This window comes from Myxocyprinus asiaticus, chromosome 23 (assembly GCF_019703515.2).
Source record: "Myxocyprinus asiaticus isolate MX2 ecotype Aquarium Trade chromosome 23, UBuf_Myxa_2, whole genome shotgun sequence".
NCBI classification, from domain to species: Eukaryota; Metazoa; Chordata; class Actinopteri; order Cypriniformes; family Catostomidae; genus Myxocyprinus; species Myxocyprinus asiaticus.
This window is the reverse complement of record NC_059366.1, coordinates 1,143,487-1,397,054: the sequence shown is the minus strand read 5'-3', so window position 1 is coordinate 1,397,054 and position 253,568 is coordinate 1,143,487. Positions and strand designations below refer to the sequence as shown.

At 40.4% G+C, this 253,568-nt stretch overlaps 3 protein-coding genes and 1 pseudogene across 8 annotated transcripts; 1 reads left to right on the top strand and 3 right to left on the bottom strand.

Annotated features, from left to right (window-relative positions):
• Positions 1-25,108: 25,108 nt before the first annotated feature.
• fbxo28 (F-box protein 28) lies at positions 25,109-49,543 on the bottom strand. Of its 2 annotated transcripts, none has more exons than XM_051651157.1 (5): positions 49,418-49,543; positions 47,971-48,080; positions 46,683-46,821; positions 37,270-37,465; positions 25,109-26,990 (listed from the first exon to the last, which is right to left on the bottom strand). In XM_051651157.1, exons 2-5 carry the CDS (start codon positions 48,066-48,068, stop codon positions 26,524-26,526), a joined length of 900 nt encoding a protein of 299 aa, XP_051507117.1. In that variant the 5' UTR covers positions 48,069-48,080; positions 49,418-49,543; the 3' UTR covers positions 25,109-26,523. The 2 variants fall into 2 exon arrangements, with proteins under 2 accessions (XP_051507117.1, XP_051507115.1); XM_051651155.1 differs by lacking the exon at positions 49,418-49,543 and adding an exon at positions 48,584-48,922.
• Positions 49,544-52,843: 3,300 nt separating this feature from the next.
• Positions 52,844-146,301, top strand: heatr5b (HEAT repeat containing 5B). 3 transcript variants are annotated; one of them, XM_051651114.1, is made up of 37 exons: positions 52,870-52,920; positions 53,122-53,218; positions 53,355-53,482; positions 57,954-58,165; positions 61,627-61,735; positions 61,817-61,966; positions 62,138-62,309; positions 77,507-77,661; positions 78,904-79,153; positions 80,240-80,395; positions 81,650-81,900; positions 85,263-85,374; positions 85,526-85,678; positions 85,775-85,874; positions 87,970-88,083; positions 88,168-88,327; positions 88,612-88,787; positions 90,730-90,835; positions 90,936-91,126; positions 95,047-95,206; positions 95,290-95,479; positions 98,662-98,831; positions 101,014-101,161; positions 101,987-102,166; positions 104,337-104,612; positions 108,293-108,474; positions 109,031-109,099; positions 109,944-110,123; positions 114,896-115,127; positions 115,211-115,438; positions 115,522-115,649; positions 115,780-115,924; positions 117,976-118,233; positions 118,321-118,545; positions 129,914-130,071; positions 131,196-131,409; positions 143,881-146,301. In XM_051651114.1, the coding sequence occupies exons 3-37, from the start codon at positions 53,357-53,359 to the stop codon at positions 144,186-144,188; spliced, it is 6,144 nt and encodes a 2,047-aa protein (XP_051507074.1). In that variant the 5' UTR covers positions 52,870-52,920; positions 53,122-53,218; positions 53,355-53,356; the 3' UTR covers positions 144,189-146,301. The 3 variants fall into 3 exon arrangements, with proteins under 3 accessions (XP_051507075.1, XP_051507074.1, XP_051507076.1); XM_051651116.1 differs by having other exon boundaries at positions 104,352-104,612; positions 143,881-146,300; XM_051651115.1 differs by lacking the exon at positions 53,122-53,218 and having other exon boundaries at positions 52,844-52,920.
• Positions 146,302-193,342: 47,041 nt separating this feature from the next.
• On the bottom strand, positions 193,343-210,154 carry lgi1a (leucine-rich, glioma inactivated 1a). Of its 3 annotated transcripts, none has more exons than XM_051651147.1 (8): positions 209,689-210,154; positions 209,519-209,590; positions 206,881-206,952; positions 206,694-206,765; positions 205,830-205,901; positions 205,554-205,723; positions 205,278-205,442; positions 193,343-198,080 (listed from the first exon to the last, which is right to left on the bottom strand). In XM_051651147.1, exons 1-8 carry the CDS (start codon positions 209,910-209,912, stop codon positions 197,263-197,265), a joined length of 1,665 nt encoding a protein of 554 aa, XP_051507107.1. In that variant the 5' UTR covers positions 209,913-210,154; the 3' UTR covers positions 193,343-197,262. The 3 variants fall into 3 exon arrangements, with proteins under 3 accessions (XP_051507107.1, XP_051507108.1, XP_051507110.1); XM_051651150.1 differs by lacking the exon at positions 193,343-198,080 and adding an exon at positions 203,713-203,778; XM_051651148.1 differs by lacking the exons at positions 209,519-209,590; positions 209,689-210,154 and adding an exon at positions 207,199-209,464.
• Positions 210,155-233,397: 23,243 nt separating this feature from the next.
• Positions 233,398-235,127, bottom strand: LOC127414308 (neurogenic locus notch homolog protein 1-like; annotated as a pseudogene).
• Positions 235,128-253,568: the final 18,441 nt, after the last annotated feature.

The following is a 253,568-nucleotide window of genomic DNA, read 5'->3' as shown; positions in this document are numbered from 1 at the left end:
GCTCAACGTCATATGGGAAGCTTGGGAGGAAAGACCTTCGAATAGCAAAAACCAAATTCAATACGTTCTTGACCTTAGAGCAAAACTCAGGTAACACAGGAGAATTTGCTCCAAGCACAAGAACGTCAAAGCCGACAGGGGTACTCGAATACGGGAATTCGCACAGGGAGATAAAGTGCTTGTATTGCTGCCCACTACGAGCTCCAAATTACTTGCCAAGTGGTAAGGACCCTTTGAGGTCACATGACGAGTCGGAGATCTCGATTATGAGGTTAGGCAAACGGATAGGGGAGGGGCACGTCAAATCTACCACCTCAACCTCCTCAAACCATGGAGGGAGGCGGTGCCTGTGGCCTTGGCGATGGTAGTTCCGGAGAGGGCGGAGCTCGGGACGGAGGTATCTCCAAAACCAAATTCATTCACCCCGGTCCCTTGCAGAGACCACCTCTCACTGTCGCAGCTTACAGACATTGCCCGGTTGCAAGCAGAATTCACAGACGTGTTTTCACCCCTTCCCAGTTGCACGAACCTCATAGAGCACCATATCGAGACCACCCCGGGGGTGGTGGTTCGTAGCTACCCCTATCGTCTTCCTGAACACAAGAAAAAGATTGTTCAAGAAGAATTAGAGGCAATGCTTGAAATGGGCATAATACAAGAGTCACACAGCGATTGGGCCAGCCCGGTAGTTCTGGTACCGAAGAGCGACAGCTTGGTCCGGTTCTGTGTTGACTACCAGAAAGTGAACGCGGTGTCCAAATTTGACGCTTATCCAATGCCGCAAATTGACGAGTTACTCGATCGGTTGGGCACGGCTCAATTTTACTCGACGCTGGACTTAACAAAGGGTTATTGGCAGATCCCTTTAACTCCAACATCCCGAGAAAAAATGCCTTATCCACACCGTTTGGATTACACCAATTTGTGATGCTTCTGTTCGGTTTGTTCGGAGCACCGGCCACGTTTCAGCGCCTCATGGACAAGATCCTCAGACTATTGCATATGCCGCCACATATCTGGATGATATTATCATTTATAGTAACGATTGGTGGCGGCATATGCAACATCTGAGAGCGCTGCGGCAGGCAGGACTCACGGCCAACCCGAAGATGTGTGCAACTGGGCAGGTGGAAGTTAGGTATCTGGGGTTCAACTTGGGTCACGGGCAGGTGTATCTGCAGATTAACAAACCGCAGTGAATGCAGCCTGCCCGGTGCCCAAGACCAAAAAGGAGATAAGGCAGTTTTTAGGGTTGGCTGGCTACTACTGGTGGTTTGTGCCTAGCTATTCTGATGTCACCAGCCCGCTGACTGACCTTACTAAAAAGGGGGTTCCTGATCCGGTCCAGTGGACAGAGTCGTGCTAACAGGCTTTCCTTAAGGTAAAGTCCGCACTTTGTGAGGGGCCGCTTTAACATGCACCTGATTTCTCTCTCCCCTTTATTTTGCAGACTGATGCATCTAACAGGGGGCTGGGCGCGGTGCTCTCACAGAAGGTGTGAGGGGAGGAACGGCCAGTGCTATTTATTTATTATTATTATTTTTTTGTTATTAACAATTTTTATTGATTCTATTCAACAAATTAAATAAACAACACAGAAAATGCGGAATCAAATTATGTACAATTAAACCCTTCAACCGACCTCCCACCCCTTAAAATAACCTGTCTAGCAATCATGACGCTCGTTAGGACCCAACTCTTTATGTGCCGATTCTCAACGTCGATGACCACCCCACTGCCCAAAATACAGAGTCTGGGGCAAAGTGAAAGCCAAGTGCCCAATACATCACATATAAGACTCTGAACTTTCAACCAGAACTCCTGGATCTCAACACACCCCCAAAAGACATGAGTTATGTCTCCAACCTCTGATTGACATCACCAGCAGGTGGGTGTGTCTTTAAGACCAAGCCTATACAATCTGGAGGGGGTCCAATAAAATTGATGTAAAATCTTAAATTGCATAAGGCGAACCCTTGCATCTCTAGATGCAGACTTGACATTTTTTAGGATCCTAGCCCACACCCCCTCCTCCAATGTCAAGTTTAGATCTTTCTCCCATAATTTTTTGAGAGAATTCAAAATTCTGACCCCCAGACTCTGAATTAGCAGGGAGTAATACACTGATACCTCATGACCCTTCCCAAAAGCAGCAATCACCACTCCCAGAGTATCTGCCGCACTGGGGGGGGTGCGTGCTACTCCCAAAAACAGTGCAGAGTAGGTGGTGCAGCTGTAAATACTCATAAAACTGAGATCTGGGAATGCCAAAATATTGAACCAAATTTTCAAAAGCTCTCAATACTCCACTCTCATATAGGTCACTAAGTGTACTAACCCCCCTTACAATCCAATCTGACCAACAGAAAGGGGACTTATTAATACATAGTTTAGGGTTCAGCCAAATGCTCGAGGCTACGTTTAAATAAATATCAGAATTAAACACTCTGGACACTTTTGTCCATATCGAGTGCAAATGCAAAATAACGGGGTGCGACTTAACCTCTCTGGCTAGTTTAATCGAAAGGCTTTGCAGTGGCAAGATAGGGGCAAGAACTTCCTTTTCAATACAAAACCAGCGAGGGGCTCTCTCAGGTGGAAGCGACCAATGAGCCAAATGTCTAAGACCTAATGCATAATAATAAAACAAAATCTTGGGTAGGCCTAACCCACCTTTGTCAATCGGCCTATGTAACTTATTGAAATTTAACCTGGGACGCTTACCATTCCAAATGAAGGATTTCGCTATGCTATCAAATTGCTTGAAATAAGAGAGGGGGACATCTACAGGGAGAGACTGTAGCAGGTAGTTGAATTTTGGAATACAATTCATTTTAATAACATTAACCTTCCCAATCATCGATAAATGTAATGAAGCCCACCTGTCCACATCATTCGAAAACCTTTTTATTAAGGGATCAAAATTAACTCTGACTAAATCAGACAAATTTGCTAGGAATAAAATTCCCAATTACTTAATTCCCTGTTTGGGCCACTGGAAGGCCCGGCTGGAAGGCCGTTACTGGACAGTATGCTGTCAAAGACAAAGCTTCGGATTTAGACCAATTGACTTTGTATCCTGAGAACTTGGAAAAGGAGTTTTTCTGTGGATTCCAATTCTGTGGAGGCAAGGTATAGATCTAGCAGGGTCGGAGACGAATAATAAAATATCATCTGCATAAAGCAGAAGCTTATGCGCCACACCTCCCGCAATCACCCCTAGAAAATTATCCTCCTTTCTTATCACGGCTGCTAATGGTTCCAGGGCAAGTCAGAACAATAATGGAGAAAGAGGGCAACCCTGCCGGGTGCCCCTATCCAGAGTAAAATAATCTGAAATTAATCCGTTTGTTTGCACCGCTGCTACAGGGTGTCTATGAAGTAACTTAATCCAACCAATAAATGTACTCCCGAACCCATAAATTTCCAAAATCTTAAAAAGATAATCCCATTCTACCATATCAAACGCCTTTTCAGCGTCAAGTGAGATGGCAGCGACCGGAGATTGATCATTCGCTACTGACCACATGATATTGACGAGACGCTTAATGTTATCAGAAGAGCTACGGCCTCAAATAAACCACAACTGATCTATATGTATAAGTGATGTCATAAATTTATTTAATCGATTAGCCATAATGTTTGACAAAATGTTTACATCTAACTGGATCAGGGAAATTGGGCGGTAACTTTTACACTTGCTTGGATCTTTGTCCTTTTTAAGAATCAGACTGATCTGGGCTTGTGTCATGGTTGGCGGAAGCTTTCCATTCTTTTGTAATTAACTAACTTTTTGTAATTTTTATTAAATCATACAATAACAATGAAATGTAAACATTATATATATATATATATATATATATATATATATATATATATATATATATATATATATATATATATAAAATCAACATTTAAACCCCACAACCTCCCCTCCCCGACCCCGCCCCACCAAAAAACAACCCTGTGGTCAAACATAAGTAAAAATATAGAAATAAAAATCAAACAGACACACATACATACATATATAAAAAAACATATACACATTTATATACACACATATATATATATATATATATATATATATATATATATATATATATATATATATATATATATATATATATACACATACATATACAAACATAAATACATACACATATATATATACACATACATACATACATACATACATACACACACATAATAATCATACTAACTATATTACACTGCTCTCTCCACACCCCACCCGAGAGCCCTCCAAAAACTCCAAATACCTGCCCCATTTCCGTATAAACGTATCCAAGCCACCCCGTCTTCCCGATGACACCTCCTCATAAGCTGCCACCCTCCCCACCTCCGTGCACCACTCCGGATATGGGGGTGCACCAGCTGACCTCCAACCCCTCAAATAACCTGCCTGGCAATCATCATACAGGTCAGAACCCAGTTCTCTATATGGCCATCCCCCACATCGATGACCGCCCCGTCACCCAGAACACAAAGTCTGGGGCAAAACGAAACCTGAGTGCCCTCCACGTCGCACATAAAATTCTGAACCTTCGACCAGAATTTCTGGATCTCGACACACCACCAAAAAACATGGGCCACGTCTCCGTCCTGCGATTGGCATCTCCAGCAGGTGGATGTGTCTTTAAAACCAAGCCTATACAGTCTAGAGGGGGGTCCAATAAAATCTATGCAAAATTTTGAATTGTATTAGACGCACCCTTGCATCTCTAGATGCAGACTTAACGTTTTTAAGAATCTTAGCCCACACTCCTTCCTCCAATGCCAAGTTGAAATCTTTCTCCCATACTCTCTTGAGAGAAGTTAAGGCTCCGTCCCCCATACTCTGAATTAACAGGGAGTAGTACACTGATGCCTCATGACCTTTTCCAAAAGCCGCAATCACTTCTCCCAAAGCATTTGCCTCCTTAGGGGGGTGTGTGCTACTCCCAAAAATAGTACAAAGCAGGTGGCGCAGTTGTAATTACCTATAAAACTGAGGTCTGGGGATCCCAAAATGTTGGACCAAGTTTTCAAACGATCTCAACACTCCACTTTCATATAGGTCACCGAGTGTAGCAACCCCCCTCACAATCCACTCTGGCCAGCAGAAAGGGGACTTGCCAATACACAATCTTGGGTTCTGCCATATGCTCGAGGCAACATTTAAATAAGTGTCCGATTTAAACAATCTGGACACTTTAGTCCATACCGAGTGTAAATGCGAAATAACGGGGTGTAACTTAACTTTTCCGATTAGTTTGATAGAGATGCTTTGTAATGGCGAAATAGGGGTAAGAACTGCCTGGGAGGGGCTCTCTCAGGTGGAAGTGACCAATGAGGCAAATGTCTGAGACTGAACGCATAGTAATAAAACAAAATCTTGGGTAGGCCTAGCCCACCTTTGTCCATCGGCCTATTTAACTTATTAAAATGCAATCTGGGATGTTTACCATTCCAAATGAAGGACTTCGCTATGCTATCAAATTGCTTGAAATAAGAGAGGGGGACATCTACAGGGAGAGATTGTAGCAGATAGTTAAATTTTGGAATACAATTCATTTTAATAACATTAACCTTCCCAATCATCGATAAATGTAATGAAGCCCACCTGCCCACATCGCTCGAAAACCTTTTTATTAAAGGGTCAAAATTAACACCAACTAAATCAGACAAATTTGCTGGGAATAAAATCCCCAAATACTTAATGCCCTGTTTGGGCCACTGGAAGGCGCCCGGCTGTGTTCCAAGTCTGTTTTGGACACGGGCGGATTAGCGGATAATTCCCTTTCCGAGGATTCCATATAATCCATTAGTTTTTCAACTTCTGTCACTCTTGTGACCAATTCAGAGAATTTTGTTTCCATCACTGTAATTGATCGACGTATTACAATGAGATCCTCCAAGTCAGCAACAACCTTCGTCAGCATCACCGAGATATTGGACAGTTGACACTGGATTTCATCTCCCAACGTGCTGTCCAAATCGAGTCCCCAGCTCGCAGTCCCGTCAGAGGCCTCAGCTTGAACACGTAAATGTCTTTTATTGTCTCCAGAGTCTGAGGATTTTGACTTCTTTGCCATGTTTACCTCAAAGAATAAATATGTAACAGGGTGTATCGAATCTCACCAAAGTGTGCAGAGCTAGTCGCTCACACGTCTGCTCCTCGCATGGCGTCACGTGACCTCCGGGCCTTAACAGCTCTTAAGAGGTTATAGGAGAGATTTGAATTTGGTATTGGACGATGGGAAGTGGGAAAGAATTGTAAAAAAAAATGTAAAACTATGTCTAGGGATGCAAGAGTTTGCCTTATTCGGTATTAGATTTAGCATAAATTCTACTGGACTCCCTCTAGATTGTTTAGGCTTGGTTTAAAAGACAAACCTACCTGCTGGCGATGTCAGTTACATAGGAAAAGGGGAATGCCCCCTCCCAAACCGGCTCCTCGGCTCCAGGGACTGCACTACCCACCGGTTTCCCCTGCCCCTCTCTGCTCTCACTCCCAGGTTGGTGGACCCGCTGCCACGGGCGCAGAGCCTGGGCTGGTCTGTTGGAGCTGAGGGGAGCCCGGGCATTTCCGGGACCAATGCCCGGTGATTGAGGTGGGTACATTGGTTCGGGTCCCCAATGCGCTGCAGGCCACCCCATATTGAGCTGGGATGTACCGCATACCCGTGAATGTTAAGGGGGGTACATACCAGGCCTTGGTGGATTCAGGTTGCAGCCAAACCTCCATCCATCAATGCCTGGTTCAAGACAAGGCTTTGGGTGCTAGTCACAAGATGAAGGTAAGGTGTATGCATGGGGATATCCACGATTATCCTGTAGTGACTGTGATGATTCAACTTTGGGGACAAAAGCATAGTGTCGAGGCTGCGGTTTGTTCACCTATCTACTAATTTTGGACATGAATTGGCCAGTGTTTTCCACATTATTAAGGGAAATTTTTGCGGATGGGTCCTGTAACAGAGCGTCTCGTGTGGGATTTGTGATGCGCTGGCTGGGGAGGCGGAGCCAGGGCCAGGGTTCCATGTTAGGATGACATAAGGGAGGAGGAAGTGTCAGCTTCCCCAGCCCTTAGAGGATTCCCCGCCGGGATTTTTCCTCTGGAGCAAACACGGACGAGACTCTTAGGCACGCCTTCGACCAAGTGAGAGTGATTGATGTTCAACGAATTCAGCCAGACATTGCACTTGCATAGCCGTACTTTTCTATTATAAATGACCGGTTGTATCGAGTGACGCAGGATGCTCAGACAAAAAAAGATACAACACAGTTGTTGATACCGAAGAACAGTCGGGAAATGTTATTCCAGATGGCTCATTATAATTCGATCACTTAGGGCAGGAAAAGACACTGAACCATCTAAAGGCCCATTTCTATTGGCCGGGCATTCAGAATCAGAATCAGCTTTATTGCCAAGTATGCTTATGCATACAAGGATTTTGTCTTGGTGACAGGAGCTTCCAGTGTACAACAATACAAAAACAATACACACAGACACACACACACACAGACACACACACACACATACATACATACACATGTAATCTAATACAAATCTGTTATCTGTTATGTACAGTGCAAATACAAATCTGTTATGTACAGTGCAAATGTTTTTGTTTTGTTTTTCCAGAGGAATGAAATGGCAGAAGAGGTTGGATGTGTTGGATAAATATGAAAAAGACTAAGCTGTGTATTGTACATAGTTATTGCTCAATGGGGCAATTCATGAGATGGATAGCCTGAGGGAAAAAACTGTTCCTGTGCCTGACGGTTCTGGTGCTCAGAGCTCTGAAGCGTCGGCCAGAAGGCAACAGTTCAAAAAAGTAATCGGCAGGGTGAGTGGGGTCCAGAGTGATTTTTCCAGCCTTTTTCCTCACTCTGGAAGTGTATAGTTCCTCTCAGCAGTTCGAACTGTCCTTTGTAGTCTTCTGATTTCATAGCTGAACCAAACCAGACAGTTATTGAAGTGCAGAGGACAGACTCAATGACTGCTGAGTAGAACTGTATCGGCAGCACCAGTGGCATGTTGAACTTCCTCAACTGGCGAAGGAAGTACAACCTTTGCTGGGTCTTTTTCACAATGGAGTCAATGTGTGTCTCCCACTTCAGGTCCTGTGAGATGGTAGTGCCCAGGAACCTGAATGACTCCACTGCTGCCACAGTGCTGTTTAGAATGGTGAGGGGGTCAGTGTTGGGGTGTTCCTCAAAAAATCCACAATCATTTCCACCATTTTGAGCATGTTCAGCTCAAGGTTGTTTTGACTGCACCAGACAGCCAGTTGTTTAACCTCCCTTCTGTATGCAGACTCATCGTCATCTCGGATGAGGCAGATGACAGTGGTGTCAACTGCAAACTAAAGTAGCTTGACAGAGTGGTCCTTGGCAATGCATTGGTGTAGAGGGAGAAGGGTAGTGGGGAGAGCACACATCCCTGGGGGGCACCAGTGCTGATTGTACAGGTGCTGGAAGTGAGTTTCCCCTGTCTCACAAGCTGCTGCCTGTCTGTCAGAAAGCTGGTAATCCACTGACAGATAGACATGGGAACAGAGAGTTGGTGTAATTTATTCTGGAGTATAGCTGGGATGATGGTGTTGAAAGCCGAACTGAAGTCCACAAAAAGGATCCTTGCATATGTCCCTGGTCTGTCCAGATGTTGCAGGATATGATGCAATCCTGTGTTGACTGCATCATCCACAGACCTGTTTGCTCGATAAGCAAATTGAAGGGGATCTAGAAAGGGTCCAGTGATGTTCTTCAGGTGGGCCAACACCAGTCTCTCAAATGATTTCATGACCACAGACGTCAGGGCGACAGGTCTGTAGTCATTAAGTCCTGTGATTTTTGGTTTCTTTGGGACAGGAATAATGATTGAGCGTTTGAAGCAGCATGGGACTTCACACTGCTCCAGTGATCTATTGAAGATCTGTGTGAAGATGGGGGCCAGCTGGTTAGCACAGGATCGAAGACACGCTGATGAGATGCCATCTGGGGATTCGCGGGGATGTTCGCAGATGGTGTGCATCATGTCGTGAATGTCAGCTGGTGAATACCACTAGCCACCCCAGTAGTGCCTTTGCGCCCACTTCCTTTGATCGAGGTCCCCTTCAAAAGAATTGGTATGGACCTCGTCGGGCCATTAGAGCAGACAGCACACGGGCATCGCTTTGTGTTGGTCTTGGTGGACTAAGCAACGCGATATCCGGAAGCAGTGCCTCTACGCAACATTTCAGCACACAGTGTTGCAGATTATTCATTCATAGTGTTGCAGATGCACTCTTTTTTTGTTGTTGTTATTAACAATTTTTTATTGATTCCAATCATAAAAAATACAAACACAAAATAAAAAACAGAATCAATTATTCACATTAAGTAAGAGAGGGGGACAGCTATAGGGAGAGATTGTAACAGGTAGTTCAATTTTGGAATACAATTCATTTTAAAAACATTAACCTTCCCAATTATAGATAAATGTAATGAAGCCCACCTGCCCACATCGCTTGAAAACCTTTTTATTAAGGGGTCAAAATTAGGGTTGCAAAGGGGCAGAACATTTTTGGAAACTTTGCAGAAACTTTCCATGGGAAGTTAAGCTGGGGAATTTTGGAAATATTGGTAAAAACTTTGGGCACTTGGCTATATGCTGCTGCATCTTTGTGGCATTCTTAACATAGGTCTTTGCACAGTATTTGCAAATGAACACAGCCTTTCCTTCTACATTGGCTGAGGTGAAATGTATCCACACATTGGATGGCGCACGTGGCATTGTTCTGTAGAATAAGATTAGAAAAAAGCTTGTAAAAAACACTAATGCAATGCCATGCACAGATATATAAATAGTTAGCTAAACAATTGGAATATTCTGGAATGGTAAAAATATTTTACAATTGATGCTGGAGAAATGAATAGAAATAGGCTAGATTTTCAAGATGAACACTCCTCAATCAACATGCTAAATCAAACTATAACCTACGTTCTTATATGATAACAGAAAACTGGCTAGCAGAAGGCAGAAGAAACAGCATCACAGTTGAGCTAGCTAGCACCATGATAGGTAGCCTCTTAAATTGTCAATGAAATGGTGTTAGCTAGCTTATATTTAGCATATCTGATTTACTGGCTAGCTAGCTACTGGATAAACATATTTTGATTTAGTATTTGCTAGTTAAACTTTAATACCATAGATCAAATAAATTTACCCTAGTAATATCATCAAAACTTACTTGACTGGATGTAGTCCTCTCTAGAAATGGCGGGGGGAGTACTGAGCAGGCCAGATGGCTCCCTGGCCTGAGTCGGGTGGTGGGGGTATGTGGTGGTGGGGGCGTGGTTGAGCGCCGGCTTGTGAATGGAGAGCGAGATCAGGAGATGAGAACAGTAAGGATCATCACCTGGCAATGATTGTCTCTAACAGCTGTTTGTCATTGCAGTGAGAGTTGGAGACAGATTTAAGAGCAAGCCAGACACCAGTGAGGGAGAGAGAGAGAGCTAGCACACACACCCCGAGACTGTGTTAAGCTGTGTGCGCTGAAAAGCGTGATTATTGAGTGAAGTGTTGAAAAGCCAATTTTGTGTTATAAAATAAATACTGTTTGAGCTGGATTCGCCTTCTCCCTCTTCCTCCTTGCAACCCCATAACGAACTTGGTTACAGTGACAAATATACAAAAAACTGGGTCCAAACTAGTGTAATTACTGGCAGACAGATATTTCTTGGAGGATGGAAGTCAATTGCCTCTCCCTCATTTCAAGAATGGTTCACCGAAATGGGTAGGGTTGCGGCATTCGAAAAGATGTAATATAAACAGCTTGGCAGGTTAGATGCATATGGTAAGAAATGGGACAAATACATGACCTTTCTGGAAGGCTCTCGGTGAGGACCTTGTGGAGAGAAACTTCTTTTCTTTCCTTTTCTTCTTTGTGTTTATTTGTGTATACTCAGGCTGTTAATGGGGGTTAAAGGGGGATAATGGTTGATTCTATGCATGTATATTTAGCTTTAGTCTGTATTGTGTTTGAGAATCAGTAAATAAAATTGTTAATCTGAACAAAATGGTTGGTCAAAATTATGATCAAAGGACATATTTCAAATCAGCAGTAAAATCTAACAACATGGTTTCATAAATTGTGCTACAAACTGCTGCTTTTTTTTTCAGGCTAATTCAGCTAATGCACATGCGTTCTCAAGCTGACTGACAAGTGATGTCTGTATCTAAAAGGTGATAGCTATTTGACCTGTAAGGCAGGACTTCCTTTTCTACATCTGCCACACTGAGTGTTCCAATTTCTCCCATTCATTTTAATTTGAGAAGTGCAATTTAATTCTGAGGTCCTTCTCTGGTTATTACACTGTCAGCGTCCTATTACATAGCCGATTCTCTGTGAAGCACCAGTGATATAAACAAAAACAGCATATTCATAAGAATTTGGCAGTGTTATAGGATAGAAATATGAATTAACGTTCTTTTCTGCATTAACTGTGTCTTTTTTGAATGTCTGGCATATTTCTAGTGACACACTCCTTATGCATGGAAAATGTGTTTCTCATCAGGACTTGAATGTAGGTTCCGCTGAATTAAAGAGAATTAAGTATTATTAATGAATTTTGATCTACTGACATTCAAATCATGGCTAGTATTAACAGTGATTGTATCTGCCTTTTTTTCACGCACTTCACTTTTACCAATTGATTTTGCTTTAAAAATTACATTTATTTATTGAAACACGAAACAACTTCAACCAAAATATTTTTAAATTCAAAAACATTTTAAATTAAATGAAAGTATAATTAAAATAACGAAGTGGTACAAATTTTTTTTATAAACACCTCCCCAAATTCTACAACAACAGGTAGAAAAATACAAATACAAATTGGATTATAAATAGAATTGTAAATATTAACAATACAAATAATTTAAAAATAAACCATGACCTCTAGAAAGTTGAACATAAAATGGCTACAACAATGATTGTCAGGGACATAATTTGATGTTCAACTATATTTTCAGAGTTTGGACATTTGAACTTTATTACCACCTGCTGGTGAAATCTCTAAACTGCAAATGCAGGAACTGAGTTTAGACTTTGCGCTGAGATAAGATGTGGTTTTGTAACGTCTTAGCGCAATGACCTATTTCTCAGGAAAATAGCAAATTGCAATTTGCTCCACATCATTAACAAACAATACACCTACATTTTGTGTGCATACACCCACAGATAGCGCAAACACTTCAACCCACAGCCACTTGCCCTTTGCACTAGCACAAAAATTGCCCTTAGAATTGGCACTTTCATGAAAATTAGACAAGGCGTAGCAAAACTTTCATTTTCATTTCACGGGGTCTTTAAAATATGTAATTTGATCATAATCTTGACCAACTGTTTTGGAGATTTCAGTCTTTCCCCATTCAAGTAGATAGAAGCTGTACTTGTATGCTGCTGTTTCCATAGAAAATACCCCAGATAGCTCATGCATATCTCCGAGATGTCTGTTTAAGAGTGTTTCATCTGGAAAAAAAAACACATTCTAATTAACATCTGCTAAACATCTTAAAGAGATCAGATTTACAAACATTTTAAATCATAAACATCTCAAATACATCTGCTGACTGTCTTACTGACATCTGAGAGGAAACGTCTTATAGATGTTGTGACGAGGAGGAAGGCGTGGCTGGGCTGTGAGGGTGCACGGCCTGCGCTGAGTCACCTAATCAGCAGGTGAGAAAGATAAAGGGGAGCCGGAGACACCAGTTTGAGAGAGAGAGAGAGACACATGCAGCCGCTGTGTGTGTGTGTGTGTGTACGTCTATGTGTTTTATGTTGTTTTAAGTTGAGTTTATGTCATTAAAGTTTACGTTGACTGTTCTGCCGGTTCCCGCCTCCTCCTTGCGCATCCTTTACCCTTTACATTGGTGCCGGAACCCGGGAAGGAGGGATGCGCTTTCGTGGAGTCCTCGCAGCTGCCATCCACCAGGAGTCCGCCAGGAGTCAGAGGAACCGCTGCCATCTGCCAGGAAGGGGAGGAGCCATTCTGTCCGCTAGGGGTCGGAGGACTCACTGCCGTCTGCCCGGGGAGGAGCGGCTGTCGTCTGCCAGAGGGCGGAGTGGCTGAGGACCAGGCGACGGCATGTCCGGGGACCGGCGAGCAAGTTTTTCTCTCTCTTTCTCTCTCCTCTCTCTCTCTGTGTCCCTCCCAGAGACGCCAGTTCAAAAGAGAGAGATACACTTGGCCGTATGTGTCTATGTGTTTTATGTTGTTTTAAGTTGAGTTTATGTCATTAAAGTTTACGTTGACTGTTCTGCCTGTTCCCGCCTCCTCCTTGCCCATCCTTTATCTGTTACAGATGTATTGCAAATGAGTAAACAACCTAAAAAAATAAGTCTTCCGGATGTAAACACACACATTAAATAGACATCTGGGTGAAGTACGAGTGCAGAGACTGCAGCTGCCCGGAAGTGCTCCCTCGATGGCCACCGAGTGGACTGACTTGCCTTGAAAGGGTTTTAGGTATGCAGATGTGTAGTATAAATAGATTCCCGGTCATACTATATCTTGTAATGTGGGTTGTCCTATGTATGTATGACATATTAACAACCATAAAAATAATTTTAAACAAGTATAACTGTTGTTTAAAAGTATAATTATGAAACAATATCATTTAACCACAAGGAGCAACTTTCTTATTACCTATAGCACATACACTTGACAAGAGCCGCCGACTCATGGTTGTCCATACATTTTTTGAAATCAGCATTTTCAATGTGACGGCTTCTCAGCTCCCGTAGCATTATGGTATAGTGAAATGTCCAGTTGTTTATAATCTCAGCAGATGTAGAAGTTATCTCTGTATTGTTTGGCTACCATTTCATGAATACTGAGGATTCTGACATCCTACTCATTTGACATACTGCTTTTTGTATGCTATATATTATGAATGATGATGCATCTTACGTAAACATTTTAAGCATTCAAATTTACAGTGAAACTACAGCAAAAACAGTATAAGCTAATACCATTGTTCATGTTTTACACATTAAACATTTTTATTTCATGAGAGTGCTTGATATGGAAACCTGGCATTAAACAACATCTTTTGGCTGCTCCTGTTAGGGGTTGCCACAACAGACCATCTGTGATCTGCATATCTAACTTGGCACAGGTTTTATGTCGGATGCCCTTCCTGATGCAACCCCCAGTGGCTGGGGATCTCTCACTCACACCTATGGGGGAATTTAGTGTTTCCAGTTCACTTAACCTGCATGTTTTTGGACTTGTGGGGAAAACCAGAGCACCTGGAGGAAACCCATGTGAATCCAGTTGAGCTGGGACTCAAACCCAGGACATTCTTGCTGTAAGGCAACAGTGCTAATCACTGATCCACCATGCCACCCCTCTGGCATTGAACACCTAATGAACATTAAATAATTTATTTCAATCATGATGTTTTAAGATGATGCACTTTTTGGGTCACATTCAGTTATTGTAAGTATTTGTGTGTAAACATCTTCATGCAGAAACTGATTCATCAATAAGTTCACACAAATTTCTCAAATTTATGATAAGATTTTTGGCATTCATTTAAAAAAAGAAAGCTCAAGCACACATTTCAAACAAAACATTTCCAGAAAAAAAAGTTTAATATTAAAAAACATTAGACATACTGTAAATTCAATGGTTTTGAACACTTTCTACATGTCCATAGTTGAAATGATGAACTACACCTGTGGTGACTGTGCTAGGAACGTGCTTCTCGGCTGATTAAAAAAAGTGTTCTTATGGTATGCAGGTGAGTAGTATGAATACGTTTCTGGACATACGTCATACGGGAACGGGAACATTGTCCAGTGACCTGAATATATGACATAGTAACAACAAGGAAAAATAAATAAATCTGGATTTAATAAACAAGTACAACTTAACCACAAAGGAAAAACTTTCTTGGTTTACTACTTGTTTTTGATATTTTATTGTGTGTGATGCAATTAAATTCACACATTTTTAAGAGTGAATTAAATTACATTTAAAACTTTAGAGTCTCCAAATCCTTTTTGGAGTCATTATATTGTAAATAGAAATTGAATAAGTGACCCAACAATTAATTCACCACCACACATACAGTAATACAGTCTTTGCATTCGCCATGAAAAAATGAACCTACATTAATGAACTACCACTAGTTCACTATATAAATATTTAGCTACAACTCTTTTCTCACTTAAAAAGTATTTGCAGTTAAGCAGACTTGCAAAAAATGGACCGTGCGTGTAAGTATGTGACAAATATATGACATCACTTGACTGTTTCACTGGTCAGTGTGAAAATAAAGTTACATTAGACAAGTTTCACATCAAACGCAATTTATCGCCACAAAGATTTTAAATTGAAATAATAGGTTCCTATGGAGCACATCACATTGGGGATCAAGCATTCACCCACTGGCAAAGCAAGTTTTTTCTTCTGTGTTGATTTATTTCCTCACTCTGCAATAAAACCCTACGAACCAATAAGACGAACCAATAAGATAAGCTTTGGGTGTCATGCGTGGAGCCATTGCCGAACACATATAAGTACACATGAGGTCGCTTACAAGAGACAGTTTCATCAATTTCCATTAAACACCAACAAATGAACAATCAGAATGAATTAAATGAAAAAGACATTTGACACCTGAACATTTATTGTAAAGCCAGAGAAGGATGGGCTCCCCCAGCTAAGCCTGGTTTCTTTCAAGGTTTTTCCCCTCCACTACTTGCTCAAAGGGGCCTATAAGAGATTAAAGGATTAGTTCACCCAAAAATGAAAATTCATTCAGCATTTACTCACGCTCATGCCATCCCAGATATGTATGACTTTCTTACTTTTCTCACTTTTATACTGCCTTTAGATGCTTTTTGGACCTTCAAAGTTCTGCCACCATTCACTTGGACTAAATGGACTAATAACAGGACTGAGATATTCTTCTAAAAATCTTTGTTTGTGTTCTGCAGAACAAAGAAAGTCATACACATCTGGGATGGCCTGAGGTGTTAAAGTTGACAGATTTTTCTTTTTTTGGTGAACTATCCGTTTAAGGCATGATTTTCTGTAAGCTGCTTTGAAAACTTATGTGATGTTTGTCCATCGTTGTTGACGAAGTCCTCGACATCTCATTCAATGACCGGGCTCTGTGCATCTGAAGATGACTGATTCAGGAATGGAACGTCCTGTCACACGTCGGGCAGACATGTGTTGGCAATGTCAATAATGTGCGGGCAGCTCTAGACTTGCGCAGTTCACGCTTTCTTTCAGCCTCAGCACTACACCTCGCCTCAGAGGTATTACTTACTGCCTGTGTGAATGAGGCTGCACCATGCTGGACAGTTCAGTGCGAGGGTTGTGGAAATGACTGAGCCATCGTGCATTACTCCATTAGACAGTCCACGTCTCACCGGCATACAGCAGGATTGGAAACACCACTGCTCGGTAGACCTTCAACTTCGTTGGTAGGCTGATCCCTCAACAGCTGTAGCTGGCGTGTAGCAAAGATCATGTCTATGGTTCCACGTCCCTTGCGGAAGCCGCACTGTGATGCTAGCAGTAAGTCCTGCTCCAGGTGAATGATCAAATGATTCAGGAGAACCCGTGCAAGAACTTTCCCTGCTATTAAGAGCAGCGAGATTCCACAGTGATTGTTGCATCCCTGGCGATTGCCCTTCCTCTTATAAAGGTGTATGATGGATGCACCTCTAAATTCCTGTGGAATGCATCCTTTCTTCCAGTAGGATTGAAATAGCTCAGTGAGTTTCCATAGCAGCACAGGACCACTGACGTTGTACACCTCTGCTGGTATGGCATCTGACCCTGGAGCTTTGCAACTTGACAGCTGGTTGATGGCCTTCTTCACTTCATCCTCTTCTGGTGGAGCACCCATGTGGTCATTGACTGCAACCTGGGGCATCTTGTCGATGGCCTCATCATTGATGGCTGAGGGGCAGCTGAGAACTGCTTCAAAATGTTCAGCCCATCTCTGGAGAATCTGCATCTTCTCTGTAAGATGGATAGTGCCATCTGAGTTCAGGAGGGGAGAGCTCCCAGAAGACTGTGGACCATAGTGTGTGTTAAGGGCTTCATAGAACTGCTTAGAGTCATTCCTGTCCGCATACACCTGTAATTCATCTGCTTGGATGGGTCGTTCTGATGGGCACAATGCAGGCGGTGCTTCTCAGTAAGTAAGGCCTGGATTTCTGCATCATTTTCATCAACCAGTCTTGCCGCCTGCATGTGGAGGGCCCCAATACCTTCGATGCAGCTGTATGGACAGTGTTAAGGAATCGCTCCCAGTCTTTCTCAGCGTAATTCTCAAGACGAAGATCAGTAAGCTCATTCTCTAGGTCTTCTACTAGATTTTCAGTGATGCAGCTGTTTTTAAGCTTCGACATGTTGATCCTTTCAGGGCCTTACAGCCTTGTGGTCATCTTTTGTCATGATACAGAGCTTTATTTTGGATACTATGAGCCTATGATCCATCCAACAGTCAGCCAGACATCTTTTCTGTCCCCTTCTCCTGATGATGACATAGTCGATCAGGAGCCAGTGCTTGGAGTGGGCTGCTTGAATAGGGCTGCTTAGTTGCTCAGAAAGACGCAGAGCTCCGCAGCTGCTGCGGTCAGTGAGGAACAACCATTATACCTGTGTGCAGGTCCGTGGGTACAGCTCCCAGTGGATCCACACCTGCTGCTTCATCACTCACCCATTGCCACGGGACTTGATATTATGTTGAGACTTGTGCGTGAATTGGGTTAAAGTGAGGGAGAGTTGCGTGTTTTCAGCCTCACTTTCTCTTCCCAGTTCCTATCTGTATCCAGAGATACTCTTAGGAGTACGACTGCTCCCCTATCAGAGGCACTACCCCTCCCTGACCTCCCCATACAAGCCTATTGGTAAAAACACTATACACGATTAAAGCTGACCTCACTTGACACATCCTGAATTTAATTTCAAATAGGACTAGCAGCAACTCTTGACTCACTTTTAGGTGAAAACTCTACGGTGAAAACTGTAACCTCAGTTCCCTGAAAGAAGGGACCGAGATGCTGCATCAGCTCGTTTATGCTATGGGGAGCACCTCGCAGGAGCGGCCATCTCTGAAACCCTTAGATGGCACTCAGCATCCCATCCATGACACACGCGTAATCGCAAGCATAAAAGTGGGAGTGGGTCGCCATCTCGTCAGGATTTCTTCTGAAGGGACGAGAGCACATCTCCAAGTCCCATAACAGCAAAAACTCAGGAGATTGGCAAGCATACGTAGTGTCTCGTTCCTTCCTTTCAGGGATCTGAGGTTACAGTTGTAACCTGAGCGTTCCCTTTCAAGTCAATCGGTCAATCAATGCTGCGTCAGTTTGCTGATGCTATGGGGAACATATACCACAACGCCATGCTACTGATTGCATGCACGCAATGTGCCACTAGCCTCCAAAAGGGTAGAAAGCGCACACAGAACTCCACTTCATATACCAAATAGGAAGGAGGAATAAACAGAGCCCTTTTGCAAAATCAGAGTAGAAATTCACAATGAGACTAGCCAATGGGTAGCACCTCATTATACTGAAAAACAGCACCAGGTGTAGACAACATCCACACTGTCTTGGGGAAAACATAAGGTGGTAAGAATTGAAAAAGCATTACAAATGCCACTGGCCAACTGGGTAGGGAAACATAAGTATTGCAAAGTGCCCAGCAGTACAATTAAATCAACTCTCCTTCACAGTTAGGAAGAGCGAAGGAAGACTGGGAAGAGTGAGGAGACATCCAAGTTGTAGAACCTGGCAAAAGTTTTAGGGGAAGCCTAGCCTGCATCCAGGCTAATGTCCAGGAGGAAGCCATGCACCTAGTAGAATGGGCTCATACCCCAATGGGGCATTGGAGGCCTTGCAAATTTTAAAAGTGCACAATGGAGTAAACAGCCTATTGCGACAGCCTCTGTTTGGAGATGGCACCAAAACAGACAAAAAGCTGTTCCATCAGCTAAAAATGACTAATATGCTTAACATACAAACGCAATGCCTTTACAGTGCAGAGCAGATGAAAGTTCTGTGCCTCATCTGACTTAAAGGGAGGAGGATTGAACGCATTCAAAGTAACTACCTGAGCCCTAAAAGGGGAGGTTTAATGCACAGCTTTTGAAAAGCCAGTTCCAAACTCCAGACAGGAATCGTGGACCAACAAATGCTTTACAGAAGCCAAAGCGAGAAGTAGCACGTTCTTTAATGAGATTTTCAATAATAAAAAAAAATAAAAAAATAAAATGTCTCACTTATTTTTTTATTCAGCCTCTATTTCTCACATAATAACTTTATGCTTGACTTCACCAATACTTTGACTCTAAGCTCTGTGAAATGTATTCAAATCTACAGATTTGCAACACCGTTTTATTTTTACACATCAGTTCTCCTGTCATTCGGAGATGCCGTTACCTTATACGGAGTTGGTGATGTCATAGATTAACCTCAGGATACCTTTATCACCTGACGAGCGTTAGGGTCAAGGTGGCACATCGCAGAGTAACCGGGAGACGCTGGTTTACAGAGCTCTTCCTGAAAACCTCGATGCTAATTTATTATTTTACCAGCGGCGAAAGTTTATTCCGTCGATGGGAAATAACCTTGTTTCTCAAGCCCCACGGATACAGGAAGACGGATAACTTGATCGTTGCTGTTTGAAGAATACGACACGCATCATTATTCCTACTTTCAAATGTAACCTGGAATCACGCAAGTGGATTTATCACTCAACTTTGCGCCTCAACAATCTATTTAGAAGCCTTGGACAATGAAAACTGGACTACTAAACAGTGGCGGTAGCTGTGAGTACTCCATTGCTCATAAACTATGACTGACGTATATATACTTTTTCCTCTTCTTGACTTTTGTTTTTTGGGACTGAATTGTTTGAATGAATTTTTCTTCGTAATTGCCTGTGAAGATATTATTTCTTTGTTGAAACTGAAAAGGAACTGAACTTTTGGTGAAATTGTATATATTTTGGGACATTTAATGAACTGAAGAATATTATTTTGTGAACCTTTTACAGAGAAAATACACAGAGTGAAACTTATTTTCGAGTCTGATGGTTGTTTATGTTTGAAAAGAGAGTGGGTATAAGCGTGACATATCTTTCTAACAAGTCAAAAGGTTCATGTTATTTCTTGGAGGAAATTGTGTATGCATGAAACCATTGTAAGGTTTATGGTAAAGACTTGACTAACCATACGAAACAACTTAAAAACAAAACTTAAATGACAGTAAACCTGTCTGGCACCCCAGCAATGAAAGAAAACAGTGCAAGCTCACCGACTCAAGTGGTTCACACAGGGGTCCTGGTAGCACATTCAACACCAGCACTAAATGCCAAATTGCAACGGTAGCAGGACAAGGTCTCAACTGTCTCGCACCCCGCAAAATTGTATTACCAAAGGATGCCAAAAAACTGACTGACCATCCAAAGGAACACGGTCCGCTGCTATGGCAGCCATGTAGACTTTGAGCGTGGACTGAGTTAAACCTGCGTTCAGCCGCTCCTATAAAACAGCAGCACTGTCTGCACGAGACAATGAACTGGGTCCTCGCCATGAGAGGAGCACCAATCAGTGAAGAGACATCACTTCAAAGCATACAGCCGCCTACAGAGGGGGCTCTTGCATGCAAAATATGTCAAGCACTGGCTGCGGCAAACCGGCTACATCAGACGGGCCCTGTTCAGGTGCCTCACATGATCATCTCACCTCGCATCCAGCGACAAGATTTCCCTGACATAAGACTGACTCCCTGATTCCCTGACTCCTTCGTGCAGTCCCTCGAGAGACGCAAAGGTTCAGAGACCTGAACTTCTCGCTAAATAGGGAGAATGTGAAGTCACCATAAGCTGCTTGTGCAGCCTCGAAAAGAACAGTACCGGAGGCGAAACTTGAATGCTTTCCAACAGAGTGAACACAGTTCATCCTTCTTTTTTTTTTTTTTGAGGCTCAAGCGAGAAACTTCAAGCAACGCAGTCTCAAAGGTCACTTTATCCCGTTTCCTTGCCCGCAGGATGGAAATTACAGTAAGCACCTCACCTGAGGATGTACATGTCTCACTAATGAAGCCCAGCGACAAGATTTTCCTGACATGATCACCACCGCCAACGTGAAAGATCGCAGTGCGCCAGAACCGGTCGCATATCGCCACATTTCTGAAGAGGCAAGCCTGCTGAAGATAGAGAAGAAGAGAGATGCAAGCACAAGCCTGCGATGAATCATCCTCAATTTCCCTGTGCTCTGTATTCCATCCTCGGAAGAAATAGGGAACAGAGGGGTCCGGCCCGAGAAGCAAGCCCAGAGCAAAGTGCTTTGAATGTCAATGTCAAATTTAGTTATATAGCACAATTAAAAACAACTATAGTTGAACAATGTGCTGTAAAACCACATATACGTAATGAATACAAAGAGAATTTGACAATAAGGAATTAAAAACAACAGTAAGAAATTTTAGAACAAAAACACACAATACAACTCTAAGGTTGATTATAAGCCAGGGAAAAGAGATAATTTTGATTTAAATTCAGAAACTAAAATCAGAGTAATATGATCACGTTTACATACACCAGTCAAAAGTCTAGCAGCAGCATTTGGAACCAAGCGATGGCTGATTTACTTCCTATAAAAAGAGAGTTACAGTAGTCAAATCAAGGTGAGATAAAGGCATGAATCACCCTTTCAAACTCCTTAAATGAAAGAAAAGGCTTAACTTTAGCCAAAAGACTTAAATGGAAAAAACTAGACTTTACCACTGCATTTATTTGTTTATCAACCCTAAGTGCAGAGTTGAATAAAACACCCAAGTTTTTCTATAGATGGTTTAATGTAGGAAGCCAGACAGCTGAGATTGAGATTGAGATTAAGAGTGCCAGAAGCGTATGAAGTCCCACAATACAATGATCTCAGTTTTACTCTCATTTATAATAAATAAAAAGCTCTGTATCATGACAAAAGATGACCACAAGGCTGTAAGGCCCTGAAAGGATCAACATGTCGAAGCTTAAAAACAGCTGCATCACTGAAAATCTAGTAGAAGACCTAGAGAATGAGCTTGCTGATCTTTTTCTTGAGGATTACGCTGAGAAAGACTGGGAGCGATTCCTTTAAAACATTTTAAGACATCCAAGATTGTATTTTATATAAACAGACCAATAAAGATTCTAAATTATTTTTGTCATTTTGTTTCAAAGCCAGATAGTGTCATCTGCATAACAGTCAAAAGACACACCATGCTCCTTAAAGATAGATCCTAAAGGAAGCATATACAATGAAAACAAAATTGGAGCAAGAATGGAGCCTTGAGGGACCCCGCAGGTAAGAGGAGCTACAGAAGAAGAAAATCCACCGATGCAGACTGAGAAACTTCTATTACTCAAATCTGGGCCGGTTGCATAAACATAGCCATTAACTTAAGACATTGTCTAACAATTAGTCTGACTAGCTAAAGACGCCATAGAAAGCCTGTTGCAAAAAAACAAACTCACAGTTGTCTTTAGTAAGAAAGTCTCATTCGTATTGCATTGTGGGAAAAGTAAGACACTGAACAGCTTAAACAATTGCAGACAGTGGGCGCTCAAACAGTTTTCCTTTGTTAATATTTGCCTGTTAGAAGACTGCAATGCTTCAAAATTGATTGTACTAAACATATTTTGTGATTTTAACCCAAATAATAATAATAATAATAATAATAATAAAAACTTGTTATTAGTCAGATCTCAACTCAAGCCCCTTCTATCCCTCAACTGAAGCGCCCACTAGCTCAGCTGACAGTTATTTTCCTTGGCAACATTGAATGTAAACAAAAGTTAGCCTAGGGGTCTGCTGTCTTACATTTCAGTCTTAAATTAGAACAATCTAAGTTTATGCAACTGACTGATAAATTTAAGACCAAAATTTTAGACAACTAACTTGTAAGACTAGTGTAAAACCATTCAACCAATTGAGGGCTGTCGTGGAAGTATTTCCTGCTTCCTCTTTCTCTAGAGCGTTTCCCCACTCTAGCCGGTATCAGTCGTTGTCCCAACTGAACGGGCTGTCCAGGCATCCCTGGATCGGTTTTACCTGTACTTAAATTCCCTAGGGTGTTTCCCCACTCTAGACGGTATCAGCCGTTGCCCCGGCTGAACGGGCCCTCCAGATGTCTCTGAATAGGTTTTACCTGTAATAACCCTCTGTCTGTTACTTTGACATGTTTATCATTTTACCTTATCTGAAATAAATGACAGCCAGTCCGTTTCCTCTTTTCTCTTGTAGATTCTTTTATTCCTTAATGCAGGAAATGGAGTAATACAGCAAAGTGAGCTGAAGAGCTCTTCAACACATTTTTATATCTCTCTGTACCCACCCTTCTATCACACCATCCTTTTCAGCCCTATATGGAAGCAAAGCCTTAAACTAGAAAAAATTCAAGAAACAATGAGAGAGTGCGTTTCTGTCTCTCTGCCTGCCCCTCCAGTACTTGTTTGTACTGCATGCGACTTTGGCATTATCAATACCAAAGAAAGGAGAAAACACAGCTTGTGCTTCTTCTGACCCACACGTACATCTCAGTCTTGAGGCAGAGTCAGCTGAAAGAGAACACACTTTTCCATTTATAAGCGTAAGCATAATATAATATTGTTCACACATTTTTCCATTCCTTTAAGCATATTAAAATATAAAATCAAGCTGGTGAATATGATTACTTCTGAAAATCCCCCACAGTTGAATCAAATCATCCTCAAATTCTCCTTGCTCTGCATCTCGACCTCACGTACTTCCTTCATGCTGTCCCTTGAGATCCGCAGAAGTATGGAGGGAGGAGAGGGGAGTGGCTTCGACTTTCAAAATGAAAGCGAGCTGGGAGCTAAGTGTTCGAGTTTCATGCGCCCTCAATGAATGCAATCACTCTCAATGAGCACTGCACCAGCGTGGGCTTCACCCAGGCAATCAAAGTGCTACTACTGATTGGGCGAAGCCACTTGACGTGGAGGAGAAAAGGCAAGCAGGATGGGCCGGCGACAAATTCTCCTCAAATCTCCATGCTCTGTCCCTTCCTCACACGCCTCCCTCTTGCGGTTCCTTGGGAGCCGCAGGAGTCGTCTAGCGGGAGGAGACGGGAACGGCTTCGGCTTTCAGAATGAAAGCAAGCCGAGAGCAAAGCGTCTCAACGAGCGTCGCGTATGTAAACAGCGCTAGTTCCCGTCAGACAGAGGGATATATAGCTATATTTTCATGTGCTAGTGGAAACATTTGCAAAACGCCATCTTTATAAAGACGTTGTTAAGCAAATGGCTCTTTCAGTGCTTGTGCAAACAGTGAAATACACATCACACACACAATAAGCTTTATTAGTATCAACTTAGCTTGTTAAAGAATATGATTGAAGCTTGCCAGAGCACAAGAGAGGAATAAATAATCCGCTTCTGATGAACTGCGATCCAGCGGAGACAGGTTTGTCAGTCTGCTTACACAAAGCAGGGAATCCACTTGCTCAAATATGCAGACACAACAGTGAAGAGCAGAGAGGCTTAATTGTCTGAACACCAAAGGGAATTCGAAAATGAATCCACTTGCTGTGAAGGTATAAATGATAAAGCGAAGACTTTTATTCTTGCAATGCCGTGTGTGTCAAGGGCGGGATGCTGAGTGCCATCTACCAATAAAATTGTCATGATGATAAAGGATTTCAGAGATCACCTCCTGCTAGGAGCTCCCCATTGCATCAGAAAACTGACACAGCTTTCAGTGACTGACTTAAAGGGAACTTACTGACACCATAGTTCCATAATACCATAGTTTGCATATACGCGAGCTGCTCACTGCCTCCTACCCTCTAGGAAAGTTCTGGGCTGTGTAGAAGGTAACCATCTGGCTGCCAGTCTCGCAAGAGTATCATTTGCTGTGACTAAGGTTAAGGGTAGGGATGCGACTCTCGTGACACTTTTAGCAGCCGGATGGGTTACTTTTTAGACAACAATCACCTGAGCCGTAAATGTTGCAAAAGTTGCAATTACGTGAATACAGTTTCACTTTTGCGAGAAATAAAGTCAGGATTGTGAGATATAAAGTCAGAATTACCTTTTTTATTTCATTCTGTGGCAGGATCAAGGCACCTCACTGGAGCCACAGGAAAATGGCATCATGTTGATTGGCAAATAATGGCACCACAAGCATGTGCAGTCCGATGCCCTTCAGTAGTAACAATCGTATACTATCGTCAAAGGTAACAGATAGGAAAAATCTATTTCACATTTTAAGGAGCCAAGCAGAAAATCTTCTATAATGCAATATTTGTGATTTATATATTACTTGCAAAAATATTTAGTTTCTGCCCAACCAGTCATTGGTTAGCATTGCCGTTGCTAACCACCCAACAGTGTTCCTTTCTGATACATCTTAAAGAAAAAAAAAGAGAGCTTAAAATCCACTGATATATATCAGTGATAAAATCCCTCTTTGACATGAAAGGAGTCCCTTTGCTTTTACTTTCTTAAACTGTACGCCCCATATAATTCATGATGCACTGAATTTGCTATAACAATTCTATGACAGAACCAGAAAACTGGTTATATATTATATAAGAAATAAAAGTGAAATGAAGTGCAGCATCAATATTTTTTCCCCCCTAGGAACAAGGCTTTCCACAATTTTTATTGCACTGATACAGATCTATTTGTAAATTATACACCTACAAACCATAACAGGTACAACATGGCATTGACACCTACAAGACACCATCCTCAGTGACGGATGTTCTTTTAGACAAACAATATAATCATGTATGCTACAGCTGCAGACGTCTGCAAACCATTCATTTACTCATACTGTCGAGGCACATCTCCAATGAAATATACCTCTCTTAGAACATATAACAAAGCTGATATTTACCATTTATATAACAATATAACTTAGTAGTCAGGTATCAGACACTTTGTGTTCTCCATTTTAAGAGGGAATATAATTCTTTTAAACATTGTCGTACACAATTACGGTTACAATTTCTGCTGAGCACCAAAGAAGCTACATGTCCGTATTGCAGTCTTCAGAGCCGTTAGTATGGAGGCAGCCCCAAGTTCTTGCAAACGATTTTGTGGTTGATTGACTTGAGATTGTAAATCTGAAAAGTCAAGCTTTTGTACATTCAATGAACTTTGACATGTTTCCTTGGGTAAATTAACAGCTGACTGGCATAACGGTTGGGTAAACATTAAAGGCAAATGCTGCTCAAGGCAGATGCAAAAACTTTAGAAATATAAGTCGAGCAATGGGGCTCAAGCATAGTAGTGTAATAACACGTCAGATGTTAGGGAAATCAACAATTAATAAAACAATAAAAACAGAACATTTACAATTTCCCATGAATTTTTCATCCCCATGTGATACTCGTGTCATCATTGGACAGGTGAAAAAAAAAAAAGGTATATAGCTTGAATAAAGCAAAATAAAAACTTGAAAAAATTATATATAGACACGTTCCTCTATTTTTTGCTACGCAGGCGTTTGGAGTGACGTGGGAGGTCCGAAGACTTGCGTTTGGCAGACGGGCCATTCTCGCCTTCGGGACCGATGACTATGGAGGGTGGCGGGGCCACAGCAGAGATGTTGCTCACAGTTGCCACGGGAACGGAGGAGCTGGAGGTGACGGCAGGAACTCCGGTGCCAACCGAACTGCCCATCAGTTCTCGGAGCTTGTGCTCGAGTTCGGCAAGCCGCGCATTCTGCTCTCCGATCACCTGCGACTGCTCCAGCAGCTTCTGCTCCTGATCCTGCAGCTGCTTCTGCTGCTCCAGCTGCTTCACACGCACCTCCTGCATCTCCCGCCGCAAAGCCGTCATGGACGCACCATTCACCTTCACCTGCTGCTGGACCTTTGTCATCTCGGAGCGTGATGGAGTGTTTTTGGCCAATAGTGACATGGTAGACAGAGAGGTAGAGGGACCAGCCACTGCAAGATGAGATAGAGCAATTCATTTTAAAATGACTACATACATGCAATAAAACTGTTTAAGGAAAACTTGATTTGCATTTCCTGAAAGAAGCTGTGGCCTGGATTTTCAGCCAAGAAAATTTGGTGCCGGACAAATGGGAAAAAACAATTAATCTCATGTCAGTGTTTGTTTTGCGCTGCAACTATGCCTTTAAAAAAGAATACAAATTCATTTAAAGATCAAGAAAGAACCTTGAACTTTTAAGAAACTACATGAACATTTAAATACACAAAAAATAAACAAAATATTTGAAAATACATCTTCAGTCAAATGGTCACTAGGTGGATAAAGCCCCATTCAAACTAGGGCTGCTGTAAAGAAGCTGGGGGGATTTTGGAATCTCCCAATTTAGAATGCCCAATTCCCAATGAGTTTAAGTCCTCGTGGTCACGTAGTGATTTGCCTCAATCCAGGTGGCGGAGGACGAATCCCAGCTGCCTCCACGTCTGAGACCGTCAACCTGTGCATCTTATCACGTGGCTTGTTAAGCACGTTGCCACGGAGACAAAGCACGTGTGGAGGCTTCACGCCACCCACCGTGGCATCCACGCTCAACTCACCACGCACCCCACCGAGAACGAACCACATTATAGCGACCACGAGGAGGTTACCCCATGTGACTCAACCCTCCCTAGCAACCGGCCAATTTGGTTGCTTAGGAGACCTGGCTGGAGTCACTCAGCACGCCCTGGAATTCGAACTAGCGAACTCCAGGGATGGTAGCCAGCGTCTTTACCACTGAGCTACCCAGGCCCCTGAACTGCCACTATTCTTAATGAGACAGTACCGTTTTAGCACTTCTACATATTAATGTAAATACTTCTAAACTGTACAAATTATGTATGCAAACTATAAACACATGCACACACATACAGGGTTGGGAGGGTTACCTTTTTAATGTAACTCATTACAGATTACTGATTACTTTACAATAAATGTAATCAGTAATGTAATCCAATTACAGCAATACAAAAGTAATGTAATCAGATTACCTTTCATTACTTGGATTACCACAAGGGCACATATGTAAATAAAGTCAAGATAAAAATCAATCTGATCTCTAAAACTTTAAATTACGCCTTGAATACAAACAGAACATGTTTGAGTAGTATTGAGTGGTGGCGGACTGATATGGGTTTTTTTAATGGCCGATGCCGACATCCAGAGAGCCGGTTGGCCGATACATCACACAATTTAATATAGTAAATAACAAACATAAAATTGCGAAAAAATAATAAACTCTTATTTAGCACTATATTTACTCAATTTCACACAAAACTAACAAATAATATTGTATTTTAAATGGTAGCAGTTTCCTCAGATTTCTGTTTAGTCGTCAAATTTTAGTAATTTATTTGCACATGAAGAAATTCTTAATATATAAAAAAGGAAATAACAGTACACACTGTAGTCCAGCAACCACGGATGGCATGTCCACATTAGCAATCGTATTTACTCAAAAAATACAGAATCAAACCAATTGTACATACAGTGCACAATGAATAAGACATTTACTTATAGCACATGTGAATCACTTTTAACTTGGGCTGCATCCAAAAATGTAGGCAGCTGACTTGCTACCTTGCTGCCTAATCAGTTAATGGCTTAACTTACAACTGTTTTGAATGAATGGAACTCTTATGGAAACTGGTCTCTGAACAGTTTGAAAAGCATCTTATTTTTATCCTACCTCCATATACAGCCTCCGGAGGCAGCATTTTACAGTTTTCGGATGCAGCCTTGAAGTTGCACTGACGCACTCATGCAGATACAGTACAAGCAGCAATCACCCGACAGTTTAAATGGCTTGGATTGCCTGCTTGGATTGTCACAGGTCAGACCATCATGATTTGTGAAGGAGTGGAACTTTTTATCCTAATCCTGAAGTTTTGATTCTGGCTGACAGAATACATGCTTCAGAGGAAGATATTAGATGAGCGCTCGACGGGAAGAAAACACTGGATTTTCGTGAGGTTTGTGAATTACATGTTTAAACAAGACATCTGCATATCTGCAGATGGTATACAATAGAGGTTTTACTGATATTTGCCTTTTCATCATTAGACAAGACATGTTACAGGGAACTGCTGAGGAGAGAGAGGGACAATGAAACAGGTGTGCACTTTAACATCAAGAGCTCAAATGTGTTTGCTGCGGCTCTTATATGTGGACTGTTCAAATGACACTTGTTCTATTATTGTAGTAACACGATGGCACGTAACCACAAAACGAACTGTGACTGGTCGTTTACGTCTCAGTCACTTCACATGCAAGCAGGATATTTTTGGCGCCCTCAAGTAAAAAAATAAATAAAATATCGCCGATGCGGATAATTCAAAAAGTCTGAATATCGGCCGATTTATCGGACTTGGCAATATATCGGTTGACCACTAATTATGAGTACTGCTGAACTCAAGGATTTGAAGGATACTCCCTAGGATTTTAAACTCTTGCGCTCTGCAGGGTTTTTGGGCTGCCTCCTGAAATGTTTCAAACTCAAATTTTAAAAGCTCTCTGTTCTGTTCATACAGTGGACTAATTTCATAAACATGGTCTCATTTTACAGAAAACTTATTGAAATAATAAATAACATTGTATATGTTTACAATTTTATGATATTTTTTGTGAAGATAAAAAAAAAAAAAATGTATCTCCAAAGTTTAAAAGCATGCCATTTCAGTTCTGTGTCCAGAATTTTTCCTCTATCACCTTCCATCAGGTTACACTGATCTTAAATGTAGGTGGTGCTCTAATTTTAGCACTCACCCATAAACAAAAAGTCTTTTTTTTGAAGTGCTGATAGCTTTTCAAACACACTGTTTTGTTGAATATCTTGGCTTCTGAGTTGTCTAGAAGCTCAATCTAGGTGTCACTGGAAAGCAGAGAAATCCAGCTTTACAATGTGTAACATTTCATCTTTTATAGATGAGAACGTATTTTGCTGATGATTTGTTTCTCATACTTTTTCTACCAGACTTCATATTTTGTTGTAATATTTTTTTGACAACATTGGATTATTCACCCAAGCAAGCTAACAAACAAGTAATTCCTTTAACTCATTTTAAAGTTAACAACCCAAGGTAAGATAGGATATAAAGTTTGAGGCTATTTGGGGCTTACAGATCAGTGGTCAGCAAAGAAAAGAGATGTTTGCACTTTGTGATTTTTTTTTTTTAAATAATTCAAACTGTGGTATTATGGCAAACAAAATAAACTGTACGATCATATTCCTGAGAATGAGAGCTTTCATTTAATGTATGACTTGTCTATTTAAGTGCAACGTGAAGGACTTCACATAGTGAATATGGTGCCGCAGATGGCCACCTTGGTGTGGAGCTCTCCAATTCTTTTGTTGTTTTTGTTTGTCCTGTGTTTATTAATTTTTTTCCAAATCAGTTTTACCAGGGACGAACTGCTGAACATTCGGCAGCACATACCAGACAATCTTTTCCTGGTTTTTGACTATTCGGATGTTTTGCTGGACATTTTAGTTGGAGGCACAGCTGTGTTGTTTAAGCACGTTATGAGACGCAGCCAAGGGAGGCGAGCCGGCGCGCTGGTCAAGCTCCGTCAGCACGGCTTTTGAACAGCGCTGCCAAGTATTCATTTGGCGAATCTCCTCTCTCTTCCTAAAAAAAAAAACGGACAAACTACATCTCTTCACCTGTACAAACAAGGACTTTTCAAACTCTGCTGCCTTGTGCTTCACAGAAACCTGGCTGAGTGAAGCCATTCCGGACAGCGCATTACATCTGCCGGACTTTCAGCTGTTCAGAGCGGATCGCATTGGAGTTAATGGGGAAAACGAGAGGCGGTGGAACAGGTTCTTACATCAATGAAAGCTGGTGTACAGATGTAACAACATTAAAGACGATGTGCTGTCCTAATTTGGAAGCGCTCTTTATCAACTGTAAGCCTTTATAATCGCCGCGGGAGTTTTCCTTGCTTATTCTGGTGTGTTTATATTCCTCCACAAGCGTGCGCGAATGTAGCGCTGCAACAGCTGGCTGATCAGATCACAGACATGGAACAACAATACGTGGAATCAGTTATTATTATTCTCTGTGATTTTAACAAAGCCAATCTCACCCGTGAACTGCCAAAATACAGATAGCACATTACATGCCCCACCAGGGACAGAAATACACTTGACCACTGCTACACAACATTAAAGGATGCATATTGCTGTCCCTAGAGCAGCTTTAGGACTCGCGGATCACTATCCGGTTCATCATCTTCTGACCTACAGGCAGAAACTTAAATCAGCTAAATCTGTAAAGACTGTAAAAAGATGGACCAATGAAACAGAGCTGGAACCACAAGCCTGCTTTGACTGCACTGATTGGAGTGTTTTTGAAGCTGCACACACCAATCTGGATGAGCTCACTGTGACATCATATATCAGTTTCTGTGAGGATATGTGCATTCCTACTAGGACTTATTTAACGTTCAACAATGACAAACCATGGTTTACAGGAAAACTCAGACGGCTTAGTCATGCCAAAGAGGATGCTTACAGAAGCGGGGATAAAATCTTGTATAATCAGGCCAAAAACACACTAAGGAAATTAAAGTGGCTAAAAGAAGCTACTCTGAGAAGCTGAAAAACAAGTTTTCCGCTAACGACCCTGCATCAGTGTGGAGAGGCCTGAAATACATTCCTAACTTCAAGACACCATCCCGTAACACTGTAGGGAACCAACAACTGGCTGATGACTTGAATGTGTTTTACTGTAGATTAAACTCCCCCCTCCCTGCTACTCAACCTCCGGAAACAAAAGACAAGGAAAGCACAGGGCCCAGATGGTGTTTCACCGACTTGTCTAAAATCCTGTGCTGACCAGCTGGCCCCCATCTTCACACAGATCTTCAACAGATCACTGGAGCAGTGTGAAGTTCCCTGCTGCTTCAAACGCTCACTGTCATCCCTGTCCCAAAGAAACCCAAGATCAAAGGACTTAATGACTAAAGACCTGTCGCTCTGACATCTGTGGTCATGAAGTAATATGAGAGACTGATGTTGGCCCACCTGAAGGACATCACTGGACCCTTTCTAGATCCCCTTCAATTTGCTTATAGATCAAACAGGTCTGTGGTTGATGCAGTCAACATGGGATTGCATCATATCCTGCAACATCTGGACAGACCAGGGACATATGCAAGGATCCTTTTTGTGGACTTCAGTTCGGCTTTCAACACCATCATCCCAGCTCTCCTATGGAATTAACCCAGCTCTGTTCCCACGTCTATCTGTCAGTAGATCACCAGCATTCTGACGGACAGGCAGCAGCTAGCGAGACTGGGTAAATTCACCTCCAACACATTAATGATCAGCACTGGTGCCCCCCAGGGATGTGTGCTCTCCCCACTACTCTTCTCCCTGTATACCAACGACTGCATCGCCAAGGACCCCTCTGTCAAGCTCCTGAAGTTTGCAGACGACACTACTGTCATCGGCCTCATCCAAGATGACGATGAGTCTGCATGCAGAAGGGAGGGTGAACGGCTGACTCACTGGTGCAGTCATAACAACCTGGAGCTGTACATGCTCAAAACAGTGGAGATGATAGTGGACTTTAGGAGGAACACCCCAACAGTGACCCCACTCACCATTCTGAACAGCACTGTGGCAGCAGTGGAGTCATTCAGGTTCCTGGGCACTACCATCTCACAGGACCTGAAGTGCAAGACCCACATTGACTCCATTGTGAAAAAGGCCCAGCAGAGGTTGTACTTCCTTCGCCAGTTGAGGAAGTTCAACCTGCCACAGGTGCTGCTATTCCAGTTCTACTCAGCAGTCACCGAGTCTGTCCTCTGCACTTCAATAACTGTCTGGTTTGGTTCAGCTATGAAATCGGACATCAGAAGACTACAAAAAACAGTTCGGACTCCTGAGCTGATTATTGGTTGCCCCTTGCCCTCCCGTCAAGAACTGTACACTTCCAGAGTGAGGAAAAGGGCTGGTAAATTCACTCTGGACCCCACTCACCCAGCCCACTACCTTTTTGAGCTGTTGCCTTCTGGCCGACGCTAGAGCACTGAGCACCAGAACCGTCAGGCACAAGAACAGTTTTCTGCCCTCAGGCTATCCATCATGAACAGTTAAAACTATACTATAATTATGTGCAATACACAGCCTAGTTAATTATATTATTTAGCATATCCTTCCTATTCTGCATTACATTCCCTTGCAGTGTATATAACAGATTTGTATTTGTATATACAGGACATCCTGACTAATATAGTACAGTTCGCATTTGCAACCATGCAAACCAGGAGATTTCTATGACGTACCAAAAATGATGCACAAATCGTGGCAGTATTGGAAGCTATTCCTGCTCCCGCCAAATGATGAGGGCCACGGATTTCTTTGAGCACTAAGGCTAACTCATTTTAATATGAACTAATTTTAGCTAACTTAGCTAATGTGATTTCTGTGTGGCTCTTATTACCTTCAAATTCTCAGGTCCTCGGATAGTGAGAGCATCTTCACATCTGGAAGGCATAAATTCCATTGAACTTTAATGTTGTTTCGCTTTTCTCTTTTAAAGAGCGAATAATGTCGGAATTTCCAAGAAAATAATGCATGTTCTTCCATGGCCATCGCGATAAAGCAGCCGTTTGCCTCAAGAGTAGAGTGCTGATGTGAGACAGGTGTTATTTGTGCATGTGACAGTAGGAGGCGCTTCTGACTCAAGTGAGTCATGAGAGAGAACCCGAAGAGAATGAGCATCTAAACCATCTCTCACTCTAAACAAACAGCTGTCCGTTTCACTTTGTCAGGAAAATTCACTATTTCTTTGGTCAGAAATTAAAATTTTTAATCCTGACAGTAATCCCTTTTTTTTTTATGTAACTAATCTGAACCCTGGAGTCACGAGTTCGAATCCAGGGTGTGCTGAGTGACTCTAGCCAGGTCTCCTAAGCAACCAAATTGGCCCGGTTGCTAGGGAGGGAAGAGTCATATGGGGTAACCTCCTCATGGTCGCGATAAGTGGTTCTCACTCTCAATGGGGTGCGTGGTAAATTGTGTGTGAATCGCGGAGAGTAGCACGAGTCTCCACATGCGGAGTCTCCACAGTGTCATGCACGACAAGCCACGTGATTAGATGCGCGGATTGACAGTCTCAGAAGCGGAGGCAGCTGAGACTTGTCCTCCGCCACCCGGATTGAGGTGAGCAACCGCGTCACCATGAGGACCTACTAAGTAGTGGGAATTGGGCATTCCAAATTGGGAGATTTTTTAACTAATCTGATTACGATGGTTTTAGGGCTGCAACTAACGATTATTTTGATAATCGATTAATCTAATGATTATTTGACTATTCGGCGATTATTGCAATGATTAATCATTAGCTCTTAACTGATTATTCAGCTTGTGCCCAACTACAAAGTTTGTATTAAATGTGCTTACAATAAAAAGGACAAAATCATCTTTTAAAAATAACTCTAAATGACATTCACTGAATTAAAGGGGGAAAAAAACACTTTAATTTTCTTTTTTAAAGAAATTCACTGCAAAAAATCCTATTGTTATCAAGTGTTTGTCTTGTTTTCCATTTAAAATAGTCTAAAAATCATTCAAACAAGATACATTTACTTGAAGCATCATAAGATATTTAGACTTGTTTTAAGAGAATGTATCTTAAATATAAGTGTATTTTGTATACAAGTGTATTTTTTCACTTGTTTATACTTCTGCGAGTGCAGTAAAGACAAAATATACTTATATTCAAGATCTATTCTCTAAAAGCAAGTCTAAATATCTAATATGCTGCTTCTCAGGTGAATGCATCTTTAAGGATTTTTCAGATATTTTAAAATATTTGTATTTTTAATATTATATTCAACATTCTCAGATAAAAAAAAACTTCTTCTGCAGTATAGTTCCTAAAGTAAATGTACGTTGTTTTTAAGGAGTTTTAGATATTTATATTGGAAAACAAGCCAAAACAAAATCAAAAACGTATCTTGTTGCAGCGTATAATGGGGCGAAGACTACCCTCTCTCACCTTTCTGTTCACTTCAATCCATCTTTAACTCACAAAAAACAAACTCTCTCATATTAATAAAGCTGCGTATTGCCAATTTTCTTCATGATAATGTGTGTCACTGTGCATTTCTTATGATTCAATAAGTCGCAAGCCTTCACGTTATAATCTAGCTGCATTAAGCGTGTGCGCTCGAGGGATGAGCGTCCACGCGCCAGAGTGTACATCAGCCGGGTGCAGTTTCAATCTCTCCCCCTTAGATCAGGACATTCGCACAACTCATAGAAGAGGTGCTGACCACACAAAGACATGCCCGTTTTGAAGTTCATAGTTATTTACTTGATCTGCTTCTGTATTATCTGAACTTCAATTAAAGCTATAAAGCATTAAATATAACTGCATTTAAGATGTAACGCCGGGGTGTTTCCTTTCATGACGCTCGACATGCAAGTTTTGCTCCAGCTCCACTCATTTCACAACAAGAGTGCTTCTGTATTTACTTATTTTTTATTATTCCCTCATACTTTGCGATCTACATCACTTGAAGCTGTTTGGAAAGTTTAGAGCATGTCTGGACTGTGAGCCGTGTAATTCTTCCTCTCCTCAGTAAGGCACGAAGTGTAGTGCTGCTCTCATGCATCATCATTAGTTTAATGTCATCTCATGTTACATTAAATGAGATCAAACAACTATTCGACTACGAAAATGTTTGTCGACAAAGTGTAATGGATTACAGTTACCAAATTTTTATATCCTGATTACCTAACGCCGTTACAAGTAATCCGTTTCTCCCCACCTTACAGTCTAGCTGATCCCTCAAAAGCTCAATGGAGTTAAGATCCAGAACACTCTCTTCCAATTATCTGTTGTCCAATGTCTGTTTCTTTGCCCACTCTAACCTTTTCTTTTTGTTTTTCTGTTTCAATAGTGGCTTTTTCTTTGCAATTCTTCCCATAAGGCCTGCACCCCTGAGTCTTCTCTTTACTGTTGTACATGAAACTGGTGTTGAGTGGGTAGAATTCAATGAAGCTGTCAGCTGAGGACATGTGAGGCGTCTATTTCTCAAACTAGAGACTCTGATGTACTTATCCTCTTGTTTAGTTGTACATCTGGCCTTCCACATCTCTTTCTGTCCTTGTTAGAGCCAGTTGTACTTTGTCTTTGAAGACTGTAGTGTACACCTTTGTATGAAATCTTCAGTTTTTTTTGGCAATTTCAAGCATTGTATAGCCATCATTCCTCAAAACAATGATTCACTGATGAGTTTCTAGAGAAAGCGGTTTCTTTTTTGCCATTTCTGACATAATATTGACCTTAAGACAAACCAGTCTATTGCATACTGTGGCAACTCAACAACAAACACAAAGACAATGTTAAGCTTTAACGAACCAAATAGCTATCAACTGTGTTTGATATGGCAAGTGATTTTCTAGTACCAAATTAGCAATTTAGCATGATTACTCAAGGATAAGGTGTTGGAGTGATGGCTGCTTGAAATGGGGCCTGTCTAGATTTGATCAAAAATGACTTTTTTCAGATAGTGATGGTGCTGTTTTTAACATCAGTAATGTCCTGACTATACTTTGTGATCAGCTGAATGCCACTTTGGTGAATTAAAGGACAAATTTCCTTCCGAAACAGCAAAATCTGTACATTATTCTAAACTTTTGGCCGCCAGTGTATGTATATATATGTATATCTCAAGACATGAAAAAATATTTATTGTTGGAATACATGGAATTAGTAATTTTTTTTAAAATACTTATCCTGTTACGTTTATATATACACACTGTTAAATAACTGTAATTAACAGTGTTAGCTGAGAGAGAATTTCTTTCATATGTAAGCAAAATGGACCTTATGACTGAAATTATACCTAAATGAATCAGAATCCAATCTAATTGAAAGCTTGTGAAACGAAATTGAATTTGGAAATCTGTATCAATAAATACCCAGCTCTAGTTCACACTGTTAGTGACTGTGCCATTTGAGGTTGTTAGTCCCTGTACTGTATGTCGCTATTGGGCATTCTACTGCTGATCGCTGTAACGTTATTGGTCAGCTGCACAGCTGGCCATAAATAATAAAAATCTGATCACAGATGAGATATCTTGTCAGTAAAAGTTCTTGCCACTAACAATTCTGCACTCTGCAGAAGAGAGTGTTTTTATATTAAGTGCAGCAGAAAATGAATTTAATTTTAAAACAGTATAACTCAGCACTGTTTAAATGACACCAGCCTTACCCGGAGCAGATCCTATCAGACGGCCCGAGAGATCTGCACCTGGAAGCCTCTTCTTCAGGATAGGAACGATCTTTTCATCGAAGTACTCCATGGCCATCGAAGAGATATCTCGCAGCTCCTGAAGCACCTCATGAGCTCTCTGCGGAGCACGTGTGGAGTTGACATATCGCAAAACACGGTAAATCTCATCGATCACCTACAGGAGACAGACGGAAGAGAACAAAAACATTGTGAAATTACGTGGATCTTGAAAGTCAAAAATATATTTTATTTTCCAAAGAAAATTGTTTAAAGTGATTTATCTCTGCAGTCTTCATTTGACTGTAAAAATATTAAAATATATTTTACCTCTCTTTAAAAGACAAAAAAGAATCAATTCACTTTGGTCAATTGTTGTTTTCTTTGTCAAAAGCTGCGTTCAAACAGTCAGTGTTTAAAATTGACCACCGTATCATGTTATAAATAGCTTGTATAATTACAATATGAAGGTTAACAGAAGTTCTTCACATGACATTTTTACAATAGCATGACAAATACGTTTTTTTGTGTTTGTTTTTTGTAATCCAATCACAAAATGATTTGCACCCCATTTAATTAGCACTGACCATTTGCGATTGGATCATCAGAAATGCCTCTTAATACCAGTTGAAAACAGGGTCTAAAATAACTGCAGCCAGAACTAGCGAATGCTAGAGAACTACTTTCAGTGGAAGTCGCACCCACATCTGTTTCCTAAGTAAGACCCCCAGGAAAAAGGTGGATAAACTGAGCTGTACTTAGCAATCCAGACAAGTAAGACAACCACATTCTGCTGCTGTGTGACTGTAGCCAAAGTTATTCAACATCACTTCTGTTGCAAGATGTCGCCTATAGAGCTTGACTACACGCAAGTGTAGTACACAGACATGCCTTCCCAGGGCACTTCAAAGAGAAAACAAACATGATAGCTATGCTGTAGGGTGGTTCCAAACAGAATTTCCAATAAGAATGAGTTCCAAAAGGGCAGTATTTTTGAGCCCCACACCATGCAACAGAAGCTCAGATTGGAGGTTAAGTCTTTGAAGAAATAGGGCATGGAGATGATCACTTCTGAATGGACAGCACCTACATATTAACTGCAATCTGCAACTGCATGGTTAGTTGAGTTTGTATCGCAACTGGAGTTGAAAATGTGTGTGGGCTACAACGACAACTGCTCAGCTTTCAGTAGCCAGCCAAGTTAAGCCCTGTTCAATCCGCCAGCGACACGCAGTGACAAAAAGACACAATCTCATTCATTTTTAATGAGAGCTGCCAATTTCCGAGGACACTGACCGTTGGCAACTAGATGTGGGCAGAGCTTTATGCAAATGACGAGTGACATTCGGCAGCAACAGGAGAGAAGACATTGGAGCTCACGTATTCCATCTCCTGTGAGATACAAGGAGTAGAGTGCAGGCAAGATGGAAAAGAAATTCACTGTTTCTATCATTTGTCTGCGAACACATACTTGGATATAATAAGAAAATTATGCATTTATGCGAGTTTATTTAAGAACACTTTCCCAAATTCGTAATTATTAGCTGAAAGAAAAAAAAAAGGATTCCTTAACAAATTAGAATGAGGTGTATGAAATTGTCGGCAGCCGACCAACAATTTTGGTAGTAGTAGGTATGCCCACTAGCGACATACAGTAGAGGTACTAAGGACGTCAAACGATATGTCACTGTCGGTGTGAATGCAGCTTCAGGTAGCTTGGCTGTAATGGCTGTAATACAGACAATACTGTTTTTCGAATGTTTAAGCTACCCTTTGCGCTGGTCTTTTTGCCACCACTTCCCTCTGTAAAAAAAAGTGTGGTGCTGACAAAATATTGGTCTATCTGTAACAAGCTGAGGATTGTTATGCTGAAAACTTTTTTGGCTAATCAGTTTACATTTAATGTTTTTACATTACACAATAATATTCATCAATCCATCGGTTTTAGTCACTCTCCTACTGTACATGTCTGCCTGCAGTGCTACCCATCAATTCTGCCACATGTTTTCTTGATCCAAGTACTTGTAATTTGCATTTACTGCTTCAGGCCTTTGAGCACGCAAGGCTTAATGGACTTTTGCATAATCTCTTGTGCTTTTGCATATCCACAAGGATGGCTTCTTTGCTGCGACATGCTCTACAAAATGACTTTATTACAATATTATTTCATTGTGAAGCTAACTCAGATATATATTTTGTCTCATCGTAGTGGAGAGTCTCTGGTTAAAAAGCGGACCAAACACAGGTGCACAGACGTGCCGCATAGTTTCAATTCATGTTACCTGTAATATCAAGTGGATATAGCCTTTAGATTAAGGTTGTTTTACATGGGATGAGGCAAACTGTAAAATCCCTTACTGTGGAAGCATCTGTACAGGTGATGCATGTGCCGTTGATGGTTACAATCAACAAAGACTTCATTGCACCAATACAGTTGTGCTCAAAAGTTTGCATACCCTTGGAGAATTGGTAATAAATGTACCATTTTTAAAGAAAACATGAGTGAGCAGGCAAAACACATTTCTTTTATTTCTTATGGGATTCATATTCAACTGTAGGTTATAACAGAATGGCACAATCATAAAACAAAACATGGCAACAAAGAAAAAAATGAGATTACCCTTAGTTCTTAATACTGTGTATTGCCCCCTTTAGCATCAATGACAGCGTGCAGTCTTTTGTAATAGTTGTCTATGAGGCCCCATTCGTCTTGGCAAAATGCCTCCAGGTCATGCAAAGTCTTTGGTCATCTTGCATGAACCGCACGTTTGAGATCTCCCAAAAGTGGCTCGATGATATTAAGGTCAGGAGACTGTGATGGCCACTCCAGAACCTTCACCTTTTTCTGCTGTAACCACTGGAGGGTCAACTTGGCCTTGTGCTTAGGGTCATTGTCGTGCTGGAAATTCCAAGAGCGTCTCATGCGCAGTTTTCATGCAGAAGAATGCAAATTGTCTGCCAGTATTTTCTGATAACATGCTGCATTCATCTTGCCATCAATTTTCACAAGATTCCCCATGCCTTTAGGGCTCAGACACCCCCAAAACATCAGTGAGCCACCACCATGCTTCACAGTGGGGATGCTATTCTTTTCACTATAGGCCCTGTTGACCCCTCTCCAAACATAGCACTTATGGTTGTGATCATAAAGCTCCATTTTGGTCTCGTCACTCCAAATTACAGTGTGCCAGAAGCTGTGAGGCGTGTCAAGGTGTTGTCGGGCATATTGTAACCAGGCTTTTTTGTGGCATTGGCACAGTAAAGGCTTCTTTCTGGCAACTCGACCATGCAACTCATTTTTGTTCAAGTATCGTCGTATTGTGCTCCTTGAAACAACCACACCATCTTTTTCCAGAGCAGCCTGTATTTCTCCTGAGGTTACCTGTGGATTTTTCTTTGTATCCCAAAAAAATTCTTCTGGCAGTTGTGGCTGAAATCTTTCTTGGTCTACCTGACCGTGGCTTGGTATCAAGAGATCCCCAAATTTTCCACTTCTTAATAAGTGATTGAACAGTACTGACTGGCATCTTCAAGGCTTTGGATATCTTTTTATATCCTTTTCCATCTTTATAAAGTTCCATTACCTTGTTACGCAGGTCTTTTGACATTTCTTTTCTGCTCCCTATGACTCAGTATCTAGCCTGCTTAGTGCATCCACGTGAGAGCTAACAAACTCATTGACTATTTATACACAGACACTAAATGCAATTTAAAAAGCCACAGGTGTGGGAAATTAACCCTTAATTGCCATTTAAACCTGTGTGTGTCACCTTGTGTGTCTGTAACAAGGCCAAACATTCAAGGGTACGTAAACTTTTGATCAGGGCCATTTGGGTGATTTCTGTTATAATTATGACTTAAAAAGGAGCCAAACAATTATGTGATAATAAATGGCTTCATTTGATAACTATCCTTAAAAAAAAAAAAAAAGTTTTTTTGCATGATCAGTCATATTTTCAAAATCAACGCCAAAATTTCACAATTTCTGCCAGGGTATGCAAACTTTTGAACACAACTGTATATATATATATGAAACAAGTTTGATTGGGGTCTGGTGGACATAACGCTCTCTAAACAACCATGGCTTCCTTATCGACTAGTCACTTATGAAAATTGTCCTTTTGTACATCCCTATTTTCTTTTTACATTTCTTATGACTTCACAGTTGAAGCATGTACCGCCGCCATTATTCGTCTCACGGATGTTCAACTAGAAATTAAATGTCCATCAGAATTTTCATTGTAAGGTGAACTAACCCTTTAAACACCTGACCTAAGTGACACATTCATCAAATGCTTTTTATTTTTCTTCCTTCAGACATTTGTTGGGTCCTCCACTTCAATTTCAGTCATTAACTTAGCCAGTTTCTTCAACTTTCTATAGACATTTTGAAAATCCAGGTTGCATATTGCTTGCTTACTACAGCCTTGTAAAAACCAAATTAAATGATTTCGTATTTGGAGTCTCACTAGATAATACCCGAGGTATGGAGTTCAGTTACATTTCTCATGCTCCATAACTGAAAAAAAAAAAAAAAACACAATGTATCCCTGTGTGATGAGGAGGACAGCATGGCCGGGCCGTGATGATGCACGCCTGATGCTGAGTTGACTAATCAGTGAGAGAGAGATAAGGATATTTGTTTATATTGGAAAGCAGTTTATGTTGTTTAAGTTCCTTTGTGGCATTAAAAGTTTGTTGATTGTTCACCCGGTTTCCGCCTCCTCCTTGCCCATCCTAAGAATTGGTGCCGAAACCCAGGAAGGAGGAGGGATGCGCTGTCGGAGAGCCCTCACCACGCTGATGGAGGGTCGCGACACAGAGGAGGTATGGTACAGTGGTACTGGAGCGGTTCGCAAGCAGGCGGAGGAGCCTACTGCCATTTGCCAGGAGACAGGAAGCCACTGCCATCCACCAGGATGCCATGGGACCACGCAGCCATCATAGCGCTCAGGAAAGAGACGCATTTTGTCTCCTAGAGATGAACGTAGTTTGGTGCAAAAAGTGCAAATCAATCCCAGAACAACAGCAAAGGACGTTGTGAAGATGCTGGAGGAAACAGGTAGACAAGTATCTATATCCACAGTAAAATGAATCCTATACCGACAAAACCTGAAAGGCTGCTCAGCAAGGAAGCAGCCATTGCTCCAAAACTGCCAAAAAAAGGCAGATTACAGTTTGCAAGTGCACATGGGGACAAAGATCTTACATTTGGAGAAATGTCCTCTGATCTGATGAAACAAAAATTTTACTGTTTAGCCATAATAACCATTGTTATGTTTGGAGGAATAAGGGTGAGGCTCGCAAGCCGAAGAACACCATCCCAACCGTGAAGCATGGGAGTGGCAGCATCATGTTGTGGGGGTGCTTTGCTGCAGGAGGGACTGGTGCACTTCACAACATAGATGGCATCATGAGGAAGGAAAAATATGTGGATATATTGAAGCAAAATCTCAAGACATCAGCCAGGAAGTTAAAGCTTGGTCGCAAATGGGTCTTCCAAATGGACAATGAACCCAAGCATACCTCCAAAATTGTGGTAAAATGGCTAAAGCACAACAAAGTCAAGGTATTGGAGTGGCCAACACAAAGCCCTGACCTCAATCTGATAGAAAGTTTGTGGGCAGAACTGAAAAATCGTGTGCGAGCAAGGAGGCCTACAAACCTTACTCAGTTACACCAGGTCTGTCTGGAGGAATGAGACAAAATTCCAGCAACTTATTGTGAGAAGCTTGTGGAAGGCTACCCAAAACGTTTGACCCAAGTTAAACAATTTGCTAGCTAAGGCAATGCTACCAAATACTAACAAAGTGTATGTAAACTTCTGACCCACTGGGAATGTGATGAGAAATAAAAGCTGAAATAAATCATTCTCCACACTATTATTCTGACATTTCACATTCTTAAAATAGATATCCTAACTGACCTATGACAGGGAATGTTTTCTATGATTAACTATCAGGAATTGTGAAAAACTGAGTTTAATGTATATGGCTAAGGTGCATGTAAACTTCTGACTTCAACTGTATCAGCTCAGGAGGTGCTATGAGTTCAGTTCACTTTATTTCCACAGAGCAGTTCATTGTGACCACAACTCTGCAGCCTATACATCTGTGATGTATACATCTGTGATGTTTTAGCACAACGTAGATGTCCTAAACGACTTGCCAAAACTATAGTTTGCTAATATTAAATCTGTGGAATGGCAAAAAAATTAGCTTTAATTACTTCAACCTAAGTGTATGTCAGAAGTTTACATCAATTGTATGTATAATACATTATTATATATATATATATATATATATATACACACACACACACACACACACACACACACACACACACACACACACCCCCCGTTCAGCTACAACATTAAACCACCTGCCTAATATTGTGTAGATCCCCCTCGTGCCGCCAAAACAGCGCCAACCTGCATCTCAGAATAGCATTTGTACAGAGCAGTTATCCGAGTTACCGTAGACTTTGTCAGTTTGAACAAGTCTGTCCATTCTCCGTTGACCCCTCTCATAAACACGGCACTTCCATCCACAGAACTGCTGCTCACTGGATGTTTTTAGGTTTTGGCACCATTCGGAGTAAATTCTAGACACTGTTGTGTGTGAAAATCCCAGGAGATCAGCAGTTACAGATACTCAAACCAGCCTATCTGGCACCAACAATCATGCCACGGTCCAAATGACTGAGATCACATTTTTCTCCCCATTCTGATGGTTGATGTGAACATTAACTGAAGCTCCTGACCTGTATCTGCATGATTTGATGCACCGCAGCCACATGATTGGCTGATTAGATCATCTTATGGATGATTGTTGGTATCAGACGGGTTGGTTTGAGTATTTCTGTATCTGCTGATTTCCTGGGATTTTCACACACAACAGTCTCTAGAATTTACTCCGAATGGTGCCAAGAACAAAAAAACATCCAGTGAGCGGCAGTTCTGTGGACGGAAATGCCTTGTTGATGAAAGAGGTCAACAGTAACTCAGATAACCGCTCTGTGCAACTGTGGTGAGAAGAATAGCATCTACACAATATTAGGCAGGTGGTTTTAATGCTGTGGCTGATCAGTGTACATATAACATGTTTGTTTATATTAATACTTTGTACAAGTATTTACATGGATTAGTAGGACAAGTGTTAAAACGGTACTCTCAACACGCAGTGAAAGGATCTCGTTGCTGAACTTCATCACTATACTACTCAATCACTGGTGAGTAAACTCTGAACATTTACCGGCCACTGGCTAATCACAGTTGCATAGCACGAAAATTGGTCTCACATGAGTGATTTCACTCGTATTGTAGAGGGTTGCAGCCACCGATCTTGCGATTTAAGAGTTGATATTGCAATGTGATCTCTATGAACTCTATAAATTGACTAAACTCTTCCAAAGCATTTCTATAACAAATACCAAAGTCATACATTTCAGTTATTACTCTTTAGAGCCCGACCGATATGGGATTTTTTAGACCGATACCGATAAGGATTTTAGAGAGGGAAGATTACCGATATGGTGACCGATATAGCTAATTTTTGAGCTGGAATGAAAACAGACCTTTTCTATGTGGATTGTGCACCGATATGACTATGCAAAGGTACTCAGAAGGCTGCTTTCTTAAATATTTTTATCAAAGAATATTTGACATTATTATTATTATTATACATTGTCAACTAATTCTAGAAATGAACACTGAGAAAATAAAGAATAAATACAATAAATAGCTTAATAAACGTCAGGGGTCGGTTGCACCAGCTATACGTATGTTACAACTTAGCCTAGTTGTGGTGTACATGGGCACTAAGTCACAATTTACGCTCTACTAAATATTTGACCGTTGCACCATCAAACGTAACCCTACGTATAAACTAAATATTTACGGCAGCCTCCGACCAGGAGTAACTGATGGAATAAAAAAGCAGACTCATTTAATGACATCAATGAGCTTATGTTTTGGTTGACAGGCATCAGTCCTTTCGACATATATGATGTTGGCATTTACACTAATTTACATTTACGAGAAAGAGGAAAAAAAACAAGAAAAAAAACCCCCATACTTTTAAGTGGCTCTTCAGCATGAAACCGATCTAACGGTGACGTTTTTAGGGTGCGTCGCCCGGTGTCAAGTTTCAACATATTCAAAAAATATATATAGGATATTAAAATGAATAAATGTCTATTTTTCCAGCCTGTTGTATCAGTATGTATCACCCCTCATTTATTTTAGATACAGTTCCTATATATTATTATTTACGCAGGGCAAATATACTATTTATTAAATCTACTTTTATTACGTATCCTATTTTAATGTCTGGAAAACCAGACGTTTAAATATTACATTTTATAAATGCAACAACTGGAATTGTTCGGTTGAAGGGGGTACCAAACTGTGAATCCTGAACAAGACAGTTTGGTGAATACGTTTACACGCTGACAAGGTATGAAAGTAGCTTCGTGGTTAGCTAGTTAGCTGTAATCTCGTTGCCACGGAGAGTAAAAGATGGACTTTATTTACTTTCCAGCATTGTCTCTCACCAACTAGGTAACAGCGTAGCGTGAAATCAACACTCAGCGGACACAATCCACCACCGCACTGTTGTCTGCTGAGCTGCAAAAAGATGCTCTGATGTTACCTTTCAATCTGCTACATTACTGACTGCACTGACAAACTATAGATGGCTAACAGCAAACAGATGTGATAAACATGAGTGACATGGTTGTCAGGGACAGGGTTAACGTTATAGGAGTTATATAAAATGATGGGGTCATTTTTTATTAACTTTCCAGTATGTATTTCACAAACTAGTTAGCAATTTAACGAGAAGAGACCGCTCAAATCCGCACCATTTAACTCCGCCATGTCTGCAGAGCCACCATCAGTTCAGAGTCAGCTCTGTAAACAATGAAGTCGGAGCGTGCTCTGCTGGACAAACTACGTTATGACACCAATTCTAAAGCATCGTTGTCTGCAATATATGTTCTGAAAAAAGTTTTCATATCGGCGCATATCAGTAAAATATACGCAGATACTGATATATCGGATAATATCGGCCACCCGATCAAATTACAGAGGCTTGTTTATCCTGATTGCTCAGATACCTGTGGGCCGTTTTTAGTCAGTCATCATTGTAACAATGATGTAACAATCATCAGACATAACATTACAACCACAATATGATGTTTGTATTCTGAAGTGACATAATAAATATTTCAATATTTTGTCAAATTGCTTCAACTAAATTCAGTATGGCTGTGGAACAGGGCTGTCTTTCAAAAGAAACATTTTCCTGATTACAAATAATTATTAAAATTTTAATTGTATTTAATAGACAAATTAAAAAAGTCTCTTCAGAGATGACTTCAAATATGAAACGTACCTTTCCAGGAATGAAGCAGCACAGATTTGAATCCACATATTTCATGAACGTCATGTTCAGCAGGGACAGACGTGTTTCCACCGCAGCCAGAATGTCTGCATGACGCGCAAGCGAGTGGTTCCTCCGCTCAGATTCCCTCCTGATGCAGAAATTATAACAACAGTCAAAAACAACATTTGATGATGTTTGAAACACATCTGATGACAAGTTTCATTCATTAATGAACAACAGTGGACGGTGACATCAGACAAGCATTTCACTAGAAACATTCTGCTCAGAATTAATGGCAACAGGATTTGTTGTTGTTGATCTGGCACATGAAAATGCCCTTTAAATGATACACTAAAACATTTGATGAATGGATCTGAAAGCTAGTGTTTAAGCTAACAAACAAAATGTTCAATAGATGTCCACGTGAAACGGGACATTCAATTGAGAAAAAATGTAAGATGGGACTTGATTTGTGCATGTTGAATTGATTGGATCATGAAAATTGGTTTAAGAGGGCTTGGTGATGCCAGCCAAAATGGAAAGTTGTTTCAGCATCTGAGTAACCGGTCACATTTTGATGAATGATTTTTTTGAATTTGAAAGATTAAGAAGAGAAACTTTTTTGGAATAAAGTACAACGATGAATTATGTACAAAGAATGTAAATAGCACTCATTCTACACTTACATAAAACACATGGTACAGCAGTAGACACCCATTTCCAATTGAGTTGTGAAAGGTTGAAACCTGAAGATCCACTCGATGGGTAAAGAGAGTGGCTGCGTCCGAATAAGCACACTTCTCTACTATATAGTATGCCAAAAAACAGTATGTCATTGGCGTAGTATGTCCGAACCCGCAGTATATATAAAACATTAGGCAAGAAATACCCGGATGACCTACTACATCCGGCGAGATTCAGAAGTGCGCATCCACTTGACCATGATGCAACAGGAGCAGAAGAGACCACACATTCAAAATATAAAATAAAGAAAAATGGAGGAGACCTGCACGTTGGGCAGCTCTTTTCAACTGTAAGTTCTGTATATACCAAGAAAGTTGTTCCTTGTTGTTAAATTGTGCTCGTGAGCAAAACCAGAGTAAATTATATTCGCAGTTGTTGTTACTACGTCATATATGTATGTGTGTTATTGGACCATGCCATGTCTGGGCATGTTTTTATACCACTCACCTGCATACCTAAAGAATGTACTGTTTTACTAGCCGAGAAATATATATAATATATCCTCTGACCATAAATGAGTGCGATTTTCCCCCGTTATACAGATGGGTCTCACCTGGGCAGCTGAGCTTTGACCTGTTTCTGGCACAGGCTGTGATAGCGCTCCACTTTCAGGAAGCCTTGATTGAGCATTCGCTGACAAATCATATCCATACGTTTACACACCTGAAAGAGATGGCAATGTCTGAGAAAATGGATTTGCACTTTTATGGAATTAGTGTTCAAGTGAGCAGCAATGTTGTTTAAAACAGTAGAAGTATAAATCTGTCAAAGTTGCATTCAAACATTTGTTAAAGTCAAACTATTCTACACTCTGCATTCTTTCATCCTGGAAAACACTATCATTCTGGGGGGGAAAAGGTTGTAAATATATGTTAATCTAACGGGGGGAGGGATGGCCATCACATTCCCAAAACATAGTGAGCTTTCTACAAACGTTTAAAAGTCACAGGAGCAGGCAGCATTTTAGGCAATCACAGGAAACGAGCGTTTGGCACGCGTATATGAGGCCCCAAACTGCTGTTTAATAAGCAGTTCACTAGGGTTCGAGACTATCGCGCCTAATAGCAGCTGATTTAGAGCGTTTTTCGACAGTGAGTGTAGTGCGGTGAGGGCAGCTTTGAGACACAGTCCACTCTCTGACTGCGGTCTCTCATTGTTTTTCTCACCAGCCGCAGCAGACTGATCTCATCGTATGACAGGAAATTCAGGATCGTTTCAATCGCCACTATCGGGAGTCCCAGCAGCGCGTTATTCTGGTGCGGCTGGTCCGGTGCTGGAGACGGTAACCGCGGCGAGTCCGAATCCGAATCCATCGGCGCGGCGACTCCATCTACAATCACTACAACAGCCGCCATCTTCTCAAGCTCAACACCACAGGACGTGACGACACATCATACCGCTGATCAGGCGGAAGTGAGGATGATAGCAAACCGATGACTTTTGAAAATAGGCTCGTTTGAGATGAGCCAGTTCTGCGCAGAACCGATCACTGTTGATCAGCAGCAGGCGCATGCCGGTTAGAAATCTGTCCGACTTGCTGTGATATCATGACGACGTATGTCGAAAAATGTCCCGCGAGAGCGAGGCTGTCGCAGTTGTATTAGGCTCGCCTGAGATGTCAAACGCCTAGCCTTGAAAGTAGACGAGACTAGGCGACTGCAGTCAGGTGGAGGAGTGAAGTAAGTCGGACAGTTCTCACTTCTCAGCCGCTACGAGATCAAAAGCAGATATATCGCGGATTCACGTTCATGCGCTGTTGCATGCTTATAAAGTGGATAGAATTTAATTTCTGTTGCTTTAAAAAATGAAAAAGACATTCAGTGTACCTGTTATTTAATTTCGCCAACAACACGTGTTTTTCCATCCATTTTTAGTTTAATAATGACACATATTTTAAAATCAAATATACGATACAGAGATTGCACTGTCATAGTGTTGGGAATATTCACATATAATTTCGACACATAAAAACATGATATTAGAGAGAAAAAAAATCTAACATTTTAAAAGAACAAAACATCACGGTTGTTTAAGCCAATGAGCATTAAGCTGTGTCGTCAGCAAGTCATTTCCCATCGTGCTTGCAGTTCGCGCAGCTCTGGAAAAAACATCTGCGTGTGTCTTGCTCTCACGAGACTTTTTTGGCATATGTCACAATGACATCACAGCTAGGGATGGGCTATAGCCTATTCATTTTCTTTTCGATCCGATACCAATAATATAAAGTCCAATATTGTTGATACATACCGATACTTCTATTATTATTATTATTATTATTATCGATTTCTTGGGATAAAATGGGTAATTTAAAATATGATTTTTAGTCATAGTTCAAGTCACTATTATTATTATTTACATTTGTGAGCCTAAATAGAAATTATTAGACGTAGGGTTTGTTTACCCCTGCAAAAATTAACCATGGTTTCACTACAGTAACAATAGTTTAACCATGGTATTTAGTTAAACCATAGTTACCACACAATTATCCATTGCTACTACAACATTATTTTAGTAAAACCATGGTTAACAATTTTTTAACTACTTATTAACTACACTTACACACAAACTCATAATAAATGTCACCGTTAGATATGTTGTTATTTTAGTGTGAATTTACTCCAGAAGCTGTTTGTCTGATTTTCTAACATTACCTCTACAAGACACTGATCCCTCTTGTTTGAACGAGTGTTGTGACGGCGCAAGCGCTTGTCTGCTTGTGTCTTTCAACATGCATGTTAAAATGAGCGGAGGAAGAAATAATTCCCATCCTGCACAAGTATTTGCTAATATATCCTAATCCTTTTTATTTCACATTGAAGCTTATGATTATTGTTCATGTTCATGGTAACCAAATAATATCCCTAGATTTTTTTTTATTTTTTAGAATCGATATTTTTATGTGAGGATCGATATTTTTGATCCAACATCAATATCGGAAGTATCGACACTTAAGGATCGATCCGCCCATCCCGCACCAAGTCGGACAGATTTCTAACAGGCATACACCGCTGATCACCGGTGATCGGTTCTGCGCAGAATTTGTTAATCTCAAACGATCCGATTAATACAAATGTATCGAAAATGGGTTCATTCCTCGAAGCTGCAGGACCGGGTTCATTTCACTGCCATCTGGTGGCGAAGACATGAAGCGTATCTAGTGTTCCTTGACCAGTGTATCTCCCGCAAGTCTACAAGGAACACCCACTTCACGACACGCCCATTACATGTAACGCCCCCCTTGGACCATCAAGCGATTCTATTGGCAATAAGAACTTTTAAAATCCCATGCAATCGCTGTATGATTCATTTTCTCTTAACTCTTTAAATATGACGAAGAAAAACTTTGAAATGAAATGTCATATCATAGTATTAAACGGAAGATATAAATGGTGAACTGAACTTTAATGTGAATTTTTGTGTAAGTACTCTTTATTCCTGAAGGTGTTCATAAAATGTCTTCTTGTTCAATAATATAGATATAAATGGTAAGATAAATGTTTATCTGTTCTGTTTTTTCCAGTTAGCTTACATGCTAATTGCTTAGCTTATTAGCTTAGCATACGGCTAGTTTCTTCTCCTCTCCACTTTCTTTAAATTTCCCCTCACTGTCGCCACCTACTGATACGGCGGTGTGAATTAATTTAAAAGAACTTTTAATTTGCGGTATATTTAATGATTTTACAAACGTTTCATTTCTACATATTTGTGGTTATGGTTAGGTTTAGATTATGGATAGGTGTATGTGTTTATGGTTGCTGCGGGACTCCAAATAAACACAACAAACAGTGTATGAATGTGGCATCTTACTGTTCCAAGACTTCAGGATTTCGCTGGTTATTTGGAGGGGGCGTAACTTGAATTGCGTGCCCGGTAGTGGGCGTGTTTTGCAGTAGTCTTGCAGGACGCAGACAGACCACTCTCTCCTTGACTGCAGCTGCTTTTACATCTGATTATTTCATCATGTTATATATGAAGCCAAAGATGTTATATCGTTTTGTGTTTTTTTCCACATTCCTTTTCAGATTTAAACTTTTATTGGTAAAATTTGCTTTTGATTCTGAGAGAGGTTGTTACTTTAGCTACCGTATGTTATGTGATATACTAAAATTCCCTTTGAGTGTAAAACTGGTATGTTGGGGAAAGTGTGGTTACTGTAGGCTAACATATCTGAAAGTCTTCAAAGCCTCTCCATAGATTATATCCAGCAAGGCATTATTTACAGATTATTTTAAAGAAATATGGTAAATTATTTTAATTAATCTTATTATAATTTTGGCTAAATTTCATGTACATCAATGCAATTCTACTAATAGAAAACCCAACTTTGTGGTGTTACTACAGAATTATGGGGCTCTTTGAAGACTTTCTGAATATAAAGTGAGAATTATCAACACATTTTGTTTAACTTTAAAACAAGTTTGTGTCAGTTTAAGTTTAACAGAAAAAGGAAGATTTAGTAAAATCTTCACACTTCACACTTCTTTTAACTCTTAATTGTGTATTTTCAGTTAAAATGTTATAGCTTTGTATTTATGGTGTAAATAAATATGATGAACGTTTTGCTACAAGTAGTCTACATCAATCATTACATTTAAGAGGGTCAATTCACTTTTGTGTGTGTGTGTGTGTGTGTAAATCTCAAGAACCAAATAAACTACAGCACAATTTCTTTGTCACAATTGCCAGTATGGTTAATCTGGCCCAGATTGTGTGAAAATGATTATATCAGTATTTCAAAAATCAGTGGTTTTCCCAAAGTTTTGCTGTCATTTTCACCACAACGAACAATTTCGCCCCAAATAAAGTGATATTACAAAACAAATAGTGTACTTGTGTACCAAGGAAACCAAACAGTGTAAGTTAAGAGCATGCTTGAGATGTTTGACGGAAAGTCAAGGAACGTATCATTTGTGAACAGAATATTTTTGAATTGTGTGTCATTTCCAATCAAGCTGTAATTTTGTAAAATTATGCAAAGAGAAAAGGTTAATTGTGTGATACATAAAACAACTAGCTATGAAATGTGCCTTAGCAAGACAAAGGAATCTGTCAATTTATTCCCCAAAAGTGGACTAGTGCATTCCTTAAGGCATGGTTTTCTGTAGCTGCCTATTGGATGTGCCTGTTACTTGTGTCACTTGTGCTTGTTACTTTTCTCAGCGCTGTTAAGGATGGGCCAATCACAACAGTTTGTGATTACAGGATAAGAGATTTTTATTTAATTATATTGGGGATTTTCATTTTATAGCAGGTACCAATCCTTTAGGTGAAACGATTTAAACGGTAAATACGTTTTAGTGTACACATGTCTCCAATGAGGCAAAGATCGTCTCAATGTCCTTCTTGACCGCTGAGCGCCCCCTGGAGGAAGTGAACTGTCACTTTTTAATACGATCTCAGCAGCGTTCTCTCCGTTCATTGGCTGCGATAGCGGAAGTGACTCACGCCTGACGCTTCCACCAACAATCCCCATACAAACGTCAAAACTCTCCGCAAAAAATAGGTGAGATAACGCTTACTTTAATAACTACAGCTAGTTTATGAACACAGTGCATCATTATTCGGAATCTGCTGTTAATATATTCCGTTAGATTCAGTTTGTTATGACGACATTTACCTGGTTATGTGCTCAGTTTAGGCCTTGTGTCATTCAATGAGAAAAACAGGCTGTTGTGATGATCGGTTCTTTGAAATCCCCATTCAGTGTCTGACGCATTCATTTGGCTACAGCTCAGAATTGAGTGTTTAATTACAGAGGAAACCTGTGATTAAATTGTCTTCCTGAACAACTACAGTTGCAGGTGAATGTCAGAAAAGGTTCTAGACAGCATGTCTGCCCATCTTAGTCTCCAAATCTAGTGAGCTGTCTACCTAGACAGCATGTTGTGTGTAAACCTAATGAGCATTATTGTAAATGCTACTTGTTGTTTCTGTCAGGGATGGAGCTGGCACACAGTTTACTGCTGAATGAAGAGGCTCTGTCTCACATCACTGAAGCAAAGAGAGCTGTCTTCATCTTTGAGTGGCTCAGGTTTCTGGATAAAGTTCTTATAGCAGCAAATAAGGTAAAACTTCCCATATTACACCTTACATACACTGTAATGTGGGTTCTGCTTCTTCCAACTGTCCACACTGTGTGTAATGTATTTCAATACATCCTGTCAAGAGTTGTACAGGTGCATCTCAATAAATTAGAATGTCGTGGAAAAGTTCATTTATTTCAGTAATTCAACTCAAATTGTGAAACTCGTGTATTAAATAAATTCAGTGCACACCGACTGAAGTAGTTTAAGTCTTTGGTTCTTTTAATTGTGATGATTTTGGCTCACATTTAACAAAAACCCACCAATTCACTATCTCAAAAAATTAGAATACATCATAAGACCAATAAAAAAAACATTTTTAGTAAATTGTTGGCCTTCTGGAAAGTATGTTCATTTACTGTATATGTACTCAATACTTGGTAGGGGCTCCTTTTGCTTTAATTACTGCCTCAATTCGGCGTGGCATGGAGGTGATCAGTTTGTGGCACTGCTGAGGTGGTATGGAAGCCCAGGTTTCTTTGACAGTGGCCTTCAGCTCATCTGCATTTTTTGGTCTCTTGTTTCTCATTTTCCTCTTGACAATACCCCATAGATTCTCTATGGGGTTCAGGTCTGGTGAGTTTGCTGGCCAGTCAAGCACACCAACACCATGGTCATTTAACCAACTTTTGGTGCTTTTGGCAGTGTGGGCAGGTGCCAAATCCTGCTGGAAAATGAAATCAGCATCTTTAAAAAGCTGGTCAGCAGAAGGAAGCATGAAGTGCTCCAAAATTTCTTGGTAAACGGGTGCAGTGACTTTTGGTTTTCATGGACCAACACCAGCAGATGACATTGCACCCCAAATCATCACAGACTGTGGAAACTTAACACTGGACTTCAAGCAACTTGGGCTATGAGCTTCTCCACCCTTCCTCCAGACTCTAGGACCTTGGTTTCCAAATGAAATACAAAACTTGCTCTCATCTGAAAAGAGGACTTTGGACCACTGGGCAACAGTCCAGTTCTTCTTCTCCTTAGCCCAGGTAAGACGCCTCTGACGCTGTCTGTGGTTCAGGAGTGGCTTAACAAGAGGAATACGACAACTGTAGCCAAATTCCTTGACATGTCTGTGTGTGGTGGCTCTTGATGCCTTGACACCAGCCTCAGTCCATTCCTTGTGAAGTTCACCCAAATTCTTGAATCGATTTTGCTTGACAATCCTCATAAGGCTGCGGTTCTCTCGGTTGGTTGTGCATCTTTTTCTTCCACACCTTTTTCCTTCCTCTCAACTTTCTGTTAACATGCTTGGATACAGCACTCTGTGAACAGCCAGCTTCTTTGGCAATGAATGTTTGTGGCTTACCCTCCTTGTGAAGGGTGTCAATGATTGTCTTCTGGACAACTGTCAGATCAGCAGTCTTCCCCATGATTGTGTAGCCTAGTGAACCAAACTGAGAGACCATTTTGAAGGCTCAGGAAACCTTTGCAGGTGTTTTGAGCTGATTAGCTGATTGGCATGTCACCATATTCTAATTTTTTGAGATAGTGAATTGGTGGGTTTTTGTTAAATGTGAGCCAAAATCATCACAATTAAAAGAACCAAAGACTTAAACTACTTCAGTCTGTGTGCACTGAATTTATTTAATACACGAGTTTCACAATTTGAGTTGAATTACTGAAATAAATGAACTTTTCCATGACATTCTAATTTATTGAGATGCACCTGTAGTATGTCCTTTAAAAGGGAACATGAATTCTCATATGTAAATGTAGTTCCCGGGTGTGTCAGAGGAACATAGTTTTGAACACACATGGGTGAATCCCACAAAACATCTCAAGAACATGTCCAGGTCATATTTCACCCTAAAAATGCAAAGGAAGAAATGAGAAATAAAAAAATGAAATAATAATAATAATAAAAAAAGACATTTTCTTGAATCTCATTACTGCAGTGTGGCGTAATGTGAAGATATGTTATTTAACTTGTAACGTGTTGTATAAAGTACCTTTAATTTCATTCATGCAGATTGGAATAAAATATTGTGTTTCAGTATTGTGAGAATGGGAATTACAAATAATCTCAAAAATATGAATGCAGAATAATAAAACTTTTGTAAAATATGCTTAAAGAAATATTCCAGATTCAATAGAAGCATTTGTTGCTTAATGTTAATTACCACAAAAAATTAATCCCTATATATATATATATATATATATATATATGTGTGTGTGTGTGTGTGTATATATATATATATATATATATATATATATATATATATATATATATATATACATATGTGTGTGTATATATATATATATATATATATATATATATATATATATATAAGCAATATCACATGAGCAAGAGTGGGATATGGCCCTACATCAGCACTGCTCTGATTCGGCCGAGTGCCATAGGTAATCACAGCAGTGCTGATTTAGGGCCAAATAGCACGATTGCGAGTGTGAACTTGCTTATATACAACAGTTCAATGAACAAGTACATTTAAAAAAATGAGGTAAAACTGAGTACGGTCACAAAAAACGCATTTGTGCATGGAACTTTTTTGTTAAATGACGGTTCAGAATCTGCCATTACTGGTTCACACCAAATGATGTGTCCAAGCCTTCCAAACACATCACTTTAAAACAAGTATCACGGCTTGGGCTGTTTCTAACAAGTTATTGGAGAAACAAGGATGTGTGTGTGTGTGTGTGTGAGAGAGAGAGAGAGAGAGAGAGAGAGAGAGAGAGAGAGAAAGAGAAATAGATGGAGTGTGTGCAGTCACGATCACCTGTTGATGATGCTGTAGTGTGTTAGTCAGCTTTCTGAAGATAATGTCATTTTTGTCAAAAGCATCCTATTTTCTCAGTGGAAAAATAGCCGTCCATGCGGGGGTGTTCCTCTCTATTTCGCGGTTTCCGGTGCGCAAGAGTCTTTCACTATAGAAACCGCAATCTTCTCCGCCATTTTGAACGTTATTTTCTCTCCAATGTGGAAACTCCGGTAAGAGGTAAGCTCCTTGAGTTTGTGTAATTAATCTGTCTGTACTCCGCAGTGATGAGCTTTAATGGTGAAGTTGTTAGTTTAAAGTCATTTAAAGCTATTTCCTAGCTTTAGTAGTGTAGTAGTAATATGAGCGATCACGGAGTGCTGTTGAATATAAACATTGACTGACGCTGACTCACTTCACGTCACCAACTGGCTCATATTACACAGAGGTCAGTTGTCTCCACCTGCTGGCTAACATATGTAATGTCATAATATTAGATGTAAAGAGACAGATAGCTTTTAACACATCTGCACCGCAGTTTTGATCAGCACGAACACAAGCGGCGTGATGCACACAGTGAAGTGTCCGAGTGCTGATGGTGTGATGCATCAGTACTCATGGAATGTCTCTCGTCCAATCAGATTCAAGGACTGGAACTAACTGTTGTATAAATATATAAAATATATATATTAAAAAATCGAGGCTACAGTGAGGCACTTACAATGGAAATCAAGGGGGGCCAATTTTTGGAAGGTTTAAAATAGTGGTCAACCGATATATCGCCAAAGCCGATATTCAGAACTTTTTTATTGTCGGCATTGGCCGATTTGTTTCTTGACAACAAATCGGCCCATCTTCACAGTACCATCCCAATGGTGAAGCATGGTGGTGGTAGCATCATGCTGTGGGGTGTTTTTCAGCAGCAGGGACTGCAGGACTGGACAAGGTTGAAGGAAAGCTGAACACAGAAATATACAGAGATATTTTTAATGAAACCTTGTCCAGAGCGCTCAGGACCTCAGACTGGGCCGAAGGTTCAACTTCCAACAGGATAATGACCCTAAGTACACAGACAAGACACCGCAAGAGTGGCTTAGAGACAACTCTGTGAATGCCTTTGAGTGGCCTAGCCAGAGCCCGGACTTGAGCCCAATCGAACATGTCTGGAGAGACCTAAAAATGGTTGTCAGTAGACAGTAAAGACTTATGTAAGGGATAATGTACAGTCAGTCAGTTGTTATCGCACAATAAACCCTGACAGGTGATCAGGACACCGACATGAAGCGGAGGACACTTGTATCAGCCTGAAGGGGTTTATTTTGCGATAACAATTGGCTGACTGTACATTATCCTGCTTATTACACGGCTACTAATTAAATAAATAAATAGACATAAAATATTGATTTGCATTGAAATAATGGTATCATGTAAAATTAAATATACCGCAGAGTAGAATTCCTGAATTCAACCTTCAGTTTGCATTGGAGATCTGATCTCTGATCTGCTGTATCTAACTAAATAAACTTCAAAAATTGATTTGAGTTAACCGAAGACTACCTGCAAACCTGGATGTGCAATCATTATTCTGAAATAATTGCCCGCTGAATGCTGCGATTGACCGCTCGGAAGTATTCCAGAGAGCCGTGTAATAATAAAAGATAGTCACAAGCCTCTGTGCTTGTTTCTTCTGTACAAGTGTCTGTATGATCCTCCTGACTGACTGATGTTTCTGGCAACAGGTTGATGTGAAGGAGAAACAGAAGAAGCTGGTGGAGCAGTTGACTGGTTTGATCAGCAGTTCTCCAGGACCACCCACCAGAAAACTGCTGGCCAAGAACCTGGCCGTGCTCTACAGCATCGGAGACACCTTCACCGTCTTCCAGACACTCGACAAGTGTAATGACATCATCAAAAGCAAAGACGACACGCCGGCGTACTTGCCCACCAAACTGTGAGTGCAGTCCACTGCTGCTAAAAGAAGAGAAATTAAGCTGTTGATGTGATGTACCGGCTTGAGTCCGGATATTAAACAGTATTTTGAGATGTTAAAGCAGGTGTGTCATAATTAGAGAGCGATTGTAATATATGTAACTATTAATGACACTTTTTCATGATGTTCATAATATTGAAGAGAGGAAAGACAATGTCAGTTTCTGTTAAATGCTGTTTATTTCTAAATGTATTGCTGACCATTGCTTATTTAAAGCAACACTTGAAACAAATATAAAAAAATCTTTCATTATTTACGCACCCTGTAAGGTCACTCAGAACTTATGACTCACAGGGTTTATTTGCCATATAATGTAAGTAAATAGCGACTCCAGTCTGTCAAGCTCAAAAAAAAAAGGACAAGAAGCACCATAAACCACAGTAAAAGTAATCCATACAACTCATGCTCTTAAAATAACTACTTAAAGGGCTAGTTCGCCCAAAAATGAAAATTCTCTCATCATTTACTCACTTTCATGCCATCCCAGATGTGTACTACTATCTTTCTTCAGCAGAACACAAACAAGGATTTTTGGAAGAATATCTCAGCTCTGTAGGTCCATACAATGCAAGTGAATGGTGACCAGAACTTTGTAGCTCCAAAAAGAACATTAAGGCAGTATAAAAGTAATCCATAAGACTCCAGTGGTTTAATCCATGTCTTCTGAAGTGATATTATAGGCATGGGTTAGAAACAGATCAATATTTAAGTAATTTGTTTTTATTGAAAATATACACTTTCATTTACAGCCACCTACTGGGTGGGGCTGGTCAAAGTTGGTGATTGGTTGTAAAAAAAAAAAAGGACTTAAATATTGATCTGTTTCTCACCCACACCTATCATATATCTTCAGAAGGCATGGATTAAACCACTGGAGTCTTATGGATTACTTTTAAGATGCTTTTATGTCCTTTTTGGACCCTCTGAGTTCTGTCACAATTCACTTGCATTGTATAGACCTACAGAGCTGAGATATTCTTCTAAAAATCTTCTTTTGTGTTCTGCAGAAGATAGAAAGTCATACACATCTGGGATGGCATAAAGGTGAGGAAATGATTGAGAGAATTTTCATTTTTGTATGAACTATCCCTTTAAATGTAATGATGTTCATCACACAAAGTTATAGAATGGCTTCAGAAGACTTGAGTTATTAATTATTAAGTCTTATTAATTACTTTTACTTTATGCTTTAGTTTTTTTGTTGTCCTTTTTTGAGCTTGACAGACTGGAGTCCCTATTCACTTTCATTATATGGCAAATAAACCCTGTAAAGAAAAAATTACCTTTTGGATTTCATGGGGGAAAAAAAGAGGCATGTGGGTTATCTAAAGCAGTGGTTTCCAAACCTTTTTCCTTGAAGCCTACTAACGTATAAGAAAGTGTATGTATGTGTGTGTGTGTATATATATATATATATATATATATATATATATATATATATATATATATATATATATATATATATATATATATATATATATATATATATATATCACACACACACACACACACACACACACACACACACACACACACACACACACACACACACACAATGGTGGCCAAAAGTTTGGAATAATGTACAGATTTTGCTCTTATGGAAATAAATTGGTACTTTTATTCACCAAAGTGGCATTCAACTGATTACAATGTATAGTCAGGACATTAATAACGTGAAAAATTACTATTATAATTTGAAAGAAATGTTCAGAACTTCTTAAACTACAAAGATTTCTCATCAAAAAATCCTCAACGTGCAGCAACGACAGCTTTGCAGATCTTTGGCATTCTAGCTGTCAGTTTGTCCAGATACTCAGGTGACATTTCACCCCACGCTTCCTGTAGCACTTGCCATAGATGTGACTGTCTTGTCGGGCACTTCTCACGCACCTTACAGTCTAGCTGATCCCACAAAAGCTCCATGGGGTTAAGATCCATAACACTCTTTTCCAATTATCTGTTGTCCAATGTCTGTGTTTCTTTGCCCACTCTAACCTTTTCTTTTTGTTTTTCTGTTTCAATAGTGGCTTTTTCTTTGCAATTCTTCCCATAAGGCCTGCACCCCTGAGTCTTCTCTTTACTGTTGTACATGAAACTGGTGTTGAGCGGGTAGAATTCAATGAAGCTGTCAGCTGAGGACATGTGAGGTGTCTATTTCTCAAACTAGAGACTCTGATGTACTTATCCTCTTGTTTAGTTGTACATCTGGTCTTCCACATCTCTTTCTGTCCTTGTTAGAGCCAGTTGTCCTTTGTCTTTGAAGACTGTAGTGTACACCTTTGTATGAAATCTTCAGTTTTTTGGCAATTTCAAGCATTGTATAGCCTTCATTCCTCAAAACAATGATTGACTGACGTGTTTCTAGAGAAAGCGGTTTCTTTTTTGCCATTTTTGATCTAATATTGACCTTAAGACATGCCAGTCTATTGCATACTGTGGCAACTCAAAAACAAAGACAATGTTTAGCTTCATTTAACGAAACAAATAGCTTTCAGCTGTGTTTGATATAATAGCAAGTGATTTTCTAGTACCAAATTAGCAATTTAGCATGATTACTCAAGGATAAGGTGTTGGAGTGATGGCTGCAGGAAATGGGGCCTGTCTAGATTTGATTAAAAATGACTTTTTTCAGATAGTGATGGTGCTGTTTTTTACATCAGTAATGTCCTGACTATACTTTGTGATCAGTTGAATGCCACTTTGGTGAATTAAAGTACCGATTTCCTTCCGAAACAGCAAAATCTGTATATTATTCTAAACTTTTGGCTGCCAGTGTGTGTGTGTATATATATATATATATATATATATATATATATATATATATATATATATATATATATATATATTAGTATGTGTAAATATATATATATATATATATATATATATATATATATATATACACACACACACACACACAGTATAATGTCATTTTTCAAACTCAAATCCGTTTTTTGTATATTTTTTTGTCCATCACATCACATGTTGTTTCAAAGCAGAAAATCATGTCTGAAAGTCCCTAGTGAGCAAGCCAAAGGCAAGGAAAGAAACATATAGAGATGCTTAGGTAGAAGAGGGAGAAAAACCCACCCTCCTCCTGCAAGGCTCACATTATAATAAATATACAGTTGTTAAATATGATCTAGTTACATACTGTAGTATGTGTGATACTAGTTATGTGTTCATTGAATAAATTAATTAACTTTGGTTAACTTTAACCTGTAAGTTAAACCCTCATTGCCAAAGGAAAGACATTATACATTTTGATGGAAGGTTATGAACACAAACATTTTTGTTCTTTGGAATAACATGCATGTGTATTAAGAAAGTGACTTATAAGTGCCACAAGATGCTGTTAAAGTGTATAAATGTATAAATTTGAGAAACATTGTATGTGAGCACGGTGTGTGTTGTTGTGATGTCAGTGCTGCTGTGGCTTGTGTGGGGGCATTCTATGAGCGGATGGGCCGAATGCTGGGCAGCTCTTTCCCTGAAACCATCAATAACCTGCTGAAAGCTCTGAAGAGTGCAGAGGTACTGCGCCGGTCTCATTTTCTGTTTCACAGACACGTTTAATCATGTTGATTTTCTCAAGCTGCTGTGTGTTTGTGTCAGTCTCAGGGTCGAGGGGAGATTCTGCTCAGTCTGCAGAAGGTTCTCAGTGGGCTTGGAGGGGCTGCCGCCTCCTGTCATAGAGATATTTACAAGAATGCTCGCTCGCTGCTCACTGACAGATCCATGGCGGTCCGATGTGCCATCGCAAAGGTAAACCGCATGCTGACAGACACATTTAGTATTCATAGTTAACTAATCGATGATTTAAAGAAGTTACTACTAATGTTTATTAGACATGAATGTGACTTCCTGATTTCAGTGTGTGAGATACAGTTTGAACGATCATGTGATTCTGATGCAATTGTTCCTGTCTCTGGTCAGTGCTTGTTAGAGCTGCAGAATGAGGCTGTGTTCATCTGGACGACTGAACTGGAGAATGTGGCCACGCTGTGTTTTAAAGCTCTGGAAGGTTCTACGTACGGTGTGCGCGTCGCTGTTTCCACACTGTTGGGAACGGCCATGGCCACAGCGCTCATGCCGAAACAGGCCACAGGTGAATTTCATGTGTGTTTATGTGGACGAGCAGATGTAGATTTATGTGCAAAGGTTCAGTGGGTGCTGTTGCATTGCTCTTGTTTGCTCTCCCTGAAACCCTCATGTGTCTCTAGGTTTAGAGGTTTGTTTGAGTGCTCGCGCACCGGTCTCAACCACGCCGCACTGATGAGCCCACTCTGCTCGCGCAGCTCTGTCTTGTAGTAAATGCAGCGAGTCACGTTTAAATGTTGAATTTTAATTCAGCACAGATTTCAGTTATAAACCACAATGATGTGCATAAGCTACTCGAAACCATATTAAACGGCCCCAACATTGGAGAAAACATGCAAAAGTAATTAGAAACAAAGTTATAAGATGAAAACTAGCAACGAAAAAATATTTTCATTAGCTTAAAGGGGTCATTACATAATCTTTTTGTATAATTTTATTATCTTCCCTGAGGTTCACTTATAATGTCAGTAAAGTTTTTTTTTTCTTGCACCAAAACAGTCTAACGGTATAATTTAATATTTAATAATACAGTAACAGTCATAATTTAATAATATATATTTATTTTCCAACCTGTCTCTGGCCCTCTGTCTGAAACGCTCAGTTTTAAGCTATCTATGATTGGCTAATTTTGTGTAGCCCCTCAAATATAGACAAGTTTGAAACTTAATCGGTAGAAAATGAACAAGCTCCACAACATTATAAAATTATATTTCTGGGTTTACACATAACGTACACCCAATACATTTCATCCGAATACATTAAGCACAGTGGCAGCTTGATTATAAAACAGTCATGACATTAGAAAAATTCGTGAATTAAGCTGTTTACATACGGTTCTGCGTTGGGTCCAATAGAGTTTTTAACTGTCCCATCTTTAATAATGTTCATTCAAAAACAGTTCCTTTGCAAAGCTTGAATCATGACTGGTTCACAAGCAATCCATGCTGATCTGATGCGAAAACATACAATCCACGCTGAAATGTTCTGAATACGCAAACATAATACAATCCATAGTGATGTTGGGTGCTTCAACCAGCTTCAACAGGCAAAGCAGAGATGCTGGTCTTCACATCTCACATCTTCTGTGTTTGTTTACACACAGAACAGCATGTGTTTCTCCCAGTCAGTGGCAGCAGCAGAATGAGACGTGTTTTTAAAAGTTGCGCTTGTACTGCTCTTAAAACGCGGTGCACATTGTTCCCTCCCTTCGGGAGATGGTAACAACTGATGCATCCCTCACGCACATGCGAAAGGGGAGCCTCTTTAAGAATCTGTTGAGTCTCCTTAAATCTAAGATTGGACGGAAACTTCCGTCTCATTTTGAAACAAGGAGGTAGGTTGAGTAAAAGTGAGTGCTGACGGGGTCCCCCTGGAGTCTGGCGGGAAGTGGGGCTACCCTGGGTATGACACACTTGGACATCGTCATAGCCACAAAATCTCTAGTTGGCTAGTTGGCACCCTGAAATTTGGGGCATATTGCACCTTTGTTAGTTGCTGGGTGGTCGCGGACAGCTTAACACGCTTTTCCAAAACTTAAGAGACGTTTGGACCAAAAAGATGTCCGGGAATGATGGGTAGGTCCCTCAAGGTCTTTTTGCAGTCCTCTGGTAATCTGGCCTGAGCGAGCCATACCTGCCGGTGAGCTGTTAGAAGCGTCGCAGTGAGAGAGCCCAGTTCTCATGTCACGTGACCCATGGCCAGCAAGGCTATCTGCAAGAACTGAGGGACAGAGGGGTCCACTTCAACAGACTCTAAAGAGCTAGTGGCCACAAGGATCAGTTGGCAGATAGTGTTAGCACAAGTGATATAGGCAACAGACTTGTATGTTTTCTTTAGAAAATGATCAGTGCGGCCACACTGGGCACTAGGGCACCAGACGTTCCCTCGCAATGCTTCATCTGGAGACACCACCAAGGTGGCGACTGGCTGTTCAACTTCTGGCACGTTTCGCACCCCAATGGTGTAAGGTGCGTTCAGTTTTTGATTGCCTCTTGGCCGTCCCTGATCCTTTCATGGCGCTACAAAATTCTGCCACAAAGTCTTTACATGCAAGCAAAGTAAAAGTATCTGTAGGTAGAGACTTGCGAAAGAACACATTGGACTGAACAGGATGGGCAGGACACTCATCAAGTCTGAGACGTGCCACTGCCATCTGAAGCACTGTCAATGTGTCATCCACCGGAGGTGGAACAGTCCCTGAAGAATGGCATGAGCCTCCAGAGCCAGATCCAGCTGGCACGTCCTGCGGATCATCAAACCCGGCAGTTTCAAAGACAAGGTGCTGCTGAAATTGTGTATCAGAAGCACACATGGACATAGTGTCAAGGTGGGAGCAATGAGGAGTGTTGGGCACTTCGTTCAGGAGTGGGTTTTGTTATTAGCAATAATTGATAATTATTAATTATTAAAATCAATAGGACATTGATTAGAATCAAAATTTGCTTTTTAATCCTTTTGAATCGACAAAGCTGACCATCAGTTATCAAATTCAATAGATTATTAATTATCAAAGATAATTATTAATTAATAAAATCAACAGAACATTGATTAGAATTAACATTAGCATATTGATCATTCAAAGCAACAATCATCAAAGATATCAATTATCAAAATCAATAGAATATTAATAAGGATTAATATCACCGGGGCACCACCCTGGAATCAGGGATAGTCATGAGTTCGAATCCTGGGTGTGCTGAGTGACTCCAGCCAGGTCTCCTAAGCAACCAAATTGGCCCAGTTGCTAGGGAGGGTAGAGTCACATGGGGTAACCTCCTCGTGGTTGCGATTAGTGGTTGTCGCTCTCAATGGGGCGCGTGGAAAGTTGTGCGTGGATCGCGGAGAATAGCATGAGCCTCCACATGCTGTGAGTCTCTGCAGTGTCATGCACAGTGAGCCACGTGATTGACTGTCTCAGAAGCGGAGGCAACTGAGACTTGTCCTCCGCCACCTGGATTGAGGTGAGTAACTGTGAGGACCTAGTAAGTAGAGGGAATTTGGCATTCCAAAATTGGGGAGAAAAGGGGATAAAAAAAGGAGTGGATCTTTTCTTAACCAGATGTGTGCCAGCAGCTGCAGAGACATAGCGCATTTGAGGTCTCTGCTGTGAAACTGGTTCTGGTAATTCAAGATTATCTTCCTGGTTGCGGTCCAGATCAGCCAAACGCAACAGTCTCCAAGACAAAGGCAGCAAGCTACAGTGTGGACACGGATCCGTAAGCGCTTCACGTAGGAGTTGAAGTCCAAGGCATGATAGGCAGTGATCATCCCCATCATCAGGAAGGAGCTCATTAGGACAGAGTCTTCAATTCAGTGGATAGGCAGGAGAAATTGAGCTGTAAGCCATTTCGACTATCAAGTTGCCCTTCGGATAGAACCGCAAGGAGTAATTGCTATATGCAAATGCTCACAACCTCCGGATGAACCGCGAGGATCTTTGGAGGAAGGATACCAGAGCGATAGTACCACGTAATTGGCTCAATCACACCCATGGATAGGACCGACAGGCGTAAAGAGAACACACAAAATTAGCAGGAAAAAACGTGAACACGGCAGCTCAAGTCCAACGGCTCGTTAATTCAACAGATAGTTATACACTAACAAAGATACGGGATAAAGGAGAAACTAACCCCTAGCCCGGATAGAACTGAGAGATATAAAAATATACTCAAACCAGCCCATCTGGCACCAACAATCATGCCATGGTCCAAATCATTGAGATTAGTGCCCGACTGATTTATCGGTCAGCCTATATTAGCCTTTCACAGATATATCGGCATCTGCGTATATGTTTACCGATATGCGCAGATAAGAAAACCTTTTTTTTTTTCAGAACATATAATGCAGAAAACAACGTTTGGGGTGATTTAGAATTGGTGTCATAATGTAGTTTGTCCACCAATTGTTTACAGAGCTGAGATGACGGTGGTTCTGCAGACAGTGCAGAGGTAAGCGGTGTCTTCACGGTAAGCTGCTAACTAGTTTGTGAAATACATACTGGAAAGTTAATAAACAATGACCCCATCATTTTCCCTTTTCAATATTACTAATATAACGTTAACCCTGTCCCTGACAACCATGTCACTCATGTTTATCACATCTGTTTGCTGTTAGCCAGCTATAGTTTTTCAGTGCAGTCAGTAACATAGCAGATTGAAAGGTACGCATCAGAGCATGTGTCTGTTGAGTGTTGATTTCACGCTACGTTGTTACCTAGTTGGTGAGACGCAATGCTGGAAAGTAAATCAACAACATCCATCTTTTACTCTCCATGACAACAAGCTTATAGCTAACTAGCTAACCACGAAGCCACTTTCATACTTTGTCAGCTGAGTGGAAGCTAATGTGTAAACATATATTCACCAAACTGTTTTGTTCAGGATTCGCGGTTTGGTACTCCCTTCAACCGAACAATTCCAGTCGTTGCATTTACAAAATGTAATATTTAAAAGTCAGATTTTCCACCGTTGAAAGTTTTCCTATAGCAGAATACGGTGTAACACTGCTGCCGCTGTTTATCTCTTGACTCGGCAGGTGTAAATGCTTCTTGTTTTACAACCTGCCCCTAATTGACTGGCAGTATTAAAATAGTCAGCAGTTGACTGATACTAAAGAGTTCTACTGATATTTATTTAGCTATTTATTTTATTTTTATTTATTCTTTATTTTAATGGTCAGCAGTTGACTGATACTAAAGAGTACTGATGTTTATTTAGCTATTTATTTTATTTGAATTGATTCTTTATTCAAATGGTCAGCAATTGACTGATACTAAACATACAGTACTGAGTTTTATTTAGCTATAATTTTAATTTATTCTTTATTTAAATGGTCAGCAACTGACTGATACTAAACATACAGTACTGAGTTTTATTTAGCTATAATTTTAATTTATTCTTTATTTTAATGGTCAGCAACTGACTGATACTAAACATACAGTACTGATGATTAAGCTATTTATTGTATTTATTCTTTATTTTCTCAGTGTTCATTTCTAGAATTAGTTGACAATGTATAATAATAATGTCAAATATTCTTTGATAAAAATATTTGTTTAAGAAAGCAGCCTTCTGAGTACCTTTGCATAGTCATATTGGTGCAAAATCGGTGCACAATCCACATGGAAAAGTTCTGTTTTTATTCCAGCTCAAAAATTAACTATATCGGCCACCATATCGGTAATCGGTGAATTTCCCCTCTCTAAAATCGGTATCGATCTCAAAATTCCCATATCAGTTGGGCTCTAATTGAGATCACATTTTTTCCCCATTCTGATGGTCGATGTGAACATTAACTAAAGCTTCTGACCTGTATTAGCATGATGTTATGCACTGCACTGCTGCTTCATGATTGGCTGATAGATAATTGCATGGATGATTGTTGGTGCCAGACGGGCTGGTTTGAGTTTCTATAACTGCTGATCTCCTGGGATTTTTACGCACAACAGTCTCTAGAATTTACTCTGAATAGTGCCAAAAACAAAAAACATCCAGTGAGCGGCAGTTCTATGGATGGAAATGTCTTGTTGATGAGAGAGGTCAACAGAGAATGGCCAGACTGGTTCGAACTGACAAAGTCTACGGTAACTCAGATAACCACTCTGTACAATTGTTGTGAGAAGAATATAATCTCAGAATGCTATTCTGAGATGTGGGTTGGCACTGTTTTGGCGGCACGAGGGGGACCTACACAATATTAGGCAGGTGGTTTTAATGTTGTGGCTGATCGGTGTATATTAGAAGATCAAGGAAAATTTGATTCCTCATGTTATGACCCCTTTAAATAAAAGTAAAAAAAAAAAAAAAACTAAACTGTAAATGTGCACTACAATACGAGCGAAATGTAATTTTCAGTTATTGTTGGATGATCTTATTTAAATAATCTCTCTCGTATGTGAATATGACAAATATATATTTTTTAATGCAAATACCCACAATGCTTTGTGCTTTTTACTTTGTCAAAGGGAACATACTGTATGGGGGCATTTAAATTGTTGTTATTAATAATTATTTGTGTTTTGTTGCAAATAGTTGTTTCATGTGATCTGTGACCCCTTTTGTCAAGTTGCACCCTGTCAACATTTATCCAGAGACTATTTAGCAGAGACGGGCCACTTCTATTAAAAAGAATTGGAGAAGTTGGAATGCCCAACCAAGAGTTCTAAGCGCACAATGGTCAATGGATGTAGAAAGGAGGTCCCGCCTTAAAGTTAAAAGAGCCAGTCACCTTTTAGATACAGACATTCCCTGTCAATCATCTTGAAAAAGCGCATGCACATTAGCTATACAAACCGGGAAAATGTAGTTTTTAGCGTAATATGAGGTAAAGAAGCACAATTTATGATTCAAGCATTGTCAGATTTTATTGCTGATTTGAAATATGTTCTTTGATCATAATCTTGACCAGCCATTTTTGAGATTTCAGTCTTTCTCCATTCAAGTAGATAGGAGCTACACTGGCATGACTGGAAATAGCCTCCTGAGAGCGTTCCAAAGATGGCTGCCAGTGGACTGCCTTGCTTGAAAGACTCTGATTTATCTCAGTTCTCCTTGTGCATGTGCAACTGAAGTACAGGCATATATGTATTTCTGTGAAGAAAAAGTTTATTTGATGATTGAATTAGAATCAGTTATAATTTAAATTATTTAAACTGTTTTTGTATGACCTAAATTTGAGTTGAAACAACATAGCTATAAATAGCAAATCTGAGTTGGGTCTACTTGCTTCTACGGTAGTTACCTTAACTTAAAAAGATAAGTTCATTCTATATTAACACCAAGTTGAGTGAACTTAATTACACAAGTTTTGGAGACACCATTAATCAATTCAATCGAGGGAATAGGTTTACTCAATCAGTTGAGAGTTTTTCAGTGTAATTTCTGATCAAGTGTTATCACAGGCAGATAACACTGATAACACTTTACAATTATGCTAACATTATTAAATGCATTACGTATCGTGAAGTAACAACATTTTTTATAGAAATTTTTAACCTTGGTCAATGTTAATTTTCAGTTGTTTATTGCAGTTCATGGTAGTCCATAATGCATTAAACCAGTGGTTCTCAACCTTTTTTGATAAACACCCCTCTTCTTCATTCCCTTGAAAGCAGAGACTTTGTTTTACCAAAAAAACAAAACAAAACTCAATATTTGTGTTATATGCTTAATTTGCTCTATGCAACTTCAGTGCATTGCATACTTTTAAAGTTTTGTTAATAAATTCAGCAGGCTGACTTGTCATGAATGTGAGACCAAACCTTGCATTTCTTGAATTCAAGCAGATGGAGGGCTATATCTGGGGCCTATAAAAGGAAAATGCGAAGACAAAAACTAATAATAAAAGTGATATTGTTAATATATTTTACATTTGCCTTTTTGAAAATATAAATGTATGCATTAATTTTTGTATTTTATGTATTTTTTTTTTATAGTTTTAACAGTGGTATTTGTAACAAGACCATAGTAAACACATGGAAGCATGGATCTGCTGCACTACTGTGGTTAGATGTAACATGATTTCTATAAAACAAAATAAGGCATTTTTGTAATTATAAACAGTAGACCTACTCTAAACACATGTAAAAACAATAAATACAAAATATAAATATTTATAAGTTGTAAAAATTGTTTATTATATTCCCTCACTCCCCTAATGTAGCATATGACAAAATTAATAGAGCTGAATTAGTGATATGATAATATTTATTATCAATCTATTTCTGCCTAAAGTACAGTTAGTGTTACTATAGTAAATTCAAGGGTGGTGATGTAGAATTCTGTTCCGAATTTAAATGGTTTCCGCTTCTCGCGCCTTGCTTCTCGCTGATTCTTGCATAGCTGTGTGTTTAAGAGCTCGAGCTTTAAGAGCTTTGCGCTCGCGCTGCTCTGTCCATTGAGCCGTATCCATCTACAGCCATACAGGTGCAATAGTCAAGTTTGTGCCTCTGCCTGTGTATTTGACGCTGCTAAACCAGACACTTCAGATGCGTCACTAGACTTCAAAATCAGATGAACAGCGGTACAAATGCGTACCAACCTGTATAATTGAGAACCAACTGATTGATATACTCCAAATCTAGGTAAACGTTTTAATGTAAAGAGGAACTTGGCGATAGATTTAATTATTACTAATTTGCTCTCAGCACCCCCTGGCATCCTTTGAACACCCCCCCCCCCCCCCCCGTTGAGAACCCCTGCATTAAACAATGGTAACAGTAAAAGTTTGTATATATTGTATAGACATATATTAAAAAACTTTTACTATTAAAAATATGCTAGTAAATGTTGGAATTAACATTAACAGAGATGTAATAAGTACTGTAAGTGTTGTTAATTGTTAGTTGATATTAGCTAATTAAGTTACCTGAGATGAACAAATACAACCTTATTGTAAAGTGGCACAGATCATATTTTGTTGTGTTATAACTGATGAAAACTAAAACTACACTAAAACTAAATAAATAAAATTAAACTGAAATGGAAAACCAAAACACAAAACAAAGTAAAAATAAAAACTAGTGAAATATTTGAAACTATAATAACCCAGATTAGAAAGCGTTTCAATTCACACATTGCCACCCTTAAAGAACTTCCGGTTCAAAAGTTCCACAGCCTCCTTTCCAAAAGGTTACCAGTTAGAACAAAATAAAAGAATGGTTAATAACGTTATTTTTAAAATGACAGTACTCTGAGCTATAAGGTGTGGGTGAAATACCAATTGCAGTGTTGCCAAATCTCCCAAGAGAAACAAGCAACCTGTTCTGGAAAAACAAGCCCAAAATAAGCCTCTTTCCTCACCAAAATAAGCCAAAATAAGGAATTAATGTTTTCCTGTTTGGTGGATTTATCGGCATAGAAATTAAAACAAGCAGTTAATTAACAGATAAGAATAATTTTATTTACAGATCTGCTTCTCAGTCAAAACCCAGCAGCATTAAATCTGTATTAATACATCATACACTATATTGCCAAAAGTATTCGCTCACCCATCCAAATAATTGAATTCAGGTGTTCCAATCACTTCCATGGCCACAGGTGTATAAAATGAAGCACCTAGGCATGCAGACTGCTTCTACAAACATTTGAGAAAGAATGGGCCGCTCTCAGGAGCTCAGTGAATTCCAGCGTGGTACTGTGATAGGATGCCACCTGTGCAACAAGTCCAGTCGTGAAATTTCCTCGCTACTGAATATTCCACAGTCAACTGTCAGTGGTATTATAACAAAGTGGAAGCGATTGGGAATGACAGCAACTCAGCCACGAAGTGGTAGGCCACATAAAATGACAGAGTATGCTGAGGCGCATAGTGCGCAGAGGTGGCCAACTTTCTGCAGAGTCAATCGCTACAGACCTCCAAAGTTCATGTGGCCTTCAGATTAGCTCAAGAACAGTGCATAGAGAGCTTCATGGAATGGGTTTCCATGGCCGAGCAGCTGCATCCAAGCCATACATCACCAAGTGCAATGCAAAGCGTCGGATGCAGTGGTGTAAAGCATGCCGCCACTGGACTCTAGAGCAGTGGAGACGCGTTCTCTGGAGTGACGAATCACGCTTCTCCATCTGGCAATCTAATGGATGAGTCTGGGTTTGGCAGTTGCCAGGAGAACGGTACTTGTCCGACTGCATTGTGCCAACTGTGAAGTTTGGTGGAGGGGGGATTATGGTGTGGGGTTGTTTTTCAGGAGCTGGGCATATAATTCATTGAAGACTTGGAAACAACTGAGCCGGGTACGGCTCGGGACCCATCTTTATGATGGTAGCCTGTGAAAGGAACAGTGGCATGCTCCTTCCCTCCGTAGTGCTAAGGTCTTCTCCTTGGGCAAGAGAGAACAACCCTCAAGATGCCCCTGCTAGGGTTACAGCAAAAAGTTTGTCCATCAATCCTTATTATCCCTTTTCCGTTATAAGAAATAAGGAAAAGGACGACTTGTTTACCGGGAGTTGCGACCCGTGTCGATGGAGGAAGAGGTCCTGGTCCCTGAGAAATGTGGTTTGCTGCGGCTTCCACTATTTCAACACAGTACTTTGGCTCTTACTTCACATGATCCAATCAATCGGCTGGTCAAGACATGCCGTGGGAATACTCTGTGATAGCTGAACATCAAATATCTCTCAGATTCCCAGTAGGCGTTGGCTAAGGGTCAATCAAGTAAATTGAGCAACTTGTTGCTCATTTTGCTTGAGTATATCACCCCTGTATCCCTGATGCATAATCTGCTGGAGATCTGCGGCACTGTGCATCCCTTACTTTTGGGCTCCAAGGTGAGTGGGGAGCAGAGATGACGAAACTAAAAACCCAAAACATGGCTACAAAACGCACCTCAAAATTTTTTTTCTTGGACCTGGATACCGACAGTACCTCAGAAAAAAGACGTGCTCTTGTGCCAAGTAATGATGACTGGCCAAAATTCATCATCATTGAAGCTGCCGCTCCAGATTCTCCAATAATCAAGTTTTCCACTTTCGCTATACAAAAAGGTATTGCAGGAATAGCGGGAAAAGTAAAGGAAGTGAAAAAACTACAATCTGGACAGATTCTAGTGGAATGCAATCGACCTAACAATTTGTCAGCCTGAATTATTTTTAGACCTATCATGGAAAGTTTGGCATGACCTTTTCCCAATCACTGCAACAATCAAAGGCAGAGAGGAAGAAACAAATGTACAAAGAAGGCAAATTAAAAAAGCAAATTGATATAAATTTCAAACCCTCTGTCGTGAGAGACTGACGCGGTTTCCAGAAGACAGCCCAGATGCTATGCAGAATTTCACTGATACGCTCATATCTATAGCTAATGATACAGTCCCAAGAACGTCTTTAAATATAAAACATAGACAACTTCCATGGTTTGATGATACATGTAAGGAAGCTATAAAAAAAAAAAAAGAGGAAAAAACTGAAAGACTGTTCTTCAGACATGCATCAACTGAAAATCTTATCAAACTCAAGATGAGTAGAGCACGAGCAAGACAAATTATAAATGAAGTAAAAAAGAAAAGCTGGAGAAGATTCGTTTCCAGCATGACAACAAGTACTCCATCATACAAAATATGGAACCTGATATGGAAAATGAAGGGAAAAAACAACGATCCTCAAATACAACACATCAAACAGCATGGCACACTCTTGACTTCAAAACAAGAAATTGCAAACCTTCTAGCAAAAAATCTATTGAGAACTGCCTTCCTGCTTTTCAAACTTTTCTTGTTCAACAAGAAAAAGAAAAGATTAACTTCGGCTCCAGTAACACAGAGCCATACAACCAACCTTTTTCTATGGAAGAACTACAGCGAGCCATTAAAAAATCCCACGACACAGCTGTTGGACCGGATAAAATCCACTATCAATTGTTAAAGAAACTACCCCACCTTTTTAACTCCATCTGGATATTGGGAAAAATCCCATCTGCCTGGCATAAAGTAGAAATAATACCTATTCCAAAGCCAGGAAGAGACTATAACGACCCCATAAACTACCGCCCTATAGCTTTAACCAGTTGTTTATGCAAAACAATGGAGAGGATGGTCAATGATTGCCTGGTCTGGATACTGGAATCTAAACACCGCTTAAGCAATGCCCAATGTGGTTTCAGGAAAGGTTGAAGCTCTACAGATCACCTTATTTGTCTTGAAAGCTATATTCGTGATGCCTTTACCAGAAAAGAACACATTGTAGCTGTCTTTGATTTGGAGAAAGCCTATGACACGACGTGGAAACATGGAATTTTAAAGGATTTGTACCAAATGAATTTTAGAGGTCGACTGCCAGTCTTCATTGAAAGTTTTTTATCGAACAGACTTTTTAGAGTTAAAATAGCAAACACCTTGTCTAACCTACATAATCAAGGACTTGGAGTACATCAAGGAAGTATCCTATCAGTAACCCTCTTCAGTATTAAAATAAATAGCATTGCAAAAGTCATTGGCTCTGTCCTCTGTAGTTTATATGTAGATGATATCTACATTTGCTACAAGAGCAAGTACATGAATACTATCGTGCGAAAAAAACAATTGAAGATAAACAAAATGCACTCCAGGTCAACACAGAACGGTTTCAATTCTCACAAACAAAAACCATCTGTATGCATTTCTGTCAGCTTCGTGCGCTACACAATGAACCAGAGCTGTTTATGGATGGAGTCCCCATTAAAGTTGTTAAAGAGAACAGGTTTCTTGGTATCACTTTTGACATCTTTGTATCATATCTTTTATTCCTCACATTAAATCACAAAAAAAATTAATGTTTTAAAGCTATGAATATTTTAAAGGTTTTATCCAAAACCAAATGGGGAGCAGAGAGCTCAACTCTCATGAACTTGTACAGAACCACGGTACGCTCAAAGCTGGACTATGGAAATATCATTTATGGATCAGCTAGGAAGTCATACATACGACTTTTGGACACTGTACACCACCAAGGTATACGACTAGCTTTGGGAGCCTACAGAACATCACCAATCCAAAGTCTCTATGCGGAAGCCAATGAACCTTCCTTGGAAATCAGACGCCTAAAGTTGGCCTTACAATATGCAACCAAACGTAAAACAAATACAGAAAACCCAGCCTATTCAGCAGTTTTCCCACTTCAGCATTCAACAATATATGAAAAAAAAAAAAACAAGTTTCATTTGTCCAATTGGCCTACGTATAAAAACTCATCTGCAGAATCTGAAAGTGGATCTAAACAGTTTGGAACAGACACATTTCTGCAAAATTCCTCCATAGGATCTCAAAAAGCCTAAAATCCATCTGGATTTAACAAGGAACCAAAAATCCAAAACGCATCCGAATGATTTCCATCAACAATTTCTGGACATAAAAGCAGTATACCCACAACATATACCAATATACACAGATGGATCTAAATCTGGAAATAAAGTGGCAGCAGCTCTTGCAACAAACCAACTGTGTTAGGGTATCCGCATCCCTGACCAAAGTTCAGTTTTCACTGCAGAGGCAAACACTCAACTACTGGCAATGAAGTTTATTGAGACTGCTCCACAAATTGTTTTTTAAATAATAACTGATTCTAAATCATGTCTTGAAGCATTGGAAGCTACTAAAACTGATCACCCAACAGTCGTGAAGATTTTAATCAAACTGTCATCTCTTGAAGGCAAAGAGTTGTAATATTATTTTCTGCTGGGTACCTAGACACTCAGGAATCTCCGGTAATGAACAAGCAGACAGAGCTGCCAGAGAAGCACTATCTACTGAACCAGTAAAATGCCCTATACCTTCCACAGATCTGAAACCAACTCTGAATGTATATATAAAAAACAAATGGCAGTTGGAGTGGGATCAATGTTTAAACAACAAATTATGAGAAATAAATCTTGTTGTTGGAACAATATATGTGTTCCCTTTAAATAATCGCTGGGATCAAGTCATTTATACACGATGCTGGATAGGACATACAAGACTCGCACACCAATTTTTACTATCAGGAGAAAATTCACCAAAGTGCTCATCTTGTCAGAACCCACTATCTATTAAACATATTTTACTGGACTGTCATACCTCTAAACATCTCAGGAACCTGTGTTATTCAGTTGATTCTTTTGAAAAGGTTTTTAATCAAGTGAATCCAAATTTTGTTTTAAGGTTTTTAGGAAAAATGAATCTTAAACACCTTATTTAACTCTATTTTTAAATAACTAAACCTGGTTCCCGCCATGAATATAGCCATAGAAGCTGGCATGGCGTAAAAAATGAAAGAAAGGAAACAACTGAGAAATGTACTTTTTACCTCTAATAATGTTTTCCTTGTATCTGGATTAACTGTGCATGTATATGTAGTATTTATACATAATTCTACAGGTCTTCATTCACAGAATGCTACATCCACAATGGGCAATTAGGCAAAGAAATGTATGATGCAGCAGTTTCCTTTAGCATCAAAGCACATTTTTCAACATGAAGTGATGTAGTTCCAAACATTTACTGTGATAAACATTTTGGCCTTTAGTTTCATGAATAAATTATTGGATCAAAAATTATCCGGTTATAACCAGTTATCAGCATTTAAAGATAATGTTTTTACTCCGGAACAATTGAAAATCACTTTATTCCGGTTTTCTGCTAAACATTTTGTTCGTTTTTGTTCATTGAACCGTTTTTAGTCCCTGGCTGTAACATTGTATCAAATTGTAGAAACTATGATTAGTTGGTAAAAATGTTGGATATTTATGTTTATTCTGTATTTTTATGTTTATACTACATTATATTACATTGATATGATAATTTGAAATGTATGGAAGAGGAGTGAGGAAGTGATTTACAAATTTCTATGTTAAAATTAACCCTCACCTCCCCATTCTTGTACAAAAAGTCACCTTAAATAAATAAGAATGAGATATAAAACGAGAGTTAAAAACAAAACCAATAAATATTGCAAATGGGTGAGTAAAACAAGAGACGAGTCCTTTAGAAACATTAAAATCCCATGATGGAGACCAATTCACAGGCTCTCCATCACAGTGACACACTTCAGCTTTTGTGCCATTTCTGGTTTCAAGCACTTTCCTTTCCGAGATAAAATGAAGAAGAGCTTGTTAATAAAAAGCTGCGTACACCATGGTGTGGAACTGACCCTCTGCTGAAGTCCCACTCACTTAAGCCATCAAACTTTCATACTGGCATCTGTTCTAAGTGATTGTGATCATTTTGAATTTGACCTTTTGAAACCACATTTATACTGTATCTAGTATATAGTCAATAAAAAGTTTTCCCATATCCAATTGAAGGCTAAATCCAAAATAAATGTGTTTCAGAATCAAAGCAAACACTATGTTCAACTACTTTTTTTTTTGCTTGGATTGAAAAATGATACAGAGTATATGAAATTGACAAGTAAATGTAAAAATAATATTTTATTTATTGGTCGAGTTGTTTCATTGCATTGGATGTGACAGATCTTTATTAGTGTGCACATCGTTTGAAATCAAAAAGGAACTTTCATTATTTTTTCATTGACTTTTCAATTTCTGTCCATAAAAGTGTGTATATCGTGACATATATTGTTATCGACCAATATAAATGTTTGCTCCTATCGCCCACCCCTAGTAGGTATTTAATAATAGTATAATACTTTTTCAGAAGCAAAGGTTATGACAATGTTTTCTGGTGCCAGTATACTGTACTAGCTGTGTTCAGCCCTCATGTGGAGTGATGTACAGCTGATATGAGTGATGTGATGGTTTCAGTGATGCGTCAGAATGTGAAGCGGGCGACTCTAGAGGAAGTTCTGGAGCTGATGGCCACTGGGTTCCTGCGGGGAGGTTCTGGTTTCCTGAAGAGCGGAGGAGAGATGCTGAAGGGGGCGTCAGTGAGTCGAGAGGTTCGGGTCGGTGTAACTCAGGTGAGACTGAAACACAGTGACTGTAGGGGTTCATTTTCTGTGCAGTCAACGTCATGGCTGGAAAAAGATGCCTTGTGATGCTTTCTCAAATTCTGTCATTACATGCAATTCTGCATTGATGTACAAAATGCAAAATAGCAGATTAAAATGAATTTAGTCGTCAGAGTCGATGTGGGCAGTGCTCCGAAATACGGTATGGTGTGGTAGTATCACGGGTGACCTGAAAGTGAGTCCCGGCTAGAGGTCATTTCCTGATCCCGTTTCCCCTGTTCACCCTTGTCATGTCCTGTCTTCCCCTCCACATTCCTGTCTAATAAAATTGAAACAGGACTTTCAAATGAGAAAGCATGATTTTCTCCATATGGAATACCCATCCACAGTCTCTTTATGAAAGGTGTTTGGAGGAAGGGGTTGAAAAATAAGGACTGGTAACATCAGGCGAAAAGGAAAGTTATTTCAGAGCGGAGTGAGTTATTACATTTGGATGAAAGAATACAAAGACAAACATATTTTTCTTTGGAATAATGTGCATCATTCACAAGGCCTGCAATGTGTATTAAGAGAATAAAAAGAGCCTTTTAAGATTTCATGTTGACTTATTTTTTTTTTTTTAAATGACATATGCAGGACAGACATTACAGATAAGAGCAATACGGTGTGAAAAATCATTCACAATAAATGGACATATTTCTGGGACCTGACCAGCTAAAAAACTGTAGGGAATTTACTCTGTCATTTTTTTTGTGAGAAAAACAATTTTCAACACTACACTGAAGACAACAACTGGAGGGACAATTTCCACTGTAGTGCTATATTGATTTAATACATCAGTTTTACATTAACAGGCTAAAAAATACAATTCTGGATAAGAAATAAATGAGTAATGCATTGTTTGGAACTGAAAACCAGCAGCCCGGCCGGACTGGAGTGAGGTTCCATATAGTAGAGCACATCTAAACCTGTTCAGCGGGAAACACCGAGACGGCGCGCAACAGCGAAAACCACCGGGGTAGCGTACTGTACGTTGATGGAAGAACGATCAAGTTGTAATACTTACCAATAATTCACTCCTGATAGCCATTTTATAATTTTATTTACTGTATAGAGTGCAGCAATTTCTGCAGCAGAAACGCTGCCGGTGTAAAAGCACATGCGTTGTTTGCTTCTAAAGTTGTCCTGATTAATCAAAAAAATGTTGGTGTGTAACTGGAATGATGTTTATGTGTGTCTCTCTCCATCTAGGCGTATGTTGTGTTCGTCACCACACTGGGAGGTCAGTGGTTGGAGCGTAATTTCGCTGTGTTTTTATCTCATTTGCTGGAGCTGGTGGCTCACCCGCGCGCCACACAGACTCACGTCGAGGCAGTGTACTCGCGCCGCTGCGTGTCCTTCGCCTTGCGGGCAACTCTGGGCGGTCTGCTGGGCGAGAAAGCTCAAATCGCTGCTGCAAAGGAAATCTGCCTGGCCATCAGCAAACAGATGAGAGCTGTGGGTAAGATGGACATAAAACTATATGACAGCACATAATCATAGTTCACAATCAAAAATATTGACTCTTAGCAAATAAGGGTTTATCTGTATGGTTTTTGCTGCTCCTCAATGTAGATTTGCTCAAACGGTTCAATTCTCACTGTTGAATTACTTCCATAGGTGTGGAATAATCCCATTTAAAGGGACAGTTCACCCAGAAATTAAAATTCTGTCATCATTTACTCAACCTCATGTTGTTCCAAACTCAGATGGCTTTTCTTTCTTCCGTGGGACACGAGATGTTAGGCAGAATGTTGGCCTCGATCACCAATCACTTTCATGCATCTTCTTTTCTATTCACTGAAAGTGAATGATGACAGCATTTGTGGCATGATGATGATAACAAAAATGAATTAAGACTCGTCCCTCCTTTTCTTCAAAAAAAGCAAAAAAACTGTGTTGCTTCCACTTACAATGGAAGTCAATGGGGTCAATCTGTAAACATTAAAATACTCAGTTTCAAAAGTATAGACACAAGACATAAACAATATGTGTGTTAACATGATTTTACTGTGATAAAATCACTTACTAACCGCATCTGTGTAATGTTACAGACAATTTTACAACTTCGTTGCCATGACGATGTCATGTCAATAAACTCTAGAACCTTAAAATGACTAAAAATTATGATTTAAACAACTTTACGTCTCCAATAATACACAAGTTTTAACAGAAGAATTAATGAAAGTGCTTTTATAAAATTATAAGCTTTACATTTCTGTCTTTAAACACTCCAAAAATTGACCACATTGACTTCCATTGTAAGAGTCTCACTGTAACCTCCATTATTGTTTTTTTTTTTGTTTTTGTTTTTTTTGTTTTTTAGAAAAGGAGGGATGAGCTGAAATAATTTTTTGTGGTCGTCATCATTTATGCCACACATGCTCTCGATTGAGCTTAACTTGCTTTGAACCCAGAACATTCCTTTAAATAAAGCAGGACATGAAATGACTACTGACCAGTGGAGGTGTAGTTTGACTGGCACAGGGGTGGGTAAGGGTCAGTCTGTGGCACAGAGTGGTTTAAGTGTCTCTCATCTCTGTCACAGAGGCTGTTGTGAACGACCCCAGCGGTGAGAATCGGACCGGTGCTGCTGACGTGTCAGCCAGTCAGCATGTGATGGTGTGTGCGCTTAAAGAGCTGGGCAGTCTGGTACAAAGTCTGAGCGCTACAGCCTCTCCTCTCATCCAGGAAGCATCTATCGGTACCAAACACTCACAGAACAACACAATTAAGCACACACAACCAAACTATAATGAACTACATATAACAAAACATGACCACAAATAGAAACTCCACGCAAAACCATACATAATATCCATATCCATATGAGACCACACATAATCACATAAACAGACACGGGTGTTTTAAAAATGTTTTTTTTTTTTTTTTACTTTAGGCATTTTCATGTCTCCAAGGTTGATTTTGTTTTTTTGTTTTGTTTTTTTTTTGTCTCTATAAAATGGACTTGAAAGTTTTTTCTATTTCAAATCCCTTTTATGTAGATTTTATTGTTTTAGCCTTCTCTCAGACCAAGACTTTCAATGTTAAACTATGGAAATTCATTATGAAAATACAAATTATTATGCATTTAAAACTATGATCATCTAAACAATGAGTGAAATAAGCATGAAAATTGAAATGTTTATTGTAGAAAAAATGATTTCTATCAACAAAAAAAAATGACATCATATCAAAAATTTTGCCCCTTAAATGTTTTTTTTTATTTTTTATTTTTTTATAAAGTAAATGTGCTGTACTTGTTCACCAAGTGGACAAGAGTGTCAGTGAAGAGCATGCTTGAGATAAAATATGAGACAAGCGATGTTTGAAGAAAACAAAGAAGAGTATTTTATTGGGCGTAATTTCCGATCAGGATGTAATTTTGCCAAATTAAGCAAAAAGTGTGACAATATTCTTTGATTGTGTGTATTTACGAAGCATCAAATGTTAAGCTTTGAAATTAGCCTTAGCAAAACAAAGGAGTTAGCCATTTTTTCTTTTCAAAACCGTAACAAATTTCATTTTCATCAGCGTGATTTCCAGCACAGAATTCTATTAAACACAATACAGAATTTGAGATGTGCTGAAAATGACACTGTGGTGCGAATTTTCATGACTTTGAGAAAAAAATGGCATAAATCTCCTGTGATCCATGCACTGCTTGACATTGTTAGTAGACAAATAAAAAAAATTACTTGAGTGTAAAAAAAGTTTTTAGAAATAAAAATATTTAGAAAATCTCAATGCATGCAAACTAACTTTGCTATTTAGTGGAAAATTCCAGAGACAACCTCCCTCATGAACAAGGTTTTGTGAGTTGCTTTGATCAAGAGCACAATGCTGAATGGGGGACTAAACCTGAACCATTACTCTTCCACTTCCCTTCACTCATGCCTGTGCACTCACACTGACATCACTGGAACCTAGCTGACTCTCTGAACATCTATATTGGCAGGTCTTTTGGAGACGGTGACATCAGTGTTGTTGCACCCGAGCATGGCGGCGCGTCTGGCTGCGGCGTGGTGTCTGCGCAGTGTCGCTGTGGCTCTACCTTACCAGCTCACTCCTCTGCTGGAACGCTGCACTGAATGCATCAACAACCTGAAGAACTCACCGGAGGCCGTGAGCGGATACAGCTTCGCTATGGCGGCTCTGCTGGGAGGAGTCCATCAGTGTCCGCTGGGCATCCCTCATTCAAAGGGCAAGGTCTGACTTTCTGCCTTTACACAGGGCTACACTTTGTCCAGGACAACCACAAAATAAATTGGGATAACTGAAACGTCAAATGAGGTTGTCCAATCGGACAACTAAATCCATCTTTTCACTGTAAACATGGCACTGAAGAAGTGTGCCAACATGCAGCCTAAATGAATATAGATGCGGCATGAACAGGAATCACAAGCATGGGAAACCGGGTAATGTGCATGTGCATGCTGATTCTGCACAGCCGGCAGACGACACACACGGATTATAATAAGAACGGTGAAACCCTTCTAGAGCACTGTGAGGTGTGTGCACCATTTACGGTGCTTCATGCCGGAGTGAACGCGTCAGTCATAAATAATAAAAGCCTGCTTTGATCCTGTTTTCTTTTAGTTCACGTCCGGATCGATTACAACGTACACCATGCTTCAGTTTCACTTTATTTTCACATTTTCTCTGTTCCAAATATAAAGATAATGTAATGTGAGATGACACCACTCCTAAAAGGTCTCGCTTCAGTCAAATGACATAAAGGCTCAAAGGTTTAACCAGACAACTTAGTAATGTCCTGTGAGAATGTTGAAATAAGGACAGAATTATTCCAAAAATTAATTCATTACCCTTACTTAACTGAATTGGAGAAAGTCTTTTCAAGAAAAGTCAGTTTCATTGAGTCAACATAATTTTAGTTGGATTAGATCAAATGAATGTACATTATTTGTTTTAACTCACCTTCATTAGGTCGTCAAAATCAATTTACCAAGGTTTATTTGATACATTTTCCTATGTTGGACAAACTTAAAGGTGCACCAAGTAAGTTTTTGCTAATTAAAAAAGTTTTACACAAAGACATGAATAGCATTTTTTAGAAATATGTTGAAAATGATGTACACTCACGTGAGATGAAGACTCCAGTCATATCAGAAACCCTACAAAAGCTGTTTAATTTTACATGGAGCGAGTCGCCCCCTCATGGGCGCCGCCATGTTGACAACACATGATACGGTGTCATGCAATGGTCATCAGTGGTACCAATGATGGTACAGTATTGATAAACAGGAGTGTGATCCACCAGACAGTTCATACAGAATGAGTAAAAGTGGGAAGATAAAATGTCCAAAAAGAGGTCCCTGCTGGAGTGATGAAACGAACAGCTACGACCTGCAGCTCTCACAGCGCGGATCATGGATAAGCAGCGCAACATAAAATGCCAAGTGCAAGCACAAAGCGGTGTTCAGCCAGCCGAGAGCTCGCATGTCGCAACTATCTGGTCACAGTCCAGCGTGCAACGCATGAAAATTCGTTAGGATTGGATAGAAGAGGGGACCTGGGTAGCTCAGCGGGTATTGATGCTGGCTACAACCCCTGGAGTCGCGAGTTTGAATCCAGGATGTACTGAGTGACTCCAGCCAGGTCTCCTAAGCAACCAAATTGGCCCGGTTGCTAGGGAGGGTAGAGTCACATGGGGTAACCTCCTCGTGGTCGTGATTAGTGGTTCTCGCTCTCAATGGGGCGTGTGGTAAGTTGTGCGTGGATCGTGGAGAGTAGCATGAGCCTCCACATGCTGTGAGTCTCCGCGGTGTCATGCACAACGTGTCACGTGATAAGATGCGCGGATTGACGGTCTCCGAAGCGGAGGCAACTGAGACTTGTCCTCCGCCACCCGGATTGAGGTGAGTAACCGCGCCACCACGAGGACCTACTAAGTAGTGGGAATTGGGCATTCCAAATTGGGAGAATTAACAGTGTGTGTGTGTTAACATGATTTTATTGTGATAAAATCACTTACTAACCGCATCTGTGTAACGTTACAGACAATTTAACAACTCCGTTGTTGTTCCGATGCTGTCGAAAATAAAAAAAAGGATTGGATAGAAGAATGTCCATTATAGGGATGTGTGTAATATGAGATGGATAAAAACACAGATTTAAAGTAATAAAACCACAAACAACTACTGGGACTGATGGAACGAGTAAGAGCCAACGGACTTGCGCCTCCTTTTCTTTAAAAAAAAAAAAGAAAAGGAAAAATCTGTGTTCCAGTGAGACTCTTACAATGGAAGTCAATGTGGTCAATTTTTGGAGTGTTTAAAGGCAGAAATGTGAAGCTTATAATTTTATAAAAGCACTTTCATTAATTCTTCTGTTAAAACTTGTGTATTATTGGAGCTGTAAAGTTGTTTAAATTGTCATTTTTAGTCATTTTCGGGTTTGTTGACATTACACGTTGTTTGTTTCTCCTTATCACCAAAAAAAAAATTCCTTGTGTTCATGAGAACACTTGGCAATAAAGCCCATTCTGATTCTGATGGTAATGAAGTTGTAAAATTGGCTATGACTTCACACAGATGCGGTTAGTAAATGATGTTATCACAGTAAAATCATGTTAACATGCATATTGTTTATGTCTTGTGGCTAGACTTTTGAAACAGTGAGTATTTGAACGTTTAAAAATTAGCCCCTATTCACTTCCATTGTAAGTGTCCCCCTGTAACACAGATTTGTGCTTTTTTTTTTTTTTTTTTTTTTTTTTAAGAAAAGGAGTTGCAAGTCAAAATAAATTTTTTTGGTTATCAATATTATGCAACAAATGCTGTCGATTGAGCTTAACTTGTATTGAACCTGGAATATTCATTTAAATAACACTTAATTTCAACACTTTTTCCTTCTATCCAGTCCCACACAAAGCATGCTGGGAAACTGAATTCCCCTGCCCAGTTTGTAGTCCCAACACAAAAGGATTAAGTAAACTCTTATTTACCAATTTAAAAGTATAAACGTAATGAAAACATGGTGTTCAAGAATTGTGTTGATTTAGTTCATTTTAGTAAGTACATTGAACAAACAGCAAAAATAATTTTTTTGAGTATATAATACAATTTGGAAAATAAAAATAATGATTGATTATGAAAAGAAAAAAAAACCTGCTTTCCAGATTGTTTCTTAGCTAAATCTGGCTGAACAGTTAAAAAAAAAAAATTGACTCAGATTGTGTTCACAGTTACAGTATGCACTTCCAAAGGAAATCTTTGGAAGTTAACCAGAGGGTTTTAAAGAATCACGAAACCCCCTATTTCTGCTGCAGTCATTCACTCCTCGGATTTGACAAAAGCCCAAGAAAGGGTTGTGGAAAACTTTAACTTTTGAGAATGAAGTGAGAACAGAACTTCCAATTGCAGGAAGACAGAGTAGGCATTACCACAAAAAACAGGATTGCTTTGGGACATAAAATGATAACATAAAAGAGCATGAAAAATAATAACAATTAATACAGCAGCCTATTTGGTGGAAAATGGTCATGGAAAACTAAATGGATGTATGTCTTCAATTGCAAAGTCAGAGCTGATTAAACTGGTTTGTTTCAGATGGTGGTGAGTATCGCTGAAGATTTGCTGCGTTCAGCAGCTCAGAACAGTCGTCTGTCACTGCAGCGCACTCAAGCAGGCTGGCTGCTGTTAGGAGCCCTCATGACTTTAGGTGAGTCCATGAAACAACAACCACTACAGCCTCCAAAAACATCAGTGCTTCCAGACTAAAGCCAAGAGTACGTAGACGGGAATGTTTGGCCAATGCATTGTAGTTGGTCCCATTGTACATACTTCACATGATTGTTGTTTTATCTTGTCAGGACCCTCACTGGTGCGCTACCACCTGCCCAAGATGCTGCTGCTGTGGCGTAACGTTTTCCCTCGTTCTCAGAAGGAGCTGGAGGCAGAGAAAGCGCGAGGAGACTCATTCAGCTGGCAGGTGATGCTGGAGGGACGAGCTGGCGCTCTGTGCGGTAAAACACCTCAGATAAATCCTTGATGTTTTTTAGCGGCTTTATTGTTAAATATGTGCTATAAAAACGGCACATTTCGTCATGTGGTTTTTACAGCCATGCGCAGTTTTGTGGCTCATTGTCCAGAACTGCTGACAGAGGACGTGATCCGCAGACTGATGACACCAATCGAGTGTGCCATGACCATGATGTCTCAGTGAGTACTATGTATTTGACATTAAGAATAATGTTATCTGTAAAGATGTCCTGACTGCCATTCTTTTGTTAATCTTACCATCGACCAAAGATTTACTGCAGTTACTGCCAGGGCTGGCGCTTTCTCAGAACTATCTTCACTTTCTGAAGCATTTTCAATGATTTTGAAGCAACTGTAAAGAACTTGACATTTGATTTTTAGTAAAGATCAGTAACCACATGTTCTACATGACAATTTTCGCTTATGATTTTGGAGCAAAACTCCAGGTCAAAAAATTACTTTATTGTCATTATTTTTACATAGAGATTGGTAGGTCTATTATTACAATCAGTTGACTTCAGCACCCTTTGTTGCATCAAATGTCAATGGTTTGTGTCCATAAATTGGAGAAAAACACAACTCCAGAAGTATTCAAGATATCTTCAAAAAATATCACAATTTCAAAGAAAATTGTTCTACAAAGTGTGCCCTTAATCAGCATCAAGAGGCTGATTAAGGGCACCCTCAAAAAATGTATATGTTCATATCATAGAAGTCATTAAATGAATCCGAATGCTTTTGTGTCAGGAGCATCTCTAGAGTCATACCAATCTTCGTGCAATCAGCCTATGATGATTTTGAAAAAGTAGGTTGTTCAAAAGATATCGGTGGAAAAAAAAATTTCTTGAGGAAATGGAAATCCTTTTGACTATTTGGAATGGTTCAGAGGATAAAAGAATTTTGATTCTAGAGTTATTAGCAAAAACATAAATGTGCTAATTATAGCACCACCTAGTGTTAGATGGATGTGTGTGTGCATGTAGTGGGGGGCGTTTGAGACCATCCGACCAAGTTTGGGATCTCTAAAGGTGCATTTCTGCCATGTGGCTAAACGGTTCTCGTAGCGGTACTGTGCCGTCCTGTACCGATCCAGGCTTGGATCTGTAAAGATCCAGGCTCGCCAGTTCCACTACGGACTGGCTGGGCAAGTGACCAACCATGAGTTGCCGTGTCACTACAGGCGTTCCACCAGAACAGTTAGCTAACCATGTTGAGAATGCCAGGTCAGAAATGGTTTCTAATTGAACCGTACCGAAACGTGCTCAAGAGGAAATGCTACTGGAAGCTTTCCTCACCCTGCTCAGAACTGTGAAAAAGTACTTTATGATTTATGGTCTCTGATGTGTGTAGACACTTTTAGAAGATTTAGAAAATCTTTACAAATACAATTGGGTTTCAGCATCTTTGATGTTTGGACCCCTAATGATGCATCCCAGAGCTTTGCAGATGTTCATTTCTGAAATCCAAAAACTAGATATTGCACTGAAGAGCCACATGTGTCACTTATTCTTAACAATAGTGTATTTTTGGGCTCTCGAAAATCACCATTTTGACTTTGTTCTTATGTGAATATATGAAGGTACATTTCTAGTTTCAGTATTATTTGTTCCTTTGGTTTGTTGGACAAGCAAAGCAAGCTTTATACTATTTGACCCACATTTGGTTTTTGACCATCGAAAATGTGTAACATTGAACAATTTATTCATGGAGCAACACTAAGAGCCCCATATCTCTGAAATTTAATCACACAGGGACTTATATATGAGGATACAAAAGGGAAAGTTTGTTCTGAACCAAATTGTCATGTTGACCCCGTCTGCAAAAAATAAAAAAATAAATATCAAATGGATGATTGATTATTGGATTATTGATTTATGGCATTTTTTGGCTTTCATCATCATTTATCATTAGTGTACTTTTGTATTTACAAAATAAAAAATTTCAGCTGAATTTTGTTGATTTGACATAGAATAACCCATTCAGGGCCATAGCTTGTGGGGTGAAAGCTGGTAACGATTCTTGAGGCCCTAAAGTCCAGGGGGTCCCACAGCTTTTTTAATACTGTATTTAAAAAAAAAAAAATTTAAGATAACGGGCCCAGAGCAATAAACAGTCAGGGGACCCAGAATTCCTTGCTACGGCCCTAAACACATTTATACATTAAGTGTCCAAGGCCACTGTACACTTTTCAGTGTTCTGCCAAGGCTGTTTTTTGGTGTTTATTGTAGTGAAATGATAATTGGGTGAGTGGTTAAAGCATTGTTTTGCTGTTTAGTGTTCCTGCAGTGATTAAGGTTCATGGAGCTCATCTGAAGGCCAGCGCTGCAATGGTTCGACTGCGACTCTATGACATACTGGCTCTATTGCCACCCAAGACATATGAAGGCAAGTCTCTCATCGGACACGTACTGCCACTGTGAGCTCTGTTTAAATGAACGCTGATTATGATTCCTGATTTGCTGATAACAGGCAGTTTTAACGCTCTGTTGAGAGAGCTGGTGGCAGAGTTCACGCTGACGGATAACTCCGCAAACACAACCACGTCTCTACTGCGCTCACTCTGTCACTATGACGACAGCGTGTTAATGGGCTCTTGGTTACAGGAAACTGATCATAAGTCCATTGAAGATCAGGTAAGAACTTTCAACAAAATACATACAAAAAGTCATTCTCTGAATCAGATCTTTCTGATTGAATTTGTTGTTTTTGTCGATTTTTATTTAAAGCTGAAGTGTGTCATTTCTGCACCACTAAAAATTCACCAAATGGAATTGCGAAAATAAATCACGTTCCCAAACAGCTTGGTGGAACAAACAATGTTGTTGTGTTGGGCTGGTCAGGACACTTGTTTGGTTTTGCTTCTTGTCTGCAGCTCTGATTTGTGATCATGTTGATTTGACATGCTTATTTTGAACAGCTGCAGCCCAACAGCGCGTCCGGCAGTGGAGCTCTTGAGCACGACCCGTCCTCCATATACCTGCGTGTTCCTGTAGGTGAGGCTGTCCCAGGACCCCTGCCGCTGGGAGTGTCGGTGATAGATGCGTCTGTGGCTCTGTTTGGAGTGGTCTTTCCTCACGTCTCTTTCAAACACAGGTCAGAGATCACACAAACACTTTTCTACTCCGAACCAAGGCTTCTGTCTGACATTTACTCACCCTCATGATATCCCAGGTGTGTATGACTTTCTGTCTTCACCAGAACACATTTGAAGAAAAATATCTTAACTCAGAAGGTCCTTAAAATGCAAGTAGATGGAAATTTCTCTTTTAAAGCTCCAAATATCAGAGACAGTCAGCATAAACGTCATCCATACGACAACAGCTGTTAAATGAATGTCTTCTAAAGCATCACGATCGCTTTTGGTGCAAAAAAAAGATGAATATTTAAGTACTTTTTAACTATAATCTAACGCTTCCAGTAAGCTTCACGAGAGGATGGAGTTCAAGCGGTCTCTCATGTGACGTATTTGCGTTGTCATGATACAGACGTAATCTCACGTTCTCTTCTCGGTTGAGACATCCAGGATAAGCACACAAACGCACCGTTGCAAGTAAAGAAACCGATAAATACATATCTAAACCAAGACCAACCAAGCTTCTGTACAGTGTTCCTCCTCACTTGTGAACAGCGCTGCTCTTCCGGCTGTGTCGCACGTGCGTCAGTTCTTGCATGTTTCAAAGGCCAACGCGATTACGTCACACACACATACCGCTCCTGACTGGAAGCACTATTTAGAGTTAAAAAAAAAGTACTTAAATATTTTTAATTTTTTGCACCAAAAGCAATCGTATCACTTTAGAAGACATTGATTTAACAGCTGTTGTCGTATGGATGGTGTTTATGCTGACTGTCTCTGATATTTGGAGCTTTAAAAGAGACATTTCCATCCACTTGCATTTTAAGGACCTTCTGAGTTAAGATATTTTTCTTCAAATGTGTTCTGGTGAAGACAGAAAGTCATACACATCTGGGATATCATGAGGGTGAGTAAATGATGAGAGAATTATCATATTTGGGTGAACTGTTCCTTTAAGGTCTTATATTACCTTCAGACTTCATTACTTCAAGACTTCTCAAACAGATGCTTGGCACCTAGTTAGGATGAGGTGTTGGGATGTCAGTATTAGCTTGTAGCATTAGCCATTACATATTGTGACAGGCTTGCATAAATATGCACTGCCCCTTTAAAGCAGATAGTTTTGCACTGGCCCTTTAAGACAGCCTTCCAATCAGTTCAAAGAGGAAGCAGTAAATGGCAAGGTGAGAACAAAGAGAGGATGATCACCAAACTTTTGAGCAACACTGTTCCAGTTTGTTTGTCACTGTGAAGGGAATGCCAACCACAAATATCATTTCTTCAGCAGTGGGTTTGAATATATATATATATATATATATATATTTTTTATATATATCATCTTTGCTTCTTTGCTCTTGGGACTTTGTGAAGGATTATTCCCATTTGAGATGCAAGTGTGGGCTGGATGTTTGTTGAAGGAGGGTTGCTGAATGCTTTCTCCATATTGCCAAAAACGGACCTTTTTCCACTACCCTTTCTCATCCATCTCAATCCTCCTCCCTCCAACAATCCCAAACAAACACATACTCATTTGAATACATTTATTTGAAACACTGGCCAGTATTTATTTGTTTGATTTTGGGTTTGAACTGATTTTGTTGATGGACTTGTTCTCATATTCTTTGGGCCTAAGAATGGACTTGAATGGACTTTTAAGTAACTGGGCCTCCTAAATGTGAATCTATTTTGCGTTGCAAAGTATATGACATTTTCTGTTAATACATTTTGTGATTTAGCAAATGAACTTGTGGAGAGTGATTTATTTTATGTTGGCATTCCTATTTTGTGTAGCAGGTGGATTATTTGTTAGTTGGGAAATTTATTTTGATAGGTTTTAACCTGTCTGGCACCCAACAATAATTTTTGCTACTTTAAGTAAGTAGTTCAAACCTAACAGATCCCGCTACAACGTGTTTCAGTGCTTTGGTTGTGATTGTTATGTTCTGTTGTTTGTTTCAGGTTGCAAATGCTGGATCACTTTGCAGAATGCATTAAACAAGCTAAAGGAGTCCGTCAGCAAGCCGTCCAGTTAAACATATTCACTGCAGTACTGAGCGCACTCAAGGTCTGATCTTCTGCAACTATACTTGAAATAAACCTGTCTTCATAAAATTGTTCGATCAAAGGATGATGGTTGTTTATTGGCTTATGGGCTCTTGATTTAGGGTCTGGCAGAGAACAAGAGCAGTCTCGGCCCAGAGGAGGTTCGCAAGTCCGCTTTAGCACTCGTGATGGGTGCACTGGACAACCCAAACCCCATCCTGCGCTGTGCTGCTGGCGAGGCACTGGGCAGGATGGCGCAAGTTGTAGGAGAAGCCTCGTTCATCGCCAGGATGGCACAGCACAGCTTTGACAAGTATGCAAACGTACACTTCAGAAGTGAAGTAATACAAGGACTTTTCTAACAGTGTCCTAACCAGACACAATGACACAAAGCATTAAATGATAACTTCATCTCAACTCTCATCACAACATCCATCAACAGCATTGCATTTTAAGACATTTTGTCAGACACTCTGGTTTCTATAGAGCTGTCCGGTTTTTAGTTACTGACGAAATATTCATTGACACTTTTTTTTTTTTTTCAACGATAACGAAGATGAGACGAAAAGGCGCATCATGGCAATTAATCAAACTGTTTTAATTTGAAAAATACTGTTGGTGAAAATGAGAAAAAAATAAAATAGCAAGATATTAACAATGCACTAACACTTCATTAATTTTTTTTGAAGAAAGTAAAATCTAGAAAGAATTAATTGACATGATCCAGTCATAGTATGTTGGGGATGTCCATGAAAGACCTAAACACCTGTACAATGAACTTTTACTAACACGTTAATTCACACAAACACAATCACATGCTGTATATGTGACATTAATCTAATATAAATCCACAACATAAACATCCTGTCACAACTAACATCTGCACCGACAATGAAGCCAATGAACATGTGAACTTGAACTAAGTCATGCGCCTGTCAGAATTTGAAATTGCGTTGTGAATACACCTTGAAAACCCACTAAACGTAATGCAATATCCTTAACTGTCTAAACGTGAGTTCTTAACTTAGTAACTTGTAAAAAGTAGCTTATACTTCATTGTATTCATTATACACTATTATTTCACGAGCTCATGTTAAATATGTATTATTAAACAACATGAGAAAACTGTCCTTCATGTTTAAAAAATGTAAGTAATTTATTTAATATTTGGTTGAAGTTTGGCTGTTAGACAATTTGATACTTGTTCTGGGTTTCTGAAGGTCTGAAAAATTAAGGCTTTGAAAAGGTCTTAAATCGGAGCAACAAGTCTTAAATTCATAAGGTCATGGTATTAAATGTTGCATGAGGGATTGGTTTCTCCTTGTGTTTGTCATTTAAAGTGAAGAGTACTTTCTGGGCATGAATAGCCCCCTTACCAAATTTGCAGTCTCTAGGACACACTCTATAGTGCCACCACCAGTTCAAAAATAGACATATTTTTTTGCATGTACCTTTTGAAACAAATGGACCGCTTAAATTAAAACTTTACAGTCACAAAACCATTACAGTGGCTGCCATCTTGAATTGTTATCATTTATTCGCTACTTTTGAATGAATAATACTGAATTTCGATTTTTTTATTTTGTTGTAACATAAATCAGGAAATGAGGCTATGTCTTGCCAATGGTTTGTCGTATTGAAACTTGGTATGCTTCATCAGGACCATGATCTGTGGGTACATGCAAAGTTTGGTGACAGTGCCACCTATGGGTCAAGAAATGTGAAAAGTAGATTTTTGTTTTTGTTTTTTTTTGGCTGTAACTTTTGAACTGTATGTCCTAAAATCAAGTTGGTGTCTATGGATTCCATGGGGAATCATTAGGATTTCAAAGATACCAGTATCAGCCATATATATTTTTTCCTATATCAGCCATACTGCCTCTCAGACATATTGATTTTTATCAAAAAGTTAAATATCTTTTGAATGTCAGATTTATAAGAAATTTGGTATGCATCATTGACATCTTGTCCTGAAGCGGTCATGTCCTGAGCAGTTTGGAGACAGCGTCACCTATAGTTCAAAAGATAATCCACACTTGTGTGCTGACTCCAACCTTAGCATTTTTCTTTGCCATTCGTGAGTCATATCAACTGAGTTTCACAGTTGTAAATGTATATATTATTGGCGAATCTAGGACTAGGGATTTAGATTGCAGAACCATAGGGAGGTTCTGATAACAAAAGGAAAGAAAATCATATATGCTCCTTTGGTTGAGCTTTTAGATTTAATGACCAAATGTATTTGAATAAAATCTTTTTACATGTTTGATGGTGATAGCTTATATTTTATTCCAGAGCTCTGAAGTACAGTGGTGGCCAAAACTATTGGCACCCTTAGTAAATATGAGCAAAGAAGGCTGTGAAAAAAAATCTGCATTGTTTATCCTTTTGATATTTCATTAAAACACAAAAATCTAACCTTTAATTGAAGTAAAACAATTTAAACAGGGGAAATATCTCATTAAATATTTTTCTCAAACGCATTGGCCATAATTATTAACTGACTAGCGAAAGGTGTTTCCGACATACAGTTACGGCTTTATAATTTACATTTGAGGAATGACTCTGGGTCATTTATGTTGTAAAACAAAATGTGAAAGTCTCCAAGTAATGTTTACCACTGACCTTGTTTAACTCATAAATCCAAACCTGCCATTCTAAAAACCCATAGGAAATTAATTCCAGAAGGAACCTATGGCATATCAGCCCTCAGGGTTGATTTCCAACACCACCTGCTTCTGACTAGCAATAGCAGGCAACAAAAAAGTTCATTTTACAAAGCCTGCATCATATTGTAACTGGTTCACAAGCAGTCTACTCTCAAATGTGCCAAACACACATACAATCCTGGACTGACGCGAAACTTCAGCCGCTCTTTCCTAATGTTAGGATGCTTCGACAGAGGCCACGGCTGATGCTTTTTACAGCAATGCAATATTTGGCAAACTTCCAAGACATCTGACATCTTCCTTGTCAGTTTACACAAGACATGGCGTGGTTCTCGCAGCCAGATGCAGCAGAGGAGTGTAGCAGAATGTTTTTTAAAGTTAAACTTGTTTTAACTTGATGGTTTTTTTCTACCCCTTTTCTCCCCAATTTGGAATGCCCAATTCCCAGTGCGCTCTTAAGTCCTCATGGTGGCATAGTGACTCGTCTCAGTCCGGGTGGAGGAGGACGAATCTCAGTTGCCTCCGCATCTGAGACCATCAGTCTGCGCATCTTATCACGTGGCTTGTTGAGTGCGTTACCGTGGAGACGTTGTGTGTGTGGAGGCCCACGCTATTCTCTGCGGCATCCATGCACAACTCACGCCCCACCGAGAGCGAGAACCACACATTATAGCAACCACGAGGAGGTTACCCCATGTGACTCTACCCTCCCTAGCAACCGGGCCAATTTGGTTGCTTACGAGATCTAGCTGGAGTCACTCAGCACGCCCTGGATTCGAACTCACGACTCCAGGGGTGGTAGTCAGCGTCAGTACTCGCTGAGCTACCCAGGCTCCCGTGACGCTATTGTGTGACACATCATAGTGGTCAGAAACTTCCATCTAGTGCCTGTTTACATAAACCAACAAGAAAAAAAATGGTGCAGATTGGTCCATGAACGTGTCCATGATGTGAAGGACACATATAGGAGGCGTGCGGTAGAGTGGAATAAAATGGGGGTCTTGTTTTAAAAGTTATAACTTGACAAATTGCGGTAATGGCGCAAGACGCATGCCAACAGCCAAATACATCTGTCTAGTGCATGTTTACATATAAAAACTACATAACAATAGTGCAGATGTGTGCAAGAATGTGTCCGAGGTAAACCAGGAATAGTATCTGTCCTGCTCTCTCCTTTTCAGTTTACCAACTGAGCACCAGTGGATGGACCAAAGAGGTGATGTAGAAGTAGGTGTTGATGTCTTGCTGTTAAGGCGGTCATGCACTGATGTATTTATCCATGTGATGTCACAAAGTAGGGAAATTAATTGAGTTGATTTTTGGATCTTGGTTTCAGTAAATGCTCTTTTAGCACTGGGGAGGAAGTTTTGTGTTCTGAAACTTATGGTTAGTTTTTGTAGTTCAGTGATCAAAAAATCAAGGAAAATTTGATTCCTATTGTCATGACACCTTAAAAAAAAAGGACGAGCCCTTCAATATGTCCCACCCAGTATGTTCTGTTTTGTTGATCTCTTTCGTATCTGTTTTCCTCATGTTTGTCTTTGTGTTTCTGAACTGGTCACAGGTTGAAGTCGGCACGTGACGTCGTGTCCAGGACGGGTCATTCTCTGGCTCTAGGCTGTCTGCATCGGTATGTGGGTGGCATCGGATCGGGTCAGCACCTGAAGACCAGCGTCAGTATACTGCTTGCTCTGGCTCAAGACGGCACATGTCATGAGGTGCAGGTGAGCGCTCTGAGGCCGCCAGCGGAAGTTACATTCGGCTGTGTGTCTGTAGATGTCTGAAGTGTTCCCTTGTTCTCTTTTAGACGTGGGCGCTGCACTCTCTGGCTCTCATTGTGGACTCCAGCGGGCCCATGTACCGGGGTTATGTTGAGCCTACTCTCTCTCTGGTGCTGACGCTACTGCTGACCGTCCCCCCCTCACACACAGAGGTGCATCAGTGTTTGGGCCGCTGTCTCGGAGCGCTTATCACTACTGTGGGCCCAGAGCTACAGGGTAACTATCAGGAACTCATTGCATGCATATGCAGAAATCCAAGAACATTGGTCACACTGGACAATGACATCTGCACACATTCTTTTTTTTAAATAATTTTGTATGCAGGAAAATATGGGTACATTGTAAATTTTCAAAACATGCAATACATGCACAAACAGTGTTCCTGTTCATTTTTAATATTACAGTACAAGTAATATGTCCTGGTAATCATGGGGGGCGCAAAGGCTAGGCTACCGGAGCCACAAATGTTTTCCGTAAAGCCTGTTGATACTAAGCATATTATATTTTGATTTATTTTAACAATATATTTAAACATGAAGTATTATATGTAAATTAATTAATTGTGACGAATGACCTCTTCCTACTGTTTGAATTGTGCATCAAAATGACCAATGAACAGATGTTTAATCAGGTTTAACAAGTATCTCCACTGGCCTTGAAGTATCCATCAAAACCATGTATATCCCTCTCTTATGTTTTGAAGAGCATCAACTAATTTACCTCAGCTGACTGGCTGAAGTGTAGTGAAGAGATTGCCTATATCATGCTGGCTCTGTGATTTCCCTGACAACCAAAGCCATTCATGCATGCACAATGTCAGGAGGCTTTAAAAAGTAGACTATACCAGCCATATACGGTTGCCAGATTTCCATCTTCACGAAACTACGGGTGAAGGCTAATTCTGGACCTGGAAAACGCATCTCAACTGAATTGTCCACTCAACAACTGGACTAGAAACCCTAGTCATAAAACTGATTTTGATCTAAAATAGTAAGTTATATATTTATAATATTTGGATATATTCAGATTATATCCAAAAATAAATTCTCTAGCATTCGATAACCTAGCAACTAAACAGTTAGAAACACGAACAGTTAGGCTCGAGTCTGTAACTGAACATGCCCCATTGGAACCCAAGATAAGAAAATTGTGTATGTCCACGTTCGCTAACAAAAATCCATGCAAGTCCAATTAAAATCTCGAACAGTTCACTAACAGATGTGTAATGGTAGAATATTATTTAAGGTGCTAAAGGTGACTGTTATTTTTCTATTCATTAAGATTGTTTATGAGAGTTTTTCCATGCTCTTAAAATGTTTATTTTTTGGAGATACGTGCTTTTCATCAGACAATGACAATATAACATGTCTTTCTATAGTATCGATAACCCCAAATAGAGACTCAATTCATTACACACGCTGACTTGTTGGCAGCTACTTTCCAACAGCCAGCACTTATGAATGCACAAAGAGCATTCATGACGCGCGATTGCGGCTGTGTGTGTCTGATAAACATTCCTGTCTTGGTGAGATGTTGGAAACTGTGTTGAGTTGGTCCATTCAGATTCAATAAATACCAAATATTTAGATATTTAACCCTGAAAACAAAGATTAATACTTACAGATATGCTCGAGGAATTTGCAAACTTTAAGTCACAAGCAAGGACACTTCATCTAGGACAGGCCCAGAATATATGGGTCAAATCTAATCATGTGTGTCATCCATTTGTGTGTATGTCTTGGACAGCCTGGCCTTACTGTAGTGAAGCCAATGAAAAATCTAAGACTGTATTCGAGCACAATTCCAGGTTTCGTCTGACAATACACTCTTAATGCTTCTGACCAATCGGTTTGGATCGGTCCCCTGTAAGAAAATGTTAAATGCATCAATCTGGTGCACTTTGAGAGCAAAATTAAGAGGCTAGATATGAAGAATTTGTGCACCTGTAAACATTTTTGTGCTCTAGTAGTAATTTAAACATAAATGGTGATGACATGGCAAAAACGTCACACCCACAAAGCATAAATGAGACTGAGTTTAACGCAGTTCACAAATGGGCAAAACACAAAATCGACTAGAGCAAACATTTGAGCCAGGGCTCAACATTAAGCATTGTCATGTGGTTGTTGTCCTTCACTTGTCCGAGTAAAAAAAGTTACTTGTCCGGAGAGAAGAAAGGACATTTAAGTTACGTGCTCAAGTAACATGTCAAAGTTTGTTGTATATTTTTCAAAAATTATGAACGATGCCCAACCTAATAGTGTACCTATGCAGTCAACTCCATTCTCTGTGACAGGAATGTAAACTGCACTGTGAGAGTTGCTTTCCCGAAGCAACGGCGCAAAACATAACGTTAGAGATCTTTTATTTTATTATGAGAAGTGTAAAAATATTTTCGGTTCATTATGAAACTGTTGCGGCCTGCCACAGTTTAGGTAATTAATGGGAAACACGGTCCACTGAACATTGGGACACCGATGACTCGATTACCTGCCACACGATTACAAGGACGCGCATTCAAGTGCAGCTGGAGTTCAACTACCGCATCGCTGTATTACAGACACTATCCTGCATTTTTGTTGTAGATATTTAAAGGTAAAGTGCTATTATGAAAGATAAATTGCTTCAATGAACAAATAAAAATACAAAGGAGTGTATTTTTAATCTTCTAAAAATTGTCATATTTAAAAGATTGTTTCACTTTCTTGCGCATTCTGGATGAAGGTTAATAACAAACAAAATATTTTTTTAAAGAGAAAATGAGAGTTTGACATCACATTTACATTTGAGCTCATCTTCTAATGACTTGAGAGACTTCAGAAGACATTACAACATTTCCGGTAAGGGAACATATGATAGGAACAATGATGCTCTCTGGTTTTCATGATGCATTCTTTCTGGGAACTTTTAAGGAGCAGATGTTTCAGTGCACTGGAACAATTTCACAAATGGGACAGCCCTAGAAATGGCTGACTCCCTGGATAGTGCCTTGTCTACTGAACAAGGGAGCTGATTGAGACGCACCTTCGGATCTGAAAATATATGAATATGTGAAACTTGGATTTGGATGTTCTTGTGTAAAATGGCTAAAAGGAGCGCAACTCAGTGTATCGGAATCCACCATCTTCAGATGCGCTTTTAAAAATGGAACCATTATAAACACCTGTCTTACAAATGTATCATTCATGGAGCGAGATGCTGATAAAAACAGTGAGATGCAATGCAAAGACTTCTGTTTGAACACGTCTATATGGACCAAAAATTTATAGCAATGCACTAGCACCAAGAAAACACTAGCATTATGGTGGTGAGTTTTAACAGGGAAAGAAAAAAAAATATTTTTTTTTTTTTTTTTTTTTTTTTTACTAACTCTTCTCATTCTGGTTTGTTTACTCTAGGTAATGGTGGCAGTATCTCTACGATCCGGTCGTCGTGTCTCGTGGGCTGCGCTATCATGCAGGATCACTCTGATTCGTTGGTTCAGGCGGCGGCCATCTCCTGTCTGCAGCAGCTGCATATGTTCGCCCCACGGCACGTCAACCTGTCCAGCCTCGTGCCTAGCCTTTGTGTAAGACTATAAACTGTACATCGAGGGGTTTGGATTTAGAACCATATATTATATCTTGTTTGGCCTACCTATAATAAATAGTTCAATAGAACTCCCATTTCTCCATGTTTGTGTCAATGGCAGGGTTTTAAAACAAATTTGTTTTCATTGTTGTTGGTTAAGAGTAGAAACTGTATGTTACATTTGCCGTTCTGTGCTCTTCTTTGCAAATGCTAAACCGGTTAAAGAATAAAGAATGGTAAATTAGGGGGCCTGGGTAGCTCAGTGGTAAAAGACGCTGGCTACCACCCCTGGAGTTCGTTAGTTCGAATCCCAGGGCGTGCTGAGTGACTCCAGTCAGGTCTCCTAAGCAACCAAATTGGCCCGGTTGCTAGGGAGGGTAGAGTCACATGGGGTAACCTCCTCGTGATCGCTATAATGTGGTTTGTTCTCGGTGGGGCGAGTGGTGAGTTGAGCGTGTATGCCGCGGTGGGTGGCGTGAAGCCTCCACACGTGCTATGTTTCCGTAGCAACGTGCTCAACAAGCCACGTGATAAGATGCGCGGGTTGGCGATCTCAGACGTGGAGGCAACTGGGATTCGTCCTCCTCCACCCGGACTGAGGCGAGTCACTACGTGACCACGAGGACTTAAAAAGCACATTGGGAATTGGCCATTCCAAATTGAAAAAAAAAAAGAAAAAAAAAGAATGGTAAATTAATAAAAAGGGTTAATAACATTCTTGTTAAAACGGGATTACTAGGTGCTAATAAGCTTTGAAATGAAATAACCATGACATCAGATTAATCGCTGTTGAAATTATTCAGAAACAGATGCAGTTTTATTTGTGTATGTTACATATATATCAGTTTACAGTACATTTGAATAATCAAGACAAATCTAGGCTACATGCCATCTGTCAAGCCTACTAAGTAGATGCAACACCTAAACACAGTGTCAATAACTGATTTGACACCATGGGCCATATTTTAAGAGCCTTAAGCACAGCACTATGCAATCTGTCATACGCGCAAAGTCATTGAGCATGACCATGAAGTTTTGATATTTTCATGCAAGCATGTACGAAGCCTAGGTGCAAGTGAGTTCGGGAAATTGCGCACGCAAAGAACTAATGGGCTGGGTCAAGTGCAATTTGCTTGTGAGGTTCTTCTCCGGTCATTGCATGTCTGTGTCCTATTAAATAGTCCATTCTCTGCCAAGCAACACTGATATAACTGAAGACCATTCAGTATTTTGTAGTGTAATTGGTCTGTATGTAATGCATTAAAAGAAAAGAAATACGGACCATTTGTGTCTTACGTTCTTTTGCGCAATAATTACGTCCTTGCTGTGAGCTCCCGTTTTGTCTACCATCGTTCCAGTGCTATGGTGTTTAGCGGTGAAATAGTACAGGGAATGTTTGTGGTTCTTCCTGCCTCCAGACTGTGATGCATGTTCTCTATCGGCCTGTCTCACCTGTGGTCTTGACTGTGTTACGGAATGCTGGAAACATGCTTTACAAAACAATGAACAATGGGAGTGCTGCAATGTATATTTGTAATATGGTTCTCTGTTTAATGTTTTGTGAAATTTCTGTACAGCACCCATGACCTTTTGGAAAGGCACTATACAAAATTATAATAAGAATAATAAGAATTATTATTATTTTTGATCTAATGACACACAAATCATGGCTAGCATTAAAAGTGATTGATAACTCTTTGATATCATCTGCTGGTGGAATCCCCAAACTGCAAATGCAGGAACTGATTTTAGACTGTGCCGAGAATAGATTTGCTTCTCAAACATCTTTGCACAATTACCTATTTCTCAGGAAAATAGCAAATTGCGCTCTGCGCCACTTCATTAACATACGATACACCCTCAGTTTGCACGCATACACCAACAGAAAATGCAAACACTCCAACCCACTCCCACGCTAGCATAGAAATTGACGTAGCGCACGATCGTTGTGCCTAGTGCGCTCATGAAAAAATAGAACCCCATGACTGATATCAGAAAGATAACACTTTTCTACAGCTTAGCCTTCTTGAAAAATGACTGGAAAGAAATTAGTGTTATTTACCGGTTACAAGCAATTTAAAATAACTCTTGAACTATTAAAAGGGATTTGGTTCCCATTTCCTTTTACTTTATCTATTACTTTCTTAATAATCAATGTGTTTTTGTGTGTATGTGGACAGGTGCATCTGTGCAGTTCTCACCTGTTGTTACGTCGTGCTGCTGTGGCGTGTCTCAGGCAGCTGGCGCAGCGAGAGGCGGCAGAGGTGTGTGAATACGCCATGAGTCTCGCAAGGAGGGCTGGAGACGGCAAAGACAACAACACCATTAGTATGTAATGTGCCACATTATGTCTGGATGTTTCTTCAACTTTGGCGCTGTTTTATGTCTCGGGTGGAACAAACAGATTTCAACTTTTTATTTTTGTTGTATGAAGGTCATGTTAAAAATGACACATTGAAACTTTTTTTTTTTTTAATGTTCCAATGCCTTTTATGTTTAGATTTTAGTGTTTTCGCCTTGTCTCAAACCCAGACTTTTAATCTTAAAATGTGAAAATCCATTATAAAAATACTAATTATTACATTTGTAATACTATAATAATCTAAACAAACAATGAAATAAACAAAACATTTCAATGTTTGTTGTGTGAAAATGATTCTGTCGCAAAAATTACGACTGTCCCACAGTTTTTGCCTGAAGTTGAAGAAACACCCATCTATAAACTACAAATTGTGAATTGTGTGGAGGGCTACATTTTACACAATTATTAGTGGTGTTAAGGCAAGCATCACTATTCCTATTGCACATAGTTATGGTTAGTGATTTGAACAAACCCGTAACCCTCAGTATTTAACATCAGAGCATAACTCTTCCTGCACCGATATGCTGTAACTGTGTGACTTACTAAAGAGAGTTGTGCTATTACTTATCTATAAAACATGGGAAATATCCCATGGGCTTTCACTGAAGAAGGGAAACAAGCCATATCTAATGATCACTATATCATAGAGACTTAGAACACCCTAGAAGCTGCCTAACAACACCCTACTATCATGGTGGCGAGATTTGCACAGGCAAATACCACTAACGATTACTAAAGAAAATGTAAAAATCTAGTTTTGTTATGCAATTGTATGATGTTATCTTTCTCAGATCTGAACATCACAGAGACGGGGTTGGAAGGTGTTCTGTTTGGAATGTTGGACCGTGAGACGGACAGGAAGTTGTGTTCAGATATTCATGACACGCTGGGTCACATGCTTTCCTCCCTGGCTGTGGGGAAACTTCCTCACTGGCTCAAACTCTGCAAAGATGTTCTGGCAGCTACTACAGGTAACCATTGGCTATTGACAATGTATCTGAACTGAAGTGAATAGAATTGTTTTTTTTTTTATTTTTTTTTTTATTTTATTTTTTATATACAGTTAACAGCTAGTCCTGCTGGAAGGATGGGATGTAGCTGTAGAGTAATTTAAACCATCTCATTACAGAATTTGCATGTAAATAAATGAAATGAATGTTATGCTTCTATAAGATTCTATAAGCCTTTAAATTGTAAGAAAACTACACAACTACAGCTTTTCGTTATTAAAATTGCCAAATCTATCAGATATTTCTCCGTTTTTGTCATAGGAATTAATGAGTGACTATCATAATAGCATTTTGATTTCCTCCTGGTTAAACCACACCCCCAGTGTACGACGCGTTGCTGACTTTATCTATTGGACACTTTATGTTTAAACCCCTGCAATATGTCCCAATATATGCCAATAAGCCAGAGAACTAGTACAGTTGCAATCAAAATTATTCAACCCCCCTGACCAGCAGTACATTCTGGTGATGTGAATTAAAACACATCAACTAAAACCTCAGTAAACAGTCAAAGTAAGTTTTAATACACATTTGAGTGATTTTGAGAACAAAGAGTTCAGTTTACCCAAATTTTAAGATAAAAATAACTAATTCTCTCCACAAATGTCATGTCAAAAATATTCAACCCCAAAGTCAATCATTTATCCTTAATAACAGCAAATAAATGTTTCAGGTAAGTGTTCTCAGTCTTCAGACACCCCTCTATTAGAATTTTTACACATTTCTCATGAGCAAAAGCTTCCAGCTCATTGACATTCTTTGGTTTCTGTGCTGCCACTGCTTCCTTGAAATCCCAACAAAGGTTTGCAATGGGATTTTAATGATGGACTGAAAGGGCCATTTAAGGACATTCCACAACCTATCCCTGAACCAGATTTTGGACAACTTGGATGTATCCTTGGTGTTATTGTCTTGCTGGAAAGTCCAGTGATCACCGAACTTCAATTTACACACTGAAGGCATCACATTTTTCATGCCAAAATGGCCTGATTCCTGAAAGAATCCATGGTGTCAGTCACATAGTCAGGATAGCCGTTTCCTGCGGCCGCAAAACACCCCCATAACAGGACCGACCCACCTCCATGCTTGACTGTGGGGATGGTGTCGTTCTTGTCAACACCTTGTCATCTTACTCTAGACATACTGCTGACCCATTGGTCTAAAACTCATTTTCAATTGTGTCATACGTCTATAAAACCTTCTTCCAGGACTCCACAGGTCTTTCCAAATTACTACTTGAATATTCAAGTCAACATTTCCCTTGGTGAAGTTTTGCTTTCTTCCACACCCCAAGAAGGTTGCTTTTGTACCATATTTAAAAAAATGTATGAATGGTGCTGCCAACTTTGTCTATTGGAAATTGAAGTGCCTTGGAAATGTACTTTTAGCCATGACCTTTCTTGTGTAATGAAATAATCTCCTCTATTAGCTTTTGAGACAGCTTATTTTTAATTACATTTTTGCTTACAACGCTAAATTTACATTTGAAAACTTAAGTGCCATTGCAGATTGATGACTTAATTTTGTTTTAAAACAATTACTTGTGTAGCCTTACATATTTAAGAAACAGCTTCATGCAACAGGGGTTGAATAATTATGACATGGCTGTATTTTAAAAAAATCCTGCTATTTACAAATATTAGCTTATATATTCACACTATGACTTTGAATGTGTCACTCATCTAATATAGATGTAAAGTTAAAAAATTCTGGTTCATCAGAAAATCGTACTTTTTGTAAATCCTTACTGTCTTGGGGGGGTTGAATAATTTCGATTGCAACTGTATGTCACATAAGAGCGTACATTTGGTCAGAACCCTCTTGGCTTTTAGTCCATGAGCTGCTCTGTACTGTACATCAGACCATTTAATCCAATGATAGACCTGTGACCAACTGCATTCTCTACATGCTGATAATAAGAGTATGTTTCTTCATGACATTTTTCCTTCATTCATTACTTGACCATCTCACTTTTTCCATGCAATAATAAATCCATCTGTACTTCTAGAGTACACTGCAAATTGGAAAGGAAAGAATGGATGTTCCTTGTGTACTTGTATGTGGTTTTCTGGTGGAAAAAGCTTTATTGCTGAGAAAGCATTTGATCTATAATGAAGAAACCTTCTTACAGTGTCTTGCGTTGCAGAGGTTGGTGGGACTGTTGCATCTGGTGGCAGAAGGAAGGAAGAGGATGAAGACTCTGAGAAGAAGGATGAGATGGATGATGACATCATGTTCACGTCACTGGGTCAGGATGACAAGTCCAAACCTTCTGTGGCCCCTCGCTGGGTTACACGAGTGTTTGCTGCCGACTGTCTGTGCCGCATCATTCATCTGTGTGAAAATGCTGACAAGGCCCACTTTGACCTGGCGGCTGCCCGTGTTGCCAAGGCTAAAAACCCTGAAGGTAACATCAATGACTCATTGTGCACAGTAGTTCCCGGTAGTTCACAGTACTACTACAGTATTAATGAGATCTGCGTTAATTTAATCATTAATGCTATGTCCTGTTTGCATACTAATTGTCTTGGAATGAGTCTGACTTTTTTATTTTTGTACACTGATACACAGGCCATGCAAGAGTTCAACTGTTGACCTGTTGATTCCAACCATACAATTTTGTTGTGCTGTGTGGTGATGTGTTTTACAGCCACCCAGCCAAATAATGGACTGCAAAATAGAGGACAGCCATGTAGCTAGCACTTGTCAAGGACATATCTAAATGTAGTGGTCCTATCCGTTCTTGTCCATTCACTGCCTCTGGAGTCAAAGAACAAACCATTCAAATGCTCTTTCTAATACTGTTGATATTTTGGGTCAAAATTCAAAGCAGATCTTGATTCAGCCCATGCTTCAAAATCAGTGAAATGTGGTAGAAGTCGGCTGTTTTTCATGAGCAGGTACTGGACATCTGGTAAGATCAAAGGAAAAATGGTGCAGAACACTGGGGAAAACACCAAATAATCTATTTATGTCTGCTAAAAGAAAGTTCATCTTTTAGCACGACTGCAGTGCCAAACATATTGCCACATTGACATTTGAATGACTCAAAAGAAAATTATGAATGTTCTACAGTGACCAATGCTTTGATCTCTGTCCAATAGAGCACAACATTTGGGTTCCTGAAGTAAAAATCCCATTAATTTTCTCCGTTGACGAATTGATTTTTATCAATAACTTATAAACCTCTAATGACAGACATACTGCTCTGAAGTTGCTAATCGATGGTATATGCTTCTGTTGAAGCCATCAGTCCAAGTTATTTTTTTTATGTGTGTTTTAATTGTGTAATTCCTGGAGAGTAACTAATTACCCATGATCCAGAAGACAAAGATCCACCAGAGTCACGTCAAAGCGTGCAAAAAGAGTTTGCAGTGACCACCCACTCCCATGACGCACTGTAAATGACGCAGTCACCTGTAAAATATTCTGTCAGATGATATAAGTGAAACTGTGATATAAGATATTAGTGAATACTTAATTATACATTATTATTATAATCTAAGTCGTTTATTGTTGTCACTCTCCTGAATGAGAAAAGTTGAGCAGAAATTAAGTGTGTGCAGGAGATTTGGTACAGTTCAATACATGACAACCATTGTACCGAATTTACACAGACAATAAATGCAGAAATGTGTCCTTGAATTAATAATATTAAAAAAATAAAAAAAAACATTTAAACATCCTCCTTATACATGAAATGTGTCGGAGCTTGATATTCAATGCATATTATTCTACCGAATACGTACAGTGCATCCGGAAAGTATTCACAGCGCTTCACTTTTTCCACGTTTTGTTATGTTACAGCCTTATTCCAAAATGGATTAAATTCATTATTTTCCTCAAAATTCTACAAACAATACCCCATAATGACAACGTGAAAGAAGTTTGTTTGAAATCTTTGCAAATTTATTAAAAATAAAAAACGAAAATCACATGCACATAAGTATTCACAGCCTTTGCTCAATACTTTGTTGAAGCACCTTTGGCACCAATTACAGCCTCAAGTCTTTTTGAGTACGATGCTACAAGCTTGGCACACCTATTTTTGGGCAGTTTCTCCCATTCTTCTTTGCAGGAGCTCTCAAGCTCCATCAGGTTGGATGGGGAGCGTCGGTGCACAGCCATTTTCAGATCTCTCCAGAGATGTTCAATCGGGTTCAAGTCTGGGCTCTGGCTGGGCCACTCAAGGACATTCACAGAGTTGTCCCGTAGCCACACCTTTGTTATCTTGGCTGTGTGCTTAGGGTCGTTGTCCTGTTGGAAGATGAACCTTCCCCCAGTCTGAGGTCCAGAGCGTTCTGGAGCAGGTTTTCATCAAGGAAGTCTCTGTACATTGCTGCATTCATCTTTCCCTTGATCCTGACTAGTCTCCCAGTTCCTGCCACTGAAAAACATCCCCACAGCATGATGCTGCCACCACCATGCTTCACTGTAGGGATGGTATTGGCCAGGTGATGAGCAGTGCCTGGTTTCCTCCAGACATGACACTTGCCATTCAGGCCAAAGAGTTCAATCTTTGTTTCATCAGACCAGAGAATTTTGTTTCTCATGGTCTGATAGTCCTTCAGGTGCCTTTTGGCAAACTCCAGGCGGGCTGTCATGTGCCTTTTACTGAGGAGTGGCTTCCGTCTGGCCACTCTACCATACAGGCCTGATTGGTGGAGTGCTGCAGAGATGGTTGTTCTTCTGGAAGGTTCTCCTCTCTCCACAGAGAAACACTGGAGCTCTGTCAGAATGACCATCGGGTTCTTGGTCGCCTCCCTGACTAAGGCCCTTCTCCCCCGATCGCTCAGTTTGGCCGGGCGGCCAGCTCTAGGAAGAGTCCTGGTGGTTCCAAACTTCTTCCATTTACGGATGATGGAGGCCACTGTGCTCATTGGGACCTTCAATGCTGCAGAAATTTTTCTGTACCCTTCCCCTGATCTGTGCCTCGATACAATCCTGTCTCGGAGGTCTACAGACAATTCCTTGGACTTCATGGCTTGGTTTGTGCTCTGACATGCACTGTTAACTGTGGGACCTTATATAGACAGGTGTGTGCCTTTCCAAATCATGTCTAATCAACTGAATTTACCACAGGTGGACTCCAATCAAGTTGTAGAAACATCTCAAGGATGATCAGTGGAAACAGGATGCACCTGAGCTCAATTTTGAGTGTCATGGCAAAGGCTGTGAATACTTATGTACATGTGATTTTTTTTCGTTTTTTATTTTTAATACATTTGCAAAGATTTCAAACAAACTTCTTTCATGTTGTCATTATGGGGTATTGTTTGTAGAATTTTGAGGAAAATAATTTATTTAATCCATTTTGGAATAAGGCTGTAACATAACAAAATGTGGAAAAAGTGAAGCGCTGTGAATACTTTCCTGATGCACTGTAGTTGTTTCACTTTAAGTAAAAAAATTAAAGTGTGCTTTTGATATTAGAAATACGTTTCTGATGTTTTCACTGTGTCAGAAGATGAGAGGATGTAGTAGACTATGTGAAGAGGACGCATTTTATTTTGGCTTCCAGTAGGTGAGGAGAGTTTTCTTATGGGCAGACAGACCGCAGCAGAGGATGCAGGACACGGCTCGTAAAATTGGGACGTCTGGTCACCCTACTCTAACTTTTATATATTTGTATATCTGAATATTTTGCAATAAAATATACTGATTTTATGCTTATCAACAACTAATCAATAGCTTTGTATTTTTCAGCATTTTCTTATTTGATTCGCAATGTTTCATGTGATTGTAGTTCATTCCCTCATTAAAGATGTCAAGTATACAGTCTTGTACCTTTGTCCGATTTTCAAATACCGTTTTGCTTCCAATCAAAATTTGTAATGTTGTGATTCACCTCGCAGCTGGTTGGTTTGGTTCATGGCTAACAACTCTTATGATGGATTTTCTGAAATCCCTATGGAAAAAATATTTTCAGAACCAAGATGGCTGAAAAAGTGGGCGGGCACTGTTGCACTCTAATGGAACTATTTGAAACTTGTAACCTGAACAACACATCTGCCTGGAGAAATGGGCCATTAATTTTCTTAAATTTAAATGATTCTCATATTTTCTAATTTGACGTTTCTCACCCAGGTGACTTTCTGGTGTTGCACTTGTGTGATCTGATTCGCATGGCCTTCATGGCTGCAACTGACCACAGCAACCAGCTGCGCATGGTCGGTCTCCAAGCTCTTGAGGACATCATTAAAAAGTTTGCCGCTGTGCCTGAACCCGAGTTCCCTGGTCATGTGATACTGGAGCAGTACCAGGCCAATGTGAGTCTACTTTGTGCACCTGTAGTATTGCAAAAATAGTGCTCCATTGATGAATTCAGCATGTTAAAGGACTGCTAGTCATTCTTTTTGTTAGCAACATTAGCAGACCTCGGTCAAGATACTCAAACATACTTTGAATTGCTGTCAATTAAAGGAACTATCTGTTCACATTGTTTTTCATGAATGACAGGCTCCAAATACAGTACTTAATTTTAAAATGAAATCATTGGTTGCTGACCAATAAAACAAATTGTTTTCAGTTTCGTGAATAAATGTACTCTTTTCCCAGTGTTAGTCAGCACAGCAGTTAATCTGGGTTAAATTGGGTTAAATTCCTTCAGCGTAATGATATTCTGCTGCTTTGGAAGTAAGCACAATTTGGTGCAGTGCTGTATATTACATGAAATATAAGCTGCAGAAGTTATCACTGACACATCGGCCTTTGTGATTTTTTTTATTTTTATGTCCTGTATTGGATCAGTGTATATTAACTATTATTATTATTATTATTATTATTATTATTATTATTATTTTTAATATATATTGTTTGCCACAGGTTGGTGCTGCTCTCCGGCCAGCCTTTTCCCCAGATACCCCCTCAGACATCACAGCCAAAGCCTGCCAGGTAACCTTTTAAATCCATCATTCTATAGGAGCTAATCCTTATTCAAGTAGTAAAAACTCAACCCAGGCAGTGAGATCCTGCTTCTGTCATTTCATGCTACAGAGTGAGAATCCATGTGCACAGTTCAATATGAAAACAGTGATGGCAATAATAAAATTTCAAGTTATTAAATAGGCAGGCAGGATCAAATCAAAGATAAATCTAATGCCTTAATCTAAAGTCTCTACGAATATGAATACATTACTTTATGACTCCACTCTCAGACACAGAATAAGCAATAAACCTTGCCCTTTAGATGGGGCAGTACTAGGTTTTGGGAGATGAGAGGCTCTTTCCATTACTTTTGAATGGACTTCAAAGACACTCATTCATCAGTCAATGTCCTTTTAGTTTTAAACATGGCCAACCAACATCTACTCAAATAATACATGACTTGAATTACACATAGATAACTATTATTGGCATTGTATTCATGCTGTTTAGCCAGAGGGGAACTTTTTTTTGTTCATTGCCACATTTGCCTTTGGCTTGCTCACTGGAGGCCTAAAGACTGAAGTTTTAAAGCATGATTTTCAATCGTGTTATTCATTTGTACTGCTCAAAGGGAACTTTAAGACATTTAAGACATTACATTATAATTTTTTGGTACAGCATAATTTTTTGTAAAGCTGCTTTGAAACGATGTGTTGTGAAAAGCGCTATACAAATGCAAATGACGAATTAAATACCTCCTCATGCTAAATTGTACTTAATTTTGTTCAGAAGTGACCGTTCTTTTTGTACCTCTTGTAGAGTATTCTTCAGTGACCCACCCTTTACAAGGGTTGCGTTCTCTTGTGTACAGGTGTGCAGTGCATGGATAGGGAGCGGCGTTGTCAGCGACCTTAATGACCTGCGCCGTGTCCACAACCTGTTAGTATCCTCTCTGGACAAAGTTCAGGCTGGCAAGAGCTCCTCCAGCCAGCTTTACAGTGAGAGTGCCACTACCATGGAGAAACTAGCTGTCCTAAAAGCTTGGGCGGAGGTAAACCTTGACACGGCTAGACAACAGGATAAAAAATGTATTTACAAAACATAATTGGGTCATTCTGTCAACTCAGCCAGAGGTCCATGGATCAACATTTTGGTTTTTATATTTTATTTTATTTTTACTGGTGAAAGATAAATATAAATGGTGTTGAAAGCCTAAATAAGAGTAGTAGTCTGTTATTTTGATGAGGGGGGTCAAATGATCATTTGCCTATGATTTTGGAGTAAAACTACAGGTCAAAGATCGGTAGATCTATTACTAAAATCAGTTGAATTCCACACCCCTTGTTGCATGCCAATGGTGTGAGTCCAAAAATGGGAAAACAGACTTTGTGTTGTTTTTCCCAAGTTTGAGTACCTATAACTCCAGAAGTATTCAAGATATATTGATTTCCTTTTAGATTCTGGTTCAGAACAAACTTTCCTTGTTGTATCTTTGTTTTTAAGGCCCTATATGATAAAATCTCAGAGATATGGGGCTCTCAGTTTGGCTCCATGCCAAATTGTTGAATGTGGCCCATTTTGTGACCAAACAAATGTGGGTCACATGGTATGGAGTTAGTTTTCCTTATCCAGTAAAACAAAGGTCTAAAGTACAATTCTGTTGAAATTAGAAATGTATCTTTTATTTATTCTCAAAAAAATAGTGTCAAAATAGTGATTTTTAGTAGGTTTTTAAATAGTGATTGTTGGTGCACCATTTGTTTTTCTGTCCAGCAATGTATGCGTGTGCTCTGGTGTAGATGGCGTGCCCAAACACTTTCAAAAGGCCAAAAATTAAAATCGGATATGCCAATACATTTATTTTCAAACTATAACTCAAATTATAACAAACAAAGTAGGCTATCTCCTCAAAATAAACACACCACCTTTTACCCTGCTCACGGTCAAAAAACAATAGACCTCGCTGTGTGCCACACCTGTAACAATTAGTCCTACCCTTAAATAGGTTACCATGGCTACCCACTGTGCCCCCAATAGTCCCCATTGAAATGGCTCCAACATAACCAGCCCCTAATTGTTTATGGCTGTACAAGACATAACAGTTACAATTATGTTTACACATGGAGCCATATACATTAAAATTTAGAATCAACTAAATGACATTATTTTCTAAATGTAATTACCTTATAACAAAAATAAACCCCTTTTTTTTCCTAATTAACATGTCAGATTTTTATGCTGACAGTTAACCATTTTCTACCAATAGACACCGTTTTGTCACTGGTTTTTCAATGATATTTGTTTTGATTTGAACAGATATGACCACATCTGCTTTGTCAGGAAAAGTTGTGATTACTTTTCCGATCATCCAGGAATTTCATGGGGCAGTGGCATCTGCGATCAAAACAATGTCCCCTGTTGCAAGATTTAATTTTGTTTTGTTCCACTTTTGCCTTTCCTGTAATGCATTAAGGTATTCTTTGGACCATCTTTACCAGAATAAATCTGAAATGTACTGTGACTGTTTCCATCATCTTCTTGCATATTGGTCCTTTTGATCAAACAGGCCTGGAGTTAAAATCGGTTTCCTTTTCAATGTGAGAAGATGGTTTGGCGTCAGAGGTTCCAGGTCGTTAGGGTCCTCTGAGACCTTGGTAATGGGTTGGTCGTTCGAGATTGCCTCAGCTTCACATAAGACAGTGACCAAGGCTTCATCAGTTAAGGTTTGTTGAAGTAAAACAGATCTCAGCACTTCTAACTAGCCTGATCATGCTTTACCAAGCACCGCCGTGATGTGAAGCTGTTGGTGGGTTGAAACTCCACTTGATATCATCATGCAGTAAAGCTTTCTCAATTGTCCCATTGTTCAATTCTGCAACTGCTCTTTTCAGCTCCTTCTCTGCTCCCGTGAAGTTTGTGCCATTATCCGAGCGGAAGTGAGACACTGGTCCACTCCGGAACACAAATCTACGAATGACACTGATGCAAGAGTCAGTGTCCAGTGAATGTGCCACTTCTAAATGCACTGCTCTGCTTGCCATACATGTAAAGATGACTCCATAACATTTCACATAGGAACGTCCTTGCTTTACCTCAATGGGCCCAAAGTAATCCACCCCCATGTTGGTGAATGGAGGTAAGTCTGGAGTTGTTCTTTGGGGAGGCCCGCCATCTTTTGATCACACATTTTTCCTTTGTGGTGCTTGCAAAAAGCACAACTTGTAAAGATTGTTCTTACGGCTGCATTGGCATGAGTGATCCAATAATTTTCTCTCAACCTGGAGAACATGTAATTTCTCCCGTCATGCCTTTTCTGTTCATGAACGTGTTTGAGAATTAACATGGAGATGTGCTGATCTTTTGACAGGATGATTGGGTGCTTGTTCTCTTCTGGCATTGCAGTCCTGGACAGCATTCCACCTTCTCTTAGCAATCCATCCTCTAGAATAGGGTTCAGCTTGTAAATGGGACTACTCTTTTTCACAAGTTTTCTAGACAACAGTGCACAAATCTCGCTGTTAAATCTTTCCTTTTGGCAGAACTGGATAATAGCATTTTCTGCTATTGACAGGTCGTCAGTTGATAAACCTTGTCCCACTGAGCCTCTGGCTTTCAACATCTCCAGATCAATGCGATTGAGATCCGCAGGAGCATCCAACAGAAGTTGCTTCCTTTTTGACTCAGTTGCAATAGAGCTTTCCTTACTTTTAATATCCATGCAACTGCAGTTTTCAGTGTCTTCCAATCAGAGTGATAAATGATGAGCTGACTGGTTGCACTGCTGTTCTGTACACTTACTGCATTTGCAGAGATCTCCTTTTTGACCTCTGGATCACCTTCATCAATAGTGGACTCTACTTTGCAGTGCATCCATGTTTCCTTTGCTTTCCACAAGAATTCTGGACCACGACTTGTTGTTGTTTTGGACCATCAGTCCTCTAGATGCATTGTCTACAGGATTTTGTGATGTGTGGATATACCACCATTGTGTTGTGTCTGATGCTTCCCTAAAGACAGAAATTCTGTCACAAATGTTCGGAATCTCTTGTTTTCATTGTTGATGTATTTCAAGACTGTGCTGCTGTCAGTCCAGAAACAGTATTCTCCTAATTGAAGCTATAATTCTGCTTTTAACATTTTGTCTACCCGAACAGCCAAGACAGTGGCAGTGAGTTCTAAACAAGGGATGGTTACTGGTTTAAGTGGTGCCACTCTGGCTTTTCCAAGAAGGAAACAAACATGTACATCACCTGGTTCATTCTGTAGCCTCAGGTATGTTACTGTGCCATACCCTCCTCCATTGGCATCAGCAAAGTGGTGCAACTGGGCATGGACAGGTGGTCCAAAGTCATGTGGTTTCAAGCTCCCATGGAACCTCGAAAGTCCTTTCAGGTCAGTCAACCAATTGATCCATTGTTGTCTTAGGCCTTGTGGAATTTCTTCATCCCAGCCATAATTCTTTCAGCACAACTCTTGTAAAATGTGCTTGGCTGGAAGAGTAACTGCTGCAAGGTACCCTAAGTGATCATACACTGAGCTGACAACTGATAAAATCTCCCATCAAATTTGCATCCGTTCTTTGCAGTCCATGCGGAAGATGAAGTTGTCGCTTTCCATACACCATTGGAGCCCCAAGGCTCTTTCCATTGGGAGTTGGTCTCTGTTTAAATTGAGCTCACTCACATTTTTAGAGTGATGCTTCTCAGGAATTGCTTGACGACTGGTGCTGATCCACTGTGTAAGATGAAAGCCTCCTTTCTGGCAAAGATCACCAAGGTCATTAACAATCAGTATTGCTTTCTCCACAGATGGTGAGCTTTTCAGGCAGTCATCCACATAGAAATTTCTATGCACAGTGTCAATCACTTCCTCCGGAAAGCTGCCCTGGTGGTCGACTGCAGTCTTCCTCTAAGCATAGCACGCACAGCTGGGAGACGACACTGCTCCAAATAAGTGTACAGTCATCCTGTATTCTGCAACTTACTTGGTCAAATTTCCATTGGGTGGCAAACTATAACTCAAATTATAACAAAGTAGGCTATCTTCTCAAAATAAACACACTGCCATTACCCTGCTCATGGTCAAAAAATAGACCTCACTGTGCGCCACACCTGTAACAATCCATGGCTACCCACAGCGCCCCCAATAGTCACCACTGAAATGGCTCCAACAGTGATAGTGGTATTAAAAGGAATGACACATGTGGCTCATCAGTTAGTGCAATATCAATATCTAGTTTTTGGAAATCAGAAATGAATGAACATCTGCAAAGTTCTGGGATGCATCATTAGGGGTCCAAACATCAAAGATGCTGAAACCCAATTGTATTTGTAAAGATTTTCATATTATTCTGTTTTGCTCAGTGTTTAGGTTGTTCTGGACCAGAATCTAAATGGATATTATGGATATTTAATACTTCTGAAGTTAGAAACACTGGTTTTGTGTTTTTCTTTTCATTTTTGGATTCTCACCATTGGCATTTAATGCAACAAAGGGTGTTGAAGTCAACACATTTTAGTAATAGACTTGTTAAATAATGATGATGCCACCTTTGTAATAAAATTATTTTTTTTTTTTTTACCTTTTGTTGCTCTAAAATCATATGTGAAGTTTGTCATTTTCACCCCCGTCTACAAAATAATGGATTACTCCATAAACAATCCTCATTTATGTTTGTTTTCAAATTTATTCTGAAGATATTCAAAACTTTGAGCCGGGGAAATTTCTGAATTTTGCTTGATGTGACATGGACTATCCAAATTATAATAGCATTTGAAAACAAAACGGCATCATTCTGTCATGCATTATTTGCTCTGTTGTTAGGTTTTTGTAGTGGCAATGAAGATAAAGAAAGAATCTCAGTCCAGGCCAGCTCGTCCTGTGCAGTGTGATAATGAGGAAGTGGGAGATGAAGTAGATGTTCTGCCTCCAGATAGTCTGATGACTTTAGTGCAGCCGGAGCTGCCTTCTCTGAGCCGCCTGTGGCTGGCGGTGTTGAGGGACTACGCTTTACTCACTCTGCCTGCTGAGTTCTCCAGTCAGCTGCCACCTGAAGGTAGTCCACCAAGTTAAATTTTGCCTTATCACTTTACGTTTTAAGAGTCATTATTAAAGTTCTATTTCTCTTTAAAATCTCAGGAGGGGCCTTCTATACTCCTGAGACTATAGACACCGCACGGCTTCATTACCGTAACTCATGGGCGTCTATCCTGCATGCGGAGGTTCTGTGGCTCAGTAGCACTGGCTTTGGGACAGCTGAAGACTCTGTTGAAGGCAAAGGTGCCCCCATCAAAGGCCCTGCATTGGCTCCTACCCCCAGCAAAAACCCAGATGACCTTGTGAAAGACAGATTGCACCTTCTTTTAGGTAAATTGTTGCATCTACAAGGCTTGATTTATTTTTGTTTTTTCAGACTGCAAATAAAAGGGGTTTTTCTCACCTTGTTTCAGGCATCAGCATTGAATTCCTATGTTTTCCAAGGGCCGAAGAGCCCATTGAAGATGTCATGTCATGTCTGCATGCGCTCTGCACACTGCTTGACTCACCTAGTGCTCGGAAACACATCGCCAAGGATCAGGTCAGACAGCTTTTGGATGGACTTCTGTTTACTTTTTCATACTTCATCATAGCTAAGGGTAAATCATGAACGACTGAATGTTGGTCATTATTCTGTTGTGACACACTGTTTATATGCATGTATGTGGTAGCTGCTGGCTGTGGAGCTGCTCAACGTGCTTCACCGGCTGTTATTAACACGTGACCCGCCCAGCGTGCAGCTGCAGGTGACGACTGTCGTGCAGAAAACCATCCGTGCGGCTCAAGAGCACCTGGACCACATCAGGAGCAGCAAGAGTGAGTGAACAACAGGCTCGGGGGCCATACTTCATAGGCTTCACTGGTCCGAAAAAAATTCAGAGTGTCTATTTGCATCCTGGTGTAAATAGCATCTGCCACACAGTCCAGCTATTTGCACCCCAATAGTCTGGTGGAACCACAGAATTATGCGACAAACTAAACAATAGGTGTCGCTGCAGTGGCGTGGGGTGTAAAGACGGTGTGAATGTGTAGTGTTGTCCTAGCGACCACGGTTCGAATCTACCTTTTGTCCCACTCTTTTTCCCATTCAATTTCCTATTTCCTTTAATACTACTAAAAATAATAGATAAAAATTAATATAAATGTTGATTTCATCACAGTGATTTGGTCAAGGTGAATGTCAGGGAGTGTGAGAGGGGTTTGACCTGGAGGCGGGGTCTTTCGATCGCACTCGTTCCCGTGGCTCGGCATCACTTGTGTGTAGATTGTATTACTAATATTGTGGTAACCTTTTTTTTGCAGAAACCATAGTTTTAATGCAGTTAACCATGGGGTTACTTGGGGTGGGACTCCCATATACTGTATGGTAGTATTTTAAATATGGTGCAAATAATATCTGCCACTGTTTGCACTGGGGTGTAAATGGCATCTGTCAAAAATATTTGTTTATTATTTTAATTATCATTAATATTCGTGGCCATATTTTCAGTAAAGCAGCTTTGGAACAATATTTATTGTGAATAAATAAAAAAATTTCTCTTCAGGTTTACATTCAAACATTAACAGTGAAAATAAGATGAGAAGAAAAAAATACAAAATACATATTTTTGGAGAGAATATTTTACAGATGAAAATATTTTAATCATATCTTTTGGCTTTTTTATGAATATATAAAAGGCAATTATTTAATTTTGCAAACATGTTATCTTTATGATATCACAATTTTTCTTTTTCTCAGTAAAATTGGGTCTTCATACATGAAAATATATAGCTGCTTTTATATTTTAGGATATCATCATATATTTGGGGGTCCTTGGCCCCTGACCTAGAGTTAAGTATAAAAGATAAATAGTGACCTGTTACTTGTAGCTGGTCCCCAGCTCAATTTTGTTTTTGATCTGGTGAAAGAAATGCATAAATGATAAATAATAATAATATAATAATAATAATAATCAGTTTATTTTATATAGCACCTTTCTACAAACTCAAGGTCGCTTTACAAGTAGCAAGCAAGCAAATAAAAAAAAAACAAAAAACAGAAGAGCAGATCAATTAAGAGTCAAAATGACTTAGGGCAAAGATATATGTTTTGAGGTGGGTTTTGAAATCATGTATGGTGTTGAGGTCACAGAGGGATTGTGTGATAGTTCCATAATGTTGGAGCAGTAGTGCTAAAAGCCCTGCCACCCAGTGATCTTAGTTTATAACGTTGGATGATGATGATGAAAGCCAAAATATTAAATGTGGAGCAATCCATTATTTTGTAGAAGGGGGTCAAAATTATTTTGAAGCAAAACTACAGGTCAACAAAATTATTTTATTTTTACACGGAGATCTGTAGGTCTATTACTATAATCGGTTGACTTCAGCACACCTTGTTCCATTATATGCCATTGATGTCCAGAATCCAAAAATATATTTAAAAAAAATATAACAATAAAAAAAAACACTTTTGTTTAGAGAGCCTATAGTTAGAGAGAGTCTATAACTCCAGAAGTGTTCAAGATATCTTAAGAGTTTTTGTATCTTCATTTTTAAAGGCCCTATGTGGTTAAATCCCAGTGAAATGGGGGTCTCAGTGTAGCTCCATGAGTAAATTGTTGAATTTGACCCATATTTGAAAACTAAATATGGGTCACATGGTGTGAAGCTAGTTTTGTTGTCCAACATACAAATAATGTTGCAACTGGAAATGTCAAAATCTGATTTTCGAGAGTCCAATTATACACTGTAAGAACCTTTAATGTCATTTATGTTTTATCTTCTATGAATTGTAAATGGATTTATAATTCAGTGAATTGTTTTCTAGGCTGTGATGAGCATTAGTGTGGCTGTGTGAGTTGAGTGTTGTGGTGTTTTTGTCACAGCTGAGGAGGATGGTGAAGATGAGGTGTCAGTGTTTGGGGAAGGAGGCGACACCGGGGAGCTTCTTCCAGGGAAGTCGCTGGTGTTCGCCGCGATGGAGCTGCTGGTGTTTATCCTGGTTCGCCACCTACCTCAGTTGAACGCAAAGGACACTGATACCATCAGACGAAAACCACAACAGTTGAATGATGACAGCAACCGAATGGTGGCAGCCACAGTCACTGTCCTCTCTGAGCTACATTCACTCTGCTCACCTGCAGGTACACACACACTCGCAGGGATATGACCTGGACCGTTTATTTCTGTCTTTCATTCTATTAAGTCCAGATTGTGTATTATTGCTGTAGGAAGTATGACCATTCTGCCTACGGTGCTGTTCCTGATAACTGGTGTGCTGAGAGAGACTGCAGTGAAAATGTCAGATAGCTCTGTTCCTCCACCTGTGTCTGCAGCCCTGCAGGGCATCAAAGCCATCCTCAGCTCGCCACTCGCACGCGCTCGGAAGACGGGGACGCAGTGGAGCGCTCTGGTCAGGAGTAGTTTGGCCACTGTACTAGAGTTCTCTCAGCCGGGTGAGATGATGCCATGATTCTTTGTTTATCTCAGGTGGTCTGGTCCGCATTGCCGTTAAAACTTGCAAAAAAATAAAATAAAAAATCCACAGAAGGCCCTTTCATACCCAAATCGATTTCTCGCAACGATTACTCATTGCAATATAGATTTTACATAGGAACAATTGATTGCATTGGAGCCTATTGCATGAGGAGCGAGCAAAATTCAGTTTAACCCCCATTAATATTTCTTTGTGTCTACTCGATTTTTATTTACAGCTACATCAGCTCCCTCTAGCGTTCTTTCACCACATGTCTGACATTTGCATATTTTATCTTTTTCACCAACTAATGTTTTTATTAGTTAATACATTTTAATTAATTCTAATTCATTTTTATATGAATTGGAAAATCAAACTTACCATGATATCTTGACATATAAGAGTTCATAGCACTGTAAAACATACTGTAAATTTCAGAACCGAAAACTTCTTCGTTTGTCCAAAAAAAGGCTTTATTGAAACCAATGTGCCAAAACGACTGGTTCTCTACTTCCTCCTCACTATTACGTCATAGTGAGGTATTACATCAGCACAGGCCAGCCTCTGCATAAACAGATCAACGCCTTCTTTATCGTCGACACTGCTTAGGCCCGCCCACCGGTCTTGCGGTGAGAGTAGAGCGGTGAGATTATTTTTGGAGCAACAGGAGGTGTCACGATGGCCACGAAGATGTCAAGATGTTGTACAGTGCCAGGTTGTAGGAAACTAGATTTCTTGCATTTGCTTCGCAAGGATCCCAACATTAAGAAAGAGTGGCTGACGTTTATTTTTAATGAAGTCCCGGATCACGTCGGTAAGAACGCGTTTGTTTGCTCGCTTCATTTTACCGATGATTCTTTCACAAAGAAGATACAGTTCGATGCAGGCTTTACAGAGAGACTTAAATTAAAAGTTGATGCAGTGCCAACTATATTGGACCAGACAGTGATGTCGCAACAACCAAGTGTGAGTATCCATGTTAATTGTTTTGCTTCATATGTTACAGACTGTTAGATGTGTACTGAGTATTTGATTTGATCCTAGTGATGTGTATTAGTTTTAATACACAGGGATCTCTAAGCAGCATATATTTTCTTGTTCTGTTGGCATGATGGCACAATTGCCACAGATGCAATATATTTAGACAATCTCTTTCCTTTTTAATGAAAACATGACTCATTGTAATGAACAATGTATGCATTTGTCACTACACTGAATATATTATGAAAGATGATTATATGATGAATGACAGTGCGACAAACACCGGTGAATGTATACTGTATACGTTTACATGTTGCACGGTAAGTGTATCCTTTCACAGTTATAAATGTGATAGCACCATGTATTTACGCTTTATTTGGTACTGTCATGCGTTATTCAGCATTTGTAAAACACGGAAATGTTTCACCGTTGGAAAATGCCCCAACTATGTAACAAGATACACACCGTTTTGTCGCGTCTTGGTTTAAACAACAATAAAAATAATACCTATAACACAAATAGACAAGTAAATCACAGTGATTACTTACCACGCTGTCACAGGCTGCAATATCCGTGGTGTTTGTGGAGGGGGTTAATTTGGGATCAGGCTCTGGCTCAAACATGTATGGATGAATTCCTCCGGTTGTCATTTTTTTAACCATCCGAAGTTTTCAAAACAAACCCACACGTGCGTACTGGCGGGGGCGTTTACACTTATCCACATGCAATGATGTTACCCAATCACAGCAGTGGCCGTTTACACTGAAGTCTTCAAGAACACACGCCCCAAAAAAGGAGCACTTGAATCAGAGGCACAAAAACAATTATTCCTAAATTATGACACATTTTAATGAAGAAAAAAAAAATAAATAAATAAATAAATTATAAGTGGACCTCAAGGAACATTATAAAATAAAATAAAAATCCAATTGACACCTTTAAAATACAGGGTTCATACATGGTACTTGAATTTGGCTTTTTTTATTTAAGACCTTGAAAATAGCTATTTTCTACCAAGAGGTGCTTAAAAAGTGCTTGAATTGTAAACAACTTTTAAATACGTTGCGGAAATCATTAAAAAACAAATGTATTTATTTTTAGAAAACCACGAATACAATCCTGTTACAGAAAGACGTACCAGTAAAAGCGCTATTTATTAGCACGCTCTCTCTATGCTGGTTTAGCACCCCATTCACGAAAGGAATTATGCAGATCAGACAACAGCACCAACCCGCCCAAAAACCGCTGCTGATCTTGCAGGCCTATTCTGAGCGCTATACAGCAGAAGATGCAGCTTGCCACCTTGACATGACACACTCTGCCTAGGACTGAACAGCATCAATCCACTATTGTAATCCAGACACACGTATCATCTCTTTAACATGCCAAATGTGCGCTCAGCTGCACCACACATCTGGATACATGACAGGTTATAATGCTCTTCTCCATCATTTGATCATTATTTGATGAATTACTGCTGAAATAATCGATAATGAATGTACACAAACATCTCTTTTTAAAAAAATTTGGTTTACTGCCTTGTTTCATTTGGAGCTCATAGCGTGATGTAAATTGTGCCGGGCAATTTTTGTGAATGAAGCACAACTTACAGTGAGCCTAATTTACATAGAAATGAGGTGTGTTTGTGCAGAAAGGAATGTCTGTGACTTCATTTAAATATTGAAGACACAGCGCAATTTCAGCACTGATTGCGCCTGCTAAAATAGGTTGCGGGTGGTTAGTGAATAAGACACAGGTATTTGCGCTGAAATACCATGCTCAAAAGTGCCACTACTGTTTTGTGAATTCCCCCCAAAGTGTTTCTGGAAGCACTATTCAGCTTTGTGCGCCGTTGCTGAATTTACATCAAGAAACATGCAGCTCGAACGGTGTTGTGCTTTTTGCGAACAAATGACTCATGAGTCTGTTCTTAGAATAAAAAACATACAGGGCCAGATTAATGACATCCAGTGGGGGCATCAGGTGATGGCGACTGTTTAATTGCCTCTGGCAAGCTCACTATACAGTGCAGCGCGTTGAATTGTTTTATTTATTGTTTGAGTTACGTTTTAAGTATCATTATCAACTGGTGTAAATAAGGCGCATACTACCGATGAAGCGGCGCATAGATGCCGCTGTCACGTGGCACCTGATACTTTTCGCAGCACTGTTCAGTATGGGACTATCACAAACGATTATTATTAGTTCAGGATTTAAAAATATATGTATTTTATAGATACTGCTGTGGCGTATTTCCATTCACAAATACAACAATCAATTTTAATTAAAAATTATTAATACAGAGTAAAAATGTCTCAAATGAGATATATAATACGTTCTGAGGTTTGAATGCAGATCATTGGAGGATTTGGTTTTCTTCATCAAGCGTTCCCTTGTGGAAAGAAAGCTTTGTGTCTCACAGAAAACAGGTAGTGGCTGACAACATTTGCAGTGTTGGTCATTTCCTCACATACAGCAACTTGAGAAAGCATGGAACATAACTCGTGAATCATATGAACTACTGTTTAAGGTGCTAATTATTCATTTTTGTTGGAAAGCAAAATGCATTTTAAGGCTGCACACTTATGAGTTGTGTTTTAATAAGTGGTGTTTTCTAAAAATAAATTAAATACATAGTTGTGCTCAAAAGTTTGCATAACTTGGCAGAAATTTTGAAATTTTGGCATTGATTTTGAAAATATGACAGGTCTTTTATTTAAGGATAGTGATCATATGAAGCCATTTATTATCACATAGTTGTTTGGCTCCTTTTTAAATCATAATGTTAACAGAAATCACCCAAATGGCCCTGATCAAAAGTTTACATACCCTTGAATGTTTGGCCTTGTAACAGACACACAAGGAGACACACACAGGTTTAAATGGCAATTAAAGGTTAATTTCCCACACCTGTGGCTTTTTAAATTGCAATTAGTGTCCGTGTATAAATAGTCAATGAGTTTGTTAGCTCTCATGTGGATGCACTGAGCAGGCTAGATACTGAGCCATGGGGAGCAGTAAAGAACTGTCAAAGGACCTGCGTAACAAGGTAATGGAACTTTATAAAGATGGAAAAGGATATAAAAAGATATCCAAAGCCTTGAAAATGCCAGTCAGTACTGTTCAATCACTTATTAAGAAGTGGAAAATTCGGGGATCTCTTGATACCAAGCCAAGGTCAGGTAGACCAAGAAAGATTTCAGCCACAACTGGTCTCCTAGAGATGAACGTAGTTTGATGCGAAAAGTGCAAATCAATCCCAGAACAACAGCAAAGGACCTTGTGAAGATGCTGGAGGAAACAGGTAGACAAGTATCTATATCCACAGTAAAACAAGTCCTATATCAACATAACCTGAATGGCTGCTCCGCAAGGAAGAAGCCACTGCTCCAAAAATGCCATAAAAAAGCCAGTTTGCAAGTGCACATGGGGACAAAGATCTTACTTTTTGGAGAAATGTCCTTTGGTCTGATGAAACAAAAATGGAACTGTTTGGCCATAATGACCATTGTTATTGTAACAAAGCTTCATACAGGGAGGGAAGGAGGACACAGGGAACTGGGTTTCTTCAGTCTCAGGTAAGGCTTTTTAATTGTCAACTTTCTAGGCTTACAGCTTCACAATAACTCAATAGCTTCACAGTATCTCATTAGCTGTATATTAACTGTAGCTTCACATTAACACATCAACTACCCAGCGGGACTCTAGATCTCTGGCTCTCTCGAACTGGCACTGGCATGGTCCTTTTATGCCGCTCTCCCCAATCTCACTACAATTAGAGACAGGTGTTAGTCATAATTTGGCTCAGGTGTATGCACCCTTACCGCTCTCTCCCTCGACGGACACTCGACCACGCCCCCGCTGCTACATATGCCCACCGCCCGACTCAGGCTGGGCAGACATCCGGACTCCCTACCCCCCCCCCCCAATTTCTGGACAGCAAGTTGGCAACAGCCAACCACCTGTGGACCACCTTGAATTTAAAGGGCTGGAGTGCCAGATACCACCGGGTGATCTGTGCGTTGGTATCCTTCATGCGGTGGAGCCATTGGAGTGGGGCTTGATCCGAGCAGAGAGTGAAGGCCCGCCCCAGCAGGTAATAACGGTGAGTGAGGATTGCCCACTTGATGGCCAGACACTCCTTTTCTACGGTGCTGTACTTTGTTTTCCTCAAGGAGAGCTTGCGGCTGATTTACAGCACCGGGCGCTCCTCCCCCTCCACCACCTGCGAGAGTACAGCCCCCAGACCCCTGTCTGAAGCATCCGTCTGCAATACAAAAGGGAGAGAGAAATTGGGCACATGTAAAAGCTGCCCCCCGCAAAGTGCAGCTTTAACCTGCATAAACGCCTGTTGGCACTGCTCCATCCACTGGACCGGGTCTGGACCTCCCTTTTTAGTGAGATCAGTCAGCGGGCTGGTGACGTCCAATAGTTAGGTACAAATCTCCTATAATAGCCATCCAGCCCCAGGAACTGTCTCACCTCCTTTTTGGTCTTTGGTCTCGGGCAGGTCGCAATCGTCGCTGTCTTGTCAATTTGGGGACGCACCTGCCCGTGGCCCAAGTGGAACCCCAGATACCGGACCTCCACTCGCCCAATCGCACACTTCTTGGGGTTTGCTGTGAGCCTGCCTGTCGCAGCGACCTCAGAACTGCCCTTAGATGTTGCATATGCCGCTGCCAATCATTGCTATAAATGATGATGTCATCTAAATAGGCAGCGGCGTAAGTCGAATGCGGTCTGAGGATTTGGTCCACGAGACGCTGAAACATGGCCGGGGCCCCAAACAAACGAACAGAAGTGTAACAAATTGGTGTAATCCGAATGGAGTGGAGAAAGCCGTTTTTTCATGGGAAATTGGTGTCAAGGGGATCTGCCAATAACCCTTTGTCAAATCCTGTGTCGAGCAGTGCCCAACCGATCGAGCAACTCATCAATACGAGGCATTGGGTAGGCATCAAATTTAGACACCGCATTGACTTTTCTATAATCCACACAGAACCATACAGAGTAAGAATTTCATTCTTACTGTTTGGAGGTCCCTCCTCCCAAGCTTCGCATATGACATCAAGCACACCGTGCGGGCGCCACCCATATAGCAGCTCGAATGGGGAAAACCCAGTGGAGGCTTGCGGGACCTCTCGTACTGCGAATAAGGGGATCGAGCCATTTGTACCAATTTATAGCATCCTCGTGCACAAACTTACAAATCATATTCTTAAGGGTTTTATTAAATCGCTCCACCAGGCCATCTGTCTGTGGATGGTAAACGCTGGTACGAATTGAATTAATGCGACCACCTGCGAACATCGCCGCCAATGCCTGGCCAATAAAAACGGGCTATTAGTCGGTTCAGTGATTTTCTTTCCCCTAAGTGGCCCGCCGTCTGATTATAATGAGAGCTGGGTTGTATCTTCCTTGGTTTGAGCATCCTGCGTCACACTAAACAACCGCTCGTTTATAATTGCGAAATAATTATATGAAAGTGCGACACTCAGCAGGAGTTGTTGACCATCGATCACTCTCACTTGGTCAAAGGCGTGCTTGAGGGTTTCGTCTCGTGACTGCTCCAAAGGGAAATCCCCTTAGGGAAATTCCTTTTATGCCGCTCTCCCCAATCCCACTACAATTAGAGACAGGTGTTAGTCATAATTTGGCTCAGGTGTATGCACCCTTACTGCGCTCTCCCTCGATGGACGCTCAACCACGCCCCCGCTGCCACAGTTATGTTTGGAGAAAAAAAGGGTGAGGCTTGCAAGCCAAAGAACACCATCCCAACTGTGAAGCATGGGGGTGGCAACATCATGTTGTGGGGGTGCTTTGCTGCAGAAGGGTCTGGTGCATTTCACAAAATAGATGGTGTCATGTGGAAAAAATATTATGTGGATATATTGAAGCAACATCTCAAGACATCAGCCAGTAAGTTAAAGCTCTGTCACAAATGGGTCTTCCAAATGGACAGTGACCCCAAGCATACCTCCAAAATTGTGGCAAAATGGCTTAAGGACAACAAAGTCAAGGTATTGGAGTGGCCATCACAAAGCCTTGACCTCAATCCAATAGAAGTTTTGTGGGCAGAACTGAAAAACTGTGTGCGAGCAAGGAGGCCTACAAACCTGACTCAGTTACACCAGTTCTGTCTGGAGGAATGGGCCAAAATTCCAGCAACTTATTGTGAGAAGCTTGTGGAAGGCTACCCAAAACGTTTGACCCAAGTTAAACAATTTAAAGGCAATGCTACTGTTGGGCCTCATGTATTCAGATAGAGGACAAAGGCAGTCGTAAAACCTAACTCAGGCCCACATACCAAGTCATAAATTATACTGATAAAAACCGTGCCAAAATCAAACAAAGGGAGTCCAAAACAGACTACAAATCCCATGAAGCCTTGCTCACTAAAGGATCGGACTCTCAACTCCTATTGGATGAGGCACACAACAGAATGTCCCTCAACCATGACATCATCAGGAGTAGAAATACCTCTGAAATGCTTCCGGGATTTGCTTCCAGCAACTTTGCTCGCCGTGTGTAGACGAAGCTCATCACTGCTCTCAGGTGCAGCCTCGTGGCACAAGGAAGTAACGTCCTACTTGAAACTGTGGCCATACAATCTCCATCTCGCTGGACGAGTTGAGATTACTCTGTGTTCCACCGAACACTCTAACGGATCCGAAGGAGACCGCCGAGCAATCCGCATCTTCATCTGTTTGCCTGCAGAAGTGAAGAGAAAAGATTTCTCTTCCCTCTTCAATCAAGTCAACGTCGCTGATTTCTCCGCCAGCCCACCAAGAATCAGCAGCCATACCGCCCGCTGACAGAGCGAGGAAACGGCCTCCCGTCATCACCCAAGCCTCGAAGAACCGAGTCTGAGTTAAAGGACGGATGAACACACATTCTGCATCCTCATGCGATTCAAGTAAGAAGTTTACTTGATCGCGCGTGATCCCTCACAAACATTCTCGGACACGTTTTTGGCTAGTAGATAGCTTCGTGATAAAGCTCAGCTCGCGTGACATACTCTCCACGAGAGTCACGTCCGCCATTTTGTGCGTGTCCCTCCTTACACACACACACACACACACACACACACACACACACACACACACACACACACCCTCGTGTTATAGGATTATTTTGATTTCCATATCGAATCATATCACTGTTTAGTTTGTAGTTGTAAGTCGGAAGTTTATTGACTGCATTGTATTAATTATTAATTGATATTACTGCATAAATAAACTTTGTTATATTACAAAGAGAAGTGTTTTGGTTTGTTTTGCATACACCTGTGTCATGCTGACGGGATGTCAGTACTCGGATTCAAACCTTCATTCATTGTTTTTTTTTCTCCCGAAAATCGATATTCTTTGGATGTCGATTTTCCTAAGAAAACAATCTAATATTGAGACTGTTATACTATCTGGTTATTAGTCCCTGATTCCAGGGTGGTGCCCCCATCAATATTATTTATATTCCTTATTAATATTCTATTGATTTTTGATAAGTGATAATTATCTTTGATGATTGTTGAATTTGAATGATCAATAAGCTAGTGTTAATTTTAATTAATGTTTCATCGATGTTAATGATTAATGATTATCTTTGATAATTGTTGATTTAAAGGATTAGAAAAAGTTAACATTGATTCTCATCAACGTTTTATTGATTTTAATAATTAATAATTATCTTTGATCATTATTAATTATTGCTGATAACCAAACCCACTCCTAAACGTAGCACACTACATTTACTGGAGCCCCATATGAGGTTTTAATGAGTTAGATTCAATTAATTCATTTAAATATTAATTAATAACTAAAGAAATAATTATTAATTATTTCTGATAGTAACACTGATCTAAACAACCAGTAAAGCCCTACACTACCAAATACAAACAAAGTGTATGTAAACTTCTGACCCACTGGGAATGTGATGAAAGAAATAAAAGCTGAAATAAATAATTCTCTCTACTATTATTCTGACATTTCACATTCTTAATATAAAGTGACTAAACTGACTTAAGACAGGGAATGTTTTCGATGATTAAATGTCAGGAATTGTGAAAAACTGAGTTTAAATGTATTTGGCTAAGGTGTACAGTGCATCCGGAAAGTATTCACAGCGCTTCACTTTTTCCACATTTTATGTTATGTTACAGCCTTATTCCAAAATGGATTAAATTCATTATTTTCCTCAAAATTCTACAAACAATACCCCATAATGTCAACGTGAAAGAAGTTTGTTTGAAATCTTTGCAAATTTATTAAAAATAAAAAATGAAAAAAATCACATGTACATAAGTATTCACAGCCTTTGCTCAATACTTTGTTGAAGCACTTTTGGCACCAATTACAGCCTCAAGTCTTTTTGAGTATGATGCTACAAGCTTGGCACACCTATTTTTGGGCAGTTTCTCCCATTCTTCTTTGCAGGACCTCTCAAGCTCCATTAGGTTGGATGGGGAGTGTCGGTGCACAGCCATTTTCAGATCTCTCCAGAGATGTTCAATCGGGTTCAAGTCTGGGCTCTGGCTGGGCCACTCCAGGACATTCACAGAGTTGTCCCGTAGCCACACCTTTGTTATCTTGGCTGTGTGCTTAGGGTCGTTGTCCCGTTGGAAGATGAACCTTCACCCCAGTCTGAGGTCCAGAGCGCTCTGGAGCAGGTTTTCATCAAGGATGTCTCTGTACATTGCTGCATTCATCTTTCCCTCGATCCTGACTTGTCTCCCAGTTCCTGCCGCTGAAAAACATCCCCCCAGCATGATGCTGCCACCACCATGCTTCACTGTAGGGATGGTATTGGCCAGGTGATGAGCGGTGCCTGGTTTCTTCCAGGCATAAAGCTTGCCATTCCGGCCAAAGAGTTCAATCTTTGTTTCTCATGGTCTGAGAGTCCTTCAGGTGCCTTTTGGCAAACTCCAGGCGGGCTGTCATGTGCCTTTTACTGAGGAGTGTCTTCTGTCTGGCCACTCTACCATACAGGCCTGATTGGTAGAGTGCTGCAGAGATGGTTGTTCTTCTGGAAGGTTCTCCTCTCTCCACAGAGAAACGCTGGAGCTCTGTCAGAGTGACCATCGGGTTCTTGGTCACCTCCCTGACTAAGGCCCTTCTCCCCCAATCGCTCAGTTTGGCCGGGCGGCCAGCTCTAGGAAGAGTCCTGGTGGTTCCAAACTTCATCCATTTACGGATGATGGAGGCCACTATGCTCATTGGGACCTTCAATGCTGCAGACATTTTTCTGTACCCTTCCCCAGATCTGTGCCTCGATACAATCCTGTCTCGGAGGTCTACAGACAATTCCTTGGACTTCATGGCTTGGTTTGTGCTCTGACATGCACTGTTATCTGTGGGACCTTATATAGACAGGTGTGTGCCTTTCCAAATAAAGTCCAATCAACTGAATTTACCACAGGTGGACCCCAATCAAGTTGTAGAAACATCTCAAAGATGATCAGTGGAAACAGGATGCACCTGAGCTCAATTTTGAGTGTCATGGCAAAGGCTGTGAATACTTATGTACATGTGATTTTTTTTTTTCGTTTTTTATTTTTAATAAATTTGCAAAGATTTCAAACAAACTTCTTTCACGTTGTCATTATGGGGTATTATTTGTAGAATTTTGAGGAAAATAATTAATTTAATCCATTTTGGAATAAGGCTGTAACATTACACAATGTGGAAAAAGTGAAGCGCTGTGAATACTTTCCGGATGCACTGTATGTAAACATCTGACTTCAACTGTATGTACACAATGACATTATCAAATAGAAGTAGGCTTATGCAACTGTACTTTTTACTTGTACTTTTTTAATCACACAAAAAACAAAATCTGTATTCCTCAAAATAAATAGAAATGTGCAATTATTAAATAATACGGAATAATAAAATTATACAAGTTCTCCTGCTCCTAACCTTATCATTTGCTAAAAATAAAATTCTACCATACAAAAAACGCAAATGTCCTATCGGTGTTTCATTCATAAATAAATTGTCCGTAAATGAGCGTACTGATAAACAGAGTACATCTGTCTGTTGAGTTTTTATTGAACAGACACCAGTGCTTTTTGTTCTTACTGGTTTCTTCACAGTTATTGCTGTGACTTTGCTGTAGTACAACCATTTTCAATCTCGAATGTTAGAACAGGTTATTTTTAATGCTGATGTTAGTCAAAGTCAGCATATTAGTCTTGTCTTGAACTTGCAGTTGGGTTGGCATTGCACCACCTATTGTACCGGCATGAATTTGCAGATGTCAGCTATTCACACAGCTCTTAGTGTGAAAGGGACATTTGTATAGCTTTTTTGCACTGTGGACGTTCCATCTGAGGCTGAGACTTCCTTTGACATAACCTCTCTCTCCTCTAGATGTGTCTGGATCTGAGTGCAGTGTGGATGAGGTCAGTTTGCTGACAGCCGTCACTCTGTTTTTGCTGTCGGCCAGCAGCGAGCTGATCGGTGTCCCTGTTCTGCAGAATGGCTGCATTGAGCGCTTCAGACATGGACTTAATTCTGCTGATCCTTGGGTGGGTTTTACCAGCATACATTTGAGTTTCTCTGATGTGTAAAAAAAGAAAACTGATTTAGATATAGTTCAGATGGTTTCATTTATTTTTCTTAGTTAACCCTTATGTTGTGTTCTGGTCATTTTGACCCAGACAACGTTTTTTAAAAAAACGTTTTTTATAATTAATCCTATTGGGATAAAATTCCTTGACTTTTTTTCACATATGGTATCTGAAAACAAAAACAATTTGGACCATTTTCTTTATATTTTATTGGTTTTATTTCACTTTGTTACACTTGTTTTCCCAGTCAAAAATGGCCGGCCATTGGAAATGAATGGATTAGACTTCAAAATACAGAAATATTAAGTGTTCAGGAGCATCCCAATCCTTTAGATGAGCAAATAAGTAGATGTGTGTTTGCACACACAAAGTGCTCGGACATGTGTACACACACACACACACACACACACACACAACCTGTGTTGAGCACCCTCTTGTGCATTGTATTTCCATGTACACTCTAAGGAATATTTCAAGATCTACTTTTCATATGTTGTATTTGGGCTCGTTTGAATCAGGATAGTCTGCTGTAAGTTACGATATGTCATTGTCTATGTTATATGTATGTTACGGGAAGTAATAAGGGAAAACGTGACAAAGACACTTCTGTTTATTATATTTATGTGTGTCAGTGGGAATTTCATACACTAATACTCACTGTAGGAGGTTTTAATGAGGAACACAGCACAAGGGTTAATACTTTAAAGAGAACTTTAGCGCTGACAAATGGCACATGGGCAGTTGGCATGACATGTACTGTTACTGTACCAAAGAAAAAGGCCATTCATTATTTCTTATCTAAAGTAGAATTTATCACCACAGAACCATTGACTAGAACTAGTGAAGGCAAAAAGCTGATTAAAACTGGTGAGAAACTTCCAGTTACAGGATCCAATATATGCAGTTTTGTTTGCACAAATATATAATTTTAAACCTAAAATCTTCCCACATGTTCTCCTGGTTTTAGGTGTAACACTTCAAAATGTAAAAAAAAAAAAAAAAAAAAAAATTCAAAAATATATTAAATGTCTTTTAAAGACTTTAGATACTGTATTCCTGAAAGTGTTTGTGTGTTTACTCAGATTCAGGCTTGCTGTTATCAGCTGCTGCTGTCCGTCTTTCAGCATTCATGTCGCAGTCTCTCCACACCGTATATCCACACGCTGGCTCCTGTGCTGGTGGAGAAGCTGAAGAACATTGAGCACAGTCGACCAAACACACCCGCTGAACTACAAGCTGTACAAGAAGGAGTGAAAGTGTTGGAGAGCCTTGTGGCCATGGGAGAGGAACACAACCGTAAGTGTTCATCACTATTGATTATTTTGGTAATCCAATGATCTGACCATTATTTTGGTGATTTAATTGAGTAATCTGACTTCATAAAATGGTACTGAGAAGATCAGCAGCACACCATACATTGTTTGAAAGAATCAAACATGCTTCATTGGGAGATTTGATTAAGATGCCTTTAAATATACTTCAAATACTGTTCAAATGTTTGGAATCCCTGAGACAATGTAAAAGAAGCTGATGTTTCTGTTCACCATGGTAGCATTTAATTGATCAAGAATACCGCCAAAACATTTGTATCGTTACAAATTATTATTACTGTTTGAAATGTGTGGTATATATGTTTATATATTTTAAAATTCAAATTTCTACCCATGATTGCAAAGCCCCATTTTCAGCAGTCATTGCTCCAGTCTACTAAGAAAAACTGAGGGGAATTTAGAAAGAATGATTTGCGGCCGGTAAAAGTGGCAGTTATTTGCATGCATTGTCTGTGCTGTTTTAGTGCCCGATTCACTAAAGGAATGATGCGGATCAGGCCACAGCGCAAACGCGCCCCACAAATTTAATGCTGATCACAATTTGCACGTGCAAGTTATATTAATTAGTGATATATAGCGGATGATACAGCAGACCACTGCGATCTGACAGCCCCTGCCGGGACAGCACAGCATCACTGTGAGCATCACAATCATCTCTTTAACATGCCAAGTGCTCTTCACTACACCGCACAACTAGATATATGCAGGTTATGGTACTCAAGTAATTTATTTTTTTATAACAGTGGAAAATGATTGTGCTGCTTAATGAATTGTGGAAATCACAACATACTGTCTTTTTTTCAGTAGCTGAAGTATTGAGTCCTCTTATATTTCTAGCAAATCACTGTACACTTGCAAGTCAAATTTTGGTTTTTAAAAATGGTCAAAAAGAAACTTTCTCTAGAAACTCATCAGTTCTTTTGAGAGACGAAGGCTCGATGCACCACTGTCATGAAATATGTAAAGTGGATCCAACCAGGATAGAGAGGGAAGTGAACGTCCCAGATACACATCGACCCTATTAATATTATGAGATGAGAAATTATTATAAATAACAAGTCTAAGTTTAAACATGTATTTATTGTCATTTTTTTATCAGTTTAAAGGTGCGCTTTGGGGGGGGGGGGAGTTCGGGGTTTGATTGTTACACTAATGTTGGAATGTAGTCTGTATAATCTTGTTTTTGAAACAATTTTTATTTTCTATTATATCAATATGTCAAAAGTTAATATGATTGGATTGTCTCTCTCCATGTGGAATGTGAATGGGTTGGGGCACCCCATAAAAAGGTTATTTTTTTTCTTAAGCGTAAGAAATGTGAGATAGTGTTTCTTCAAGAAACACATCTTTCCTCGCAGGAAGCTGAAAAATTTGGGAAGTTATGGGGTGGGCATGTTTTCTTTAGTGCTGTCTCAAGTAATAGCAGGGGAGTCATTACATTGATAAGTAAACATCTACAATTCAAATCTCTCAAACAGATTAAAGAAATTAGGGAGAATAATTGTTTTAGCAGAAATTCAGGGGCAAAGGTTGGTTTTGGCTAATATTTACGCGCCTAACGTTGATGATCAGGGCTTTTTTATTGATCTTGAAGGGATGTTGCAAGCCCCTGGCACCCCTCATGATATAATTTTGGGAGAAAACTTTAATCTTTTGATGGACTCAGTCCTTGATCATAGTGAAGCAAAAGTGTGCAAGCCCCCTACAGCAACATTGGCCCTTCAGAGGATGTGTAAATATCTTGGTCTTGCAGATATTTGGCGACTTTTGAACCCATCTGGTTGGGACTATACATTTTTTTCATCAGTCCATAAGATTTATTTTAGAATAAGTCCCTCATTTCATCTGTTGTTGATTGCTCAGTTGGAAACATCTTAGTCTCAGATCATGCCCTGGTGAGTTTAGAGATGTTGCCACATACGGAGAAAAAGAAATCATATAGTTGGCGCTTTAATGTATCCCTTTTGCAAAATCCTGATTTCCAACAAATGTTAAAGACTGAAATCAATGTTTATATGGAGACCAACTGGTCCTCAGTATCTTCTGTGGACATCATACAGTATGCCTCATTTACCAAAAAATCGTGGAGTTGGAAGGGAAAATTAAAAGTGCAGAGGCAGAGCTGAAGTGCCGAATGTCATCTGATGGCCTCAGAGAATTGACCCGATTGAAATATGGATATAGTTTTGGCTATTCAGGGCAAGACAGTCATACTTTGAGTCGGGGGACAAAGCAGGGAAGCTTTTGGCTAGATACATAAATCAGAGAGAGTATTTTTCTACCATTCCTTCAGTGAAATCTGCTGGTGGTTAAATATTTACCTCGGCCAATGATATTAATATTGCTTTTAAAGAATTCTATCTTGATCTCTATAGTTCCACGTCTTATCTACTGATGAAGATATTAGAAACTTTGTGGAACCATTAGAACTACCTAAACTGACGACTGAGCAAAAAAATTATCTTGATTCTGAGATAAACTTGGAGGAGGTTGGCGAGGTAATTAAGGCCTTGCCTACAGGCAAGACTCCGGGGCCAGATGGTTTTACAGCTGAATTTTTTAGATCTTTTGCTGCAGAACTGGCACCACTTTTGTTAGAAGTTTATACGGAATCATTAAAGATTGGAAAGCTTCCGCCAACCATGACACAAGCCCGGATCAGTCTGATTCTTAAAAAGGACAAAGATCCAAGCGAGTGCAAGAGTTACTGTCCAATTTCCCTAATCCAGCTAGACTTAAAAATATTGGCAAAAATCCTGGCTAACCGATTAAGTTATGACATCTCTTATACATATAGATCAAGTGGGGTTTTTTCGGGACCGCAGCTCTTCTGATAACATTAGGCATTTCATCAATATCATATGGTCAGTGGTGAATGATCAGACTCCGGTCACTGCCATCTCACTTGACGCCGAAAAGGCATTTGATATGGTAGAATCGGATTATCTTTTTAAGATTTTGGAAATATACGAGTTCGGGAACACTTTTATTGGATGGATTAAGTTACTTTATAGACATCCAGTAGCGGCAAACAAATTGATTAATTTCAGATTATTTTACTCTGGATAGGGGCACCCAACAGGGTTGCCCTCTTTCCCCATTATTGTTCTGTCTTGCCCTGGAGCCATTAGCAGCTGCGATAAGAAAGGAGGATGATTTTCCAGGGGTGGTGGTGGGAGGTATGGCCCATAAGCTTTTGCTTTACGCAGATGATATTTTGTTATTTGTCTCCGACCCCTCTAGATCTATGCCTTGCCTTCACAGAATTATTAATGCCTTTTCTAAGTTCTCAGGATACAGAGTCAATTGGTCTAAATCCGAAGCTTTAGCTCTGACAGCATACTGTCCAGTAACAGCCTTCTAGTGGTCCAAACAGGGCATTAAGTATTTGGGTATTTTATTCCCAGCAAATTTGTGTGATTTTAGAGTTAATTTTGACCCCTTAATAAAAAGATTTTCGAGCTATGTGAGCAGGTGGGCTTCATTACATTTATCGATGATTGGGAAGGTTAAAGTTATTATAATGAATTGTATTCCAAAATTCAACTATCTGCTACAATCTCTCCCTGTAGATGTCCCCCTCTCTTATTTCAAGCAATTTGTTAGCATAGTAAAGTCCTTCATTTGGAATGGTAAGCATCCTAGATTACATTTTAATAAGTTGCATAGGCCAGTCAACTACGGTCGGCTTGGCCTACCCAAGATTGTTTTATTATTATGCATTCGGTCTCAGACATTTTGCTCATTGGTTGCTTTGCCCCTATTGCCCCTATTTCACCCTTTGCAAAGCCTTTCTACCAAACTAATTGGAGAAGTTACACCCCGTTATCTCGCATTTGCACTCAGTATGGACAAAAGTGTCCAGAATGTTTAATTCGGACATTTATTTAAATGTTGCCTCAAGCATATGGCTGAACCCAAATTTATGTATTAATAAGTCCCCTTTCTTCTGGTCAGAGTGGATTGTGGGGGGGGGGGGGGGGTTTACTACACTCTGTGACCTATATAAGAGCGGAATGTTGAGATCTTTTGAAGATTTGGTTCAACATTTTGGCATTCCTAGATCTCAGTTTTTTAGGTATTTACTGCTGCAGCACCCGCTCTGTACTATTTTTGGGAGTAGTATACACCCTCCTAAAGCGACAGATACTCTGGGAGTGGTGATTACTGCTTTTGGAAAAGGTCATGAGGCATCAGTGTGTTACTCCCTGTTAATTCAGAGTCTGGGGGATGGAGCTTTAACTTCTATCAAGAGATTATGGGAGAGATTTAAACTTGATAATGGAGGAAGGAGTGTGGGCTAGGATTTTAAAAACATCAAGTCTGCATCTAGAGATGCAAGGGTGCGCCTTATGCAATTCAAGATTATACATAGATTCTATTGGACCCTCTCTAGATTGTTTAGGCTCGGTCTTAAAGACACACCCACCTGCTGGCGATGCCAATCGGAGGATGGAGATATGACCCCAAACAAAGAACTGGGTCCTGACAAGTGTGATAGTTGCCAGACAGATTGTTTTGAGGGGATGGAAGTCAGCTGGAGTGCCCCCGTTTCAGGAGTGGAGCGCGGAGATGGGGAGGGTGGCAGCATATGAGGAGATGATATTTAGTAGACTGGGCAATTTGGATTTGTTTGTTGGGAAGTGGGGCAAGTGGTTGGCATTCTTGGGGAGAGGTAGTAAAGAGAGAGGTTTAGCTGTGGATGTGTGATTATTTTATATATATATATATATATATATATATATATATATATATATATATATATATATATATATAAAAAAAAATTTTATTTTTTTATTTCTGTGTGAATTCATGTGACCACGGGAGTGTTTGTTGGGGGTGGGGTTGGGGATTGGGAGGGGGAGGGGTAGTGGTGAAGATTAAATGTCGATTCCATGTACAATACTGTGCAAAAGTCTTAGGCACATAAGATGTTTCACAAAAACATTTGTCTTAAGATGGTTATTTATATCTTCAGCTTTAGTGTGTAAGTAGGAAATACACATTTTATACTCCCAAACATTCCTTTTGCGAATAGAATAGGACAGGGAGCCCTGCAACAGATGGCATGGGCCTCACAGAGCCCCCCACTGAACATCAGGTCAGTCTGGGATAACACGAAGAGAAAGAAGTAATTGAGACAGCCTAAATAAATAAAAGAACTGTGGTGAATTCTCCAAGAAGCTTGGAACATCTTATCTGCCAACAACCAAGAAAAACTGTGTCCAGGTGTACCTAGGAGAATTGGTGCTATTTTGAAGGCAAAAGTGTTCACACCAAATAGTGATTTAGCTCTTTTTCTGTTTACTGGACTTTGTATGACGTTAATTGATTAATGAAAACTATTTGTCGTTATTTTTTTAAGAAATCCTCACTTTGAAAGTTTTTCACAAGTGCCTAAAACTTTTGCACAGTACTGTATATATGTTTTGTTTTTTTGTGTCTTCTGTGGAATCAATAATGTTAATCACAAAAAACAATCTGTGATCGGATCATTATCGGTCCATCTCAGTGTTAAAAATCAGTGATCGGATCGGTATTGGCCAATCTCAGTAAAAAAATCAGTATTCGGATCGGTATTGGCCGATCTCATGCTTAAAAATCAGTGATCGAATCGGTATTGGCCGATCTCAGTAAACAATCAGTGATCGGATCAGTATTGGCCGATCTCTTGCTTAAATTGGTGATCAGCATTGGCCGATCTCGGTGTATAAAAATCGCTGAACGGCATTGGCTGATATCAGTGTTAAAAATCGGGGATCAGTATTTGCCGGTCTCAGTAAACAATCGCCGATCAGTATTGCCGATCGCAGTGTAAAAAAACGGTGAACAGATCGGTGTTGGCAAATCTATATGTTAAAAATCTGTGATCGGTATTGGCTGATCTCAGTAAAAAAATCAGTATTCGGATCTGTATTGGCCGATCTCAGTGTTAAACATCGGCGATCGGATCGGTATTAGCTGATCTTAGTAAAAAAAAAAAAAAAAAAATCAATGATCGGTATTGGCCGATCTCATGCTTAAAAATTTGTGATCGGGGAGAAAAATGGACGCCATGCAAGGAGCAGATGTGTGAGCGACGAGCTCTGCGCACTTTGCTGAATTTTTGATTATTCTCATGTTATAATCTGGTGAAATTTGATACACCCAGTTGCACATTTGTCCTTTGTTGCAAAACATGGCAAAGAAGTCAAAATCCTCGGGCTCTGGAGACATTAAAAGACACTTACTTGTTCAGGATGAAAGCCCCGACAGCCCTACAGACCGGGGACTCGATTTGGATGGCGCGGCGAGAGAGGAGATCCAGCGTCAGTTGTCCAACATGTCGATGATGTTGACGAAGATTCTTGCTGACTTGGAGGATCTCGCTGTAATACGTCGATCGATCATGGCGATGGAAATAAAATTCTCTGAGTTAGGTACAAGAGTGTCTGATGTTGAAAAACGAATCGATTTTCTGGAATCCTTGGAGAGGGAATTATCCGCTAATCCGCCCGCGACCAAAGTTGATTTGGAACATCTCCTTGAAAAGCTTGAAGATCTTGAAAATAGAAACCGCAGGAATAACGTTCGAATTGTTGGAATTCCTGAGCATGAGGAGGGCAGAGATATGGTGAAATTCCTGGATGAGCTCTTCCCGAGTCTGCTCGACATAACAGGCCACAAGCTGGAAATCGAGCGAGCTCACAGAGTGCCAGCTCACAGATCTGCTGAGGGAGATAGGCCCAGATCGATTCTGGCCAGATTTCTGAGATCATCCGATAAAGATCTTGTGTTGCGCCAGGCGAGGAGCAAAGGGAAGCTTTCTTGGAAGAACCATAATGTTTTCTTGTTCCCAGACTTTGCGAGTTCGACGAGAGAAACGCGATCGGTTCAAGGAATGTAAGAAACTCTTACATCAGAAAAAGATCTCGTTTCCTGCCAAACTGAGAATAGAAACGAAAAACGGACGCAAAGTATTCACATGTCCAAATCCGGCAATGTCTTTTATAGAATCAATGGCTGAGTAAACCATTGGATGTTTCTCATGTGAGTGGGCCTGACTCGCTGTACCTAACTCTTGAGGAAGCTGGGTGAAATTTTGGGTTTTTTGCGTTGGCTCCGCAGTGCGGCTGGAGCTTGTTTTATGAATAACACTTTTCCTTAAAGAAACTTTTGCATTGATGGAAGATTACATTTGCATTGAAGTGTCCGGCCAGTTTGAGAGTGGACACTACAGATGACTGCAAAATATTTACATGCTCACACAAAGGATGTCTTTTATAAAGCTGACGGATTGTGTAAGTCATGGTATATACATTTATGCGACCTCTGAGTGAATTGACTCGACCATCCGGGGAACCGGGATGCCGGTTTTGTTTTTTTTTGTATTGGTTCCGCCTAGCGGCTGGAGCTTGTTCTATTGAATAACACTCCTTTGGAACAGCTGTGGATTAATCTGTTCATTCTTCGTGCTTATTCCTCCTGCTGGCTGGAGTTTGTTTTGAGTTTTTTTTTTTTTTTTTTTTTTTTTTTTTTTACGGGACATTTAAATGATTACGTCATCCGCTGAACTCATAAGAGCCGGCTCACGGAATATTCGTTTGTCTGTCCGAGGAATCTGAACGGTTTTATATCAGCTGGAATTTGTTTTGTGGAAGATCACATCCTTGAGACAGTTCTGTGAATGAATCTACACATTTTTTGTGCTCATTCTTCCTATTAACTGGGTTTATTTCAAAGTATTTTCTGTTATGTAATTTTGCCTCACAAATTTGTGAGGCAAAATTGAGCAATCCGATGGCAAAGTTGTCGTGGGGACTCGTGGGCGTTCATGGACCTTTTGAGTTTAAAGGGATTGACGCCGGTTGACGCTGTTGTGCGCGGGGTTAATGCGCACGTTTTTCTTTTTCTGTTTGTTTTGTTCGGGGGGATGTTCGGGGGTTGATTGTTTCACTAATGGGGAATGTGGTCTTCATAATTTTGTTTTTCACACACAATTTTTTTTTTTTATTATATCTATGTCAAATGTTAATATGAATAAGTTGTCTCTCTCCACATGGAATGTAAATGGGTTGGGGCACCCCATAAAAAGAAGGAAGGTTATTACTTTTCTTAAACGTAAGAAATATGATATAGTGTTTCTTCAAGAAACACATCTCTCCCCGCAGGAAGCTGAAAAATTTGGGAAAATATGGGGTGGACATGTTTTCTTTAGTGTTGGCTCAAGTAAGAGCAAGGGAGTCATTATATTGATTAATAAACATCTACAATTCAAATTTCTCAAACAGATTAAAGATAAATTAGGAAGAGTCATTATTGTTTTAGCTGAAATTCAAGGGCAAAGTCTGATTTTGGCTTATATTTATGCACCTAACGTTGATGATCAAGGCTTTTTTATAGATCTTGAAGGGATGTTGCAAACCGCTGGCACCCCTCATGATATAATATTGGGAGGAGACTTTAATCTTTTGATGGACTCAGTCCTTGATCATAGTGAAGCCAAAGTGTGTAAACCCCCTAGAGCAACATTGACGCTTCACAGGATGTGTAAAAATCTTGGTCTTTCGGATATTTGGAGACTTTTGAACCCATCCGGTAGGGACTATACATTTTTTTCATCAGTCCATAAGATTTATTCTAGAATAGATTTTTTTTTATATCCAAATCCCTCATTTCATCTGTTGTTGATTGCTCTATTGGAAACATTTTAGTCTCAGATCACGCCCTGGTGAGTTTAGAGGTGATGCCACATATAGAGAAAAAGAAATCATATAGTTGGCGCCTTAATGTATCCCTTTTACAAAATCCTGATTTCCAACAAATGTTAAAGACTGAAATCAATGTTTATATGGAGACCAACTGGTCCTCAGTATCCTCTGTGGGTGTGGCTTGGGAGGCACTTAAAGCGGTTCTTAGGGGCCGGATCATACAGTATGCCTCATTCATCAAAAAATCCAAAGCACGAGAACTTGTGGAGTTGGAAGGAAATATTAAAAGTGCCGAGGCAGAGCTGAAGCGCCGAATGTCATCTGATGGCCTCAGAGAATTAACCCGATTGAAAAATAAATATAATACTATTTTGTCGCAGAAAGTGGAGTTTTGGTTATTCAGGGCAAGACAGTCATACTTTGAGTCGGGTGACAAAGCAGGGAAGCTTTTGGCTAGATATGTAAAGCAGAGAGAGTCTCTTTCTATCATTCCCTCAGTGAAATCTGCTGGTGGTGAAATATTTACCTCAGCCATTGATATTAATAATGCCTTTAAAGAAGTCTATATTGATCTTTATAGTTCCACGTCTTCATCTACTGATGAAGATATTAGAAACTTTGTGGAACCATTAGATCTTCCTAAACTGACGACTGAGCAAAAAAACTCTCTTGATTCTGAGATAACCTTGGAGGAGCTTAACGAGGTAATTAAGTCCCTACCTACTGGCAAGGCTCCGGGGCCAGATGGTTTTGCTGCAGAATTTTTTAGATCCTATGCTACAGAATTGGCCCCACTTTTGTTAGAAGTTTATACTGAATCATTAAAGAAGGGAAAACTTCCTCCAACCATGACACAAGCCCGGATCAGTCTGATTCTTAAAAAGGACAAAGATCCAAGCGAGTGTAAAAGTTACCGTCCAATTTCCCTGATCCAACTAGATGTAAAAATATTGTCAAAAAATGTTGGCTAACCGATTAAGTAAGGTTATGACATCTCTTATACATATAGATCAGGTGGGATTTATTCGGGGCCGTAGCTCTTCTGATAACATCAGGCCTCTCATCAATATCATGTGGTCAGTGGTTAATGAACAATCTCCGGTCGCTGCCATCTCACTTGACGCCGAAAAGGCGTTTGATATGGTAGAATGGGATTATCTTTTTAAGATTTTGGAAATGTATGGGTTCGGGAGTACATTTATTGGTTGGATTAAGTTACTTTATAAACACCCTGTAGCAGCGGTACAAACAAATGGATTAATTTCAGATTATTTTACTCTAGATAGGGGCACTCGACAGGGTTGCCCTCTTTCCCCATTATTGTTTTGTCTTGCCCTGGAACCATTAGCAGCTGCGATAAGAAAGGAGGATGATTTTCCAGGGGTGACAGCGGGAGGTGCGGCGCATAAGCTTCTGCTTTATGCAGATGATATTTTATTATTTGTCTCTGAACCTACTAGATCTATGCCTTGCCTCCACAGAATTATTAATTCCTTTTCCAAGTTCTCAGGATACAAAGTCAATTAGTCTAAATCCGAAGCTTTGGCGCTGACAGCATACTGCCCAGAAACGGCTTTCCAGCCGGGTACCTTCCAGTGGCCCAAACAGGGCATTAAGTATTTGGGGATTTTATTCCCAGCAAATTTGTCTGATTTAGTTAGTTAATTTTGACCCTTTAATAAAAAGGTTTTCGAGCGATGTCAGCAGGTGGGCTTCATTACATTTATCGATGATTGGGAAGGTTAATGTTATTAAAATGAATTGTATTCCAAAATTCAACTTCCTGCTTCAGTCTCTCCCTGTAGATGTCCCCCTCTCTTATTTCAAGCAATTTGACAACATAGCGAAGTCCTTTATTTGGAATGGTAAGTGCCCCAGGTTAAATTTCAATAAGTTACATAGGCCAATTGACAGAGGAGGGCTAGGCCTACCCAAGATTTTGTTTTATTATTATGCATTCGGTCTTAGACATTTGGCTGATTGGTCGCTTCCACCTGAGAGAGCTCCTCCCTGGTTTTGTACTGAAAAGGAAGTTCTTGCCCCTATCTCACCACTGCATAGCCTTTCGATTATACTAGCCGGAGAGGTTAAGTCGCATCCCGTTATTTTGCATTTGCACTCGATATGGACAAAAGTGTCCAGAGTGTTTAATTCTGATATTTATTTAAATGTTGCCTCGAGCATATGGCTGAACCCTAAACTATGTATTAATAAGTCCCCTTTCTGCTGGTCAGATTGGATTGTGAGGGGGGTTAATGCACTTGGTGACCTATATGAGGGTGGAGTATTGAGATCTTTTGAAAATTTGTTTCAACATTTTGGCATTCCCAGATCTCAGTTTTGTAAGTATTTACAGCTTTGCCACCTACTCTGCACTATTTTTGGGACATGCACCCCCCCTAAGGCGGCAGGTGCTTTGGGAGAGGTGATTGCTGCTTTTGGAAAAGGCCATGAGGCATCAGTGTATTACTCCCTACTAATTCAGTGTCTGGGGGATGGAGCCTTGACTTCTCTCAAGAGAGTATGGGAAAAAGATTTGAATTTGGTATTGGAGGATGGAGTGTGGATTAAGATTCTTAAAAATGTCAAGTCTGTATCTAGAGATGCAAGGGTTCGCCTTATGCAATTTAAGATTTTACATAGATTTTATTGGACCCCCTCTAGATTATATAGGCTTGGTCTTAAAGACACACCCACCTGCTGGCGATGCCAGTCAGAAGTTGGAGACACTACCCATGTCTTTTGGGGGTGTGTTAAGATCCAGGAGTTTTGGTTGAGGGTTCAGAGGTATTTGTGCGACGTTTTGAACACTCAGGTTTTGCTTTGTCCCAGACTCTGTATTTTGGGTGATGGAGCGGTCATGCATTTAGGGGGCAATCATATAAAAAACTGGGTTATGAGTCTCATGATCGGCAGGCAAGTAATTTTAAGGGGTTGGAAGTCAAATGGAGCACCCTCTTTTTCGGAGTGGTGTGTGGAAATGGGGAGGGTAGCTGCATTTGAAGAGGCGGTAAGTAGAAGGCTGGGGTTGAGGGACTTATTTGCTAAAAAATAGGGCAAATATTTAGTTTTTTTAGTTTTGGGGGAATCTCGGGGAGGGGATGTGAAGAGAGTAGTTTAATCATGTATGTTTATTATTTTATTTATTTGTGTATGTATGTATGTGTATATATATATATTTTATTTTATGTAAGCGTATGTATATGTATCTGTGTATGTATGTATATGTATGTGTGTGTGTGTGTATATATATATATATATATATATTTATTTTATTTTTTTGGATTGTGTGTGTGTTATGTGGGACCACAGGGGTGTTCGTTAGGGGTCAGGGTGGGATTGTATTAGTAGGGTTTAAATGTAAAATGTTGATTCATTATATATGTGTTGAGTTTTTTTCACTGTCATAGCACATGAATCAATAAAATGTTAATTACAAAAAAATAAATAATTTGTGATCGGATCGGCATTGGCCGATCTCAGTGTTAAAAATCGGGGATCGGTATTTGCCGGTCTCAGTGAACAATCAGCGATCGGTATTGCCTGATCGCATTGTTAAAAATCGGTGATCAGATCGGTGTTGGCAAACCTACATGTTAAAAATCTGTGATCGGTGTTGGCCTGACATTTCCTGATTAAAAACAAACCCTGTGATTTAACTGGAGACAAAATAATCAAGATACAATAAGTATTGACAATCAAGCATTAACACTTGTTCATTTTCTAAACTCACATGTCTCAAACAGGAGTTCAGTTATTGGCTCTTCTGGTCCCCACGCTCATTTCATACCTGTTGGATGAGACGGTGCTCTCCTCTGCCTCCTCCAGCTCTAAAGGCCTGCATGAGTTTGCTCTTCAGAACCTCATGCACATCGGTCCTTTGTACCCTGTCGCCTTCAAGACTGTTATCGGAGCGGCACCAGAGCTGAAGACCCGCCTTGAGGCGGCAATCAGGTCCAGTCAAGCCCACAGTAAAGCCAAGACTACAGCAAGACCGCCACAGCAGACGGTGCAAGCTTCACCCACCATCAAACTCAAGACCAGTTTCTTCTAGAATGCACACAGTTTCACTCAACGGTTATCAATCCACAGCACAGCATGACAGTTTTAGTTGGAATTATTTAAGCCTGAATGTTACTTTTTTTACTGAATTCTGTCACCCATAAGAAGCCAATAAATGTTCAAGGGAAATCGAGAAGTCATTATAAAGCTTTAGGGTCTGTAAAACAATGCGGTTGTATTATACAGTATAACAGCATTATTGTTTGTCTTATTGTTGTCTTGTGTAGTGGCACTTTTAAAGGCAACTTAAATATTTAAGTTTCAGAGGTCACAACAGAGGTGAACAGATAAATTTCACCTAAATATTCCTATGACCATATTCTCATGTTTTTCACTCGTTTTATTTTTTAACTGCTGTTAAATGGTATGTGTAAGGATCTATTTATCTTGATAAATCAAGATAAAAACATGTTTTCTTTTAACTGATCTTGTATGATTTACACTAGTTTTAGTTAGCTGTTTGTTTGTTCATTTTTTCTAAGATGAGGCCCCAGCCTGGCATTGGTCATAATTGAACACATCACCTATTTAAGGTAAATGGTTTGTTTGTGGTTTTTAATGTTGGTTTGTTTTTGATGACTGATTAGCCACGATTTACACTGCTGTTCATCTATGCTGTGAATGTCATTGTATACAGATGTCCAAACTTTTAGCTAAATAACGGTCTGAAATGTTATTGCAGTCTGTGAGTATATCTGTGAGTATTTGTACATTTTAGAGAAGCTCAATGTGAAAGCTAAAGCAACTTTATGATGGTGTTTTGTCATCTAGTCTGAGCTTTTAAGAACTTGATTGTAGGTCTACCTTTTGCCTGTCATTCATAAATTAAAAATGTTGAAATTTTAGTCCAGAAATCATATTGTAGTCAATATTTCAAAATCTTCCAAAGCAGACGTGTATTCATTTTCTTGAAATATACAGCATAAATGACATAACTGGTATTTGCAAATGGTTCATAGCTTTGTTGATATTAAATTATCCAAAGATAAATTCATTTCACTTCAATTAAAGATGTGTCGTTACCCACTGATGATCCTGTTCCTGTATGACAGTGTTTATCCTAAGTCTGTCATATAGATTTATATGTTTTAATGATTCATAAGTGCTTCATCAAAAACACAAGCCTCTCATTTCTGCTTTTTAATTATCAGCATGCCACAGGTGCTGTAATGGAGCTTAAGTTTTATTTAACCTAGAATGTTCCTTTAAGGAATTCTTCCTTATTCACAGACGCCATTCTTTGTAAAGCTGAATTTAACTGAAAAACAGAAAAGAACATTTATTTTTGCTCTGCTTCTGAGTGGGGTATTGATGTATATATTCTATGAGTCTCTGCCCCTCTCAGATCCTGATTAAAAAAAAAAAAAAATTGCATCTAGTGAAAATGTAACTGTAGCTATCATTAATTCATGTCCTGCACATGCAAAAATGTCGTTATTATTCACAGTCCACATTGTTTCAAAGCATCTTTGCAGAAGGTAAAAATGTACCCAGTGAATAACTTCATAGAAAACCATTACACTTTGTCAACCATGCCAATATTTTTAAGTGTGATTGAATGACTCCAGCCACAGGTCTGTTGAATGACGATTGTGGTGTCCCATCCTCTTCAGTTTTCACACCTCCCCGCTAACTACATTCCAAGCCCTGAGAGTGCTGAGTTCTTTCTTACAGGGGTGAAGGTGTATCAAAGAGTGTGTGTTGAAACGTCTAGGTAGTTGTTACTTTAGGGTATGAATGGTATCTCGTACCCCCACAGACATGGGTCTTTGAACTTGCACACAAAGAAATATTATCCAGAGGTAAAATTGTACTTTTCTATTTTTAAAAAACAAGAAAAGCCCATACATTTTTTTCTTCTCAGATGTACATGATTCACTGTTATTATTGAATAAATGTTTAGTTCTAACTCTATCTCATTAGGATGCACATGTACAACTTTTTAAACATGATACTGTAAAAGAGCATAAAGGTTATTTTTTTTTTTTTTTTGTAATAAAAAATATTAAAAAATATATATATATTATTTTAATAAAAATAAACCCTACCATTATACAGGCTTAACAAATCTGTTATTTGCTAGGCGATCCCCATCTTATTTTATTGATTGTTATATGTTGTTGCTTTTAAATGTTTAAAATGGTAAAACATCCTCTCATGTGGTAAGATAAAATGTGTTTCAACAAACAGACAGACCGGGTCATTTTATCATTTTAATTTTAAAGAAAATTACGTTTATTTTTAGTTATTTAACATCCATAGGCGATGTCTCTAAGCATCAGTCATCACACAAACGTTCGTTGGAGCTGGTGAAGACTTGCTTTTGTTCAAAACTCACCTTGAATTCACTCGGAGCAAAATATAATTTTTACCCCTGGAATCCAATTTAAAAAACAAGGACTAGAAATGTCAGACAATCTGAGCGGTAAACAAAGTCTTTTTAGCAAGTCAGTTCACTTGGCAGCCATCTTTGGAACATGACTGGGCAGCTATTTTCTTCTTAATCTTAATCTTAATCTTTTCTTCTTAATCTTAACAAGTGACATACAAGAGCAGCTCCTATCCACTTGAATGAGGAAAGACTGAAATCTCAAAAACTGTTGGTCAAGACAAACATATTTCAAATCAGCAGTAAAATATGACAACACTGGCATTATAAATTGTGCTTATTTACCTCATTATGCTAAAAAATGAAATTTTCCCGGCTTGAATAGCTAATGCGCATGTGCATTCTCAAGTTGATTGACAGGCGATGTCTGTATCTAAAAGGTGATTGGCTCTTTTGTGCCCTTCAAGTGGAGTCAGAAATGTTGTAATTATGAGTTCCGAGCACATGATTGACCCGTACTCATATTAATGAGTGGGTCACTCGGAATTCTAGAAGATACACAAGTTTCCGAGTTGGGACCAGAGGTGGGTAGAGCAGCCAAAAAACTTACTCAAGTAAAAGTACAATTACTTAAAAAAAAAAAAAGTGAAGAGTGAAGTTTTGCTTCTACTGAAGTAGAAGCAAAAGTGCTAACATAATTGAGTAAGAGTAAGTATCCAATTAAAAGAGTACTCAAGTAGTAAGTAACTCGTTACTTTCACAAATGACATAATGGACGTCAACTCCCCTATATTCCATTACATAATACACATTTAACATGTATTACAGAATTATTATTATTAATGGAAATTCTGTCATCATTCACCATCATGTTGTTCCAAACCTGTATGACTGACTTTCTTTCATGCAATACAATATGGAGATTTTAGACAGAATGTTAGACTCGGTCATCATTTACTTTCAGTAAGTGTTTTTTTCTTTATCATTTGAAAGTGAATGGTGACCAAGACTGTCAGTCCCTAACATTCTGTCTAACATATTTTGTGTTCCACATAATAAACGGCATCATACTGGTTTGGAACAACATGATGGTAGGGAAATGATGACGGAATATTAAATTATGGCTGAGCTATCCATTTAAAGGGGTAGTTCACCCCAAAAAGAAAATTCTCTCATCATTTCTCAGTTCTCTCAAAATACTCACCCTTATGCCATCCCAGATGTGTATGACTTCCTTCCGCCGAACACAAATTATGATTTTTAGAAGAATATTTCATCTCTGTAGGTCAAGTGAATGGGTGCCAAAATTTTGATACTCCAAAAAGCAAATGCAGGCACCATAAAAGTAATCCATATGACTCCAGTGGCTAAATCCATATCTTCAGAAGTGATATGATAGGTGTGGGTGAGAAACAGATGAATATTTAAGACATTTTTTGCTAGAAGTTCTTCTCCCAGACCAGCAGGGGGTGATATGCAGAGAAGAATGTGAATCACCAAAAACAAAAGAAGAAGAACGTGAACGTGATCTGTTTCTCATCCACACATTCTCATATCCATGAGAAACTTCTCATGGATAAAAAATCCATGAGTAATCCATAAAACTTCAGTGGTTAAATCCATATCTTCAGAAGCGATGTGATATGAGAATGTGTGGATGAGAAACAGATCACTTTCATGTTCTTCTTCTTTTGTTTTTGTTTCTTGTCAGATCTGGATGAATTGCAATAATTACTAGAAAGGTTTCCAAACCTCTCTTCTTACTGACAAGTGAAAATGTGAATAATGTGCCACAGGGAAATATAAACCAAAGCAAGATCATGGTTTATTAATGCCTACTTTCACTATTTCATAGCTTATAGTTGTTAGTTCAGTGTAGTTACAGTTTTCAGTGTCGAAAGAATTTAGATCATTAGTTCTGTACAGCAGTACTGCCGCTCCTTAAACACAGAGTACACAGCCTGTGAAATGCTGTCTGTTCGTGCTCCAGTTGTCAATCACACATTTGGCAGAGCAAAAGGCATTTACACTTAACATGGATTTTTACATGGATTTATACAGTTAATCCACCTGAAGTAGCTGCGATAGTTTCCAGTACCGCCGCGAGGGCATGGGGTAAATGCGTAAATACTGCTTATGACATGCGGGACGTGGGACAAAGTGCACTGATATATTGCTGCAGATTTAAAAATGTACACTTAAAAACTGATGTCACAAGAGCCCATATTTACAGAATCACACTGAAAATGACCATCACATTACACAGAAAAGCCCACGTTAGGATTAGAGCCAAAACTTACCTCAGCATGCTGCCTTAAGTTGAAGCTGTGATTTTAATCTTGAAATATCTGCTTGTCTTGGTGTTAAATGAAGGCACTGTACGACAAAACTAGTGGGGACGTGTCAACATGAAAGATGATAGGAAGTAATGATTTTGCAAAATTATTTCAAATTCTGTAATTTATTTCAACAATATTAATTTGTTTTATGTGACAATCAACTAATGACTCACCCTTCACGGTTTTTTTTAAGCAAATTAATTAATAAGTTGTTAGATACCATGCATTAATAAATCATATATGTCATTATAAGTGATGCATGTTTAATCACTAATGGTTATTCACTGGTACAACAGGATAAAATTGCTTTTGTCATCATTCATTTCGTAATTGTTTAAGTTTGGCTTCTTCCATATTTTGTTTCCCACTTGAATGCTTGATATCTCTTAGTAACGACTGCCCGACTCAGGGGTACGAGTTTCCCAGGTGCACTTAAAGGCAGCATATTACCTTTAAGGTGGGACTTCCTTTCTACATCTGTTGACTCGTTGGGCGTTCCAAGTTCTCCCATTCATTTTAATAGATGTGACCTGTCTCTGGTAAATAGATTCTGGTGGTAATTGTGTTTCATTTTATATGTTTTTTTAGAATGTTTGTTCATAAGGTGATCACTGTGCTGCTCCAATGTTTAACAGTACACAAAAATCTAAAACTTCGGGAGATATCCTCCACAGACGTAGCAGCTTACACCATATTTTTGGTTGACATCTTGTCAGAAACAGTGCCATTTTTGGTTAATTGCAGAGGATAGCGGGGTTATCAACATCCCAGAGGTCTCAGTCTTATATCTGATGTCAATGCTGTTTTGCCATCTGCTAACGGCTACAGCGTAGATGTCCTTGTAGGGAAACTTGAAAAAAGAATGCAAAGTAATGCCAATGTTATAGTTGATAGTTTGCAATTACAAGTGTGTATCGCGAGGAGTAGACTTGGAGATGGGAATTGAAAGATATGTGTCTTGCCCACAGGGGGTCCTAAAACATATTGGTAACACTTTACATTAAGGTTTTTTTTTTTTTTTAAATGGTTTATAAAGGGGTTCATTAATGACTAATAGCTATTCTACAAATGCATTATAAATCATTGATATGCAGTAAAAAAAACAAAACATGAATAATGAGGGTGACTTTCATGTGATACTTGCCAAATAGTGAGCCAATTTAAACTCTCACGTTATAAATGCTTAATAAAGGTTCTTATAAATACTTATTTGAATCAAAATCATGAAATGTCATAATTCACAATTTATGTAATGATGCAGCAAAAATAGAGTACTATAGTGAGATTAAAAGGAGTTGTGTGTGTGTTTTGTCTATTTGATGTCAAAATGAATTGTGCTACTCCAAGTGGTGTCTTACCAACAGTTCTCTGCAAAAACACTTCAGGTCTTGATGCTCTTCTATAGCAATGTATAATCATTCTGATTCTCTCTTGTTTATCAAAAATATATAGATTTTCCACAAAGCTTTCATTTTATAGGCTATATCTGAACTATCATTAATTGTACCTTGCAATGATTTAGTTTAATTTGGATGTTTTTATCAATCTAAGTAACATCAAAAAGGGTGCCTTAATGCAAAATGGAAACCACAACTAAATGAGTTACCCATTAACCATTACTATCAATAACCTTTGAAAGTGTTCCTAAATGTAAAGCAGGGGTGGGGAATGTCAGGCCTCAGGGTCGTATAAGGCATGCGAGGCCATTTGAAAAATAATCTGAAAAGCAAAAAAATGGCCTTGAATCAATTAACTGTAAAAATAGATAAATAAATAAAAACAATTAAATAATGATTGAAAATAATTTTAAATGATAACGCCAAATATTGTATAATATACAGACCTTTCGGTGTTTTTTCTTGGTGTGTGAGCACGTAATGGAATGCGTATACTAATTTTTACCCACAATCAGAAATTGCAAGCAATTGTATGACCGCGAATAATTTCGTAAATTCTCCAATGGCCCTTAATGGGAAAAAGGTTCCCCACCCCTGATGTAAAGTCAACACATGTAAACTATTTATTGAGTTACTGACATCAGTTACCTATAAAAGTGTACCCTAATGTAAAGTGAACCCATTTGAACCATTTATTAATAAGTTACAAACAGTAGTAAACGATGAAAGTGTACACGGTAACAAATTGCTGTACGTTTTACAGTAACTTTTACAATAATATCCTGTATTTTATAAACAGTCTGTTATTGTATTTTGCTATGAATTCTGGGAGATGGTGTCCAGTCTTGAAAGTTTATTGTAGAATTTATGGCAAAGTCTTAGAAAAAGAGCCATTTATTTGAAAACAAAATAGTAGCACCAGCACTGAACTAGGGATTTTTCTGGTTAAATGTGGGGATAGCACAGAACTAACATGTAAACTAAAATTTTTACACTGTTATTGTTGACATACTGTTTAATATTGTAAGGATATTTATTTTCTAACACAATTATGTTCTTTGTAAAAACAAAAAGAATCAAATTTCCCTTGGGATGCTTGGGCAAAGTTAAAGACAACAACAGCTAATGCATTGCTCTAACAATTCTTCTTAGACGTAACTGGTTTGAATCCCGGGAACACCTGGTAAAATGTGTTCCTGGAATGTACAGTTACTTTCTTTTGATAATGGCAAATGCATAAATGTTAGAGCTTAAAGATTTAGCTGTATATTTCAACTTGCTCACAGGGGTTCTAAATACAATTATTATTTAATTATTTAATTTTTATACACAATTTACAATCGTATTTAATCAAACTACACAATGATCACTCTAAGACTTTATAGATATTACAGTTTATGTTAATGCATGATTTCCTGTAAAGCTGCTTTGTAACTATGTGTTGTGAAAAGCACTATACAAATAAAAATGACTTGACTATAAAATGGTATATATTGACAATAAATGTTTCTTGTTCAAAGTCACCATTATGGTGTTTAGTGTTACCCTACATTGGGACTTTAGACCATCTTTATTATAACTTCCTCCCAGCCATTACCAAAACGTTTCAAGTGAAATCATTGGCTCATTATCGTTAGTTCCATGGCATAAGGGAGAATATAATTCTAATATATAATAGAATATAATATAATATAATCTGACTTTAAACCAATTTAACACCCAATCAACACCTATTGTGTTATTATTGAGGATAATGTGACATCTGTGCAAAGATTGTATGTTTTGACTGAAAGGCAACAGAACTGTTAATATTGAGAATTGTTATTGAGACAGGTCACATAATTTTTTAATTAATAATAACTCTTTGTGACACAAGGAATTTTGTTATATTGACACCAGTAGACATCAACATTTGTGATCCAAATCTCATCAATTGTGACAATTAACAAAAATTATTTTCTGATTAACACTTTGAATCAGAAAAGCAAAATATATATGCACAGAATCAACTTTGATCCCCCATTATTCCCAATCCCCAACCCCACCCTAACCCCCAACAAACATCTCTCTCTCTCTCTCTCTCTCTCTCTTCAGGCTTCAGGGGGATTGTCCCTGTAATAAGGGCACTGTAAGTCACTTTGGATAAAAGCATCTGCCAAATGAATAAATGTAAATATATATCTATATATATATATATATATATATATATATATATATATATATATATATATATATAATAAATATATATACAATGGGTCCATTTCCACCCATTGGCTTTTGGAAAACAATGCAAGGTGGACACATACATTTGACATTATTCTAGACAATTTTGAAGCAACTTAAATATAAGAGAACTATTTTAAAGTCTCTTTTAAGAGCCACGCTTCCTGCTGCCCGGTGGTGGTGCTATGTCCGTAATCCAAAATAATCAAATCCATGTGATTAGCCCCCAACATACATCTCAGTTTTGATCTAAATCACACATTGCACACAGAAGATGTGAGACACTGCTGTTTCCCATTTTTTGCCATTAATTTAATGCCTCGCTATGGCAACACCGTTCGATATTTCAAAATCTGTTCACAATTTAGCATCTTCAATATCTTGGCATAATGTTGTCTAAATGTGGTGATAGCCTCATGAATCCCCTAGGAGGAGTATTTCAAAGTTCAGAGAATGCAATATTAAAAAAATCCAAAATGGATGACTTCCTGTTGGACGGAGCTAATAAATATAATTCTGAAAGCTGTCCAGCTTGATGAGAACTATATATGTTCAAATTTTGGTGACTGTAGTTGAAAATGGGGGTGCTATAGAGGCCGTTTTACATGCCCATTCTAAACCTGTTAACTGTCACTGGCCAACAGGTGGGCCATTTGAATATGGCTATAAAACAAATTCTTTGTTTTATATAAAAAACTCCATCAATGTTCACAAACTTGGTATCAAATTAAAGCTTAAACTCAACTTTCATCTTCTGATGTCTATTTTGCAATTAGAACATTACAGTGAAAACATGCGACATGTGAGCGTCAGTACTTATGTATCATGTTCTCTGCTTATGATCCAATCCAATGATTGAAGAAAAAACAGCATGCATTTTATTGTGAGAGTCCACTGATGAAAATGTAAACCACATCAAGTAACACTATTATAATAATTAATAATTATATTTATTTATCACACATATACATTTGCACATATACAGTAAAATTCTTTTTTTTTTTCACATATCCCAGCTAAGCTGGGGTCAGAGTGCAGGGTCAGCCATGATACAGTGCCCCTGGAGCAGACAGGGTCAAGGGCCTTGCTCAAGGGCCCAACAGTGGCATCTTGGTGGTGCTGGGGCTTGAACCCCCGCCCTTCTGATCAGTAACCCAGAGCCTTGACTGCTGAGCCACCACTGCCTGTTATTACCTTCTAGTTTAAATTGTTCATATTTTTTAATCTAATTTAGCAGCTTTATTCACCTGAAATGTCCACTAATATTTTGCCAATAGTTTTTAATGGAAATTTATTATACAGGATAAGCTTTTATGTATGTAAATATATTTGATGCTATTTGTTAAAATACATTTATACATAATATAAATGTGAATCTATCTATCTACCTATCTATCTATCAATCAGGGGTGTAACGGTTCTTGGTAAAAATACAAACCACACGGTTCACCAACCACGGTTTGGTAACATTTGCTCCGTGGTTCATCTCTAGTTTAATAACACATCTGGATCATACACTTTGGCAAAGAAAATAAAGCTCCAAATAGACATGCGCAGTTGTAACCTCAGCTAATGCACCTGTATGGCTCTGTAGATGGACACACTTCGCCTGTGTTTCACATGGGTTAACTTTCTACAGGGAGAAGTTGTCCTATTAACTGTAAGTTTGTTAAATCAATTGATGATTCACAGTTCTGCATGCATTAGTGTGAAGTTGAAAATGGCAAGCTGAGAAAACAAGCCACAAGATAGAAGCCCCAGTGTCATTCATGTCTCCTGTCTGGGAACTGTTTCATTTTGCGGTCAAAAACGCTTTTTCATCAGCGATGGTCAAAAAACCTTTACAAAACAGGCACTGTTTGCAGACATTGCTTGACGCGAGTGCCGTCTACTGGTAATACATCGATGTTTGATTATTTATTAGCGCTGTCATCACCTGGGAATATATAGCGCGCGGTGTGCACAGAGCCACAGGTGAGCCCGAAACTTCACACAAACACAATCACTTCCATCTTTAAACAGGCACTCGCTGCTAGTTCAGACAGACATGAAACAAAAACTAAAGTGCTCGGGATGTTCATTGCCAAAGTTATGTTGCCCTTACTCTGTTGATGAAGATGTGGGATTTCCACGTATGATTAAAACACTCATTGCATTACGACATCTCTTCTAGCATACATTTTTTCAGCAAGGTTATTAATTCTATAGTGATGTACAACTTCTGAATGTATGTTGAGTTGAATATGAAATGCACATTATGTTGATGCATAAATGCAGGTATTAAGTTAAATGTTGAGTTAGTAATTAGAGTGTTTTTGTTAGTTAAGGACACTAACGAAAATTAACTATGGTTATTCAGTAATACTGTAGTAGCCATGACTGAAGTAACAATGACTGCTGTCACCATTGTTTTCTTAGCAGAAATCATAGTTTTGATACAATTAACCATTGTTTTACAGTAGTAACTGTAATTTCCATATAGTAACCTTGATTTTACTATAGTATTGTAATCATGACAGTAACTATGATTTTACTACAAATACCATTTACTGCTGTAAAACCATAGTGATTTGTAGTGAGGGCAAATCTCTTGAAGAGTCTGTTACCAAATAGAATATATTTATTTTGGGTTTGGTAGAAATATTTCTTTTTCTGTACATAACAAATACAGAACCGTACCGAAACAGTGACCCTAAAACCGTGATACAAACAGAACCATTAGAAATTTGAAGTGTTACACCTCTACTATCTATCTATATTGCTGCAAGCAGGGCATGGCCAAGTGGTGTCAGGGCAGAGCGAGGCCAGAAAGATAAGTGGTAAATGATTTCCACCTGTTTGTACACCGGCCTCGCGTTCCAGGGAGGAGCGGCGGGAGTATTTAAGGAGAGAAGACAGCAGCAGACAGGGAGAGACAAAGGCTTGAGTGTGACTGTGCCACAGTGACTAATGAAAAGCAAGGCTGTTGAGTGTTGTTAAATGTGTTTGTTTTTGTTTATTGTGCAGAAAAGCATGTTTATGCTGGCATTAAAGTCTTATGTGGATTGTTCACTCTGCCATATACAGGTGCATCTCAATAAATTAGAATGTCATGGAAAAGTTCATTTATTTCAGTAATTCAACTCAAATTGTGAAACTTGTGTATTAAATAAATTCAATGCACACAGACTGAAGTAGTTTAAGTCTTTGGTTCTTTTAATTGTGATGATTTTGGCTCACTTTTAACAAAAACCCACCAATTCACTATCTCAACAAATTAGAATATGGTGACATGCCAATCAGCTAATCAACTCAAAACACCTGCAAAGGTTTCCTGAGCCTTCAAAATGGTCTCTCAGTTTGGTTCACTAGGCTACACAATCATGGGGAAGACTGCTGATCTGACAGTTGTCCAGAAGACAATCATTGACACCCTTCACAAGGAGGGTAAGCCACAAACATTCATTGCTAGAGAAGCTGGCTGTTCACAGAGTGCTGTATCCAAGCATGTTAACAGAAAGTTGAGTGGAAGGAAAAAGTGTGGAAGAAAAAGATGCACAACCAACTGAGAGAACCGCAGCCTTATGATTGTCAAGCAAAATCGATTCAAGAATTTGGGTGAACTTCACAAGGAATGGACTGAGGCTGGGGTCAAGGCATCAAGAGCCACCACACACAGACGTGTCAAGGAATTTGGCTACAGTTGTCGTATTCCTCTTGTTAAGCCACTCCTGAACCACAGACAACGTCAGAGGCGTCTTACCTGGGCTAAGGAGAAGAAGAACTGGACTGTTGCCCAGTGGTCCAAAGTCCTCTTTTCAGATGAGAGCAAGTTTTGTATTTCATTTGGAAACCAAGGTCCTAGAGTCTGGAGGAAGGGTGGAGAAGCTCATAGCCCAAGTTGCTTGAAGTCCAGTGTTAAGTTTCCACAGTCTGTGATGATTTGCGGTGCAGTGTCATCTGCTGGTGTTGGTCCATTGTGTTTTTTGAAAACCAAAGTCACTGCACCCGTTTACCAAGAAATTTTGGAGCACTTCATGCTTCCTTCTGCTGACCAGCTTTTTAAAGATGCTGATTTCATTTTCCAGCAGGATTTGGCACCTGCCCACACTGCCAAAAGCACCAAAAGTTGGTTAAATGACCATGGTGTTGGTGTGCTTGACTGGCCAGCAAACTCACCAGACCTGAACCCCATAGAGAATCTATGGGGTATTGTCAAGAGGAAAATGAGAAACAAGAGACCAAAAAATGCAGATGAGCTGAAGGCCACTGTCAAAGAAACCTGGGCTTCCATACCACCTCAGCAGTGCCACAAACTGATCACCTCCATGCCACGCCGAATTGAGGCAGTAATTAAAGCAAAAGGAGCCCCTACCAAGTATTGAGTACATATACAGTAAATGAACATACTTTCCAGAAGGACAACAATTCACTAAAAATGTTTTTTTTATTGGTCTTATGATGTATTCTAATTTTTTGAGATAGTGAATTGGTGGGTTTTTGTTAAATGTGAGCCAAAATCATCACAATTAAAAGAACCAAAGACTTAAACTACTTCAGTCTGTGTGCATTGAATTTATTTAATACATGAGTTTCACAATTTGAGTTGAATTACTGAAATAAATGAACTTTTCCACGACATTCTAATTTATTGAGATGCACCTGTATATCTCACACACACCACAGTGTGTATATATATATATATATATATATATATATATATATATTCATTTTTAATTGTTAATTTTTTATTTTATTGCTAACTGATTAATTTGACATTTTTGCTATAATTTAATATAATTATTTATTGAAAAAATATGTAGATCTGAAGATTATATTGTAATGAAGTCATTTACCATTTTTACATATCCTTAAAATTGCTTTAACAAATGTAATTCAATGCATTAGGTGTTAAGTTGGTCTAGGTAGAGTTTAATGAGCACAGAAGTAATTTAGCCTTGTAATTTTGTTGCAGTTATGTGGCAATAGGTCTCAGTTTCTTTTATTGTTGCATTTATTTTCTCTGTTCTCTTTCAAAATAATAAGTACATTAACTTTTAGTCTGCATTCGTTATTCATACGCAACTGTTTAAATAGCCTTTTGTGGTGAGCAAGGCGGAGCCGAGTGGCGTCTGAGCAGAGTGAGGCCAGGAAGATAAGTGGCGAATGACTTCCACCTGCGCGCCACACCTGCCTCACGTTCCAGGGAGGGGAGGCGGGCGTATTTAAGGAGAAGAGACAGTGGCAGTAGTGATGGGAAGACTGGATCTTTGAGTCTTGTTCAGCAAAATGAACGAACCTTTATTCATGTAATTTCATTCATTTGAGCAGAATTCAATTAAAATGTTACATTTTCAATAGCCAAAACCCCACATTCAGTTGACCGCACGGCAGCTGACACAGACGTGAATGAGCTGCACATGTGCAAACAGAGTTGCCAAGTACCAATCAATAATCTGTATGTTTGCTTCTCCTTTGTTTTAATTTAAACAATTTAATTTGACCATTATTTTTCTTGCTTATCACTCACTGTTACCCAGACGGAGGTATTCTGTTGCTTCTAACTTTCTCTCTGAGTTATCATTTTACATGTAAATATAGCCGAAATCACAGCAGAGCCGTTGTCTTTAACTGATGTTATAAAATCAGGATTTTAGCAGTGCAGAGCAGCAGCTTGGAAATTGCTTGTAAGTGATTACTGGTTAACATGTAGTCAATGGGCAGTGTTTCAGTCACTATTTCATACTCGTTACGTTGTCTGACAACAGAAACAGAACAAATATGTACAAGAGAACAGCTTTATTGGGAATTTGGCTGTTTTATAATACAGTATGTGAGCACAGAATGTAGGAGAGAAGCAAACAGATGTAAAGGGCTGACACAAGGCAGAATGCAAATATGACGCGATGACGTCATGAATATGCTAATTCACGCGTTACATCATCTAGCGACATTTATCGACTTTTTGAGCAGGCTTTAGCTACTTTTCATTCAAAGTAGTTGGCAACACTGGGTGAACTAATCATTTTTGTTTCCTGTACAGCGCCTATGCGTTTTTTTTTTTTTTTTTGGGGGGGGGGATTTTTCCCCCTTTTTCCTCCCAATTTTGGAATGCCCAATTCCCAATGCACTCTAAGTCCTCGTGGTCGCATAGTGATTCGCCTCAGTCCGGGTGGCGGAGGACGAATCCCAGTTGCCTCCGCATCTGAGACCGTCAACCCACGCATCTTATCACGTGGCTTGTTGAGCGTGTTGCCACGGAGACATAGCGCGTGTGGAGGCTTCACGCCATCCACCGCGGCAACCACGCTTAATTCACCATGCGCCCCACTGAGAACAAACCACATTATAGCGACCACGAGGAGGTTACCCCATGTGACTCTACCCTCCCTAGCAACCGGGCCGATTTGGTTGCTTAGGAGACCTGGCTGGAGTCACTCAGCACACCCTGGGATTTGAACTAGCGAACTAGCGAACTCCAGGGGTGGTAACCAGCGTATTTTACCACTGAACTACCCAGGCCTGCCTATGTGTTTTTCAGGTAACAAACGAACGGAGCGGCCAACACAAAATGAACGAATCACTCTGAGACCACTCGTTCTTCTGAGTCACATAAAGGATTCGTTCAAAATGATCACTAAGCGCCAGACGGGAGAGAGATGTACAAAGCTTGTCTGCAAGTCTGAATGTCATTATGATTTGACCCAGCTGGCTGAAAAGCAGTGCATGTTTTTGTTTCTTTGGATGTTGAAAAGTGTTATTAAAATGTCTATTTGTTTGTCAAGCGGGTCCCAGCTTTCTCCTTTCCCATCTTTAAGTGTTACACCTTTAAATTATGTTGGGAAAATAAGGACATAAATTAGGTTAGGCTACTGCGTGTCCACCTATAGAATAATCATTAAAAGCAAAGAATACCAACTGGTAACCAACTATTGTTCTTCGATGTTGCCATAACATCGTCATGACGGACTGGCACCGGTCCAAAGTTACGCTGCGGCAATGAATACAGGAATTTCACTTTTCCGGTTGTCACAACATAATCAGTTACATTGCCAAAACTAAAGTTTGGTCATCAAATTACGGTGTATTTAGGAAATGGCCACGTAATTTGGCTAGCTGGAATTACAAAATGGCTGAATTTGCTGCTGCTTTTCTCAAATTTTGCAATGCAATTTGCTGCATTTTTTGGGGTTGTTTTGCAGTGAAAACTCACAAATCATCATTATATATCCCTGTAATTGTGTTAATTACATTTTAAATGCAATTACATGTAAATATTTTAGTGCCTAATAACTGAATATGCTGTTAGCAACCAAAAAAAAAAAAAAAAAAAAAAAAAACATGCACACAAAAATAGCATACATTTAGGTGAAAGGTGTGGGTATTGAAAGACCCTTAATTATTTTTGTATTGTAATTTTCTGCCTCAGAGAATGAAATAAACTTATCTAAGTTTAAAATAGACTTACAATAAATCTGTACAAATACAGACACGGCCTGTGCAATAAACTGTTTCGTCAGGGTACACGGTTAATTTTCAAAACTTGATCCGACACTGAATGCTCAAGCAGCGTAATTTACACTTAGAAAACTCCTGATGTTGCTATAACAATACAAAAAGCACTTAACAATTTGCTTGAAGTGAAAAGCAGCCCTCTTTTCCTGTTTAATTAATCAACCGCACGATCATGCAGAACATCTCAGGTTTGTAAATCCATAAGGATCTCTTTCTCAACTGCAATACCAGCAGTGACAGACTCGTCAGCAAGATCTCACGCTCTTCGATTTCAAATTATGTACATCACTTAAAGCATTATTGCGTCACTCAAGGTGAGCCAGAAGGCAAGTGGACTGTAACATCCTAAAGACCACACCCACAAGAACAAATAAATCAATTTGATTGGGTGATGAATCAGACAATCTGACTTTAGATGCCTATTCACTTACACTGTTGAGGGATTCTGTGGAATTCTGAAGGCCTGATGGGGTGGAGCTCAAACTCATGCACTGCTTCGGGCATGCGATTTGTGAAACATTTGTCACATTTGCTTGTAAGCATCAAGGAATAAATTCTGATTGGATAAATTTAAATTTTTTGCTATTCGTTTGTAGATGAATTATGAGTGGAAAGTGATTGAAAATACATAGGCAAAAAGGTCAATCAGAATGAAAGGATGAAAAAATATTTATTAGGCATGTTACACCAGCAGAGAAGGATTTGCTGGCCCAAAGAAATCGCCACTGGCCATATACGAACAAATACAATTAGAGTTCATATATTTGAGCATTTATGTACACATTTAAATTCCACAAGTGTTTAAAAAACAAGATACATATGAAAATTGTCATTTTTGTCATATTGTCATATTCTGTATATTGCATATATCTACTGTAAATAATTGACATTTTCAAATCAGTAAAAACATTTATGAACACTTACTTTCAGCATACAAGTGTTCAGCATATATTGCCATTTTCAGATTCGTAGCCTAGAGGAGTGTGGGGCACAAACCAACGCAGGGTTAGTTGCCACACACGTGGTTTAAACGTATCCACACACGCTGGTAAGACGAAACTTAATATGTTTATTTGTTGCCATATCAACAACTGTGTAGATAAAAAATAAATATATAAAAATCGCAGAAAAATCTGCTCCAGCAGCGGGAATTTGCACAAGAGCACCGGTGACCAAGATGGCACAGCTCACGAACACCCATTGCACAACCCAGCCATGAAACACTCAGTTTATATAGGAAGGAAACACATTGCGTACCGGCGCTGCACATTAACAATCAGATCACCTGGTCACCCCACACCTGAGAGTGATTAAGAGAGAGAGAGAGAGAGAGAGCGATAAAGACAAAACACATGCTCTACATACACACAAACAATACGGCTGAGAAGGCAAACACAATGGGGGACATATTTCGCTTTTCTATTTCCTGGAAAAGAGCGCGAGCTGCAGAAAAAACTGCTGACACTAAACAACATTGATAACAGCCAGAACAAACATTTATCATAAATTCAAAATAACATATTCCAGCGCCGGATCGGCAATCAAAACATACACAGATCAGATTAATCAAACTCCAACTCAAGAACTGGAGATGTTTAACACATGAAATGAGAAATATAGTTAACTGAAGAACATAGTTAAACATACTTCATATACTGTACATACCATACAAAAGAGGGTCCTTTCTAGACAGGACACCAAAAATATTTTGGGAATCATTCATGGAGCTTGGATGCCCTCTATAGGACATTTCTTGTAATTGCCACTCATTACATATACATATTATGACAGAATTTTCTATTATTTTTGCATTTCAGTTGATATTTTTATTATATTTTATTTATATAAAAATTAAGACATATGTTTATTAACAATACATTTTAAAAACCAAGCTTACCAAATACCTCAAAACATGTGAATATGCACAAAAAGGAATGATGAGATTTAATGCATTGCCATGGCAACAGTATTTAAGATATCAAGAATCCCTTCAGAATTTTAAGTCTTGACATTATTTAAAATCTCTTGAAGCAATTCAGGTTAACATAAGAGGGATATTTCAAAGTCTGTTAAAAGTGACACACTTCCTTCTGCCAGTTGGTGAAGCTATGGCCGTGACCCACAATAGCCACATCAATGTGATCAGCCTGCAAGGACAAACATTTGGCTCAATTTTTATGTAAAATCACGCCATGCATGCAGAATATATGAGACATTTCCTTATTCCATTTTTTTACGTTATTTTATCGCTTTGCCATGGCAACACAGTTCGATATATCAAAAATCCCTTTGCAATTTAGCATCGTCAATGTCTTGGCATGATGTTGCCCACATTTGGTACCTGTAACATAAAACACCTGAGACGAGTATATCAAAATCTGGAGCATGCATTTTTCAAACAATCCATAATGGCCAACTTCCTTTTGGGCAGAGCTAATGACTGTCAGCGCAAAAGTTGTCCGGCTTCGTGAGATCTATATGTATACAAAGTTTGGTGACTGTAGCTAAAAAGGGATGTGCTACATAGGCCCCCGAACATGCCCATGTTCTAGGTGGTGCCGCAGAGCCCCCCCAAAAAACCCCCCCACCTGTAACTTTGCCACGCACTAACGGCCAGCGACTCTGATATGTGTGAAAATTTTCAAGAGTTTTCACGCATGTTATGTACCCCAAAAGTACCGAAAACCTTGAAAAGAAGAATAAAAAAAATCAAATAAAAATACAAATAATACTTAGAAGAACAATAGGGCTCCGCACTTTCAGTGTTTGGGCCCTAAAAATAATAATAATAATAATCCTTAGAAGAACAATAGGGCTCCGTACTTTCAGTGCTTGGGCCCTAATAATATTCACACACATTTAAACTATAAATCCCTCTCCACTGCCCCTGCCTGAGAGCCTTCCAAAAAGGTCAGATAGCTGCCCCACTTCATATTAAACACTTCGACTTGACATTTTTTAGAATCCTAGCCCACACTCCCTCCTCCAATACCAAGTTTAAATCTTTCTCCCATAATCTCTTAAGAGAAGTTAAAGTTCCATCCCCCAGACTCTGAATTAGCAGGGAGTAATACACTGATGCCTCATGGACTTTTCCAAAAGCAGTAATCACCACTTCCAGAGTATCTGCTGCTTTAGGGGGGTGTATGCTATTCCCAAAAATAGTACAAAGCAGGTGGCACAGCCGTAAATGCCTATAGAACTGAGATCTGGGAATCCCAAAATGTTGAACCAACTTTTCAAAGGACTTTGGGTTCAGCCATATGCTCGAAGCAACATTTAAATAAATGTCCAAATTAAACACTCTGGACACTTTTGCCCATACCACGTGCAAATGTGAAATAAAGGGGTGTAACTTCACTTCTCCGGTTAGTTTGATAGAAAGGCTTTGCAATGGCGAAATAGGGGCAAGAGCTTCCTTTTCAATACAAAACCAGGGAGGGGCTCTCTCGGGTGGAAGCGACCAATGAGTTGAATTTCGGAATACAATTCATTTTAATAATTTTAACTTTCCCAATCATAGATAAATGTAATGAAGCCCACCTGCCCACATCGCTCGAAAACCTTTTTATTAAAGGGTCAGAATTAAATCTAGCTAAATCACACACATTTTCTGGGAATACAATACCCAAATACTTAATGCCCTGTTTGGGCCACTGGAAGGCGCCCGGCTGAAAAGCCGTTACTGGGCAATATGCTATCAAAGCTTCAGATTTAGACCAATTAACTCTGTATCCTGAGAAAAGGAATTAATAATTCTGTGGAGGCAAGGCATAGATCTAGTAGGGTCGGAGACGAATAATAAAATATCATCTGCGTAAAGCAAAAGCTTATGCGCCACACCTCCCACCACCACCCCTGGAGAATCATCTTCCTTTCTTATTGCAGCTGCTAATGGTTCCAGGGCAAGACAGAACAACAATGGGGAAAGAGGGTACCCTGGCCAGATGCCCCTATCCAGAGTAAAATAATCTGAATTTAATCCATTTGTTTGTACCGCCGCTACTAGGTGTCTATAAAGTAACTTAATCCAACCAATAAAAGTATTCCCGAACCCATACATTTCCAGAATCTTAAAAAGATAATCCCATTCTACCATATCAAATGCCTTTTCGGTGTCAAGTGAGATGGCAGCTACCAAAGTCTGATCATTCGCCACTGACCACGATATTGATGCAATCGGCCTAATGTTGTCATAAGTTTACTTAATCGGTTAGCCAACCTGATCTAGCTGGATCAGGGAAAATGGATGTTAACTATTACCCTCGCTTGGATCTTTGTCCTTTTTAAGAATCAGACTGATCCAGGCTTGTGTCATGGTTGGCGGAAGCTTTCCATTCTTTAATGCTTCCATATAAATTTCTAGCAAATGTGGAGCCAGTTCTGTATCTGGGATCTGGGAATTCCAAAATTTTGATCCAAATTTTCAAAAGGTCTCAATACTCCAGTCTCATATACGTCACTGAGTGTATTAACCCCCCTCTCAATCCAATCTGACCAACAGAAAGGGGACTTATTAATGCATAGTTTAGGGTTCTGCCATATGCTCGAGGCTATGTTTAATTAAATATCCGAATTAAACACTCTGGACACCTTTGTCCATATAGAGTGTAAATGCAAAATAACGTCATGGTTACTTGTGTAACCTCCGTTCCCTGATGGAGGGAACGAGACGTTGTGTCGTTGTGAGCTCGAGACACCTCTGGTCTTTGATAAAAGGCCCGTGAGAATTGGCGAGTGGTATTTGCATGCCACTCCCCCAGACATACGGGTATAAAAGGAGCTGGTATGCAACCACTCATTCAAGTTTTATGCTGAGGAGCCGATATAAGGTCCGGCTATTTTAGCGGGTAGTTCAGCGTTGTGGCAGGAGGGACACAACGTCTCATTCCCTCCATCAGGGAACGGAGGTTACATAAGTAACCATGACATTCCCTATCTGTCACTCGCTCAACGTTGTGTCGATGTAGTGACACTAGGGGTCCCTATACGAAACGCCACAACTGGCTGAACTGTGTTACGTGAACTGGCGGTGTGTGGTGGGCAGACTGCTGCGTGCCTCATAGCCAGCACACCAGGTCGACACGTAACCTCCCCCAACATAGTTATGAGTGTCGAACGGCCCTTTTTGGGGACAAGTCGACTACCCAAAGATAGAGACAGGCTTAACCCAGTCGTGGCCTCTTTTCCCCTTCTCTTTTTCCACTCCCTAAAAAAGGAGGAGGATTATCCGACTGGGCCGCCAGGTCTAGTTGGGGGGTGTCCCTCCCAAGGGGAAGACACCGTGAAGACCACACCTCGCCCAAAGAGAGGGGGGGATATTTAAGTGGAAGAATACGTCACATGGTCTTTCCAACCATGTGGAGAGCCTTCAAGGTAGATCCTGCCCAATGGGGGAGGAGTTACTACAAACATGGAGACTGGGGCAGAGGGGTTCTGCCCAAGGAAGACGCAGTTTGCCAGCAGGGAAACGAACTAGCAGAAGATATATATCGCATGGGGTTAGCCTTACAGGGAACCGCCACATGCGGAGCAGGGCTCTTAGTTAGCGCGTGTACTGGGCCGGCAGCGAGTCTCTCCAAAAACTCGACTGCCACAGGGCTCGGAGGAAGTCAACCAGGAAACAAAGTTTGTGAAAACTACTGGGAATTAATGGCACATGTCTTCAGCTCCAAGGGAGGTGGAAGGCGCTATGTGCAAGCGATACACCCGGCTGGCTATCCCGGGCTTATCCGCTTGTGTTGCGTGCCACTACCTGGGACGAAACCGGTTCCACCCGGAGGTTGTAGAACCTTGCGAAGGTGTTGGGTGTTGCCCAGCCTGCTGCTCTGCAAATGTCTGTTAGAGAGGCACCTCTGGCCAGGGCCCAGGAAGCCGCTAAACCTCTGGTAGAATGGGCTCGTAGCCCTACCGGGGGCGGTGTGTTCTGGGCGAGATATGCCATAGTTATGGCATCAATGAGCCAGTGGGCGATCCTCTGCTTGGAGACAGCGCTTCCTTTCCGCTGTGCACCAAAGCAGACAAAGAGCTGCTCAGAGATTCTAAAGCTCTGCGTGCGGGGACAGCCTCCCTTCCAGCCTCTCCTGCAGGAAGGAAAGCACTGATCCGACTGCGCATATCTGGGGGTCTTCACGTCGGGAAGAACACCACTTAGCGAATAGACGGCACTTCAAATCAAATCAAATCAAATCACTTTATTGTCACACAGCCATATACACAAGTGCAATGGTGTGTGAAATTCTCGGGTGCAGTTCCGATCAACATAGCAGTCGTGACAGTGATGAGACATATACCAATTTACAATAACATCAAATTAACACAACACAATTTAAACATCTGTTATACACATAATTACACTCAACAATATACAAATAACATACACTGTACAGTATACAATATGCTGTTTTTTTTTTTACTATATAGATACACATTATTCAATAAAAATTAAAAATAAAAAATATATTTAAAAAAAGTATATATATATATATATATATATATATATATATATATATATATATATAATGTACAGTATTGTACTGTATTGACATTCAGGCTGTCGGTTGATAGTCAGTTGTTAAGAGAGAATATAATATAATAATAATATAACTTATGACAGTCCAGTGTGAGATATAAGAGTAAGGGTAATAAAGTGCAGTGTTGATGTATTTTGATCGTGGGAGATCAAGAGTTCAGAAGTCTGATTGCTTGGGGGAAGAAGCTATCATGGAGTCGGCTGGTGCGGGTCCTGATGCTGCGATACCGCCTACCTGATGGTAGCAGTGAGAACAGCCCATGGCTCGGGTGGCTGGAGTCTCTGATGATCCTCCGAGCTTTTTTCACACACCGCCTTGTATATATTTCCTGGAGGGAGGGAAGCTCACCTCCGATGATGTGTCTGGCAGTTCGCACCACCCTTTGCAGTGCTTTGCGGTTGTGGGCGGTGCTATTGCCGTACCAGGCGGAGATACAGCCAGTCAGGATGCTCTCCACAGTGCAGGTGTAGAACCGTGTGAGGATGTGGCGGTTCATTCCAAACTTCCTCAGCCGTCTCAGGAAGAAGAGGTGCTGATGAGCCTTCTTCACAACGATTTCAGTGGACGGACCATGTGAGTTCCTCAGTGATGTGGACACCCAGGAACTTGAAGCTGCTGACTCTCTCCACTGGTGCTCCATTGATGGTGATGGGACTGTGTTCTCTGTCTTTTCTTCTGAAGTCCACCACATGCTCCTTTGTCTTACTGACGTTGAGGGAGAGGTTGTGCTCCTGACACCAGTGTGTCAGAGTGTGCACCTCCTCTCTGTAGGCTGTTTCATCATTGTCAGTGATCAGACCTACCACCGTCATGTCATCAGCAAACTTAATGATGGCATTGGAGCTATGTGTTGCCACACAGTCATGTGTGTACAAGGAATACAGTAGTGGGCTGAGAACACAGCCCTGCAGGGCTCCAGTGTTGAGGGTTAGTGATGAGGAGATGTTGCTGCCTATTCTAACCACCTGGCGTCTGCTTGACAGGAAGTCCAGGGTCCAGCTGCACAGCGAGCTGTTTAAGCCCAGAGCCCGGAGTTTCTCATCTAGCTTGGAGGGCACTATGGTGTTGAATGTTGAGCTGTAGTCTACAAACAGCATTCTCACATATGTGTTCTTTTTTTCCAGGTGGGAGAGAGCAGTGTGTATTGTAGATGCAATGGCATCATCAGTGGAGCAGTTGTTGCGGTAAGCAAACTGCAGTGGGTCAAGATTGAGTGGCAATACAGAGCAGATGTAATCTCTGATTAGTCTCTCAAAACATTTGCTGATGATGGGGGTCAGAGCAACAGGATGCCAGTCATTTAAACAAGTTATTTTTGATTGTTTTGGTACAGGCACAATGGTGGATGTTTTAAAGCATGTGGGGACTACAGACAAAGAGAGGGAAAGGTTGAAAATGTCCGTAAAAACACCAGCCAGCTGGTTCGCGCACGCTCTGATGACACGGCCCGGAATGCCGTCTGGGCCCGCGGCTTTGCGGATATTCACCCGTCGGAAGGATCGGGTTACATCCGCTACAGAGACGGAGAGTGAACTAACCTCTGTAGCTTCAGCCGCGAGAGCTCTCTCCGCGAGGGCGGTGTTATTTCCCTCGAAACGAGCATAAAATGTATTTAGCTCATCCGGTAGAGAGGCAGCGGTGTTCATGGTGGAGTTTTTATTCCCTTTAAAGTCCGTGATGATGTTAATTCCCTGCCACATGCTTCTAGAGTTGGTGGTGTTAAACTGTCCTTCAATCTTGCTCCTGTACTGGGGTTTTGCTGTTTTGATAGTTTTTCGGAGGGCATAACTGGCTTGTTTATGCTCCTCCGCGTTCACGGAATTAAAAGCGGAGGTCCGCACATTAAATGCCGTGCGAACATCGCTATTGATCCATGGCTTCTGATTCGGATAGATTCATACAGTTCTGATCGGAATCACTTCCTCTACGCATGTTCTGATGAAACACATTACGCTATCAGCGTAAAGCTCGATGTCGTCATCAGAGGCGGACCGGAACATCTCCCAGTCCGTGTGATCAAAACAGTCTTGTAGCATAGAGTCTGATTGGTCCGACCAGCACTGGATCGTTCTGAGGGTGGGTGCTTCCTGTTTCAATTTCTGCCTGTAAGCGGGCAGAAGCAGAATGGAAGAGTGGTCCGATTTGCCAAATGGTGGGCGGGGGAGGGATTTGTAGCCATCCCGGAACGGAGAGTAGCAATGGTCCAAAACCCGGTCCCCTTGTGTGTTGAAACTAATGTGCTGGTGATATTTTGGTGCGACTGATTTTAAACTGGCTTTATTAAAGTCCCCGGTCACAATGAACGCGGCCTCAGGGTGCGCGGTTTCCTGCTCACTTATAATCCCATACAGTTCCTTGAGTGCCCGGTCTGTGTCGGCTTGTGGGGGAATGTACACAGCAGTGATAATGACCGCTGTGAATTCCCTCGGTAGCCAGAATGGTCGACACAGAAGCATAAGAAATTCCAGATCAGGAGAACAGAAAGACTTGATGGAATGTACGTTCCTCTGATCACACCAGGATTTGTTGATCATAAAACATACACCGCCACCTCTGCTTTTACCTGAGAGGTCTTTCGCTCTGTCCGCTCGGTGCACGGAGAACCCCGCGGGTTCAATGGCTGAGTCTGGAATCTCCGCAGACATCCAAGTTTCTGTTAGGCAGATAATGCAGCAGTCCCTCGTCTCTCGTTGGAAAGAGATCCGCGCTTTCAGCTCGCAGAGCTTGTTATCCAGAGACTGAACATTTGCCAGTAGAATAGTGGGTAGCGGGGGTCGATTTGCGCAGCGTCTTACTCTGATGAGAACGCCGGCTCTGTTTCCCCTTTTCCTCCTGCGTTTCCGCGGCCGTGCTGCCCAGACAAAGGGCTCTGCTTGCGTGTTTGTAAACAGCGGGTCGGCATTGAGGAATGTGAAGTCCGGTTTTCGGTGTGAGATCGCTGAACCAATGTCCAAAAGTGTTTGTCTGTCATAGACAATAAGGCAGACAACATCCAAGACAAAAAACATAAGAATTGTGAACAAAACAAACAAAACATTGCTATGTTGTGTCGGAGCTCGCAACGCAGCAGCCATACTTGGCGCCATCTTGAGTCCTGACCACTTAAAGGCATACAGGCGCCTCATAGAGGGGGCCCTAGCCTGAGTGATCATGTCTACCACCACGGGTGGTAGACCGCTTAGGTCTTCCGTGTCCCGTCCAGGGACCAGACATGGAGATTCCAGAGGTCTGGGCACAGGTGCCAGAGGGTGCCCCATCCCTGAGAAAGAAGGTCCTTCCTCAGGGGAATTCACCAGGGGGAGCTGTCACGAGAAGCGTGAGATCCGAGAACCACGTTTGGGTGGGCCAGTAGGGTGCTACCAGGACGACCTGCTCCTCATCCTCCCTGACCTTGCACAGGGTCTGTGCAAGCAGGCTCACTGGGGGAAACGCATATTTGCATAGGCCAGGGGGCCAGTTGTGTGCCAGCATGTCTATGCCAGGGGGAGCCTCGGTGATGGCGTACCAGAGCGGGCAGTGGGAGGATTCTTGGGAGGCGAACAGGTCCACCTGTGCCCGTCCGAATCAACTCCAAATCAGCTGGACCACCTGAGGGTGGAGTCTCCACTCTCCCCTGAGGGAAACCTGCCGTGACAGCGCGTCCACTGTAGTGTTGAGGTTGCCTGGGATGTGAGTGGCTCGCAGCGACTTGAAGTGCTGCTGACTCCGGAGGAGGAGACGGCGGGCGAGTTGTGACATGCAACGAGAGCGCAGACCGCCTTGGCGGTTGACATATGCTACCGCTGCCGTGCTGTCTGTCCGAACTAACACGTGCTTGCCCTGGATCAATGGCCGGAACCTCCGCAGGGTGAGCAGAATTGCCAACAACTCGGGGCAGTTGATGTGCCAATGCAGTTGCGGGCCCATCCAGAGGCTGGCGGCTGCGTGCCCATTGCAAACAGCACCCCAGCCCATTTTGGAGGCGTCTGTCATGACCACGATGTGCCTGGAGACCAGTTCTAGAGGAACACCTGCTCGTAGAAATGAGAGGTCGGTCCAAGGGCTGAAAAGACGGTGACAGACCGTCATGATGGCCACGCGAGTCTGGAGCCAGTGCTGAAGCGGCCTCATATGCATCAACCCAAGCTGGGTGGCCACCGCTGAGGACGCCATATGCCCCAGGAGCCTCTGAAAAAGTTTCAGTGGAACCGCTGTTCCCTGTTTGAACGCCTTCAAACAGGCCAGCACCGACTGGGGGCGCTCGTTCATAAGGCGTGCCGTCAAGGAGACTGAGTCCAACTCCAAACCGAGAAAAAAGATGCTCTGAACAGGGAGCAGCTTGCTCTTTTCCCAGTTGACCCGAAGCCCTAGTTGGCTGAGGTGTGAGAGCACCAGGTCCCTATGTGCGCACAACATGCCTCGAGAGTGAGCTAGGATTAGCCAGTCATCGAGATAGTTGAGAATGCGAATGCCCACTTCCCTTAGCGGGGCAAGGACAGCCTCTGCGATTTTCGTAAAGACACGAGGAGACAGGGACAGGCCGAAAGGGAGGACTTTGTACTGATACGCCTGACCCTCGAACGCGAACTGCAGGAAGGGTCTGTGTCGAGGAAGGATCGAGACGTGGAAGTACACATCCTTCAGGTCTACCATCGTGAACCAATCTTGATGCCGGACGCTCGCCAGAATGCGTCTTTATGTCAGCATCTTGAATGGGAGTCTGTGTAAAGCCCGGTTCAGTACTCGCAGGTCCAAGATTGGACGCAACCTACCGCCTTTTTTCTGTATGATGAAGTAGGGGCTGTAAAACCCTTTCTTCATCTCGGCTGGAGGGACAGGTTCTAACGCATCCTTCCGTAGGAGGGTAGCGATCTCTGCGCGCAGGGTGGGGGCGTTTTCGCCCTTGACCAAGGTGAAGTGAATACCGCTGGACCTGGGCGGGTGCCTGGCAAACTGAATCGCGTAGCCGAGTCGGACGGTCCAGATCAGCCACCGCGACGGATTGGAAAGCTCGAGCCACGCGTCCAAATTCCGCATGAGGGGGACCAAGGGGACAACGTCGTTGGACGTACCAGCAAATGGGGCCTCGTGGCGGGGTGGAGCGCGAGGTGCAACAGCACGTCGTGGCCGTGCTGAGTCCAGGTACATCAAAGCACTTACCCGGCTCCTTATGACCACCCCCGGAACAGCCTGGGACGGGGGAGGAAGAGGCCTGTCCTCGTAACTTGTGGAGACTGCCACATCGGGGGCAGCTGTGTGCCACAGCTGGGTGCTCGGGGGTGGAAAGGGCACCGCTGGAGCACCAATCCTGCAAGAAAAAGCCCGTGGATGGTAGTCGTGGTGACGACCGTACGCACCGGGTATGTGACCCAGGGAGGAAGGAAGCCGCTTTTTTGCTGGACTGTTGGGTACCGCAGCCACTTAGGCGTGCAGCAAAATTAAACAAAAAGACAACAAAAGATTTTCCACCCAGCCCTACATCGGGGGATGGAGTGGTCTTCCTACCAGCTCCACGTGAGTGGGTTCCCTCGTTCCTGGGTTGCCCATCTCGGGGGCACTTCAAGGACCTCCGTGGGTTCTTCAGTGCCGGCTGTGAGACGGGTGGCGTCGGCTTCCTGTGGTGGGCTCCACGCCGGGCCGAAGGGGCAGGCTGTGGTGGAGCCGGTGCAGTTACCGCAGGGGGATGCTCTTGGCGACGAGCAGACGGGGTGCGGGATTTTGAGCCGCGCCAGGGCAGGATGTGCCAGATTGCCTCCGTCTGCTGCTTCACCAGCGAGAACTGCTGGGCAAAGTCCTCGATGGTGTCGCCGAATAGGCCTGCCTGGGAAATGGGGCAGCAAGGAACCGTGTCTTGTCGGCCTCGCCCATCTCGACCAGGTTGAGCCAAAGGTGGTGCTCCTGGACCACTAGTGTGGCCATCGTCCGCCCGAGAGACCACGGCATGACCTTCGTCACCCGGTGGGTGAGGTCAGTTGCAGAGCACAGTTCCTGCATCAAATCTGGGGCGGAACTACCCTCGTGCAGTTCTTTCAGTGCCTTGGCTTGGTGGACCTGCAGGAGAGCCATGGCGTGCAGGGCAGAGGCGGCTTGTCCAGCAGCACTGTAGGCTTTAGCCGTCAGGGATGACGTGAGCCTATAGGGCTTGGACAGGAGCTTAGGGTGTCCACGCCAGGTGGCGGCGCTCTGCGGGCATAGGTGCACCGCAAGCGCCTTATCCACCAGGGGAATCGCCGTATAGCCCTTGGCCGCCCCGCCATCGAGGGTAGTGAGAGCGGGGGAACTGCGGAGTCGGGGCCGGGCAGTGAAAGGTGCCTCCCGCGACTTTGTCAGCTCCTCATGCACATCCGGGAAGAATGGCACTGGAGCAAGGCGCGGCTGCTTTGAGCGGCGCCGCAAGCCCAGAAACCAATCATCAAGCTGCGAGGGTTCAGGGGACCCGACGCTCGCGGCCGCCCGGGAAAGCATGTCCATCATTTTGGCATCAGCCTGTGACTGGGCGATCGTCCCCGAAGGGGGAAGCCCAGCTGAGGCTTCTGCGTCCGACTGGACAAGCCCGCTCTCCGATGCTGCGCTCGAGAGCTCATTAACATTAAAATGCCAACTATATGATTTCTTTTTCTCTGTATGTGGCAACATCTCTAAACTCACCAGGGCGTGATCTGAGACTAAGATGTTTCCAATTGAGCAGTCAACAACAGATGAAATGAGGGATTTAGATATATAAAAAAATCTATTCTAGAATAAATCTTATGAACTGATGAAAAAAATGTATAATCCCTACCAGATGGGTTCAAAAGTCGCCAGATAGCTGCAAGACCAAGATTTTTACACATCCTGTGAAGCGTCAACATTGCTCTAGGGGGCTTACACACTTTTGCTTCACTGTGATCAAGGATTCCATCAATAAATTAAAGTCTCCTCCCAATATTATATCATGAGGGGTGTTAGCGGTTTGCAACATCCCTTCAAGATCTATAAAAAAGCCCTGATCATCAACGTTAGGTGCGTAAATATTAGCCAAAATCAATCTTTGCCCCTAAATGTCTGCTAAAACAATAATGACTCTTCCTATTTTATCTTTAATCTGCTTGAGAAATTTGAATTGTAGATGTTTATTTATCAATATAATGACCCCCCCTGCTCTTACTTGAGCCAGCACTAAAGAAAACATGTCCACCCCATATCTTTCCAATTTTTTCAGCTTCCTGTGGGGAAAGATGCGTTTCTTGAAGAAACACTATATCATACTTCTTACGCTTAAGAAAAGAAATAACCTTCCTTCTTTTTATGGGGTGCCCCAATCCATTGACATTCCATGTGGAGAGAGACAATCCACCCATATTAACATTTGATATATTTATATAATAAAAAAAAATTGTGTGTCAAAAGCAAGATTATACAGACCACATTTCCCATTTATGCAACAATCAAACCCCAAACTTCCCCCCGAACAAAACAAACAGAAAAAAGAAAAACGTGCGCATTAACCCCACTCACAACAGCGCCAATCGGCGTCAATCCCTCTAAACTCAGAAGGTCCATGTACGCATGCGAGAACCCCCGCAACAACTCTGCCATCGGATTGCTCAAGTCCAGTGCTTCTGCACAGGTTTTGTAAGGCAAAATTACATAACAGAAAATACTTTGTAAAACAAACTCCAGCCAATAGGTAGAATAAACGCAAAGAACGTGTAGATTCATTCACAAAACTGTCTTGAAGGTGTGTTCCTCCACAAAACAAACTCCAGCTGATATAAAGCCATTCAGTTTCATCGGACAGACAGACAAGTGTTCCGGCTGTTATGAGTGCAGCAGAGGACATAATCATTCCAATGTCCCTTAAAAATACTCCACAAAACAAACTCCCACCAACAGCAAGCACAAAGAACGATCAGATTCATCCACAGCTGACCCAAAGGAGTATTATTCAACAGAATAAACTCGAGGTGCTAGGCGGAGCCAGCACATAAAGAAACAAAATAGGCATGGACACTACGGGTTCCTCGGATGATCAAGAGTCAAATTCACTCAGAGGCTGCATAAAAAAAATATATCATGACTTACTCAGACCGACAACTTTATAAAAGACGTCCTTTATGTGAGCATGTAGATATTTTGCAGTCATCCATAGTGTCCATTCTCAATCTGGCCAGGAACTTCAGTGTAAAAGCATTCTTCCGTCAATGCAAATGTTTCTTGGAGTGTCATGCCACAAAACAAACTACAGCCGCTAGGCGGAGCCAACGCAAAAAGAAACAAAAATGGCACCCAGCTTCCTCGGACAGTCGAGATACTGAACAGTGAGTCAGTCCACTCACATAAGAAATGCCCAATGGTTTACTCACCCATATTTTATATGAAGGCCAGTGCCTTTTGGGGGCATAAAAATACTTTGCTGCCGTCCTTGGTGTCTATTCTTAGTTTGGCCGGAAACATCAGTGCAAAAGCGATCTTCTTGATGCAAGAGTTTCTTACATTCCTTGAACCGATCGCGTTTCTCTGTGAGCTCGCTCGATTTCCAGTTTATGGCCTGTTATGTCGAGCAGACTCGGGAAGAGCTCATAAAGGAATTTCACCATATCTCTGCCCTCTTCATGCTCAGGAATTCCAACAATTCATACATTTTTCCTTCGGTTCACATTTTCGAAATATTCAAGTTTTTCCAAAATGTGTTCCAAGTCTGTTTTAGACGTCGTGCGGATTAGCGGATAATTCTCTTTCCGAAGATTCCAGATAATCGATTCGTTTTTCGTCTTGTGACCAATTCAGAGAATTTTGTTTCCATCGCAGTAATCGATCGACATATTACAGCGAGATCCTCCAGTCAGCAACAACCTTCGTCAGCATCACCAAGATGTTGGACAGTTGACGCTGGATTTCATCTCCCGATGTGCCGTCCAAATCGAGTCCCCGGCTCGCAGTCCCGTCAGAGGCCTCAGCTTGAACACATAAGTGTCTTTTAATGTCTCCAGAGTCTGAGGATTTTGACTTCTTTGCCATGTTTACTTCAAAATATAATATGTAACGGGGTGTATCGAATCTCACCGGATTATAACATGAAAATACTTTTAAAAAAACTAGCAAAGTGCGCAGAGCTAGTCACTCACACGTCTGCTCCTCGCATGGCGTCACGTGACCTTGAATTTCTGGGGTTCAATGGAGATGCCAAACTTGCTGAGTTGCTTCATAACAGGTAAGCTTACAGAAGTTAGCTCATTAATGTCGTGCCCCAGATAAATTCGTAAGATACTTTGAATATGTATTGTTACACTTACTAGTTACCAAGAATTGTCCTACCTATGGTGCTAAATCCCCCGCACACCCAGCTGCCATTACGCTTTCTGTCTGGTGTGTTTATTTTATAGTGGTCTTGTTCAGTACAACGTTAAATGTTTATCACCTTTATTTAGTATGGCCTATTTGTTCATAGGGAATCAGAGTGTGAAAGGGCTTGAGTCTGAGGGAGGTTGTTTGAAAACATTATTTTTGTAATTCCATTTGGTGCCACTAGTAGTGCAGAAATTACATACTTCACCTTTAAGATGTTACAGTTTTATAAACCTTCAAAAACCTGTTAATCCGACATGCAAATGGCATTGTAAAGCATCTCTGTAAGTGAGTGATGCAAAAAACTACAACTCCTGTTTTAGAATCAACAAAGCTGTCAACGAGACAACTTGCAAGAACGCAAGGTTGGAGCGGTCTAGTTTTGTCGCCTTTCACATCGTGGCCTATAAACAGCAGCTTTGACAAGAGAGGCCGAAATAGTAAAAATGCTTTGTTTGAAGCTACTGGAATTACTCAGCTGCAGGGTAAAAAGAAAAGCTTAAACACCTGTTACATCTCTCATCTCTCTGAAGCTCCATCTTATGTTTAGGTATTTTCTCTGCCATGTGAGTCAATTTTAATATATAATAATACACATACATTATATTAATAATATGAGTAATAAACACAATATGAAAATATATGATCTATCTTTAGTGTGTATATAGTATATATAGTATATTACCTGTTTTCAGCAAACATCATAACAGATTATGCAGCAAGGTTCTTTTTTACGATATAATTTGTTAACATTTTCAATAAATTTTTTTTTTCAACATTAAGTGGCCATTTTTTATGTAATTGGTGAGTACTGACTTGAAGTAGTGATAGTTCACCCAAAAATGAAAACACTGTCATCACTTACTCACTTTTATGCTGTTGCAAACCTGTAAGACTTTCTTTTTTCAGTGGAACTCAAAAGGAGATGTTAGTGAGAATGTTGTTTCAGTCACCATTCACTTTCATTGAATGGAAAAAAGATGCAGTGACAGTAAATAGTGACTGAGACTAACATTCTGCTTAACATCTCATTTTTAGTTTTATGGAAAAGAGAAAGTCAAATCATTTTTTTTTTGAAAATCATTTCAAAGCAGCTCTACAGAAAATCATGCATTAACAAAAAATGAAACTGTAAAATCTATAAAGTCTTAGAGTGATCATTGTGTAGTTTGATTAAATATGATTGTATATTTTGTATAGAAATTAAATAATAATTGTATTTAGAACCCCTGTGAGCAAGCTGAAGGCGACTGTGGCAAGGAACACAAAACTAGGGATGCACCGATACCACTTTTTCTCTTCCGATCCGATTCCGATATCGGAAATCTCAGTATCGGCCGATACCGATTCCAAGCCGATACCAGTGTTGTTTTTTTGCATAATCAGTTTAGAATATCTTTACATTATTGTGTGGAAATAATTGGGAGTACTCTTTAATATGTTAAGAAACCCAACCTCTAACTACACATTATTTCAATATAAATAAATAGCTTATTAAGAAACACTTTATTATTAACTAGTATACTGGATAATGTAGCGGCAAAATTTTTTTTTCCAAAAATATTTCAACTTGCATCTGGACTTTAAAGGATTCAGATCTCTTTTTTGTTCAATTTAGTTGTAAGACATCAGTCCACTTTTCATTCACACAGTTATTTTTTGGACCCCATTCAACTTAAATATTGTTATAAATTGTAAACAAATACTAATGATGACAGTATTAATAATAATAATAATAATAATAATAAATTATTATTAATATTATTATTATTGACTTTTAAATTTAATTTTAAATACAACAGTAATATATTTAAATCATGCACTTTTTAAACCCTCACGCTTTTATTTTGACATTCTAAACTCTCCAGGAAGTCCTGTGTGTGTCTGTTTGTAGGCAAGTTCGTAGGCAAGTTCACAGTAGTTTAATTTGCTTCTTATTCAAATTCTGGTAAAATGCACCTCTGGTGCCGTTCTAAATGCATATTATAAGTGAACCAAACTATTGAGCATCTACATCTGAGATGCTGTTGAGTAGCACTCAAATATTGCGCACCGCTGTGAAGGCTAAAAATAGCCGCGAGTGCATCACCAACCTGTGCGTGAATTTGTGTCAACAGAGCAGCACCATTCACTAACGCGCTGGCGCTGCGCATACTATATATTTACTTATTAAACAGCCTTTTGTGATTCACAGAGCTATCGCACATCTTCATGTGGCTTTGATAAAATGAGTCATATGAGCTCTGCACTCTGGCAGCTGCATTTGAACCAATTTAAGTTTATTTACTGAACTTGCTGGACATCCTCCCAGTAATGCATTACAATAATCTAGTCTTGAGGTCATGAACGCATTAATTAGTTTTTCAGCATCGTCAACAGAGAGCATGTATCGTAATTTAGCAATATTTCTCAGGTGGAAGAATGTTGTTCTACAAACATTGGAAATTTGTTTTTCAAAGGACAGATTAGTATCAAATATAACACCTAAGTTCTTTGCTGTAGAAGACGACGTAACAGTACATCCATCGAGAGTATTTTAGCAGCTTATTTTTAGAGGTTTTTGGTCCAATCATTAGTACCTCTGTTTTGTCAGAATTGAGTAGAAGGAAATTTCTGGCCATCCAATCTTTGATTTCACTGATACACTCTGCTAATTTGGAGAATTGTGAATTTTCGTTGGGTTTAGAAGAAATATAAAGTTGGGTATCATCGGCATTACAGTGGAAACTTATTCCATGATTCCTGATAATATCTCCCAGGGGAAGCATGTATAAGGAGAAAAGCAGAGGCCCTAAAACTGATCCCTGTGGCACTCCATACTTAATTTGATTTGACAATTCCTCGTTTAAACATACTAAGTGGTAGCGGTCTGATAAATAGGACCTAAACCATGCTAATGCAAGCCCACTAATGCCAACATAATTCTCAAGCCTATTCAAGAGAATGTTGTGATCTATCGTGTCGAAGGCAGCACTAAGATCTAAAAGCACTAGAAAAGAAATGCAGCCGCGATCAGATGATAAGAGCAGGTCATTTGTAGCTCTGATAATTGCAGTCTTTGCAGTGATGGGGCCTAAATTCTGACTGAATTTCTTCATATATTCTATTTCTCTGCAGAAATGAACATAGTTGGGAGGACACTACCTTTTCTAGTATTTTCATCATAAATGGTAGATTTGAAATCGGTCTGTAATTAGCCAAATCTCCAGGATCAAGCTGTGGCTTCTTAATAAGCGGTTTGATAACTGCCATTTTAACGTTTCTTGGGACATGTCCTAAGGATAGCGAGGAGTTAATAATATTAAGAAGAGGTTCTGAGATTATTGGGAATACCTGTTTTAAGAGCTTAGTTGGTATTGGATCTAACATGGCTTTTGATTTTTTGATAAGTTAAATCAAAATTTTCAAAAAAAAAAACTTTATGACCTATGACAGCAAAGGATTGAAGTTGCTCATGAGCAAAATTATGAGACACTGTTTTCTGAGTTGCTGTGACAGTTGATTGCATAGTTCCAATTTTATTTCTGATTATTTCAATTTTATCAGTAAAGAAATTCATGAAGTCATTACTATTGTGCTGCGACGGAATATCTGGTTCAGTCGATGCTTTATTCCTAACCAATTTAGCCACAGTACTGAACAAACACCTAGGATTGTTGTGGTTATTCTCTATGAGTTTTCTAAAATATGTTAACCTGGCAGCTTTTAGTGCCTGTCTGTAGCTACAGACACTATCCTTCCATGCACCACGAAATATCTCTAATTTTGTATTCTTCCACTTGTGCTCCATTTTCTGAGCTGTTCTCTTGAGAGCATGAGTGTGATCAGTGTACCATGGTGCGAGGCTTTTTTCTTTAATTTTCTTTAATCGAAGGGGGGCGACACAATCAAGAGTGCTAGAGAAGACAGTATTTATACTTTCTGTTATTACATCAAGTTCTTCTAGACTTTTTGGCTTAATGAGTATGAGACAATTCTGGAAGATTATTAGTGAAGCTATCTTTAATGGTCGAAAGAATAGTTCTACCTGAACGACAGCATGGTATAGATTGAGTGACATTAGCTGATCGCAACAAACAAAATGACGAGGTAATGATCTGAGATGTCATCGCTCTGCGATAGAATTTCTATAGTATCAACATCAACATCAACTCCATATGACAGAATTAAATCTAGCGTATGATTATGGAGATGAGTTGGTCCTGTCGCATTTTGTCTGACTCCAAGAGAGTTAAGAATATAGATAAATGCTAATCCCAGTGTGTCATTTTCATTATCTATGTGAATGTTGATGTCACCAACTATTCACACAAATCTACATTACCTACTAGATCTGACAGAATATTTTCAAATTCACCAAGGAAACCAGAGTAAGGCCCGGGTGATCTATATACTGTAGCAAGGGCAAAAGACGACAGATTTTTTATTTATATCTGACGGTGTCATATTAAGTATTATTAGTTCAAAAGACTTAAACTTATATCCTGTCCTCTGAGTAACACCAAAAACTGCACTGTAAATTGTCAGACGAAGCTCATGTTTATAACAATAACCTGGGGGAGTAGATTCATTTAAACTAATATATTCATTCGGTTTAAGCCAGGTTTCAGTCAAACAGAGTGTAACCAAACTATGATCTGTAATAGTTTCATTTACAATTAGTGCTTTGGTAGAAAGAGTTCTAATGTTTATAAACCTTTATATGATGTTTATCTTCAATTATTTAAAAAAAAAAATCAAGTTTGACCATAATCAAATTTTTTCTAAATGATTTAGTGAAAGTTTTGTGTTTGGTAGTTCGAGGAACAAACACAGTCTCTATGTGATATCCAGGTGATACAGTCTGTATGTGTTGTAGTTTATGTGACCAGTGTGATGTCTCATTCAGCTAGCAGAAGTTCGGATTAAACAGTTTGTCTGCTTCCTGACCTGGGCCCCAGTTAGTCAAATATTATCATTATTAAGACTATGAGCCAAATTACTAGAGAGGAGAGCGGCACCTTCCCTGGAGGGATGGGGTCCGTCTCTCGTTAGCAGGTCAGGTCTACCCCAAAAACTCTTCCAATTGTCTATAAATCCTATGCTATTCTCCAGACACCACTCAGACATCCAGCCATTCATTGACACTAATCTACTATAAACCTCGTCACCACGATGAGCAGGGAGGAGGCCAGAGCATATTACAGTGACTGACATTGTTTTTGCAAGTTCACACACCTCTTTAACATTATGTCTAGTGATTTTCATCGTTAGTACCAAAATGAATAACAAGTTTTAGAAAATATACATTTAGCATTAGCCAGCACTTGTAAATTTGATCTGATGTCAGATGCTCTGGCACCCGAAATGCATTTAACAAAGTTCCTTACAAAAGAATCACCAATTATTAGGGCTCTTTCAACATGATTCTCAGTGGGTGCATCACTGAGTGGGGAGAATCGATTGGAAACCCTAACAGGAACAAGAGAGTGGTGTCGCTTTGCTAAGCGAGTATGCCGACGAGACGTCACCCAAACACCCTGCTGCAGGGGCTCTACAGCCGGAACTAAACTGTGTGTGTTGCTCGCTGTACTACCCGCATCCGAAACAGTATCGGCTTCTCTTTCTCACTGACCGTCACTAGCGTTCAGATACGTGTCTCGAACTCATTAATCTTCTCCGTCAGCTTGACTAATTTCTGACATTTATCACATGTAAACCCCTCACTGCTGACCGAAGAAGCTATAGTAAACATGTGGCATGTAATGCAGGAAGCAATAACATGAGCGGATGCCATGACTCACTGCAATAGTTTGTTGTTGTTGTTGTTGTTGTGGTTGTTCTTGAGCGGCGAGGATTCGAGATCGATGTGGTTCCTAATCAGCAGATGTTTGAGATTGATGTAATAATCCATGTAAAACACAATGGAGAAAACTAATGCACGCAGTCGAGATGCAAGATGTAGACAAGCGGAATAAAGCAGAAAAAAAAAGAAACATAATAGAAACAGGTGCGCGTGGTAGAATACACACAGATGAAACAGTAGTAAAGTGGAAAAACCTGAAGCATGTGGTAAAATGGCAAAGGATAAAATGATGAACGTATGAGAATAAGCAATGTTAAGCAGGCTAGCAAGCTACAAACACTTGTGCAGCGTGCCATCAGCAACAGGAACAAATTCATACAGGCTTAAGGTTGTAATGTAATGACAGAAATTTAACTTTTGAATGAACTTCCCTTTAACAGCCTGTTAAAGTATAAAGGTATCTGCCAAGAACAGACATCAAGGAGCCTCAGTGGTTTTGTATTGACCTGCTAATTTATAATTTAATGTGTTTTTAAATCATTTGTTTCCTTGCTAAAGTGGTCTTATTTTTTATTTTATTTTTTTATTTGGCCTTAAATAGTCAATAAATTGAATTCTTTGGAACCTGTAGATACCCTTAAGTACACAAAATGTGTACTGCACTAATTAAAAAAATAAAATAATAAAATAAAAATAAAATAAACGATCTCAGGATTTGCATTTGCTCATAATTCATCTGCTATAGAATATATAGACTTTCACAGGTCGACATACAGATAGATATCCATGTCCTCTTAAAGCCCTTTACAACAAATACAGTACAATAAATCATCAATACAACAAATAGCAATTATTATGTTAGGGAAATTTTGGTACATTTCCTTTAATAACAATCATTTTAATTGCTAATCATGAATATTTGTACTCTAAACCAATAGAGTTTAGAAATAAAGGGAAATAAAATGTATATTTAAAACCTGCGTTATCTTGCATTTAAATCTTTTTGCGCCTTATTCATGGCTCACAGATTTTAGTGCACACACTGTAAACCATAAAGTTGTCATTACTGGAAATTACTGGAAGTTTTCTTAAAGGAATAGTTCACTCAAAAATTAAAATTCTCTCATAATTTACTCACCCTCATGATATCCCAGATGTGTATGACTTTCTTTCTTCTGCTGAACACATTTGAAGAAAAATAAAAAGATATCTCCGCTCAGTAGGTCCTTATAATGCAAGTGGATGGAGATTTCTCTTTTGAAGCTCCAAAAATCACAGTCAGCATAAACGTCATCCATATAACACCAGCTGTTAATGTCTTCCAACATGATCACACAGGGGTCAGCATGTTGCTTCCGATAGTTCCGGTACACTAGGATCGGCGAGATTATGCCGACTCACGGACCGCCATCATCTCCTACCAGATATGTTTGCATCGGCTCAAGCTCGATTGCTTACCCCTGTGGCACACCCGGAAGCATGCATTTTTCTTCACTGCATTAATGCCTGTACAGCTGAAAACAACTTGCTTCATGTCTTGCTTTTGGCACCCCTACGTGGACATTACACCTGGAAAATGGAGCTCCCACGTGCCTATACACCCAACAGCAATTCCCGTTTTGGCCACAGGGGCAGTGTTATCAATTTCGATAAGTATATACCGATTTAAGCAAAAGAAAAGTTGACCTACTCTTTCCGATCTCACTGTGTGATCAGTCTGCTTCTAAAGCGATACGATCGCTTTTGGTACAAAAAAAAGATCAATATTTAAGTAGTTTTTAACTGGAATCCAACGCTTCTGGTAAGCTTCACGAGAGGGTGGAGTTCAAGCAGTCTCTGGTGTGACGTATTCGTGTTGCTATGATCTACAGCTATATACGCATTTCTGTGGAGAATTAAGTTTATTTAATGATTGACCTAGAATCAGTTGTCATCTTTAATTAATTACTGTTTAATCTAAAAATTAATCAATTAAAAAGATTAACAACAGGAGAAACAACAATATTTAAATAGCAATATATTTTACTTGCAGTTTACTTGCATCTAGTTAACTTAAATAGTTAATTCTACATGAACACCAAGTTAATTGAACTTAATTACATTAGTTTTGGAGACACCGTTAGTCAATCCAATTGAGGGAACCGAGTCAACTTATTAGGGTTTTCAGTGTAGGAAGATTCCAGACTTGCATAACAATGCTTAAAGGAATATTCCAGGTTCAATACAAGTTAAACTCAATCAACAGCATTTGTGGCATAACACTGAATACCACAAAAATAAATTTTGACTTACCCCTCCTTTTCTTTAAAAAAGAAGCAAAAATCATGTCGTCTGATGGCCTCAGAGAACTGACCCGATTGAAATACAGATATAATATTATTTTGTCACGGAAGGTGGAGTTTTGGCTATTCAGGGCAAGCCAGTCATACTTTGAGTCAGGGGACAAAGCAGGGAAGATTTTGGCTAGATATATAAAGCAGAGAGAGTCTTTTTCTATCATTCCCTCAATGAAATCTGCTGGTGGTGAAATATTTACCTCAGCCATTGATATTAATAATGCTTTTAAAGGGGGGTTCACGTGACGCCATGCGAGAGACAGACGTGTGAGACACGAGCTCTGTGAACTTTGCTAGTTTTTTAATTATTTTCAAGTTGTGATCCGGTGAGATTCTATACACCCAATTACATACTTGCTCTTTGAGGTAAATATGGCAAAGAAGTCAAAATTCTCAGAATCTGGAGACATTAAAAGACACTTATGTGTTCAAGCTGAGGCCTCTGACGGGACTGCGGTCCGGAGACACGATTTGGACGGCATGTCGGGAGAAGATATTCAGCGTCAACTGTCCAACATGTCCGTGATGTTGACGAAGGGTCTTGCTGACTTGGAGGATCTCGCTGTAATACGTCGATCGATTACGGCGATGGAAACAAAATTCTCCGAGTTGTTTACAAGAGTGACAGAAGTTGAAAAACGTATCGATTATCTTGAGTCATCAGAAAGGGAATTATCCGCTAATCCGCCCGTGTCCAAAACAGATTTGGAATTAATTTAGGAAAAACTGGAATATTTCGAAAATATGAGCCGAAGGAATAACATACGAATTGTTGGAATTCCTGAGCATGAAGAGGGCAGAGATATGGTGAAATTCCTGGGCAAGTTTTTCCCGAGTCTGCTGGACATAACAGGCCACAAGCTGGAAATCGAGTGAGCTCACAGATCTGCTGAGGGAGACAGACCCCGATCAATTCTGGCCAGATTTCTGAAATCATCCGATAAAGATCTCGTGTTGCGCCAGGCGAGGAGCAAAGGGACGTTTTCTTGGAAGAACCATAATATTTTCTTGTTCCCGGACTTTGCGAATTCCACAAGAGAGAAACGCGATCGGTTCAAGGAATGCAAGAAACTCTTACATCAGAAAAAGATCTCGTTTGCTCTGATGTTCTCGGCCAAACTGAGAATAGAAACGAAGAATGGTCGCAAAGTTCTTACTTGTCCAAAACAGGCACTCTCCTTTATAAATACATTGGAGTAAGCCATTTGAAGTTTCTTATATTAGTGGACTGACTCGCGGTTCAGGCACTCTATTATCTGAGGAAGCTGGGTGCCATTTTTGTTTCTTTTTGTGTTGACTCCGCCTAGCAGCTGGAGTTTGTTTTGTGGCATGACTCCAAGAAACTTTTGCATTGACGGAAGATCTTTTTCCCCCGGCCAGATCGAGAATGGACACTTTGGATGACCACAAAATATCTATATGCTCACATAAAGGACGTCTTTTATAAAGTTGACGGGCTGAGTAAGTTATGGTGTTTTTTTGTTTTTTTAAACTCAGCCTCCGAGTTAGTTTGGCTCTTGATCATCCGAGGAACCGGGATGCCGGTTTTGTTTTTCGCGCTGGCTCTGCCTAACGGCTGGAGCTTGTTTTGTGGAATTACACACTTCGGGACAGTTGTGGTTAAATATGTTTGTTCTTTGTGCTTATGCCTCCTAGTAGAATGATTACCTCATCTGCTGCACTCATAACAGCCAGCTCACTGAACAACTGTTTGTCTGTCCGAGGAAACTGAACAGCTTTATATCAGCTGGAGTTTATTTTGTGGAGGAACACACCTTCGAGACAGTTTTGTGAATGAATCTATATGTTTTTTCTGTTATTCTGCCTGTTGGCTGGGGTCTGTTTTACAAAGTATTTTCTGTTATTGTAATTGTGCCTCACAACATTTGTGCAGAAGCACCGGACTCGAGCAATCCGATGGCAAATTTGTCGTGGGGGCTCTCGTAGGCATACATGGACTCTTTGAGTTTTGAGGGATTGTCACCGGTTGGCGCTGTCGTGCGCAGGGTTAATGCGCACGTTTTTCTTTTTTCTGTTTGTTTTGTTCCGGGGGAAGTTCGGGGTTTGATTGTTGCATTAATGGGGAATGTGGTCTGTATAATTTTGTTTTTGACACACTCATTTATTATATCAATATGTCAAATGTTAATGTGAATGGGTTATCTCTCTCCACATGGAATGTGAATGGGTTGGGGCACCCCATAAAAAGAAGGAAGGTTATTTCTGTTCTTAAGCGCAAGAAATATGATATAGTGTTTCTTTAAGAAACGCATCTTTCCCTGCAAGAAGCTGAAAAATTTGGGAAGATATGGGGTGGACATGTTTTCTTTAGTGCTGGCTCAAGTAAGAGCCGGGGAGTCATTATATTGATTAATAAACATCTACAATTCAAATGTCTCAAACAGATTAAAGATAAATTAGGAAGAGCCATTGTTGTGTTAGGAGAAATTCAGGGGCAAAGATTGATTTTGGCTAAAATTTATGTACCTAACGCTGATAATCAGGGCTTTTTTATAGATCTTGAAGGGATGTTGCAAGCTGCTGGCATCTCTCATGACATAATATTGGGAGGAGACTTTAATCTTTTGATGGACTCAGTCCTTGATCATAGTAAAGCAAAAGTGTGTAAGCCCCCTAGAGCTACATTGACACTTCACAAGATCTGTAAAAATCTTGGTCTTGTAGATATCTGGCGACTTTTGAACCCATCTGGTAGGGATTATACATTTTTTTCATCAGTTCATAAGATTTACTCTAGAAAAGATTTTTTTTTATATCTAAGTCCCTCATTTCATCTGTTGTTGATTGCTCAATTGGAAATATTTTAGTCTCGGATCACACCCTGGTGAGTTTAGAGGTGTTGCCACATACAGAGAAAAGGAAATCATATAATTGGTGCTTTAATGTATCCCTTTTGCAAAATCCTGATTTTCAACAAATGTTAAAGACTGAAATCAATGTTTCTATGGAGACCAACTGGTCCTCAGTATCCTCTGTGGGTGTGGCTTGGGAGGCACTTAAGGCGGTTCTTAGGGGTCGAATCATACAGTATGCCTCATTTATCAAAAAATTCAAAGCACGAGAACTTGTGGAGTTGGAAGGAAATATTAAAAGTGCCGAGGCAGAGCTGAAGCACCGTATGTCATCTGATGGCCTCAGAGAATTGACCCGATTGAAATACTGGTATAATATTATTTTGTCGCAGAAAGTGGAGTTTTGGTTGTTCAGGGCAAGACAGTCATACTTTGAGTCAGGGAACAAAGCAAGGAAGCTTTTGGCTAGATATATAAAGCAGAGAGAGTCTTTTTCTACTATTCCCTCAGTGAAATCTGATGGTGGTGAAATTTTTACCTCAGCCATTGATATTAATAATGCTTTTAAAGAATTCTATCTTGATCTCTATAGTTCCACATCTTCGTTTTCTGATGAAGATATTAGAAAATTTGTGGAACCATTAGATCTTCCTAAACTGACGATTGAGCAAAAAAACTATCTTGATTCTGAGATAACCCTGGAGGAACTTGATGAGGTAATCAAGTCCCTACCTACTGGTAAGGCTCCGGGGCCAGATGGTTTTGTCGCTGAATTTTTTAGATCTTATGCTACAGAACTGGCTCCACTTTTGTTAGAAGTTAATACTGAATCATTAAAGAATGGAAAGCTTCCACCAACCATGACACAAGCCCGGATCAGTCTGATTCTTAAAAAGGACAAAGATCCAAGCGAGTGTAAAAGTTACTGTCCAATTTCCCTGATCCAGCTAGATGTAAAAATTTTGGCTAACCGATTAAGTAAAGTTATGACATCTCTTATACATATAGATCAGGTGGGGTTTATTCAGGGTCATAGCTCTTCTGATAACATCAGGCGTCTCATCAATATCATGTGGTCAGTAGCGAATGATCAGACTCCGGTCGCTGCCATCTCACTTGACGTCGAAAAGGCATTTGATATGGTAGAATGGGATTATCTTTTTAAGATTTTGGAAATGTATGGGTTTGGGAGTACATTTATTGGTTGGATCAAGTTACTTTATAGACACCCTGTAGCAGCGGTACAAACAAATGGATTAATTTCAGATTATTTTACTCTGGATAGGGGCACCCGTCAGGGTTGCCCTCTTTCTCCGTTATTGTTCTGTCTTGCCCTGGAACCATTAGCAGCCGCGATAAGAAAAGATGATGATTTTCCAGGGGTGGTGGCAGGAGGTGTGGCACATAAGCTTCTGCTTTATGCAGACGATATTTTATTATTTGTCTCTGACCCCACTAGATCTATGCCTTGCCTCCACAGAATTATTAATTCCTTTTCCAAGTTCTCAGGATACAAAGTCAACTGGTCTAAATCCAAAGCTTTGGCTTTGACAGCATACTGTCCAGTAACGGCCTTCCAGCCAGGCGCCTTCCAGTGGCCCAAACAGGGCATTAAGTATTTTGGCATTTTATTCCCAACAAATTTGTCTGATTTAGTCAAGAGTTAATTTTGACCCTTTAATAAAACGGTTTTTGAGCGATGTAGACAGGTGGGCTTCATTACATTTATTGATGATTGGGAAGGTTAATGTTATTAAAATGAACTGTATTCCAAAATGTAACTACTTGCTACAGTCTCTCCCGGTAGATGTCCCCCTCTCTTATTTCAAGCAATTTGACAGCATAGCGAAGTCTTTCATTTGGAGTGGTAAGCGCCCCAGACTACATTTCAATAAATTACATAGGCCGATTGACAAAGGTGGGCTAGGCCTACATAAGATTTTGTTTTATTATTATGCATTCAGTCTCAGACATCTGGCTCATTGGTCGCTTCCACCTGAAAGAGCTGCTCTCTGGTTCTGCATTGAACAAGAACTCCTTGCCCCTATTTTGCCACTGCACAGCCTTTCCATCAAACTAAATAGAGAAGTTAAATCACACCTCATTATTTCACATTTACACTCAGTATGGACAAAAGTGTCCAGAGTGTTTAATTCAGATATTTATCTAAATGTTGCCTCGAGCCTATGGCTAAACCCCAAACTATGCATTAATAAGTCCCCTTTTTGTTGGTCAGAGTGGATTGCGAGGGGGTTAATTCACTCGGTGATCTTTACGAGAGCGGTGTGATGAGATCCTTTGAAAATCTGGTTCAATATTTTGGGATCCCCAGATCTCAGTTTTTTAGGTATCTTCAGTTACGCCATTTGCTCTGTACTATTTTTGGGAATAGCATACACCCCCCTAAAGCAGCAGATACTCTAGGAGTGGTGATTTCTGCTTTTGGAAAGGGCCATGAGGCATCAGTGTATTACTCCTTATTAATTCAGAGTCTGGGGGACGGAGTCTCAACCACTCTCAAGGGATTATGTGAGAAAGATTTAAACCTGGAATTGGAGGAGAGAGAACGGGCTAGGATTTTAAAAAACATAAAAACTACATTGAGAGATGCAAGGGTGCGCCTTATATAATTCAAGATTTTACATCGGTTCTATTGGACCCCATCTAAATTGTATAGGCTTGGTCTTAAAGACACACCCACCTGCTGGCGATGCCAATCAGAGGAAGGAGCCATGGCCCATGTTTTTTGGTGACGCACTGAAATTCAGGAATTTTGGTTGAAGGTACAGAGTGTTCTGTGTGACGTGTTGAGCATTCGGATTTCGTTTTGCCCCAGACTCTGTGTTTTGGGTGATGGGGCAGTCTTAAACGTAGGTGATAAATACATAAACAGTTGGATCCTCACTAATGCGATGATAGGCCGGCAAATTGTTTTAAGGGGTTGGAAGTCGGTGGGAGCACCCTCAATTCGGGAGTGGTGCGAAGAGATGGGAAGGGTGGCAGCCTTCGAAGAGGTATCATGTAGAAGGCTGGGGATATGGGATTCTTTTATTGGGAAATGGGGTAGATATTTGACATTTTTGGGGGGCTCTCGCAGTGGGACTGTGGAGAGAGAGGTATAGTTTAGAGTTGTATGTTTATTATAGGTGTATGTGTGTGTATGTGTATGTATATATATATATATATATATATATATATATATATATATATATATATATATATATGTGTGTGTGTGTGTGTGTGTGTGTGTATGTATGTGTATGTATATGTATGTGTGTGTGTATATATATATATATATATATATATATATATATATATATATATATATATATATATATATATACACACATATTTTATTCTCTGTAAATGTGTGTTCTTATGTAAGACCACTGGGATGTTCGTTTGGGGTGGGGTTCTTGATCGGGGAGGGGAAGTAGTGGGTGTTAATGTTGAATCACTGTATATATGTTTTGTTTTTCTTTGTTTTGAAAATTAATAAAAATGTTAATCACAAAAAATAATGCTTTTAAAGAATTCTATCTTGATATTTATAGTTCCACATCTTCGTCTACTGATGAATATATTAGAAAATTTGTGGAACCATTAGAACTCCCTAAACTGACGACTGAGCAAAAAAAATTCTCTTGATTCTGAGATAACCTTGGAGGACCTGGGCGAGGTAATTAAGGTCTTGCCTACAGGCAAGGCTCTGGGGCCAGATGATTTTGCCGCTGAATGTTTTAGATCTTATGCTACAGAACTGGCTCCACTTTTGTTAGAAGTTTATACAGAATCATTAAAGAATGGAACGCTTCCGCCAACCATGACATAAGCCCGGATCAGTCTGATTCTTAAAAAGGACAAAGATCCAAGTGAGTGTGAGAGTTACTGTCCAATTTCCCTGATCAAGCTAGACGTAAAATTATCAAAAATTCTGGCTAACCGATTAAGGAACGTTATGACATCTCTTATACATACAGATCAGGTGGGGCTTATTCGAGGCCGCAGCTCTTCTGATAGTATTAGGCATTTCATCAATATTATGTGGTCAGTGCTGAATGATCAGACTCCGGTCGTGGCCATCTCACTTAACGCCGAAAAGGCATTTGATATGGTAGAATGGGATTATCTTTTTAAGATTTTGGAAATATATGGGTTCAGGAATACTTTTATTGGATGGTTTAAGTTACTTTATAGACACCCGGTAGCAGCGGTACAAACAAATGGATTAATTTCAGATTATTTTACTCTGGATAAGAGCACCGGCAAGGTTGCCCTCTTTCCCATTATTGTTCTGTCTTGCCCTGGAACCATTAGCAGCCGCGATAAGAAATGAGGATGATTTTCCAGGGGTGATGGCAGGAGGTGTGGCGCATTTGCTTTGCAGATGATATTTTATTATTCATCTCTGACCCTTCTAGATCTATGCCTTGTCTCCACAGAATTATTAATTCCTTTTCTAAGTTCTCAGGATACAGAGGTAATAGGTCTAATAATAAAAAGGTTTTCAAACGATGTGGGCAGGTGGGCTTCATTACATTTATCGATGATTGGGAAGATTAATGTTATTAAAATGAATTGTATTCCAAAATTCAACTATCTGCTACGGTCAATCCCTATAGATGTCCTCTCTTATTTCAAGCAATTTGATAGCATAGCAAAGTCCTTCATTTGGCATGGGAAACGTCCCAGATTACATTTCCGTAAGCTGCATAGGTCGACTGACAATGGTGGGCTAGGCCTACCCAAGATTTTGTTTTATTATTATGCGTTCGGTCTCAGACATTTGGCTCACTGGTTGCTTCCACCTGAGAGAGCCTCTCCCTGGTTTTGTATTGAACAGGAAGTTCTAGCCCCTATTTTGCCATTGCAAAGCCTTTCTATTAAACTTACCGGAGAAGTTAAATTACACCCCGTTATCTCGCATTTACACTCGGTATGGACAAAAGTGTCCAGAGTGTTTAATTCTGACATTTATTTAAATGTTGCCTCAAGCTTATGGCTGAACCCCAAATGATCTATTAATAAGTCCCCTTTCTGCTGGTCAGAGTGGATTATGAGGGAGGTTAATACACTCGGTGTCCTATATGAGAGTGGAGTGTTGAGATCCTTTGAAAATCTGGTTCAACATTTTGGGATTCCCAGATCTCAGTTCTATAGGTATTTACAGCTGCGCCACCTGCTCTGAACTATTTTTGGGAGTAGCATACACCCCTCAAATACTCTGGGAGTGGTGATTATTGCTTTTGGAAAAGGTCATGAGGCATCAGCATATTACTCCCTGCTAATTCAGAGTCTGGGGGACAGAACTTCAACTTCTCTCAAGAGATTATGGGAGAAAGATTTAAACTTGGTATTGAAGGGAGAGTGGCTAGATTTTAGGCTAAGATTCTAAAAAACGTACAAGGGTGCATCTTATGCAATTCAAGATTACATAGATTCTGTTGGATCCCCTCTAGATTGTATAGGCTTGGTCTTAAAGACACACCCACCTGCTGGCGATGCCAATCTGAGGATGGAGACACAACCCATGTCTTCTGGGGGTATGTTAAGATCCAGGAGTTTTGGTTGAAGGTTCAGAGTCTTGTGTGTGATATATTGGGCACTCGGGTTTCATTTTGCACCAGACTCTGTATTCTGGGTGATGGGGCGTTCATCGATGTTGAGAATAGACACATAAAGAGTTGGGTCCTAACCAGCGTCATGATCACCATGCGGCGGCCTTTGAAGAAGGGTCGTTTAGAAGACTTGGGAAATGTAATTTTTTTATGGAGAAATGGGGCGGATATCTGACATTGATGGATGTGTGATTATAATTATTTTTATTTTGTGTTTTTGTGTGTGACTATAATCATGTACGACCACTGGGATGTTGTTGGGGGCCAGGGTGGGGTTAGGGATTGGGAGGGGTGATAGTGGGGGTTAATTGTTGATTCTGTATATATACGTTTTGTTTTTCTGTTTTCAAATTGTAAATCAATAAAAAATTGTCAATCAGAAAAAAGAAGCAGAAATTGAGGTGACAGTGAGGAACTTAGAATGGAAGTGAATGGGGGCCATTTTTTAAATGTTAAAATACTCACTTTTTCAGAAGTATACGCACAAGACAAAAAAAAATGCATGTAAACATGATTTTAGTGTGATAAAATCACTTACAAACCTTTTCTGTGTAAAATTATAGCAAATTTTACAACTTTGTTGACATGTCGATGTAATGTCAACAAACCCTAAAATGACTGTAAAAATTAAAATTTAAACAACTTTACAGCTCAAATAATACATGAGTTTTAACAGAAGAATTAACATAAGTGCTTTTATAAAATTATAAGCTTCATGTTTCTGCATTTAAAACCTCCAAAAATTGGCCACATTCACTTCCATTGTAAGTGTGTCATTGTAACTTCAGTTTTTGCTTTTTTAAAGAAAAGGAGGGACCTTCAAACTTCACTGACTACCGTACATAGAACAAGAGCTAAAAATTGACTAAGTATATTTTTTTCCACCTTCCAAAAAGAAAGAAAAACTTTATCCAAGTCTGCATTTGATTCACTGACAAACTATAGTACTATAGTGTAGTACAAACTATTTATGATTTGACAACATAAACCAATTGACATTGTGGACAGTCTTTATTTAAAGTTAGTAGCAGTTTCCAAAAAATGTGGGCATGATACTGCATGCACACACTTACTTATCCAGTAGAAGAGCATGGTTCCCCTTCTGTCACTCACTCGACGTTGTGTCGATGTAGTGACACTAGGGGTCGCCCTTAGGAGCCCTAAACACCTCTGATCTTTGAGAAAAAGCCAATGGGAATTGGCAAGTGGAATTTGCATGCCACTCTCCCGGACATACGGGTATAAAAGGAGCTGGCTTGTAACCACTCATTCAGATTTTTTCTTTGGAGCCGAGCGGTTGTGTTCAGCAAGCTGAATTACTCTGCTGATCCATTCACCTCTATACCGAGTGAAGCTATTGGATTTACGGCGCATTACAGCAGTTTCTCCCCCTATTGCACCGGTGTTGTGCAGAGAACGCCCCTTGGCGCTTCAGCAGCTAAAAGAGTATATTCTTTCCTCATAAAGAGTATATTTTCTACTAAAAGAGTGGCACTTACAAAAGCGTCTTTTTAAAGATGCCTTTTCGTTTGTGTATTATTCCTGGTTGCGGTCGCTATCTCTCCGCTTCTGACGGCCACTATCGCTGTCTCACGTGTTTGGGTGCTTCCCACGCGGAGACATCTTTTGTGGATGGTTCGTGTCCTCATTGCGAGAACATGACCATGGCAACGTTGCAGTCACAGCTTTCTTTCATCAGATGAAAAGCCATCCCAGCGGCTCCCCGCCTCGGTCCTTCTACCTACGGTATGAGGCAGAGACGGTTAGCACTGGGGGCGATTTGGGTACCTCAATGGGAGCTTCTCCGCCGGGAAACCCCTCCGCAGACCTCCCATTCCTCAACACACTCGTGTGCCCCGGTCGGGTTCTGGGATGAGACCGCAGGCTAGTCTCAGGGCGAGTTCGCGAACTCATTCGGAGCTCGCAAAGAGGATGAGTTATCGATAGCAGCATTGGAGAGCGGGTCCGTCCAGTCTGGCGCGGAGGACTCGGCTGGGCTCCCACCCTCGGGTGTGGTAGCCCAGTCGCAGGCTGACGCAGAACTAGCGGCCATGCTTGCCCGGGCGGCTGCGAGTGTTGGGCTGGCGTGGAATCCTCCACTCCCCCCTGAACCCACACAGCTCGATGTTTGGTTCCTGGGTCCAGAGTGCCGCTCACGGCCGCGCCCTGCCCTACCTTTCTTCCCGGAGGTGCATGATGAGCTCACGTGATCGTGGCGGGCACCTTTTACTGCCCGGACCCGGTCCTCGGGCTCCTCCGCTCTCACTACCCTCGACGGTGGTGCGGCCAAGGGATACTCGGCGATTCCCGAGGTGGATCAGGCTGTTGCGGTGCACTTGTCTGCCATGTTGGCTACGAAGGAGCAATTGTTCCCAAACTTTGCACACGCTATCGGGGTCTTCCCACGAGACACATTCTACAGTTTTGTGTGCCTAGCACCAGGGGAACCCATTTTATTACAGTACAAACATGGTAAATTTAGTTAGGCCTATAGTGGGCCTCTGTAGTACGTTTTTAATAATTATTTTTTTTAATTATATTTATTTTTCACACATTATACATTTGCACATATACAGTGAAATTCTTTTTTTTCACATATCCCAGCTAAGCTGGGGTCAGAGTGCAGGGTACAGTGCCCCTGGAGCAGATAGGGTCAAGTGCCTTGCTCAAGGGCCCAACAGTGGCATCTTGGCGGTGCTGAGGCTTGAACCCCCGACCTTCTGATCAGTAACCTAGAACCTTAACGACTGAGCCACCACTGCCCCCTTTTTTTTTTTTTTTTTTTTTTTTTTTAGGCCACCATGTTGGCTACGAACGAGCGATCGTTCCCAAACGATCCAAGGCTCCCGTCCAGGGCCTGTAGGCTTATGTCGTCACTGGTGGCTAAGGCCTACGGTGCTGCTGGACAGGCCGCATTCGCCCCGCATGCCATGGCTCTCCTGCAAGTGCACCAAGCCAAGGCACTAAAAGAACTGCACAAGAGTAGTCCTGACCCGGGATTGATGCAGGAGCTGCGCTCGGCGACCGATCTCGCCCTCCGAGAACCTGGTGTTCTCTGGAGTCAGTGGAGCTAAAGGCACTCTTTTTGAAGACTGCCCTCCTGACTGCGCTCACTTCCATCAAGAGGGTAGGGGACCTGCAGGCGTTCTCTGTCAGCAAAACGTGCCTGGCGTTTGGTCTGGGTTACTCTCATGTGATCCTGAGACCCTGACCGGGCTATGTGCCCAAGGTTCCCACGACCCCGTTTAGGGATCAGGTGGTGAACCTGCAAGAGCTGCCCCAGGAGGAGGCAACCCAGCCTTGGCGTTGCTGTGTCCGGTGCGTGCTTTGCACACCTATTTGGATCGCACACAGAGCTTTAGGAGCTCCAAGCAGCTCTTTGTCTGGAAAGGGAGTGCTGTCTCCAAACAGAGGATCGTCCACTGGGTCATTGACGCCATCGCTATGGCATATCATGCCCAGGAGGTGCCACCCCCCTTGGGGCTACGAGCCCACTCTACTAGGAGTGTGGCGGCCTCCTGGGCTCTGACCAATGGTGCCTCTTTAGAAGACATCTGCAGAGCAGTGGGCTGGGCAACAACCAACAACTTTGCAAGATTCTATAATCTCCGGGTTGAGTCAGTCTCGTCCCGTGTGTTGTCAGGTACGAACAGGTAAGTTCCGGGACATCTGGCCGGGTGTACCATTTGCGCATAGCGCCTTTCCCCTCCCCTGAGGTGAAGATGTGTGCTTTTTACCCCCAGTTGTGTTCACAAAGTCGTGGACCCTTGATGTCCTTTCTCCATAGCCTTGTGGCAGGCGAGTTTACGGAGAAACTTGCTGCCGGCCCAGTATGTGTGCTAACTAGGCCCTGTACTGGGGTAGGTGCTCCACATGTGCTGGTTGCCCATATGTAACCCCGTGTGATGTATCTTCCACAAACAAGTTTCCCTGTTGGTAAACTGCGTCTTCCTTGGGCAGAGGTCTCTCTGCCCCCGGTCACCGTGTTTGTAGAACTCCTCCCCCCTCGGGTAGGACCTACCACGGGACTTCTCCACATGAGATGCTCGTGTCGTTTTGTATAGGGACCCCTAGTGTCACTACATCGACACAACGTCGAGCGAGTGACAGAAGGGGAATGTCTCGGTCACTGCTGTAGACGAGACGTTGTGTCCCTCCTGCCACAACACTGAACTACCCACTGAAATGGCCGGGAACTTGTCTCAGCTCCTCAGCACAAAACCTGAATGAGTGGTTGCAAGCCAGCTCCTTTTATACCCATATGTCCGGGGGAATGGCATGCAAATTCCACTCGCCAATTCCCATTGGCATTTTCTGAAAGATCAGATGTGTTTGGGGCTCCCAAGGGCGACCCATAGTGTCACTACATCGACACAACGTCTCGTTCCCTATATCAGGGAACTGAGGTTACGACCGAGACGTTTCCTCATTTGGTGATATAAAGAGTCAAGAGATCGTCTCTTAAGAAATTTTTGTATCCCATTGGTTGTCACTGGTTGTGTTAGAACTATACAAACAGGCAATGTTAAAAATCAACGATACCACTACACACTACTCAGAAAGTTCAACTGTTCAATCTGCATATCAAATTCAAGTCAACCAGCTGCCACATGAAAATACATAATTTACAAGAGCAGTAAACAATTAAATTCCCAGATTCATTTGTGAGAAACACATTAATAAATAGTATAACAAGTATTTCAGCAGCAGTCACAAAGTAGAAATACAACGGAAATGAATGAGCGCAAGAGGATGAAGAGCCAAATGAGTAGGTCATTTCAAAGAACACTGAGAATTAAAATGGCGGTATCTAATCAACGGCACCATCATGCAAGCTGACACTATGAGACCCTTGTTTATCAGCACCCACCCACATTGGTTTTAATGAACCAATCAGCTGCTCAAATCAAGGACAAGATGTTCATATATACGGGTCAGCCCCTTAAAACTAGAGCCAAGGAGGAATTCCCTGTTGTCAATAAAGACCAGAGAAAAAGCCCTGGGTGCTTGAATGTTCAGTTCCTGGAAGTGAATGAACTGGTTCTTCTTTGCATCCCAGCGATAGACTCGAGTGAAGGCATAGTCGCTGCCCAGGATGGCGTACTGCCAGTTGGCTATAGAGAATGGCTGGAAGACCATGGAGCCACGCGAGGCCATGGTCTGGATCTCAGTGAACATGTTACCATCCCATTTCATCACTTTTGAGTCTCCGATGAAGCGGGTTAGGCAAATGTACAGCTTGCTGTTCACAGTGAAATGTTTCACAGCATACACATCCTCCATCTCGGGAATGTCTGTGCGCCGTTCAAACTGCTTGGTGCTCTTGTTCCATTGATAAATGACGGGCCGTTGAGAGCTGCTGGACAAGATCAGATGAGGTTTCCCAGAAATTTCCAGATACTCCACATCTGTGTCCCTGTGCCAGGGATGCAAGGACTGATGGGAGTAGAAGCCATTGCCGTTCCATTTGTAAATTGTGGTGGAGCCGGCTTTGGAGCTATCTGCAATGATGAAGAAAGACTCTCCATCAATGTGGAAGATTTGCACATCGTTTGGCTTTCTTATTTTCAAAATGTCAATGTCTTGGATTTTGATGAATTTGTTTGCTGAGATATCTCTCTTGTAGATGTGTGAGCCGCCGAACAGTTGTGCGACTATGATGAAGAGTTGACTATCAATGACGAGAGGTTTGCAGATGACCGTGGAAGTGCCTGTGGAGAAAAGGATTTTTGAAATCATCTGAAAGTTGAACAAAACCATTGCCACCACCATTATCACGAGTTTACAGTAAATTATGACTGATTATTTGTGTTTTGCTGAGGTACAGTTTGTTTTGTGAATGGTACTAGGGCTAAAACTATAATGAAATTTGGCTGACGATTAATTTTCGCACAAATAATTGCGATTATGACGATTAATTTATCTGTTTTAGGGCTAAGATGATTGTCTTTTTTAAACTTTCACGATTAATTGTCATAGAAATTGTCATGTTCCTTTTTTCTTTTTTTATCCCCTTTTCTCCCAATTTGGAATGCCCAATTCCCACTACTTAGTAGGTCCTCGTGGTGGCGCGGTTCAATCCGGGTGGCGGAGGACAAGTCTCAGTTGCCTCTGCCTCTTCTACTCTCCGTGATCCATGCACAACTTACCACGCACCCCACTGAGAGCGAGAACCACTAATCATGACCACGAGGTTACCCTATGTGACTCTACCCTCCCTAACAACCGGGCCAATTTGGTTGCTTAGGAGACCTGGCTGGAGTCACTCAGCACGTCCTGGATTCGAACTCACGACTCCAGGGGTGGTAGTCAGTGTTAATAGGCGCTGAGCTTCCCTGGCCCTTAATTGTCATGTTTCTTAAGGTGCATGTGTGCTTCATACACCTTAAAGGAATAGTTCACCCAAAAATGAAAATTGTCTCATCATTTACTCTCCCTCATGCCATCCCAGATGTGTATGACTTTCTTTCTTCAGAAGAACACAAATGAAGATTTTTAGAAGAATATTTCTGCTCTGTAGGTCCACACAATGCAAGTGAATGGATGCCAAAATTTTGAAGCTCCAAAATCCACATAAGGGCAAAATAAAAGTACCCCAGATGACTCTGGTGGTTAAATCCTTATCTTCAGAATAGGGCTGGGGGATATATCGAATATTAACGATATAATCTAGATAATTTTGCTGACTATGTAAAATTGACCAATATCGTGAATATCACAATGATTTTAATGTGCTTTCATTTGGCCATTAAGTTTCATAAAGAGCACATCAGTAGACTAATTTCATGATACTTCAGGGCTGCACAATTCATCAAAATAACATCAAAATGGCAAGTTGGTCATATGTGATTATTAATCCATATAAGGCTGTGATTTAAAGACAGATAAAACTCTGTGTGATTCAGAACAAACAGGTGACACGCTGATTTGTGTGCATGCACATGGCGGCGGTCTCAGATCAGTTCACGTGCATTGTGTAGTTCATGTAATGCAGGTTCAAGCATTCGCTCAATTCCAAACATTAGTAACCACTACAAGATATAAAAATCTACAATCACGGTGCTTTTATAACAGAAAAGGCAGAGATTACAGCATTTCAGGAAATGTGGAACATTGTAAACTATCAAATACACATTGCCTTTTCTGTATCGAAATAAAAGCTCCTCGTAAAGTTGAAGTAAATACGACAGCACTTTCGGTGTCAAAATAAAAGCTCCAAGTGAAGGTGAAGTAAACAGGACAGAAATATATTACTTTTGAGTAATGCAAATCTAATAACAAGAATAATAATGTTAATTCAGCATTATATTATAATAATAAACCTGATGTGTCCCACAGCAATAATTTAGTATTATGCAATGTTCAACTGGGGTTTCAAAAATAAGTCAGTGCAGTAGCTTTGCACACCGTGTTCATTCACAAAAATGTATTAGTAAAAACATTTGAAGGTAAATAATGCTTTTTATTAAAGGGATAGTTCACCCAAAAATTTTAATTCAGTCATTGTTTTCTTATGCCTGTGTTGTTATAACCCAATATGACTTTCTTTCTTTTTATTAACACAAAGGGAGAAATTGTGAATACATTTTGTGCTCAGTGATGTCATACAATGGCAGTTTATGGTGACCACCTCTTCAAGTACTCCGTCTAAAAAATAATAATAAGGCTGTTCTTGGACTACAAACTCTTCTGACATGTTTTGTAAGTTCGGTTCTCTGGTTTGTGTGTAGCTGTGTTGTGTTCTGTACTTTAGTATCACTGTGGCAGTCTTTTTTTTAGATAAACAAAACACATTTTCGCCTGAACGCCCCTTTTCGCCAGCGGGCTGCGTGAACTACTGGTCTTGTGCAGCCTCGTGAATGCGTCTGATGAGAGCAATGGTCCATCATCAGTTTCACTAAATAATATATTAGATTTCGGTTTGTTTCTCATCAAACCTTATCGTGTGCTTTCATTAGAATTATGAGTCTCATGCAATAATTTATTAGACTTCTGAATTATACTTTTGCATCCTTTTGAAGCTTGAAGAGGTTGTCACCATAAGCTGCCATTGTATAACATAACATTTTATTTTTTTCAAAATTTCTCCCTTTGTGTTAAGAAAAAAAAAGAAAAAAAAGAAAGTCATATAGGGTTATCACAACACAGGGTTGAGTAAACAATGACTGAATTGAACTATCCCTTTAATCTACTATGTATCATTGTATATGAAATATAAATATAAAGTGCATTTCAATGAAAATGATTGAATTTCATTCTCCCTTGTGTTTATTATTATTATTTTTTAAACTAATTATTATATTTTAATTTTATGTCTTTAAAATATTGAATCTTCTTGGCTACAATGGCTGTTTGGATGAAATTATATTTTCTCTGATAAAAAAACAACAAAAAAAAAACATTTTGGAGCCATTACATAATTATCGAGATATCAAATATTGTCAATAGGCTGAAAAATATCGAGAAATAATTTAAGACATATCGCCCAGCCCTACTTCAGTAGGTGTGGGTGAGAAACAGATCAATATTTAAGTCCTTTCTCCTTCTTTTGTTTTTGGTGATTCACATTCTTTGTGCATATCGCCCCTACTGGCAGGGAGGAGAATTTGACAAAAATATTACAAACATTAATCTGTTTCTCAACCACATCTATCATATTGTGTCTGAACACATGGATTTAACCACTGGAGTCTTATGGACTACTTTTATGCTGCCTTTATGTAGATTTTGGTGCTTCAAAATTTTGGCATCCATTCACTTGCATTGTATGGAACTACAGAGCTGAGATATTCTTCTAAAAATCATAATTTGTATTCTGCTGAAGAAAGAAAGTCATACACATCTGGGATGGCATGAGGGTGAGTAAACGATGAGACAATTTTCATTCTTGGGTGAACTATTCCTTTAAGAAGTAATTTTTACATATTTAACTTCAAATATATAATTCAAATATTAAAAATAGGGATATATGATTTCCTTTTAAGGCTTAAAAAACGTATAAATGACAAGACAAATAATGTTTTAAATATCAAAATATTTCTAAATACTTAAAAAATGTCTCTCTTTTGGTCAACTTTAATTTGGTCAGTTTCACATCTACACTGTTGTTTTTGGAACTCATATTTGTTATTATTTTTAAATAAAAAGTAAAATTTACATTTTTAAATATATATTTTTTTATATTTATAGTATATTATATTATGCAATATCAAATATTTCTGTCCTAATTTCTTCACTTTCACATGTTATTGTAATGCTCTTTGATTAAACCACGAGCCCTTATTTCTCATGAAGCAAAACCTTTGAGATTTCGTTTCATCATTTTATCACTGATTGATTGATTGATTAACACTGCGTTTTTGAACCCCCTATGATCAGACACATTTTCTATTACATAATCATGTAAAGTGAAGCTGGAGCGCTTTGCATTTACTGTGTTTATACTTGTTTAGTTTGGCACAAGCCTCTGCAGACTGTAAAAATTCCAACTAATAAAAAGTTGGGAGAGCAAAAATATCAAGTTGAATCAGCATTTTTGGGTGTGTGTAGCTAAGAAGACATATTATATTACATTTGCAGAAATTTATCACAATAACACTGAAAGAAGTGTCATATTGAAATCCAGTCAATGTGCACCCTGTCTGATGTTGTCTGGACTAAAACACCCAAATCCAGTCAACAGATACAACAAGCCTAAGGATAAGGTACGTACCGCAAAAAAAAAAAAAAGGTCAGTATCGCGATACAGATACCACATGCATACATATCATAAAACATATTTTGGACAAGTGTATAATTTATTTTCATAATTTATTTAAGTCAAGGAATGAAATAACTCGCTCTGTAATAACTCATTAAACATGACTCTACAGTGTGACCATTTTGCATTTGCGACAGAAAATTACTGTGTGCAAAAATATTTAGGCGGTGCGAGTGACCCGACTGAAGTAGGTGTGGGAGAAAAAAATCGATTCAGAGAAAGTGGCAGCGCAGTGGCGCTTACACCGATTGGCCACAATATTAAAACCACCTGCCTAATAGTGTGTAGGTCCCCCTCATGCCGCCAAAACAGCGCCAACCCACATCTCAGAATAGCATTTGTAAGATTATATTCTTCTCACCACAATTGTACAGAGCGGTTATCTGAGTTACCGTAGACTTTGTCAGTTTGAACCAGTCTGGCCATTCTCTGTAGACCTCTCTCATAAACAAGGCATTTCTGTCCACAGAACTACCGCTCACTGGATGTTTTTAGTTTATGGCACCATTCGGAGTGAATTCTAGAGACTGTTGTGTGTGAAAATCCCAGGAGATCTGGCACCAACAATCATGCCACGGTCCAAATCACTGAGATCACATTTTTCCCCATTCTGATGGTTGATGTGAACATAATCTGAAGCTCCTGACCCGTATATGTATGATTTTATTCACTGCACTGCTGCCATACGATTGGCTGATTAGATAATCACAAGGATGATTGTTGATTCCAGATGGGCTAGTTTGAGTATTTCTATAACTGCTGATCTCCTGGGATTTCCACACACAACAGTCTCTAGAATTCACTCCAAATGGTGCCAAAAACTAAAAACATCCAGTGAGTGGCAGTTCTGTGGACGGAAATGCCTTGTTGATGAGAGAGGTCAACAGAGAATGGTCAGACTGCTTTGAACTGACAAAGTCTACGGTAACTCAGACAACCGATGTAAAAGATTACAATTGTTGTGAGAAGAATATCATCTCTGAATGCTATTCTGAGATGCGGGTTGGCGCTGTTTTGGCGGCACGAGGGGGATCTACACAATATTAGGCAAGTGGTTTTAATGTTGTGGCTGATTGGTGTATGCGCTCGCCAGAGACAGATGTTAGAAACATGCGCATATCCTAAAGCCAAGTGCATCCTACAAAACTGATCGCAGACTGGATGTATCAAACGCACACCATAATGAAACTACGATCCCGAAATTAATTCACAAACTCGCTCACATGGCAAAGGGAGAGCTGATTTCGTGATTATATGTCAACAAAGAACATGAAATACGAGCTCGCACCCGTTATTGTACTAATTAAACAACAAGGCAAAAAACCTGAAAATAATGATGAGACAGCAGTTCGGGAGACGTGGGTGATTATTTTTTATCTTCTGCTTCCCAGTGTCTTTTACTCCTCTTGCGCTCTTTCATTTGCTGTTGCACATTGCCGGTCTCTCGCTCGTTGGGAAGAGTGCGCACACCTGACGGCTCGTTAGATAAATGTTAAGCAGGTGAGACACATACGAGATGTATGATAGATTTTTTTTAAATAATAATCCCGCTATTTGTGCCCTTTATCATCTGTGGTGAGGAAAGAAGAAGCTGACATCTGCACTCTCACAGAAGCAGATACCTCATGTAATCAACCTGGAGCACCAACCTGTAGTTATAGTTAAAATAAAAAATAAAAAGGCCTTATTCTAATTAAACATGATTAACAATGCTTTAAACAAAAGTTATTTAAAACAATCAGTTGAATTACTTATTTGAGTGAACTATGAAACTAGTTGAGCTAACATACTATTTTAAATTGGAGTTCAGTTTGAGCCAACTAAACAAGAATCATTCAGTTAATACTTTGAAGAAAGAAACTGAGTGAATGTAAAAATTCTGTGGAACTAGTTACTAAATATGAATTTTTTACAGTGCATCAGAGCGCTTGAGAAGCACTTCGTGCCCTCTTCCAGACAGGAGCTGCTCTGGTTGATGTCTGCAGTGCGTCTCACTGATGCTCAGAGTCCAACTGAATGACACAAATATGTTGTGGTTGTTGATGATGTGGAACATTGGCATTTTTCTATTAGCTTCAAATTCCCTTATTTGGGCATTAAATATGATTGGAATTTGAAGTGCACAATAATTGCGATTATCTCAAATAACCATGGTTAGATCAAATAACTGCGATCAGATGATTATTTAATTATTGCAACAGGTCTAGCTGGAACTAATGATTATTTTGATAATCGATTCATGTTCAATAATTTCTTTGATTATTCGATCATATATATTTTTTTTAATTAAAATTACAAAGCATAAATGAATGTATGCTATACATTGTGTACCAAAAAAGATTTTATAATATAAATGTTACCATATAAATTGCATCCTCAGTTTGGACAATTTATACCACTCAATTATAATTGATAATACAAAAAACAAAACCGCAATCTAAGTGATAATTGATAAGATGAAGAATGTTATAATGTCTTTATTCTATAAATATGAGGGATTCTGTACAGTTAATGTTCTTTTAAGCTATTGTTTTTTAAATTACGGTTACAATTAAACCTAAATTTGATGTTTAAACCAATGTTTATCTAACGGCATAGTTTAATCACAAGGATTGTGCTCCTTTTCTCCGTTGCGATCGGTTTGATTGACGCAGGTGCATGCACGCTCGCTTGCTCAGTGAAGTTTGATGTAAGATAAAACTTAAAATGCACGTTACTAAATGTAAGTCACTACTGTAAAGTGACGTCTCTGACTACATTTATCCGTGCACATCGCACATATCTAAACAACTGATAATGAATTTTGTTGTGGATTATTTTCATTATTGATTATGACTGATGATTATTTGCAGAACTAAGTGGAACCATCACTGAGTTACACGTCGAACTTGACAGAATCTTGTCACTGTATGCTTTCTTTGGATGAACAAGAGCAGCATAAACATTCTGCCTAATATCTCCTTTTGTATTCCATGGAAGAAAGGAAGCCATATGGGATTGGAACAACATGAGGGTCAGTAAATGATGACAATATTAAAATTTGTGGGTGAACTATTCCTTAACAGTGCAATCTAAATTCCAATGTGAAAGTCAATGCGTAATGTTAGACATTGTAAGTATGCAACAGACTCCATTGTAATTTGCTTACTTGTGATGTTATCGAAGTTTCGGAATTCCATTTGGACATGATCCCATTCCATGAAACTACACCTACCGATGAAAGGCTGAGCGAATACTACATACTGGTCACCACCAAACGCAAAAGCCTCGACAGAAATGGACTGAAATTCAAGTGACTTCTGCAATGAAAAATCTGTAGAACCAACAATCAAATTGCCAAATGTTAAAGATTCTGACAACTCTTCATTTGGTGTCGAGTAAATGCAGTGAATATAATGAATATACATTATGATGAATAACCAACCTGTTGTAATGCAATCAAATGACTGCGGCACAAGGTCATTGATTTTCTTGCCCTGGTAAGATTCAGGGCCATTGCAATAGATCTGATCCACAGTTGCATTTGTATGATACATCCAATCCACTAACCACTTCAGCTTACAATCACAGCTGAAAAGATTGCCTCTCAAATCTCTAACAACAAACAACAACAACAAAAAAATTAATCTGAGCTTTCATTGGTGTTATATATCACTGACAGTTACTATATATAAATTATGTCACACATTTGCATACATACACTTTAGTCAAAGCTTCCAATCCTTTGAAAAGATCTTTCGGTAATGTCTCCAGGTTATTGTAGGCCAGGCTTCTGCAATAACATTTTTAAAGAAACAAATTATACTCTTGATTAGTAGAGATAAACCAGACCTATGTAATATATCTAATCTCTGCACTCATATAGAATGAATCAAGCTTGCTGATTGCATCTTTGAATATTAGTGAAATAAAGGCTAATCAACTGAAAAAATACAGACAGTTACATGACAAAGTAAATGTGTTTTTTTTTATATATATATATATATATATATATATTAATAAGTGGGTGCAATATAGACATCTCTCTAGTCTGTTTTTTTTTTTTAATTAAGAGAAACTTTTAGTTAGTCAGGTGGACATTCACTATTAGAAGATTTTAACAGTGGGTTAAAGGTGCCTTTGAATTTATTTATTTCATCACTCAAGGCCCGTCATTTTTTTTCAGGATAACAAGCGCTGTGGTTTATCCCAGTATTCCCAATTCTCAGAACAGTAAGGAGACATCTGCAGTTCAATTACAAATATATGCCTATGTGCTCTACATCATAGGCTGGGGCAAAATGAATGACATCACATATTTTCAAGAAAAAATGAATTCAGCAAAAGAAAGTTTTATCTTTATAAATTATTATTGCATTGACTTGCTCCTTAGTAGGCTACTAGATAGGACAATAAACAGTGAAAATGTATTTCTTGAAATGAAACTACAATCTAAATAAACTCACTACACCTGCTCTGAAAAGAACCTAAAACTGTGGACATTATGTCATATACTCAAAGCAAATTTGTCACACTGGATGGTTTTAATCAATATAATCCAGTCGTATTATGCTGAAGTCCTTACAAGTGAATTAAGGATTTGAGTCCTCTGAAGGCAAAAGGTGATATGGACTTGATTTGGTTGTTTTCAATGAACCTGGAGAAAAACACAAAGTTAGTTAAAAAAAACAATAAAAAAAAACAAAGTCAATCAGATCAGTGAAAGTGTCTGCATGCCGCAGAAATAATTAACAGCTAATAAAATCACTTACAGATACTCCAGGTGAGGAAGACCACGAAATGCATCTTCATTTATAGAGTCAAATGTGTTTGCTGTGAAAAGACTAGGAGAAATAATATATATTGAGACTTATAATATGAGTAAGCTTTACATTACTGCCTTTAACATTGACTAGATTGAACATTCAAGTGACTGATTTCCCTTACAAAACATTTCTGGCACAGTACAATAGTTACTAAAGTTGTTGCTAGAGTAGAACTGTGGTAACATGGAATTAAAAAAACATGGAAAAGTATATTGGAAAAAGGAAATTAAACAAAGTGACAGAATGATTCTGAATGCTTCTTACACTGTTTTTTGCGCGTTCTCAGACATTTTTATTTTATTTTAGGTCCACCAATGAAAATAGTTCCAAAAGAAGCCAGAGCAGGATAAACCAGAGCAGCAAGACATATACAGTTGAAGTCAGAAGTTTACATACACTTAGGTTGAAGTCATTAAAACTCATTTTTTAACCACTCCACAGATTTCATATTAGCAAACTATAGTTTTGGCAAGTCGTTTAGGACATCTACTTGGTGCATGACACTTTCCAAAAATTGTTTACAGACAGATTGTTTCATTTTTAATTGACTATATCACAATTCCAGTGGGTCAGAAGTTTACATACACTAAGTTAACTGTGCATTTAAGCAGTTTGGAAAATTCCAGAAAATGATGTCAAGCCTTTAGGCAATTAGCCAATTAGCTTCTGATAGGCTAATTGGAATCAATTGAAGGTGTACCTGAGGATGCATTTTAAGGCCTACCTTCAAACTCAGTGCCTCTTTGCTTGACTTCATTGCAAAATCAAAAGAAATCAGCCAAGATCTCAGAAAAAAAAAAAAAAAAATGGTGGATCTCCACAAGTCTATTTCATCCTTGGGAGCAATTTCCAAATGCCTGAAGATACCACGTTCATCTGTATAAACAACAGTACGCAAGTATAAACACCACTGGACCACGCAGCCATCATACCGCTCGGGAAGGAGATGCATTCTGTCTCTTAGAGATGAACATAGTTTGGTGCTAAAAGTGCAAATCAATCCCAGAACAACAGCAGAGGACCTTGTGAAGATGCTGGAGGAAACAGGTAGACGAGTATCTATATCCACTGTAAAACGAGTCCTATATCGACATAACCTGAAATGCTGCTCAGCAAGGAAGAGGCAACTGCTCCAAAGCCACCATAAAAAAGCCAGACTACAGTTTGCAAGTGCACATGGGCACAGAGGTCTTACTTTTTGGAGAAATTTCCTCTGGAAATTGGAAAATGGAACTTTGACCATAATGACCATTGTTATGTTTGGAGGAAAAAGGTTGAGGCTTGTAAGCTGAAGAACACCATCCCAACTGTGAAACATGGGGATGGCAGCATCATGTTGTGGGGGTGCTTTGCTACAGGAGGGACTGGTGAGGAAGGAAAATTATGTGGATATATTGAAGCAACATCTCAAGACATCAGCTGTTAAGTTAAAGCTCGGTTGCAAATGGGTCTTCCAAATGGACAAAGACCCCAAGCATACCCCCAAAGTTGTGGCAAAATGGCTTAAGGACAACAATGTCAAGGTATTGGAGTGGCCATCACAAAGCCCTGACCTCAATCTGATTTAAAAAAAAAAAAAATGTTATCCCCTTTTCTCCCAATTTGGAATGCCCAATTCCCACTACTTAGTAGGTCCTCGTTGTGGCGCGGTTACTCACCTCAATCTGGGTGGCGGAGGACAAGACTCAGTTGCCTCTGCTTCTGAAACCATCAATCCACGCATCTTATCACATGACACCGCAGAGACCCCGCATGTGGAGGCTCATTCTACACTCCATGATCAACACACAAATTACCACATGCCCCATTGAGAGCGAGAACCACTAATCACGACCACAAGGAGGTTACCCCATGTGACTCTACCCTCCCTAGCAACTGGGCCAATTTGGTTGCTTAGGAGACCTGGCTGGAGTCACTCAGCATGCCCTGGATTTGAACTTGCGACTCCAGGGGTGGTAGTCAGCTTCAATACTCACTGAGCTACCCAGGCCCTGGCAACATTTCACATTCTTAAAATAAAGTAGTGATGGGATGTTTTCGATGATTAAATGTCAGGACCTGTGAAAAACTGAATTTAAATGTATTTGGCTACGGTGCATGTAAACTTCTGACTTCAACTGTATATTATTCTTAATAATATACCTATATCTATTTATTTTTATACTGTATATATTTTGAAACCTGACTAATTTTTTTATTTTAATTTTAGAAATGTTTAGTTTAAAAGCTGTGCTTATGCTTTCTTAATATAAATGCCATTTTGATTTATATTTTGTTACATAATACAAAGACAGTTTTAAATTAGACTCTTAACATTTTTAAGTGTGGTTTGAGTGTTGAATATTTTTGCGACAACTGTATTATAAATTTTCACTTTATAATACAGAGTTATTATTATTATATAAATGTTATTTATGAGAACATACAACTGATTATAAGTGATCACATTATGAATACTTTTAGAATTCATAGAGAATGTAAAAATGTTAATATGACTAGGCATAACTGTGTTATTTGTTTTCATCAATTTTGATCATCCCTCCATATGAAAACATGACTGTCTCGTAATGTTGAGGAGCCTTACAGGAGATGCAGGGCTGGTGTGTGAATAAAACTCTCTTTAGGGATTTCATTAAAGCCGGACTTCACGAATGATCTGAAACATTTAAACAAAAACAGCATAAATGAAGACAGGAACAGGCTTAGCGACTTATCAGACTGTTATCAGCGACTATTATCATTATTAATGCTCACAGTGAAATGACATCGGGTGGGACGCTCCTCGGTATTGATTCGGTATTGGCACATAAAGCGTTATCTTTACTGCAGGTACATAATATGGGACAGTGCGCGTGTCTCCTCTTGCTCCCGTTAACCAGTATTAACAAACACAGCAACCAGAACAACACAGTCCACTTGAAACCCATCTTTACTGAACCAGTCAGTCTGGGCCGGACCAGAACTGCACCTCCAAGCATTCAAAATGAAATAATGTCTTGAACGGGTTCCTGTTCGATGCTCGTCACCGATACTGCTCCGACTGTACTGCTGCGAACCACAATCTCATAACGAAACGAAATAAACTCCCGTACGCGAGGAATAACAAATAATAACGACTTTTTATTTATATCGAACCAGATCTGTATTACTGTTCAAGCAAGTACAATCCATAGAAATAGAAGAAGAGGGTAGAAAGACAAACAGCACTACAAAGAAGTAAAAGAACGGGCGGGGCTTCGTTGTCCGAAAGTGGTCTCTAATTTGGTCAGATACGATGGGCTCAAATAATAATTCGTCTGCTTTCAATTATCACTGTATATTTTCAATTTCAAAGTCTATTAAAGATTATCAGTGTAATTATTCACGTGTAAAATATTATTCATAACCACTACTGAAGCTGTGCATTACGTCACATGGTACCAGCTACATTAATCAGCGCTGCTCTCGATGCACGAATCACAGGTCTCGTTTGGAAGGATGCGTCCTCCGGAGGTCGCCTTTGTCGGCCGCATACGTCATCGAGGCTGTTTTCTTTTTTTTATTTTTTTTATTTTTTTATTGGGAATGCAAAAAAGGTTAACAATTGTATAAATATAAGCGCATATACATAAAAGGCATTGACAATAGAAAAAAAAAAATAAAAAAAATGAAACGAGACAGCCTCGATTACGTATGCGGCCGACAAAGGCGGCCTCCGGAGGACGCATCCTTCCAAACGTGACACAGCCATTTTATATACTCGTTTTATAGAGACTGCTGCTGTGGATGTCCATTTGTGTGTGTCAAGTACTAACCCCTGTGATTAATAAATGTCAATTATTATACTTTTGGTGTGCAACTATTTTCCATAAGACGACATTTTTTTTAGATTTGAATACTGGGCAAGCGCAGAATTCATTTGTTTGACAAAAAATAAATAAATAAATAAATAAATAAATAAATAAATAATAATAAAAAAACGTACTTTTAAGCGGCTCGTCAGCATGAAAGCGTTCTAACGGTGCGGTTTTCAGGGTGCGTCGCCCGGTGTCAAGCTTCAACACATTCAATATATATATAGGATATTAAAATGAATAAATGTCTATTTTTTCTAGCCTGTTGTATATGTATTTATTTATCACCCCTCATTTATTTTAGATACAGTTCCTCTATATTGTTATTTACACAGGGCAAATATACTATTTATCAAATCTACTTTTATTACATATCGTATTTTAATGGGTATATAATTTATTACAGCTGACAGTTACGTGAGCAAACAAGGTTTGAACATCAACCCTAACAAGATCAAATTGAAGTTCACAGCTTTATAACACTTCTGTGTACAAATTTGAAGGCTGTTTATTGGATCAGTACAGGTAAACGTCATATTATGTAACTACGCATTACGTTAAGGAGAGCTTACGTCCTACTAGTTAAGTCTTGCATTAAAAACAGGTGGTGCAACCAAATTAAGCACTGACTTAGTTACAAGTAGTTACTAAGCCCTTAGTGTGAACTTTAGTCCCAATTTATGTGAGACCTTACGCACAGCTGTTGCAACCTAACCCAGGTCTGAAATCAGCGTTGAAGGAGTTAGGAGCGTGAGGTTGGAGAAAACTTAAAATTTATCTTGAAATGATAAGATCTCGAGGAAATAGAACTGGGAATGGATCATAGACTAAAAGAGGAATGGAAGACACAAATGAAGATGAGGAGGAATGGAGGCAGGATGGACACAGGTAGAAAGAAGGACAGGAAAATATAAAACAAAAAAGAGAAAAAAGGGAAAGCGGAAGGATCGGAACATCCATAGGTAGTGAGGGAGAGGAAATTGAAAGGGATAAGAATAGGAAGGAATACCAGGTAATACTGAAATGTAAAGGAAGAAATGGTAAAGCAGGAATGAATCCAGTGGCGTTGACTCATGAATTAAGGAAACTAGTAGGTGAAATTAAATTTGCTAAAATACTACAGGACGGCAGATTGATGATAACATGCAATAACGAAGAGCAGAAAAATAAAGCAATAAATCAAAAAATGGTGGGCAAGCAAATGGTAATGAACTATAAGATAGTTGGTCAAAATTCATGGGTGTATGGAGTGATATCTGGGGTCCCATTGGGATAACTCCCAATGGAGGAACTAAAAAAAGAATCTTGAAGGAGGGAAAATCATGGAAGCAAGTCATTTGCAAATGAACAGAGAAAGGAGCAGAGTCGATAGTTTGTCTATGCGACAAAAGTTGGAAGGTAAAGATTTGCCAGATCGTGTAAAACTAGGTTCCATATCTGTCACTCACTCGACGTTGTGTCGATGTAGTGACTTGAAGTACTTGAAGGCTGCCGTCTCCTTATCTAGAGCTCTGACAAATTGTTTCATAAGGCCCAATTTGATGTGCAGTGGTGGCATCAGCACCTTCCGGGGGTCCACCAGTGGCTCCCACTTGACGTTGTTCCTCCCCACAGAGAACTTGGTCCGCTGTGGCCAGTCCCGCCTGTGGTAGTGCGCCTTGGTGTCCCTGCTGTCCCAAAGGCAAAGATAGCAGGGAAACTTGGTAAAACATGGAAAAGGAAAGAAAACTAGCTTTGGTTGGATTATTGAAGATTTAGTACAAGAAATTAAATTAAAGGAGTATAAAGTTGCATCAAGGGGCAGTGGTGGCTCAGCAGTTGAGGCTCTGGGTTACTGACAAGAAGGTCGGGGGTTCAAGCCCCAGCACCACCAAGATACCACTGTTGGGCCCTTGAGCAAGGCCCTTGACCCTATGTGCTCCAGGGGTGCCGTATCATGGCTGACCCTGCGCTCTGACCAGTTAAGCTGGCATATGCTAAAAAAAGAATTTCACTGTATATGTTCAAAATGTAAAATGTGTGACAAAAAAATAAATGCTTCTTCTAACTTTACAAACTCCTTTATGGATTATGCCAAAACCTAAAGTAGATTTATTCCTATTAGGCACAAGGCAAGGAAATGACCAGATAGTAATAGAGGCAGAAATAACAAAGGAGTATATCTGGACAAAATATGATTGTCTTACTCAAGTTTATACAGATGCATCTAAAGATCCAGGAAAAGAACAGGTGGGAATTGCTAACACCACCCCAAAATTGAAAATAGCAGAAGGAAAGAAGGATATCAGATCATGTTTCAGTATTTACAGGAGAATTACTAGCAATTATGATTGCAATATAAAAGATAAATGACACAGGATCAACTAATACTCTCATTTGTTCAGACTCTAGTTGACAAAAAAAGCAATGATGAAAGAAGACACTGACATGCAAATATAATATAGTAGATCAGAAATTAAAGCAATAATTAAAAAGAAAATAATGCAAAAGTAGCAATACTATTGGGATAATGAGGAAAAGGGAAGACATTTATATTCAGTACAACCATTTGTCGGTAGAGGAAGGATATCAGGGGGAAGAAGGAAAGAAGAATGAATTATATCAAGACTCAGATTGGGGCATAACAGGGTTAAATGCAACAATGCATTTAATAGGAAAACTTCCAACAGGGTTATGCAGCTGGTGTGGGGTTAAGGAGTCAGTAGAACATGTAATAATACAGTGCAAAGTCTATTACAGTTTCTTAAAAGTTAAAGTCTGATTGAAAGCAACACCCCCCCCATTAGATAATGCACTAACAATGTGAACCACCAGTACAAAAAAAAAAACAAGAAGAAGATTTGAATGCTGCTCAAAGGAGGTTTCAGCTTTCAGAGCACCCAAGCGCCTCCTGGAGGAAGAACTGTGGGCGTCTCCTATGAAACAGCTTTAATATTTATGACTCACTGTTAAACAGCACAGTACAACAATACAATCAGAGATTCTTCGAGATTGTAGCACGGAGGAGGGTGGGGCCGGGCTGGAATGACGCACGCCCGGACCCCAATCAGCCTGATGAGGCGAGCGAGGGATAAAGGCGACTGGAGATGGCAGTTCCAGGGAGAGAGAGAATTACAGGCAGCTGCCCTGTATGGGTTTATGTTTTTGTTTAAGTTTAGTATTAAACTATTATTTATATTTTCAAGCCGGTTCTCACCTTCTCCTTCCCCTCTAACCCCTTTACACTGGTGCTGAAACCCGGGAGGGAGGAGGGATGCCCTTCGCAGAGTCCTCGACACTGCTGTCCACCCAGGGGAGTACCACTGCCATCCGTCGGGGGACGGAGTTGCCCGACCGCCCAGACGCGGGGAACGGTCGCTGTCCGCAAGGCGAGGAGGGACTGGACTCCCCGACCTCCTGGAACAATGGAGCCACTGCCAGGGTCGGAGGAGTGCCCTGCCGGCTGCCAGAAACATGGAGGGGTTGAGGGAAGCCCGCCGTCTGCGAGGGGAGGAGGGAATCGACTCCCTGACTGCCTGGAGCGGTAGGGCCTCTGCCAGGGGCAGAGGAGTGTCCCCACGGGCTGCCAGAAATGCGGAGGAGCGTTCTGTCCACTGGGGGTCGGAGGTTTGACTCCGGTCTGCCCTGGGTGGAGTGGCTGTTGTCCGCCTGTGAGGGTGGTGGAGTGATCGAGGACCACGCGACTCTCTCTCCTCTCCCTCTCTCGCTGTAGCTCCATGTTGGCCTTTCCCTCGCCTGTTTTTTTTTCTTCTCTCCTGTCCTGTCTCCCAGGTCGAAGAAAGCATCTCCACCACTTTGAGCACTGGGGCCCCCCAGGGCTGTGTGCTCAGTCCACTGCTGTTCACTCTGCTGACTCACGACTGTGCAGCAATGCTAAGCTCGAATCACATCATCAAGTTCGCCAATGCTACGACCGTGGTGGTCTCATCAGCAAGAACGACGAGTCAGCATACAGAGAGGAGGTGCAGCGGCTAACAGACTGGTGCATAGCTAACAACTTGTCTCTGAATGTGGACAAAACAAAAGAGATGGTTGCTGACTTCAGGAGAGCATGGAGAGACCACTCTCCGCTGAACATCGATGGCTCCTCTGTGGAGATTGTCAAGAGCACCAAATTCCTTGGTGTTAATCTGGTGGAGAACCTCACCTGGTCCCTCAACACCAGCTCCATAACCAAGAAAGCCCAGCAGCATCTCTACTTTCTGTGAAGGCTGAGAAAAGTTCATCTCCTACCCCAGATCCTCACCACATTCCACAGAGGGACTATCGAGAGCATCCTGAGCAGCTGCATCACTGTCTGGTTTGGAAATTGCACTGTTTCAGATCGCAAGACCCTGCAGAAGATAGTGAGGACAGCTGAGAAGATCATCGGGGTCTCTCTTCCCTCCATCATAGACATTTACACGACACGCTGCATCCGCAAAGCCACCAGCATTGTGGATGACCCCATGCACCCCTCACACAAACTCTTCACCCTCCTGCCATCTGGCAAAAGGTACCAAAGCATTCGGGCCCTCACGGCCAGACTGTGTAACAGTTTCTTCCCCCAAGCCATCAGACTCCTCAACACTCAGAGACTGGACTGACAACACACACACTCTCAACTGAACACCATCCGACTCCCTTTGCAATTTTGCACATTTCTGTATTATCTACCCGAATTTTTTTGCTGCTACTGTATTCATAAAATATTGTACTTAATTTCTTGTTACTTCTACCTGGCTGCTACCCCAATAACTGCTATGTCCATATATAGTAAAAGCTTATCTGCTGAATACTATGTCATAGTATGTTATGTTTACATTTACTGCATTTTCTATTATGTTGTAATATCTTTTTGCACTACCTGTTTCATCTGACACTTTCACACTAGAACTGTGTACTGGTCGATGCTGCACTGTCTCTTACTGTGCCTATTATCCTGTTTCAGCAATTATTGTACCGTCTTGTACTGTTTTCACACATTTGCACATGCACTTTATGTAGAAATGTGTAGGTCTTTTAGTTCTGTGTTTGTTTTATGTTGTTTTTATGTTGTTTTATGTAGCACCATGGTCCTGAAGGAACGTTGTTTCGTTTCACTGTGTATATGGTTGAAATGACAATAAAAGCCACTTGACTTGACTCGACTTGAAATGGTTGTTGTTCTCTGTCTGGATCACTTATTTCTGTAGTTTTTACATTGCGTCTCAAGACCAGACACACAAAAAAAGGAAATTAGAATAATCATATCACCGCCCAGTGGTTCAGGAAAACTGTGGATATGTCAAAATAAATAACTATAATAATAATAATAAAAATAAAAAAAGTTGTGAAGTGACAATGTTTAGCCTAAAGCTTTGAAATTTGACCTTAAATGTCTTTGACATGTCAGATGTCATTATCTGTGTCATTATAAATGTATAACATAATTGAGTTGGATACAATAAAAATGGACACGCATGAGGGACTGTGTTAAAGGTGCGTGATAATTAGAACAATATAGAAAATGCACTATCCACCTTTTTCCTGGATGCAGAAGTGTTCCCCGATTCAAAGCCTGTTTTCTTTTTTTTTGGGCTCCAGTTTTCACTGACATGGCAACGATTGTTCTGTGGATATACAGGTGCAACTCAATAAATTAGAATGTCGTGGAAAAGTTCATTTATTTCAGTAATTCAACTCAAATTGTGAAACTCGTGTATTAAATAAATTCAATGCTCACAGACTGAAGTAGTTTAAGTCTTTGGTTCTTTTAATTGTGATGATTTTGGCTCACATTTAACAAAAACCCACCAATTCACTATCTCAAAAAATTAGAAAACATCATAAGACCAATAAAAAAAAACATTTTTAGTGAATTGTTGGCCTTCTGGAAAGTATGTTCATTTACTGTATATGTACTCAATACTTGGTAGGGGCTCCTTTTGCTTTAATTACTGCCTCAATTCGGCGTGGCATGGAGGTGATCAGTTTGTGGCACTGCTGAGGTGGGATGGAAGCCCAGGTTTCTTTGACAGTGGCCTTCAGCTCATCTGCATTTTTTGGTCTCTTGTTTCTCATTTTCCTCTTGACAATACCCCATAGATTCTCTATGGGGTTCAGGTCTGGTGAGTTTGCTGGCCAGTCAAGTACACCAACACCATGGTCATTTAACCAACTTTTGGTGCTTTTGGCAGTGTGGGCAGGTGCCAAATCCTGCTGGAAAATGAAATCAGCATCTTTAAAAAGCTGGTCAGCAGAAGGAAGCATGAAGTGCTCCAAAATTTCTTGGTAAACGGGTGCAGTGACTTTGGTTTTCAAAAAACACAATGGACCAACACCAGCAGATGACATTGCACCTCAAATCATCACAGACTGTGGAAACTTAACACTGGACTTCAAGCAACTTGGGCTATGAGCTTCCTACAGACTCTAGGACCTTGGTTTCCAAATGAAATACAAAACTTGATCTCATCTGAAAAGAGGACTTTGGACCATTGGGCAACAGTCCAGTTCTTCTTCTCCTTAGCCCAGGTAAGACGCCTCTGACGTTGTCTGTGGTTCAGGAGTGGCTTAACAAGAGGAATACGACAACTGTAGTGTCTGTGTGTGGTGGCTCTTGATGCCTTGACCCCAGCCTCAGTCCATTCCTTGTGAAGTTCACCCAAATTCTTGAATCGATTTTGCTTGACAATCATAAGGCTGCAGTTCTCTTGGTTGGTTGTGCATCTTTTTCCTTCCACACTTTTTCCTTCCACTCAACTTTCTGTTTACATGCTTGGATACAGCACTCTGTGAACAGCCAGCTTCTTTGGCAATGATTGTTTGTGGCTTACCCTCCTTGTGAAGGGTGTCAATGATTGTCTTCTGGACAACTGTCAGATCAGCAGTCTTCCCCATGATTGTGTAGCCTAGTGAACCAAACTGAGAGACCATTTTGAAGGCTCAGGAAACCTTTGCAGGTGTTTTGAGTTGATTAGCTGATTGGCATGTCACCATATTCTAATTTTTTGAGATAGTGAATTGGTGGGTTTTTGTTAAATGTGAGCCAAAATCATCACAATTAAAAGAACCAAAGACTTAAACTACTTCAGTCTGTGTGCATTGAATTTATTTAATACACGAGTTTCACAATTTGAGTTGAATTACTGAAATAAATGAACTTTTCCACGACATTCTAATTTATTGAGATGCACCTGTAATGTGACATATAATGAATTCAATTTGTTAAAATTGGCAACAACAACAAAAAAAGTGCTTCATAGAGCCACGATGACCTTTTTTCCTCACCCATCAAAGTTTAAGGAATAGGTAGATGACATGAAGTGATGGCCCAAGGTTAGTTACAGTTCATTGATATCATTAACTAGCCTACTTCAAGTTGTTATGACAGCCAACAATTGCACAAGTTGAGCATGAAATCATTTTTACTCCTGCAATTAACACTTAAAATTGTTGTTGATCACTGTCTGAATTGCTTGTTTCGATTCAGATTGCTTGTTTTTACATTGCTTTTTTTGGAGACCACAACAAGAAAACTGTCAATCAGTATTATGGCAGCACACAGAGTTGGCCAGAAAAACTGGATAATGTTAATATACATTATATATTTAATGTGTATATACTTAGTCAATCAATAACACATCTTAACTTTCACTGATTTTACACACACCACCAGACTAAAATGTAAACATATTAGTAATATTTACACAGCAAGCTGATATGGAAACTGCTGTATATTTAAGATAATGTAAGCTATTTTTTATGGAATGGCATGCAGAAAATGTTCCTACTCCCTGAATGATATCACTGAAATAAGTGTCCTAAGATATCTCACCGGTCTCTGTGACAGCTCTAGACTCCATTAACAGTGAACAAAAATGTGTCTCTGACGCTTTTGCCTGTCAATCATCTTGCACATTCTCATGTTTGTCTCCAAATATCCGTACACACATACAGGTATCATTTATGTCTTTTGTGGAAACAAAGGCAAATCAAGGTGTATTTTACATTACTGGTGATGATGACATTCTCTCAACCCCAATTAAAACAATGATTCTTCTAGTAGTTGCTGGTCTTCCTGCATCATTGCAAGATTTGCACAGAGCAAAATAATCTCATTAGAACAATGCATATCAACAATTTATTTATTCAGTATTGATTATGCATATTTTTCACACAAATTCTTTAATTGCTACGTGACTGTATATTGTATGTAAGTCATTCAGTACACTGAAGAACTGCATTGCTTCTCATTGCAGAAAAAAATTATCTCCAAATTAAACATGCAAATATCTTTACAACATTTACAAAGTAAAATTGCCATAAGGTGTTAAGACTTGTTTTCAGAGGGCATACTGTATATTGAAAGAGTGTATTTCCTTTACTTTTTACTTATTTCTTTTTCTAACAGGAATTTCTGCTGTGCATATTTCCATGTGGTGCCCTTTACACATTTGCAGTTAATAAACACATTTTTTAGGAAAACATTCAACAAAATATTAAATATTGCAATAATTACCTACCAAGATACAACAGAAGAACACAATGAGGAACTAAAAGAAGCAGAGTTTGGAATTCCATACAACTATACAGCTCTTACTATTTCTGCCATAGACAAATATGGCAGAAGTAGTAAGCCATTATGATTAATGCAATGCAATTCTTCAGTGTACTGTATGACTTTCATACAATTTACGATCAGATAGCAATTAAAGCATTTGTGTGCAAAATATGTATAATCAATACTGAATTCAAAAAATGTTGATATGCATTGTTAGCCATAGCTGTATGTGGCAGCGGGGGCGTGGTCAAGCATCTCTCCGGAGAGAGAGAAAGCGGTAAGGGCGCTTACACCTGAGTTAAATTATGTCTAACACCTGTCTCTAATTTCAGTGAGCATGGGGAGAGCGGCATAAATAGAGCCACACCGCAGGTAGGACAGAGAGAGAGCCTGGGCACGGATTGTGAAGCCAAGAGTTGTTATTGCAAATTTGAGAGTTTATTTTGTGAACTAGTTTGTGGATTTATTTAGACTGAGTTATTGAACAACGTAAAAGCCCTGAGGGTGTGTATTTGCTGCAGAGAGGAAAATAAAAATACTTACCTGAACCTGGAAATCTGCTTCTCGCCTCCTCCTTCCACTGAGAAGTGTTACACTGGTGCCGAAACCCGGGAAAAGGTTTGAAGATGGACGGAAGTCGCCCCGTAGAGTCCTCCCAGTTGGCTGAGATCCTCCAAGCCCTCGCTGGCTTACATCGGAGCCACCAGCAATCCCTGCTTGAGCTCCAGCAAGATCAAGACTGCCGGTTTGTGGAGCTCAAGTGCGCTCAAGCAGAGGACCGACAGGCGATCCGGAGCCTTCTCAGCCAGGAGGCATCCCTAGCCACGAGCCCGGACACCCACACGCCGTTACCCCCGCCTGCGTTACAAAAGATGGGGGCGGCGGACGACCCAGAGGCGTTCCTGGACCTCTTCGAGCACACCGCCGAGATCTGGGGCTGGCCACCCGGCCAGTGGGTGGCCCGACTCATACCGCTACTGTCCAGGGAAGCCCAACTCGCGGCTCAACAACTACCAGTGATGAGCCTCCTGGCTTACGGAGACTTAAGGAAAGCCATCCTGCAATGGGTTGGTCGAAGTCCGGAAGAAAGTCGTCAACTCTTCCGGAGCCTGAAGCTGGAGAACTCCGACTGTTTGCCTTTGCCCAACGGCTCCGCGATGCCTGCCGAAGATGGTTGCTAGCGGGGGACCGCGGCATCGATGGGATCATCGACCAGGTGGTACTGGAGCAATTAATACATCAACTGCCAAAAGGGATGGCGGAGTGGGTCCAGTGCCACCACCCGGCATCGCTGGAGGAAGCCATCCGGCTTGCGGAGGACATCATTTGGTGTGAACCAGTAATGGCAGATTCTGAACCGTCATGTAACAAATAAGTTCCATGCACAAATGTGTTTTTTGTGACCGTACTCAGTTTTTCCTCATTTTTTAAAATGTACTTGTTCATTGAACTGTTGTATATAAGCAATATCACACCCGCAATCGTGCTATATGGCCCTAAATCAGCACTGCTGTGATTACCTATGGCACTCGGCCGAATCAGAGCAGTGCTGACGTAGGGCCATATCCCACTCTTGCTCGTGTGATACTGCTTAAGTATAGCGCTTTTCACAACAAGCATTTCAAAGCAGCTGTACATGAAATTATGCTATAATAGAAAATGAATGAATATAATGCCAATATTTGTCATTAATGTTTAGAACTATTAGTGGTTAGGGATGGGCGATACCACATATTTTCTTTTCGATCCGATACCAAGTACTTTTAGGCCAATATCACCGATATCGATACCAATACTGATACCTCTATTAAATTGAATTTTTAAGAGTTCTTTGGATAAAATTAGTAACCTATTACTTACATTTTTTTATATATTTATGGGCCTGAACAGAAAATTATTAGGCTGCTTTGTTTACCTTTTAAAAATGAGTAAATATAGGCCACATATAAAACCTCAAAATTAACCATAGATATTATATGTTTACGATTACTAAAACCAAGTTACCATGGATACTACAGTAATGCTGTAGTAAAACCATGGTCAATTGTACAAAACCTTGGTTACTGCCAAAAAAAAAACAAAAAACATATAGTTACTACAGTCATGGTTAATACAATATTACTACAGTAAATCCATGGTAAGTTTTCATAAGGGTATCATTTATTAACAAGGATTAAAGATCATTATTAATGTTTTAACAACAGTTAAATAAACCTGTAAAAATGGTCAAACAAGCCCATTATAATACATGTCACGTCTAGGTGTGTTTTTCTGTCATTACCTCAGGAAAGTACTGCTCCCTCTTTGAAGAAGCGCTATGACTGAAAGGGTGAGCGCTGTTTGTGACTGCTAGTGTATTTTAGCATTTCTGCACGTCAAGATGAGTAGAAGAAAACATATTTCTGGTGCCATGCAACAATTCACTCATATAATTCTTTTTTCCACTATGATGCTTATGAGATGCATTAATATTCATGTAATCTAAATAATAAGATCACTTGTTAAATTGTTTTTTTAAAAAAACCCATCAGAATCTATATTTTTATGTGAGGATCGATATTCTTGATTTGACATCAGTATCGGAAGTATCGATACTTTAGTATCGATACACCCATCCCTATTAGTAAAATTAGTAAACTAAGTAAGTGTTGTGGGTCAATGGTTAAACAAAATAATTTTGTATTAACTATAAGTTTTAGTGTTAATGTTCTTGAAGTCATCCCGAATTAACTGAGGAAATACACGTAGATGCATTGTCCTTTGATCTTGGCCGATGAAGGCTTTTGTTAGTGGTTAATTCATTTTCTATGTAGTTCATTTTTAATGAGAGTTTTGTCTCTCCTTTGACCAAGTTGATTTAGGTATCATTCAGTGAGGAGCATCGCAGTCTGGCTGGAAACTTATGGCTTAATTTTGTTGAACTCCATCCAGAGCCCATGCTTTGGACATTGGCTCATGAAGAATCCCACGTCTTTGAGTTTGCATCAATTCATCCTCTGTGAAGTCCACCTTAGTAGATTGAAGTGAAGTCTGGCTGGTACATGCTGCAGTTGGGTATGCTGTGTAACATCCCAAGCCAACCCCCCACCCCCAATGATGAAACCAAACGCAGCCGGTAAACGGTACGCATCAGCTTAGGACAAACTCAAAGACACAAACCAAAATCAGAGACGAAAAATAAGATACACCACGGCAGGTGTAGATATAAAATACCACCCATTTTCCTACCTTATTTGTATATGAAATTCATTCTCTGATCATTCTTCATGAATTTCTTTTCATAGAAGCTGTCAGGTGTCTTCAGTTGGGGCAAAAACAGATTAAAAAGTAGCGTTTCAGGTTCTTCCATTTTAAATTCCAGCAGGGTAAAAGCTATCCTAGCTAATATCTTTGGTGTTTCAATGTGCCAATCGCCAACTGCTGCTTAAAGTGTTGTTATGTTTTGATATGTGACGTGCCTAACACAATGGCTACATTAGCTATGTTTTTTTTTTATTCGTGTTGCCAGATAATGTGTACTTTGTGTATGTCAAAATGTGGGGGAAAATGTTTTCAGTGAATTTTCACAAACTGATTTGAGAAAAACATGAAAGTATACCGTTACGGTTTACATTTTGTTAATTTGATTTAGTTTAGTTTGGCATCAGCTGCATTTAGGTGATTTTCTGTAATCGAAATCTGGCAACAGTACCTTGTTTTTCCACTTGGGTGAGCAATTTGTGTACAGCTTTTCTAGCACATTATATTATCTACATGCAAACCAACCAATGAGAATGTGGATCAATGATGCCGATTTATAACAATAGAGCATAGGCACCAAAGCTACTGTGGATCCGCTCACCTGAATCCCTCCATAACTGAAACAGATTGCAGAAAACTACTATCGTTTGGCAGTGAAATCATTTGAAGACAGAGACATACATATTTCCAACTATTTACTATGAAAATAAGATTTATGTTACACCTCAAATAACAATGAAATTTATATTAATGTTAATATTAATAAGTAAATCCCCTCACTCATTCTCTCCAATGGCTCAGGTATGCAGGGCATTCACAGCTTCTGTAGACCGCACACCGTTGCTTACAAAAGAGTCACCAATAACAAGGGTGCTTTCAACATGATTCTCCGTGGGTGCATCACTGAGTGGGGAGAATTGATTGAAAATCCTAACAGGAATGGGAGAGTGGTGTTGCTTTGGCCTACGAGTATGCTGCCGAGACATCACCCAAACACCCTGCTGCAGGGGCTCTACAGCTGCAACTAAAGTGTTTGTGTTGCTCGCTGAACTACCTGCAACTGAAACAGTATCTCAACTTCTCTTCCTCACTGACCTCCACTAGCGTTCGGATGAGTGCCTCTAACTCATTTATCTTCTCCATCAGCTTGACTAATCCTTTACATTTATCACATGTAATCCCTCACTGCTGATGGAAGAAGCTATAGTAAACATGTGACATGTGGTGCAAGCAGCGATAATGTGAGGTGATGCCATGACTTACCGCAATTGTTTGTTGTTGTTGTGGTGGTGGTTTTAGATCAGTGGGGGTTCGTGATCAATGTGAATCCCTCACGTAATCGTTGTTGTTGTGGTGGTCCCTGATCACCAGTGGTTTGAGATCGATGCAATGATCCATGTAAAAAATGCGTGTGGTAAAAGTAGAAAGGCTGGGGTGCACAGTGAAATGCACGTAGTTGTATCGCGTTAAAAAGTATAAAAGCGGGAGTAAAAAATCAGCAGAAAAAAACTATGCATGCGAAGAAATGGGAGAGATTAGTCAAGTCAACCTTAATTTATAGAGCACATTTAAAAACAACAGAAGTTGACACAAAGTGCTTTACAGATCAAAACAAACAAAATGACAGAGTGATATAAAAACAGATTTAATTTTTGGCATTAAAATTTTGTATTGATTCCAAACTCAAATCAACACAAACAGTACATGAAAACACAGAATCAACTTTCATCAAAATATGCCCCCCCTCCCTTCCTCCCCCCCCAACCCAACACACATCCCAGTGGTCAGACACCAAATAATAACAGACACACATACAAGCAGACATTCCAAAGAAAATACTCACTGACATAAAATAAAAAACACAAAAAATTGCCTAACAAAAAAGAAAAAGAAAAAGGGTTCCACACATCAATCAATTGCATACACACCATTTAAACTGTCCCTCTCCACTGTTCCTCCCTAGCAACCCTCTAAGAAGGCCAAATAAGTGGCCCACTTCTTGTCAAAGACACCCAAGCTGCCCAGCTGTCTATGCGTCATCTTTTCAAAGGCTGCAACTCTTCCCAATTCGGTGCACCACTCATGAAATGAGGGTGCACCAGCCCTCACTTTTCTGCCGATCATCACACTGGAAAGGACCCAGTTTTTATGTGTTTATTCCTTAAGTTAACACCCGCCCCATCACCCAAAATACAAAGTCTGGGGCAGAGTGAAATCTGAGTGCTCAGGATCTCACAGACATAACTCTGAACCCTCGACCAAAACTCCTGAATCTTAGTACAATACCAAAAAATGTGGGCTATGTACACATCCTCTGATTGGCATCGCCAGCAGGTGGGTGTGTCTTTAAGGCTAAGCCTATGCAATCTAGAGGGAGTCCAATAAAGATGATGCAGTATCTTAAATTGAATGAGGCGCACCCTTGCATCCCTAGACATAGACTTGACATTTTTAAAAATCCTACCCCATTCTTCATCCTCCAAGTCTCTCTCCCATAACTTCTTACGAGATGTCAAAACCCCGTCCCCTAGACTCTGAATTAGCCACAAATAGTACGCTGAAGCATCATAACCCTTTCCAAAAGCCGCTAGTATCATCTCAAGTGTGTCTGCAGCTTTAGGGGGCTGCGTACTACATCCAAAGGTGGTACAAATTAGATGGCGCAGCTGTAAGTACCTGAAGAATTGAGATCTGGGAATCCCAAACTGCTGTATAATATTTTCAAAGGAACTCAATGCTCCATTTTCATACAGGTCACCCAGCGTAGCAACTCCCTTCTCAATCTATTCTGTCCAGCAAAAAGGGGACTTGTTAATACACAATTTAGGGTTTAACCAAATAATTGCGGCAACGTTCAGGTAAATGTCCGAATTGAGCACGTGGGAAACTTTTGTTCACACTAACTGCATGTGTGAGATAACGGGATGTGTCTTTACTTCTCCGGGCAGCTTGGTAGAAAGACATTGCAACGGCAAGATAGGGGCAAGGACCTCCTGTTCAATAAAGAGCCAGGGAGGAGCTCTTTCAGGCCGAAGCGACCAATGCACCAAATGTCTGAGACCAAAAGCATAATAGTAAAACAAAATCTTGGGGAGACCTAACTCACCTATGTCAGTTGGCCTGTGTAACTTGTTAGAATGCATTCGAGGACATTTACCATTCCAGATAAAGGATTTAGCTATACTTTCAAATTGTTTAAAATAAAAGAGGGGAACTTCAATGGGGAGAGATTGTAATAGGTAGTTAAATTTTGGAATACAATTCATTTTTATAACATTAACCTTCCCAATCATAGATAAATGTAATGAAGCCCACCTGTCCACATCACTTGAAAACTTTTTTATTAAAGGGTCAAAATTAACTCGGACTAAATCACATAAATTTGCTGGGAATAAAATACCCAAATACTTAATGCCCTGTTTGGGCCACTGAAAGGTGCCTGGCTGAAAAGCCGTTACCGGGCAGTATGCTGTCAGAGCCAAAGCTTCAAGTTTAGACCAATTAACCCTGTATCCTGAGAATTTAGAGAAGGAATTAATAATTCTGTGGAGGCAAGGCATAGATCTAGTGGGGTTGGAGATGAATAATAAAATATCATCTGTGTAAAACAAAAGCTTTATGCGCCAGACCTCCCGCCATCACCGCCATCATCTTCCTTACTTATCGCGGCTGCTAATGGTTCCAGAGCAAGACAGAACAATAATGGGGAAAGACGGCAACCCTGCCATGTGCCCCTATCCAGAGTAAAATAATCTGAAATGAATCCATTCGTTTGTATCACCGCTACAGGGTGTCTATAAAGTAACTTAATCCAACCTATAAATGTACTCCCAAACCCATACATTTCCAAAATCTTAAAAAGATAATCCCATTCTACCATATCAATCACCTTTTTGGTGTCAAGTGAGATGGCAGCGACCAGAGACTGATCATTCACCACTGACCAGATGATATTGATGAAACGCTTAATGTTATCAGAAGAGCTACAGCCCCAAATGAACCCCACCTGATCTATATGTATAAGAGGTGTCATAAATTCACTTAATCGGTTAGCCAACATTTTTGACCAAATTTTTACATCTAGCTGGATCAGGGAAATTGGACGGTAACATTTACACTTGCATGGACCTTTAATCTTTTTAAGAATCAGACTGATCCAGGCTTGTGTCATGGTTGGGGAAAGCTTTTCTTTCTTTAATGATTACATATAAACGTCTAACAAAAGTGGAGCCAATTCTGTAGCATTAGATCTTAAAAATTCAGCGGCAAAACCATCTGGCTCCGGAGCCTTGCCTGTAGGTAAGGCCTTAATTACCTTGTCAAGCTCCTCCAAGGTTATCTCAGAATCAAGAGAATTTTTTTGCTCAGTCATCAATTTAGGGAGTTCTAATGGTTCCACAAATTTTCTAATATCTTCATCAGTAGACGAAGACGTGGAACTATAAAGTTCAAGATAGAACCCTTTAAAGGCATTATTAATATCAATGGCTGAGGTAAAAATTTCACCACCAGCAGATTTCACTGAGGGAATGGTAGAAAAAGACTCTCTCAACTTTATATATCTAGCCAAAAGCTTCCCTGCTTTGTCCCCAGACTCAAAGTATGACTGTCTTGCCCTGAATAACCAAAACTCCACTTTCCGTGACAAAATAGTATTATATCTGTATTTCAATTGGGTCAATTCTCTGAGGCCATCATACAACATTCGACGCTTCAGCTCTGCCTCTGCACTTTTAATATTCCCTTCCAACTCCACGAGTTCTCGTGCTTTGTATAGTACAGGAACAAGGAAATATTGTTCTTTCTTCCAAGAAAGCTTTCCTTTACTACTCGCCTCGTGCAACACTAGATCTTTATCAGATGATCTCAGAAATTTGGCCAGAATTGATCGGGGCCTGTACCCTTCAGCAGATCTGTGAGCAGGGACTCTGTGAGCTCACTCGATTTCCAGCTTATGGCCTGTTATGTCAAGCAGACTCAGGAAGAGCTCATCTAGAAATTTCACCATATCTCTGCCTTCATGCTCAGGAATTCCAACAATCCGTACGTTATTTCGTCGGCTTCTATTTTCAAGATCTTCCAGCTTTTCCAAAATGCTTTCTACATCTATCTTGGTCGCTAGCAGATTAGCGGATAATTCCCTTTCCGATGACCCCAGATAATCAATCTGTTTCTCAACATCTGCCACTCTTGTAACCAACTCAGAGAATTTTGTTTCCTTCGCCATAATCGATCAACGTATTACAGCGAGATCCTCCAAGTCAGCAACAACCTTCGTCAGCATCACAGACATGTTGGACAGTTGACGCTGGATTAAGAAAAATGACCTAAATTTACAGAGAATGTTCTTTCTTTTAGATAGGAGGAAAACCACTTGAGGGTCATACCTTGGATGCCAACCATACATTCTAGACGATTGAGAAGAATATTATGGTCGATAGTGTCGAACGTGGCACTGAGATCTAATAAAACTAAGACAACAGGTGAACCTGAATCCATAGAGAGTAAAATATCATTAGTGACCTGAGATAAATTCATTTACCAGAGGTTTTGATGGACGGCATACATGAATATTAAAAAGCCCAAGAATCAGGAGTCTATCACCACGAGACACCAGTCCAGAGAGAAATTCCAAAAATTGTTGGATGAATTCCTTATTAAATCTCAGGGATTTAATTGGGCTTGTTTTAAAAATGTGGTTGCTAGGACAAAGATCCAAGTGAGTGTAAAAGTTACCGTCCAGTCTCCCTGATCCAACAAAAATGTTGGCTAACCAATTAAGTAAGGTTATGACATCTCTTATACATATAGATCAGGTGGGATTTATTCGGGGCATAACTCTTCTGATAACATCAGGCGTCTCATCAATATCATGTGGTCAGTAGCGAATGATCAATCTCCGATCTCACTTGACCCTGAAAAGGCGTTTGATATGGTAGAATGGGATTATCTTTTTAAGATTTTGGAAATGTATGGGTTTGGGAGTACATTTATTGGATGGATTAAGTTACTTTATAGACACCCTGTAGCGGTGGTACAAACAAATTGATTAATTTCAGATTATTTTACTCTGAATGGGGCACTCGGCAGGGCTGCCCTCTTTCCCCATTATTGTTCTGTCTTGCCCTGGAACCATTAGCAGCTACGATAAGGGGGAGGATGATTTTCCAGGGGTGATAGCGGGAGGTATGGCACATAAGCTTCTGCTTTACACAGATGATATTTTATTATTTGTCTCTGAACCTACTAGATCTATGCCTTGCCTCCACAGAATTATGAATTCCTTTTCCAAGTTCTCAGGATACAAAGTTAACTGGTCTAAATCCGAAGCTTTGGCTCTGACAGCATACTGTCCAGTAACGGCTTTCCAGCCAGGCGCCTTCCAATGGCTCAAACAGGGCATTAAGTATTTGGGGATTTTATTCCTAGCAAATTTGTCTGATTTAGTTAGTGTTAATTTTGACCCTCTAATAAAAAGATTTTCGAACGATGTGGGCAGGTGGACTTCATTACATTTATCGATGATTGGGAAGGTTAATGTATTAAAATGAACTGTATTCCAAAATTTAACTACTTGCTACAGTCTCTCCCAGTAGATGTCCCCCTCTCTTATTTCAAGCAATTTGATAACATAGTGAAGTCCTTCATTTGGAATGGTAAACGTCCCAGATTACACTTCAGTAAGTTACATAGGCCGATGGACAAAGGTGGGCTAGGCCTACCCAAGATTCTGTTTTATTATTATGCATTCGGTCTCAGGCATTTGGCTCATTGGTCGCTTCCACCTGAAAGAGCCCCTCCCTGGTTCTGCATTGAACAAGAACTGCTTGCCCCTATTTTGCCATTGCAAAGCTTTTCCATCAAACTAACCAGAGAAGTTAAATCACACCCCATTATTTCACATTTGCACTCAGTATGGACAAAAGTGTCCAGAGTGTTTAACTCAGATAATTATCTAAATGTTGCCTCGAGCCTATGGCTAAACCCCAAACTATACATTAATAAGTCCCCTTTTTGTTGGTCAGAGTGGATTGCGAGGGGGGTTAATACACTCGGTGATCTTTATGAGAGTGGTGTGATGAGATCCTTTGAAAATTTGGTTCAATATTTTGGGATCCCCAGATCTCAGTTTTTTAGGTATCTTCAGTTACGCCACTTGCTCTGTACTATTTTTGGGAGTAGCATACAACCCCCTAAAGCAGCAGATACTTTAGGAGAAGTGATTTCTGCTTTTGGAAAAGGTCATGAGGCATCAGTGTATTATTCCCTGTTAATTCAGAGTCTGGGGGACGGAACTTCGACTTCTCTCAAGAGATTATGGGAGAAAGATTTGAACTTGGTATTGGAGGAGGGAGTGTGGAATAGGATTCTAAAAAACATCAAGTCTACATCTAGAGATGCAAGGGTCCATCTGATGCTATTTAAGATTTTGCATTGATTATATTGGACCCCCTATAGATTGTATAGGCTGGGTTTAAAAGACACACCCACCTGTTGGCGTTGCCAGTTGGAAGATATTACATGCCTTCTGGTCTTGTTCGAGGATTCAGGAGTTTTGTTTGAGAGTCCAGAATTTTGTTTCCGAGGTCCTGGGCACTCAGGTTCTGTTTTGTCCCAAATTTGTGTGTTGGGTGATGGGGCGGTTATGGATATAGCTGATGTAAATAGGTGGGTCCTCACTGGCGTGATGATCGGGAGACAGATAATTGTGAGGGGATGGAAGTCGACTCTTTTTATGAATGGTGCACCGAATTGGGCACGGTAGCTTCATTTGAAGAAATGTCATATAGATGGCTTGGCAATTCGGCTGCATATGATAAGAAATGGGGCAGGTTTTTAGCCTTTTTGGGGGGTGTTCGGTGATGGGCTGTGGAGAGAGACATTTTGTTTGGTTTGGATATATATTTGTTAAATTAGATTGTTTTTTTATATATATATTTATTCTTAAGTGTTTCCTTTTAAATGTTTTTTTTTCTGTATATATGTGTGGTTATTTTCATTTTGTGTCGGACCACTGGTTGTGTGTAGCGTGGGGGGGGGTTCAGGGGAAGGGACATACAATTTTTTATAAATTGATTCAGTGTGTGTATGCTCTGTTTGTGTAATCCTGTTTGTTTGAATCAATGAAAAATGTAATAAAAAAAAAATCTGACAAGCAACTTGGTTTTTTTTAAAAAAAATTTTTTTTTATGGTTGCTGTTTTCTCCAGTGCATTGACTGACACTGTCTGCTCACAGCCTCACAATAATATTAGTGCTGTAGTGTAATTTGCCTTCCCACAAATCCCCATGTGGACCAATCCCGCCCCCTCCTCCCCCTCATTGGAGAAGAATCACATTATATTCAAGAAGCATGCATAAATGGTGTCCTCTTTTCTCTAGCTTCTCCAAGACTCTCAGCCCTGCCACTATACAAGAACTGTAATACTGTTGTTTTTTTTCATTTTATTCAAAAGAGCCGTTCATTCAGGTATGAGGGAACCGCCTGAACACGTTTAACCACTGATCAAACTTCACTAGTTTTTAAGGTAGGCAATGTTTTTACTGTGTCAGACATTAACACAATGTAGTTTGACATATAAACTCAGCAAAAAAAGAAACGTCCTCTCACTTTCAACTACTTTTATTTTCAGCAAACTTAACATGTAAATATTTGTATAAACATAAAAAGATTCAACAACTAAGACATAAACTGAACAAGTTTTACAGACATGTGACTAACAGAAATGGAATAATGTGTCTCTGAACAGAGGGGTGGTGGGTGGGGTGGGGTGGGGCTAGGCAGTAAGGCAGCTGCATTAAGTACTGCAGTGCATCTCCTCCTCATGGACTGCACCAGATTTGCCAGCTCTTGCTGTGAGATGTTACCCCACTCTTCTACCAAGGCACTTGCAAGTTCCTGGACATTTCTGGGAGGAATGGCCCTAGCCCTCACCCTCCGATCCAACAGGTCCCAGACGTGCTCAATAGGATTGAGATCCAGGCTCTTCGCTGGCCATGGCAGAACACTGACATTCCTGTCTTGCAGGAAATCATGCACAGAACGAGCAGTATGGCTGGTGGCATTGTCATGCTGGAGGGACATTTCAGGATGAGCCTGCAGGAAGGGTACCACATGAGGGAGGAAGATGTCTTCCCTGTAACACACAGCATTAAGATTGCCTGCAGTGACAACAAGCTCAGTCCGATGATGCTGTAACACACCGCCCCAGACCATGACGGACCCTCCACCTCCAAATCGACCCCACACCAGAGTAAAGGCCACGGTGTAATGCTCATTCCTTCAATGATAAACGTGAGTCTGACCATCACCCCTGGTGAGACAAAAACCGTGACTCGTCAGTTAAGAGCCCTTTTTGCCAATCCTGTCTGGGTTTGAGCCCATAAGCAACGTTGTTGCCGGTGATGTCTGGTAAGGTCCTGCCTTACAACAGGCCTACAAGCCCTCAGTCCAGCCTCTCTCAGCCTATTGCGGACAGTCTGAGCACTGATGGAGGGATTGTGCATTCCTGGTGTAACTCGGGCAGTTGTTGTTGCCATCCTGTACCTGTCCCACAGGTGTGATATTCAGATGTACCGATACTGTGCAGGTGTTGTTACACGTGGTCTGCCACTGCGAGGATGATCAGCTGTCCTTCCTGTCTCTCTGCAGCACTGTCTTAGGCATCTCACAGTACGGACATTGCAATTTATTGCCCTGGCACATCTGCAGTCCTCATGCCTCCATGCAGCATGCCTAAGGCACGTTCACGCAGATGAGCAGGGACCCTGGGCATCTTTCTTTAGGTGTTTTTGAGAGTCAGTAGAAAGGTCTCTTTAGTGTCCTAAGTTTTTATAACTGTGACCTTAATTGCCTACCGTCTGTAAGCATAGTGTCTTAACGACCGTTCCACAGATGCATGTAAATTTTTTATTTATTTATTTATTTATTTTTAAAGTAATGTCACCAAAAGGTGTCCATTATTGTGTCAAGGAAAGGTATTTTACAAAATCATTGAACAAAATACTTTTTTCCCCCCCACAAACTATAAGCATATAGGTCTTTTTATGTCATCAGTAACATTACAGCATCTGATCTGCATTTATAAAACATAAGTCTGGAACCTGATGACGTCACCACATTGTGACACACAAACACACTTTTACAAACATCTGCATTATTTTACCCATCTCTCTCATGCGCGCACACACACACACACTCATATACATGTCTAAAATATGTACTACATGTCTACAGCAGGCAATAAATAACAGTGATCACTATGCTATATGCGGAAAAGTTGCCCAAAACACCTGAAGCAAGGTACCATGGGATAAACATTTGGGTTCTACACAAACTCAGAACAGTTCCGTCACAAACCTAATGATGGTTTTTGTTCAGTGAACAGTGTACAGACAATAATCAGTAACATAGCATAACTCATCCATAAATGACTCTCTTTCATGTACAAAAACACATTTGTGGAGGTGTGTGAATGTATGTGTGCACGTGTTCATATGAGTGCATGACAATATTAAGACTCTTTTTCTACTTCAAAATTGGTAAAAAAGGATCACATAAATATCGAATAATGAAATTTTTATTCAAAACAGTAATACCAAAATTAATTAAAAAAAATTCTGGCAGCATCATAATAATTTCCGAGCAGTTAATAATCAAAACAAAAATAGAAATAAATGGTATAAATAAAAAATAGCTCATATCTTTAATCAAAAAAGCACATAAATAAATACAAAAATCAATAAAAATAGTTCTTAGCACACAAAATTAATAAAAACAGTTCTTAACAATATATAAAATCATTTAAAGAGTCAATTCTGTAAATTCAGTCCTTTTGCAACTAGCTACTTGAGGCTGAAGCCCAGCCTACTTAAAGGCCTCGGGGATATGATTCATCTGCATACTGGGGACTTGAGATCCCCTCTGACCAATCAGACGAGTTGGAATGTGGAGACGAGCTAGACATTGGTCAGGAGAGCCAGGGGAGGGCGTGAGGAAAGGGTGGTCAGGAACTTGCGGTTGGTGGTTGGGCAAGTTGTCCATGGGGTTGGAATAAATATGCTGAGAAGGCGGAGTTAGGAATTGCATGATAGAAATGGGCAGAGCCATGCGCTGGGTCTCCTGCGGCAGTATGTTCTGGATGGGGGCGTGTCCTGAGCCGGACTGAATATCCAGCCCACTTAGGTCTCCCAGGAAGTGGTGCGAGAGGGCGGAGCTAGAGTTTTGGTGCTGCAAGGTCACAATATTCTGGTGGGCGTGGTTAGGCATTATATGCGATGGCGTGCCGAGATGGCTGCTTTGCATTGTCGGATAGCCCATGACCTGCGGGATGGTGGTGGCAGGGTGCATTGTGGGTATAAGAGCCTGGAAACCTGCCTGCTGTTGTTGCACCCTCTGCAGCCAATCACAAGCCCCCGTTTGAGCTCCGTCCCCATTGTTAGCCACTGGGAGATGGGATAAGCGAGGAGGTACAGGGTCAAACGGCTTGCCCATACTCTGATGAGCTCCGCCCATGTGGGAGTCAGGCCAATCCTTGAAGTTTATTCAAAGTGATGGGTGGGGACTGTTGAAACAGTGATGTCATCATGGGTGGCGAGGACACATCAGATAAAGTAACCGCGAGGCGACTCCAGCGAACCGACTGGCGAGAGAATGCCCACTTCCATGATGCCTCCATTCTTGCCCTCTCCACCCTCCTTCTTTTTATTTCTCATCTCTTTACCTTCATCCTTCCCTCCTACACCTTTACCTCCCTGTTTCCATGCCTTCTTGGCCATGGTGTTGTTGTTGGCACCACCTGGACTGGGTTTGATTCCCAGGTAGGTGTTCGGAGAGCAGAGGGGCGGCGGCGATAGGGGCAGCAGTGGACTGTGGACCAGGTTGTATTCTTCTAATAGACAGACAATGTCGTGGTGCATGCGTTCCTGTGCGATATCTCATGGGAGTTGATCCAGGTGATCAGCAATGTCACGGTTGGCCAGGTGATTGAGTAGGACTTCCTGCCCTCGCGAATGGCCAGGAATAGAGGCGTCTCCTCCTTGTTATTCTGTAGGTCTTTATTTGCACCATTTTTCAAAATAAGACATCAGCATCTACATTATTAACTGCGGCCACCCAGTGAAGAGCTGATTTACCAGAATCATCTATCGCATTCGGATCTGCATGGCAGTTAATGAGCTCATCCACCATTTCCTCAACAGCCAATCTGGTGGCCAGGATCAGCAGAGTCGTTCCATCATGCATGCGGGCATCCAGATCTGTTGCTCAGTTTCGGATCAGAATCTGGAAGACACCCTGGGCATCAGCAGCAACAGCAGCATGGAGAGGCGTGTGGCCCATGTTATCCTGAACGTTAGCATTGGCACTCGACTCCAGCAGGCTTTTGGCTGCATCAGAACGGGCGTAGTGGGCAGCCAGGTGTCGCCTGTGCGGTCTGTCTGATTGTGCAGGTTGGCACCGTGGTAGATGAAGTCAGTGATGACGTCAGCAGATAGATCGTCTTCTCCCTCGCCATTTTCATTCTCAAGACCGCCGCCACTGCAGGACACAATAATTAGTGGAGCGAAGCCATCAGGCCCGCAGACGTTGACGTCCATGCAATTATCAAAAAAAATCTATTCTAGAATAAATCTTATGGACTGATGAAAAAAATGTATAGTCTCTACCAGATGGGTTCAAAAGTCTCCAAATATCTGTGAGACCAAGATTTTTACACATCCTGTGAAGCATCAATGTTACTCTAGGAGGCTTGCACATTTTTGCTTCACTATGATCAAGGACTGAGTCCATCAAAAAATAAAATTCTCCTCCTAAAATTATATCATCTCTTCAAGATCTATAAAAAAGCCCTGATCATCAGTATCAGGTGCGTAAATATTAGCCAAAATCAGACTTTGCCCCTGAATTTCTGCTAAAACAATAATGACTCTTCCTAATTTATCATTAAACTGTTTGAGAAATTTGAATTGTAGATGTTTATTTACCAATATAATGACTCTCTTGCTCTTACTTGAGCCAACACTAATGAAAATATGTCCACCTCATATCTTCCCAAATTTTTCAGCTTCCTGCGGGGAAAGATGCATTTCTTGAAGAAACACTATACCATATTTCTTACGTTTAAGAAAATAAATAACCTTCCTTCTTTTAATGGGGTGCCCCAACCCATTCACATTCCATGTGGAGAGAGATAGTACACTCATACCAACATTCGACATTTTGATATAATAGAAAAAATAAATTGTGTGCCAAAGACAAAATTATGAAGACCACATTTCAACATCAATGCAACAATAAAATCCCGAACTTCCCCCCTGAACAAAACAAACAGAAAAAAGAAAAACGTGCGAATGTACCCCACGCACGACAGCGCCAACTGTCAATCCCTTTAAACTCAAAGAGTCCATGTACGCCTACGAGAGACAACTTTGCCATCGGATTGCTCAATTTTGCCTCACAAATTTGTAAGGCAAAATTACATAACATCAAATATTTTGTAAAACAAACCCCAGCCAATAGGCAGAATAAACACAAAGAATGTGCAGACTCATACACAGAACTGTCTCAAGGTGTGTTCCTTCACAAAACAAATTCCAGCCGATATAAAGCCATTCAGTTTCCTCGGTCAGACAAACGAATCTTCAGTGAGCCAGCTGATGAGTGCAGCAGATGACATAATCATTCCAATGTCCCACGAAAATACTCCACAAAATATACTCCAGCCAACAGGAGGCATAAGCACAAGGAACTGACAGATTCATCCATATCTGTCCCAAAGTAGTGTTATTTAACAAAACAAGCTCCAACCGCTAGGCGGGACCAGCAGAAAAAGAAACGAAACACGCATCCCAGTTCCTCGGATGGTCAAGAGTCAAATTCACTCGGAGGCCACATAAAAGTATATCCCATGATTTACACAATCTGCCAACTTTATAAAAGACATCCTTTGTGTGGGCATGTAGATATTTTGCGGTCATCCGTAGTGTCTATTTTCAATCTGCCCGGGAACTTCATTGTAAAAGTGATCTTATGTCAATGCAAACATTTCTTTAAGGAAAAGTGTTAATCCACAAAACAAAACAAACTCCAACCACTTGGCGGAGCCAACGCAAAAATAAACAAAACTGGTGCCCAGCTTCCTCCGAAAGCCAGAGTATGTGCAGTGAGTCAATCCACTCACAAAAAAAAACACCCAATGGTTTCTCACCCATTGTTTCAATAAAAGACATTGCCTGATTGGGACATGTAAATACTTTGCTGCCGTGCTTGGTGTTTATTCTCAGTCTGGCTGGAAACATCAGAGCAAAAGTGATCTTCCACTGATATAAGAGTTTCTTGCATTCCTTAAACCAATCGTGTTTCTCTCTTGTCGAGTTCGCAAAGTCCGGGAACAAGAAAATATTGTAATTCTTCCAAGAAAGCTTTCCTTTGCTCCTCGCGTGGTGCAACACGAGATCTTTATCGGATGATTTCAAAAATTTGGCCAGAACCGATCGGGGCCTTCCTCCCTCAGCTGATCTGTGAGCTGGGTCTCTGAGAGCTCGCTCGATTTCCAGCTTGTGGCCTGTTATGTCAAGCAGACTCGGGAAAAGCTCGTCTAGGAATTTCACCATATCTCTGCCCTCCTCATGCTCAGGAATTCCAACAATTCGAATGTTATTGCTGCGGCTTCTATTCTCAAGATCTTCAAGCTTTTCAAGAACATGTTCCAAATCAACTTTGGTCACGGACAGATTAGCGGCTAATTCCCTCTCTGATGACTCCAAATAATCGATTTGTTTTTCAACATCTGTCACTCTTGTGACTAGCTCAGAGAATTTTTTTTCCATCGCCGTAATCGATCGACGTATTACAGCGAGATCCTCCAAGTCCGCAAGTACCTTCGTCAACATCACCGACATGTTGGACAGTTGACGCTGGATTCCTTCTCCCACCGTGCCATCCAAATCGAGTCCTCGGTCCACAGGCCTGTCTGGGCTTTCATCTCGAACCCATAAGTGTCTTTTAATGTCTCCAGAGCCCGAGGATTTTGACTTCTTTGCCATGTTTGCCTCAAACAGTAAATGTGTAACTGGGTGTATCGAATTTCACCGGATTATATCATGAAAATAATTTTTAAAAAATTAGTAAAGTGCGCAGAGCTGTCTCTCACACGTCTGCCCTTCACATGGCGTCACCGTACTCCCCCCAGGTGCATGTTCATTAATTGTTTATGGTTCATTGAACAAGCATGGAAAACATTGTTTAAACCCTTTACAATAGTTATTTAGTTACTTTAATAAAGTTATTTGGATTTTTACAAAATTATCTTTAAAATACAGTGTCCTGAAAAAGGGACGTTTATGTGGGGATATCTTGTTTACTTGCTACTATATGTCTAAAACAAACGTTTTAAATATCTTAGAAAGATACAATGCCAGTAGTGTCGGAAATTAATGGGGACTCAGAAATGCCACAGAAACTGACAAAAATATCCCCGAAATTTTAAATATGGGGACAAAAAATGCCCACACAGCGAGTTCCCGTCTTTTATTAATATTATCTGTTAGAGTTACAATTACATACATTGCAATCTTCTTTTGATTTTCACAGAACATTAATTTTTTCTCGCCGTCCGACTCCTCGCACCATCATGCGCAAAGACGTGGTCTCATCTTCTATCAATCCGCAACTCCCGCGTTAAATCCTGTAACTGTTCGGTCGGATTTATACATTTATTTAAAGTACGCAGCTCATCCACACTTAGATTGCAGCCTTTAGCGGTTTAATAAACCACACTAGGACGTTACGATTTTTATTTGATGTCCATTTCTTTGTAAAAGAAGTAACAGAGCACGCGCTCAAAATAAGCTCAAAATTGCTGTCCTTTTCTGCATATCGCTGCCCCCTTCCACATATCGCGGCACAGTTTTGTGGCGTGTTCTACATAACGCGGCGGCCCATGCGGCCCTATTTGTCCCAATGGCCAGTCCGCCACTGGCATACCCTATACAAATTTGATGATAAACTGATTTAGGAAAATATATGTTACATATAGAACAACAGACATTTTAATATTTTGTTATGTTGTTGCATTTGTAAGGAAAATATGTGACTTTTTATATTATATATTTTTATGCAGGCCTACTTTTTCATATCATATGTTGTGATAATTCAGATTTGTAATGGTTTAACCTGAAAGCTATTTTAATGTCAATTGGAACTGAAATAGGAATTTATGTTGGACTGAGCTGAGATGGCACTCTGCCGCCTCATTTCTAAAGTCCACCACATTCTACTGCTTTCTAGCTAGCCTTTTGGTGTTCAAGTGTCAATATGTGCTAGTGTGGCTGCTATTTTAATCTTAACTAATGTGCCCTTCAAGTGGAGTTGGAAATATCATAATTACGAGTTCCGAGCACGTGAACGATCAAGTGAAGTCGTACTTACAAGTGGGAAACTTGGAATTCTAGATGATGATACAGAAGTTGCCGAGATGGGATGTTGGAAGGGGCATGTCGACAGGAAAGATGATGGAAATGAATAATTTCGAAAAAATATTTCAATTTTTGTACGTTATTTTAATAATATTAATTTGTTATATATGACAGCCAACTATTGACTCAATTTTTGTAGTTTGTTTTAAGCATATTTTTTAAATAAATCTGTTATTTTAATAAAAAGTCTATTTATTTATGTTTATTCTCTGGTACAACAGAAAAAGAGCTTTTGCCGTCATTCATTGTGTATTTATTTTCTTCCGTATTTTGTTTCCCACTTGAATGCGTGACATGTCATTGTAACGAATGCCCAACTCGGAGGTACGAGCTTCTAAGGTCCACTTGAAGGCAGCATACGTTTCTAGACTGAACCTCCTGGCTACATAATACAAGATATCTGTTCATCATTGTGATGAGGAGGAGGGCGTGGCCGGGACGTGATGATGCACGGCCAGCGTTGAATCAGCTGATGAGCGGGAGAGCGAGATAAAGGGGAGCCGGAGGCACCAGTTCGAGAGAGAGATGCCCGCGTTTATGTTTGTTTTAAGTTTGACTTTAAAACTTTACATTTATTGTTCAGCCAGTCCTTGCCCACCATTTATCTGTTACAGTCATCAAAACTTTTATGTTTGATGTTACATGTCGGATTCAAACACCTGACACAGGATACTGGAGAAATTATACTTTCTGTTCCGCATCATAAAAAGATGGACGTAGTTATGGGGCTTTTGTGCTATTGTTAAGACATTACAAAGTTTCATGGCCACAATCTTGTTTCTTTTGGTAACATTTCCATTCAATACATGGAGGGACTTGTTTATTTAGGTGTAATTAATTATGTTCTCTTAATTTGTCCAAAATGGTCTTGCCCTTACAAGAGGTATCTGTCTGAGACACGACACCATGCAGTGGCAATGAGGATGTTCACGTACAACAAAGTCAAGCAAAATACCAGATGTGATGTCCAATTCCAGTGTTTGTGTGTGTGTTCAAACATATACCCAAATTTGTATTTTGTATTAACATGCATGACAGTTTGTAATCTATGTTACAAAAAAAAAAAAAAAAAAATCATAAATACCTTTTTAGCCAGCAGACTTGCTTGAGTTTTTATTTATTTTATTTATTTATTTTTAACTGACAAGCTATATTAAAATTGTATTAACTTCAAAAAATGCCTTGACATGACTAAGAGATTTCTGGGATAGCTGACCCAATTATTTGCCTTTGTGTTGTTCCAAACCTGCATAATTTCTGTGGTGGAATTCTAATTCAGTCAAGCATAATATTAGGAACTGACAGCCTCACTTTCATTATATGAGGAAAAAGAGCAGCAGCAAAGTGTCACAATATTTCCTCATATTCTACAGAAGAAACTTAACCACAGGTTTTGAACAACATGAGGGACAGTAAATTAAAATTCTGACATAACAGAAAGAAATTATTAACCTTATATTACACATTCAAAAATGGATCCTGTATTGAAGCTGGAACCACTGAGTATGGGAGCAGGTGAGTCAAGCGCTTAAGTTGATGGGCAGTACAGAGGGAAACATGACAAAAACCAAAGTCAAATATAATTGTCTGAAAATGAAATAGTATTTCATGAAGAGACTCTGAGAGTAATATTGGTGTAGTCCACTGGTTCTCAACCAGGGGGTCGGGACCCACTAGGGGGCCTCAGCACACTTCCAGGGGGGCCTCAAGATCTCTTAAAATTATTTCAAGGTAGATTATTTTAATTGTTATATAATTATTATAATTCAACTTACTGTAAATGCTAAAAATGTAACAACTCCCTTCAACAGCTTGCTTTTTATGAAGAATATACAGTTCCCTATCTGTCACTCACTCAAAGTTGTGTCGATGTAGTGACACTAGGGGTCGCTCTTGGGAGCCCCAAACACCTCCAATGGGAATTGGCGAGTGGAATTTGCATGCCACTCCCTCAGACATACAGGTATAAAAGGAGCTGCCTCGCAACCACTCATTCAGATTTTCTCTTCGGAGCCAAGCGGTTGTGTTGGATCTCGAAAAGCTGTTGGATTTTCGGCGCATTACAGCGGTTTCTCCCCCTCATGCACCGGTGGAGTGCAGAGAACGCCCCTGGGCACTTCAGCAGCCTAAAAGAGTATATTCTTCCATTAAAAGAGTATATTTTCCTTCTAAAGAGTGGCACTGATGGAGAGTGCCTTTTTTTTTTCTTTTTCCTTTTTCACCCAATTTGGAATGCCCAATTCCCAGTGCGCTTTTAAGTCCTCGTGGTCGTGTAGTGATTCGCCTCAATCCGGGTGGCGGAGGTTAAATCCCAGTTGCCTCCACGTCTGAGACCATCAACCCGTGCATCTTATCACGTGGCTCGTTGAGCGTGTTGCCACGGAGACATAGCATCCACGCTCAACTCACCACACACCCCACCGACAACGAACCACATTATAGCGACCACGAGGAGGTTACCCTATGTGACTGTACCCTCCCTAGCAACTGGGCCAATTTGGTTGCTTAGGATACCTGGCTGGAGTCACTCAGCATGCCCTGGGATTTGAACTAGCGAACTCCAGGGGTGGTAGCCAGCGTCTTTTCCACTGAGCTACCCAGGCCCCCGAGAGTGTCTTCTTGAAGATTGTTACCTCTCCGCTTCCGACGGCCACGATCGCTGTCTCACGTGCTTGGGCGCTGCCCACGCGGAGATGGCGTTCGTGGACGGGTCATGTCCTTACTGCGAGAACATGACCATGGCAACATTGCGGTCGCGGTTTTCCTTCCTCAGAGGAAAAGCCACTCCAGCGGCTCCCCGCCGTGGTCCTTCTACCTTCGGGTTCGGTCGCCCAGTCGCAGGCTGACGCGGAGCTGCCCAGCAGTTCTCGGCAGTTAAGAAGCAGACGGAGGCTATTCAGCACATCCTGCCCCAGTGCGGATCAAGATCCTGCACCCCATCTGCTCATCGCCAAGGGCGTCCCCCTGCGGCAACAACACCGGCTCCGCCGCAGCCCGCCCCGGTGGGCCGGCCCTGGTGTGGAGCCACCCGCAGGAAACAGACGCTCTCCGTCAACAAGAACCCGAGGAAGGCTTTGAAGTGCCCCTGAGACGGGTGACCCAGGGACATGGAAACCCGCTACAGGCCTGGAGGTGGTGAACAGACCACTCCATCGCCCGGTGGAGGGCCGGGAGGAGAATCTTTTGTTGCCCTTTCCTTTGATTTTGCCGCATACCTGATGGGCTGTGGTACACACATTTTCAGAAAAAGAGCGGTTTCCTCACTCCCTGGGTCACACATCCGGTGTTCACGGCCGTTGTTATCACGATCGCAGGACACCACGCTTTTACAGCGGCACGGCGCTGCGGAAGCGGGCCCCCCACCCCTGCGTGCCCAGCTGTGGCACAAACACACCCATGCCAGGGCGTTTGTGATGGACTTCAAAGACGGGTTCCCTCCTCCTGTCACTGACCGGTCCTATGTTAGTTACCCGGAGCCAGGTAAGTGCTTTGATTTCCCCAGACTCAGCACAGCCACGAGCTCTGGGTTCGAGCCCCCTCAATGTGGCGCCTCAGGCTCTGCCCCGCCACGAGGCCCCACCCGTTGGTATGTTCGATGCAATTGTCCCCTTGGTCCCCCTCACCCAGAGCTTGGAGGCGTGGCTTGCGCTCTCCAACCCGTCGCGATGGCTGAACAGGACCGTCCAACTCGGCTATGCGATTCAGGTCACCAGGTGCCAGCCCAGGTTCAACGGCATCCGTTTCACCTCAGTGAAGGGCGAGAACGCTGCTGCCCTGCATGCGGAGATAGAGCCTGTCCCTCCAGCCGAGATGAAGAAGGGGTTCTACAGCTCCTGCTTCATCGTACCAAAGAAAGACGGTGGGTTGCGGCCAATCTTGGACCTATGAGTACTGAACCGGGCCTTGCACAGACTCCCGTTCAAGATGCTGATGCAGAAACGCATTTGAGCGAGCATTCGGCATCAAGATTGATTCACGGTGGTAGACCTGAAGGACGCGTACTTCCATGTCTCGGTTTTATCTTGGCACAGGCCCTTTCTGCGGTTTGCCTTCGAGGGCCAGGTGTACCAGTACAAGGTCCTCCCCTTCGGTCTGTCCCTGTCGCCTTGCGTCTTCACGAAAGTCGCAGAGGCAGCCCTTGACCCGCTAAGGGAAGTGAGTATCTGCATCCTCAACTATCTCGGTGACTGGCTGATTCTAGCTCACTCTCGAGACTTGTTGTGTGCATACAGGGACCTGGTGCTCATGCACCTCAGCCTGTTGGGGCTTCGGGTCAACTGGGAAAAGAGCAAGCTCTCCCCGGTTCAGAGAATCTCTTTTCTCGGGTTGGAGTTAGACTCATTCTCTATGATGGCGCGCCTCACGAGCAAGCACACGCAGTCAGTGCTGAACTGTCTGAAGTCATTCAGGTGGAGAACGCCGGTCCCACTGAAGCAATTTCAGAGGCTCCTGGGGCATATGGCGTCCTCGGCGGCGGTCACGCCGCTCGGGTTGATGCATATGAGACTGCTTCAACACTGGCTTCAGATTCGAGTCCCGAGATGGGCATGGCGCCACTGAGATGGGCATGGCGCCACGGTCATCATGCCGATCTGTCGCCGCTTGTTCAGCCCTCAGACAGACCTTGCATTTCTGCGGGCCGGGGTCCCCTTAGTGCAGGTGTCCATGCGCGGCATGGTTATGACAGATACCTCCGAGTGTGGCTGGGGCGCCATGTGAAATGGGCACGCAGCCGCCAGCTCCTGGACAGGGCCGCGACTGCGTTGGCACATCAACTGCCTCGAGTTGCTGGCAGCATTGCTCGCCCTGCAGAGGCTTCGGCCATTGATCCCAGGCAAGCACATGTTGGTCTGGATGGACAACACGGCAATGTGTATACACACCCCTTTTTATAGTATAGTGTGCCCGTCACTATACTGGGGCATTAGGACCCACACCGACTGCAGGGTGAGCACCTCCTGCTGACCTCCCTAATACCTCTTCCAGCAGCAACCTTAGTTTTTCCCAGGAGGTCTCCCATCCAGGTACTGACCAGGCTCAACCCTGCTTGGCTTCAGTGGGCAACCGGTCTTGAGCTACAGGGTGATATGGCTGCAGTAACTGATGCATACTGATGCAGCCTGAGAGGGTTTGTTGTTCTGTTGTCTGCCCACTGGCTCCTGCCTGACTCTCTTTTTTTTTCTCCCTTTGTTGACATGCTGTTGAGCTCATTCATTGAGCTCATCACATTATTGTTTACTGGGGCCTATTTTATTTTTTATTTTATTGAATACATTTATCTACAGTTCAATGGCACGGTTTATGTTAAGGGGAAATTATATATATATATATATATATATATATATATATATATATATATATATATACACACACACACACACACACACACATATACACTATATTGCTAAAAGTATTCACTCATCTGCCTTTAGACGCATATGAACTTAAGTGACATTCCATTCTTAATCCATAGGGTTTAGTATGATGTCGGCCTACCCTTTGCAGCTATAACAGCTTCAACTCTTCTGGGAAGGCTTTCCACAAGGTTTAGGAGTGTGTTTATGGGAATTTTTGACCATTCTTCCAGATGCGCATTTGTGAGGTCAGACACTGATGTTGGACGAGAAGGCCTGGCTCGCAGTCTTCGCTCTAATTCATCCCAAAGGTGCTCTATCGGGTTGAGGTCAGGACTCTGTGCAGGCCAGTCAAGTTCTTCCACACCAAACTCGCTCATCCATGTCTTTATGGACCTTGCTTTGTGCACTGGTGCGCAGTCATGTTGGAACAGGAAGGGGCCATCCCCAAACTGTTACCACAAAGTTGGGAGCATGGAATTGTCCAAAATCTCTTGGTATGCTGAAGCATTCAGAGTTCCTTTCACTGGAACTAAGGGGCCAAGCCCAGCTCCTGAAAAACAACCCCACACCATAATCCCCCCTCCACCAAACTTCACAGTTGGCACAATGCAGTCAAACAAGTACGGTTCTCCTGGCAACCACCAAACCTAGACTCGTCCATCAGATTGCCAGATGGAGAAGCATGATTCGTCACTCCAGAGAATGTGTCTCCACTGCTCTAGAGTCCAGTAGCGGCGTGCTTTACACCACTGCATCCGACGCTTTGCATTGCACTTGGTGATGTACGGCTTGGATGCAGCTTCTCGGCCATGGAAACCCATTCCATGAAGCTCTCTACACACTGTTCTTGAGCTAATCTGAAGGCCACATGAACTTTGGAGGTCTGTAGCGATTGACTCTGCAGAAAGTTGGCGACCTCTGCGCACTATGCGCCTCAGCATCCGCTGACCCCACTCTGTCATTTTACGTGGCCTACCACTTCGTGGCTGAGTTGCTGTCATTCCCAATCACTTCCACTTTGTTGTAATACCACTGACAGTTGACTGTGGAATATTTAGTAGCGAGGAAATTTCACGACTGGACTTGTTGCACAGGTGGCATTCTATCACAGTACCACGCTGGAATTCACTGAGCTCCTGAGAGCGGCCCATTCTTTCACAAATGTTTGTAGAAGCAGTCTGCATGCCTAGGTACTTCATTTTATACACCTGTGGCCATGGAAGTGATTGGAACACCTGAATTCAATTATTTGGATGGGTGAGCGAATACTTTTGGCAATATAGTGTATATATATATATATATTGTTATGCGGTGTGTAACGTCTGAGCGGTCTCCCGTCCACCAGAGGGAGCCCTCACCTGAATTCTGAACTGTCACTTCCTGTTTCCTGCCACATCAGTTCCTGCCATGTCACTTCCTGTTCGCCTTGTATATAAGCCATGCATTCACACTCCCATATTGCGAAGTATTGCTAGTTCACCTGCCTTACCAAGCGTTTATCAAGTGTATTCTCGTTCTGCCTGTTTAATGGATTCACATTTCTGGATTACCCTTTCTGTCTTGTTGACCTTATTGGATTGTTTGCCTGTTACCTACCTCTGCCTGTTGTACTGACCACGTCTGAGCCTTCTTATATGGATTTGTTCATTAAACTCTTCTGCATAATGGATTCTAACCTGACCTCCAGTCTGAGTTCATTATACAGTGCATAATTCTAATTCTGACATCTTTTACCTTATTTTTATTATTCTCAGGTTAGGTAAAAGTCGAATCTGGCCTAAATTATAAGCATAAATTATCCTTACAACCTGGACAGAAGACTCCTTCATAGTTTGTTCTGCCTTGTTAATAATTCCAAGAATATCAATCCACAAAAGGAGGTAGATCCTTTTCATATTTGGCTCCTAAACTATGGACATCCTGGACCGCACCCTCACTGATCAGTTTCATCTCCAGCAAGCAAACCCTAAGGGAAGGGGTACTGTCATGGTTCCGGTGATTTTGCTGGTTTATTCTTTTTTTTTTCTCTGTCTCTCCCCCTCATGTCTCGCAGGTGGAGCCGGCATGCATGATCAGTGTTTCCATTGGAACACTGATCGTCTCCGGGGAAGCGCTGATCATGCCGCTGATTAATGTGCTAGCTACACCTGTTCCACTCTGATTGCACTCCCTACTTAATCCTTGTGTGCCCTCACTGTCTTTACTAGATAATTGCTTGTGCAGTCAAGTGGCTAACCTTGCTTTTTTGTCAAGTTGGTGCTGTCTCGTGTATCTGTTGGTTGCCTGTCTCTGCCCACGTGTCGGGAATTGTGGTTACCTTCCAATTTGCTGTATGCATGTCCTCACTGCCAACAAATCGCCGGTGGAGGACTCTTCGTCTCTGCCCGCGTGTTGGAAATATGACTGCCCTCCTTCGTCTGGGCTTTGCTCTCTGCACCACACCATGCTTCAACACACTCTTCCTACGGATCTGCTTCTGACTTCCACAACGCATACACCTGTCTAGGAACACACTCCTTTACCCGCTGCACGGCTACTACGTGCACACAGATGGTTCCTCACCTCCTGCTACTGCAGCCGCTGCTGGGATTCCTTTACATCGCCAGCACAGATTATGTTGACATTTGTTATTAATAAATCCTTGAACTGTTCTTCTGCTATTGGGTCTCTGTCTCACTCTCACTCTGACATTACCGGGATAGTGTTTTGTGTTGGTGTGAGTAACACTGCACACTGTCTATACATGTGTATTAATTTAATTATTGCTCCTGGAAAGGTCACTCTTGGTTAACTTTTAGTCATCATGTGGCCTTTTGTAGTTATTGTTTTAACAATAAAGATAAAATAAATAAATAAAGTGGAAAACAGATATTTTTAGTTCCAGAAGGCTCATATATTAAGTTTATGACATTTAATAATATAAACGGTAGTGAACTGTAAGATCACTGTATTTTACAGTGAATTTTTCACAGCATGCTTTGAGACTTGATGGGGAGAGTAAATGTTAAAATTAAGAGCAATTTTATGTATTTTTGTGCAAGATGAATAAAGGGGGAGATTTGAAGTATTTCATGTTCTGTTATGCTGAGATTTAGAAGAGTTTCTGTAATGTTGGATTTTCGGGGGTTACCACTGTGGTGAATAGTCGAGCTTGAGCTTAAAAGCTCCAGAAATGTAAAGTTCCTAAGTCTTACAATAAGTCTAAATGAGTTTAAAATGCATAGTGGAGTAAACCTACTTTAACTCTTAGGGTTAAACAACTGAAAACATGTTGTTTTTTTAATGAATGGTCTAACAATGTTAATTCTATTTACAGTCAAAATGTTTTTTTTTTATTAATTAATGGTCTACAAATGTTTATTTGTCTAAATGAAGTCAAAACAAATTATTTCATTTTTCTAGCTGAAACGTGTTCTTTCAAATTACATTTTAAACATGTCATTTCAACTTAAAGCCAACACAATATTTGAAATTACTATTTAAACATGTTATTTTAGTTTGAAGTTGAAACACCCATTTCATTTTGCAGTCTAAACATGCTAATTCACTTCGTAGTCTAAAACTGTTATTTCAGTTTATGGTAAACGTTTGGCACCCTGTGCTGCCATGCATTTACCATTATTTTACGATTTTCTTTCTTTTTTTTTATTTTATTTTTTTTACAGTGTATCTAGAATATTAAAATCCACAAAAGGAGGTACATAATTTTCCTATTTGGTTTTAAGCTATGGAATAGTCTTCCTAAAACTGTTCGGGACTCAGACACACTCTTAGTTTAAGTCTAGACTAAAGACTCATATTCAGCCAGGCATACAACTAATTTATCCATCAACTCATAATTAGGCTGCTTTAGTTAGGTCTGCCAGAACCAAAAACACTTCTCATAATCTCTAATAACTCTGCAATAAATTGAATGGCATCTATGCTAATATTATTCTATTTGTTTCCCTGTCTCAACCTTGGGATTCATATGATTGACTAATCATCAGCGGCACCTGCTCCCAATCACTCTTTCCCTATTTAAGCTCTCACTTGCCTTCTGTTCTCTGTCAGATTGTTTTGTGTTGGCTGCAAGTCAGTTCTTGTTCCAGTCAGTTCCTTACTGTCGGTCAGTCTGGTTCTTCGTTCGCTCAGTTTTGATTGTTGCTTTGTTTTGTAATTTTCTACATTGTGGGTGTTTTTTTAATAAACTCCGTTTTTGGCATTCCTGCTATTGGGTCATCATTCCTTCCCTGCACACACGTGCATTCCATGACATAACAATCTGACCAAACTGGACCCAGCAGGAATGAATTGTTTTCTTTTGGTTCCGTTTCTCCAGCATGCCAAAGAGCAGCACAAGCTGGAGAGCTCTTTGTCGGTAAAGTAGTATGAAGTAGAGTTTTTGGTTCTGTCCTTGGGCATGGGTTACGATCAGGCCTGACTTTGTGACCTTTATTTGAGAAGGTCTGACTGAACCTGTTAGATATTGTGTTCCTGAAAGAGGAGTGGGGAAGTCTTTCTGAGGCCATCAGGCTGGCCACTAAGTGGAATGAAATGATCCCAGCCTATGCCTCGAAGAGCTTCCTCTCTTTACAACAGCCCGAGGACAAAGATATGTCCTCAGTGGAAGTGGGCACTCCCACAGAATGCAGCCGTGCCCGTTGCTGATCACCAGGAGGTGTAGGAGCCCACTGAAGATCGTCAGGAGGTGGCCGAGCCCAGTTCTCCCCACTGCCCGCAAAAGTAGTATGAGGAGGAGACTGGTTCCTAAGCCCAAGTCTGCTGCAGCTTGCAAGGAGGGATCCGAGCCAGCTGCAGCTTGCCAAGAGGGGTCCGAATCCACTGCAGCGTTTCTTGAGGGTTGCGAGGCTGCTGTCCTGTTCTGTCCTGTTCCCACAGTCACCAATTACTATTATTATATTATATTCTCTCTTAACAACACACTGGCAACTTACTATCAACCGACAGCCTGAATGTCAATACAGTACAATACAACCTACTGTACATTTTATATATACTATATATACTTTTTTATTGTATAATGTGTATTCTATATTGTGTGTATTGTATACTGTACATTGTATGTTATTATTTGTAGATATCTAGAGAAGATATTATGTGTTATGTGTAATTATGTGTATAATATCTAGAGAAGATATTATGTGTTATGTGTAATTATGTGTATATTAGATTTTAAATTGTGTTGTAAATCTGATGTTATTGTAAATTGGTATATGTCTCATCACTGTCACGACTACTATGTTGCTCGGAACTGCACCCAAGAATTTCACACACTATTGCACTTGTGTATATGGTTTTATGACAATAAAAGTGATTTGATAAAAAATAAGCTGTGCAACCTAAGTCATCTTCTCCTTGTGATTACTTTTATATAATATACTGATATAATATGTCTTTAATATACTGAGCAAACAAAAATGTGAACACAAATATAAATTGCAGACCTGCTGCACAATCTGACTGAACCCAACCACGACAATGTGCCATCCCACGGGCCTCGTCTTTTTAGGGTTTTCTTCTGTGCGTACCACCGCGCCTGAAAACAATTATAGGGAAAACACTGTAATGCATGGAAAAGCAATTGCAAGGCAACAGGATCCATGTCTTTGTGGACAACTGTAGCAGTTGGAATTTGGAAACCATTTTTAAAAAGGGAAGAGTTTTAGGGGCCTGGGTAGCTCAGTGGTAAAATACGTTGGCTACCACCCCTGGAGTTCGCTAGCTCGCTAGTTCAAATCCCAGGGCGTGCTGAGTGACTCCAGCCAGGTCTCCTAAGCAACCAAATTGGCCCGGTTGCTAGGGAGGGTAGAGTCACATGGGGTAAATTCCTCATGGTCGCTATAATGTGGTTCATTCTCGGTGGGGCACGTGGTGAGTTGGGCATGGTTGCCGCGGTGGATGGTGTGAAGCCTCCACACGCACTATGTCTCTGTGGCAACGTGCTCAACAAGCCACGTGATAAGATGCGTGGGTCGATGTTCTCAGATGTGGAGGCAACTGGGATTCATCCTCCACCACCCGGACTGAGGCGAATCACTACATGACCATGAGGACTTAAAAGCACATTGGGAATTGGGCATTCCAAATTGGGAGAAAAAAGGGGGAAAATCCCCCCCCAAAAGGGAAGAGTTTCTGTGCCGCTGCTGGAAAAACTGTGTCAGAACGGCTCTCTGTAACACTTGATCTTTGGCTGGCAGAGAAACGGGCCAAACCTGCCCTCAAGTAGTAATTTCTTTATTTTCTGTGACATTGTGTTGTAATTCAGAGAATTTACTTGGAGTTGCATATAAAATGAGGGACCAGAGAGACTAAGTTTCAATGAGTCATGTGTATTAGCCATATATAAAGATAATGAGCAGAGCGATAAATAAACAAACAGTGCAAACAAACATAAAGCATTCAAAGTCAATATGGATCTCAAATAGTCCGCAGTCTTTCACAAATAAAAGTCTTTGCAATAAGTAGCACTTAGTTACAAAGTGCTCAGTCTTTGGTGTGATGAATGAGATAAAACAGTACTTAATTTTGTTATTGTTGAATCTTTAGTAATCCAAGAGTAATCCACAATGTGATCGCTGTTTAGTAACGATGATTGTACATAGGAGATGGATGACTGAAGAATGAAGACTGATGGATGAAGATAACAGATTGAAGATAACTAATCCTTTTATTCCTGGTCTTGATAATGGTTGTGCTGGTTCCCCACACATATATAAAAACCCTCTGCATACAAACAAACAGACAATAAACATGTGCTCCATGCTAATAAACCATATTTACAAACCTTGAATATATACAAAGAAAGAGTACTCAGAATAGTACTTACATGAGCATAAGAATAAACAAGTTCCTCACTACAGGGCATTAGCATAAGACAGCAACTGTGAGAATGTTTCTCCATGTGTATAGAGTCTGACATCTTACCTAATGCTTTTTCTCTTCCCCTTTTATAGGCTGACTGGCGGCTCATTAACTCTGGAGCATCTCCTGGTGTTCAGGTTAAATATGACAGGCATATACAAAAAGAGGCCACTGGGACTCAAGTGATGGTGAAACTGTTACACACCTCTCCCCTTGAAAAAAAGTATATTAAACGGTTCCATAAAACTTCCTTAACTTTCTACATAAGTGTAAATTTGGTCTGGGTTGTCAAGCATTACCACTTTGTAATTGACATTGTTAACCCTTTTCAGGACTTTAGCTGGACCTTGCCATTTAGGTGCTAACTTGGCCATGAAAGAGTCTGCAGAACGAGACAGAGGGTAAGTGAGGATCCAAACCAGGTCTCCTTCCACAAAAGGACTCAAGTTTCCTACACTTGTTGTAGTACCTCCCTTGTCTCTCGAGCTTGGCTGGTCCTTTCCTTCACATGCTCAATGAGAGCTTTCTGTCTCTCGACAGTGCTGTAGGCAACATGGTCAGGGTTTGGTGGTTTATGGATCAGCCATTCTAATGGACTTTTTAGCTTGCGTCCTAGCGCAATCTCTGCAGGGGTGAGGCCAGTACTTTCCTGCCATGCTGAGTTAATGGCAGAATGAAATTCCGGTATCCATCTGTCCCAATGGCGGTGATTATCATGGACATAGGAAGCGATCATGGTCTTTAGAGTCCGGTTGATTCTCTCGGTTAGGTTGGTTTGTGGATGATAGGCTGTAGTGAGTTTCTGAATGACTCCCCATTGTTTGCAGGTATTATTCAGATTGAGGTCCAAGTTCCCCACCGTGTGAATATTTCCTTCATTAGGATGTTGGCTGAGGTGAGTTTTAGCAGATCGCAGTGCTAATAGTTCCACCCGCTACAGTAATCCACGAATACCAAGAGATATATGTTGGACCGTGAGCTTTTCAGGAATGGACCCATCAGATCAACCCCGAGCATGTGTCCTGGTTCCACTACTGGCGTTGACTGTAGCAATCCAGATAGCTTCAAGATTCTTGGCTTGTAGACCTGACACATCTTACATTGCGTACAGAAACTCCAAACATCTTTCTGAATCTCGGGCCAATAGACATTGTCGAGTAGTTGTCTTAGGGTCTTCAACCTTCTCAAATGATCAATCAATGGGTCTGAACATGCAAAATGTAAAAACTGTTCCCTAAATGAAATGGGTATGATCAACTGTAGTGTGTGTCCTTGTTTGTCTGGTATGCTACGGAACAAGCAATCATTCTAAATGATGTAGGATATGCGGTTAGGGTCTGTGTCTGGTTTCTTAACTGATTCCTGTAGACTGTAGAGATGGATCTTGTTTTTGGGCTTGACCAATTTCATCCCAGCTGACTAGCAAGTTGGAGTCTGGTCCCGAGGTTTGACAAATGGCAATGCAGCCTACTACCTTCTGCACATCTACTCCTCATGATGGGGTATCTGGAACTACATTACACCGCCCTTTATGGTACTTCATGGTGAAGTTAAAACCTTGAAGACGTAGAGCCCACCTGGTCAAAAGGATGGCTTAGTGTGACTGAATACCCAAGTTAGGGTGGCGTGGTTCATGAGTACTTAAAAGCTTCTTCACTCTACTGTCTTCACTTTTCTACTAACAACACTACCGCTAACCACTTTTGAGGTCCAGTGTGCTGAAGATGGTTGCTCCAAACAGAGACTTGAATCTGCAGCATAGGAAATCCTTCTAGAGGAGTCTTGCCGTTCAGAGCCCGGTAGTCAACGCAGAAGGTACTGCCATCCTTCTTTGGTACAAGGACTACAGGCGCTGCCCAAGTGGAATCGGTCTTATGATGCCTTTGTTTAGCATGTTGGTTACCTCCTCCTCGATGAACTGTTGTTTGCTGACAGAGACAGGATAGGCTCTTTTTACATACTGGAATCTTGTCAGTGGTGTTAATTTGATGGCGAATGATGGCAGTTTGTCCTAAAGCGTCAGTGCACACAGTCGGCCAATCAAGCATTAGTCCTTCCAGTTGACGTTTCTGTTTCCTGGAGGCATCAGCTTGACTCACTAGCTCCCTGGTGGTGGTTGGTGTGGTGAAGACGTTGGCAATAAAGGTAATGCAAGGTGCAGTCTGATTGTAGGCGAGGAAGGAGAGGAAGTGAATGTGTGAGTTACATCACTTTCTTCAGGAAGTACGTACGTGGTGGTTTTAAAATCAATGAGGATTCCTGAGGTGGTCAGAAATTCAAGTCCCAATAAAATTGAAGATGTTAAATCACAGTCTATCATTACATAGGCTCTCAGAGGATA

Coding starts and splice junctions, on each gene's coding strand:
- fbxo28 (XM_051651155.1), bottom strand. CDS start 48,772: ATGGCGGCTGTTGTAGTGATTGTAGATGGAGTCGCCGCGCCGATGGAT. Junction 48,081..48,583: donor AGATCAGTCTGCTGCGGCTG/GTGAGAAAAACA, acceptor CATCTCTTTCAG/GTGTGTAAACGTATGGATAT. Junction 26,991..37,269: donor TCTGATAGGATCTGCTCCGG/GTAAGGCTGGTG, acceptor CTCATCTTGCAG/TGGCTGGTCCCTCTACCTCT.
- heatr5b (XM_051651115.1), top strand. CDS start 53,357: ATGGAGCTGGCACACAGTTTACTGCTGAATGAAGAGGCTCTGTCTCAC. Junction 95,480..98,661: donor TGTGGGCCCAGAGCTACAGG/GTAACTATCAGG, acceptor TGTTTACTCTAG/GTAATGGTGGCAGTATCTCT. Junction 115,128..115,210: donor CAGTCAGCTGCCACCTGAAG/GTAGTCCACCAA, acceptor TTAAAATCTCAG/GAGGGGCCTTCTATACTCCT.
- lgi1a (XM_051651147.1), bottom strand. CDS start 209,912: ATGCTTGGAGGTGCAGTTCTGGTCCGGCCCAGACTGACTGGTTCAGTA. Junction 205,443..205,553: donor ATTTGATTGCATTACAACAG/GTTGGTTATTCA, acceptor TTGGTTCTACAG/ATTTTTCATTGCAGAAGTCA. Junction 198,081..205,277: donor AAACTTCGATAACATCACAA/GTAAGCAAATTA, acceptor TTTTCTCCACAG/GCACTTCCACGGTCATCTGC.